The sequence below is a fragment of the Rhinopithecus roxellana genome, chromosome 13 (assembly GCF_007565055.1).
Source record: "Rhinopithecus roxellana isolate Shanxi Qingling chromosome 13, ASM756505v1, whole genome shotgun sequence".
Taxonomy (NCBI): domain Eukaryota; kingdom Metazoa; phylum Chordata; class Mammalia; order Primates; family Cercopithecidae; genus Rhinopithecus; species Rhinopithecus roxellana.
Window position 1 is genome coordinate 111,208,002 of NC_044561.1, and position 287,605 is coordinate 111,495,606.

Genomic DNA, 287,605 nt, shown 5'->3' on the forward strand with positions numbered 1-287,605 from the left:
AGATAAAAAGTAACAACACTCTTGCCTAGCCTTGTTTTGTTTATCATATAGCAATAGCAATACCCTTGTTTTGTTTATCATATAGCAATATTTCTTGGATATCACTCAGTGCATAGCAGTGCATAGTGAGCTGCTGCTTTAAAAAAAAAAAAACAGTGAAGGATTTCACTATTGTTGCACAGGCTGGTCTCAAACTCTTGGGCTCAAGCGATCCTCTCACCTCAGCCTCCTGAGTAGCTGGGATTACAAGTAGGGATGCTTCTTTCTTGTTTCTTTATAATGTATGTCTGTATAAATTATATATATCTGTATAAATTATATCACAAACATGATAAACACCACCATGGACATGCAATCAGCATATCCATGACATATACTTATAAATTTTACCCAAATGGTAGCATACTATGGTTTAACAATATATCTTGAAGATCACTCCATGCCAATAAAAACCAAGCTTCTGCTTTATTCCCTTATCTTAATATTATTTTTCCTGGATAATGCATTCATGAGATTCTGAAAATCTACCCCCCAACCTTTGGCTCTTTTGTTTTGGAGACCCAGGCTGGAGTGCAGTGAGTGCAGTGGCACAATCTTGGCTCACTGCAACCTTCACCTCCCAGGTTCAAGCGATTCTCCTGTCTCAGCCTTCTGAGTAGCTGGGATTACAGGTGCCCACTACCATGCCCAGCTAATTTTTGTATTTTTTTAAGTAGAGATGGAGCTTCACCATGTTGGCCAGGCTGGTCTCTAACTCTTGAGCTCAAGTGATCCACCTTCCTCAGCCTCCCAAAGAGCTGGGATTTCAGATGTGAGCCAGTGAGCCCGGCCTCCTTGGCTCTTTTCTCTTAAGAGACTGATAAGAATTGCAAACATTTTCCCATGATGGCATTTGTCTTTTAACTTTGTTGGGGTGTTTTTCCACTCAGATTCTTTTCGTGGACTCAAATGAAGCAATCTTTTAAAATTGCTTTTGGCTTTTATGTCGTAGTTTAAAAGGCCTCACTCACTTAGAGATAATGAAAAAACATCCTATGTTTTCTTTTCATATATGTGGTTTTTTAAAAATCCTTTTTGGGCTGGGCATGGTGGCTCACGCCTGTAATCCCAGCACTTTGGGAGGCCAAAGCAAGCGGATCCCTTGAGGTGAGGCGTTCGAGACCAGCCTGCTCAATACGGTGAAACCTCGTCTCTATTAAAAATACAAAAATTAGCCAGGCATGCTAGCACGGGCCTGTAGTCCCAGTTATTTGGGAGGCTGAGGCAGAAGAATTGCTTGAACCTGGGAGGTGGAGTTTGCAGTGAGCCAAGATTGTGCCACTGCACTCCAGCCTAGGCGACAGAGCGAGAGTCCATCTCAAAAAAAAAAAAAAAAAAAAAAAAAAAAATCCTTTTTGGTAATACATACACACATATAATGATATAAAACACAAATGTCATAAATGTACACCCAAACAACTGTGGCTAAATGAATACCTGTATGACCACCACTCGCTGTGGTCAAGAAATAGAATACTGCTGCCATCCTAGAAGCCTCCAGTGTGATCCCTCTTTCCTCATCAAAATCCGCTCCTTCCTCCTTAGAAGTGACCATTGTACTGATGTCAATGGTATTCTATTTCATGTTCCTTATCATGTTACTACCTCATCATGCATCCCTAAACATTATTCTGTTGTTTTGTTTTGAGACAGAGTCTAACTCTGTCACCCAGGCTGGAGTGCAGTGGCACAATCATGGCTCACTGCAGCCTCAAACTCCTGGACTCAAGTGATCCTCCTACCTTAGCCTCCTGAGTAGCCAGGGCTGCAGGCATGTGCCATCATGCCCAGCTAATTATTTCATTTTTTGTAGAGACAGGGGCCTCCTTTTGTTAGCCAGGTTGTTATCGAACTCTTGGACTCAAGAAACCCTCCTGTCTTGGCCTCCAAAAGCTCTGGGATTACAGGCATGAGCCACTGAATCTAGCCCCTAAACATTGTGTTTTTGTTTGTTTGTTTGTTTGTTTTGTTTTGTTTTGAGACAGAGTCTCACCCTGTTGCCCAGACTGGAGTGCAGTGATGCGATCTCTGCAAGCTCCGCCTGTCAGGTTCAAGCGATTCTCCTGTCTCAGTCTCCCGAGTAGCTGGGACTACATGTGCATGCCACCACCACATGCGGCTAATTTTTGTGGTTTTTTGTGCAGATAGGGTTTCTCCATGTTGGCCAGGCTGGTCTCGAACTCCTGACCTCGGGTGATCCACCTGCCTCGGCCTCCCAAAGTGCTGGGATTAGAGGTGTAAGTTACTGTGCCCGGCCAACATTGTTTTTAAGATCCATTCATGTTGTGTGTAGCTGCGGTTCATTTTCATTGCTGTGTAGTATTTTATTGCATGCATGTACCATAATTTATTTATCCAGATGGAATTTATCCTGGCATAGGTTTGCAGTAAGTCTCCAGCTGAATTTCTTTTCAGATGACTAGCCAGTTGCACCAACAATATTTAGTGAGTAATCCATCTTTTCTCCACTAATGTAAATGCCACTTTTATTATTTATTAAATGACCTTAAATATTGTGGTCTACTTCCAGACTTGCTCATCTGCTCCATTCATCTTTCTATTTCTGAATTTGCAATGAACTGTTTATTATTGTCACTTTATAATACATTTTAAGATCTGGCAGAGTTTGTCTCCCATGTTTCTCTTTTTTTTTCAGAACTTTTCTTGATTTCCCTGCATGATCTTTGGAATCAGTATGTCAAGTTCCAAAATAATCCTGTTGGTATGTTTGTTTGCATTCAATTAAAATTATAGATGAAAAGATAGAAAGATGATATCTTTTCTTTATTGACTCTTCTAGCCAAAAGTGGATATGACTTTTTCCTTTATTCAAGTCTCGTGGCGCACAATAGCCTTTGCAAGTTTTAGTCATATAGTTCCTGCGCATTCCTTGTGAAGTAACTCATTCATCTAAACATTTGAATAGTATTCTATTATGTTTCATTCCATGGTTTATTTAATCATTCTATCTTTGAAAGGCATTTGAATAAATCTGTTTCCAAATGTATTCTATTACAAATAGCACTGCAAGGAGTATCCCTGCAAAAATATGTATTTGGAAATGATGTTACTATAAATGAAGTTGATGGACCAAAGGATTTTTAAAATATAAAATAATAAGATAATAAAGGTCATGCTAATATAAAAATAAACAAGAAATTAAAGAACAGTGTGCTGTTGGTCGAGTGTGGTGCCTCACACCTGTAATCCCAGCACTTTGGGAGGCTGAGGTGGGTGGATCACCTGAGGCCAGGAGTTTGAGACCAGCCTGGCCAACATGGCAAAACCCCGTCTGTACTAAAAACACAAAAAATTAGCCAGGCATGGTCGCATATGCCTGTAATCTCAGCTACTCGGGAGGTTGAGGCACGATAATCACTTGAATCCAAGAGGTGGAGATTGCAGTCAGGTAAGATCGCGCCACTGCAGTTCAGCCTGGGTGACAGAGCAAGACTCTAAAAAAGAGTCGCCCAGGCTGGACTGCAGTGGTGCGATCTTACCTCACATATTTGTGTGTGTGTGTGTGTGTGTGTGTATATATTATATATATATATATGATGTGCTATCATGTAAAAAATAAAAGGAATATGAGGATAAACAAAATATACCAAATAAAGGTAAAATGTGTAATATCCTTGTATTAAGTAGAGGATCATAGCAGGAAAGTAAAATGATTATTACAGTACTATTACTATTACACTGGTCTTGACTGCAAAATCATTTCCTGCCTGTCCCCAGGCTAGAGGTCAGAAATGGCAAAGCTGCCACCATGAACGCTGGTGAGGTTCTGCTTCAGGGCTTTTTTTCACTGAGGCGGACACCTGGAAAGCCTCCACTACAGGCCCAAAGCCAAGCAAGGGAATGGAAGCTGCCCGAGGGCTCCAGCTGCTAACTGGGTTAACACCTGGGAGCGGACCACAGCAACTGTGTGGGGAAACCCTGTCTGCACAGTGAATCCCAGCAGAATCAAGCAGAGACAAGAGCTGAGTAGCACAGAGCCCCAAGGAAACCATATGCGACCCTGGATCCAGCCTCACCTGAGGATGTTTCAGAGCAGAGTTCTCTAAGGCACAAGCTACAAGTGAGCATGGCTGTAGCAGGCCCAAGAGGACACCAGAACCGGTGAAAGGGGCTTGGTGCCTCAAATACTGACCACTTTGGGAACTGCAGGAGTGCTTGAGCAGTGGATGCCAGCAGCAGCAGAGGGGCCCTTCTAGAAGCCTAAGAAGGGTGCTGGGGCAGAAGGGGACACACAGCAGGGGATCGGTTATATATTGCTGCATAACACCCACCCCAAAACTTAGCTGCTTAAAGCAACAACCATTGCATTTGCTCAGGATTCTGTAGCTCAGCAATTCGTGCTGAGCTCACCTGGGCAGTTCTCCTGCTGGTCATGCAAGAGTCACTCACATGTCTATAGTCATACGGAACTTGACTGGGGTAGGTGGTCCAAGGTGGCCTCACTCATATGTCTGGGGCATCAGTTGGGATTCCTGGAACAGGATGAGTGACTGAGTCATTCTGTGCACAAAGCCTCTCATCCTTAAGGAGTCTACTCCGACTTTATTCACAAGGTGACAGTGTTCCTAGAGAACCAGGCTCTGTGTATACCTGCGTTCCAAGCTCCTGTCTGTATCATGTTTGCTGATGTCCCATTGGCCAGTGCAAGTCACATGGACAAGCCCCAAGTCAGTGTGAGAGGGGGCTATGCATAGGCGTGGATGCCAGGAGGTGTGGTCCACTGGACTCATTACTGTCATGACGTTGCCATGTAATATACAATGCATGCTGGGCCCTCAGCCTATTTCTAAGCTCAGGTGAGACCTTCCCTGGGACAGCCCAAGCATAAGCAAGTAAGCCTGGCAGGTGGGACTAGAGCTGGTGCCACCTGCGTTAATGAGGGGATTGGTGCTTTGATAGGATTAAACCGGGGGCTAGCATAGCACAGAGTAGGAGGCCTAACCAGTGCCAGGGCTTTCAGAGGCCCAGTGGCTCCAGGTGATAAACACAGGCTCTCAAGCCACGCAGACCTGGGTTCGAGTCTTCACTCTGCCATTTCCTTGTTCTGTGGTCCTGGGCTGGTAACTCTCCTACTCTGACTGTCAGTTTCTTCATCTGTGAAATGGACCCCACAGGGTTGCTGTGAGAATTAAAGGAGCTCAGAAGAACTTAGCCTGACATAAAGCAGCAGTCTATAAATGGCAGTGCTAGTGATCAATGTGACAAGAGTGGTGGTAAACATCATGGTCCATGAGAATGGTGACAGGAGGCAGGGTCATGGCTGTTCTGGATGAACAGAGAACTCTGGATAGGTGACTAGGAGTGACCTGTTAGAGGAGGGCAGAGGAGGGCATCCCAGGCAGAGAGAACGGTGCACCAGGGATGTGCCACGCAGAGGAAGAACCATGTGAGGACAATGAGAAGACAGCCATCTGCAAGCCCGGGAGGGGGTCCTTAGGAGAAACCAACTCTGCCCGCACCTGATCTTGGATTTCTTGCCTCTACAACTCTGAGGAATAAATTTCTGTTGCTTAAGTCACCCTGACTGTGATACTTTGCTATGGCAGCCTTAGCAAATGAATACACTGACTTTGACATCCCTCCCATTAAAGGGTGTCCTATTTCTCCTCTCCTTGAAACTCACACTTGAGCCCAGCCACCATCCTATGAGGAAGCCCAAGCTAGCCCAATAGCCATGCTGTTCCTGAGCTAGCCCAGCTGCCATGTTGTTCCTGAGCTAGCCTAGCAACCATACTAGGAAGCCCAAGCTGGCCCAGCCGCCGTGCTGTGAGGAAGCCCGGGCTAGCCCATGCTGTGAGGAAGCCTGAGCTAGCCTACACAGAGAGACCACACAGAGAGACCCCTCGGTAGGGATTGCAGCTGATAGCCATCCCAGACAGGAGAATGAAGACACCTCCGGATGATTCCAGCTCCCAGCTATTGAGTCACCCTCCCCCCATGCCCCCACCTCCAGCTCACGAGTCACCCCCAGCCAACAAGTATATCCACCTGAGGCCCTGGACATGTGGAACAGACAAGCTATCCCTGCTTCACCTTTTCCAAATTTCAGACCCACAGAATTCGTGAGCGTAATTAAATGGTTGTTTTACCCTTCTAAGTTTTGGAGTAGTTGGATACAAAGCAATAGCAACTCCCAAGGGCTCTTATAGATACAGCAGCTACCCACAGCCTGGTTCTGTCTTTGACATAATAACATCATAGATTGCCTCTCTCCCGGGCACTCCCCAGCTTTGACTGAGAGCTGATACTGCCACCTGGTGGCCAATAGAAGCTATGCAAGACCCACTATTTCTCCCTTTCTTCTTCCTTACGAGTTTATTTACGTTCATTCGTTCATTCCACATTCACAATGCCTGATGGTGGTGGATCAAGTACAGTTTTAAAAGGCATGTTCTAACATTACTGTTTTTTTTTCATCTTTGGTCATGAAATTTCATTTACAGGTCTACAATCCCTTACACTCTTCCAAAATCCAAAATTCTCTGCAAACTGAAAGTGTTTGCATCAGTTTATAAAAGCTTACTCGGTAGCTAAATCTAATCCGAACTGGCTTAAGACTATTTATAGTCTTTCATTAACATTTCACGCTGGAATTTTATTTCTTTTTTTTTTTTTTTTTTTGACAGAGTCTCTCTCTGTCGCTCAGGCTAGAGTGCAGCAGCACAATCTTGGTTCACTGCAACCTCCACCTCCCGGGTTCAAGTGATTCTCCTGCCTCAGCCTCCCCAGTAGCTGGGACTACAGGCGCCCGCCACCAAGCCCAGCTAATTTTTGTATTTTTAGTAGAGACTGGGGTTCACCATTTTGGCCAGGCTGGTCTCGAACTCCTGACCTCAGGTGATCCGCCCGCCTTGGCCTCCCAAAGTGCTGGAATTACAGGTGTGAGCCACCACGCTGAGCCCACAGTAGAAATAATAATGTTTGATTTGGGACTGCTGCTCTAGAGCCCTCTGAGGATGTCGTAAAATAGCAGTAGTTCTCAAAGTGTGGTTCTGAGACCAGCTGCATCAGTATCAGCTGGTAAATGGAAATGGAAATTCTCAGGCCCCACTTCAGACCTACGGAATGAGTGTGGTCCAGCCCTCTGTGCTTTAACAAGCCCTCTTGGAGATTCTGACTCATGCTCACATATGAGAACCACTGATATAGACTCTGTGCACCCACCACATTGCATTTATAAAATTCAAAAAATTCTCAGATTACAAAGCACATGTGGTCCCGTGTTTTATGAAAAAGGATTGCTTTCAGACCTGTATTTTGGAATGTCAAGTAATATTAAGGGAAGCCATGAGATTTTCATGTCTAAAAAGTGAGGAAGGAGCCAGGTGCGGTGGCTCACGCCTGTAATCCCAGCACTTTGGGAGGCCGAGGCGGGTGGATCACCTGAGGTCGGGAGTTCGAGACCAGCCTGACCAACATGGAGAAACCCTGTCTCTACTAAAAATACAAATTTAGCCGGCCATGGTGGTGCATGCCTCTAATCCCAGCTGCTCAGGAAGCTGAGGCAGGAGAATCGCTTGAACCTGGGGGGAGGAGGTTGCAGTGAGCCGAGTTTGTGCCATTGCACTCCAGCCTGGGCAACAAGAGCAAAACTCTGTCTCAAAAAAAAAAGGAAGGGGTGGGGGTGGGGAAGGAGTTTCTTGTTGTTATGGAGAAAGGGTGTGATTAATAACAATAAAAGCTTACTTTTGCTGAGTTATTTATAACCCACCAGGCAGTGCGCCAAGTGCCTACACTTATCTAGTCCACATAATGCACCTAGGAGACAGTTACTTTTATCATACCCATTTTATGAATGGGGAAACTGAGGCAAGTGGTGTAAGCACCTACCAATGCCTGAAGAGGGTCAGCAGTAGAAGCTGTGGCCTTCAGTAGAGGGACACAGCCAACTCACATGGCCTCACTTCTACCCTCATCTCCTACAAGAAGCCAGAAGACAAGGGAATTCCTATGGTGTCATCCACAGTAGTGCAGAGCAAGATGAATGATGCTACTCAGGCCTCCAAATTTCTCTTCAAAACGGTTGCACCAGTGTTTGGTTCCTCCCATCCCATGGGGTTCCACTTACACAGTCTTAGGGCTGTAGAGCTGGTAAAGACAGCCAGCCTATCATTTATTATGCCTCTAGTGCATATCTGGGTATCACAAATGGATGCTATTGTGGTTTTAAAATATAAAAGTATTGGCCGGGCCCAATGGCTCATGCCTGTAATCCCAACACTTTGGGAGGCCAAGACGGGTGGATCACCTGAGGTCAGGAGTTCAAGACCAGCCTGGCCAACATGGTGAAACCCCGTATTTACTAAAAATACAAAAAAAAAAAAAAATAGCTGGGCATGGTGGCGTGTGTCTGTAATCCCAGCTACTCAGGAGGCTGAGGCAGGAGAATCACTTGAACCTGGGAGACGAAGGTTGCAGTGAGCCGATATCATGCCCTTGCACTCCAGCCTGGGCAACAAGAGTGAAACTCCACCTCAAAAGTAAATAAATAAATAAATAAAAGTATCACACTGTAAGTCTTCATTTGCAGCTTGCATTTTTTACCAACTCATTTTGTTTTTCAACTTTATGTTGATACAGGCAGCTTTATTTCTGTTCATTTTCTCTATTGTTTAGAATTCTGTGGTATTAAAGCCTTCCTGCATCCATTTATCCATTCCCCCATTGGTAGGCATTTAGGATGTTGTTAGCCTTTTGCAGATAAAGCCTAATGAATATCTTTAGACAAGTCTTCTACACAGATGGGGGGTTTTCTCCTAGCTGGATATTCCTGAATGTGGAGCTGCTGTATTAATGGACGTGAGTACCCAACTTTCCCAAGTAATGCCAAATTTCCCTCCAAAACGATTGCACTAGGATTTGGTTCCTTCCACCCCATGGGGTTCCACTTACACAGTCTTAGCCCACCGCAGTATTGAGAGACTTTTTAATTTATATTTATCTTGCCTTTCTGATGGATGTGACCTTTATCTCCTGGCTGTTTTAGTTACATTTCCCTGATAATTCAGAAATGGAACATCTCTTCAACCCATCTATTGTGTGGGGATAAACATTTTGCCTTTCTACTTCAGGCTTTGCCTGTATACAATTGTCCCGTAGGCAACACAGCTTTGAGCTGCGCAGGTTCACTTAAACATAGTTTTGGGGTTTTTTTTGTTTTTTTTTTTTTCAATAAAAACAGTAGGCTGCCCATATGAATGGGTTCTGCATCTGCAACCCAATGCGGGTGGAAAATACCATATTCGCCAGAATCCTGCAGGACTCCCGAAATTTTACACACTGGTTTTGGGAACCAGAGTCCTCTGCAGATACAGAAGGATGACGGTATCTTCCATGCCTAGATTTCCAGAATTCCAAAACCTACATTGCTAGAATTTCAAAAGACCTTCCCTCTCTTATTCCAGGCAGTAACACATGAAAAGCGCTTCAGCTTTCAGGCTGCCCCCTGGACTGTGGGTGTTCCAGGCTCAATTTTGCCACTCAGGCCTGAGGAACAATTTTATTTGCTGTTGCTGGCATCTGTCCTTCCCCAGAGGCAAAGAGTGACAATCGCTAGACGGGTGAGAGCTGAGGACAACCGCAGTAGCAGCGCAACAAAACAAACGTGGAAGGGAAAGAAACCTAACCCCCATTTGTGATTTCCAAAATATTCTCTTGCTGCATTATCTGTTTATTAAAGCCCTGATGTATGCCAGGAGTATATTCCTCTACCCTCCAAACACTTCCACCAGCCTCCTAAAGCAGGGTCACTTCATCCCTACAACAAATCCTTGCTGCCAGGCACAGTGGCACGCACCTGTAATCCCAGCCCTTTGGGAGGCCCAAGCAGGAGGGCTTGAGGCTGAGTTAGAAGTCAGCCTGGGCAATATAGTGAGACCCTATCTCTAAAAAAAAAATTTGTTTTAATTAGCCAGGTGGCTGGGCGTGGTGGCTCATGCCTGTAATCCCAGCATTTTGGGAGGCCGAGGCTGGAAGATCACTTGAGGCCAGGAGTTCGAGACCACCTTGGCCAACATGACAAAACCCTATCTCTACTAAAAATACAAAAATTGGCCAGGCATGGTGGTACATGCCTATAGACCCAGCTACTTGGGAGGCTGAGGCATGAGAATTGCTCGAACCTGGGAGGTGGAGATTGCAGTGAGCTGAGATCATGCTGTTGCATGCCAGCCTGGGCGACAGAGCAAGACTCTGCCTACAAAAAAAAAAAAAAAAAAAAAAATTGCCAGGTGTGGTGATGGCACCTGTAGTCCCAGCTACTTGGGAGGCTGAGTCAGGAAGGTCACTGGAGCCCAGGAGTTCAAGGCTACAGTGAACTATGATGCTATCATGGCACCACTGCACTCCAGCCCAGATGACAGAGTGAGACCCTATTTCTAAAAAGTAAAATAAAATAAATAAAAATGTCCTCGGTCTTCCTATGTGCCAGGTTATGTTAGGCACTGAGAATCCGGGTTAAGCAAAAAGGCCTGGTGTCTGATCAGATCGCAGGGTGACACTCACTAGATCAATGTTCTGGGGCTCTCATAACAAAATACTGCAGACTTGGAGGATCAGACAACAATTTCCTCACATTTCTGGGGGTTAGGGGTCTGAGGTCAACGTGTCAGCAGGGCTGGCTTCTTTTTCTCTCTCCTTGGCTTGTAGGTGCTGTCCTCCTTCTGTGTCTTCACAGCATCTTTTATCTGCCTCCAAATCTCCTCTAATAAAGACACTCGTCCTACTGGATTAGGGTCTACCCATATGAACTCATTTGACCTTAGTCACCTTCTTTTATTCTTTTTTTTTTTTTTTTTTTTTTTTTTGAGATGGAATCTCTCTCTGTCTCCCAGGCTGAACTATAGTGGCGTGATCTCAGCTCACTGCAAACTCCGCCTCCCGGGTTCAAGTGATTCTTCTGCCTCAGGCTCCTGAATAGCTGGGATTACTGGAACCTGCCACCATGCCCGGCTAATTTTTGCATTTTTTAGTAGAGATGGGGTTTTGCCGTGTTGGCCAGGTTGGTCTTGAACTCCTGACCTCAAGTGATCCGCCTGCCTCAGCCTCCCAAAGTGCTGGGAATGCAGGTGTGAGCCATCACACCCAGCTCCTTAGTCACCTGTTGAAAGACCGTGCTCTGTATGCAGTCTCATGCTGAGATACTGGGGGTTAGGACTTCAACATAGGAATTTGGGAGTGGTGGGACCCAGTTCAGCACATAACACTGTCTAATGGGAGAAGCAGAATTAATATTCAATGCCACACGATGTGCAAAATGACAACTGTGGTCTCTGGGATTATGAGAGCTACTACCGGGGGGTTGGCTGAGTGGGCTCTAGGAAACTTTCCCTGAGAAAGTGACAGTTGAGCTGAGACCTGAAAGAGGTTGGGGGCTAAGCAGAGGGAGGGAACAGCAGGCCAGGTGGAGGGACAGGATGTGCTGCAGGGCTGGCAATACCCCAGTAGGCACATGAAGACCAAAGGCAGTAAGCGGCACAGGTTGCTGGCGGGGGGACTTCTGGGCACAGTGTTGGAGATAGTGGCACCTTGCTCCAGGTAAAAATCATCTGAGCACTCTTTAAAAAATACAGATCTCAGGCGTCATCCAGGTCTGCTGAATCAGAATCTCCAAGGGGAAGGGCCCAAGAACCTGCATTCCCTCCCAATTTTCCTTATTTTGAAAAATATCAAATCCAGAGAAATGGAAAGAAAAGTACAAGGAACACTTGAGCCCCCTTCACCTAGACTCTCCAGTTGTTAACATTTTGGCTCATTTTTGCTTTCTCTCTCTCCCTCCCTCACCCTCTTCTTACCATGCGTCTCCTAAAAATAGGGACCTAGGTCAGGTGTGGTGGCTCACACCTATCATCCCAGCACTTTGGGAGACCGATGCAGGAGGATTGCTGGAGCCTAGGAGTTCAAGACCAGCCTGGGCAACATAGGGAGACCCTGTCTGTACAAAAATTTTTTTAAATTAGCCAGTTGTGGGCTGGGCATGGTGGCTCACGCTTGTAATCCCAGCACTTTGGGAGGCCAAGGAGGACGGATCACAAGGTCAGGAGATCAAGACCATTCTGGCTATCACAGTGAAACCCCGTCTCTACTAAAAATACAAAAAATGAGCCGGGTATGGTGACACGCACCTGTAGTCCCAGCTACTCGAGAGGCTGAGGCAGGAGAATTGCTTGAATCCAGGAGGCAGAGGTTGCAGTGAGCTGAGATCGCACCACTGCACTCCAGCCTGGGCGACAGGCTGAGACTCTGTCTCCAAAAAAAAAAAAAAAAAAAATTAGCTACCAGGTGCTTGGGGGGCTGAGGTGGGAGGATTGCTTGAGTCCTGGAGGTTGAGGCTGCAGGGAGCTGTGACAGCACCACTGTCCTCCAGTCTGGGTGACAGACAAAAAACAAACAAAAAAGGACCTTTTCCTCCATAACCACAACCACAACACCACTGTCATATTTAAGAAGAGTAATGTCAATCCACTAATGTCCTCTAATGTACAGATAATACTTAAATTCCCTGTGGTTTACAACATTTCTTTTATAGCTATTTACTTGTTCAGTCCAAGAGTCAATCAAGGTGCCCACATTATGCGCTTTTTATTGTGTCCTTTTAATCTCTTTCAATCTGGAATAAGTCCCCGCCACTATAGAAAATGATATTAACTTTTGAAAAGAGAGTCTAGGCTTGTAGAATGCCCCACATTCTAGATTTGTCTAAATTTTCCTCATGATTAAAATCAGGTTAATTATTTTTGGCAAGAATATGACATAGAAGACGTTGAGTACATCTTATTGCATCACAGCGGGGGTGAAAAATGTCAGGTTGTCCCACTAGGGGTGATGCTGTGTGATCTCGCGTTTAAGGCGGAGACCACTGGAGCTCTCTGTTGTAAAGGTACATTTTCCCCTTTTAACTAGTAGATGATCTGTGGCATGATGTTTTGAAGAGTGTGGCTATTCTGTTACCCAATATCTTTTCTCTCAATGGCTGTAGCAGCTGTTCATGGCTGTTGCTCCCTCAATCAATTATTATATTCGTGATTGCAAAATGCAATCTGCTTATTTATTATTTATTTATTTATTTTGAGATAGAGTCTCGCTCTGTTGCCCAGGCTGGAGTGCAATGGTGCGATCTCAGCTCTCTGTAACTTCCACCTCCCAGCTTCAAGCAATTCTCCTGCCTCAGCCTCCCAAGTAGCTGGGATTACAGGCGTGTGGCACTATGCCTGGCTACTTTTTGTATTTTTAGTAGAGATGGGGTTTTGTCATGTTGGCCAGGCTGGTCTCAAACTCCTTACCTAAGGTGATCCACCCGTCTTGACTTCCCAAAGTGTTGGGATTACAGGTGTAAGCCACCGCGCCCAGCTGGAATGTGCGTTTTTAATAAGTGCCTCAGGTGACTTTTCTTTGTCTGGAATTTTGGAAACCCCGTTTAAGGCAACATAAGGAATAAAGCAGAATGAGGAGAATGGGGCATTGCTACCAAGGCAGCTAAAGGCATTAGCTAAGGCATATTGTTCATTAGAATCTGTTAAAATGCATATTCCAAGGCCCCATCCTACACCAAAGAATGAGAAAGGGATGCAAAGGACAGGCCCAGGAAGGAGCATTTTAACACTATCCCTCCTGCCAACCATGGATATGGTTTGTTGCCACCAAAATTCATGTTAAAATTTGACCCCCAGAATGAGGGTTTGGGGAGGTAGCAACTAGTGGGAGGTGTTTGGGTAATGGAGGCAGATCTCTCAGGAATAACTTGGTGCTGTTCTCGCAGTAGTGAGTGAGTTCTGGCTCTGGGGAGACTGGATTGGTTGTTGCAGGAATGGATTATTTCCCACAAGAGTGGGTTGTCATAAAGCCAGCACAGTCCTTGGGTTCCCCCTCTTTGCACATGTCTGCTTCCCTTTTGACCTTCTCCCTTCTCTACCATGTTGCCATAGAGAAAAATCCTTGCCAGAAACCTGGGCCATACCCTTGAACTTCTCAGCCTGCAGAACTGTCAGCTAAATAAACCTCTTTTTTTAATAAATTACCCAGTCTCGGGTGCTCTCTTATAGCGACAGAAAACGGACTAAACCCCCTCTCCCATTCACTACCCACTTTGTGGTCACCAGAACTTGTGAAACACTGACTTTGGTGGTAATTCTTTTTTTTTTTTTTTTTTTTTTTTGTTGAGACGGAGTCTCACTCTGTCGCCCGGGCTGGAGTGCAGTGGCCAGATCTCAGCTCACTGCAAGCTCCGCCTCCCGGGTTTATGCCATTCTCCTGCCTCAGCCTCCGGAGTAGCTGGGACTACAGGCGCCCGCCACCTCGCCCGGCTAGATTTTTGTATTTTTTAGTAGAGACGGGGTTTCACCGTGTTAGCCAGGATGATCTCGATCTCCTGACCTCGTGATCCGCTCGTCTCGGCCTCCCAAAGTGCTGGGATTACAGGCTTGAGCCACCGCGCCTGGCTGGTGGTAATTCTTAATCCTGGCTGAGTGAAGTTGCATTTTCAGCATGCCTCGGGAGTTGTTTTGATCTGTGTGTATGCCTAAAAATAAACCGCCAGAGATTTTGATTCAAAGGGTCTGGGGTAGAACCCAGCCACCAGAAAAATTTAAAACCTCTTAGTGATTCCAAAGTACCACTAAGACTGAGAGTCACTGCACAAGATTCTCCATAAATTGAACATAAAAATGAAAGCCGGAGGAGCATAGTGGCTCACACCTGTAATCCCAGCACTTTGGAAGGCCGAGGCAGGCAGATCACGAGGTCAGGAGATCAAGACCATCCTGGCTAACACTGTGAAATTCCGTGTCTACTAAAAATACAAAAAATCAGCTGGGCGTAGTGGCGGGCGCCTGTAGTCCCAGCTACTCGGGAGACTGAGGCAGGAGAATTGCTTGAACCGGGAGGTGGAGGTTGCAGTGAGCAGAGATCACGTCACTACACTCCAGTCTGGGTGACAGAGCGAGACTCCATCTCAAAAAAAAAAAAAAAAATGAAAGCCAGTCTGTCCCACTCTTAGTTACCCCTATCCTCACAGCATCACAGGTTGAGCTCACCACTAGCCCTAAATGCCTGGGGTCCTTCCACCTACTTACGGGGCTCCTACTGCATGCAAACAGCTCTTGGGGAGCTTACAAAAGAGGTAAAACAAAAGTCACTTCCCACAAAAGCATGAGGACGTGGGAAAAAACCACACATACAAGCACTTGCAAGTATTGTACAATCAGAATTGTACAGACCAGGAAACCGACATTCAGAAGAGGAAATGACCGCCCAGCAAGTTCATGCCAGGGCCAGAACTCTTACCTGGGATGCCTTTCTCTTTCTTGGCTCATTTTTACTCGAACCCAAGTTGAACCCTCTGTACTTCCTGCTCCTCTGTTGGTTGGGCTTGGCCCAGAGCCATCATCTTCATCAGCAGCAGTAACAACAAGGGGACAAGGGCCACTATCAAAGCTTACTCTGGGTCTAGCATTAGACTAAGTATCTGTTGAATGAATGAACGAATGAATGTAGCCAGCCTAGCACCTGCCCACAGGCTGATATTAAGAACCACAGGTTCTCATCATTAACAAACCTGCACGTTGTGCACATGTACCCTAGAACTTAAAGTGTATTAAAAAAACTAACAAAATAAATGAATAAATAAATAAATCTAAAAAAAAAAAAAAAAAGAACCAGGGGTTCAGGCCGGGTGCAGTGGCTCATGCCTATAATTCTAGCAAGATTGTTTGAGCTCAGGAGTTTAATACCAGCCTGGGCAACATAGCAAGAGCATATCTGTACTAAAAGTAAAAAAAAAAAAAAATTTGCTGGGTGTGGTGGCATGTGACTGTAGTCCCAGCTACCCGGAGGCTGAGGTGGGAGGATTGCTTGAGCCCAGAAGGCTGCAATGAGCTATGCTCATGCCATTGCACTCCAGCCTGGATGACAGAGTGAGACTCTGTCTTGGAAAAAAAACAAAACAAAAATATAAACAAAAACCTTCGTTCAGGCCGGGTGCAGTGGCTCACGACTATAATCCCAGCACTTTTGGCGGACCGCTTGAGGCCAGGAGTTGGAGACCAGCCTGGCCAACACTGGGAAACCCATTCTGTATTAAAAATACAAAAACTAGCCAGGCATGATGGTGGGTACCTGTAATACAAGCTACTCAGGAGGCTGAGGCAGGAGAATCACTTGAACCCAGGAGGCAGAGGTTGCAGTGAACCAAGATCGCACCACTGCACTTCAGCCTGGGTAAGAGAGTGAGACTCTGTATCAAAAAACCAACAAACAAACAAAAAATCTTGGTTCAGATAACCTCTAGGATGAATCCCTTTAAAAGCTGGAATTAGTTCATTTTTCACAGACTCAGGAGTCTCTAGACCTTGCCGCATAGCAACCATATAATTCACCCAAATTCTACCTTCTGTATAATTTATATGTAACTATGAATTGACTGAGTTGCAGTTGACCAGTTGACCTGAAGTTATGTTGACATTTAACTCTATATTTTTTAACATCACTGTTTTAGATTTTGTATGTTGGAGCCCATTTATTTATTTGCAGGCCCTCAAACATTTTCCTATAGCCTCATAGAATATTCAGTGGCCTTGGACTGTCCCTTAGTGTCTTACCACAGATGACCTCCAAAATAAAGGAAGAGACTTTCCTGCCTGTGGACAGGAGACAGAGGTGTGGAGGATGAGAGCATAGTTTAACTTTTTTTTTTTGGAAGAATTTTATTGAGATGTAATTCACATGCCATACAATTCACTGGCTTAAAGTATATAATTCAATGGCTTTTAATGTATCCATAGTTGTGTGATCATCACCACAATCAATTTTAAAAGATTTTTATCACCCCCAAAAGAAAAACTGGTACTGTTTTTGAGACAGCCCCCCATTTGCTTCCAACAACCCCTTCCCAGCTCTAGACAATCACCAATCTGATTTCTGTCTCTATAGGTCGGCCTATTCTGGACATTTCATACAAATACAGTCATACAATATGTGTATGGCCTTGGAACTGACTTCTTTCACTCAGCACAAGGTTTTCAAGGGTCATTCACGTTGTGGCATATGTCAATGCTTCATTCATTTTGATTGCCAAGTAACAATGGATTGTCCATGATTTATTTATCCATTATCCTTTGATGGATACTTGGGTTGTTTTTACTTTTTAGCTGTTATTAATAATGCTACTATGAACATTTGTGTGTAAGTTTTTGTGTATGTATGTTTTTATTTCTCCTGAGTATATACCTAGGAGTAGAATTGCTGGGCCATCTGGTAACTCTGTGTTTTAAATTTTGAGGAAATGTCATACTGGTTTTCAAAGCAGCAGCACCATTTTACGTTTCCATCAGCAACGCATGAAGGATCCAGTTTCTCCATATCGTTACCAATGCTGGTTATTGCCTATCTTTTTTATTATAACCATCTTGGTGGTTATGAAGTGGTATCTCATTGTGGCTTTGATTTGCATTTCCTTGATGGCTAATGATATTGAGCATCTTGGCCATGTGTATATTTATCTTCTTTGAAGAAATGTCTATCCAGATCCCTTGCCCATTTATTTTTTTATTTTTATTTTTATTTTTTTGAGACTGGGTCTCTCTGTCGCCCAGGCTGGAGTGCAGTGGCATGATCTCGGCTAACTGCAACCTCCACCTCCCAGGCTCAAACAATCCTCCCACTTCAGCTTCCCCAGTAGCTGGGACTACAGGCCCATGTCATCATGCCCAGCTAACTTTTTGCATTTTTAGTGGAGACAGGGTTTTGCCATGTTGCCCAGGCTCCTTGCCCATTTTTTATTGAGTTATCTGTCTTTTTATTATAGAGTTGTAAGAGTTCCTTATATATTCTAGATATAAGTCCCTTACCAGGAATATTATTTGCAAATATTTCCTTCCATTCTGTGGGATGTTGTATTAATTTGCCAAGGCTGCCATAACATAATACTATAGACTGGGTGGCTTAAACAACAGAAATTGGCTGGGCATGGTGGCTTACATCTGTAATCCCAGCACTTTGGAAGGCCAAGGTGGGTGGATCACTTAAGGTCAGGAGTTCGAGACCAGCCTGGTCAACATGGTGAAACCCCTACTCTACTAAAAATACAACAATTATCCAAGCGTAGGGGCACGCGCCTGTAGTCCCAACTACTTGGGAGGCTGGGGCAGGAGAATAGCTTGAGCCCGGGAGGTGGAGGTTGCAGTAAGCCGAGATCGTGCCACTGCACTCCAGCCTGGGCAGCAGAGTGAAACTCCATCTCAAAAAAGCAAACAAACAAACAAATCCCCAGAAATTTATTTCTCACAATTCTGAAGGCTGTGATTCTGAGATCAAGGTATTGGCAGGTCTGGTCCCCCAGCCCCAAGTCCTCTCTTCTTGGCTTGTAGTTGACCTTCTCCCTGTGCCTTCCACTGGTCTTTCCTCTCTGTGGCGCATCTCTAGTGTCTCTTCCTATGAGGACACCAGTCACTAGATGAGGACCCCATCCTAAGGACCTCAGTTTAAGTTGATCACCTCGTTAAAGACCTTATCTCCATCCACAGTTACATTCTGAGGTTCTGGGATTGTAACCAGTACAGTTCAGCATATGAGTTGGGGGCCACACAATTCAGCTTATAACAGTTATTTTTTCACTTTCTTGTTGTTCTTTTTACGTTTAATTTTTTTTTTTTTTTTTTTAAGAGACAGGGTCTTGCTCTGTCACCCAGGCTGGAGTAGAGTAGCACCATCATAGCTCACTGCAGCCTTGAACTCCTAGGCTTAAGCAATCCTCTTAAATAGCTAGGACTACAGTCATGAACCACTACATCTGCCTAATTTTGAAAGAATTTGTAGAGACAGAGTCTCACTACATTGCCCTGGCTGGTCTTTAGCTCCTGGCCTCAAGTGATCCACCTACCTCAGCCTCCCAAAATGCTGGGATTATAGGTGTGAGCCACCAGGCCCAGTCCTATCTTTTCACTTTCTTGATGATACTCCTAAAAGCACAAAAGTTTTTCATTTATCTATTTTTTCTTTTGTTGCTTGTGCTATAGGTGTCATATCTAAGCAACCACTGCTTAATCCAAAGTCATGAAGATTTAGGCTTATGTTTTCTTCAGAGAGTTTTACAGTTTTAGCTCTTACATTTAGATCTACATGTTGTATATAGTATGAAGCTGGGATCCAAATTCATTCTTTTGCATGTGGATATCCAGTTGTCCCAGCATCATTTTTTGAAAACCCTATTCTTTCCCCATTAAATTGTCTTAGCACTCTTGTTGAAAATCAATTAGCAGTAAACGTAAGGACTTCTGTCTGGACTCTTAGTTTTATTCCATTGGTCTGTATGCCCATCCTTATACCCATACCACCCTGCCTTGATGACTGAAGTTTCCTAGTAAGTTTTGAAATCAGGACATGTAAGTCCTCCAACTTATTCTGAATTTACTTTAACTTCTGATACCAAACACTGTGTGAGAGGTGAATGAACAGCATGTCATTGGAGCTGGGAGCCCCTCCAAGCGCCTCATTTTAGGAACACAGGCCCCAGGTGCCACAAAAGCCTTGGAGAGATGGGTTCCCATCCTCTCAGCCCATGGCTCTTCGTTATCAATCAATGGAAACATTCTGCGGAGAACAATGATCCCCTTGGGTTATTTTAAACATCACTTTAAGCCTTCCCCACCCGCTTTGCTGTCTAACTGCTTTTCCTGAAACAGTGTCATTCACAACTGGATTATTAATGAACTGAGAGGGAGCCAGGGAGCCAATCAAGGGGGCTCGCACAGTTCCTGGGGAGGGCCTGGGGGCCTGGAACAAGTTCAACCCACAGATTTTCTCTCCCCCAAGAACGTTGACTGAGCACACAGAAAATCACTAAACTCAGGTGATGCTAGTGGTCTCAAAAGAACATTGGTAGTGAAAAAAAAAGGATTCGGGAGAGTTCCTCAAACATGACAGCTGAGAATTAAATTAACTGGGTACCATCCCCAAACTCCCCAAACTTAAACTCTGAATTTCCCCAGCTGGCTGGCCCTAGGGTGCCTAGGGCTCTCATCTGTAGGCCGGGAAAGCTCAGGAAACAAGGCCTTTGTGGAGAAGAGAAACCTATTGTTCTAAGGCCAGGGTTCAGCAAATGTGGATTTCAGAGAATGTTTGGGGATGTTTTCTCCGCTTTGTTTATGAACTTTCTCTTCTCTTCCTGGGGTGGTGATGGTGGCGGCGGGGGGAAGGGGGGTTACTCCCAGCAACTTAAATAGTTAAACCTATTGTGATGTAAAGTAAAGAAAGGCTGGTGCACAGAGCGCAGAGGCCTTCAGCCCCAGAAAGAGGCTTGAATAAGGTGACAGAAGTCACCGGGTATGTTTTGCTTTTTATTTTTAGCGTTAAATCTCAGGGAAGCAGCCCCTATCTTCATCCTGCACACCTCAAAGGGTGGCAGACGTCAGCAGAGGTACGACCACTTCCTTCCTCCAGCGCTTCACCTCTCTTCTTTCCAGAAAGAGGAAATGATGCGAGTCCACGCCGCAGGCCACAGCCCCCATGTCTCGCCCCCGCCAGCTGGGCGACCTGGCCCCACAGTTCTGTCCCCAGCGCAAGGCCAGGGCCGGCCCCTGGACCTCCCGGGAAGCCTTCAGACTCAGGCCGCGCAGTACTTCAAGCTAGGAACCCTGAGTTCCTGGAATTCATTCTGTGTGACCTTGAGCAGGTTACTACTCCACTCTGGGATTCAGGATTCCCGTCTGTCAAATGGGAGCAGGGATACCGTCCTTGGCTTCCCTCTTTCCATGGTCGGGGTTGGGGTTAGGAAAACTATTTTGGAGGAGGAGGCAGCATTAGGACTATTCCGAAGCCTGGCCGCGTCCCAACCAGTTTCAACTTCCTGCAGCTCAGAAGAGGGGTCCCCACCCGAGTGCGCCGGGACCCTGTCCGGCGCTGCCTCTCAAGCCGGATGGGGTTGAGCGCGCCCACCCCAGTCCCGGGAGCTCAGGCCCCGCCTTGGGGGAGGAGCCGAGAGGCGGCGCGGAGGCTCGCGGCGGAGCAGAGCCGGCTCTGTCGCCGCTGGAGCAGCTGCGGCTGGGGGACCCACAGACACAGCCGGGGTCGGGAGCCGCCCGGGGCAGGGCTCGGGAGAGCTGGTGAGTTCCCCGGCGCCGCCTCCCTCCTTGCCCTCTGCGGCTTCGCGGGGCGGGGGATGAGGATGGGGCGGGGAGGTGGTCCCAGCCTCCGATCACCTAGCTGGGGGCCAGGGCGCTTTGGCCAAGGGACGGTAGCTTAAGATAAATGGGAGTGTGGGGACTCTGGAAAGGCGGGTACCGAGGGCGCTGGGTCCGGGAGTCGGGCCGGAGTGGGGGCGTTCTCCCCGGCCTCGCAATTCCTTGACGAGGCCAGGGGAGGGGGCTCATTGGCAGGTGTTGGCTGCCGCCGTCGTGGCCCAATCTTAGGGCGGGGAGGTGGGGTCCTTCGTCGGTTCTAGGCTCGTGGGCCGCCGTCTGCCGGGGGTGCAATGCCGGGCGGCGGGAGCCACAGCGGACAACAAACAGCCCCCTCGCGCCCACTCTCCCGGCCGGGCATGGGGGTGCCGCCCCCTCGCGTGGCGGGGTTTGGTCCCCGCGGGCAGCGGCAGGGCACAGAGAGCGCTCCTGCCTGGACAGGAAAGGTCCCCAAAGCAGGCGCCTCTGCCTGCAGACCCACCCCGCTTCAGGATCCAGCTGACAGCACCAGCCAGCCCGGGGAGACCCGGCGCTTGGTAGTTCCCCGGGAGGGGCGCGCCCGGCCTCTCCCAGGGCCCCGTGCGCCGGCTGCTGGGTCCCCCGCGCCGGGAGCGCTCCCCTCCGGGCGACTCCCGCTCATCGATTCCGGCCGGGAGGAGCGCCCCCGAGCGCCGAGGATGGGCTGAGACGTGCAGCGCCCCAGAGAGGTCGCCCAGAGGGGTCTCGCCAAGGTCACCCGGAGTGCCCAGACTGAGCTGCCCAGACCGCCCCGGGTGGAGAGCGGGGAGGGGCAGGCGCTCGCTGCCTGCCTCCTTCCCCCATGCAGACTCCCTTCCTCCGCTCCCCCTCCCCGGCCTGGCCTCCAGCTTCACTGGAGATGCTGATGATGCAGCTCCCAGCCCTTAGTGGATAATTGAGCCTGGGAGAGCTTTGAATCTGGCCCTCCCGAGACCCCAGGGCTGCGCCGCTGCCGCGCGCCAGGCCTGGGTCCCGGTGCTCCCGAGCACCTCAGGAGCGGAAGGAGAGGGATGTGGCTTCATCAGCGCTTCTAGGAACGGAAAACCGAGCTGCCTGCGCGCCCATGTGATTGCATTTCACATAAAGGGCCCCTGTTCTCACTGTCAGAAGCGCCCCCCAGCTCTCCGCGGCTCGGGGCACCAGGTGTCGCCTCTGAATCACCCTCTGTGGAAGACCCGGGGCCCGGAGGTACCAGGCGCCCTTTCCCGCAGGGCTCTCCCTGGAAAGGGCCTGCGGGTGGCGGCCTCAGTCCGCAGGGGTACTTCCCTGTGTACTCTGCCATTTCCTGCGGCTGGTGAAGCACCGGAGAAAAACCCTCCATCTAGATGGCCTCCTCCAAGGCTGGTAATAAAGCTTCTTAGCTCAGCCAGCGACTAGCTGTCTACTCCTGGACAAGGTACTTGGCCTCTGGAGTCTCAACTGCCTCTAAGAAACTGGGGCTAACAGCCGCCAGGCTGTGGGGAGATGAGGGAGAGGCTAGGTGCAGCAGAGCGGGAGGATGGACACTCCTTGGCTAATACTGGCCGCCCTCGGAATTGGCTTTGAGTGGGGCGTGTCTCTCTTAGACAGGTGCAGAAGTGGAGCCCTTGTGGGTGGTTCTGCAGGGGCTGGGGGAGTTTCCACATCTTCCTCCCCCAGCTCTGTCATAAAAAGCCAGCTTGCAGGAGGCCGGTGGGGGCCAGCAAATCTTTCCAGCCGGCTGCCTGCTCACAGGGCCCTTCCCACACAAATCTCCCATGCCCTTCTCTCCCACCTGTCACCCAAATCCAATCTTCCTGGCTGAGTCCCCAGGATGCTGGGGGCAAGGTGTCAACCAGGCCACCCTGGACCATCAACTCTGTACCTACTTGTCTATTGGGGTCTACCTAACAGTGTCCCCCTGTCCTGGAACCTTCCTGGCCCCAGCTGTTCCCAGCCTCTGGAATGTCTTCTTTCCTCTCTTTTGGTCTCCTACCACCGTGGCACTCATTAGTGGCTCTGTGGTTCATGTGTCAAGGGCCCCGTGCCATCTGTGCTCTCCAGATCATTCATGGCCTGGAAAGACGTGGTAGGCAAGGCCCTGTGCCCACTCAGACTTTGCTCTCTCTGGTAATTGACGGTGGAGTGGAAGTTAAATTCTAATCTGGCTGTTAAGTCATTTCAGGAGCTTGAGCCACAGGGCTAAGAGGATGCTGACGTAGGGAGGTGGTTTTTCCTTAAAGCCAGAACCTTTCTCCTTTCTGCAGAGCCCATTTGAGACCATTGGAAACTAGGCCTATGTGTGATGGCCTCACAGAATCCTCACAACCCCATGAAGTAGGCATTACTGATTCCCATTTTGCAGATGGGAAAACTGGGGCTCAGCTCCTCTCAAAACCAGCTCCATGCCCCAAGTGGAGCAACAGAGGCTGCAGCCAACCTGGTTTAGCAGAAGGCAGAAGGCACATACCTGAATTCAGGTGCTGTGTTTGGACTCTCAGGACCCCATCCCCCCAACCTTTCCCTCCCCTCTCACAACCTAACCACCACCCTTCCCGCACCCAGGACACTTGTGACATTTGTTGAACAGTAGGTCCCAACTGGCACTCTTCCAGCAGAGACCAGGAAAACCTTCACTGTCCTGAGTGCATCTTAGCAACTGGGCTTCAAGGAGGGCTTGGACAAGCCTGCCTCTTACAGAAAGCTATGTATGAAGAGTATGAAGAGTGAGGGAGCTAGAGAGGTCTAATTTTAATTAGGGATCTATACCTAAAAGCTCCGTGACCCTGTATACATGGCTTAATCTCTCTGACCCTGGTTTTCTCATTTGTAAAACAGGTATCATAGTAATGCCTACTTTATGGGATTGTAAGGATTCCATGAGACCATTAACACATAGAAAGTGCTCAGTACTAGGGCCGGGCGTAGTGGCTCACACCTGTAATCCCAGCATTTTGGGAGGCCAAGGCGGGAGGATCACTAGATGTCAGGAGTTCGAGACCAGCCAGCCAACATGGTGAAACCCTGTCTCCACTAAAAGTACAAAAATTAGCTCAGCATGGTGGTGCATGCCTGTAGTCCTAGCTACTTGGGAGGCTGAGGCACAAGAATTGCTTGAACCCGGGAGGAGGAGGTTGCAATGAGCCAAGATCACACGACTGCCCTCCAGCCTGGGTGACAGACTGAGACTCCATCTCAAAAAAAAAAAAAAAAAAAAAAAGAAAGAAAGTGCTCAGTACAGCATCTGGTGTGGGTAGGAATGCAGGAAATGATCATTGTCACCATCACTACTATTTCCTCCTTTGTGTTGGGCTCTCAAAGGTCCCACCTCCTCCAGTGCCAGGGTGGAGAGTGAGTTAGACCCTGTCTCTTCTGCCTGTAGCCATTAGGACAGGGAAAACCTCTCAGCCTGTCTCCTGGGGTGCGGGTGGGGGCTCTCTCCTGGGAACTTGAGTCTAGCACCAGCTTTTCCCTGGGGAGTCTGTGAGCAGCCACTTAGCCTTTCTCAGCTGACTGCCATTTTTCAGGATTCATTGATTCATTCAAAAGATGTTTATTCCATCCTGGCCCTTGTGCTTAGCAAGGGATTTCAAGATGAATGAGGCAGCTCTCAGAGTTCTCCCTCTATCGGGAGAGGCAGGCCTGGAGACAGATAATGAGGACACTGTGGGATAAAGGCTGCAGCAGTAAGAAGAGAGAGTGAAGAGCAGATCCACATGGCTCAGGCTGACCCAGCTCTGAATTCTGAAGCTGCCACCTTGTAGCTGGGTGAGGATGGACAGGGGCCTTATCTCTCAAGCAGATAAGCCACCTCCCTAAGGTGATGATGTGAGGAAAGAAGTGAGACACTGTGGGTAAAAAACCTAGCTTGGACCAGGTGCGGTGGCTCATGCCTGTAATCCCAGCACTTTGGGAGGCAGAGGTGGACAGATTGATTGACTCCAGGAGTTCGAGACCAGCCTGGGCAACATGGCAAAACCCCATCTCTACAAAAAATACAAAAATGTAGCCAAGCATGGTGGTGTGCACCTGTAGTCCCAGCTACTTGGGAGGCTGAGATGGGAGAATCACCTGAACCAGGGAAGTGGAGGCTGCTGTGAGCCATGATTGCGTGCGTCTCTGCACTCTAGCCTGGGCAACAGAGTAAGACCTTGTCTCGAAAACAAACAAACACAAAAAACAAAACCAAAAAACTTAAAAACCTACCTTGGGCTTTCTAGATATTAATAAGTGCTCACAGATGTTCATTGCTATTATTAGTCTATTATTGCCAATAACAGGTGGGCAAAAGTTGCTGTGGGAGCATGTTGAGCCCTTCAGTGACAGTTTTCCAGGTGGTAGGGCAGCCCTAGCAGGGAGAACAGTGTGTGCAGAGGCACCGAGGCTTAAAAGTGCTGGATGTTTTTGGAGAGCAGTGGGAGGAGTTGCTGATGGAGCAGAGTCATCAGAAAGTTTGATGGAGGCAGAAGCAAGGCCAGGGAGGTAGCAGAGGCCATCCTGCCGGGAGCCCCGAAGGATTAAACACTCACTGACCCGAAGCAGTCCCTCTGCACCTTCCTTGGAGGGTGGCTCTCTAGTGAGGGTTGTCCAAGAAACTTCAGGATTAACTTTTGCATGGGAGGAACGGCTGGCCTCAGCTCAACTGTCCATACATTCACCGTCCTTCCCTCTTCGTTCCACCCAGGAAGTACGAAGAAGAAGAGGTCCACTCCCTTTTCCTGAGATGCTTTTCCCACCTCTACACTTGTTTCTCTCTTCCTGGGACTCAGTTTCTCACTTGACAGAAGAGGGTAGAAGTGGAGGAAGCATCATGACCTGACTTACTTATTGATCATGATATAGCACCAAGTGCATTTCTGGATGCTGGTCACTGTCAAAGGTGTTTACTTGCATCACCGTTGAATTCTCATACCAATCCGTTGAAAAGAATGCACTTATCCCCCACTGCACAGAGGGAGAAACTGTGGCACAGAGGATGAGGCTATTTGCTAAAAGGCATGCAGCTTGTAAGTGACAGGAACTCATGTCTTGGGGGCATCTCAAAGTTGCCATGTGCTATCCTGCACCACCTTCTTCACACACTTTGTAAATCTAAGGCTGACTGCAGAATATCTGGCCTCTTTTGTTTTGTGTACCTTTGGGTGCTGGGCAGTAGGAATTTTGGAGATGGGTCACAGTGGGGTGTGCTCTGGGTATGTACCCTGACTTTGGGGAAATTCCTGGGTGCAGGCGCTTTTGGGGGAGGTGTTCTTGGATGTCTCAGAATCTAGAATGGCATTCCTTCGCCCACAGATGTGCCTTGATGCAAGCAATGTGCAGTTTGATTGATGTGGCAGATGGTGGCTGAGCCCCACGGTGGCCCCAGGAAGGAATGAATCTTTTAGGATGGCTGGTCAGAGCATCACATGACCACAGACCCTCCCTGTTTCAGAGGACATCCAAACACAGGCTTACGTTTCCTTTTACATGGGGGCAAAGTTTGGGGCCAGGGTTCAAATCCTGGCTTTGCCTTCCACTGGCTTTGGGGCCTAGGGAAATTTTTTCACTTCCTTGAACCTTAATTTCTTCATCTGGAAATAAAGATGAAGAAATAAGTTGCTATTTTTACCATCTTCAATAAGTTGCTAAATAGTGACTAACAAACACAATTCTGAATTGTCATAAGGATTTGTAATCATATGTAAAATGCTTGGCTTCTAAGCTGTAGATAATATTGATATAATATCCAGCAGATTTTTCTCTGCAGTACTTATCATAATTGTGATTATATGGTTAGATGTGAGCCTTACTCTCCTAGTCTTCTGTTTCATCCACTAGACCTGTGGTTATCAACTTGGGGCAGTTTGACTCTCCCTGGGGAGGATATTTGGCAATGTCTAAAGACATTTTTGGTTGTTACAACTTTGTGGGGGATAGTGGGAGAGAGGAGCTACTGACATCCAGTGAGTAGATACCACGGATGCTGCTAAATGTCCTATGGTGCACAGCACAGCCTCCCACAACAAAAAATTATCTGATCCCAAATGTCAATAGTGCTGAGGTTAAGAAAGACTACCCTGGACTATGAGCCCCATAAGGTCGGTGACTGTGTCCAATTCATTCAGCTGTGTGTCTCCAGTTGGCCAGCATGATCAGCATGATGCCCAGCACACGGGAGACAATCAATATGCATTAAAGGAATGAATGAGGACTTGGAAGGCCTTGTGTCCCCTGGAGTCCCAGGGGTTTAGCTTGTGGAACATTTGAATAGGCAGAAGAGATTTAGATGAACTTGAATGATGAACAGCCAATTGGTAATTCAGCCAAAGACATTCAGACCGAGCTGTTTTCCTTCCCAAGCAGGTGCTTGGGGGCCCAGATTATCTGAATTGTTCCTGCCATCACCACTGCATTTTACTTATGTAGATACAGGACCCATCTTTATCTGGAAAGTAGGCTGGGGCAGAGGAGCATAGGTGCTGTCAGCTGGGCCCTTGGGATTTGCCAAGCTGGGGCACAGCTGCTTGTCAGCTTCCTGTTTTGTCCCTTTCTAGTGGAATGAAGGAAACCCACTGAATGGCTATTTTCCACTGACATTTACAGCAATGTGATAGGCCTTGGATTAATGAGGTCAAGCTGCAGTGTGAAATCTGCCTGATAACTTGAAGCTTGGCCAACAGGAAGACATCGCTTGTTTTCTTTGGACTGTTTGATGTCCCTGGATGGCTTTAGGCAGGAAAGCAGGGGTCTCAATCCTGTACAAAAGAGAAGGGTGTTTTACGTCCTGGAATTACAGAGGCCAGAGATGTCTCTTTTTCAATTTATTGGGAAGGTTTATTTTAATGTGGACTTAGAAATAAATAACTTAAAGCGAAGTTTCACCTGGAGCCTTCGGCTGGCTGCTACGTGTGAGTCTGGGCTGCTGAAGGGACTGTGCTGTTTTTCTGGGTCTCTGTAGGGAGTTTGAAAGAGAAGACTAGCCCCAAAGGGTGTTTGGACAGGTTAGATGTGCCCATTGGTTAGAACTTACTTGGATAGGGAGAAGGGGTCTAGGGTGTATCCACAAACTTGCATATGGATGCCCTTTGGGTTCCTGCTAAAATGCGGAAACTGACTCAGTAGGGCTGGGTATGGAGTTTTCTGCATTTCTACCAAGCTCCCAGGGGGTGTCAAGCTGCTAGTCTGTGAACTGCACTTTGAGAAGCAAGGGTATGGGAGACCCCAAGTCTACAGGTGAGGGTTCCCTGGTGCAAACCGCTTAAGCACAAAAGCAAATGCAGCCTGTTGTGCCTGTTCACACAGCCATCTGCTGTGCTGGCTGACTTGCAGAGTCACAGATGTTCCCTGTGCCCCTTCCCTGTGTGCCCAGGCCTGGGACCAGACTTGACAAAGAGGATACTTGAGCTCAAGAAGCAACTCAGACAGCCAGAATGTCGGCCAGAATGATGAACTTTGAGTACTTCCAAAAACACGTATCCAGGAACATGCTGTTTCTGGGTCATCTGGTCACCTGGAATTTGTGAAAAGTACAGATGCCTGGGCCCTAGCCCAGTCTACCTGTGTTAGAATTGGCCAAGGTAGGGCCCTGAAAGTCTGTATTTTTTCAAAGTGTGCCAGGTGATTCTGATTCACAGCTAGACTGATGGAAGGGAAGGTGGGAGGAAGAACTGCCAATACATGCAGGTTAATTGCTCAGCAGGACCTATGCAAGGTTGTAGAGTTGTGTATTGCTGATAGGCACAGTGGCACTCAGCTAAAAGAGAGGCTGAAATCTAGCCTGTGATCCACTTGCCAAACTCTGCACCCTGCAGGGTTGCATCTGCTTAGAGGGAAGGGCACCTTTTTCTTAATATTCGTCGTGATCACTTGGTGCTCGTTATGAGCCAGGTGCTGTCTATTTAACTCCTTCAGTCCTCCTAACAACTCTAAGGGGTGACATTATTGTTATTATTATTATTTTATTTATTTTGAGACAGAGTCTCGCTCTGTCGCCCAGGTTGGAGTGCAGTGGTGTGATCTCAGCTAACTGCGACCTCCACCTCCCGCGTTCAAGTGATTCTCCTGCCTCAGTCTCCCGAGAAGCTGAGATTACAGGCACTCGCCACCACTCCCAGCTGCATTTTGTATTTTCAGTAGAGATGGGGTTTCACCGTGTTGACCAGGCTTGTCTCGAAATCCTGACCCCAGGTGATCCGCCTGCCTCGGCCTCCCAAGGTGTTGGGATTACAGGCATGAGCCACTGCATCTGGCCAGGGATGACTTTCTTGCTACTCTGATTTTGCTGCTTGGGAAAGTGAAGCACAGGTTCAATGACTTACTCAAGGTCACACAGCCAGTAAATGGCAAAGTCAAGATTCGAATTCAGGCTTCAAAGTCATTACACTCTCTGGCCCTTTCTTTGCATAAAAATGCTGTCTTCTCTTTATGGAGCTGTCCCTACTCCCTACTCGGAGGGAGTGCTTTTTCTTGTCCTTCCCTCAGAGGGGGGAAGGCTAGCAATGACCTTGGCTGGCTTTAGAGTCAGGTACAGGTTTGATTCCTACCTCCAGCACTGACTGCAACCTTGAGTACATTACATGCATATATTTGCTGAGTCACAATTTCCCCATGTGTAAAACAGGAATAATAACATAATATAAATTGATATGATTAGGCATTTAGCCTCTGCTTGACAGGTAGGAGGTTCCTGATACATGCCAACTATTCTTATGGCGTTATTATCATTAGAGTTAGTCCCTAGGAGTATTCAGGGGCTAGGGAAATAGGTGAGCAGAGCACTGTGTCATTATGTCCCCAGGAGCTCGGTCATTCGTTTTGTTCACTAGGTTACTTATGGCCATTACTTATCTGGGCATTCCTAGTCTCTGCTTCTTGGCCCTGGAGTCTGTGCCAGCCTAGTGAGTTCTCAGAATGTCTTAGTTCAGACTCTTATTCAGAACTGGCTTTATTTCCTCGCATCCAAGAACAAGTAAAAGGTACACATTTTGACACTTATTCTCTTTAGGGTTCTTAGCCCTTTTTGGTGATTTTCTCTGTCTCTGGTTTTCTTTCTGGAACTGTTGCTGTCATTGGCTATCCCATGGACTGGACAGAGAGGAAATGTTGTCTTATAAATATTGCCTATTACCTTATAAAAATATAGCAAAGATTTTCACCAAAATGTCATTCACATTTTTTCTTTTATATGTAACTTAAGCTTTTGTTTTCCTATTGCTGTATGTCATGCTTTTTAATTACACAAAATATAGAAGTGTATCATAAGTAAATTTTCCCCATCTTCCCAGCCACTTATCCCTTTTCCCCAGAATAAATCTATGAATGTTTTATGTATCTTTCCATAAATTTCATATGCATATGCAAACCCATATTTATTTACATGTTTATGCATTTTTCTTTTTAACACAACTACACAAAACTCTTCTGAGATCTTCTTTTTCTGCTAATTTATCTGAGCACATGCCAACACACAGATATACCTGGATCTTTAAGGCTATCTGATAGTCCAGTGATAATGTACCATCATTTAATTGCTAGTTTCTTGATGATGGCTAAGATAGTTTCCAGTTTTTTCCTCCTACAAACGTATAATGTTGCAACATCCTTGTCTGAGCAGTGTATATATCTTTGTGTACTCTATACATCGATGATTTTATTCATAAGGAAAATTCCTGGCAGTTTCAATTATGATAGACATTGCTAAACTGTTCTCCAAAGAAGCTGAACCAATTTCTGTTTCCTCAACAGTGTGTGTTTCCCCCATCTATTCTCCAGCACTGAGGATTAAGTAACTTTCATTTTTGTCAGCCTGATAGATATAAAACAGAACGTTTCTGCAGCAGGTTCTGCAGTAATTTCTAGATTTTATGACCTTTTGGATTATGCCTACATAATGACGATCAAATATTCAGAAACTACATTGTACCTGGCCTTATGCTTGGAATTGGATACAAAATTAAATGAAACCAGCCTTTGCCCTCAGGCTGATCCCATCTCCTGGAGTTGGCAGACACATGAACAAATAAAATGAGAGCAAAACAGTATGGTTCACCTTGTGCTAGATAAATGCATAAGCTTAACTAACTTTTGTTTGATAAACTCTATATTCATGAATATCACAAATGAATTCATAAAATACCATATGCACTATGTCCCAGGGTGTGAGGAGGTTTGAAATTCTCAAAAGAAAACAACTTGATTAGAAGAAAAAAAAATAATGGAGCTTATCCTTATTAGGGCAGCAGAAGAAGTGGTAAGTTAGGAAGGGGTGAGTAATTTTAAAATAGTCTCTTTGGTAGTTTCCATATTTACAAATAGGGTTTGTTTGAAGGTGCCTGTGGGGAAACCCAGCTGAGTTCGCAGCTGGCACTGATTACCGATCACTCAAACCTGGGCAGATCTGTATGTTGGTCCAGATAGAGTGCGAGCAAGGGAACAGGAGGCTGGCTTTAAAAATCAGCAACCTTGAAGCTCATAGAGGTTGGATGTGGGTGGCATAAATAGGTTGTTTACCACAGGGGTTACAAGCAGGTGTGCTCTGAACAGGCCTGTGGTAGAGTGGATCCACAGAATGGTTTTCAATCAATGAGTGAACATTAAACATCTGTCTATGTCTTGTAAAGGGGCCTCCTTCTGAAAAAGAACAGGCCCATGTAGAAAGGGGTATGACCATCTAGTCGACCCACCTGGGGGGAACCAAGCCTTAGCTAGATACATTTTCTTTGGGCCCACCTGTCCTAGATAGCTCTTCATTCACTTGAGACATCTTAAAAGCAACACAACACAAGGAGCAGTTGAGAAAATCAACTGAATCAGTGCTGTGGAATGAACCTAACCGCTGTTTTATAACAAATCCCCTCAGCAGGGATAGATAGAGCCAACTGCAAAGCATGCAGAGTTGAAAAGAGACTGTGAAGACCAGAACAATCTTAGTCCACCCTCTCACAGGAGGCAAAGCACAGGGGCCAGCCGAGGTATGTCCTGGTTCTGGTCCCAAGGTCCACCCTCCTCGCCCATTAGCCAGGTCTGTTTTGCCCAGTTTGATTTTACAGCTCTTGTTCTAAGTGAAAGGACCACTCTCTCATGGCAGAACAGAAATTCTTCGTGAATTTTCAGTCTCTTGGCCAGCCTGCTGTCCACCCTCTCCCATTTATTGAATACCTACCATGTGCTGGGTGGCAGTATGATAGGATGTAAAGGTGAACAATACATATCTCTTGTCTTCTGAGAGCATCCAGTCCAATGGAAGAGGCAGATCTGAAACCAGCAATTACCAGAGTGCTGAGCGCCACAGAAGAGATACGGTCAAATGCCTTGGGACTAGAGAGGGGAACGAAGCCCATTTGGCACAGAAGAGATAAAGAACAATTCAGAGGCAATATTAAGACATTGAGGCTGGGTGCGGTGGCTCATGGCTATAATCCCAGCACTTTGGGAGGCTGAGGTGGGTGGATCACCTTAGGTCAGGAGTTCAAGACCGGCCTGGCCAACATGGTGAAACTGTCTCTACTAAAAATACAAAAAAATTAGCCAGGCATGGTTGTGTGTGCCTGTAATCCCAGTTACTCAGGAGGCTGAGGCAAGAGAATCACTTGAACCTGGGAGCCGGAAGCTGTAGTGAGCTGAGATCACACCACTGCACTCCAGCCTGGGTGACAAGATCGAAACTCCATCTCAAGAAAAAAAAAAGACATTGAGACAATATTGTCTAAATGAGACAAGGCAAGTGCTGAACACGGTGCCTGGAAAGCCCTTAAGAGATGATAGCTATTGTCATTTTAGCACTTGAGCTACCTCTCAAAGAACAAGAGGAGTGTGCCAGGTGGAGAGAAAGAAGGGTACTGCCACTCATAAAACAGCGTGTGTGTGCCGGGCGTAGTGACTCATGCCTGTAATCCCAGCACTTTGGGAGGCCAAGGTGGGTGGATCACAAGGTCAGGAGATCGAGACCATCCTGGCTAACACAGTGAAACCCCGTCTCTACTAAAAATACAAAAAATTAGCCGGGTGTGGTGGCGGGCGCCTGTAGTCCCAGCTACTTGGGAGGCTGAGGCAGGAGAAAGGCATGAACCTGGGAGGCGGAGCGTGCAGTGAGCTGAGATCATGCCACTGCACTCCAGCCTGGACGACAGAGTGAGACTCCGTTTCAAACAAAGCAAAACAAAACAAAAAACAGTGTGTGTGAAGGCGAGGAGGTGAGTGTGGTGTAGTGAAAATTGCATGGACTTTGTAGCAGATACATCTTGGTTCAAATCCTAGCCCTGCCACTTCCTGGTTGTGACTTCAGGCATGTCAAGAGGAGCCTCCTTTTACTAATAAATCCAGTGGGGGTAATGACACCTGTTTCTAAGACTCATTGCGTGGATTAAAGTCAATTTATGCATAGTACCTGGCACACAGTAGAGTCTCAGCAAATGGTGAGTACCATTGGGGAGGAGTGAATCCATCAGTCCTGTTGGGTGCAGCTGGAAAATTAGGTATTTAGTGAGTTGGGGGTGGGGAGGGAAGTTAGGCTGGCCAGAGAGAAAGCTAAAATGTCAAGCAAGGTCCAGATATTGGATGGTTTAGGCTGAGAGCTTGAAACTGGACAGCATAGGCAGTGGGAGCCATCAAGATGCTTCCCTCCAAAGGAAATACAGGATCAAACTTGGCTTAAGAGTGAAAACTCCACCAATGATGTAGATGGTGGGTTGGAAGGTAAGCGGTGGAGGCAAGGAAACCACTTTGGGAACTGCTGCATTCAATATTCTTGTCTTCACCTCACAGCTCAGATTACCATAGCAAAGGCTTTGTAACTCCTGCAGTCAAGTGCTGTCTGGACAGGGAATTTAGGGCATTAGTCAAGTGTGTAGGCTTCACTGATTGTCCCCCCCCTTTTTTTTTGAGACAAGATCTCACTCTGTTGCCCAGGCTAGAGTGCAGTGATCTGCGGTCGTGCAGTGGTGCAATCACAGTTCACTGCAGCCTCTACCTCCTGGGCTCAGGCAATCCTCCCACCTCAGCCTTCTGAGTTGCTGGGACTACAGGTGGGAGCCAACACACCCAGCTAATTTTTTTAATGTTTTGTAGAGATGAAGTCTCACTGTATTGTCTAGACTACTCTCAAACTCCTGGGCTCAAGCCATCCTTCCGTCTTGGCCTCCCAAAGTGCTGGGATTCAGGCATGAACCACTGTACCTGACCCCTTGTAATTCTTGGAAGAAAAAGGAAAAAATAAAAAAAAAGCATGGGTTTCAGTGTCAAAGCCACTCTGGATTTGAATCCCAGCCCTATTGCTTACTAGACATTGGGCAATTACTTAACCCCACTGAGCTTAGTGTGCCCTTCTATAAAATAGGGATTAATAGTACCTTTCTCATAGGCTTGCTGTGAAGATTACATGAGATAGTATGAGTAGCTAAAACATATAGCTTAGCTCCAGGAATGCAGTGACTGTTCAATAACAGTTGATAATTGTAATGAAATGTATTACTAGCTGGGCGTGGTAGTAGCTATAATCCCAGCTGCTTAGGAGGCTGAGGCGGGAGGATTGATTGAACCCAGGAGTTTGAGATCAGCCTGGGCAGCACACTGAGACCCTATCTCAAAAAAGATAAAATAAAATAAAAATAAATATATTACGTATATGACTATAAAAGGCTTTTTTTCACGTAACTCCTATTAACATCCTCTGGTGCTACTAGTGTTCTACCAAAAACATCCTGCCTTTAGCCTTTCTGGAGAAGCAGCAGCACTTTCTGCTCCAAGAAATAGTAAGGAGAGTTGCCAGGTTCTGATACAGTGGTTCTTGGGTGCACATGAGACCCACCTGGGGAGCTTTTAAAAATGTCAATTTCTGGCTGCATTCCAGACCAATTAAACTAGAATCTGAAGAGGTGGGACCCAGACAGCAGTATTAAAAAAAAAAATTGTGATGATTTCTTAAGGAAAAACAAATACACGAAAGTTCACAAATCTTAAATGAATCAATTTTTCACAAACTGAATCTGTCTAACCCATATCCTGCTTGGGGCGCTAACAGCACTCCAGAAGCCCCCTCCCCCACCCTGTATGTCCCTTTCTAGTCACTCCCCACACCCTGAAACCGCATAGATTAGTTTTGCCTGTTGTTGAATTTTACATAAATGCAATCATATAGCATGCAGTTTTGTGTGTCTGGGTTATTTTGGTTAACATTGTTTGTGAGAGTCATCCATATTGTTGAGTGTAATTGTATATTGTTCATTCTCATTGCTGTACAATGTTCTATTGTGTGAACAAACCATATTTTTTTCTCCAAACTACTGCTGGGGACATTTTGGGTTGTTTATAGTTTGCATCTATTAGAAATAGTGCAATTAACATTCTTGTGAATGCCTTTTAGTGAATGTATATAGAAATTTCTGACCAGGCGTGGTGGCTCATGCCTGTAATTCCAGCACTTTGGGAGGCCTAGGCAGGCAGATTACCTCAGGTCGGGAGTTCAAGACCAGCCTGACCAACATGGAGAAACCCCATCTCTACTAAAAATACAAAATTAGCCAGGCGTGGTGGCATATGGCTGTAATCCCAGCTCCTCAGGAGGCTGAGGCAGGAGAACTGCTTGAACCCGGGAGGCGGAGGATGTGGTGAGCCAAGATTGCGCCATTGCACTCCTCTAGCCTGGGCAACAAGAGTGAAACTTCGTCTCAAAAGAAAAGAAATTTCTGCTGGGTGTATTCCTAGGAATTCAATTGTTGGATTATAGGACATGCCCGTGTTTAATTTTACAAGACACTGCTGAACAGCTTTAAAAAGTGGTTGTACTAATTTATATTCCCACTCAGTGTGTAAGAATTTTTGCCAACAGTTGGCATTTTCTGTCTCAAAAAAAATTTGGCCATTCTGATAGATTTGTAGTGGCCTTTCTCTGTGATCTTCATGTATATTCCCAGCATCTCCAAGTGATTCCAATGCCAAGTTTGAGAACCTCTTTCCTAATAGATTTTGCAAAAGCAGAGTAGAACTGGGGAAAGAGATGTTGTAATGGCGAGTGCCTCCCCATGGACTTCCTGTGATGTCCCAGAGTTTTTGGTAGAACTGACCTGGCTCTCAGCCGGTGGAGGGAGAATATTCACATGTATCAAACCTGACAGACTGCCTCTCATTCCTATGTGCTTTCTTTGGAGCAAATGGCTCCACCAGAAGTGATCTGGAAGCTAAGGGGGAAGCACTACGAAGCTCTGGAAAGATGCTGCAGCAGGACTTTAATCTCTTTTTAAAATTTAAGACCTGAATGAGAAAGGAAGATATGAGAAGTGACTAGTGGGCTATATAGACACTGTCAGAGAAGAAAATCTGGTCTTTGTGACATATTTTTGTGCCCCAAAGCCTGCCTGGAACCTGGCACTTGGAAGGTGCTTAAAAATGGTCATTGAAATAAATATATTAGAACTTTGTAACTGTCCCTAGTGAGAGACACCTACCAAAGAGTTGCAGAGGAAGGTATTGGTGAGAATTTAGTGGAATTGATGCTTTGGGTTCTTTTCTTTGTAATTTCGATGTTGCTGCTGAGATTTCCTATCTGTTCGTTTATTATAAGCATAATTTCCTTTACATTCTTGAGCAAAGTAATAACTGCTTTAAAGATCTTTATTATTTCCAACACCTGGGTCACCTTGAGATTGGTCTCCATTGATTGCCTTTTCTCTTGAATTTGAGTCACATTTTCCCATTTGTTTGTTTTTAATTTGCCTAGTAATTTTGGATTACACCCTAAATGTTGTGAATGAGACCTGAAGAGACTCGGAATTCTTTCCTATTCCTCAGAAATATATATAATATATATATATATATATATATATATATATATATATATATATATATATATATATATATATATATATATATCAGGCAATTAACTTGACCAAACTCAAACTCCAAAGTCAGTCTTCCTTGGGTGGGCAACATGTGAAATCTTTGCTCAATTCATTTAGCTTTAGTTGAACTACTTGAAGTCTGCCCTGTATGTATCATTCAGTGAGATTTGGGCACTGTTTATACTCAGAATTTGGGGCTACTCTTCTGTGATTCTTTTCTGGGATATTTCTCCTTATTTTCCAGCTGTGGTTACCTGAACTCTGTCTTTAAACTCCTCAAATAGTAAGACAGTGGTTTTGGCTTTCTTTTCTTTTCTTTTTTTTTTTTTTTGAGACGGAGTCTCGCTCTGTCGCCCAGGCTGGAGTGCAGTGGCCGGATCTCAGCTCACTGCAAGCTCCACCTCCGGGGTTTACACCATTCTCCTGCCTCAGCCTCCCGAGTAGCTGGGACTACAGGCGCCCGCCACCTCGCCCGGCTAGTTTTTTTTGTATTTTTTTTTTAGTAGAGACGGGGTTTCACCGTGTTAGCCAGGATGGTCTCGATCTCCTGACCTCGTGATCCGCCCGTCTCGGCCTCCCAAAGTGCTGGGATTACAGGCTCGAGCCACCGCACCCGGCTGGTTTTGGCTTTCTATCCAAGTTTTAACTAGTAAGTACAGCATTGCCTGGGGGCTTCCCACAAGTAAAAAGCTATAAAAACACGAAAGTCATCTAGTGCCATTTCCTTTTTTTCTTTTCTTTTCTTTTTTTTTTTTTTTTGAGACGGAGTCTCACTCTGTCGCCCAGGCTGGAGTGCAGTGGCGCTATGTTGGCTCACTGCAAGCTCCGCCTCCGGGGTTCACACCATTCTCCTGCCTCAGCCTTCCGAGTAGTTGGGACTATAGGCGCCCGCCACGGCGCTCAGCTAATGTTTTGTATTTTTAGTAGAGACGGGGTTTCACCATGTTAGCCAGGATGGTCTTGATGTTCTGACCTCGTGATCCGCCTGCCTTGGCCTCCCAAAGTGCTGGGGTCACAGGCGTGAGCCACTGGGCCTGGCCGTGCCATTTCTTTCTTTCAGGTGTTGCCTCCTCTCCAGTTTCCACTTGCTTGTAGTTGAACACATTTAGTACCTTCCAATCTTTTTTTTTTTTCTTGTCTAGAGTTCATAATAGTTTTGTGTGGGACGTTTGGTCCAGAAAGAGCTACTTTGCCCTTACTAAAAGCAGGACCTCTCAATAGCTTTGTTCATTAAGGGATACTTAGAGCCACCTCACTTTATTGCCTACCTCATATAGATGGCAATAAATATTTGTTCATTGGCTAAATAAATAGGCTTTAAATTAAAAATGGAAGTGAATTCACAGAGAAAATTGCCAGAAGAAAATCCTGAAACTAGTAGTTACTCATTGTTGGCATCAAGTATGAAACAGGGTGTTCAGGAATTTGCTGAGTAGAAGGATGGGTGTGGTCGTAGAGCTCCAGGCATTTGAGTGTAGACCAAAGCAGTTAACAAAGTGAACCTGAGATTTTAACATGAGGAGATAAATTCAATCGTGTTAGCAACACCACTTTCGTGGGATGAAACTATGGCTTATAGAGAAGTTACCATGTTCAAAGGAAATACAACTGGTGAGAGGGAAGCGGTGGTATACTTGGAGTTCTGTGTACCCAAGAGGAGGGAATCAAAGTGGAGGAACTTTGGCTGGAGATCAAAGAGGGGAGGAACAGAAGCAATGCTCTAAAGGCAGAATACTACAGCCTGCTTCTCTGCATGGTGACCTGGAAGGTCATAGATCCAGTACTGAGACTTCAAAACCTGCTTGTTAGATGGAAACTTCACTTACCAAAATGTAGAGCAACTGGAAACTTTCTGTTTTATTCTATTAGCAGTTTCATCTCTCAGACAGGAGAGGAGAGAGGCCAGTTGCTGTTATGAATCTGGTTTGGGAGTTACCGGGTGAAGTGAAAGTGAGAAAGTGCTCACTGAGGCTGGTCATGGTGGCTCACACCTGTAATCCCAGCACTTTGGGAGGCTGAGGTTGGCGGATCACTTGAGGTCAGGAGTTTGAGACCAGCCTGGCCAATATGGTGAAACCCTGTCTCTGCTAAAAATACAAAAATTAGCCGGGCGGGGTGGCACTTGCCTGTAGTCCCAGCCACTCAAGAGGCTGAGGCAGGAGAATCACTTGAACCTGGGAAGTTGAGGTTGCAGTGAGCCGCCGAGATAGTGCCATTGCACTCCAGCCTGGGTGACAGAGGCTTTGTCTCAAAAAAAAAAAAACAAACAACAAAACAAAACAAAACAAAACAAAAAAACAGACAAAAATGCTCACTGAAAAAAGGAGCACCCATAGGGGGTTGAGTGTATGGGGTTTTGGAAGGCAGATTTTATGAAATTTAGGATGAGATATATTTCCTGCCCAAGCCTCCAAAAGTGATGACAGCTCCAACAGTAAGGGAAGTTATGACTTTAATCAGTTATCCTTACTCTGCATAGATTTCATTTATTTTCCTTCAAGGACTTCTCTTACAGTCATGCCTCTGTGGCTCATCTTTCCTGTCCGACATTTTTTTCTTCTATTTTTAAGCAGGGAGGATATTAAAAATACTTAACTAATGGCATAGAGACTGACCAATCAAAACAGATGCCAGACTAATCAGAAGAGATGCCAACCACACACATCTGGAACATCAGCCCTAGTTACGAGTTCCCTAACCTCTCTGAGTCCCAGTTTTCTCCTCTCTGAAATGGTAACAATATCTACATTGCAGAGTTGGTGCAGTGATTCCCAGAAAGGTTACATGCAAAGAACTTGGCAGGTGGAAGGTATGCTGGGCACAGAAGCTGCCATGATTACCTGGCGTTCTTTGTTTCTAGGTTCATTTCATGTATCTAGTTTATAGGTTCTGCAATGTTAGCCTTTAATTTCATGAAGCGTATGTTTTACTCTATACTGACTTCAGCAAGTATTTGTTCTATTACCAATTGGTCTGTCTGGTTTGTTGGCCAAAATGTCCCCATCTCCCTGGTCATAAATACTGTGGGTTTTCTGAAATCTTCTTGCAATTCATGAGAAAGATCTATTAAAGCACTTATGGTTCCTTTAGAGAGTTTCCCAGTTCCTTCTTCTCCTGCTTTTTATGGGTGTAGGCTTTGGAGTTAGGCAGACGTCAGTTCGAATGTCAGTTCCATCCTCCACTTAATTGGAATCTGCTCTCTGTGTTGCCCTCTGTCTTCCTCTTCTCATTCTTTTGTCCTCCAGGGTAGAACTTTTTCCTTCAGGTTCAATTCTATGCTTTTAATCGTCCCTGTTTCCTTGGAATTATTCTCTGAACTTCAGTGAACAAATTATATGAAAAGTTTTTAAAATTTCCCATCCCAGGCTGGGTACGGTGGCTCACGCCTATAATCCCAGCACTTTGGGAAGCAAAGATGGAGAGAATCAGTGGAAGTCAGGAGTTCAAGATCAGCCTGGCCAACATGGTGAAACCCTGTCTTTGCTACAAATACAAAAATTAGCTGGGCATGGTGGTGCATGCCTGTAATCTCAACTACTCAGGAGGCTGAAGCAGGAGAATTACTTAAACCCAGGAGGCGGAGATTGCAGTGAGTTGAGATCATACCAACACTCTCCAGCCTGGGCAACAGAGTTAGACTCTATATCCAAAAAAAAAAAAAAAACAAAAAACAAAAAAAACTATCCCAACTACTTCCTAATTGGCTAAGAACATCCCTAGCTAAAGGGGAAGAGATAGCTTGTTAGGGATATTTGAGGTTTCTGAAATGGGGAGAGTGGTCTTATTAGGCAGCAAACTATGTTCCCCTTCCTCTCTCATGCTGGTAATGATGTGGAGCCCAAGATGCTTGGAGTGGACAAGACAGTGATCCCCAGATCTGGATGAGGAAGGGTGTCAGCTGGCGACAGTGCCTTGGTCCTTCTCCATTCCTGAATGGACTCTATCCAATTACCAACAGCATGCTATCTCCCCACATTGCAGGGCCAGGCTTGGGAGGGGGAAGTAGGAACTAGAAACAACTGTAAAAGAGCTGCAAGTTATTTAGAAGATCTTCCTGGTAAAATGCAACAGGATGTCAGAAAATCCATGGTATTAGTGATCAGGGAGATAAGGGGACATTTTGGTTAACAAAGCAGACAGACCAATTTGCAATAGAACAAATACTTGCTAACATCCATATGGAGTAAAACAGGGGCTGCCGTCGTCTGCTTGAGTTCCTAGAGTCTGGATCTAGTCACCTTAACAGGGTACAGTTCTTCCTTTGCCCCCTAGGGTGGGTTATTGGGAAAATTCCGATGTGAACCTGAGATTTTCTTGATGCTTATGTACTGATGCCACAGTGAGTTTTTGCTGTTGTTTGGATGATATCCTCAGATTTAAGGGGCCTTTCCACTCGTATCTGATAACTTTCTAGATCCTCGGCTTCCCAAAGTGCTAGGATTACAGGCATAAACCACCATGCCCAGCCAAGGATTTTAATCAGTGGATACAGAGGCAACTATTGGATGCCAAGTTCTGAGGCAGCATGACGTAGAACAGAATTGCGTACTCAGTATGCAGGCAGCTACTTCCCATCTCTTCAGCCGTGGCTAATTAATCACAACACACATTCTTCCCGTTATCACACATGGCTTCGTAATCCCTCTCCTCACAGTGCACCAAGTAGCCACCACCAACCTAAGTGGTGGCACAACAGAGGAAAGTTTTGTCATGAGTGTCATGCTGGGAGAGAAAGGCAGGGATTAGAGGCCACCCCCAGCCTACCTGATGTGAAGGGCCATCCCCTGTTTAATACCTGTGTAACCCAGGAGTGTGTTCCGTAGCCACAGGTGGTCTCCTTTGGAAAATGATCCCTCCAGCTGCAAAAGGAGTTTTTATCTCCCTGTGAAGGGAGGGGGTGGACCACACTCCCTCAAGCCTGGAGAAACTGTTTGTAATTTGACTCCCATTTCCCCAAGCTTAGCTATTACATAAGCTTCTTTAGAAGACAGGCTGTTTGGTTTAGCACCGTGCCTGTGACTGACTAATGTGTTTGTAGACATCATATCAGCTTTGTGAGTGCCCCTGTCCTTGGCACCCTTGTTCCTGTCCCCTACGGCCTTCTCCACACTGCTGTACTTACCCGCAAGTGTGTGGGCTTCCCTGGGTTCAAGATCTTGCGGGGAAGCTCAGCATGGAAGACCGGTGTGTTCATGGGTTTTCCTTTACCTGTTTGAGCTGTGGCCTCCTTTGAAGTTTTCTTGGGGCTGAGCCTGAGAGAGTGGCTTCACCCTGACAGGCAGAACCAATCCAAATCATCAATCAGTGTTTGCTTAAAATGGGCCTTGCAAGTTGTGTAGCCTGGTGGTTACCAAATGCTGGGTGCAGATACGCATGATAGAGTGCTTAGTCCCAATACGATGCCGTCCCCTGCAGGCCAGGATTGGGGCTCATGGGCCTTCACGGGGCCAGTTCCATCTACCACCCAACATAGACCTCTAAAGGCCGTGGAGTTCCTGGCAGTGGGGACTCCAGCATCATGCCATGGCTGGACTTTGTTGAATTATCACTGTTAGACAGTTTATTCTCATGCCAGGCTGATCCTAGTTGTTCTTTCAAAAGATTATTCATGTATTTATTTTTTAAATGATTTATTTTTATTTTTTATTTTTAGAGACAGGGTCTTGTTCTGTCACCCAGGCTGCAGTGGACTGGTGTCATCATAGCTCAGTGCAGCCTCAAATCCCTAAGCTCAAGCAATCCTCCCACCTCAGCCTCCCAAGTAGCTGGGACTAGAGGCACATGCCACCACACCTAGCTACTTTTAATTGTTTTTTTATAGAGATAGGGTCTTGCTATGTTGCCCAGGCTGCGGATTCCACTTCTTCATATTACCATGCCTGAGCCTCACTCTGCCCTCCAGAGGCCTGGAACAAAGCTGATCCTTTCTGGTTGCCTTTTGTTAACACCTGGTCCTCTGCTCCCAGTATGGCCCAGCCAGTTCAGACAGAGGTCAGCAGGTCTGTTATTGTTCCACTGCTGGACATGATGACCTGATTCTTTTCCTGGGACAGCTCAAGATACATGAATTGTTTCATCTTTGTTCTTGTTGAATGTGTGGTTTTTGAATCCTGCCTCCTATACCTTCAGCCTCCCCAATACACACAAAGTCCTGCCAAATGGGGTTACAGCCAATGGGCTTCAGAGAACAGTGACAAGTCAGAGATCTGAATGAAGGAGCACAGCTGGGAGAATTGGAGTTACAGAGCAGGCCTGTGGGGATCTGAGTTTCACAACCGATTTAAAACCAGGAGATCTGTCTATGATGACAAGGCCCAAAGTCTAGAAGGTTCATTCTAGCAGGAGTAGGACAATCAGTCCACAAAAATCCCATGGGAATGAGATTAGGGGAGACGACAGTGATTTCTAATTCAGGTATTTGGAGCACCAAGGGCCCCAGAAGTCTCTATGCTCATGAGTTAAAGCATCTTTATGCTTGAAAAAAAAAAAATGCTATTATTCAAAGAAGTGAGTTGTGGGAGGGCGGGGGCGTACATCCTTTAGGAGAAAAAGTAGGTCCCTAGTGAGATCCCAGGAGTAGGAAAGCCAGCACTGTTTGTTTTGTTTTCTTCTTTCCCTCGTGCTCAATGGTACAGGAAACACAAGGAGAAAAGGACCCATCGCCTTCCTCCAGGCTGCTGCCAATATTGTGTAGAGAAGAATAGCTGAAGAACATGAAAACAAATCTTCACATTTCCTTTTAACAGTGTGAACTTTGAAACACTTTCTGACTCATATTTTAAAATCTCTTAAATTTGAATTCACCTTCCTTCATGTTGTTTTTCTCGAGGCACTAGGCTCGAGTCCAAAGATGTGTCAACCGACTGCTCCCCCAGAATTAAGTAACAAAGCCTGGGCCCCCTTCTCCTAGCTGAGTGGGCAGGGCTTCTCTGAGAACCTGCCTTTGACCTTCCTACCCTTCCTCAAAGCTGGGCCTCACCTCGGGCCTGAAGGGCCAAGAAATAACCATTGTGGGGTAAGAGAAGGTATTTGGTAATATGCCTCAGCAAGAGGCCATTCATTTTGCTACAAGCAACAGTTGCCTCTGGGGACCCTATTTCTGCACCCCTAAAAACATCATTGCTGTCTCTTAAGGTGCTTTTGGCTACAGGTAGCAGCATCCAATTCAACTGGCTCAAATAATAAAGGGGCTTTTGTTGACTTGGATAACTGAAGTCCTGAGACCCCTTAGTTAAAGGACCCTGTTCCCCTCTGGTGACTGCCAAGCACTGGCTTCATCCAAAAGCCAGCTTCCTGCAGGGATGGTGGCAAGATGGCTTCCAGGAGCAACCGGGTGTTATGCTTCCAGTTCACAGCTTGTGAGAAGAGAGAGCTTCTGATTGGGCCAACTCGGGACACGTGCCCCAACCAATCACTGCGGCGGGGCTCAGGCGGCTGCTGACAGGCTCTGGCTCATCAGGACCCAGCACTGACTAATAATGTGGGAATACACAGATCACCACCAAACCAGTGCCTCTGTAGTTTTCCCAGAGGTATATTTAGTCTCCCAAACAACTCTTGTAATAGTCGTCTTTCTTTTTTGAGGGTGGGGAGTGTGAGGAGTTCTTTAGTACATCCTGCCCACTTCCTTGTCATACCTTGGGTGATGATATTATTCAAAGAAGTGTATTGTGGGAGGGCTGAGGTGTACCCTGCCATACTTTCTTGCCCTTCCCGTAAAGGGTCAGCTCTCTGGAGCTGAGTCTCTGCTTCCCCAGATATGCACTGACTCTGTCTCTCCCTTTGGGGTCCACAAGAGGAATGAAGTTCAGACTTTGTCAGACAACAGGGGCTGGGTTAAGGCTCTGGGGGAAGAAGTGAACACACCTCAGCGGCCTGTTTCTGCTTCCCCAAGGGTCAAGTGCCTTGGCCTCAGACTTCCTGCTGGTCACAATCAAACTATTTTTGTTCATCCACCCAGATGTTAGAAAAATTAAGTACCCTGCCCTATTTCCCCTTGCTTCTGATTTCTCTTCTCATATCACACCTACTTCCTGGATGACCTCACCCGACCTGGCCTCCACAGATCCCTCCCACAGATGTCTTGCCAGTCCTGGACACTCTGTTGACTTGTGGGCCCATGTGTCCCATTCTCTGTAGGATGGTCCGTCTGGATTTTCCAGTGCTGGACTTGCTATATCTCCATGGAGCTGGTTTTCCTCCAAATGAGGTCTTCCTTGGGGATCCCCTTTAAGTGTTGATGGTAACCATTGCTCTCCCAGATCCTGGCAGTTTGGGTTGTGTTCCCGTCACCCTCTGGGGCTTTCTCTGGAAGCGTGGATTGGTGAGCCCAGGTCTCACAAGGAGGCCAGTCTGCAGCCCATTGGAGCCATGGCTGCCGTGGGCTGCCACAGCACCCAGGCCAGTGCCCTGTCTTGGGGCTGCCCCACTGCTGTGTTTGCAGCTCCATGGCAGTTCTTTAATTAGACCAAGCAGGGTTTTCTCAGACGGGGGTGGGAGGAGGTGTGTGGGTCTATTGGGGGAAACTAGGTCACCTGAAAACCAGTAATCAAGAGGGAGCTGTCCTCGAGCCCCAGCTCCAAGGAACCCAGAGGGGCGAGGTGGGAGGGGCTGGCGGGGAGGGCCAAGTCAGAGAAAATGTGCCTCTGGCCCCTTTTACTGGCCCTTGGGAGACATTGTTCTCACCTTTCTCCAGGGGGCTGGGCAACTGCCCTTAATTCTTTTTGCTGGGAGTAGGGAGGACACTGCAGTGGTGCCTGCTGTCTGCCTGGTGCCTGCCACCCTGGGGCCCGTGGAGGGAGCACTGTGCTGTGAGTCAGGCCCCAAGTTTAGTTACTGCTCAGCCTCTGTATCCTTGGAGCATGTCACCCACTCCCGTGTGTCTGTGCCATCCATCCACTGCACAGGGACTGTGTCTGCCTTCACCCTGCTGCCTGTTTAGCCCTGAGCACAGGCCTGGCATGTGGTAGGTGCCCCCTAAATATATGTCAAACAAAATAATGAGTTTATATGAGTGTTTCTCTTGTAAGATTATTGCCATGAGGATAAGTGGCAAGACGGGTTTCCCAAATGTCAGTCACTTATAAGTTTTGCCAACACTAAATGCCATTGTCATTAAATTTTTCTTTACTATCAACTTGATATTTCCAACTGAAATCGACTTGTTTAAAAAGGAAATTTTATATCACGACCATAAATAAACAGTAATTGTGAAAACAAATCCACAGGAAACAAAACAATGTTATTACATTCTATCCTAGATACAGTGGCTTGCCCAGGCCAGGAGCCTGAGGCCTGCTTTCTCTTTGTTTACAAGGAGGATTGGCATGGTTATAAAGATGTTAAGGATCTATTAGCATCAGACTGACACTTTTCTCTGGAGAAAGTCTGAAAGATTAAAAGAGAAGTGAAAAGTGTATATACCCTGCTGTCTGTGGGTCCATGTTATGTCAAGACTTCTTCCTGTACTTTTGAAAGTTTCCTTGGAGTGGATTCTCCTTCCACACTTAGGGAAGAACTTGACTGAGATGATGGCTGGGGAAGTTCTTTGAAAGGGATAAAGTGCTTTAACAGCATAAGCAATTGGTGCCATTACTCTTATCGTTACTTTTAGCATGTTTTTGGTACCTCCCACTCAGAGGTGATCAGTCATAATAATGAAGAAGTGAGTAACTATGTACAGGATCTTAAGGCTGAAAGACATCTCACAAAATACTTAGGCCAGTCTGACACGGGTGGAAATTTTATCCTCCAGTGAGTGATGAGGAACTTGCCACCTCCTGAGACAGCCATTGACCACAAGTACCTTTGTCGAATTGCTTGTTGGACAGCTCTGGAGGCTGGTGTCTGTTCTTGGGGTGCACACAACTGCTTCCTTGTACTTCCTTGTTCCTCCAAATGAGGTCTTCCTTGGGGATCCCCTTTAAGTGTTGATGATAACCATTGCTCTCCCAGGTCCTGGCAGTTGGGTTGTGTTCCTACTACCCTCTGGGGCTTTCTCTGGAAGTGTGGACAGGTGAGCCCAGGTCTCACGAGGAGGCCAGGCTGCAACCCATTGGAACCTGGCTGCCGTGGGCTGCCGCAGCACCCAGGCCAGTGCCCTGTCTTGGGGCTGCCCAGCTGCTGTGTTCATCCTGCTCTGTGTTGGGGAAACTCACAGGCTCTCCTTCCTTTCTTGTGCAGATTGGAGCTCTGGTTATTTGGAAACTGCTGTCTCACTCTGCCTAAGACAGAGCTTGCAAACTCAAATGACATTGGAGCTGGCAAATGATGTCAGTTAGTGAGAGCAGTCAGGCGGGAGTAATGGGGAGCATTGGGGACTATGGTAGTGGAGAGGGTATGTGCCCTATCTAAAGAGGACAGCCTGACTCTACACCAGTTGATGATGATGCCATGTGAGCCCACTGTGGCCACATACCAAGATGTTCTAAGAAAAGCTGAACCTCCGATGTTGGATATAAAATCTCCAAGTTGTAAATGTTAGCAATGAATTAAAATATTGTAAAACATGGTGCGGACTTCGACCAAACAAACCAACAAACATGATGTGGATCGCAGGGGGACTTTCTGTTAGGCCTGGCCCACAGCCACAAGTGGCTCATCACTGCTAACAAGACTTCTCTGCTCCTTTTGGGCTGGGCAGCCACGTCCTCTTTGGGCCATGTTTGTGCATATTGGTTTCCAGAGTTCCCTCCATTGTGGTCAGTCACTCAGTAAACCTTTGAACACCATCTAACTCCCTCTCAGCTCGTGTCTGCTCCTTTCAACTGGTGAAATCCTGCTTCTGCACTGAGATTCAAATCCATTGTCCTGTATTCTGGAGAGCCTTCCTTGAGAACCCCGGGAGGACTGGCTCTTCCATTATCTAGCTGTGGTATGTTGGGTAAATGACTTAATCCCTCTGTGCCTCAGTTTCCTCATCTGGAAAATGGGCATGATAGTACCTAGTACTACCATTTTATTAGGTTACTGGGATAATTAAATGGATTTATAAGATAAATTGATAGACAGAAGGCAGAGCTAGTCCACATCCATCTCTGAATCAGGGCTCGTCACAGAACAGGACTTCATTAAATGTTTGCTCACTTGAGGAAGTGGAGTGAAACAAACTTGTGGTCTGCTAGCTCCCAGAGAGGTCTGACTATAATAATTATATTGGGTGGTTGTGAATTGAACTATTTTGAACTCCTTACTTCTAACAAAGCAACCAAAACATCTATCTAAGTGGCTAAAATAGAAAGCAGTGACAATCCCAAATGCTGGCGGGGAGCTGGATCACTCACACATTATTGGAGGGCATGAAACCAGCACAGCCATTCTGGAGAACAGTTGGGCAGTTTTCTTTTAAAAGTAAACATGCGGCCAGGCGTGGTGGCTCACGCCTGTAATCCCAGCACTTTGGGAGGCTGAGGCGGGTGGATCACGAGGTCAGGAGATCGAGACCATCCTGGCTAACACAGTGAAACCCCGTCTCTACTAAAAATACAAAAAATTAGCCGGGCGCGGTGGCGGGCGCCTGTAGTCCCAGCTACTTGGGAGGCTGAGGCAGGAGAATGGCATGAACCTGGGAGGCGGAGCTTGCAGTTAGCCGAGATCGCACCACTACACTCCAGCCTGGGCGACAGAGCAAAACTCTGTCTCAAAAAAAAAAAAAAAACAAACATGCGCCAGGTGCAGTGGCTCGTGCCTGTAATCCCTATAATCCCAGCACTTTGGGAGGTCGAGATGGGCAGATCACCTGAGGTCGGGAGTTTGAGACCAACCTGGCCAACATGGTGAAACCCTGTCTCTACAAAAATAAAAAAATTCGCTGGGCATGATGGTGGGTGCCTGTAATCTCAGCTACTTGGGAGACTGAGGCAGGAGAATCGCTTGAACCTCGGAGGCAGAGGCTGCAGTGAACCGAGATCGCAACATTGTACTCCAGCCTGGGTGACAGAGTGAGATTAAAAAAAAAAATGTAAACATGCAATTACCATATGCCTTATCACTTGTACTCTTGGGTATTTGCTCCTGAGAAACAAAAACTTATGTTTACACAATCTATAGATAAATGGAACAGCCTTAAACTGGAAACAATGCAGATGTTCCTCAATAGGCAAATGGTTAAACAAATTGGGACCATCCATAAAATGGAATACTATCCAGCAACTAGAAGAAATGCACTATTGATGCATGCAACAATGTGGATGAATCTCAAAGGAATGATGCTGGGTGAAAAAAGCCAATCCTCAAAGGTTACCTGCTATCTGATTCTATTTATATAACATCTTTTGAAATGACAGAATTCTACAGATGGGGAACAGATTAGTAATTGCCAAGGCAGGGACAGGAGTGGGTTGGAGGGGGAGCTTAGAGAAGGAGATAGGTGTGGTTATGAACTGAGGTGGTAGATACATTGATACAGTTGCATAAAACAAAACACATCCAAATAAGTACATGTAAAACTAGGGAAATTGGCATAAGATTGGTGGGTTGTATCACTGTCAGGTTTCTGGCTGTGATATTGTGTAGTAGTTTTCAAGACACTACCACTGGGATAAACTGGGTGAAGTGTACACAGGATCTCTCTGTACTATTTGTTACAGCTCCCTGTGAATCTACAATGATCTAAAATAAAACTTTAATTAGTTGAAAGTGCATTGCGAGTATATTCAAAACAGAAATCAAAACGAAACAAAAGGCAACCAAAGCCAGCTAGCTTGTCTCCCATTGAGACTTGCCACTGGCTTATTTATGCTGGAGGTCACACCCACTCAGACCCTGGGACTTTTGCCCTTTGGGTATTGCCAAGCCAACCCCTTCCACATTTTGCCTGTTTACTCTCTGGTCTCCGGTCTCCGAGCTGGGAGAGGCATGAAGAACGATCTGGATCTGACCCAACCTAGCACCTGAGGATTTAGGCTGAACCCTGCTCTTCAGCTTCCGTAGAAAGGGCTTTTGGAGGGGCAGGTGATGCGGGCGACCCAGGAGATTAACAACGCTTCCTGAAACCAACCAGGGGCTAACCCAATACTCTATGCGACAGTGGGCCACATCACACAGATGTAGACTCCTACCATTCTTTCCTGTTTCCCAACAACCCAAAACCAGCCTTGCCTGCTGGTTCACAGACGTGCTGCATTAACATCTCCCTACCATTCCTCCTCCAAGCTTGTGTCTCATTGCTTAGGTGTCTTAACGTTTTGAGCCAGCTCTTTTAAAAAAATTATTTTTATTTTTTTGCAGAGATAAGGGTCTCGCTATGTTCCCTAGGCTGGTCTGGAACTCCTGGTCTCAAGCTATCCTCCCACCCTGGACTGCCAAAATGTTGAGATTGCAGGCATTGAGCCACCGCATCCAGCCCCAGCTCTTTTTATTCCTTGCACCTGTAACTTCTGGGAGGTGGATAGGACACTTTGCAGGTGGAGGAACAGGCTTAAAGAGGATCAAGTGATTGTCCTAAGACCCTTTCCCTCTGTGTCTGAAAGTTCATAGAGTCCGTGCCGAAGACCAGCTGGCTTTAGACTCTGAAATTTTGTTGACCTCATGTTGTCTGAGACTCATGAGAGCAAGAGATAATAATTTTTTTTTAAAAGGTCATTCAAAGAGAGAAACTTCAAGATTTCCTATGTCTCAGTAGTTCCACATTTTTCAAACTTTTTGGTCTTAGGATTTCTTTAGTTCCTTAAATTGATCACCCCAAAGAGCTTTTGTTTATGTGGATTATATCTGTCAATATTTATCATAATATAAATGAATATTGAGAAATTTTTAAAAATAGTAATAATTCCTTTAAAATAAAACCATAAATCCAAGATATATTATAACAATATAATAATCTATAATATATTTTTATTAGACTGTTATGAAAGCATAATATATAACATTTTGATGAAAAATAGCTATTTTTCAAAACAAAAAAAATTTAGTGAGAAAAGTGATGTTTAAAAATTTTGCAAAATTCTTTATGTTGAGCTTAGCAGCTGGATTCTTGTATCTACTTCTGCATTTAGTCTGTTGCAATGTCACTTTTCATATAGCTTTGGGAACCACTGTACACTCATGAGATAATGAGTGGAAAAGGTTAGTAATATCTTAGTATAGTTATGAAAATAGTTTTGACCTATGGACTTCTTGAAATGGTTTCAGGGATTCCCTATGGGGTTCCCAGACCACACTTTGAGAAGCACTGCAATAGCATATTATTTCTTCTGGTCTCTTTCTAGTCCTGTCCATCCCATCTCCAGAACAACTTGCATCTCATAGTGATCAGAACAAAAGAGGCTTGAGCAGAAGTGTCAGATATTCATAATTCTGAGGCCTTGGACGTTTGTATAGTCTCCAGATTTTGGGGGGTCTACAGCCCCCATCATGTCCTGACCCTCCCTGCACCCCTTCTGGTTCCAGCACCCAGATACCCAGATCCTTAAGTAGGGTGACTCTTGGCCGGGCACAGTGGCTCACGCCTGTAATCCCAGCACTTTGGGAGGCCAAGGCGGGAGGATTACAAGGTCAGATCGAGACCATCCTGGTTAACATGGTGAAACCCTGTCTCTACTAAAAATATAAAAAAATTAGCTGGGCGTGGTGGTGGGCACCTGTAGTCCCAGCTACTCGGGAGGCTGAGGCAGAAGAATGGCCTGAACCCTGGAGATGGAGCTTGCAGTGAGCCAATATAGCATCACTGCACTCCAGCCTGGGCGACAGAGAGAGACTGCATCTCAAAAAGTAAAAATAAAAAAGGTAGAGTGACTCTATACAAGAAAACTAAAAGGGCATGGTTCCTGTTAAATGGCTGTGGCTAGAGAGGCAGACAACCAAGCTATCCAATAGAGCTTTCTGCAGTGATGGAAATATTCTCTATCTGCATTGTCCAATATGAAGCATGTGGCGATTGTGCACTTGAAATGTGGATAGTGCAACCAAAGAATTAAATTATTTTACTTTATTCGAATTAATTTAAATGTAAATAGTCACAGGTGGCTACTGGCTGCTGCATTAGACAGCACAGCCAGACCTTGCTGATGCTTACAGAGCCGTTGTAAGGATTTGCACTTTTCTCAAGGAGCAATGGAAGGAAAACCTCAAAAGCGTTTTGAACACGGGACGTTGGGGTGACAATCAGATCTGAGTTGTGGAGTCTGACACGTGTTCATCTGTGTCTCCCTCCCTGCCACAGGCCCCACCATGAGGCCCCAGCCCCACCAGAGGCCCCGCGCTGCCCTGGCCCCTGGTGCACTGTGCTAGCCCCCAGCCAGGGCGTGGGGAGGGCGGTGGCCATGGCCAGCCACGTGGACCTGCTGACGGAACTGCAGCTGCTGGAGAAGGTGCCCACGCTGGAGCGGCTGCGGGCCGCCCAGAAGCGCCGGGCCCAGCAGCTGAAGAAGTGGGCACAGTACGAGCAGGACTTGCAGCACCGCAAGCGAAAGCATGAGCGGAAGCGCAGCACGGGCAGCCGTCGCAAGAAAGTGTCATTCGAGGCCAGTGTGGCCCTGCTGGAGGCCTCGCTGAGGAACGACGCCGAGGAAGGTAGGCCCCTCTGTGCCTTGGCGGCCATGCAGCTGCCTTGGCCTCTGATCAGGGTTTGGAATCCAGGTTCTGTGCAGTAGACGTGTGGGCAAGGCAGGTCTGCAGACCCTTTTCCAAGTTCCAGCAGCCCCATTCCTCTTAGGAAGTGGACGTTCCTAGGAAAAGCTTCGAATTTATCATAGACTTTTTTTTTTTCTCTCTCTCTAAGACAGGGTCTCGCTCTGTCTCCCAGGCTGGAGGAGTACAGTGGCACGATCTCAGCTCACTACAACCTCTGCCACCCAGGCTCAAGTGATCCTTCCACCTCAGCTTCCCTAGTAACTGGGATCACAGGTGTACTGCCACCATACCCAGCTAATTAAAAAAAAAAAAAGTTTTTTGTAGAGATAGGGGTCTCATTTTGTTGCCCCTGCTGGTCTCGAATTCCTAAGCTCAAGTGATCTGCCCACATTGGTCTCCCAAAGTGCCGGGATTACAGGCATGAGCCACAGCGCCAGGCCTAGACTTTTTGTTTAAACATCTTCATTCATTTTTATTTATTTATTTATTTATTTATTTATTTATTTATTTATTTATTTATACATAGGGTCTTACTATGTTGCCCAGGCTGGTCTCAAACTCCCAGCTTAAAGGGATCCTCGTGCCTCAGCCTCCCAAGCAGCTAGGATTATAGGCAAGCCACCTTGCCCAGCTTTATTTTTTTGGGAACAAGGATTCCAGCCTTTGGCTAAGGAGTACCATAATAACTTTCTTTCTCTCCCACAAATATTTGCAGATAACCACAAATATTTGCAGATAACTTCTTTTGCATTACTTTCCTAGATATAGTGGGATATAGTGGTGAACAAGCTGGATCTGGTTTCTCCCCACCAAGAGCTCAATACTCGTAGGATCTTGCATTTCATAAAGCTCTCCTCTGTGCCAGACCCCGTGCCTGGCACCCTCTGAATGCTGTTCCGTGTATTCAGTGTATGTAGACTTTGCTGCAGTCATAAATGGTGTAGAGGGATGGACTCTGAAGTGAGACTACCTGAATCTAAAACTGCCTTTGTCAGTTCCCTGCATGAGCTTAACAAGTAGACAAGTCTCTTCTGCTCTCTGTATTTCGTTTACACCTCTGCAAAATGGGGCTAGTAAGAAAATCTACTTTAAGGGCTTGCTGTGAACATTAAGTCAGAAAATCCCTATGAAGTTCCTAAACATGGTCCCTTATGCTAAGGAAGTGATTATTAATGTTTTATTTTATTATATTAGTATATTTATTTACATTAACAGAGGATGTCCATAAAGTCTGAAAACAGATATAGACAATGCTGTCTAGGACATTTTCACTCTGTAAAGTGAATGAGTAAATAAATATAAACAAACATGTATACACATTTGTATAATTTATGTTTCCAGGTTTTTTTCTTTTTCTTTTTCTTTTTTTTGAGATGGAGTCTCGCTTGTTGCCCAGGCTGGGCGGAGTGCAGCGGTATGATCTCGGCTCACTGCAACCTCTGCCTCCCAGGTTCCAACAATTCTTCTGCCTTAGCCTCCTGAGTAGCTGGGATTGCAGGTGTACACCTCCATGCCCTGGCTATTTTTTAAAATTTTTAGTAGAGACGGGATTTCACCATGTTGGCCAACCTGGTCTCGAACTCTTGACCTCAGGTGATCCACCCGCCTTGGCCTTCCAAAGTGCTAGGATTACAGGCATGAGTCACTGGGCCCAGCCTATGTTTCCAGATTTTATGGATACCTTGTACTTGTCATATTTAACTCAATTATATTATTTTTGTGTCTTATGAGCTAGATATCATGATCTGTACCATGTACAGTGCTTTAAGAGCCATGTATGATAACACCCATTTTACAGATGGGGAAACTGAAACTCATAGAGGTTCAGAACCTTGACCAAGGTGGCAGAGCGGGATCAGAACCACCGGCATCCAACTCTTGTCACTGCCCTCATAGCCTTATAGGTTTGCTTCCTGTTGTAGGAATAAATGGAGGATCCACGATTTAACCATAGCCCCCTTCCCTGGGCTTGTTTGGAGGCGGTCTCGCCTGCTCATTGTGAGCCAAGGTCTGTGCACCTCCCTGTTCCCCTGGGCACCTCTGACCCATCCCTGTATAATAAACCTTCCTGGCTGTCCCTGGAGAGGCCTGGCCATGCTTCCTGGGTCCCTGCACGCACCTTCCAGTCAATGAAAGAACAGAGAGGTGGTGGCATTTCTGGCCCAAGAGGTGCTGGATTTTAGTCACCTTGCTCTTCACGTTCTAGAACCCTCTGAGAAGTGTAATTCCACTTCCACCTGGCTGCAGAGGGCTCTAGGAAACGAGCCAAGAGGCATCCCTGGAACTACTCTGCTGCAAGCAGCTCCACTGAGAGCCTGGGGTGAGCAGTCCTGGTGAGAAGAGAGGTGGAATCTCGGGCTTGGGGACATGGCCCCGAGGCTCCTTCCCACGTGCAGTTTGCCGAGTGACGCGGCAGCCCCATCCCCACGCAGTGGGTGGCTTGTCATGATGTCTAATTTTTGTTGGGGGCGGAAGTTCATCAGCTCTTCTCACCCCTCGTTATTGACTGCCTTCTTGCCTGACAAAGCCCCATTGCCCCTCCCCGAGGGGCTCTGTGCACGGGCTGCGGGCTTCAGACCATTCTCCCAGCCCCCTGCCGAGCTCCCACCCCCTTGCTGATGTCTTGTTTCCTGGTTAGTAGGAGCACTGGGTTGGGAGTGAAGGGGTCAGTGCCCCGCAGCCCGGCCTGTGACTTTGAGTAGCTTGTTTCATCTCTGTGGGTCCAGTTTTTTTGGTTTTGTTTTGTTTTGTTTTGTTTTGTTTTGTTTTGTTTTGTTTTTGAGAGCAAGTCTCGCTCTGTCGCTCAGGCTGGAGTGCAGTGGTGCAATCTTGGCTCACGGCAACCTCTGCCTCCCGAGTTCAAGCGATTCTCCTGCCTCAGCCTCTCGAGTAGCTGAGACTACAGGCATGTGCCACCACACCCAGCTAATTTTTGTATTTTTAGTAGAGTTGGGGTTTTGCCATGTTGGCAAGGCTGGTCTCAAACTCCTGACCTCAAAGTGATCCGCCCACCTCAGCCTCCCAAAGTGCTGGGATTACAGGCATGAGCCACTGTGTTCAGTTTTTGAATCTGTGAAATCAGGTTTTGAAGCTTGCCCTCAAGAGGGTATGGCAAGACTTAGACAAGGTCCTGGATGTGACAGTTCTTTGAAAATTTACCCTGAGACCTGTACCAGCACGGTGATAATGCACTTTATTTTGTTTTGTTTTTTACAGACTTCAATGTCTTTCAGAATCTAAATATGCACAAATACACTCTTCTTGTAAAAAACAATCAACATAGAAGTGTACAAAGTAAAAAGTCCTTTCTGTCTCTCCCTTCCTCCCTCTCTCCTTCCTCCCTTCCTTTGCTTCTTTTTGTCCATCCATCACTACTGCTGTGAGTGTGATGTTTCTTTTCCAGGTATTTTTTTTCATTTGCCTATGCATCTGTGGACTTCAGAGAAATATAGAGCCAGGTTTCTTTTTTAAAAAGCTTTTACATAAGTGATGGTATCCTGGACACATTATTCTGCAATTTTCTTTTTTTCCCATCCAACAGTATATCTTGGAGACATTTTCATGCCAGAACATATACAGTACAGATCTGTGCCATTATTTTTATCTGCTGTGTCGTATTCCATAGTATGGATTCACCAGAATTTTCGAACTAGCTCCTTATTGATGCAGATCTTTCCAGTAGCTTTGCTTTTGCCACAGTGAATGTTTTATGTGCATGTGCAAATGTTTATTGAGGACAGATGTGGTGAAACAAAAGAGATGGATCTGAAGGTATTAAATTTGAATGAGAAAAGTGCTAGACCCCATGGGCTGGTCCCCCTGTCTCTAGGGGCAGCCAAGTGAGGGGAAGGGGCCAGAACACTGTGCTCTGTGCCAGGCCCTGGGATTGGTTTGGGGGTCCACAGGTGCCTGGGTTTGGATGAGGGGTGTGAGGCTGCCATCAGTCAGCCCTTGACCTCACTGGGCTATGCTCAGCTTCCTGGCAGCACTACAGAGCCTGCTGCTTCCAGCAGGCTAGAAACGGCTGCTTCTTGCTGGTGGAGCTGGTGTTTGGGAGGCTGCCGGGGTGTTAGCTCACAGTGGCGTGGGAACGTGGGGTGGCAGCTCCCCCGCTCCCCTGAGCTCACAGCAGCCTCTGAGTCAACCTCCCCCACCTGCCTGGGGAATGTGAGTTGTTTCCAGAGAAAGGCAGGCTGGGAACTCTGAGTTTCGTCCTCTGGTCCCATATTGCCTTTAGGCTAGTGTCCTTGCCCTTGGACTTGCCTGAGCCCCATGCTCACTGCTCTCATTGCCATCACCCTCTGCCCCAGACAATGCCAGCTCCACCGAGATCCTCCCATATTCCCTGTGTTATCTTACCTCCACACCTTTATATATGCAATTCCCTCTGTCTGGGACACTCTTCCTGTGACTAACTTCTGTAACCCTCAGCTTTGAGTCCGGCATGACCTCTAGGGAGCCATCCGTGAGCCTTTTCTGCACTTCCACCCCATCACTGGTTAAAGTAGCAACTCAATACGTAGCTGATGTTTACTGAGAGAGTGTAGTGTCATGGCTAGGAGCACAGACCCTGCAGTTTGTCCTCCAGGATTCAAATCCCCGCTCTACCGTTTACTAGATGTGCATCCTTGGGAAAGTTACTTTACTTCTCGGTGCCTCAGTTTCTCCATCTGTAAAAATGAGGATGATAATATACCTGCTCCAAAAGTTGTTGGGGGGGTTAAATTAAGTTGATAAATGTTGAAGTGGTATGGTGAGAGCTATGTAAGTGATATAAATTGTTGTTATTCTACACTATTATTCTACATTTACATAATCTATTATTACGGCATATTCTGATTGTCATCATTGTTATTATTTATCAGGTACTTTGTACCAGACAGCTTGCCTTACATATGTTATCTCGGTTAATCTTCACAGTAACTCTCTGAGGTTAGAGAGTCAAACCCCATTTTTTAAAAATAGCTTGGGGTTCAGTTTACATATTTTACAATTTGCCCACTTTAAGTGTACAATTCAATGATTTTCAGTAAATTTACAGAGTTGTGCATCCATCAGTCACAATCTAATTGTAAAACATTTCCATCGCTGGGTGGGGTGGCTCACACCTGTAATCCCAGCACTTTGGGAGGCCAAGGTAGAGGATCACTTAAGCCCAGGAGTTCTAGACCAGCCTGGAAAGCCCGTCTGTACCGAAGGAAAAAAAAAAAAAAAAAAAAAGCCAGGCGTGGCGGCACATGCCTGTGGTCCCAGCCACTTGGAAGGCTTAGGCAGGAGGATCACTTGAGTCTGGGAGGTTAAAGCTGCAGTGAGCCGTGATTGAACCACTAGCTTGGGTGACAGAGCAAGACCCCATCTCAAAAACAAACAGAAAGCATTTTCATCGTCCCAAAAAGAAGCCTTATGCCCATTTGCAGTAACTCCTGGTTCCCAGCCCCAGGCAACCATAATCTACTTTCTGTCTGTATAGCTTTGCCTTTTCTGGACATATTATTTACATGGAATCATATAATATATGATCTTTGTGATTGACTTCTTTCATTCAGAATACTGCTTTCAAAGTTCATCCTTGGCGTGACATCATATATCAGGGTTTCATTCCTTTTCATTGCCCCGTAGTATTCCATTGTATAGATATACCACATTTTGTTTATCCATTCACCAGTAGGTGAGCATTTGGATTATTTCTGTTTTGGGGTAGGATGAAGAATGCTGGTAAGCAAATTTGGGTACAAGTCTTCGTGTGGATATATGTTTTCATTTCTCCTGGGTCATCACCTTGGAATAGAATTGTTGGGTCATATGGTAAATTATGTTTAACTTTTTAAGAAACTGCGGTACTGTCTTAGAAAATGGCTTCACTGTGTTAATTCTCATCCCCCCGTTTTACGGATGAGGAATTTGAAGCTCAGAGAGACTAAGTCACCTGCCAAGGTCTCACAGTTTTAAGTATCAGACTCAATCCCAGGACTCAAACCCAGATCAGTTGTCTCTGAAGCCCATGTATTTAACCACCAGGCAGTTCTGTACTTCCTGGTTTTGTTTTCACTAGAAAAGCAGAGAACCCTCAGTTGTGGTTCTGATCTGTGTTTGTTTTGGCCTTAGGCATCCTGGTGGTTCTGCTGGCCTCTTAGGCCCTTTGATTTGGGGGCCCCCAGATAAGCTCTTTAGCCCCAGATATAACTCTTTCTAGGGCCACAATAGCCCAGCCTCCCTTGAAATCATCAAATTTATGTTAAGTTGTTAGAGACTTCTGTTTTTCTCTCAGAATGTGTAGGGTTTTCTTTATGGAAATTCTCATTCAAAAAATGTTTGAGTGATTCTTCTGTACTCTAAATTTAACTCTTATTAAATTTAATGATTTTTCTCACTGTAAAGGTTTTTGAACTCTTTTTTAAGCAGTGGAAACTTTTCTTTAAATGAGATATTATGCAGACGCCCAATATGTAAAACAAAGGAAGGAGTTGTTCTGACTGGGGTCAGATGGGTGGGGTGCTCAGTCATCCCTGCCACCTGCAGCCCCCTCCCCTGCCCCCAGGCACAGCACCGGACACCTGGGCCCTGCCGCTCCCCTCTTAAACCATTGGCTCATCTGCAGGAACTAACTCTGACTTTCACTTTTGGTGATTTTGAAAAGGGAAGTTTCTTTTCTTCTAATTATTTAAAAAAAAAAACCCATTATTGTTATAGAAACTTTTAGAAGTACAGAAAAAAGAAGCATTAAGAAGAAGATAAAATCACCCATATTCCCACTGAACAGCAACAACCATTGATAATATTTTAGTATTGTGTCAGGCAGCGTCCTGGGAGGAAACAAATGGTGATTTTATATGGGGCGATTTGTGGAAAGTTTGATGAAGGGGCAGTTTGTAAAGGGTTTAGGGAAGTGGTCCTCAAACTTTTTGGTCTCAGAGCCCCTTTATATTCTTAAAACCTGAGAACTTCTAAGAGCTTTGGTTTAACTGGGTTCTATCTACCCATATTTACTGTATTCGAAATTTAAACAGAGGCATTAAATATTTATTCATTCATTAAGTCAGAGTGATAAACATATTATCTATTGATTATCTGCTTCTGTGTAGCAGATGAGCTCAAAATTTAGCAGCTTAAAACAATAAATATTTACTGCCTCACACAATTTCTGTGGCTCAGGGATCCAGAGCAGCTCAGCTGGGCGGTTCAAGTTCAGGATATCTCATAAGGTTGCAGTCACCTTAGGATTTACCTGGGGCTGGAGAATCCAACTTCAAAGATGGCTCACAGGCATGGCTGTTGGCAAGAGGCCTCAGTTCCCTGCCATGTGACCCTCTCTATAGGACAGCTCGACTGTTCTCTCAGCATGGCAGGTGGCTTTTTTCAGAGTGAGTGATCCAAGAGAGAGAGGAATCCACAATGCCTTTATGACCTCATGTTGGAAATCATGTACCATCACTTCTACCATCTTTTATTCATGAGAAATGACTCACTAGGTCCAGCCCACACTCAAGGGGTGGGGAATTAAGCTTCATCTTTTGAAGAGAGAATTTGTGGACATGTTTTAAAACCACCACATGTTAACATAAATATTTTTATGAAAAATGATATTTTTCAAAACAAAAAAAAAGCAATGAGGAGAGTAGCCTTGTTTTATATTTTTGCAAATCTTTTTAAGATCTGGCTTAACGGAAGACAGTTGGAGTATCTTATCTGCTTCTGCCTTCAATCTGCTGTGATATGTTATTTTGGTTGAAGTAAATAAAGAAAGTCTTATGTAGTTGGAAAAGGGAGGAAATATTTTAATTTGCTTTTTCAGATATTGTGGATATTCTTTGATACTACATCTAAACTCAACAAGTAGTACTTTCTTAAAGGTTAGTTGCAGTGCAGAATCTGAAGCCGTATCAATTTACATCAAAATCCATTGGTCTGTCTTGCATTTTGAATGGTTCTTTTACCCATGTGTACTTTTTTTTTTAATGTAATGTATTGGATCTGTTAGAAAATATTGGTTCACTTTACCCATGTGTACTTTTTTAAAAAATGTAATGTATTGGATCTGTTAGAAAATATTGGTTCACTGAGTTATACAGATCTTCCAAATGTTGACACGTTGCTTTATAATATAAGAAAATGCATAGTTTCAATACCAGTCTTGCCATCCAATTATTCAAGTACTGGGAAACTGTTAAGTTCATGGTAGCTATACAAGTTTTCTAAGGCTGGGCGCGGTGGCTCAAGCCTGTAATCCCAGCACTTTGGGAGGCCGAGACGGGTGGATCATGAGGTCAGGAGATCGAGACCATCCTGGCTAACACGGTGAAACCCCGTCTCTACTAAAAAATACAAAAAACTAGCCGGGCGAGGTGGCGGGCGCTTGTAGTCCCAGCTACTCGGGAGGCTGAGGCAGGAGAATGGCGTAAACCCGGGAAGCGGAGCTTGCAGTGAGCTGAGATCCGGCCACTGCACTCCCGCCCGGGCCACAGAGCAAGACTCCATCTCAAAAAAAAAAAAAAAAAAGTTTTCTAAAATTTGGATTTTTGCTTAAAAGTTCAAATTCTATCATTGGTAACAAATGCTGTTAGTTGTGAGAAGATTCATTTGCCCTTTTTAGGAAAAAAAAAAAAAAAAACACTGCCTGTTAAATACTCAAGTCTGAATAACCATTGTTTGCTAGACATCCTTTAAGTAAAACTAGTGCTCCATGAGAGAAGAGGCTAGCTTAGCACACAGCTTAAAAAATAGCTCAAGTGGGCCGGGTGCGGTGGCTCACACCTGTAATCCCAGCACTTTGGGAGGCCGAGGCGGGCGGATCACAAGGTCAGGAGATCGAGACCACGGTGAAACCCCGTCTCTACTAAAAATACAAAAAATTAGCCGGGCGCAGTGGCGGAAGCTTGTAGTCCCAGCTACTCAGGAGGCTGGCGTGAACCCGGGAGGCGGAGCTTGCAGTGAGCGGAGATCGGGCCACTGCACTCCAGCCTGGGGGACAGAGCGAGACTCCGTCTCAAAAAAAAAAAAAAAAGAATGGTTCAAGTATTGCAGTTGGAGACAATGATCATTCTTTTTTTGAACTTCCCATTTTGTCACATGGTATATTAAAAGGACATATACTGAAGGATTAAGGTTTCATAAAATTGATACATTTTACTGCTTTATCAAGGACATTTTTAAGGGAAACTGGTATTGATTTTTTTTTCTTTTGATTGCACATACAAAACAATGAAGTTGGTGATTGCTAGTACAGCTTGGTGCCACTGAGTTAATTCTGTTAAAACAATAGTAGTTTTACCTACCATTGCTTTTATACCATCAGTGCAAATGTCAACACAGTGGAAAATGCAAGTAATTTCTAAGTGTTACTGTGAAAATCGTTTTGATCTTTTAATACCCTGAAAGAGTCTAGGGACCACTTTGAGAACCACTGGTTTATGGGAGTCAACAAGGAATGGGGCAATACCCTGGGATAGCAAAAGTTGGGAGATCTTACCCACCCCACCCCACCGCCCCCCTGGGCCTGAAGGAGACAAGGAAATGGAACCTACTGGAACCTAAGGCAGGTACCGTATGGAGAGGGCTGCCTAACAAGAGCGGTGGCTGCCACTCCATGCCTCTGCCATTCTGGTGCTTTCAATGACAAATCTAACCAGAAAGCAGAATGCAAGGAAGCCTTTGATGTAGTGCAAGTCGGCTGACTTCCTCAGGCATGGAGAAGGGAAGATCTAGAAGGACAGATGGGGCAGAGAGTGAGCCCAGCTGTCTTCAACCCTTCGGATCTACACACAAACAAGGAGTGAGTTTGTGTACATTTAAAAAACAACTTTTAGGGCCAAATATGGTGGCCCATGCCTGTCATCCCAGAGCTTTGGGAGTCTGAGGTGGGAGGATGGCTTGAGCCCAGGAGTTCAAGACTACAATGAGCTGTGATGGTGCCACTACACTCCAGCCTAAGTGACAGAGGAAGACTCTGTCCCTAAAAAATAAATAAACAAATACATAAAAATGTAAAAGTAAAAACAACTTTTACCCTAACATTCACTTGTGAATTCAGCAAAATGAGTCATCTGCTAGAGCTGTGGTATCGTGGAGAGCCTGTCTGAGGAGGTGATTTGGGCTCGGACCTGAATGTGGAGGAGTCTGGGAGAAATGTACAAAGGATATCTGATGGGAATAGGCTTGGTGTGTTTGAAGACAGGAGAAAGATGGGAGGGGAAAGGGTAGGGGGAGCAGGTGGTTGGGGAGAGCATACTGACCTTAGAAGACTAGAGTAGGAACTGTACATTTGATTTCAATGAAAAGCCACTGGTGGTTTTGAAAGAGGAATCATATGATGAGACATAGATTTTGAATTAGGGATGGATTTTCCTAGTTCCTGAGTGCAGAATGGACTGTAGGAATCTATTCTCACGAGGCCATGAGGGGAGCAGGGAGGCTCATGAGAAGCTGTCACAGTGGTGAGAACCTATGGTGGTCACTGGATGATGCAGAAATCAGGAGGTGGAGCCCACGGGGCTTCTGTGTCAAGTGACGGAGGAGGGACTCAGTGATGACTCTTGGGTTTTTGGTTTGAACACCTAGGTGGATAACAGTGCCACATTCTGAGACTGGGAAGATTGGAGTAGGAGGGAGGAGGGGATTTGGAGAGAATCAAGTTCTGTATGACTGTCCAAGTTGACATGTCCTTTTAACATCCACATGGAGTTCTTGAAAAGGCAGATGAATATGTGAGTCTGGAGCTCAGGGGAGATATGAGGGATGGTTATAATATTTGGGAAGTCATCAGCATGATACGAGTGCAGTCTTTTCAAAAATGCAGGACTGTATGAGGTCATCTAGGAATAAAGGGTAGTTGGAGCAGAGAAGGGATCGCAGAGAAGGGATCACTAGAGAAAGCTCTGGGACACCTCAATAGCTGCCTATTGACTCAAGAAGAAGAGAACAAAGGAGACCAGAATCATCTACTCAGATGGTAGAAAGAAAACTAGGAAGAGTGTGGCATCTCAGAAGCCTGGAAGAAAGGACTGTCGGCTCAGTCAAATGCTGTTGAGGGGTTGAATATTTTGTCTTATCTTTATACAGTCTTTGGAAAAAGAGATTTCTAATGATGACCTCATATATCCTGTCTGGATGTTCCATAATTTATGCAACTACTCCCTTATTGTTGTATTTTGAGGCCATTCCCAATTTTTGCTAGTATAAATATGCCGTGGTGAATATCAATGTATAAAAGTATTTGGTTGGCTGGGTGCAGTGGCTCATGCCTATAAATCCCAGCACTTTGAGAGGCCAAGGCAGGAGGATCACTTGAGCCCAGGAGTTCAAGACCAGTCTAGGCAACATAGTGAGATCCCGTATCTACACAAAATTTTAAAAATTACCCAGGTGTAGTGACGTGTACCTGTGGTCTTAGCAACTTGGTGGGGTGGAGGTGGGAGGAACTCCTGAGCCCAGGAGGTTGAGGCTGCAGTAAGCCGTGATTGTGCCACTACACTCCAGCCCAGGTGACAGAGTGAGACCCTGTCTCCAAAAAACTAAATAGATAAAACAAAAATAAAAATATTTGGCCATAGCTTTATTTACTAGGTAGATTCCTAGATGTTCATTGGCTTTGAGGTCTCGATATAAACCACTCATTTGACTACCAGAGAGGTTGCATCAGCTGTGTGTATCCATCCCGGCTGTCTCCCCACCTCATCACTACCTGCCACATCAATGCTGGATGATGACATTGAAAACACACCTTTGCTGATATATTTGATATATGGAAAATAGTCCTGTTGTCTTAATTTGCATAAAATTGAGACAGTTAAGGTTGAATACCTATTCATAAGTTTACTGGTCATCTCTCTCCTTTGAGTTGTCTAGTTTGTTTGTCTTTTTGTTGTTGTTGTTTTGAGATGGAGTCTCCCTCTGTCCCCAGGCTGCAGTGCAGTGGTGCAATCTTGGCTCACTGCAACCTCTGCCTCCTGGATTCAAGCAATTCTCCTGTCTCAGCCTCCCGAGTAGCTAAGATTACAGGCACCCACCTCCGCACCTGGGTACTTTTTGTATTTTTAGTAGAGATGGGGTTTCACCATGCTGGCCAGGCTGGTCTCAAACGCCTGACCTCAGGTGATCTGCCTGCCTCAGCCTCCCAAAATGCTGGGATTACAGGCATGAGCCACTACACCCAGACTATTTGTCGATTTTTTCTACTAGTGTGCTTCTTATTGGTTTCAATGATTGTGTATGTTTATGTTTGTGTGTGAGAGAGGAGACAGGGAGAAGGCAAGAAAGGGGGAGAATGACGTTGGAGGGAGAGATGCCAACCCTTTGTTGTCATGTATGGTTCATATATTTTCTGCAGTGTGTGTATGTCTTTGCTTTAACGTTTTGTGTATCGTAATTTTTTTATGCCTTGGAGTTCTTATTTTTTATATTGTCAAACCTAATGATACTTGATTTCTTTTTTAAAAATCATTTTATTTTTTGTTTTTATCCCTTTAAAGCAGGGACCAGAAAAGTGTGGCCTGAAGTCCAAATCTTCCCACTGTCTGTTTTTGTAAATAAAGTTTTATTGGAACACAGCCATGCCCATTCATTTACCTATTATCTATGGCTGCTTTCACATTACAATGGCAGAGTTGAGTTGTAACCACGACCATATAGCCTGCAAAGATTAAAATATTTACTCTCTGGCCCTTTACAGAAATAGTTTATGGGCTCTTGCACTAAAATGTTTCCTCATTTAGTGATGTATATTAAACCTATGTTTTCTTCTAGGGTTTTTTGGCCTTATTTAAATAAATAGTATTTCTGGATTCCATTTTAGTATAGAGTACTAAATGAAAATCTGTCTATATTTTGTTTCCAAAGCATCATCAATTGTCCCAACATCCCTTCCTTCCCCATGAGTTTGTGAGGCCACCCTCGTACTCTAGAGCCTCATCTGTAATGAAGGTTAACTCTTCAACCTGTCTATTCTGTTCCAGCAACCTATTTTGGTGCTAGTTACATACCGCTTTCATCCTTGTAGATTTATATTGTGGCTTAATATGTGATGAAACAAGTTTTTCCTCAGATTATTCTTCTTTTTCAAAATGTTCCTGGTTATTTTCAGCTGTTCACATAACATTTAGGACTGTTTGGTCAAGTTTTCCCTCCAAACCTCAAAAATAGATTTCTCCAAAGCTTTGCAGGGACATGGATGGAGCTGGAGGCTATTGTCCTTAGCAAACTAACACAGGGACAGAAAACCAAATACAGCATGTTCTCACTTATAAGTGGGAGCTAAATGATGAAAACACATGGATGCATAGAGGGGAACAACACACACTGAGTCCCTGTTGGATGGTGGATTGTGGGAGGAGGGAGGAGATCAGGAAAAATAACTAATGGGTACTAGGCTTAATACCTGGGGGATGAAATAATCTGTACAACACATTCCCAAGACACAAGTTTACCTATGTAACACACCTGCACTTGTACCCCGAACTTAAAAGTTTAAAAATTAAAATAATTAATTAATTTGGACCAAACTGATACGTTTACCATGCTGAGTTTTTCTAAGCATGGAAATGGCACATTTCTCTGTTAAACATGTATTCTTTCTTGTCCTTTAGGAAAGCTGTAGGGTTTTGTTTGTTTGTTTGTTTTGTTTTGTTTTCATGTAAGTCCTGTTTAATGTCTTAAAAGGAGGGCTTTGGGTTTTGTACATTAATGTTATACCAAGTCAATTTACTGCTTTCACCTTAGCCTCGGTTTTTCAGTAAGTTATCTTGGGGGTTTCCATATAGAAAGAACATTATTTGCAGATGATAAAGTTGTCTAATCATTCCAGTGTTTCAGTGAGCCTGGAGATCTGAGTCCTATCCAGATTCTATCCTCTCTCCCCTTCTCTCCAGGCTAACTACTTCTGTTTCTTTTAGTATTCTTTTATGATATGTGACCTTGAGATTTGTGAACATGCTCTACCTTGTCTACATTCTTCCCAAAGTCTGATCTGGCTCACTCTAGAGTGAATGGAACTGTCACTTTCCTCGTTCTGGTTGGTTTTGCCTGTTAGTATGACTCAAGTTTCCATTAGCTTTTTGGGTAGCTGCTGTTGACTCATATTGAATTTATAAGAAAACAAAACCCCCAAGTCAGTTTCCCTTTAATGAAGCTACATTTTCCCCATACAGATTAAAAAAAAAGAAAACTAGTTGTTGAAGCATAATCATCAGGCAGAAAAGGGTAAAACTGGTTGGATTTTTATATGCTAAGCATACCTGTGTAACTAATCAGCACTCAGATCAAGAAACAGAACATTACCAGGACCCCCAGAAGCCTTCCTGGACTCACAGTTGATTTTTAACATTGAGGTCAATCTCTACATTTATCTTGTTGAGTTTTGAGCCCAATTATCTACCTGTTCAGATAGTTTTGGATTCTTGAATGATACATTAGGACTTTGGTGTCCCCAGTGACAAAAACTCACACTAACAAGGTTAACAAAACAGTGTTCATGTAGTGGAGAAGTTCAAAGATAGCATAGCTTCAGGCACATGTGGATGCATGAGACTACCAAGAAATGTCTCTGAGAAGACGACTATCAGCAGCTTGAAATATATATCCTAAATCCTTTTGGCAACCTCAATAAGAATAATTTCTTTTCCCAGAAGTGTCCCAGGCTCAACAAGTCCCAGAATGGAACCTCATTGGCTACGAGGTCAATTCCTGAGTCAATTGCAATGGCTAGATCAGGGAAGCAATGCTATGATTGGTCTGATTGGAGCCACATGCCCACTCCTGGAGTCTGCTTCTCCCAAACGCATGGACTGACACTTGGGATTATGTTGTACCTACCCACTCCCCCCAAAATATTGGGATGCTATTTCCAGAAGGAGGGAGAATGGATGCTGGTCAGGCCATGATTAAATATATTCACCTCAAATGAAATATTCACCAGCAGTTGCTACTCCATATCATTCATAATTGCAATAAGGATTTGCCTTCTAGACCAGGATTGTCCAATAGAATTTTTTTCTGATGATGGAAATGTGCTGTCCAATACGATAGCTGCTAAAGTTTTGATTGTATTTAGTTAGAAATAATGTAATTAGTCAACTGTGGCTAGGCTAGAAGCTGCTGACTCAGAAACATAGTCATAGACCATTATCCAAATCCCTGATAAAAATATTGAATAGGGCCTGGCACGGTGGCTCCGCTTGTTAATACCAGCATTTTGGGAGGCTGAGGTGAGTGGATCACCTGAGATCAGCAGTTTGAGACCAGCCTGGCCAACATGCGGAAACCCTGTCTCTACTAAAAAATACAAAAAATAGCCAAGTGTGGTGATAGGCACCTGTAGTCCCAGGTACTTGGGAGGCTGAGGCAGGAGAATTGCTTGAACATGGGAGGTGGAGGTTGCAGTGACCCGAGATCATGCCACTGCACTCCAGCCTGGGCAATAGAGCAAGACTCCATCTCAAAAAAAAAAAAAAAATTGTTGAATAGGTCATGGGTAGAGATGCTGCCTGGGGCCACACCCCTGGAGACCTTTTTCAGATTAATGTATCAAAGTCAACTATTAAACATTGGGAATAGTTGTGAAACTGAAATGAACTTAACTACATTGTTATTTGCAGTTGGTATGTGGGAACAGTAGCAGGAGTCTCTACAATTAAAAAAAAAAAAAAAAAAGAGCTGGCTGGGCGTGGTGGCTCACGCCTGTAATCCCAACACTTTGGGAGGCCAAGGTGGGCAGATCACCAGAGGTCAGGAGTTCAAGACCAGCCTGGCCAACATGGCGAAACCCATTCTCTACTAAAAATATAAAAATTAGCTGAGCATGGTGGCACATGCCTGTAATCCCAGCTACTCAGGAGGCTGAGGCAGGAGAATTGCTTGAATATAGGAGGCAGATGTTGCAGTGAATTGAGATTGCACCACTGCACTCCAGCCTGGGTGACAGCATGAGACTCTGTCTCTAGAAAAAAGCCATCTTTGCCTACAAAACTTGGAAGACGATTTCTCTCTGAGGGTTAAATTACAACAAAATGTGATGGATCAGAGTAGCGATTCATGCACAGACATTTATGGAACATAGTCTGGACATCATCAGGCTGGCATTGGTGGTTCAGTAGTGAACAAAACAAAATGGGCCAGGCCACCTTGGAGCTCAGAGTCTAACAAAGTCATTGTGAAAAGAGTATAGTATTAACATGCTTAACAATGGATGGTGTTATTATAAAGAAGGCCTTGCGGGGCATGGTGGCTCACACCTGTAATTCCAGCACTTTGGGAGGCCAAGACAGGAGGATCACTTGAGGCCAAGAGTTCGAGATCATCCTGGGCAGCATAGTGAGACTGTATCTCTACCAAAAATAAAAATAAAAAAACAAAAAATAAATAAAAAGCCACGCATGGTGGTGTGGGCCTGTACTCCTAGCTGCTTGGGAGGCTGAGGCAGGAGAATTGCTTAAGCCCATGTGGGCAAGGCTGCAGTCAGTCACAATTGTGCCACTGTACTCCAGCCTGGGTGACAGAGCAAGGCCCTGTATCTGGGGAAAAAACAAAAAAGAAAGCCTTGTCAAGAACAGATGCCAGAAAAAGGGGGCTAGGAGATCATTTATGAACAATTCTATTTAAATATAATTCAGGGGAGAGGACACTGTGAGCAATACTTTGAGGATTATCATCCCATTGCTAAAGACAATCTGATTATGGAAAAAGGGGACTTCAACCGATCGTGGTGATCTTGGCGTAATCATTAAACATGATGATTATGTACTTCCTTACAACCTTCTGATTATAATTTGGCATCCCAGCCAGGTCTGCCTATAAGCACAGAATGAGTTGACCATGCTTAACTGAATTTCATACATGCAAAGCAATTATTCTCCTGTGATCCTGGCATTGTGTTTTTATGCAGCAACCTCATAAACTTGGATAGTATGAGACTGCTCTTGGGAGAAGAAACTGCCGTTGGTAGGCTGGTCAACCATGGTTGATCACCAAGGTGATACCATCCTAGGGATCTTGGGGATATTTAACCAATTGGAACTCCCTTGGAACCTCCCTCAAATCAAACCACAATGACACTCAACCAGTATTTCTGCAGGGTGTTAATAAGGAGATATATGAGAGGCTTGTCAGGTGCTCAATGGAGTCTAGACATTTTCTATCTTTGAAATTTCTCAGTGTAGTGAACCCATTGAGAAGATAGATGAGCCATTGCTGGCATGATTGATTCTTGCTTGGCTTCTAGGGACCACTGTTTCCTTTTTTTGTTGTTGTCGGGGTAGGGGTGTAGGGGGACAGAGTCTTGCTCTGTTGCCGAGGCTGGAGTGCAGTGGCGTGATCTTGGCTCACTGCAACCTCTGCCTCTCAGGTTCAAGTGATTTTCCTGTCTCAGTCTCCTGAGTAGCTGGGATTACAGGTGCCAACCACCACGCCCAGATAATTTTTGTAGTTTTAGTAGAGACAGGGTTTCACCATGTTGACCAGGCTGGTCTCAAACTCCTGACCTCAGGTGATCCATTCCCCTCAGCCTCCCGAAGTGCTGGAATTACAGCACCAAAGTGGAATTACACCCAAAGTGCTGGAATTACATGAACCACTGCGTCCTGCCCCACTGTTTCCTTTCTAATGGAGTGAGAAAACGGTCAGTATTTCTGTCAAAGAAACTCATGAGGCTGTTTGTATGCATGGACTTCAGGCCCTTCTGTCAACAATCGCCAAAGCTGAAGCATCACGTGGAGGAACACTGGGGTTTGAAAAACAGGAATGTTCCAGAATCTTCTCAGAGTATTACATTTTCCAACATGTCCATCCCATGTTTGTACCAACAAACAGAGCTGGTCCCACTGCCCTCATCCTTTGTCTACCATGTTAGGCTGAGGAAGTTGCATGCAGAGCAGAGGTGAAGACTAAGAAAGGAGATACAAGAAACCTGCTAAGTAGGGGAGAGGGAAATGGTCCCTCTGCCAGTTACGATGGAAAAGCTAAATGAAACTCAAATCTCAATGGAGGTGTTATAGAGTTTTCAATCTTTCAAGAGAAGCTCAGGACACAGGCTTTTTGACTTCAGGACCCCACATTTCCTGGGCACCACAAAAGTAGTAATGGCAGTCCAACAGGTGAATCAGTGTCAAGAGCTAGACTGTAAACACTTGCCTTTTGTTGCATTACAAACCACTCTTGAAACACTTAGTGGACTGAAACAACAACTTCTTATTTCTCAATGATTCTTTGGCTTGACTGGGCACTCTTTCTGCTGGTCTTGCCTGGGCAGTTCTTCTGCTGGTTCTTCCTGGGCTCACTCATGAGGCTACAGATAGCTGCTCGGTCAACCAGTGTCTGGGGCTCAGCTGGGATGACCTGGCCTCTCTCTGCATGTGGTCCTTTATCCAGCACGATGGTCTCAGAGTTCCAAGCAGGTAAGCTCCAATGCACAAGTATTTATCCAGCCTTTGCCTGCATCGTGTTTGCTCATGTCTCATTGGCTAAAATGGATCACATGACCAAACTCAGACTCAGTGTGGGAAAAGTCTATACAAGTTCTTGGGTACTGAAATGCATAGCTCATTGGGGGCCATTGTTATAATCTACCACACATTCTAGACTTTGCTTTGCTTTAGATCTGAATTCTAGCAACTCGACGTGATAACCCTAAGTATGTCATGTTGCTCAGACACTGTAATTGCCTATTGATGTCCCTGGAATGTCTGAGATGTATGGGGTGGACCAAACACTGCCTCTCTCTGGGAACCCTGGACTTTGGGTTGAGAATGCTTAGTGTTTAGTTGGCATTGACTCTAAAACCATGTGGCATTCAGAATTCAGCACTGGGCAGTGGCGCGTATGCTGATTTGATTTTATTAGCCTATTAGCTGCAGAGACACAACAGTGATTTATGTGATTTTATAATATTATATTGAACCTTCAATAATTGGGGTTAAAGTCTGGATTGATGTTGTAACAGAAACAGGAATAGAAAAATAATCATCAGCCAGATGGAAGAAATTATTAGTTCACAAATGCAGTGTGCTCAGTAATAAAATCTTTCAAAATGTGGATGACATGGGTGCAATCAAATATAAAGAGGCCTGCAGTGGAAAGCTTGGGAAGCTCTGCAGAGATGTAGTGGACCTTGAAGGTTAAGAGCATGGAGTCAGACAAAACTAATTTTTAATCTCTATTTTGTGACCCTGGGCAAGTTACTTAACCTCTTTTGGACTCAGATTCCTCATCTGTAAAGTGGAGAGAATGATGCAGGGAAGGGAGGGGAGTGGCTCACCATGAAGATTCATAGAAATAAAGGATGGATAGTGGACATGGTCAGTGTAGCTGTTACTGTCATCTGCCAGTAGTCTCAGTTACAGCAAGCCAGAGGCAAGGTTAACATCTCTTCCTTTTCTTTCTAATTCTCCTGCTCCCCACATTGCCAAAACTATTCCCATTTTCTCTGTCTCTGTTTACTCAATGGCAGCCTTCTATCAGTCAGTTACATAAGAGTATTCTTATTGTAGTCATTTACACTTTAGTATGAATGAATCAGCACATTTTGTATCTATTTTCATTGGAAGCCAGTGGGAAGTGAAAGGCTTTGGCCACCCCACATAATATGTGACTTAAAGCCTGCTTGCAATAGAAAGCCCTTGCAGAGTCTCTAAAAGAAAAGGACCTGCCCCCTGAAGAACTTCTGAGATCATAGACCTAATGGTGCCCGGCTTTTCCTGGTTCCCATGTGTCATCTCTGAACATGGCCATGAATATCTGTTTTGGTTGACTTGAGCCATTTGAATGTCTAAAACTCATCTTAATAACAAAAGTTCTTTGGAGGGATGCTAATTAACTTCTTTAAATTACTTTCTCTAACCTTTTGGAATTAATGCAATCTGTTCCCTTGTTATTAAAAACAAAAAACAAAAGACAAAAAACCCTAGGATACTCCACAAAACTTCTCCCAAGTTACTTGGCACCTAACATTTTGTCAAGGAGACATGGTGGCCAACCTTCCCCTGAATGGGCTCGGTTTCTATATAGTCATTCCTTCCGGCTCATGACTTTCTTCTCCATTTGCTGCCCACGGACGCTGAAAATAACTTGTTTTCTGGCAAGCTTAGGATGAGATTCCTTATGATTTAATCAGATCCATAATGAAGCTCTCCCAGCTTTCAGGAGAAAACATCCTGAACCACAGGGCTGGTTAAGGGCAGGGCCCTGGTGAAGGGGAGGAGCCCCCTGCCTGAGCAGCACACTTGGAGCCAGGAGAGCTGCAACAGGGCCCTGCTACCCACCCAGTGGGGTGCCCCCCTTGTGGCTGAGACTCCTGGCAGTGCTCCAAGTTGTGTACCATGTGAGCTCTGCCGTCCCACTCCCTGCAGCCCAGACTAAAGGCCTCAAAGATAATAGGCAGGAGATCCCATCTGTAAATACCAGCTGCTTGGTCCAGGAAGAGACAGTTTCCTACATATATATATATATGTAGAGAGAGAGAGAAGAAGAAGAAGAAGAAGGAGGAGGAGGAGGAGGAGGAGGAGGAGGAGGAGGAGGAGGAGGGGAGACCAGGAGAGACTTGCCCTGGCTGAAACTAGGATTCCCTTGATTGTTCCAAACTGATGTTAAATTAGAGGATAATAATTCCAGATACGATAACAAGCTGGGGGTGGCAAAGTAGCTGGGTAATGAGGGAGCATCTGAGTAGGTGACAGAGAATTGGATAATGAAGAGGCAGGTAAGGTGATGGGAAGCAGCTGGGGCGAGAGGGAGTAACCAGGCAATAAGGCAAAGTAGCTGGAGAATGGAAGAGTAACTTGATGATGAAGGCCAGGTACAAAGTGGGAGTTACTGCAGTGGGGCAACAGAAGACAACCCCAGACCTGGGGTAGAGGCTACTCTGCTCTGTTCCAGTTACCTTCATTTTGCCACTTCCTTAGGTCTTGCTGGTGAGAAGTAAACTCAGCCTAAGTCTGTGCCAGTTAGCTGGAATCTGGGCTGTTGTAAACTGTTGGGGTGAAGCTCTCTGGGAGTGAGGCTCAGGTTGTAGCAGTAGCAGGTAGATGTGGTGAGTTTATTTCCTTGAAGGAGGGGCTCTCTCTTCTCTCAGCCCCTCAAAGGATGGGTGAGGTTGCCTGCCAGAGGTCCTGGCACAACTCACACCTGAGCCCCCAATTTCCCCATCATCACCTTCATCCTTCTCTCAACCAGTTTTTTATTGAACAACTTAAGTACCAGGCATTGTGCTAAAAATCTTTCTATGCATCAACTCATTGCATCCTCTCAACAACTCTACAAAATAAGAACCATTAGTAACCCCATCTTACAGGTGGATAAACTGAGGCTTAAAAAGTCTAACAACTTGCTCACGTAAGAGGCATAGCCAGGACTCTCTGACCTCTAAGCTTTATGCCACAATCATGGTTACTTCTACATGGAGCATTTCTCCTTCAAAAGCTCACCCCTACCCATTCACTATTGAACAGCACTTAGCAAGGTTTGGGCTGGGAGTCAAAGCTCAGGTAGGCTGTCCTGGTTGGGTAAGGAGCCTGAGAAACAATTCAAATGCTCATGGTCCCTACGTACGGTGGGCATGGCCACCTGGCTGCCCTTTTCCAAACCCATTGCCCATAAGATCTATTGGATAAAGTCACAGTTTAGAATCAGTCTTCCCCAGGGTGCACCCACCACTGGCAATCAGACCTCGTTTGCACTGAGACATTTATAGTCGACGGTGAATTTCCATTATCTATATAGAATGAGACAAAGAAACGGAAGGCTCCTGGGTTTAGGAAGTTTCTTCTTCTCTCCTCTGTCTGACAGCCATCCTTTCCGGCATGTCTTGGGACAGATGCCATGTCAAGGGTCATCTAGGTACTTGGAACATATTGTATAATTCCAGGCTTTGTAATTTTTTAATTAAAAAAATTCATGTTTGGAGAGCCTAACTGTATTCCTTATTTAATGGAAGAGCCTAACTGTATTCCTTATTTAATGGAAGCAGTGCGGTCGCATTGTCATCGGTGACGTGGTCCCTCATTTCATAAGCTGCTGGCTCCAAGATAGGCCATTCACTCCAGGAGGTTCGTGATTGGTAAAATTGTTTTGCACTAAAAGGAGCTTAAGGTTAAGCACTAATTAATGGAAGAGGGTTGGATTTTATATAGATAGATTGGTAGGTAGGTTTGGGGACATGTCAAATACACCATCTTTGTCTCTGCAGCTGAAAATATATATTTAAAGCCCACACAACTCTGTTGATTTCTTAAAGCTCCATTTTTGGCAAGTATATTCCAGTCTTGGTGTGCTCTGGTTAATAAACAGCTTCTGACTCGTGGCACTCAGTGACTGATGGTTGCATTGACCCAAGTATCTCTCAGGACACAGCTGATGTGGTCAAAAATCCCTCAGATGGTTTGAGCCCACCAGTCTTTCTTGGCAGACATGGCTTGAGAACCTCAGTTGGGCACTAGGACACTATCTTATCTCAGGCGACCAGAAAAAAATATTATAGATTGGGTGACGTAAATGATAGAAACGTATTTCCTTACAGTTCTGGAAGCCAGAAATCCAAGATCAAGGTGCCAGAATGGCTGGTTTCTCATGAGGGCTCTCTTCCTGGCTTTCCACCTTCTCACTGTTTCCTCACCTGGTGGTGGTTTAGGGTAAGAGAGACTCTCTGGCGTCTCTTTTAAGGACACTAATCCCATCATGGGGGCCCCACCATCATGACCTTATCTAAAAGTATCTCCCAAAAGTCCCATCTCCAAATTCCATCGCACTGGGGATAGGACTTCAATGTATGAATTTGCAGGGAACACAGTGTAGTCTATAGCAGGCACTTTCTGAGGCTGGGCAAGAGAGCTGGCTTCTTTGATGTCCCTGGGCTTCTCTGTGATGCTGGAGAAACTGATGAGGGATTCTCTGGAAAGCTTGGGGTGAACACAAAGGCCTCAAAAAGCTAGAAGCCCATTCCTAAGGCCTGGCTGCATTGAAGCAAAGTTTACTGCTGATTGGAAGAGCTATGGGGTCTTCAGATCCTGCCAGAACACAGGACATATCATTTTGTGGGGGAGAACCCTGGTGTTTGAAAACTTCCTGGTGGAAAGGAAAAGAAAAGAGACAGAGGAAAGGGCTAAACCTGATGTATTGGGTAAATATTAATGAATGTACCTAGTGGCTGCCATGCTCTTCTGGCAATGAGATTGGAGGAAGGGGATATGATTCAGACCCATAAAACTCTGGAGGAGGCAGTGGGCTTGTTTACCAAATCCCTGATGCTACCCAGAGAGGTGCCCAGGAACTTGAAGCAAGTAGGGATGTAGAAGGAACCTGTATTATTAGGGAGGTGTCTGGTTCTCTATTGTTACATAAAAAAAAAAAAAAAAACATTCTAAAATTTAGCTGCTTAAATGATCTCACGTGGGTCAGGGGTTCAGATGGAGCACACAGGGGAAAATTTGTCTCTGCTCCACAACGTCCAGAGCCTCAGCTACAATGACTGAAACAGTCATCCTGTTGTCCCAGGGCCTCTCTACCATGGTGGCCTTGGCAGAGTCAGACTTCTTAGATGATGGCTCAGAGCTCCAAGAGCAAATGTTGCAGGATCCAGGAAGCCGCCATTTTCTTAAGACCTTGGAACAGCTATCAAGCTGACCCTGACTTAAGTGGAAGGGATGAAGACCTCACCTTCTGCTGGCAGGATTTTGATGGTCACAATTGGGGCTGTCTTTAAACTGCCACGGGAGGCTACCTGCTACAGCATTTTGAAGTTTATCTCTTGTTCATGTGACAGCCCAGCATGGGTATTCATGCTTACTTCAGCCTGTGGGTGGGGAATGGGGAGTGACTGCTAGTGTGGGTTCCTTTTTTTCTGGGGAGGGGGTGTGTATGAAATGTTCTGAAATTGATTGTGGTGGCGGTTTTACAACTCTGTGAACCGTTGTGGTGCACCGTTGTGGTGATGGTTGCAACTCTGTGCAAAAATCCCTCTTAGGCAGCTCTCTTCAACACAGTGACCCCATACCCAAGCTCCTTCCATCCTATGGCTCTGCCCTCTAGATCAGAGCTGTCCAATAGAAAAAAAATTCAAGCCACATATGTAACTTTATTTATTTATTTAGAGTCAGGTTCTTGCTCTGTTGCCCAGCCTGGGATGAAGTGGCAAAATCATGGCTCATTGCAGCCTCAGACCCCTGGCCTCAAGCTGTCTTCCCACCTCAACCTCCCAAGTAGCTAGGACTACAGGCACATGCCACCACATCTGGCTGATTTTTAAATTTTTTGTAGAGACAGGGTCTTGATATGTTGCCCAGGCTGGTTTGAACTCCTGGCCTGGTTTGAACTCCCAAGGTGTTGAGGTTATAGGCATGAGCCACTGTGCCTGGCTAGTAATTCTTAAATGCACTAGTAGCTACATTTTTAAAAGGTAAAAAAAAAAAAAACAGGTGAAATTAATTTTAATATATTTTAATCCAATATATCCAAAATATCATTTCAACATGCAATAAACATAAAACTTATTAATGAGAGATTTTACATTCTGGTTTTCTCATATTTTTTACATTTATTTATTTATTTAGAGACGGAGTTTCACTCTTGTCACCATTGCACCCATTGGAGTGCAATGATGCGATCTCAGCTCACTGCAACCTCCACCCTCCGGGTTCAAGTGACTCTCCTGACTCAGTCTCCCAAGTAGCTGTGAGTTCAGGCATGTGCCACCGTGGCAGGCTTATTTTGTATTTTTAGTAGAGATGGGGTTTCACCATGTTGGTCAGGCTGGTCTCAAACTTCTGACCTCAGGTGATCCTCCCACCTCGGCCTCCCATAGTGCTGGGACTATAGGTGTGAGCCACTGTGCCTGGCCTTTTTGTATGTTTTTGAAATCTGAAATTGATGCATCTTGTGTTGATTCAGATTAGCCACATTTCAACTGTTGTGGCCACACATGGCTCATAGTCACCACATGGGGCAGTATAGCCCTGGATCCTGAGTCCCCTCATTCAGGTTGGAGGTGGGGATTGCAGGGGAGGGATCTGCAGGCCAGATCTGGAAGTGGCAAGTTCTGCCCACATTCCACTGACCGGAACCCAGGCTGTGGTCACACCTTTGCAAGGGAGACTGGAACATGCAGCATCTAGCTTTGTGCCCAGGAGGATAAGGAAGCAAAGTCTAGCGAACACTCAGCAGAGTCTCTCCCAGCAGCCAGCAATTTTCTGTGCATCTACTATGAGCTAGTCAGCCTGGTTGGCAGGCTGTACCTAGGTTTTGAGTAAGGTGGAAGAACTTTTGCTTTATATACTGGTTTCCTTTAGCTCATATTTCATATTCCTTAAAGTGGCTTCCAGGGTCTTCCATGCTAACTTGTTTCCCAGTGCTCCCAGGGGTCCCCTGCAGGTCCCATTTGCACAGTTACTCATGCCCTTCCTCCCGCTGGGAGTATTGGTGTTTTCCTCCGGTCCTGTGCCCATCTTCTCTGATCCTCCCCCTTCCCTGGGTCCTCTTCAGTCTCTTACAGTTCCCTTTTACGCCCTGCACCATGTACAGACATACAGGCAGCATGAGTGGAGAAACATGCAGTTCAGAAGCAGCCTGGATTCAGAAGCCTGGATTCCAGCCCCAGTTCTATGACACATCTGCTGTGTGACCCTGAGGAAAGTCACTCAACCTCTCTGAGTCTCGAATCTGTCCCCTCTGTAAAACGGCAATAACCAGAGCTACCTGGTGGGATGTTGACCCCTGCCTGTCCCAGTGCTGCACAGCTGCAGGCCAAAGCTCAACTTGGAATTTGAGCTGGTTCTGACCTGGGCAGGCCCTAGAAGAGGGCGAGACCCCTTCCCACTGAGGGAGATAGATTTGATCTTGCGATGAGATGTCCTTGTCTATGAGATGCCTGGGAGAGCCAAGACTCTTGTGTCCCTCCAGAGTGATGGCTTCACCTGCAGGGCTAGGCTCTGCCTCAGGGTCACCATCCAGCTTTTAAAACATTTGGCTTGAAGAATCTCAGCATGGTTATGATAGGGCCCTGACCTGTCAGTTTTCACCCTGGGATGGGATATCTTCTCACCCCTACCCTTTAGCCAGCCTGCATCAATCTCCTGTTGCCACTTGAGAATCCGGATAGTGGCCCCTGGCCTGCTGCAGTTCCTCCTCCTCCTCCTCCTCCTCCTCCTCTTCTTCCTCTTCCTCTTCTTCCTCTTCTTCCTCTTCTTCCTCTTCTTCCTCTTCTTCCTCTTCTTCCTCTTCTTCCTCTTCTTCCTCTTCTTCCTCTTCTTCCTCTTCTTCCTCTTCTTCCTCTTCTTCCTCTTCTTCCTCTTCTTCCTCTTCTTCCTCTTCTTCCTCTTCTTCTTCTTCTTCTTCTTCTTCTTCTTCTTCTTCTTCTTCTTCTTCTTCTTCTTTTTGGATGGAGTCTTGCTCTGTCACCCAGACTACAGTGCAGTGGCGCAATCTTGGCTCACTGCAACCTCTGCCTCCCAGGTTCAAGTGATTCTCCTGCCTCAGCCTCCCAAGTAGCTGGGATTACAGGAGCCTTCCACCGCGCCCGGCTAATTTTTGTATTTTTAGTAGAGACAGGGTTTCACCATCTCGGCCAGGGTGGTCTCGAACTCCTCACCTTGTGATCCACCCACCTCAGCCTCCCAAAGTGCTGGGATTACAGGCGTGAGCCACCATGCCTGGCCTGCAGTTCTTCTTTTGCTTTTGATCTCTTACTGAACTCTTAGGAGGCTGACACCAGCCCTGACCAAGCCCAATCTCCTTGGAGAACAGGCCCAAGTCCAGCCCACAGCTGTGTAGGGCCCCCCAGCCTTGTTGCCTCCCATGCCTGTTTTCTTTCCCTCTCTCTAGGGGCAGGGCATGCTGGGCTGGCTTCCTGAAGCACCAAGAAAAGTTATGAGGAGGGGACAGTTAATGCCAGGTGACCAGTGACCCTGAGCCCGTCCTCATTGCTATGTTCAGAAGAGACAAGGGCAATGTTAGCATAGTGAATGTTGAACTGGGCTGGGTGCCGTGAAAATGATGTAAGGCAGAAACTATAAGGCAGAGGATACTCTTATACACCCATTTGTGGAAGAGGAAACTGAGATGCAGAGAGGTTCAGAGAGTTGCTCAGGTCTCACAGCTCCAAGTGCTCAAGTTGAATTTTGACTCGATGTTAAATGAATGCCCCCGACACAACCCTACCACCTAAAAACTAAAAGGAAGATATGAAAGCAAATGTAGACAGAATATAGCTAGTAGCTAGAGGTAAAGTGAAGAGTCCCAAAGACTCAGAAATAAAATCACTGTCTGACGCTTTGTCCAGAAAATTCCTGACATAATAGATGGGCCTCATCATCCCGAGGAATCCAGAGTCAGAGTCAGGAATAAGCAGGTCCTTGAGGAAATGAGGAATGGGATGAAGAAGAGTGTTCAGGAGGGAGAGCATGGCCACGTGGCCTGCCCTAGGGTGGGGAGTACAAAAGCAAGATCTTGGAGCTCTTGGGCGTTCCTTCCCTGCTCTCCCGCCCACCCCTGATTCCATGAGTTACGGCCTTTGGAGGCTGTCTGATCTCTGCCCTGCTTCCTGGCTCACCCAGCCACTGCTTGTCACCAACTCAGCTTCCTGGGTGTTCTGATGTTCGAAAGAGGGTGTGTGGATGGTGGACGAGAACATTCTGGTCTATAGGAAGGAGTGGGCTTCAAGATGAGTAGATATAGTGGTCCCCCTACTTAGTTCCCTGATGCTAGGAGACCATCATGGTGCTGGGTCATGAAGCAGAGAGAGCATTTGTGGGCTCTCCCAGCCCAGAACTGAAGCTTCTGAACCATGGTGACTCTAGGAAGCCCACCACCCAGGAGTCAGCCTGCCTCCCTGGATGCAAGTTGCCTCTGGTGCTTACAAACCACAGCACAAAACACAAAAAAATGTAGAAATGGGGACGTTCCCAGAAGGCAACTTCCTGGGGCTCAGATAATCCTGCTCTGACCGCAGAGACCTGATGCACCTCGTACTTCCCCTCGCATCTGTGAAGCATGAACTTGGCTGGTTTCATGCTGCTGTGGCTCAAAGATCCTTGCTGACAGATTTAACTCCCTGCATGACTGAGCTCCTGCAGAGCCCAGGACCGCTCCACTAGGCCGAAGTGAGGGGTCATGGAAATGAAAACTTTCCACGTTTCCGTGTCTGTCTCCCCATAGCCTGAGCCCACACCATCTGCCTCCTTTTACTCTGGCCTGGATGATGGGAAGGACCAGGCCCTTTCCAGGTTCCTGTTCTGGCTCCTCTAGACAGCAGCAGTGTGATCCTGGGCCAGTCGCTTTGCCTATCTGCACCCCAGGCTTTTCATCTGGACAGTGATGGTCACAGTAACAGCCACCTCAAGGGAATTGTGAGAATTAAATGAACCTGTGGATGTCATCCTAGAACAGTGACTAGTATATAGTAGGTCCTCAATAGAGGTTAATTCTCATCTTTTCTGCTGGGGGACCCAGATGAGATGAAAGTTTTCTGTTTAATGAAAATGTGCACAAAAGCCCAGCAGCGCTATTCCTAGATATATTCCCCCCAAGAGAAATGACATATGTCTACATAAACACTTGTCTACAAATGCTCATAGCCACATTTCTCACAATCACCCCAAAGTGGAAACAACCCAAATGTCCATCAACTGATGAGGGGATACATGGAATGCGGTCTAGCCATACAAAGGAATCTCATTCTGCCATAAAAACAAATGAAGGACAGACATATGCTATACCACGGATGAACCTTGAAAACACTATGTTAAGTGAAAGAAGCCAGACACAAAAGGCCACGTGTTCTAGAACTCCACTGGTGTGAAATGTCCAGAATAGATGAATCTATAGAGACGGAAAGTAGATTAGGAGTTACCTAGTGTTAGGGGTGTGGTGGGGAATGAGGAATGACTGCTAATGGGTATGGGATTTCTTTTTTTTTTTTTTGAGACGAGTCTCGCTCTGTCGCCCAGGCTGGAGTGCAGTGGTGCAATCTTGCCTCCCTGCAAGCTCCACCTCCTGGGTTCACCCCATTCTCCTGCCTCAGCCTCCCAAGTAGCTGGGACAACAGGTGCCCACCACCACGTCCAGCTAATTTTTTTGTATTTTTAGTAGAGACAGGGTTTCACTGTGTTAGCCAGGATGGTCTCGATCTCCTGATCTCATGATCCGCCTGTCTCGGCCTCCCAAAGTGCTGGGATTACAGGCATGAGCCACCGCGCCCGGCCAAGGGTGTGCGGTTTCTTTTTGGGGTGTTCAGATGTTCTAAAACTGATTGTGGTGATGATCGTGCACCTTTAAATATAATTTAAAAACTGAAATGTACATTTTTAATAGGCGAGTTGTATGGCATATGAACTATGTCTCCATAAAGCTATTTAAAAATGAGAAGTTAGGGAGAGGAAGAGACACTTACTAGCACTTGCTAGTGCCACTGACTTAAATTGCTTCCTAAATATTCACCCATTTGATTCTCACAGCAACCTTTTGGGAGGTCCTTTCATTACCCCATTTTTGCAGTTGTGGAAACAGAAGCACAAAAAAGGTGAAGTAACATGGCCAGAGTCACAGAGCTAGTTAGCAGACCTGGAATCCGAACTCAAGCAGTGGTGGTCTAGGATTGAACCACCACCGTAAGCTGCCCCTACTGCAACCAGAGGTCGGACTGCGTGTATAACAGAGGGAGTCACAGGACTTCATTCACCCAGAAAGACCACCGGAGTCCCCCACCTGTCACAGAGGGATCTGCCAGGACTTGGTTGCGGAGGGTGTGGGGCCTACATACCAGCAGAGAGCCAGGCTCTGAGAGGCAGTGGGTGTTTCTGGGTGACACTATGGGACTAACATGTCTCTGACCCATTTTGAGAGTGCCTGGCCCCTCCTGGAGCTGGAGCTGCAGAAATCGATTTGCAGACTGCCAGTTTCCACTTAATTAGCGTGGCCTCCTTCTGGCTGGGAAAACACCATTAAATGGGCTGGGTTGGCCTGGAATCATGCCGGTGGCCTCAGCCCTGGTTCTCTGGGGCTATCTGTCTCTTGGACTCTGTCCCCTTAGCCAGGCTGGAATTCAGAATGGCCCGAGTTTCTGGTTTGGAGTATAAGGCAAACTCTACCCATGTCCAAGCCCAAGTGTGAGATGATCCTGGGGCCCAGATTGAGCGAACTGGAAGGAGAAGTAGAGGTTTCATTCTTCATGCTCTGCTTCCTTGGGCCCCTCTGTCTGTGTCCTGGCACACAGAACTCTGACTCGCACAGGGCAACTACCCTGTGCCATGTACACTGCTGCATTCTTTAGAGGTGTTGCCTGGTCCACCTTTCACTCACATCCTGCACAGGTGGGCTCCACTTCACAGATAAGGAGACTGAGGTGCAGAGGAGTTGCCACTTACTGAATGTTACCACGGCAATAGGTGACAGGGCCGGATTTCTACCTTCGGGTCTCCTGCTTCTGTTGTAATCTCAGCTGCCCCTGCAGAGCCTGCCTCTGTTTTGAGGGCACGACTCATCATCTGGGCTTTAAAAACTCGAAAAGTGGCCAGGGGCGATGTCTCACGCCTATAATCCCAGCACTTTGGGAGGCCGAGTTGGGCAGATCACGAGGTCAGGAGATCGAGACCAACCTGGCCAACATGGTGAAACCCCGTCTGTACTAAAAATACAAAAATTAGCCAGGCATGGTGGCGTGCGCCAGTAATCTCAGCTACTTGGGAGGCTGGAGGAGGAGAATTGCTTGAACCCAAGATGGAGAGGTTGCAGTAAGGTGAGATCACGCCACTGCACTCCAGCCTGAACGACAGAGCGAGACTCTATCTCGGAGAAAAAAAAAATTAAAAAATAAATAAAAATTTGAGAGGTTTGATTTCTGCTTCTGGTTTCGGAGGGAGGATAATCACTTAGGCAATGAGCCCCCAGGGAATAGAACAGCTCCTAAATCCCTGGTTTGCTGTCCTCTGTGGGCTGAGTGTGTGCAGCGGGAAGAAGGGGCACCTCTGGGTTCTACCCTGACTTGCTGCATGACCTTCAGCAACTGACTTGATTTCTCTGAGTCTCTTTCCCTCATCTGTAGAACGGGGCACAGCAACAGCTTCCTTTGCAATGTGGATGACATAGAATGCCCTGGAAGGTGTGTTGACATGCGGTTAGTGTCCCATAGCAGCTGCCTGTTACCTCGCCAGCACTCTTGTGGTTAGCCCATCGGAAACGAACCCAAAGAAGGCCTGCTTGCTTTTTCTTGCACCATGGATGTCTGGGGTGTGAGGCAAGGCACGTCTTTTTCCCACAGAGGGGATACAGCCCGCCATGCAGGAGACAGCCTGGGATGGAGGGTGGGCCTCCTGGGCCTGGAGCTCAGCCTCTGTCTGGTGATGCCAGGAATCAGGCACACGCTGTGGAGCAGAGGCGCCCTGCAGTGCACACAGTACTGGTGTTTTCTTTTAAATTGAGGTAAAATTCACAAAACACAAAATTAACCATTTAAAAGTGTACAGTTTAGTGGCATTTAAGTACCTTCACAAAGCTGTGCAGTCATCACCTCTGCTTAGTTCCAGAACATTTTCATTGTCCCAAAAGGAAACCCTGGACTCATTAGCAGTCACTCTCCAGTTTCCTCTTCCCCCTAGCCCCTGGCAACCGCTAATCTACTTTCTGTCTCTATGGATTTATCTGTTCTGGATATTTCATATAATATGTGACTTTTCGTGTCTGCTTCTTTTACTTGGCATAATGTTTTTTGGGTTCATCTACGTTGTAGCACGTGTCAGTACTTTATTCCTTTTATAATCGGATTGTATTACATTGTGTGGATAAACCCCACTGCCAACCATACACAGCCAGGCTGGAGTCACCCTAAGGTCCACCTCTGCAATGGTGGTTAAAGCGATGTCCCCAAAGGGCACTGTGGTCTTGGCTCCTTGACCTCACCAGCCATTCATGCCCAAACATCAGTCTGATACTGATGGGGAAGAGGTAGGAGGTGACTCTGGGGGATGGGGATGGTTAAAGATCCACCAGGGACAGAATATGAGCTTCCTGTGTGGTCCAACTCAGGAGTCACCAGGGTCCATGGTTCAGATGCTGGGCTCTGGAGCGAGACCATCTAGGCTCAAATCCTGGCTCTGTTGCCTACTGGGTAAACTTGGGCAAACCATTCAATTTCTCTGTGCCTCAGTTTCTCTTTTGGTTAAATAGAATAATAATATACTACCTACTTAAAAGGGTTGTACCAGAGTTAAATGAAGCCTTGCTTTTTTAGCACAGTGCCTGGCACAGAGGAATGTTTCCAAAATGTGTTAGCATTTCCAAAATGTGTTAGCATTTCCAAAATGTGTTAGCATTTCCAAAATGTGTTAGCTGTCAGCTCTTGTGATTATTTGATTTTTGTTGTTGTTGTTGTTGTTGTTGTTTCACCTGAGACGGAGTCTTGCTTTGTTGCCCTGGCTGGAGTGCAATGGCGTGAACTCGGCTCACTGCAACCTCCACCTTCTGAGTTCAAGCGATTCTTCTACCTCAGCCTCCCGAGTAGCTGGGACTACAGGCACGCACCACCACACCCGGCTAATTTTTGTATTTTTAGTAGAGACGGTTTCACCGTGTTGGCCAGGCTGGCCTCAAACTCCCGACCTCAGATGATCCACCCATCTCGGCCTCCCAAAGTGCTGGGATTACAGGTGTGAGCCACCACACCTGGCTATGATTCTTTGATTCTATCAATTGGTGTTTCCCCCCAAAATTGCAGTCCTGTGACTGTGCTGAGGCCCTGCCTGGGCACTATGTACCCTCTTAGCATGGATTACCTCTTTTTACTGCTCCTCTTCTGGGCTGTTTTCCATCTATTTCAGGGCTTTCTTGTTACTGTGCATCACTGTGAGCTCCACAGGGCAAAGGCTGGCTCTGGTTCGCTCAGCACAGTATACACGCTGGGCACAGTCCATCTGAACAACTGCATGCCCGCACCACTCCTGCGTTTCATCTAAGGACCCCATGGTACACCCCAGTGAGCTAAGCTCATGCCTTTTTATTTTGAAATAATTATAGATTTACATGCAGTTTAAAAAATACAGAGGGATTCCTTCTACTCTACACCCAGTTTACCCAAATGGTAACTTTCTTTTTTTTTTTTTTGGAGAGAGGGTCTCACTCTGTCACCCAGACTGGAGTGCAGTGGTGCCATCTCAGCTTACTGCAACCTCTGTCTTCCGGGTTCACGTGATTCTTCTGCCTCAGCCTCCCAAGTAGCTGGGATTACAGGCGCACGCCACCACGCCTGGCTAGTTTTTGTTTTTAGTAGAGATGGGGTTTCACCATGTTGGCCAGGCTGGTTGGTCTTAAACTCCTGGCCTCAAGTGATCCTCCCACCTTGGCCTCCCAAATGGTAACATTTTGCAAAACCAATATATGTTATCACAACCAGTAAATTGACATTGATACGGTTCACCAATTCGATACAGATTTTGCCAGTTTTGTATGCATTAATTTATGTGTGTGTGTGTGTGTGTGTGTGTGTGTGTGTGTTTGGCTTTGTGAAATCTTTAATCACAGAAGCAGATTTGTGTGACCAGCACTGCAGTCAAGAGGCAGAATTATGAAATACTGGTTACATGATAAAACTATAATATTTTGGACATATTGGATTAGATAAAATATATCATTAAAATATCACCTGTTTTTATTTTTTAAATGTTGCTAACAAAACACTTCAAATCACATATGTGGCCTATGTTATATTTCCCTAGGACAGTGCCATCGGTCCAAAAAGTTCCCTTGTATCTCTTCCCAGTCAGTCCTCTACCCTCTCCCAGGCAGCTATTGTTCTGATGGGTTTTTTCCCCACTACAGGCTATTTTTTTTCTTTCTTTTTTTTTTTTTTTTTTGAGGTGATACGCACATAAAAAATTAGCCGTTTTATTTTTATTTATTTATTCATTTATTTTTGAGAGATTCTTGACGTGTCACTCAGGCTGAATGCAGTGGCATGATCTTGGCTCACTGTAACCTCCACCTCCTAGGTTCAAGTGATTCTCGTGCCTCAGCCTCCTGAGTAGCTGGAATTACAGGCATGCACCACCACGCCCAGCTAATTTTTGTATTTTTAGTAGTGATGGAATTTCACCATGTTGGCCAAACTGGTCTCGAACTCCTGACCTCAGGTGATCCACCCGCCTCAGCCTCCCAAAGTGTTGGGATTCCAGGCGTGAGCCACTGCACCCGGCCTGCAAAGCAAAAATGTATTGAGCACTGTGGTGTGCCAGGACTCATTTATAAGTAAACAGAAAAGGTCCCTGTCCTTGTAGAGTTTATAATCTATAGGGGGAAACTGCAAGCCCACAAATACCTAACTTATCATTTAAAAGTCTGACTAAATGCTACGAAGGTACAGGCAAAGTGCTTTGATAGGGAACAAAGGGACAGTGTTTGTATAGGAAGGCCAGTCAGGTGGGTCCCTCTGAGGAGGTGACATTTAGGAGGCCTGAAGGATGGGAACTGAGCCAGCTGTGCAGAAGGATAGGGGAGGCTGGGCTAGAGGAGAGTGTTCTAGGCAGAACAAAATAGGATGAGCAAGGGCCCTGGGGCAGGGAAATCTTCTGGTGGTTCAGTGCAAAGTTAGGAAGGTGTGAAACAGTGGGAAGGGAAGGGACAGGGATGTTCCTGCTGGCTGATGGCCCGTACTGTAGGGGCCATGTCTTTGTGTTAGCTGCAGGCAGGACTGGAGACATGAAGGGCCAGGCTCTGGGCCAATTTCCTTGCTGCGTTCTCAGCTCCAAGAGGCAGCTCAGCTGGGATATTGTGGCTCATTGCAGTGTCTTGCAGCCTCTCAAACTGGAGGTCTGGAGGGTTGGGGCATGGTTAGTGGCAGCTGTGACAGAGACCACCAGAAAACAGGCATGTAATTCCTGCAGTGATTCACACCCAGGCCCCAGTTTACTGCAGCTGCACCCTCAAACAGGGCTTGGATGCTTGCATCTCCCTGACCTGTATGTACCCTCATTTTCCCAGGGCCTGGGGGGGGGAGGGGGTTGGGTGGGGCAGCACATGGCTCAGCCTCGTGCCCTCCTCTCACTGGAGAACTTGACTATAAAGCTGCATGCTCAGGCCCACGCCCTGGCCAGCCTCCTGGAGCTTTGAGAACAAGGTGTCCTGTACACGGAGTCCTGGACCCGGTATCTGAGCGCACATGAACCCTGTATGCAAAAAGAAAACTGACCCCAGCCCCATGTTACCTAAGAACATCTTTGGAATTTGGCTCCTTTTGAAATGAAATGGGAAACCTGCACTCAAACAAGCAGGTATGGGGAATTCAATAGGAGGCAAATGCCCTCAGGGTCACCACTGGGCCAGGGTGCATTCTGAGCATTGGTTTATTCATTCAGCAAACATTGTGGACACGTGCTTTGTGCCAAGCTTCATGGGGGGATACAAGAACAGATGTTCAGTCAATGTTTGTGGGAAGAAGGAGAGAGGGGTGGGATGAAAGGGAAGGATTGAGAAGGAGGAGAGTAGGGAAGTAGAGAGGAAGGAAGGAAGGAAGGAAGGAAGGAAGGAAGGAAGGAAGGAAGGAAGGAAGGGAGGGAGGGAGGAAGGGAAAGGAGGGAGGAAAGGGAGGGAGGGAGGGAGGAAAGGGAGGGAGGGAGGGAGGGAGGGAAGGAGGGAGGGAGGGAAGACAAATGGGCAGAAATACCCTCACAGAGTTCATCGTCATGTGACTGTGGGTGCAGCTGTGCCCATGGTAATGTAACTAAGTATTTACAATGTAGCTCAGCTCTGATCAATGGAAAAATAATGTGAGCCTCATATGTAATTTTAAATGTTCTAATAGTTCCAGTAAAGCAGGCAAGAGACAGGTGAAATTAATTTGAATAATTATTTAACTCAACATCATTTCAAAATGTATTTAGTATAAAAATATTAATGGGTATGTTACGTATCTTTTTCACACTAAATCTTCAAAGTCCGGTGTGCATTTTATACCCCCAGCACATCTCAATCTGGATTATGCACATTTCAAGTACTCCCCAGCCCTGGACGCCGTGGAGGGTGGCAGGCACTCTGACTGAGGTGCGCAGAGCCCTGATGAGGGCACTTAACTCAGGGTCAAGGAAGACTTCACCGGGTGGTGGCTTCAGTCATTTATTCATTTGCTCATTTACTGTCCAACTAACGTTTATTGAATGCTTCCTGTGCTGGGTGTGATAGCTGGGCAGAGACTCTGCTTGGAGGAAGGAGGGAAGGGTATTCCAGACTAGGGGAGCAGATTGCAAGCTCTGAGAGGGCAGACTGGTGTCTGTCTGGTTCACTGCTGTAGCCCTGCACCTGGTGCAGAGTTGGTGCCTGGCGAATATTTGCGGAGTGGGGAAGGAGGGAGAGAGGAGTTGGGCATTTCTAAAGCGCAGTAGGCAGAGAAGACTGCCCAGAGAGGAAGCTGGAGACACCATTCTCAAACTTGATGGTGCACTGGAATCACTGGGAGGGTTTGTTAAAGCACAGATTGTTAGACACCCCCTCCCACAGGGTTCCTGATCCAGTAGGGCTGGGGTAGGGCCACAGGATTTGCATTGCCAGCAGATTCCCAGGTGCTGCTGCTGCTGCTGGTCCAGGGATCACTGAGAACCACTGGGCTAAACCATGAACACTGTGAAGGCAGAGAGGAGCCAGGAGAGGTTTCTGAGCAGGAGAGAGGGGTGCACTTAGGTTTGTGATTTAGAAAACTGTGAGTGCGAGGCACTGTGGCGCGTGCCTGTAGTCCCAGCTACTCAGTAGGCTGAAGCAGGAGGATCACTTGGGTCTGGGAGATCTGGGCTGTAGTGTGCTATGCCGATCGGGTGTCTGCACTAAGTTTGGCATGAATATGGTGACCTCCCGGGAGCGGAGGACCACCAGGATGCCTAAGGAGGGGTTAATCGGCCCAGGTCGGAAACAGAGCAGGTCAAAATTCCCCTGCTGATCAGAAAACTGTGTGTGGCTGCTGAGGATAGGGGTTTCCACCTCCTTCCCACCTCTCCTGCCAGGTCAGTGGCACCCTTAGCTCAGGAGGGTGCGTCAGGACCCAGTTCCATCCTCACATGGTGGGGAAGCCTGGGCTGTGCTCCCAGAACAAGAAACAGACCCGGGTGATGAGTGTCAAATGTGGATGGTTCTCTGCACTGTGGGCGGAAATAGAAACGCTTAGTCAGCTGTGGGGTTCAGCGATGAATTTCCCTGGTTAACGGAAACTTGACTGGCTGCAGGTGAGGGGGAGGTTGGGTTCTGAGACGTCTAGGAGGCCTGGGCTCTTCAGTCCTCATGGTGCCCAGCTCAGCATGATGCCTTCAGGCTCGAGACCGTTTCCTCCCGTTGAGCCTCTTCCCTGGGGGCACTCATTATGTATGCTACATAACAAATCACCCCAAAATGTGGCGACTGAAAGTAACAACAGATGTCTGTTTTCTCACAGTTTCTGTGAGTCAGGAACCCGGGGTCACTGGGTGGTTTGGTCTCAGGGTCTCTCAGGAGACTGTAGTCAATATGTGGGCCAAGGCCTGACTGGGTTAGGAGATCTGATTCTACGATGGCACCCACAGGCGGTTGACGGGAGGCCTCACTCCCTCACTGGTGGTCTTTTCACAGGACTGCTAAGTCTTCACACTATGATAGCTGGCCTCTCCCAGAACAGGTGATCCAAGGGGCAAGAGAGTAGCTGAAACATCTTTTTTTTTTTTTTTTTTTTTTTTTTTGAGACGGAGTCTCGCTCTGTTGCCTAGGCTGGAATGCAATGGCGTGATCTCAGCTCACTGCAACCTCCGCCTCCTGGGTTCAAGCGATTCTCCTGCCTCAGTCTCCGGGGTAGCTGGGATTACAGGCATGCGCTACCACACCCGGCTAATTTTTGTATTTTTAGTGGAGACGGGGTTTCACCATGTTGACCAGGATGGTCTTGAACTCCTGACCTCAGGTGATCTGCCCGCCTCAGCCTCCCAAAGTGCTGGGATTACAGGCCCAGGTGTGAGCCACCACGCCTGGCCAGCTGAAACATCTTTTATGACTCAGACTCACAAGGCACACTCCATCCTATTGGTGACATGTTAGCCCTGTTCACTGGGGAAGGGAACTGGACAAGAGCATGAATCCTAGGAGGCTGGGGTACTTGGGTGGCATCTTGGAGACGGACCACAATGCCCAAACTGTCCTTTGGCCTTATCTCGTAGTCAGTCCACAGATCTCCAAAGATAACTCTGTTTGGTGCTTCTATTTGGTCTTGGAGCTTGAAGACTGGGCCCTACATTCCTAAGGGGTGCCTGCTGGGGCTAGGAAGTGGAGTAGGGGAGAGCCAGCTAGTAGCTAAACACCTTACTCATTCCAGACACTGTGGTCAACACTTTATAATCTAATTCTCAGACAATCTTGTGAGATTATAGTCCCCATTCTACAGATGAGGAAACTGAGGCTCAGATAGAGGAGATGACACATCTGAGATCAAACCACTGGGATATGGTGGGGTCTGAATTCTGAACCACTACACCTGTGTTTTCATATCATACCAGGTGCAATGCTTAGGTAGACTGCATGTCCCCCAACATTATGCTGTCATGGCTTCTCTCCAGGGTGGAAGTGGTTGGAGCAAAGGTCAGACTGGCCCTTTCATCCCTTGGGCTCAGAGCCTGGCACTAGGCACGCTGGCAGAAGAGGAAACAGGAAGACTTTGGGCTGCATGCAGATCCCCAACTCTTAAAACCTGGGGTCAATTTTGGCTCTCTCATACATTCTCATGGTGGAGCAAGCATGGGTCAAGTGTGGGTGTATTGGAGCCTTTTACCAGCTGAGTAGATTGGGGCAAGTTAATTAAACCCACTGTGCCTCAGTATCCCCAATTGTAAAACAGGAGCTCATGGTAGAGCCTGCCTCACATTTGCCTTGGGCTGTTGTAAGGATTAAATGAGATCATTTCCTACACGTGCAAGACTCAGGGCTGGGCACAGAGCAAGTGGTCAGTAAACGTGAGCTCTTCTTATCACCGGCTTGTTAGATGCTGCTATGCATCTGCTCTCTGTTCCCACATCTGGCTGAGCTGTGAGGATATGAGTGTTGAAGACCATGGCATTTTTGTCCATTGCTGGGAGCATCAGCAAATGATCCATCCCCCAGGTCCTAGAGCTCAGGGCATTCTCAGCAAATGGCTCTCAAGTCCCATACATCACTCTACCTCCATCCTGTCCTGGTCCTCTCTGAGCCAGGAACAGAGGGTTCCAGAAGCCTTGGAAAACTTGCAGCTTGCTCCCCTCTGGGCCCAGCCAGCTCCTCTCTAGCTGTTCTTGTCTGATAAGAGAGTGGATTTTTCCATTTCCTGCAGCAGAAATGCTCCTGTTTCCTCTCTGCCCACCCAGCTGCCCTGGTTTCTGCTACTGCATGGGCAGAAGATGGGTATCTGGAAGTCACAGGAGATTGTGCAGCATTAAGGGAGGGTAGCAGGACAGGGCCCCCCGGGCACGTGGGGCTGCCAGGCAGTCAGCATACCTTGCAGGAGCCAGACTTCTCTGTTCTGTTATGACATGGGAACCGAGTCTGTATCAGAAATGACAAAACCAAACACCCGCAAACAAAACCCCCTAGCCAAGCAAACAGGAAGCAGGGTCTGGATAAAAATACCATCCTCTTTGCAGCTGCAGCCTCCACCATGCAGGTTTCAGAAGGTCACGCTCTTGACAGGAAATGCGGCTGCTTTCAGAGGGGAGAGATGGCTGAGTTGGGGCTTGGGGTAGAGACAGTGGGGACAGCCAGAAGCAACAGCAGGCTCTCTGGGGAGGTTCGTGCACCCTTCACTTCTTAACAGGTGAAGGAACTGGGCCCAATCTGTCTGTGCCCTTCCTGGCCACGATCCCAGGGTTCACCTTGGGCTTATATTTGTTTCTTCCTCTCCTACCAGGGACCAGGAGACTTTTATTGTGAGGGTGAAATGAGACTGTGGTTTCGAACTTGTTTTTTTTTTTTTTTTTAAGATGGAGTTTCGCTCTTCTTGCCTAGGCTGGAGTGCAAAGGTGCGATCTCAACTCACTGCAACCTTCACCTCCCAGGTTCGGGCGATTATCTTACTTCAGCCTCCTGCGTAGCTGGGATTACAGGTGCCCACCACCACACCTGGCTAATTTTTTTGTATTTTTAGTAGAGACATGTTTCACCATGTTGGCCAGGCTGGTCTCAAACTCCTGACCTCAGGTGATCTGCTCACCTTGGCCTCCCAAAGTGCTGGGATTACAGACATGAGCCACCGCACCCAGCCATTGAACATATTTTGTTAGCTGAAAAGCATTACCCTGAGGATCAGCAAAGTTTTTCTGCAAAGGGCTAGATAAGAAATATTTTCGGCTGTGTGGCCATATGGTCTCTGTCTAACTCCTCAGCTGTGCTGCTGGAGCCTCAAAACAGCCATAGGCAATGCACAACAAGGGAGCGTGTGTTCCAATTAGTTTTTGGACACTGGTATGCCACTTTCATATAATGTTCATGTATTGCCAAATATTACTCTTCTTTGATTTTTTTCAACCATTAAAAAAATAGAAGCCATTCTTAGCTTGCAAGCAGTATAACATTAAGTCAGATTTGGTTTGTAGACCACAGTGTGCCAACCCCTGCACTCTCCAAACATAATGGTTTGTATTATTGTTGCTATTTAACTTCCTACTCAATATAGGAATCCCAGCTTTAGCACTTCCTTCATGGGGTCAGCCAGGTTGAGACTTTGTTTCTGCGCTAGCTACTTTGAGCAGAAATAGAGTTCTTACCACTTGGCTATCATTTTGTGGAAGGTTTTTGTTTTGTGGTGAAACTGAGAAGTTCTGATTATAAAGGTAGTACATATGGATTTTAAAATGCTTGGGAAATACTGGCAAACAGAAAATAAAAATCCCTGATATAGCATAACTACTGTATATATTTTTTTCCAATGAAAAGTGTGGATGTGTGGAATGCATTTTTTTCCTTTCCAGTTGAGATTGCATTGAATGTAAAGTTTTGACTCCTTGTTTTTCCATTCTATATTACATATCAAGCATTTTCCCATGTCATTAGAAATTCCTCAAAGCTACCAGCTGCAGAATATTCCATTATATGGATGTTCCATCATTTACCAAATCAACCTTCAATTGTTTAGGCATTTGGGTTGCTTCCAGGATTTCTCACTTATAAACGATATGCATATAAACAATGCTGCTGTGAACATCCTCGTTCGTAAATCTTTGCCCTCTGATCTTTTCTTTAGGGAGTATGTGTGCTGAAGATTCCTAGGAAAACTGTGCCTCTGACTTATAACTTATATACTAACTTTTTTTTTTTTTTGCTTTGGAATCTCGCTCTTGTTGCCCATGCTGGAGTGCAATAGTGCGACCTCAGCCCACTGCAACCTCCCAGGTTCAAGCAATTCTCCTGCCTCAGCCTCCTGAATAGCTGGGATTACAGGCACCCACCACCACACCCAGCTAATTTTTTTGTATTTTTAGTAGAGATGGGGTTTCATCATGTTGGCCAGGCTGGTCTCGAACTCCTGACCTCAGGTCATCCATGCGCCTCAGGCTCCCAAAGTGCTGGGATTACAGGCGTGAGCCACGGCACCCAGCCTTTGCTAATCATTTTTGCTTTACTGAATTTGACTTTGCTGATTATGCAATTCATAAGGTTTCCTCACTGATAATGACTTCATTCTCCCCTCCTGCACCACTAGCCCCAGGCAGCCACTGATCTGCTTTCTGTTTATAATTTCATTTTGAAGTACCTCATATTTGATCAGCCTAAAGTTGATTACCTCCTTATTTGCTCAGAATTCCATTCTTCATAATAGTAACACTGCCACCTCCACTTTCTTTGTGTTTGTGTTTGCCTGTTTTATATTTGAACATTCCTTTATTTTTAGTCTCCCTGTTATTTTGTTTGGAATATATCTCTTGTAAGCAGCACACAGTTGATTTTTTTTTTTTTTTTTTGGCAACCAAATCATTGTTGCTTTATGGGGAGGATAAATGATTCAATTTATTCATCTGGTACATATTTGGATGTCGGTCATCTTGCTTCGTGATTTGTGGCGTTTGTTTCTTTATTATTTCTTTCATTTTGCGGCTTTAACGAATACTATGTTGATTTGCATTTATCTTTTCCATCGATAATGTGGAAGATACAAGTAGTGACTTCAATTTCTTGTGTGGTTACCTTTAAAATTTTCAGAAATCTTGTTTTATTTTCCCAGGCAGACACTTGGAAGCCCAAAGGAGGATTTGTTCATGTCCTATGTAATACAGGGCTGAGGCAGAGTAGCATCTTTAGGAAAGACCAAAATTGAAAGGCAGGCAGAGACTGGAGAGGTAGTTTTGGGACAGCAAAACAGGACCAGGGAAATCAGAGGGAAGCTTCAAAAGGGACAGGTGTGAACTGAAGGAACTTCCCCCTTCATACACAGCTTGTTACCTCTCACTAAAGATTGATAGGAATGGATTTTATTCTTGGCTATAATTGAATGAGGGTCCCTTGTAATTAGTCATGCCTGAAATACCAGTTATGTATGGAATCACCCAGACTAGAATTGAATCTCAGCACTTACTAGCTAAATAAGCTTGGGCAAATCATATAAATTCTCTGTCAAATGGTCTAATAATAGCACCTAAGTCATGGTGTTGTTGTGGGGATTGAGGGATCCCAGGGATCTGGGATAATACATGTAACACCCTGGGACAGTGCCTCATACTTGGAAAAATAGTCAATGAATGTTAGATGCTATTATGATGGCTGTGAAGCTATTACAGTGTTTATACGCATGTATCTCCTACTTGCAGGGCTGGAAATATTTTTATCTATTACTTGCCTGGAGAGATAAAGTAATTGGACTATTAAAAAAAATCAGGAGAGATAGCTGGAAGGAGAAGTGAGGTGAAAGGGATGGGTCTTGGAGAGCAAGAGCAAGTCAGAAAGAGGCATGCAGGGCATTTGGGGAGAGGGAAATTGGGATAAGAGCAGATACCTTGGAGAGCTCCCAGGCGGCCAGTGCCTATTTAGGCACGCCAGGCTCTGCAGAGCGGAAGGGAGATCAGGTCGCTAGGTCTGCAGTGAAGCTGTAAGGAGAGGTGCTGGGAGAATTCTGGAGGTAGAATCAGTAAAGAACAGGGGCCTGATACAGCGGGGGTCTGATGTTGTATGAATAGAATGCGTAAGTTCCAAGATCATGTTTCTGGATAAGGGGGACCCTTGCCGTCATTCTCTGAGATTAAGCACTGTAAGGGGTAAGAGAAGGGGAAGGAAGGGAGAAGAAGAGAGAGGGAAGGGTCCAAGGCACACAGTCTTTGCAGCTTTGGTGGAGAAACCTTACAGGCCCATATCATCTTCACGGTAGCTGAGTTAAATGCAGTTCTCCCTCCCTTTGAGGAAATCTAATACACAAATGTCCCCTTACACATTAGGAAGTGATGCCCCACCTCACCCCAACCTCCATGTCTCAGAAAGGCTATACATTTTGAAAAGGATTAACTGCAGGCCTACTTTGTCCATCAGTTTTCTGGGTATCTTTAGTTTTTTATTCTTAGAATTAAAAACGTCTTTTTAATTTGTTCATTCAGTCAACAAATATTTGTTGAGTGCTTTCTCTAGGAGCTGCATGCCCCAGATAAGAATTCAGACATGAATTGCCCACATAGAGCTTATATCCTAAAGGGTGTGCTGTCACTTTTCCTGCATACCCCCAATGCCAAATGTAAGTTACATGTGCAGAGGCATCTGGGTAGCTGATGTGAATCTCTGTTAACCCCTTTTGTCTAGCAGAGACATATGTCCTGGGCACGGAGGTTCTAGAAGGGAGAAGGTTTATAGCTATGTGTCTGGGGTCCCCTTGGCTCTCTTGTCCTGGTGATGCTAAGGGTATCAGAGATGGTAGGAGAGGAACTGGCCTCTTTGTTCAAGCCAAAGGGTGAAGATTCTCTCTGAGAAGGAAAAGTCTGTGGCCCAGCCAGGGAATGCTCTTGTCCAAAGGAAGAAGCATACAGTAGCCCAAGAATAGATGTTCTGGCCATTTCTGAGGCTTGGGTAGAGGCCAGGTAAGCTCCATTCACTTCTGCGGTCATCTGAAATTGACTGGGGGCCTGAACTGCATCACATAGAGAAACATGATAGCCAAAAGGTGGTCCTACTCGCCCTACCCCTCTAGAACTTTAGTGTTGTAAAGACACAGACAAATTCATATATGACTATAAAATAGTATTAAGTCTTTTTGGAGTTTGGGGGGCACAGCAATCACATGAGAAGGGTGCCTGGCCCAGCCTGGGAGACCTGCAGGAGGCTTTGTAGAGGAAATGACATTGAAGCTGGGACTTGGAATCTAAGTAAGAATTGACCAGGTGAAGTGAAGACAGAGAAAGACAGGCAGGGCTGGGTGTGGTGGCTCATGACTGTAATCCCATCCCTTTGGGAGGCTGAGGCAGGAGGATCACTTGAGCTCAGGAGTTCAAGACCAGCCTGGACAACATGGCAAAATGTCATCTCTACAAAAATCCAAAAAAAAATTTAAAAATTAGCTGGGCATGGTGGTGCGCACCTATACTCCCAGCTACTTAGGAGGCTGAGGTAGGAGGATTGCTTGAGCCCTGGAGGTCGAGGCTGCAGGGAGCTTGATCACGCCACTGCAGTCCAGCCTGGGTGACAGAGGGACCTTGTCTCAAAAAAAAAAAAAAAAAAGACAGGAAGAAGGAACAGCACATGAGAAGATGCACAAGAGAGAGTGGTATGGAGTGTGCCTGGTAGGGTGTGTGGCAGTTAGGAGGGATGATGCTGGGAAAGACAGGCAGAACACATAGGGCCCAGAAGGGCCCAAGTGGCCAGTGGCCTTCCCCCTTCCTTCCCCTACACAATGATTGAGCACCTACTGTGTACCAGACACTGTCCTCAGCACTGTGGGTACAGTGATGAGTGGGACAGATGCTGTCTTGACCTCACAGACCTCCCAGGCTGGCAGGGGAGTGAGATCCCAGCAGACCTAGTTTGGAACCCCTTCCTCTTCTTTTTTTAAAGTTGAGATATAATTCACATACTATAAATTTTACCCTTTTGTTTGTTTGTTTGTTTGTTTGGCAGAGTTTCACTCTTGTGGCCCAGGCTGGAGTGCAATGGTGCGATCTCAGTTCACTGCAACCTCCACCTCCCAGGTTCAAGTGATTCTCCTGCCTCAGCCTCCTGAGTAGCTGGGATTACATGTGCTCACCACTACGTCAGGTTAATTTTTGTATTTTTAGTAGAGGTGGGGTTTCACTATGTTGGCCAGGATGGTCTCAACCTCTTGACCTTGTGATCCACCCGCCTTGGCCTCCCAAAGTGCTGGGATTGCAGACGTGAGCCATTGCACCTGGCCAAAATTTACCCTTTTGTTTTTTTTTTGAGATGAAATTTCGCTCTTGTTGCCCAGGTTGGAGTGCAATGGCACTGTCTTGGCTCACCACAACCTCTGTCTCCTGGGTTCAAGCAATTCTCCTGCCTCAGCCTCCTGAGTAGCTGGGATTACAGGCATGCGCCACCATGCCCGGCTAATTTTGTATTTTTAGTAGAGACAGGGTTTCTCCGTGTTGGTCAGGCTGGTCTCAAACTCCTAACCTCAGGTGATCCACCTGCCTTGGCCTCCCAAAGTGCTGGGATTATAGGTGTGAACCACTGCGCCCAGCCCCAAATTTACCCTTTTTAAAGTGTGCAATTCTGTGGTCTTTGCTACAAGACCTTTCACAAGATTGTACAACTATCACCAGTGTTTAATTTCAGAACAATTTCAGCATCCTCAGAGGAAACCCTGTACTCATTAGTAGTCACTCCCCATTCTCCTTCCAGTCCCCTGACCCCTGGCAACCACTAATCTGCTTTCTCTTTCTATGGATTTGCCTATTCTGGACATTTCATGTAAATGAAGTCACACAACATGTGGCCTCTGTGTCTGGCTTCCTTTACTTAGCATGATATTTTCAAGGTTCATCCATGTTGTCACACATAGCCATACTTTATTTCTTTGTATGGCAAAATGCTGTTCCATTGTATGGAATTTTGTTTATCCATTCATTAGTTGATAGAAATTTGGGTCTTACTTTAGAGATACGGCAAACATTCATATGCAAAGTTTTGTATGGACATATATTTTCATTCCTCTTAAATATATACCTAGGAGTAGAATTGCTGGGTCAGGTGGTAATGCTATGTTTAACTTTTTAAGGACCTGTCAGTCTGTTTTCCACAATGCTGTGCCATCTTACATTCCCACCAGCAGGGCCCGAGGGCTCTGACTTCCGTGTGTCTTCACACGGTTGTCCAACCCCTCCTCTTCTTGAATGGGCCAAGAGTGATACTATCTATCTGGGGAAGAGCAGGGAGTTGGCGCCCGGGGCCTGAGGCTTGGTCCTGGGAATGTGACTTTGAGGGAAGCCCGTGTCTTTCTGGTCCAACAGGGTGAGTCATCACCCAGGATCTCGGGGGAGCTGCCTGGCAGAGGGGCGGGCTGCACCAGCCACTGCAGAAGCCACCATGCGACTTGACTGAGTCTCCACCCTCAGCTCCAGGCTGCCGGGCTTCCCTGAGAGCAGCTATTTCTGACTATTTCTGCTCCAGGGAGGAGCAATGGTGGGTGGAAAGGTTGCAGTTACTCGGTGGGGTGATTTTGGAAGCGCACTGCCTTGGGGACACAGGGCAGCTTTGACTTGGGAGGAGAGCAGAGGGGCTGCTCTGAGAATGCTGACCCTTTGGCATTATCTGAGCAGAGGGCTGGGCTCACAGCAGTCCTGACAGCACCTTGAAGAGGGGGAAATAAGTCTTTGCGGACTGAGCTTTTCATGCAGGAGGTGCAACCCAGTGGGCGGGATGTGGCAACATGAGGCAGGCCACCATGGTGCTTGGAAGCAGGGCCAGGCTGTGGTCTACCCACAGTGGAGATGCAGCAGGAAGACCGACAGAGGTGGTGCTGGACCTCAGGCTCAGTGTTCACTTCTGTGCCTCAGTGACTTCATTTGCAAATAGAGTAAACACAAAGGCTGCAGCAGCGCCTGTTGGCAACTGTCTTCTTTATCACATGATGTTCTGGAACACTGACCTTTATTGACAGTGGTCTTGACCTTTCTCTTGGCTTTTTGCCATCCCTGTGGGCTCTCTTCATGATAACATCTGTGTCCATCCTGTATGTCTCTCTGCTGTATATGTTTCCTTCCCTGGGTCCTTGTTTGCTACCATTTTAGCAAAGTGGTTAAGGGTTCACTCTTCAGAGCTGGCTGGGCCTGGATGAAAATCCCAGCTCTACCATTCCCAGCCAGGTGTCTTTGGGCAAATCATTTCATGTATTCAAACCTGAGCCTTAGTTTTCCCATCTGTAAATTGGAGCAATAATCCCAGGGAGTTATTTAATAACAGCAGGTTACTTATCCTCGTAGCTGGATTATGAGGACTAACTGACGTGATGGATATGAAGGGCTTAACACAATGCCTGGCACACAGTTAGTGCGGGGCTGTAGAAAGAGCAAGGGCACAGGGCAGAGAGAATGAGGAGTGGGGTCCTGGACAAAGGGACATACTGAGTCCCCTGCATCCAGCCTGCAGAGGGGACAGTGTTGGGGGGAGCTGAAGGACTCCTGTGGTCAGCCTCCAGGTCTGGCGGTGTTGATGAGGGAGGCTCAAGGAAGGGCGTCTCCTGACTGATTTTTTAAAGTTTGTTTTGTTGTTGTTGTTGTTTTTAAGAGACAGTATCCTGCTCTGTCATCCAAGCTGGAGTGCAGTGGTACAATCACAGCTCACTGTGGCCTCGAACTCCTGGCCTTAAGTGATCCTACCGCCTCGGCCTTCCAAAGCATTGGGATTACAGGTGTGAGCCACCACTTCTGGCCTCACTCAGTTTTGTACAAAAGTCACAATCATTGCTTTTCATTCCTGAGTCATGCTCCTGCAATGCCCCGTGTCTGTGGGACTACACTGAGAAATAGTTTCATGGCCTCAGGAACAGGTAGCTCCATGGGCAACAAAGTAAGTGCTGCTGTGAAGGACAAAAGCAGAAATGCAGGGTAGTGTGGAGAGAATAGATGGGGAAGCTCAATGGAGATTGGGGCAATCAAGGAAGGCCTCCCAGAGGAGGTGACATTTTAGCTAAAATCTGAAGGATGAAGAAGAGTTTGCTGGCCCAACAACGGGAAGAAAGAGGGTTCCAGGCATAGGAAACTGTGTGTAAAGGCCTGAAGAATCGGAGCTCAGTTTTTTTTTTTTTTGTTTTGTTTTAGGAAATGAGAGGCCAGTGTGGCTAAACCAGTGAGGGATTCAGGGAGTGATTTCCAGGTGAGGCGGATATGGAGCAGGCAGGGACCAGATCATGCAGTGCCTTGGAGGCAGTGGGAGGATGAGGCCTCATTGCTGGGCACTGGGCAGGAAAGGAAGGAAGAGAGATAGGAGGGTAGGCCTTGTGAGTGAACATGACACTGCAAGTCACATGGCCAGGTGGCAGCAGCTCAGTCCCAGGGCACCCCCCAGGGAGATGCAGATTGCCCAAGGTCCACCTTCACTGGGCAGACACCTCTGTCTGGCTGTCCCCGTTTCCCCAGAGGAGGAACAGGAGCCACGCCTATGGTCGCATGTCACTGACCATCTCGAGGTCAGGAAGATGCTCTGTGAGATGGAGTGGGTCAGATGCCAAAGAAAACACAAGCTTGTCAGCAGTAATGTCTCCCTGCAAAGGCAGCCGCCACCAGCTTCCTGCTGAGACGGGCCGGCTCAGCCTCACTTGCTACAGCTGGAGATGGAGAGGACCAGATGGCCCTGTTTGGCCCAGATTCCAGCCAGATTGCCAGGGAGGTGTGGGCGGAGCGGCGGGGTCGGCGCCAGGAGCAGGGATACGTGAGTGAGGAGGGTGGGAGCCACTTCTTTGCCATCTCAATAGGGTCCTGCCTGCGTAGGGGGTGGTGGGGCACCGACTGTGGCCTTACGGTGGTCCGTGAACCAGCATATGCTCAGAGCTCCCTGGAGGGAGACTGCCTCTGTCATTTTACCACCAGCTCTAAAGCTCTTGAGAGATGCAACGTGTTGATGGTTGTATTCCCAGCACCCAGCACAGGCTGGGACACAAGCAAAAGCTCACTGGTTGATTTTTGTTTTTATTTTTAAAATAAATGCTAACAGTAGCCAGGGCCTTGTCTTCCTTAACCCCACAGCAATGCCATGGGGGAGCACTGTTGTGATCCCCATTTTGCAGATGAGGACATGGAGGCAGAGAGGGGGAATAACTTGCCTAGAGCTGCAGCTAAGCAAATGCATGAGAATAAATGGGTCACTCCGACGAACTGATGGCTGAGCCTGGGACTTAGGGCTTTGTGGGCAGGGAGCTGCCCTGAGTGTGGGCAACTGAGAGAAGGTGTGGACACTCCTGGCCGAAGGAAAGAAGTGTGCCTTTCTCGTCTTTGTGTTCCCTGAGCTCCAGGCAACACCTTAGACCCAAGCCAGCTTCCTCCATTGTTCCAGGTGCTCTAGAAAGCAAGAGATGAGCCTGGAGAGGTAGAGAGACAGGACCGCTGGGCATGGCTGAGCAGGCTGCACACTGCATAATTCCAGGGCACTCTATTCACACAGACTATGATGAGAACAGTGCAAGGTACTGTTATGCAAGCGTATTTGCATATTGCCTTGGAATTATGCAAGGCAGTAGCTCTGTAGGAGGGACCACACCATACAGGACTTTGAAGACCAGGGGTCTGCAAACCTTTTCTGCAAAGGGCCAGATAGTAAATATCGTAGGTCATGTGAGCCATACAGTCTCTGTTGTACCTACTCAAATCTGCTGTTGTAGGGTGAAAGCAGTCATAGGTGATATGTAAATGAATGAGTGTGGATGTGTTCCAATAAAACTTTATTTACAGAAACAGGCTGCCTGCCAGATTTGGCCCACAGGCCATAGTTTGCCAGTCCCAGTGAAGGTCATGGAAGGATTCTGAACTTCATCCCAAGAGCACTGTGGAGGCTGGACTTGGTTGTGTGTGTGCTTGGAGTCTCAACTACTCAGAAGGCCGAGGTGGGAGGATTGCTTGAGAGCAAGAGTTTGAGGCCAGCCTGGGCAACATAGTGAGGCCCTGTCTCAAAAAAAGAAGGTGGCGGCCAGATGCAGTGGCTCACGCCTGTAATCCTAGCACTTTGGGAGGCTGAGGCAGGCAGATCACGAGGTCAGGAGATTTAGACCATCCTGGCTAACACGGTGAAACCCCGTCTACTAAAAATACAAAAAATTAGCTGAGCATGGTGGCATGTGCCTGTAGTCCCAGCTACTCAGGAGACTGAGGCAGGAGAGCTGAGATCACACCACTGCACTCCAGCCTGGGCAACAGAGCGAGGCTCCGTCTCAAAAAAAAAAAAAAAAAGAAAAAGAAGAAGAAGGCTGGGCATGGTGGCTCGTGACTTAAATCCCAGCACTTTGGGAGGCTGAGATGGGAAGATTGCTTGAGGCCAGGAGTTTGAGACCAGCCTGGTCAACATAATGAGATCCTATCTCTATATTTAAAAATAATAATAATAATAGAAGAAGAAGAAAAGAGCAAAATGGAGCCATGAGAAGATTTAAAGCAGGGAGTCGGGGAGGCAGGTTTACATTTTAAATGCCCCTGAAAGAGCTAATCCCTCAGCAGGGTAACACCATTTCTTCTGTCCCATTTGCAGATCCTTGAACTCTTCTGTCTTCAAAAAGAGGCTTGGCCTGGGACTGCAGGGCCTCTGATACATAGACAGTTCCAGAAGCAGAGGTCACTGCTGTCCATTTCCCATTACCCTCGTCCCCAAATCAGCTCTCAGCACAGGTCTCGACATGGCAGAAATCCAGAAATGTTGGTTCCATTCCTGGCCTTAGGGCAGAGTAGAATGGTCCACTGGCCACCTGCCTGGGCTTTGAAATCAGAGAGGCCTGGTGCCAAACCCCTGCTCCTTAATTTGGCCACGTGTGACTGAGCTACACCTTCCTGGCCCTCTGTCTTTTCTTCTGCATAAGAGGAATAATTATAGATGTGAACCTATAAAATAAAGTGATTCTGAATTGACCAAGATGCAAATGAAAGGCTTGGTAAGAAAACATTATTTTTATTTATTTATATATATATTTTTGAGACAGAGTCTTGCTCCGTAACCCAGGCTGGAATGCAATGGTGCAGTGTCGGCTCACTGCAACCTCTGCCTCCTAAATTCAAGCTATTCTCCTGCCTCAGCCTCTTGAGTAGCTAGGATTACAGGCACGAGCTACCACGCCCGGCTAATTTTTGTATTTTTAGTAGTGACAAGGTTTCGCCATGTTGGCCAGACTGGTCTTGAACTCCTGACCTCAAGTGATCCACATGCCTTGGCCTCCCAAAGTGCTGGAATTACAGGCATGAGCCACTGTGCCTGGCCAGAAAATATTATTAATATAATAATCATTTTCTTACTGAACTCTAGAGGCAGGGAGCCTGATTGTGCACTGGACGGTGAGGACTTTGCTCCTGTGACTAGGTGCAGAGCCGGGCCTTGGGCTCCTAGCTACATTAGAAGTCGCACTGCTGAGGCAGCCTTGGCTCATGAGTACTAAGGGCTTCCTAGAGAGGGGAATGATTTGTCCCACCTCTTGGGCTGAAAATAACTGCCCAACATCAGGGTAATTACATGGCTTGGATTCCGGCACAGCACGGAGGACACCCCAATAATTACTGTGCATAAACACTGCTTTTGGCAGCTGATGCTTATTTTCTGCCTCAAAGAGTATCTCCTGGACAGGAAGCTTATTCTGCTACCCATCCCATGGGAATTGAACCCCTAGCTAATGTGAGCAGAACCATCCAGAAACCCATCCTAGTCAGGGACATAGTGGCCACTGCTCCTCTCCCAAAGGCCATCTGTCAGGCTCAGGGCACCCTCACTCACCCATGGGCAGGTTGGGCTGTGGTGATCAGTGGCTTTGCCATAATCTCCTACATGGTCTTGAGGCTAACACCAGGCACCGGGTCTGTAGGAGGCGCCTGCGAGCAGAGACCTGCCTGCTACAAACATGAGTCTTCCGGAGTCAGCCCTCGAGGGTGATCTGCTTTGCTCAGAGATGGAGAGGCTTTGTCCTTGTACTGAACTAGAGGGCTGCCAATTGGGTCAAGGTCCTAGAGGAGTTCTTGAGAACTTATTGTGTACCAGGCTTTAGGGATAGAGTCATAAGTACCAGGTCATGGTTCTGCCCTCGTGGGGCTTAGTGTCCAATGGTCAGATACACTCAAAGCCCATAATTAGTTATACAATTGTAGTTGTGACAAGGCTGTAAATGAGATGTATAGGAGCTATGGGTATATATAACAGGAGCCTGGGGAGTTTGAGCTGAGACCTAAAGGATGAGGAGTGGGGCTGAGGTGTGTGTGTGTGTGTATGTGTGTGTGTGTGTGTGTATGTTAGTGTTAGAGGCAGATGCATGGATGATAGTGGTTGGATGGATGAAGGGATGCTGGTGGATGGATGGATGAATGATTGAGTTTTCCAGGCAATGGGAACAGACTATGCAAAATCTCAGAGACCGCAAGAAGTGGTGTGACTCTGTAACTGACAAAAGACTCTTGTGGAAAGTGTTTGGAGTTTAAGAAATGAGAATGGAGAGGTTAGCAGGTAGGATGATTGTGCACAGCTGAGCAAGTTGTGTACTGGACAGCTCCAGAGGATGCCAGTCTTAGAAACCATGATGTGGATGGTGCCCCCTAGAACTGTACAAGCTGGAGGTCTGCAGGCAGGGCTCACATCATGCAAGAACTTGTATGCCATAGGAAGAGTTTTGGACTTTATTCCCAGAGCAATGGGGAGCCATGGAAGGATTTTAACAATTTGTGATAGAGCTAATTTTCATTTATAATGCCCCAAAGCAGCACTGTCCAATATAACTTTCCAGGAAGATGAAAATGTTCTATTTCTACACTTTCCAATATGGTAGCCACCAACCACTTGAAACAGCACAGCATGCCTGAGAAACTAAATTTGAAATGTTAATTCATTTAAGCAGCCATAATAGCCAGATGTAGCTAGTGGCACCATGTTGGTCAGGACAGTGCCAAAGGATCTGACCTTACTGGACAAGGTCCTGTCATGCTTGAGCCATACTGGCTATGCATACTGGGCAGGTCTACTGGAGATGCCACCTCTTGCTGGGTGGTGACCTCAACCTCCCCTTCATGCAGGGCCTTGGCTCACACTGAGGCCTAGGGTGCAACTGGGACTGTGGTTTGGGAACTGGGCCTCATGAGGATGGAGCTGAGGGGCTGTACCCCCACCCCATCCACTGTTCCTGAGCCCTTAAGGACTCCTCCCTTGCCTACCAGCGTCTTTTTCCCCTGTACCCCCTGGAGTTGCTGACTGGGTTTTTTGTCCTGCAGAAGGGATAGCCTTCTCTCCACCCTGACCAGCTCACTTCTAATTTGTTTCCCCACAGCAGAAATCAACGAGGAAGCCACCTCAGCCCTGCCCTGTGGCATGAAGCGTAGTGTGGAGATAGTGTCTGCGGTGGGGATTAGGGGGTGTGGACTTTGGCTTCTGTTTCACAGGGAGCCAGACTTGGCTGGGGGTGGGAGGAGGCTCAGAGGGCTCAGGGCCAGCCTATATATCCTATCTGCAGTGCCTGGGCCTCCACGCCTGGCTTCATCAGCACGATGGCACGAGGGCCACACACACAAGCCAGCTTGCTTGTTCAAGTTCGTCCACTTGCCCCACAAACAGCCACCCTCTGTTCACCCCTCTGGCCTAGAGGTCCGCTTGCCCAGTAACTGCACAGTCTACTTTTGGGAAGTTGGATCCAGGGAAGATCCTACTGAGGCCCTGCAAGCAGGCTCAGAGCCATTTGGACAGGAACAGTAGAGGTGTGGCCTGGAAGGGGAGCCAGGGGCTCGAGTGGACTCATCCCACTGGCCCCCTAGACTCCTCATCCACAGGGAGAGGCAAAGCTGGAGGGCCTCAGATCACCCTGCTAAAGCCAGAGCTGGGGTCCCAGTTGCCAAGCTGGGGAAGGGGGCTGCAGGGCTGCTGGGTGAGCTCCTCTCTTCTCTCCCTTTGCACTTGGGTTCAGGGGAGAATTAGGGCCTGAATGGTGGCGGGCAAAGGAGAAGGGAGGAGGACCACAGTGATAAGGGGAGGGGGCTTATCCTAAGCAAGAGGGATTCCAGGCTGTCAGTGCTATTCACTGTGACCTCCCTGTCCACCCAGAATCCCTGAAAACACACACACACACACACACACACACACACACACACACACACACACACCCCTAGACAAAATTCTAGGGATTGGAGATGGTTGAAACCTCTGCTACCCTCCTTCCCCAGGGCTCAGTAGGGCCAAAGAAGGGGCATTTGACACCCATAGGTGAGCCATTACCTGCTGCGGGGACCCACAGTTTTAATAAAAATCACCACAGCTACCAGAGCAGGAGTTCACCCCCAAACCACATGCAGGCCACTGTGCTGAGCCCCTGGCATGGCTTGCCTCGATGACCACTCACACTGTCACCGTGAGGAGGATGAACATCATCCCCATTTTGCAGATGAGAAAACTGAGGCACAGAGAAGGTAGTGTCTTGACCGAGGTTGCACAGCCAATGAGAATGGTGCCCAAATTTGAACCTCCAGAGTGTATGCTTTCAATGATTAGAATGTGCACCCTCTGGACAACAAATGGAAATTGCTTAGCTCAGTGCCTGGCATACAGGAAGTGCTGAATAATTGTTAGTTCTTGTTATTGTTATCCATAATAAGATAGGCAGCGGCATCCACCTCTTGGAAATTCTGGGCCTCAGTTGTCTCATCTGTAAAATGGGGAGGTGTTACTACATTCCTCATGGGCCTGGGGGAGAGTGGGTCTTACCCAGGCCCCTGCATGCCTGCACACCCAGTGTGCAACGGGAAGCTCACTCCTGTACCCTCCTATTGCAGTACGCTACTTCCTGAAGAATAAGGTCAGCCCTGATTTGTGCAATGAGGACGGACTCACAGCCCTACACCAGGTAAGGCTGGGCTCGTTGGGGCTCCCGGGCTCCCTGCTCCTCACCTGGACAGGTACCCTGTTTCTTGGCACTTTCCTGCTGAGAACTCTCAGGGAGGAGGGAATGAGGGAGGGAGGAGGAGCTGCAGCTGGCCCATCTGAAAGGCTCTTGTCTACTTTGGAGACACGCGTGTCTGTTACTGCCATCCTACAGAGCCCTGTGTGCGCGCGCAGACGCGCCTGCACATGCAGGCTCTGTTGACAGGGAGCCTTTGTTCACTGCATCCCTCCTGCCCGTGAAAGCAAGTGTGTTTGGAGCTTGACAGCGTACGAAGCACATTCACACTTAATCAGGACATCCCATCCACCCTCGTGACAGAGGCAGTTGGCGGGACTTATGTGACCTGCCCAAGGTCACATGATCTTGATTTATGGCCTTGAGCCATGTGCTATCATGACATGTCTTTTCCAAGGCAGAGGGATGGGTCCAGTCCTCCTTGCTGGGGATGGCTGCCCTGGCTGTCACCTTTCACATGGATGCTGCTATAGCCTCGTAACTGGTCCCCAGCATTCGGTCTGGCTCTGCCATAATTCTCTCTCCACACAGCAGCCATGGGGATGCTGAAGCTAAAACTCCCTTCGTGTTACTCAAAGTTCTCTGGTGTCTTTCTATAATGGGGGGGATAAAAACAAACTCTGCACAAGGCCCCACGAGGCAGGGCTCGCACCCGATCTTCCAAGCCTCCTGGCTCTCGGGGCCCCAGCCACCCAACTTCTCAGGTCCTTGGACCCACTGCGCTCCTCCCCACCACACTTCCCACAGCACTTGGTGCTTTCACCCATTAGCTGCCCTCCACAGCAAGAGCTTCAGAGCTGTGCTGTGATGGACATACCCTTTGTCTTCTGAAGGCCCTCTTCCTTTGTAATTAGTCATTTTAGCCATTGATGTCATCATTTGGTGCTGACTTCTCCCCTACTCAGACGCTGAGCTGCCCGAGGGCACAGCCCATGCCTCTTGCTTATGGGTGTGTCCTAGCATCTTTCCCCATGCTGGCATACAGCAGGTACTCAATATGTGCATGCTGAATTAATGCATGAACACACCAAAGCCTCCCTGTGCCCGAGTTTCTAAGTAGATGGACTTGAGTGAGAACCCTGGGCTGGCGAGGGCCTCCCCACCTCCATGCAAGGGCCAGGGTGGGATGGACAGAGACTGGCCACGCCCTGCCCACAGGCCCCAGGGGCAGGTCCCTGTGTGTCCTCTTGACTTCTCTCTCACAGGGCCTCAGGCATCCACTCTCAGGCAGCTGCCTCAGTACCCTCTCTCCGTCTGCCCTTGGAAACTCCCAGACTCCCAGCTCCATGAACTCTAGAGGGCCTGGGACTCCACCAGGGAGCGGACAGCAGGTGGCTGCTGTAGCTTGCCCTGAAGTGGATACCCAAATGCCAATTTCCAAGGCTGGGTAGCACCCACCAGCCATGGGCATGAGGACCAAATGTGTAGGCTACTTCCTACTGCGTGCCAGAAAGGTGAGGACGTCAGGACTGAGAGTCAGACTTGTGGCCCAGAACTGTCACCCACTAGCTGTGTGACTGTGGGGAAGTTACTTAAGCTCTCTGTGCCTCAGTTTCCTCATCTCTAAAAGAGGAATAACAAGTACCCATCTCATTGGGTGGTTGTGAGGATTAAATGAACACACGTAAAACTCCTTTAAGCAGTGCTCAGTACTGGATAAATATTATCTATTATTATTTATTAAAAGTTATTATTATTAAAATGTATCACGTGACCACTTCTCTGCAAATTACTTCAGTTATATATTTCATTTTGATCCTTACAACAAACCTCAGAAATATTATCATCCCCAGGCCGGGCATGGTGGCTCATGCCTGTAATCCCGGCACTTTGGGAGGCCAAGGCAGGCAGATCACCTGAGGTCAGGAGTTCAAGACCAGCCTGGCCAACATGGCAAAACCCTGTCTTTACTAAAAATACAAAAATTAGCCGGGTGTGGTGGCGGGTGTCTGTAATCCCAGCTACTCGGGAGGCTGAGGTACGGAGATTTGCTTGAACCCGGGAAGCAGAGGTTGTAGTGAGCCAAGATCATGCCACTGCCTTCCAGCCTGGGTGACAGAGTGAGACACTGTCTCAAAAAAAAAAAAGAAATATTATCATCCCCATTTTATGACTGAGGAAACTGAGGCAGCCTGTTCAATAGAACTTTCTACAATGATGAAAATGTTCTGTGTTTCTGCAGTGCACAGTACAATAGCCACCAGCCACATGTAGATCTCCAGCACTCGAAATGTGGCTGATGTGACTGAGGAAATGGATTTTGAATTTTATTTAATTTTACTGGATTTAAAGAAACAGTGGCTGTCGTATTATACCGTGCAGCTTGGGGAGGTGAAATCTTGTCTAAGGTCAAACAGTGATTGAGTGTTGAAGCCAGGATTTGAAACAAGGTAGTCTTAACTGCTCTGTGGACACCACAGCTGCAATTCTCTGAGCCCCAGGTATCCCCTTGAGTTGCCATCCCTGATGCAATGAACTCTCGAGTGGCACCCTTTTTTTTAGCTTGGGGTTCCCGCCACCTCATATAGTGCTTCTTCCTTGTTGGTCACATTGCTTTCTCAGGACCAGTTTCTCCTGTGGGTTCCTAGGCCCCTGGGGATGCATGGTCAGGGAGGCGGGAACTCACCAGGCTCCGAGTTTAGCTCCATGAAGCTCATGGCTGACCAGCTGAAACCCACACCCCACCCCAACCACCACCTTTGCCTTGGGCCGCATGTTGAGATCCCTTTCAGGGAGACATCCACCCTCATCAGCCTGTGGGCTTCCATTTATTTTTTCAACAAGTACCTATTGTGTATCCACTCCATGCCGGGTATCTTCTGGGGACAGGGCCCCAGAAGTAAGTTAGGCAGAGTCCTTGCTCTCAGAATTCAAAGTGTGCTGTGGCCACAGGCACATAAATCATAATAGAGGTAATGCAGTGTGGTCAGCCCTTGCACAGAGGCAGCTTAAAGCTGGGAACCGAAGACTTGACCCAAAGGGGAACTGAGTAAGGCTTCTAAGAGGAAGGGATATCTGAGTTGGGTCTTGAAGGATGAGTAGGAGCTTGCTAGCTAGAAAAGGGGAAGGCAGAACATTCAAAGCAAGGGAATAGCATGTGCAAAGCCTTGAGAAAGGGGCTCAGCATTTCAAGTTTGGAGTCTGGAGGGTTCCGTGTGGCACAATTAGAGCGCAGGGAGCCTCAGGGAGAGGTGCAGGTGGTGAGACTAGAAGGTTAAGAACAAGGCCTTTGGAGTTAGACTGCTTGGATTTCAATTCATTTCTTACTCCGTGTGATATTGTGCCACCAGGTCTCCTTGAGCCAGTTTCCCCATCTATAAAAGGGGCCATTTCCCCATCTGTAAAAAGAGCAATCCTCCTTTTTTTGAAGATTAAATGAGGCAATGCATGGCCAAAACTTAGCAAGCTGCTTGACTCTTGTAAGTCCTCAAAAAGTATTTGACATTGTTATTGACAATGTGATGTGACATGTTATTACTGTTGTTGCCGGGCTGTTGTTATTGTTATCACTGCTATTGTCACTGTTGCTCCAGTGCAACAAAGGAGATGGGGGCAAATTAAGAAGAACTGCCCCTGCCTGGCAAAGGAGTGTGGATTTTCTTCTCTTGGCAACAGGGAGCCCTCAGAGGTTTGTAAACAGAGAGCAACATGATTAGATTAATGAAGAAGCTCTCTCTGGTCGAGGGTGTTAGGAAGGGGAGTGACAGGAAGGTAGAGAGAGATGATGAAACTTCATCCAGGGCAGAGGGTGGGGACAGCGATTTAGGAGATGTGCAATTCATACCTAGTGATAGATTGAAGGTGGGAAGGGAGGAGGTGGGAGGAGGTGGGAGGAGGTGGGAGGAGGTGACTGACTGCCAGGTGCCATTTCCCACCTCGGCCACCGCAGAGGAGGAGGCCCGCCCACTCCACCAGCTACCACCTACTCCATGTGCGCCCCTGCACCCAGCCCCCAACGCAGCCCTTACTCAGGCTGGGTCTCCCAGGTATAGACTGGTCCAGCCCCTGGACATGTGTCTCACAAGACTGCCATTCTGGGCACACAGTCCCCTCCCGCTTCAACCTGAGGCTTCCACTCCACCCCCTATGTTTCCTGCAGTCTCCAGGGGTTGGATTTCTGGCCCTCTTGCCCCTGACCCCAGGGGCTTCTCAGTGGCATCTCCCAGTGAAGGCCTGGAGATGTTCACCTTCCACCACAGCCTCGCTTCGTTGCCTTTGGCGCCCTCTGCCGGCTGCGCCGTGCTGCTGCGTGGTTTTCCCGCCCACCTGAGGCAGCACCCAGCCGCTACAGGGTCACGTCTTTCCCTGCCTGTCCGGAGATATGTCCTGAGACCTAGCCACCTTCCCCCCGCACCCCCGCCCTGCAAAGACTGGCTGGCGCAGAAAGAACCTGGGTCTCTGGCGCCATCTGTGCAAATGGCTGCTCCTTTCCCACATGTCCTGGCGCTGAGCCCTGGCTTCCCTGGGGATAGGGGTGGGGCTGTGGTGCCGCCCCAACCCACGCCCACACCCACCTGGTGCCGTGGGCTTCCACAGCTGCTCCTGCTCCTTCTGCTGGCATCTGGACTCTTCTCTCTATCCCCGTGGTCGTTTCTGGAGGCCAGGCCACCATCATCTCTTAACTGGGTGACTTCAACACAACTCCTTGCTGTCCCCTCCCAACGTGCACACATGTGTGTGGGCGTGCACGCGCACACACACACAATCTGTTCTCCACGTGCAATCAGAGGAGCTGTTGTTTTTAAAAGCAAGTCTGATCCTGCTCCCCTTCTTAGCGTAACTCAGTGTCTCCCATTGCACTGAGGACCAAGACCCAAGCCCTTATCTGGGTGGGCAAGGCTGAGCCTTTGAGCCCTGCTATGTCCCCTGCTGGCTTCCGCAGAAGTCACCTCTAGGGAAGAGTTTCCTCCTGCAGTCTGTGAAGTGGCTCCCTGTCTTTCTCCTCTCTCCCGGCCTCTCCCACCCTGGCGCCTAGCTTGACACCACTCTGTCTCCTTGGGATCTTTTCCTCCCTATCCCTGGAGTCTGGGGGCCACCTGTGTTGGAGCCTGTGTTCTCTCTAGGAGGCTGCAGGCTGCTGGCCCTTCCCTCTTACCAGGACTGCCCCGTGTGCAATCCTGCAGCATACAGGCAGGAGCACAAACATGGCTGTCTCCTGGCAGGTGCTATGAGGACCCCGTGGAACGCTCACGTGGAGCTAGATTCTTTGGAGGGGAGTCTTGGTTACTTGGAGGCTTCCCCAAGATTTGAGCTACTGGGTCAGAGGTTCCTAAGTCAGAGGTTTCAAGCTATGATCTTGAAACCACTTTGGAGGCCACTGCCGGGAAAGGGGACACCCCCCGCCCCCCGCCCCGCAACACACACACCCCTGCCTCAACCCAAGCAATCCTGCTTGGATTTACTGGTCATCTAAGTGAGTGTTCTCCATACAATTTTGTTTGGAGAGAGCCTTCTGGGATTAAAAAAACGTTTTAAAACCTCATTCAAAATTTTGTTCCATTTCACTGATACTTGCAAAGCACGTTATAGCTGATAGAGTGTTTTTTACCTGTATATTTTTATCTTATATATTATTTACTTCATTTTTACTCACAAGGAGACTGAGGCCCAGAGAGGTTAAGTTGCTTGCTCAAGGTCAAGGGCAATGCTTACAGTGTAAACATCATGGAGCTGGATTCAAACTTAGGCCTTCCACAGTCTTCCTCATGGCCTCCAGGGGGGACCTGGCATGTCCTGACCAGGGCCCAGGGTCCTGCCTGGAGATGACTCTGCCTCTGTGTCCCTCCCAGTGCTGCATCGACAACTTTGAGGAAATTGTCAAGCTGCTCCTCTCCCATGGTGCCAACGTGAACGCCAAGGACAACGAGCTGTGGACACCCCTCCATGCTGCAGCCACGTGCGGCCACATCAACCTGGTGAAGATCCTCGTTCAGTAGTACGTGCCCCTCTCTGCCCCAGAGCAGCCTCCTTCCACCTCTTGTCTTTTTCCAACTTCCTTCTTTCTCCCCTCACTTCCTCCCTTCCTTCTTTCTTCCCTCCCTCCCTCCGTTCTTCCTTCTTCCCTCCCTTCCTCCCTTCCTTCTTTCTTCCCTCCCTCCATTTCTTCTTTCTTCCCTCTCTTCCTTCCTCCCTTCTTTTTTCCTTCCCTCCCTCCCTTTCCTTTTTCTTCCCTCACTTCCTCCCTTCCTTCTTTCTTCCCTCTCTTCCTTTTTTCTTCTCTCCCTTCCTCCCTTCCTTCTTCCCTCCCTTCCTCCCTTTCTTCTTTCTTCCCTCCCTTCCTCCCTTTCTTCTTTCTTCCCCCCTTCCTCCTTTCCTTCTTTTGTCCCTCCATCTCTCCCTTCCTTTCTTTTCCCTACCTGCCTCCCTCCCTTTCTCCCTCCCTTCCTTTCTTCTTTCTTCCCTTCCTCCTTCCCTCCTTTTTTGCTTTTCTTTCTTCCTCTCCTCTTTTTTTCTCTCTCTCTGTCACTCTTTCTAGTCACTTTAGTGCTTGTCACTTTCTTTCTCCTCACATCCTCTCTTCATCTCTCTCTCTCTCTCTCTCTCTCTCTCTCTCTATCTGCTTCTACCTCTTGCCCTCTCCTCCCCTCAGTTCCCCCTTACTCTCCCCATCTTTGTGTGCCTGTTATTTTCTTCTTCTATCTCTGTCTGCTCTGTCTGTCCTTCACTCTTTTTTTCCAGTCTCTTTTTATTTTCTCTCTTCTCCTTTCATGCTCTCTTTCTCCCCAATTTTTTTTAGTGATAAAACACATATAACATAAAATACCGTCTTACCCATTTTAAGTGTGCAGGTTAGTGGTGTTAAGTACATTCATACTGTTGTGCAGCCATCACCCCCTCCATCTTCAGAACGACTTTCATCTTGCAAAACTGAAACTCTGTACCTATTAAACAGTAATTCCCATTCCCTGTCCACCCCTGGTTCCTGGCAACCACCATTCTACTTTCTGTCTCTATGAATTTGACTACCGTAAGCACTTTATAGAAGTGGATTTGGAAAGGCCGGATGCGGTAGTTCACGCCTGTCATCTCAGCAATTTGGGAGGCTGAGGCGGGCGGATCACCTGAGGTCGGGAGTTCGAGACCAGCCTGACCAACATGGTGAAGTCCCATCTCTACTAAAAATACAAAATTAGCTGAGTATGGTGGCACATGCCTGTAATCCCAGCTACTTGGCAGGCCGAGGCAGGAGAATCACTTGAACCCAGGAGGTGGAGGTTGCAATGAGCTGAGATCACACCATTGCACTCCAGCTTGGGCAACAAGAGCAAGACTCCACCTCAAAAAATAAATAAATAAATAAATAGTGGATTCAGCTGGGCATAGTGGCTCACGTCTGTAATCCCAGCTACTCGGGAGGCTGAGGCAGGAGAATCGCTTGAATCCAGGAGACTGAGGTTGCAGTGAGCCGAGATTGTACCACTGCAATCTAGCCTGGGTGATGGAGTGAATGAGACTCCATCTCAAAAAAACAAGAAGTAAATTCGTACAGTATTTGTCTATTTTGACTGGCATATTTCACTTAGCATAATGTCCTCAAGGTTCATCTATGTTGTAGTATGTGTCAGAATTTCCTTCCTTTTTAAGGCTGAATGTACTCCATTGTATGTCTATACCATGTTTCACTTATGCATCCATTCGTTGATGGACACCTGGGTTGCCTCCATGTTTTAGTTATTGTGAATCATGCTGTGATGAATATGGGTGTACAAATATCTCTTGAAACCCTGATTCCAGTTCCTTTGGTTATACACCCAGAAGTGGAATTGCTGGATCGTATGGTAATGCTATTTTAAATTTTTTAAGGAGCTGCTATACTGTTTTCCACAACATTTTACATTCCCACCAACAATACACAAGGGTTCTAGTTTATCCACATCCTCGCCAACACATATTATTTTCTGCTTTTTCTTTTTTGTTATTAGCCATACTAGTAGGTGTGAGGTGGTCTCTCACTGTGGTTTTGATTTGTATTTGTCTATTGATGAGTGATGTTGAGCATCTTTTCATGTGCCCATTGTCCATCTGTATATCTTCTTTGGAGAAATGTCTGTTCAAGTCCTTTGTCCATGTTTGAATTGGGTTGGGTTTTTGTCATTGAATTTTAGGATTTCTCTATGTATTCTGAAGATGAATCCCTTATCATATAGATGTAATGTTTTCTTCCATTCTATGGGTTGTCTTTTTAACTCTGTTGGTTGTGGCTTTTGCTGCACAAAATTTTTAAATTTTCACAAAGTCCAATTTATCTACTTTTCCTTTTGTTGCCTGTGCCTTTGATGTCATATCTAAGAAATCACCGCCAAATCCACTGTCGTGGAGCTTTTGTTCTCTGTTTTCTCCTAAGAGTTTTATAGTTTTAAGTCTTTCATTTAGGTCATGGATCCAGTTTGAATTAAATCTTATATGTGATATTGGGTAAGGACCTACTTCGTTCTTTTGCATATGGATATCCAATTTTCCTACACTATCTGTTGGAAAGATGGTTGGTCTTTTCTCCATTGAATGGCCTTGGTACCCTATCTAAAATCATGTAACTGTATATGTGAGGGTTTGTTTCTGCACTCTATTCTATTTTATTGGTCTGTATATTTGTCTTTATGCCAGTCCCACACTGTTTTGATGCTAGAGTTTTGGAGTTTGTTTTGAAATCAGGAAATGTGAATCCATCAGCTTCGTTCTTCTTTTTCAGGGTTGTATTGGCTATTCAGGTTCCTTGAGATTCCCTATGAATTTTAGAATAAGCTATTCTAGTCTGCAAAAAACATCACTGGAGAGCTGGGCACTGTGGCTGACACCTGTAATCCCAGCACTTTGGGAGGCCGAGGTGGGCAGACCACTTGAGGCCAGGAGTTCGAGACCAGCCTGGCCAACATAATGAAACCCTGTGTCTCCTAAAAATTAAAAAATTAGCTGGGCGTGGTGGTGCATGCCTGTAATCCCAGCTACTCAGGAGGCTGAGGCAGGAGAATTGCTTGAACCCGGGAGGCAGAGGTTGCAGTGAGCTGAGTTCAAGCCACTACATACCAGCCTGGGTGATGGAGCAAGACTTTGTCTCAAAACAACAACAACAACAAAAATCATTGTGATTCTTAAAAGTAATAGCAAGAACCACAATTACTTTTGCACCAACCTAAATAATAATTGGTATTACCCAGAGTTGGGCACTGGGCACATAGGGATGCAGAAGTCCTGGGGAGCCAGGAAGAAAGCCAGGGGGTTTAAGTACCAGAATTGAGACAGAGCCAGACCAGGGGACTGATCATCTGAGGGCAGGGAGTCAGAGAGAGTGGCCAAGGGCAGGTAGCCTTTTGCACTGGTCTTGGCAGAGCAGCAGGAGCCCATCATTGGCTCCCGCGGGGATGGAGATGACAGTACTGCTGCCCCAGCTCAGAGAGCTGGATGAACTTGCTCTGAGGCGTACAAGAGCTCAGGGAAGTCAGAGTGGAGTGCTGTGAGGCCACAGGACTGGATGGTGGCCCATGCCTACATCTCTGATGGGAACCTGAGTATGGTTAATTCTACTAGGAGCTTCAGGCAGTCACAGCCTGATCAGTGATGGTGCCAAGAGGACAAGGAAAGTGGTGCCAGCCTGGGTCAGTGGGTCCCAAAGCTGATCGGTATTACAATCACCTGGGGCATGGGTTTAAAACACAGATTCCCATGCCCTAACCCAAGGACTTTTTCAGGAGGGCTGGAGTGAAGCCCACCCAAGATGCTTCATTTTATTCCCATGGTCCGCAGACAGGGCGTCCAAGGCCATTCTTAGGAACCACTGGCCCAAAGGGCAAATTCTTCCGGGGAGTCCCAAGTCTCTGTTCTTCTACCTCTGTCCTATCAGCCTTTTAAGTAGGGACTTGGAGGAGGTGGAATGTAACTGAGGATGTTTCTGCATATGGGCAAAAAATGAAATAGAACATGGAGAAGTAAAAAGAACTAATATGAGAGGTTTAAGTCTGGACTCCACTGTATCCAAGCTGTGTGACCTTAGACAAGTGACCTAACCTGTCTGAGTCTTTTTTTTTTTTTTAGACCGAGTCTTGCTCTGTCGCCTAGGCTGGAGTACAGTGGCGTGATCTTGGCTCACTGCAACCTCTGTCTCCCGGGTTCAAGCAATTCTTATGCCTCAGCCTCCTGAATAGCTGGGATTACAGGCTCCCACCACCACACTCCGTTAATTTTTGTATTTTTAGTAGAGACAGGGTTTCACTATGTTGGCTAGGCTGGTCTCGAACTCCTGACCTCAGATGATCTGTCCTCCTCAGCCTCCCAAAGTGCTGGGATTACAGGCGTGAGCCACTGTGCCCAGTCATGTCTGAGTCTTTGTTTCCCCTTGCGTGAGATGGGGCCAACAATATTAACCTGAGCTATTATGAGGGTTAAATAAAAGGATGCCTGCAAAAGGGGCTTAGATCAGGCTTGGCTCTAAGCAAGTGCCTGGTAAGTGGTGTTGCTGCCATTCATGCAATTTTTATTATTGTCACCAGGAGGACTTTTATATCTGTCCCTAAGTCCCTGTCTGCTGGTTCAACAGAGTGAAAGGCTTAGGGAGGTCTCCTGGGATAGCTGTCCTGGGACTTTGGTCTCTTCCCACCTAGGGCCCTGGGATCCTGCAGCCGTCGTGCTCTTGGACTGTGTGTCAGGCAGATCCAAACATCATCTTGCTGGGGTACACCTTGGTAGGGTTTTGAGTGCCGGGTTGTACAGTAGGATTGCAGGTGAGAGGCCAGAGGGCAGAGGCAGCTAGACCAACCCTAGCCACACCTACTTGGCCCTCACCCTGCCTCTTTCTCTGCAGTGGGGCCGACTTGCTTGCTGTCAACTCGGATGGGAACATGCCATATGACCTCTGCGAGGATGAACCCACCCTGGATGTCATCGAGACCTGCATGGCATACCAGGGTAAGGGAGGGCAGCCTGCTCTGAAGTGAGCATAGCACAGAGTTTCAGAGAGCGTCTCTTAAATCAGTGCAGGCAAACAGATTAGCTACTCATCGGCCTGCCTTGTGCGCCACGCTCGGTGAATAGGATGGGTCCTCATTCGTATCCTTATCTGTGTGATTATCAAGAGCAGGACGTGAGAGGACCCTGGAAAATGTGCTGCGCAGAAGGGAGGTATTGATCTCATTTGTGTCACCCACACACGCAGATGGCCGCAGCTGGCCTTGTCTTCATCAGCTGTGACAATTTGATTTAATAAACATTCACCGTAAAGATATATTTCTATGCGGGACAATAATAAAGTCAAGAACACTGGAGGGTGCCTGCTCTGTGCCAGGCACCACACTGGCTGCCAGGGGCCCAGATAAACAAGATGTGGGCTGTTCTTAACTCACAAATGAGGTTCAGAGAGGAAACAAATGCAGCAATGAGAGACCTGTGTGCCCCCAGCACCCCACAGACAGGCCTCTGAAATGCCACCTCCTTGGAAATATGTCACACACCCCAGATCCTCAGCTGCAGCTGCAGTCCTGCTCTGGCCCTGCCCTTGTGTCCCCCACAGAGCCACAGTAACCATGATTGAATCTCCTGTTCCCTGCCCCCAGCTCTTCCTGTTCATCTCCCATAGAGGTTCTTAACCATTTTTTGTGCCAATCTGGTGACTCTATGGACCCCTTCTCAGAATAATGTTTTTATTTTTTTGAGATGGAGTCTTGCTGTGTCCCCCAGGCTGGTGTGCAATGGCACAATCTCGGCTCACTGCAACCTCTGCCTCCCAGGTTCAAGTGATTCACTTGCCTCAGCCTCCCAAGTAGCTGGGATTACAGACGTGCACCATCATGCCCAGCTAATTTTTGTATTTTTAGTAGAGCAGGGTTTCACCATGTTGGCCAGGCTGGTCTCAAACTCCTGACCTCAGGTGATCTGCCTGCCTCAGCCTCCCAAAGTGTTGAGATTACAGGCATGAGCCCCCACGCCTGGCCGGAATACTGTTTTTAAATGCAGTTATAAAATTATAGGATTATAAAGGAAGCCAATTATATTAAAACATAACTACCAAAATATTTTTCAATGTGTTAGATAGAAACTTCATTAATTCATTAAACAATAAGATAACAGGATATGAAAATAGCTATAGTATCTGTTGGTAACAAAGTCACAAGCACTGCTAGCACTACTGTGGGTTTTGCTTACATTCTAATGGTAGGGAATGCTAAATTTCATTTAAAGCTTAGTCAAAATAAACGTGTGATTTTATTTCCTCCTTTTGTAGACCTCTCCTGAATTCGATCGAAGAGTGCTTGGTCTAATGCATCTTTTTACGGAGCATGTCATCCTCTCCTTAAATACTATTCGTAGCTGTCAGTAACACGCTTTTAAGACAGGAATGGGATTCGGGCTATACAATGTCTCTCTGCGCCCCCTACCTTAACTGACTCAGCTCTCCACTTGAAAGTAATACATTCATTTATTCAGTCGTTCTGCAACTAAAATTGATTGAGCATTGTGCCAGGTGCTACAGCCACAACTGTGGTTGAGACGAAGGAAACTAACAGAGACCCTGGTCAGATAGGGCGGTCAGTAGAGGCCAGCTTGGGAGATGATCCAGTCCAGGACCTAAAGAACAAGACAGAGGCAGCCATCTGAGCAGTTGGAGGTGTGTAGCTGGATGGTAGGGACTTTCAAGTAGAAGAACAGCATATGCAAAGCAGCTGACATGAATCCAGTGCCTAGTGGGTGCCAGGCAGGAATGCCCTTGCTTTGTGGGCCAGTGCATGGTGTCTATGCTCATCAGGCCTGAAGACAATGATCTATGGGCATGTCTGCATGCCCCCTTGACTGGCGTACCCTAGGGTACAATAACCATGCCTCCTCGTCTGCCTTCCCCTCCCCTCTGGGGTCCTAGGCCTGAGGGTGCTAAATAAATCCCCTCTTTCCCACTGCAGGCATCACCCAAGAGAAAATCAATGAGATGCGGGCAGCTCCTGAGCAGCAGATGATTGCGGACATCCACTGCATGATTGCAGCAGGCCAGGACCTGGACTGGATAGATGCCCAGGGTGCCACACTGGTGAGGAGATGGGCCAGTGCCAAAACCAAGACCAGCTAGGTCCAAAGTGGGCCAGCATCTGGTGGGAACCAACCCTGTACCCTTGGGGCCTGTCTGTGACCTTGGACCTCCTCAAGAATCCTTTTGGGCCAGGATTGCCCCTGGATAGGGAAGGTCAGCAGAGCAGGGCTCAGCCTCTTTGAGAACCTGGCCTGTCTCTGGGCTGAGCTTGGTGGCTCACACCTGTAGTCCCAGCTACTTGGGAGGCTGAGGGAGGATCACATGCGCCCGGGAATTTGAGTTTGAGCTGTGATTGCACCAGTGCACTCTAGCCTGGGTGACAGAGCAAGACTTTGTCTTTAATAAACGAACAAACAAAAAAGAATCTGGCCACTCTCAAGTGGGGCTTGGAGTTAGGAGCATGGGTGGGAGGCCTGGCTCCCACCTGTTCACCACCTGCTCTGTCTCCAAGATACTCCTTCACCCAAGGCTTCAGGTGTCCATCTTAAGCTCCTTATTTCCCTCTCCTCTAATGACCTCCTCCATTAAGGACGGGTGTCACCATTCACCCACTCACCCATGCTTTCTTGGTTTGCACTGTCCATTCCTCTGCCTTAGTGTCTCCTCTGCCACCCTAGCACCCTACTGCCTTGCCTCATCAGCTCCCCTGTTATTACTGCAATAGTCTGTCCTTTGGGTTTCCTGACTTCCATCCATCCATCCATCCAACCATCCATCCATCCATCCATCCATCCATCCATCCATCCATCCATCCAGTCAACACACAGTTATGAGCATCTCCTCTGTGCCACATACTTTACTAGACCCTGGAGACAGAACAATGGGACCTTCTTCTCTCTCAAGTTTGCCTGGTTAACTCCACTCATCCTTGCAGCTCAAGTGTCAATGACTTAGGAAAACCTCCCTGGCCACTCCTCATAGGCTCTCAAAGCACACTGCAGCCTAATATTGGGAGGTCTACTTCTGCAGCCTGTAAATCAAAATTCAGAGCATGGCTGTGGCAGCCTACCCCCCGATTGGGGGGCGGGTGCCCTGTCCCAGGCTTAGGTTCCTGCTGGTCATAAGCACTTAGCAGTCTCGGGATCTCAAGCTCACTAGGTAGTGCTCAGCAGTACCAGGTATCCTCACTACCCCTCAGGCCTGTCCTGGCAGCCTAGGTGTGATAAGTGGGCTTCTTCCACCTGCTTCCTGAGCTCTCACATCTGTTTTGTGCCCATTCCTATTACTTGGGTCCCTGCTTGGATTACCTGCTCAGCCTAGCACTCAAGAATGGGGTCGGGTAGGAGGACTGACTGTTTCTGTCTGAAGTCAAGGTCAGGCTGCACTAGGGCATTACCCACTCTCATTGCAGCTCTACTGGGGCTGTGACTGGATCTTCAAGATACAGGGATCTTCTCTTCCTGGGCTGGGGCTGGCCTCAGGGTGGCCCCACCCCCATGGACCAGGCATATACTAGGTCTCGGGTCTTCCCAATAAAGTGGAGATCATAGTGCCTTCCTCATCTTCCTCACAGTGTTGTTGGGAGCATTAAATGAGATTCTGTGTGAAAGTGCCTAGCACAGTCTGTAAATTCTCAATATATGTTAGCAATGACTATTATTTTTACTAACAATGACACTATTCCACTCATACCTTTTAATTTCCAGCCAAGTAGTGAGGTTTGTAATGTCGTACTGGCCAGCAGGTATCATTCTCTACAACTGGCAAGAATCAAACATTTATAAATCAGATAATTATACTAATTTTCATGTCATACCCTTGCTTTTTCAAGTTGGAAAACAAAACAAAGCAAAAAACAAAGAAACAAAAACCCTCCACTGACCAGAGCTTTAAGCAACCTTCTCCCAGGATGAGGTAGCATCTGACCATCAGGGGTGTGTTCGGAAGGATCACTTCCTGAGGCCATGCCTTCTTTGTCCCACTGACTCTCTGGCCCCAGACCTCAGGTCTGCTGAGGCTCTCTGACTTCCTCCCAGCCAGTCTTCTGCTGGCCGCCTTGGACTCTCACTTCTGTCTCTCATCTTGGCTGGACAGTTGATGTCTTTCTGCCTTATTTCCTTCTCCCTCATTCATTCTCATGGTCATCACTTAGGGCTCTCTAAGAATTTGAATCCCTTACTGAGTGTTCATTATGGGCTAAGCACTTCATGTATTTTGGGGGCAGATTGAACAAGCATGACAACTGAGGTCTGCCAGGCAGTGGCCATGACTGAAGGCCTTGAATGGGATCACAGTCCCTTATTGGATGTATTATCTATTGCTGCATGACAAACTACCCCACAATGTAGCATCTTAAAACAATAATAAATATTTATTGTCTCATATGGTTTCTTTGGGTCAGAGAGTTAGGAACAGCTTAACTGGGTGGCTCTGGCTTGGTGGCTGTCATGATACTGCAATCAAGATGTTGCAATATTGTTGAGACTACTGGGGCTGCAGTCTCATCTGAAGGCTTGACTGGTGCTGCAGGATCCACTTCCAAGGTGGCTTACTCACATGGCTGGCAAGTTAGTGCTGGCTGTTGGCAGAAGGCCTCAGTTTCTCACCTCTCCTTGAGGCTTAGGACCTCTCCTTGAGGCTTCTAGAGCATCCTCACAACATAGTGGCTGCCTCCTTCTAGAGTAATTGATCCAAGACAATGTAAAGTAGAAGCAGCAATGCCTTTTATGCCCTAGCCTCAGAAATCACACATCGTCACTCTCTTCACAATATCCTATTTGTTAGAAGTGAGTCACTCAATCTGGCCCACATTCAAGGTGAGAACAGTCAGGCTCCATCTTCTAAAGGAAGATGTGTCAAATAGTTTGTAGACATATTTAAAAATCACCATATTGAACCTCAGAGACCCCTTCTTCAGGGCTCAGTGCACAGTAGGGGCTCAGTAAATGCTGTTGCTTTAACCACATGGATGCTAAGACCAACCACATGGGAGAAGAATTCAGCTCTCTACCTTTCCTTCTAGGTCCATATTTCAGACTTAATAATCCTCTGCAATGTGACTGGTATTTCCATCTCATTCTATTCCATTCTATTGGCCCCAAGGATGCTGTGGGACTTGGGTGGGGGTGAGGGCTAGCCTACCTTCAATGTGGGGCTGATCCCCTAGGGAATGCTTACTTCTTTCCTCTTCTCCAGCTGCACATAGCTGGAGCCAATGGATACCTGAGGGCAGCTGAGCTCCTCCTGGATCATGGAGTGCGTGTGGATGTGAAGGACTGGGATGGCTGGGAGCCCCTGCACGCAGCTGCCTTCTGGGGACAGGTAGTTCTCACCCATAGGGCTGTGGGGGAAGCCGGCACAGGGCTAACCTGCTAACATCAAGTTTTTTGGGCTGGCAATTGGTTTCAAAGAACATAAGACTTTAAGGCTTAAGGTGTTGACTATAGCTCATATGTGGGATATGAAAAGGCCTAGGGAGTTTGCAAAAACATTGGACAAGACAAGTTGTGTTCTTTTTTTTAATTATTATTATTCTTTTTTTAAATTTTTTGAGCCGGAGTCTTGCTCTGTTGCTCAGGCTGGTAGAGTACAGTGACGCAATCTCAGCTCACTGCAACCTCCGTTTCCTGGGTTCAAGCAATTCTCCTGCCTCAGCCTCCTGAGTAGCTGGGATTACAGGCATGTGCTACCATGCCCAGCTAAATTTTTTGTATTTGTAGTAGAGACGGAGTTTCACCATGTTGGTCAGGCTGGTCTCAAACTCCTGACCTCAGGTGATCTGCCCGCCTCAACCTCCCAAAGTGCTGGAATTACAGGCGTGAGCCACCATGCCCGGCTGACAAGTTGTGTTCTAATAGGATGGTAATCAAATTTGCCAGATAAGAAAATTTCCAGCATTTTTGCTTCCAGTAGTTTCTCCAAACTCCCAGAGTTTTCTCCAGACACAAAACTCTGATTGTCCCTTACACCTAGTCCCTCCTTAGATACCTGCCAGCTCTAGAGTTACAGCCAACTCTTTCTTCTCCCTCTTCTTGGTGTGGCCCAGGCATGTGGAGGAGGAGCTAAGATCATTGCATCTGTCTGGATTCCCCCCATGGCTCTAGCATGCAGGCCTTCCCTGGAAATCAACTTTGTCCCACCATTCTTTGGGTCACATCCTAAGAGGCCTTGGGCACTCTCTCCACCTCCTAGGCTTTCTGAGCTCTGGGCAGGGGGACACGTGAGCTTCTTCCTGTGTTTCAGATGCAGATGGCAGAGCTTTTGGTGTCCCATGGAGCTAGTCTCAGTGCAAGGACATCCATGGATGAGATGCCAATAGGTAAGTCCAGCACAACAGCTGGTGTGCACAAATAGACAGTTATCAATTTTTTGATGGGTAGAGGGAGAATAGATAAATATATGGTTGTATAGACTGATGGATTGGTGTACAGATAGATAGATGGATTAATTAATGGATGGTAGATGAATGGACAGACGGACAGATGAAGGGATAGATGGATAAATGGATAAATGGATGGATGAGAGGGGTACATGGGTAGATATTATGAGGTATGGTTGACTGGATGGGTGGGTGGGTGGATGGATGGATGAACAGATAGAAGAATAAGTGGATGAGTGGGTAAAGGATGAATCTGAATAGATGGCTCAGTCAGCAGTGGGTAGATAGATAGATAAAGGGGTTAAGTAGAATACATGGGAGTATATAGCTTTCTTAGCATCTTTGCATAATTTATTGCTTGGGCTATGTGGGGTACCTGCTTGTTTCCCTCACTACTTCTCCTGTCAGTGAAGACTTGAGGACTCTTCTTGGAAACTATCAAAGAGGAATATTAATCCCTCGGTCATAGCTGGGAACCTTAGGAATTGTGACTGTGCCCAGAACCTGGGTTTCCCATTCTTATAGTCCTCTAAGGTTTGGGTTGCAGCCCAGGAACTTAGGCTGGCATTGTTTTCTTCCCTCCCTGCATGCCCCAAAAGATGCTTGGAGTTTTCATTGGGTTGGGGTGTGGAGCACCCTCTTGGGCCACAGGTCCTGGCCCTGTCCCCCACAACAGACTCCTCTGCCCCTTCAGACCTGTGCGAGGAGGAAGAGTTCAAGGTCCTGCTGCTGGAGCTAAAACACAAGCATGACGTGATCATGAAGTCACAGCTGAGGCACAAGTCATCCTTGAGCCGGAGGACATCTAGCGCAGGCAGCCGTGGGTGAGTCCAGGGCAGGGCAGCCAAGGGTCCCTGTGCGTGCTTCTGCCTGTGGCGCCTGGGTGCAGCCTCCAGCACCCACTTTGTCCTCTCAGGAAGGTGGTGCGTCGAGCCAGCCTGTCGGACAGGACCAACCTGTACAGAAAGGAGTATGAGGGAGAGGCCATCCTGTGGCAGCAGCGGAGTGCAGCCGAGGATCAGCGGACCTCCACCTACAACGGGGACATCAGGGAGACCAGGACAGACCAAGAGAATAAGGACCCTGTGAGTGGCCTCGCACCCTGCCCCAGTATCAGCCACTGCAACGGGAGAACAGGGCCCAGCCTGGCCTTGCCTCTTCAACTGAGAGCCTTCAGAGGGAAGTAGCCAGGCACTGCTCTTAAACTAGCATATCCAGTCTGATGGTGGTGGCTACTGTAGTTAAACCAGCAGTTTCAGTCCGATGCTCGTGGCTGCTGTAGTTAAAGAGGTGATCAGGGAGCGTGTTAGAGGCTAAGCTGGGTGCTTTGGCACACAGGTGGGTCTCCTGACAGGGGTGAGTGTCTGCTATGTGCCTCGCTGTGCTCCAGCACACCTAGCAGTAGGCTTCCCAGAAGAGAGCTTCAATAGGATAGTCACCCAGGAGCTCAGGGCGCTACAACTTCTTTTTCAGGAAATATAACAAAATATTGAGAATTATGTTTATCAAAACATGTTTTTTGAAAAATGGAGTAGGATCCTAGCAGGACCTCTGAGAAGCCTGCTCCTGTAGCAGCCAATGGTCCTTTAAGCTTTAAGCTGCTTTCCTAAGGGAACACACATTCGTTTCTGGTGGTTGCTTTGAGAAATTATCACAAACTGGATGGCTTAACATGGTGGAAATTTATTCTGTCTCCGTTCTGAAGGCCAGAAGTCTAAAATCGAGGTGACACCAGCGTTGGTTCCCTCTGGGGGCTCTCAAGGGGATTCTGTTTCATAGCTCTGTGAGCTTCTGGTGGCTCGGGCATTCTTTGGCTTTTGCTAGCACGATTCTAGTCTCTGCTTCTATCTCCACATGACATTCTTCTTTGTGTGTGTGTGTATTTTCTCTTTTTATTTTTATTTTATTGAATTTTTTTTTTTTTTTTTTTTTGAGACAGGGTCTTGCTCTGTCACTCAGGCAGTGGCATGATTATAGATCACTGAAGACTCCAACTCATGGGCTTAAGCAATCCTCCCACCTCAGCCTCCCAAGTAGCTGGGACTATAGGCGGGGGCTATCACACCTGGCTAATTTTTAAATTTCTTGTAGAGATGAGGTCTTGCTATGTTGCCCAGGCTGGTCTCCAACTTAGCCTCAAGCAATCCTCCCACCTTGGCTTCCCAAAGTACCGAGATTACAGGTTCGAGCCACTGTACCTAGCCTGTTTTCTCCTCTTATAAGGACACCAGTCCTTGGATTGGAGCCCATGCCAATCCAGTATGACCTAATCTTAATTTAATTTATTACACCTACAAATACCTATTTCCAGATAAAGTCACATTTGGAGGTTCCAGGTAGACATGAATTTTTGAGGGACACTACTTAACCCAGAACCAACACACTCAGCATGGCTGCTTTCTTGCTGAGTGGAGTGAACAAGTTTGGGGCTGGAGTGGAATTGCTGAGGACGAGGGAGAAGCTAACTGTACCAGACGTGGTCTGCCATTTTCGTTCTTCCACCACACCATGAACAGATGAAAACATGCCTAGAGAGTTTAGCTTTGGTGGGATGCAGTTGATTAGCTACCCAGCATGCCCACGTGTCTCAGAGGGACCCTGCTTCCCAGCGTGAACAGTGAGGTCACCTACTGCCTGTCTCACCAGGAGGTGTGAAGGTGCCTACCCAAGGGGAGGCCACATCAAAGCCACCAGCTGGTGATGGAGAGGGCACATAGGGAAGCTTTGTTCTACTTGGCCCCTTAGTCTGAGGATTGGTGAGAAAAGAGATGTAGGTGAAGATCAAATCACATTTCAGATGTCTCCCAGCTGTGCTTTATTTATTTTTCCTTTGTGATTGTGGTGTAACTTAAGTATGGTAAAGCAGACAAATCTTTTTTTTTTTTTTTTTTTAAATGATATGAAGCCTTGCTCTGTTACCCAGGCTGGAGTGCAGTGGTGTGATTTCAGCTCACTGCAACCTCTGCCTCACGGGTTCAAGTGATCCTCCTGCCTCAGCCTCCCCAGTAGTTGGGATTACTAGTGCCCACCATGACACTTGGTGGATTTTTGTGTTTTTAGTAGAGATGGGGTTTCACCATGTTGGCTAGGCTTGTCTTGAAGTTCTGACCTCAAGCAATCCGCCCACCTGAACCTCCCAAAGTGCTGGGCTTACAGGTGTGAGCCACCATGCCTGGCCAAGTAGACAAATCTTAAATGAGATTTTCAACAAACTTTTACAAATGTACATACTCAGATGAATTCATAGAGCATTTTCATCATCCATATTCTCTCTCTGTCCTTTCCCCCACTCCAAATGTAGCCACTATCTAACTTTGAGTTCTAAAGATTAGTTTTGTATATGCATATGAATAGACACTGTAGTTTGTTTTCTTTTATGTCTGGCTTTCTTAACATCTGTGAGAGTCACCCACGTTGTGGCATATAGCAGTAGTTCTGTTTGTTTTTTTGTTTTGTTTTGTTTTGTTTTGTTTTGTTTTGTTTGTTGAGACAGGAGTTCACTCTGTTGTCTGGGCTGGAGTGCAGTGGTGTGATCCTAGCTCACTGCAGCCTTGACCTCTTGGGATCAAGTGATCCTCCCACCTCAGCCTCTTGGGTACTGGGACTATAGGTATGCACTAACATGCCTGGCTAATTAAAAATATTTTTTTTTGGCTGGGTGCCGTGGCTCATGCCTGTAATCCCAGACTTTGGAAGGCCAAGGCGGGTAGATCACAAGGTCAAGAGATCAAGACCATCCTAGCCAACATGGTGAAACCCCGTCTCTACTAAAAATACAAAAATTAACCGGGTGTAGTGGTGGGCACGTGTAATCCCAGCTACTCAGGAGGCTGAGGCAGGAGAATTCCTTGAACCCGGGAGGTGGAGGTTGCAGTGAGCCAAGATTGAGCCACCGCACTTCAGCCTGGGGACAGAGTGTGACTTTGTCTCAAAACAAAACACAAAATTTTTTTTAGAGATAGAATCTTGCTATGTTACCCAGGCTGGTCTCAAACACCTGGGCTCAAGTGATCCACGTGCCCCAGTCTCCCTGGCCTCTTTCTGTTTTTGTTTTTTTTTTTTTTGAGATGGAGTCTCGCTCTGTCACCCAGGCTGGAGCACAGTGGCGCGATCTCGGCTCACTGCAAGCTCCACCTTCTGGGTTCACGCCATTCTCCTGCCTCAGCCTCTGGAGTAGCTGGGGCTACAGGCGCCCGCCACCTTGCCCGGCTAATTTTTAATATATATATATTTTTTAGTAGAGACGGGGTTTCACCGTGTTAGCCAGGATGGTCTCGGTCTCCTGACCTCGTGATCCACCTGCCTCGGCCTCCCAAAGTGCTGGGATTACAGGCGTGAGCCGACGCGCCTGGCTGCCTCATTCTTTTTTATTGCTTTCTAGAATTCGGTTGTTTGAATATTAAAATTTACATATCCATTCACCCAAGCTAGAGTGCAGTGGCGTGCTCTCGGCTCACTACAACCTCCACCTTCCAGGTTCAAGCGATTCTCCTGCCTCAGCCTCCTGAGTAGCTGGGAATACAGGTGCGTGCCACCACGCCCGGCTAATTTTTATATTTTTAATGGAGATGAGGTTTCGCCATATTGGCCAGGCTGGTCTTGAATTCCTGACCTCAAATGATCCACCCTCCTCGGCCTCCCAAAGTGTTGGTATTATAGTGAGCCACTGCTCCTGGCCTCCATTCTCCTTTTGGTGGACATTTGGGTTTCTTGTTTCTGGCTACTGTGAATAAAGCTGCTATAAACATTTTTGTGTGTGTCTTTTGGTGGACATAAGCACTATTTTGTGTTGGGAATATACCCAGGAACACAGTGGGAGTCACAGGTAGGCATATGTTTAGCTTTAGTGGATACTACCAAGCAGTTTTCCAAGGTGCTTTGTACCTGTCTGCTTTCCCATGGCAGAGTGTTTCTTGCCAACCCTTGGTATAGTCAGTCTTTTTTTTTTTTTTTTTTTTTTTGATACAGAGTTTCACTCTTGTTGCCCAGGCTGGAGTGCAATGGCGCCATCTCGGCTCACTGCAATCTCTGCCTCCCGGGTTCAAGTGATTCTCCTACCTCAGCCTCCCAAGTAGCTGAGATTACAGGCACCTGCCACCATGCCCAGCTAATTTTTGTGTTTTAGTAGAGATAGGGTTTCACCATGTTAAGGTGGGAATTCTGAAAGCGTGGTGCCCGGAGCAGCAACATCAGCACACCTGGGAACTTGTTAGAAATGCAGATTTTGGCTGGGCACAGTGGCTCCCACCTGTAACCCCAAAACTGAGGGAGGCTGAGGTGGGAGGATCTCCTGAGCCTAGGAGTTACTGGACAACATAGCAAGACCCTATCTCTACCACCCCCACCTAAAAAAAAAAAAACAATTAGGTGAGTGTGGTGGTGTGTAGTCTTTGGTCTCATGAGGCTGAGGCAGGAGGATTGCTTGAGTCGAGGAATTCGAGGCTGCAGTGAGCTATGATAGCACCACTGCACTCCAGCCTGGGTGATGGAGTGAGGCCTGGTCTCTAAAAAAAAACAAAAAGTAAAAATAAATAAATGTAGATTCTCAGGACCCACCCCAGATGTGGCGATACTGCTGCACATAAGAATTTCAGAACCACTTATTTGAGGAATAATTTGTTCAGCCTGACCCCCAAATCACATTTCTTCCAAGGCTGTGGCTGACTTTGGTTCACTGTTTTTTCTTCTTTTTTTTTTTCCCTCTGAGACAGGGTCTCACTCTGTCGCCCAGGCTGGACTGGAGTGCAGTGGCGTGATCTTGGTTCACTGCAGCCTCTGCCTCCCAGATTCAAGCAATTCTCCCACCTCAGCCTCCTGAGTAGCTAGGACTATAGGCACCCACTATCATGCCCAGCTAACTTTTGTGTTTTTTGATAGAAGACGGAATTTCCCCATTTTGGCCAAGCTGGTCTCGAACTCCTGACCTTAAGTGATCTGCCTGCTTTGGCCTCCCAGAGTGCTGGGATGATAGGCGTGAGCCACTGTGCCCCTTGTTTTCTAATCTAATGTTTAAGAAGTAGTATAGACAGACTAAATCAGAATCTCAGGAGTTGGGACCTTGGCATTGTATATGTTTGTTGGTGGTTTTTGTTTGTTTGTTTTGAGATGGAGTCTTGCTCTGTGGCCAGGCTGGAGTGCAGTGACTTGATCTTGGCTCACTGCAGCCTCTGCCTCCCGGGTTCAAGTGATTCTCCTGCCTCAGCCTCCTGAGTAGCTGGGACTACAGGCGCACGCCACCATACCCAGCTAATTTTTGTATTTTTAGTAGAGACAGGGTTTCACCATGCTGGCCAGAATGGTCTCAATCCCTTGACCTCGTGATCTGTCCGCCTCGACCTCCCAAAGTGCTGGGATTACAGGGGTGAGCCATCGAGCCCGGCCATGTCGTTGTTTTTCAAACCTAAAGAGAGACTGTTTTTCAAGTGATTGCAGCAGTAAGTAGATTGCTTCGACCACAGAATTGACAAGGATCTCGGAGGTCAGGGAGAAACGAGTTCGTTTCCTAGGGAGGAAGACAGAGGCTGCAAGGACTGAGGGTGGGGGTGGGACGAGCAGGTGGTGTAATTGGACAGTTGACCAGGAATGTGTGTCCCATGGTCAGTCCATTTCCAGAGGGTCTTCAGGAGAGTTTTTCTGCATTGCAGTGCTTGTTTACCCTCAGGGTGAGTCAAAGTCCAGGATCCTGTGGGGAGGGGAGCAGCTTAACTAAAATTTGGTTAAATCATTTACCGCTGGGCACGTTGGCTCACGCCTGTAATCCCAGCACTTTGAGAGACCCAGGTGGGCGGATCAGATGAGGTCAGGAGTTCGAGACCAGCCTGGCCAGCATGGTGAAACCCTGTCGCTACTAAAAATAGCCAGGTGTGGTGGCAGGTGCCTGAAATCCCAGCTACTTGGGAGCCTGAGGCAGGAGAATCACTTGAACCTGGGAAGCAGAGGTTGCAGTGAGCCAAGATCGCACCACCGCACTGCAGCCTAGGCAACAGAGTGAGACTCTATCTCAAAAAAAAAAAAAAAAAAAATCATTTAGCAAGCATTTAATTTCAGTTGATAAGTTGACAGTTTAGCTAATCATTGCAGAGAAAAAGAATGAGAATTTGGGGAACTGTGTTTGGGTGGTCCTAGGAAAAGGAGGGGTCGTCTGAGCGCTCTGGAAATCCTATGGGGAAGGCTGATTCTGTGCAGTCAGCCATTCCCCAGAACACGAAAGGTGGGGATTTCGTTTAACCTTCCTGTTTTCCAGTATCTCAGTTCACCATTGCCAAGATGATGTGCCTACCACAAAGGGTGTTCTAGGGTCAGTTGTGTTCTTATTTGCATAGGACTCAGCCCATAATTTGTACATCATTAAGCATTAGGCAGATAAATGTATTTAGAAGTTCCCTGCATCATGAGAAAACCTCTTTCATCTAACCCACATCCTTCAGGCCGGAGTTAATTCCTCTTCTTCAGTGCTCTGATTTCTGACACTGGAGATGGATATAGGTGAGTTTTGTTTTGTTTTGTTCAGACGGGGTCTCATTCTGTCACTCAGGCTAGACTGCAGTGGTGCAGATATGGCTCACTACAGCCTCAACCTCCTGGGCTCAAGTGATCCTCCTGCCCAGCCTCCCATGTAGCTGGGACCACAGGCACGCACCACCATGCCCAGCTAATTTTTAAATTTTTTTGTAGCAATGAGGTCTCACTATGTTGCCCAGGCTGGTCTCCAACTCTCAGGCTGATGCCATCCTCCCACCTCAGCCTCCCAAAGTGCTGGGATTACAGGCATGAGCCACTGCACCCAGCAGGGATTTTTTCTTTTTAAACGAATAGATTTTTTTTTTTCAAGCAGTTTTAGAACTCTAGAAAAATGAGTGGAAAGTACAGATATTTCCCATATACACCCCCCTCCACCCTGGTTTCCCCTGTTTTTAACAACTCGCATTAGTGTGGTACATATGTTATCACCAATGAGCCAATATTGATACTTTATTGTGAACTAAAGCCCATAGTTTACGTCAGGTTTGCTCTTTGTGCTGTACCTCCTGTGGGTTTTGACAAATGCATAATGTCATGTGTCCATCATGATAGGGTCACACAGAATGCTCTCGCCAATTGGTTTAAGCGGTTATATTAGACGGCTGAGATTGCGAACAACTGGTTAAAGAGACCAAGTCTGTCCCACTAAACAGCCCCGGTGTTCTACTTATGCTTCCTCCCCAAACCCTAGCAACCACTGATCTTCTACTGTTTCCATAGCCTTGCTTTTCCAAAATGGTATATACTTGGAATTATATAATATGTGATGTTTTCAGATTGGTGTTGTATATGGTTTTTTTTTTTTTTTTTTTTTTTGAGATGGAGTCTCACTCTGTTGCCCAGGCTGGAGCGCAGTGGTACAATCTTGGCTCACTGCAACCTCTGCCTCCTGCTTCAAACAATTATCCTGCCTCAGCCTCCTGAGTAACTGGGATTAGAGGCATGCATCACTGCACCTGTCTAATTTTTGTATTTTTCTTTTAGTAGAGACGAGGTTTCACCATGTTGGCCAGGCAGGTCTTGAACTCCTGACCTCAAGTGATCCATCCACCTCAGCCTCCCAAAGTGCTGGGATTATAAGCGTGAGCCACCGTGCTCGGCCTGTGCATGTTTTTAACGGTCTAGATGATGCCAATGTGCATCCAAGATGGGATCAGTGTCTCAGATCATTGCCACTCTAAACATCAGCAGGAAATTCTTAGAAGTGCCAAATTTCAGGCCCCAACCCTGACCTCTTGAATCAGAATACGGATTTTAACAATATCCCTAGGCAACTCATATGCACATCAAAGTTTGAGAAGCACTAACTAGGACCACCAAGAAACGGTCTCCCCATGACATGGCATCAGTCTGCCTGCATAGTTCAGAAGGAGCCATTAAAAAAAAAAAATAGTGGATTCGGTGGCTCATGCCTGTAATCCCAGTGTTTTGGGAGGCTGAGGTGAGAGGATCATTTGAGACCAGGAGTTCAAGACCAGCCTGTGCAACATAGGGAGGCCCTGACTCTAAAAGAAGAAAGAGAAGAAATACACACTCATAAATGGAAACTGACTATGGAAAGTGTTCTTTGCCTTATCACATATTACCATATATATGTTATTATATATATGTTAGAAAACTAGATTATATGTATATCTTCGACATCTTTCCATGCCAGCTCATGGAGACTTCGTTCATTCTTTTTATAAGCTACAGAGCATTCCAATAGAAGTACTGGCCACAATTTCCTGCTTGCCCAATGATGACTTTCAGGCTTTGCACTAATGAGAGAGAAAATCTGGGAAATAGGCTTGCTGGTGCAAAGTATACAATCTTTTCTAAAAAAAATTATCATTATTATTATTATTTTTTTTTACTGAAGCGCTGGGGAGAGAAGAAAGGAAAAAAAGAAAAAAAAATTTCACTGAAGGATGATGCAAAATTGTCCATCAAAGAGACTAGCAATTTACATTCTCACTCATTTCCCTATACCCCTGCCAACACTGAGTAATAACACACTTTAAACATATTTGTCAATGTGATATCTAAAAGTGATATTTTGTTGTTTTAATTTTTATATTATTAACGATGTGTGAGGATGAATACTTTCTTCCAATGCCTGTATATCTATATATTTTGCTGTGGGCTGCCTATTAGTATCCTCTGCCTACCATTTTTATTGGGTAGGTAGGCTTTTTTTTTTTTTTAGATGGAGTCTCGCTCTGTGGTCCAGGCTGGAGTGCAGTGGTGCGATCTCGGCTCACTGCAAGCTCTGCCTTCCAAGTTCATGCCATTCTCCTGCCTCAGCCTCCCGAGTAGCTGGGACTACAGGCACCTGTCACCACACCCGGCTAATTTTTTGTATTTTCAGTAGAGACGAGTTTTCACCATGTTAGCCAGGATGGTCTCAATCTCCTGATCTCGTGATCCACCCGCCTCGACCTCCCAAAGTGCTGGGATTACAGGCATGAGCCACCACACCCGGCCTGGGTAGGTAGTCTTTTAAAAATTGGCTGGGCGCGGTGGCTCATGCCTGCAATCTCTGCATTTTGGGAAGCTGAGGAGTGTGGATCACTTGAGGTCAGGAGTTCAAGATCAGCCTGGCCAGCATGGTGAAACCCCGTCTCTACAAAAATATGAAAATTAGCTGGGTGTGGTGGTGTGCACCTGTAATCCCAGCTACTCGGGAGGCTGAGGTGGGAGAATTGCTTGAACGCGGGAGGCAGAGGTTGTGGTGAGCAGAGATTGCGCCACTGGTCCACTCTAGCCTGAGAGACAGAGCAAGACTCCGTTTCAAAAAAAAAAAAAACAAAACTTTTAAGAGCTCTTTATACTTTCGAAAATTACTCTCTTTTCTGTCGTATATGTTGAAAATATTTTTCTAGTTTCTTCGTGTGTCTTTTGACCTTGTTCCTTGTTCATGGTGATTTTTGCTGTGCTTTAAATGTTATTGTCGCTTGTATCTGTTTTTTAGTTTACAGTTTTTAGGAAGCAGTTACTTTTCAAACTCTTGTTATCCAAGGATTATTGGGTATACAGGGTCCCTGAGTAAGAATCTTTGTGAAATATGCTTCAAATACAGAGGAAGGACTACAAGTGACTGAAAAACCCAACTAAAATGGACTTACACACAAGGAATTTATTGGCTTGTGCAACTGAAAAGTCTGGGCCTGGAAGGATCCTGGGCTTCAAATGTGTCATTGGGATGCAGTCTCTCTTAGTTTTCCTTCATGTCAACTTCATTTGCAAGCAGACCCTTCAATATAATATCTCCCCAGCCCTCAGCTTACATCATTCTTACTACCCACAGTTCCTACAGAAACTTCTGTTTCCCAAGTGTTCTTGCAGAAGTCCCAGGGTTGCTTCACTGAAGCAATTTCAGTTAAGAACTCATCCCTGGGCCAATCCCGGTAGTGAAATATGTTGACTGGCTAGGCCTTAGGTCATGATCCAGGCCCTGGAGCAAGACCAGGGGTCAGTCAGCTCTACGAAAATTCATAGATTGGGGGTTCCCCAAAGGACAACCCTGTCCCCAATACCCAAGAGGGAAAACAGATAGGGGAAAGGTCTAAAGAATAATGCCCTCAGCAGAGAGACAGGTGGATAGTAGGTTCAGATCTTCCAGCCAGCTGGTAATGTTGTCCTTCTCACTCGCAGAACCCCAGGCTGGAGAAGCCAGTGCTACTCTCCGAATTTCCTACCAAGATCCCACGAGGTGAACTGGACATGCCTGTTGAGAATGGCCTCCGGGCTCCAGTCAGTGCCTACCAGTATGCACTGGCCAATGGGGATGTCTGGAAGGTGCATGAGGTGCCCGACTACAGCATGGCCTATGGCAACCCTGGTGTGGCCGACGCCACCCCGCCCTGGAGCAGCTACAAGGAGAGCCCTCAGACGCTTCTGGAGCTGAAGCGGCAGCGGGCTGCAGCCAAGCTGCTCAGCCACCCCTTCCTTAGCACCCACCTGGGCAGCAGCATGGCCAGGACGGGCGAGAGTAGCAGTGAAGGCAAGGCCCCCTTGATCGGAGGCAGAACTTCACCGTACAGCAGCAATGGGACCTCGGTATATTACACGGTCACCAGCGGAGATCCCCCACTTTTAAAGTTCAAGGCCCCCATAGAGGAGATGGAGGAGAAGGTGCATGGCTGTTGCCGTATCTCCTAGTCTCCATGTGATGGAGGAGGGAGATGCCTGGAGCGGGGCTCCTGGAATCCAGGCCAGCCCGACAGCCCTGGCTGGGGAGGTGTCAGAGGGCAGTTGGGGAGAGGCGGGCTCTGCTTTTCAGAGGAACTCAGACCCCAGCCCTCACCTGGCTGCCCATAGCATCCCATGTCCCATGTCCCATGGTTCTGCTTCCTGCTGCATCGTCTGCCATCTGACACAAGGCCCGTCATGGCCTCCTGGCTCACTCTGCTGTCTGATCTTGGGAGGGTGGGCTTGAGATCCCAGCTCTATTCTTGGTATAAAGGCTTCTCCGGATCAGTACGTGCATGTCACATCAACACACACACACACACACACACACGCACGCACACACGCACACACAAGCTCAACCAGTGTGTGTAGGAATGACATACCTGGGCTCAGGGGAAGTAAGGGGGCTTAGAATGTATGGGGTATTCCCAAAAGGATGGAAATTAAGACTCAGAGTCTCATTACCACTGCCAATGTGGCTTTAGCAGGGGAGGGGACCTGCTAAGCTGAGACCCATAGTCCTGCTCAGAGTCATCCCAAGGTCTGGGCCACCAGCCACACCTGACAGGAGCGAGAAGTCCTCGCTGTGTTCAGAGGGAGCCAGGAACCTACATGGGTAGACGAGATGGACACAGACCTGCTCCCCGCAGCCTTGTTGAGAGCCACACTTCTACCCATGCCAGGAGCCAGCTGTATGACCATCCAGGGGTAAAGGGGGAAACCAGGCGATTCCATTTCTGGAATCAACCAAATCATGTTTTCCTCTTGGATGGAAGTGTCAAAGGGTGTGGGAGGGGGACAAGGTCAGTATTTACAAAAGCATATCTGATTTTAAAAATTCCTGTAGTCTGTAAAACTCCTAGAGGGAGGGAGGTAACTAAATTCACTTCTTCTTGCAGATTGTATCACGGTCACTGGGTTTTACTGGCTGGTGCTGGAAAAATGAAGCTAAGCAAGGAGCTTCCATTGGAATGCTTTTCCAGCCAGAGAGGCCAGTTAATTTAAAAAAACAGTCGCTAGTTAACAGTGACACAGCCCAGCACCCTTGGGTCTTTGTGAATATCCAGACTGTTTCAGCCCAGCCCATCTCAGCCAGCCCTTCTCAGAATGAGCTGTCAGAGCAAGCAATTAGGGGCCAGCCTACCTCCACCTCCCACCCCCATCCACCCCCATCCATCATGTGTGTGGAGTCAGTGCTCAGGATCCCGGGCCCAGCTTTTGCTTTTCTGGGGATGCTTGGTGAGGCAGATTTGCCAGTCAGCCCCTTTAAGTTCCTGCCTGGCCCAGGGGCTCCCAGCCTGCACTTGCAGGAGTGGTGATGTCCCAGATCTGCGAATCCAGGGTGCACGTGGTCAATATCCCGTCCTGCATTCAGGAGAGCCGTGGTAGGGCTGGAGTTGGGTCTTGCCCAGCTCTGCAGTTTCATAGTCCCAGCCTTCCTGATACTGGGGAGGGAGGACTGTGAATGGCTGTTCTCCCCTCACTGCTGATTCTCCCAGGACCCCCTTTGGAGTTGCCCATGGCATGGGCACTGCCCACAGGCTCAGCCAGAATCTTTTGGTGCAACCAACAAGCTGCAGGTTGGCCCCTGCTCTGTGCGCCTTTTATTTGTCCTTAAACTACCTCCTTAGAGCTCTGAAGGGGTCCCCTAGGTCCAGATTTTAATCTGGGGAACAGATCTGGGTTCTTTTTAACCCACTTCTTTCTCAGTCTATGAGAAACTTTCCCTGAGGGGCACCTGGGCTAGGGGCTTGGGGCTGGAAGACCATCCCCGCCTTGTGCCACAACTTTTGTCATGGGATCTGCTTTTTGTCATTCTTCATTCTTAGCCCGCTACTGTGGCCCCCATGGCCCCATAACCCAGAGAGGAAGCTGGACTTCAGGGAGCCTGGGTGATGCTTTCCCAGGAGCAGAGCGACTGGACCAGAGAGTAGAGGGCCCATGGGAGTGACTGCGCCCTTGGTGGCTGCTGGAAGGGGAGAGGTTCTCAGCATCAGGCCACCTCCACCCCAGTGCCAGGATAGATGTATTCTAGAGCAGAGGTGGAGGCGGCCCAGGAGGCTGAAGACAGGTGCACAGATGCTTCCCACATCCCTGCCATCTGGGGTGGGCTCTTCAACATCTCAGGCTGTGGCTGGAACAGGACAGGATGATGTAAAACACATGTACCATTGGCTGTAAAACAGTATGAGTCCAGACTGACGCTGAAATCCCTCATGAGCTGACCTTAGCTACAAGGTAGGGAGTTCTGAGGGAAGCCATGTGCTCCTCAGGAAAGAGCTGGGCAGGTTTTCCCATCTTTTTGCTCAGGGGCCAAACACTGAAGGCATGTGCTGCCCAACCCACTGAGCGCCTGAGGCCATTCCCTCCTTTTCCGCAGGCCTCCTGCCTCCTGGGCCATTCCTCTCCACCCAGAAGGCTGGGAATCCCAGCTGATTCCCTGACAGGAGCTGACTTCACACACAGGTGCCTCTCAGGCATTGGCTCATGTTTTCAGCCAGGGACAAACCATCCCCTCTTGGGGCTTTAAGTCCCTGGGGAGCTTTCCCTGTAGGTCTTCTGAGTGTTGAGAGACAAGTTGGAGACCAACCTCCAATGAATGAGCCGCCGTCATTCATTAATTCACTCACTAATTTACTGAGTAGCTGCAACATGCCAGCCACTATTAGGTTCTGCGGATAAAGGAGGAATAAGACAGAGTCAAGAGAACTGTTCTTTGTGGTTTCTGCCCCTTGGGGATCACAGGCATCAGCAGTCCCATTCAAGTCACCTGAGGCAAAGTGTCTGCATCTTGGTCCAGTGACCCTTTGCTTTTCAGCTCCCAGAATCCTTAGAGTCTGAATTCCTTTAGCTGGGAACAGCTGTCATGACCACCCCTGGATAACATTTGCCACCAGTTATAGATGCTGGGTCTCGGGTTCCAGGCAGACATCATCCAGCTCCATCTGGAACTTTCAGTGATAGCTGCCTTCAGCCAGCATCTTTGGGGGACTCTATAATATCAGCTTGAGATCAGTGTCTAGAAGACTGTTCTGCAATTTGCTGCCAAATGCATCTCAGGTTTTTAAAGTCATTGTTTCTTGCTCATGGTGGCTCATTTATTGCATAGTCCCCTCACCCCACTAATGGATAATGGGAGGAAAAGTTGCTGCTTCCTTCAGCATCAAAGCCTTTCCCCGGGAATCTGCCTCCCTCCATGGCAGGGGTGGATTCGGGAGCCGGGAGAAACCAGGCAAAGTCAACCAGATGCCTAGCTCCTGCTGAGACCCAGGTCCTGTGGCAGCTCCTCATTAGATTAAAGGAGACCACTTCCAAAGCAGGTGCTGCATGGCTCACCATCATATGCCCCAAACAATTGAAAGTTGGCGGCTATTACCAGACTGTGGGTTTCTGGCGAGTAGCTTAGGGAAGCCGAATAAACTCTAGGCCCAGAGCTACTGAAGACTTCAGGATAGAATTCTCCATCAAATATGCAGCATAAATAAAACTGCTCTGCACTGTTTGATCCATTTCCAAGGGGCTTAGAAAAGTTAACAAGGGTGTGTCCCCTGTCCTGCCCCACTGGTTTGCTGGCTTTGTAATAACATGAGACCATTGTGGTGGTTGGTGTCAGATACCTTTTCATCCTGAGCTCTCTCACCTACCTGCTCTCTCTTCCAGAGCAGGATACTGGGGTACTTTCAAGAAGGGTGCTCCTTTCAAGATGCCCAGAAAGACTGTATTTAACTCTGGCTATTTGTAACTTGGGGATGGTCTCCCCTGCCCCAGGGCACATAAGAGCAAAGGGTCCAATGGTCAGTGGATGACTCTGCAAAAGTGACCCCCTGTGCCAGAAGCTATAGCCCTCTCCCCGACAGGACTCTCTTGTTGGCCAGAGGGCCTGCTTCCCATGGGCATTGCAAGTGCCACCGTGCGGGGCCTGGCTCTGCACACCCAGGAAAAGTCTGCAGACCCCCAGCCCTCCGCAATAATTCACCAGACCAGAAGCCACTGATGTACAGAGAACACTTTAAAAAATGTATTTTATGTGAAAAAAAGTTAAAACTCTGTATACTGTATCAGCAGCTTTGTGTAAAAATGGCAATCAAGAGAGTCTAATATATTTAAAACTTTTTTAAAAAAAATCTTCGCGGATCTTTGATATCGTATTGAAGTAACTTCCAGGTAGCCCCTCGCCACGCGGCACCAGTGGGCCTCGGGTCCAAAACCGTGGTTCAGCCACATCCCAAAGGGGGCACATGTCCCTGGAGTTGCTTCCAGATGCCAAGGCCTGTGACGGAATTCGCTGTTAAGAGTTTTTAATTAAAATTATTAAAATTCCTTTTAATAACACCTGCTAGTGTGAGTGGTTATTGCTGTGAGCTCACTTGAACAGTGCTGACTTGAATTCACAAAGAGGAGGTTTCTGGAATAGAGGGTGGGTGAGGGCTTCTAGTCTCTTCCCCCTTACCCCACCCCTTCCCCACAGAGGGCTTTCCCATGAGGCCCCTGAAGTAGAGGGAGCTCTGGGGGCTCCGACCTGGAGCAGATGTCTCTCCAGACTGGGAGATGGTGAAAACTGATGAATTCAAGAAAAGATTGGTGGTTGGGAATGACCTTCATTCTGTCAAATATTCTCTTTGAAATTAACATGAGGCCCTAGAGTTGCATATATTTATTCCATACATTTTCAAAGCTTTTCCTGATATTTATTTATTTATTTTTATTTTTTTAAGACAGAGTCCCACTCTTTCACCCAGGTTGGAGTGCAGTGGTGTGATCTTGGCTCACTGCAACCTCTGCCTCCCGGGTTCCAGCGATTCTCCTGCCTCAGCCTCCCAAGTAGCTGAGATTACAGGCGCTTGTCATGATGTCCAGCTAATTTTTTGTATTTTTAATCGAGACAGAGTTTCACCATGCTGGCCAGGCTGGTCTCCAACTCCTGACCTCAAGTGATCTGCCCGCCTTGACCTCCCAAAGTGCTGGGATTATAGGCGTGAGCCACTGCGCCCGGCCTCTCATGACATTTGTATGTAACAAGGGTGCCTCTCTCCTCTGTCCCATTCTTGGAGTGCACTGATGTGTCCTGTCCTCTTCCCCCTGCCCTATTCCACTCTTTCCCCTCGTGTGCTTATTGTGGGGAAGTACAATACTATAAAGTACTTCACCTTATGACAGCAATACAGCAGCTAAGGCCCTGGCCATTCTCATTTTTTACCTCAAGCATTAGAGCCATACAGAAGCTATGTGGTTGCACAGCCTCAGACCACAGTCCTTGGTCCTTGTCCCACACAGAACTTTGTTGGTGTTTTTCTTGAAAGAGGATGAAAAGGGTGTCGGATCACAAATTCAAGACCAGCCTGGCTAATGTGGTGAAACCCCATCTCTACTAAAGATGCAGAAAATTAGCCAGGCGTGGTGGCACAAGCCAGTAATCCCAGCTACTCTGGAGGCTGAGGCAGGAGAATCGTTTGAACCTGGGAGGCAGAGGTTGCAGTGAGCCAAGATCACACCATTGCACTCCAGCCTGGGTGACAGGGCAAGACTCCATCTAAAAAAAAAGAAAAAAAAAAAAAGAAAAAAAGGTGCCTTCTTGTAGCCTCCCAGACCCTGGATACCAGAGCAGGGACACATGGAAGGCCCCACACTTATTCTTGAGAAACTTCACAAAGGGATGAGGAGAGCAGGGGAAGAGAGGGAGAGGCGTCCAAATAGCCGCAGGCATTCATCCATTTAAAAAGGTTATTGGTTACTAAATAATAATAGCAACCTCTCACATTTATGACGCACTTTTCATTTACATAAGAAAGATGAGGACTGAAAATTGTTTGTTGGATTTAGCTCTGTGGAACTCATGATGAACCTGACAAGAGGTTTTGGTAAAGAAGTGGGGATTTTAGCCTGATTGAAGAGGGCTGGAAGGGAACTGGAGACAGCGGGTATAGACAACTGATTTGAGGGTTTCTTTTTCTTTTCTTTTTTCTTTTTTCTTTTTTTTTGAGACAGGGTCTTACTCTGTCACCCAGGCTGGAGTGCAGTGTTGTGATCATAGTTCACTACAGCCTCAAACTCCTGGGCTTAAGTGATCTCTTGCCTCAGCCTTCCCAGTGGCTGCGACCACCAGGAGCACTGCCATGCACTAAGAGTTAGGCGCACCACCATGCCCAGCTAACTTTTGTATTTTTTTGTAGAGACAGGGTCTCACTATGTTGCCCAGGCTGGTCTCAAACTCCTGGGCTCAAGTGATCCTCTTCCCTTGGCCTCCCACAGTGCTGGCATTACAGGTGCAAGTCACCATGGCCAGCCACATCTGAGATTTTATGCTGCAAAAGTAAGAAGAGAGATGGGGAGGTTTAGAGGAATGTAGGGTCAAAAGAGGGTTGTTTTAAGATGAAAAATATTTCAGCATGCGTGTAGGTTGATAGAAATGAATCAGTAAAGAGGGAAGCTGATGTTCCAGGAGAAACAAGGAGGTTGCTGGAGTGATGCTGGTGAGTAGTAGAGGGGCTGGAAGTGCCCAGGCAGAGGGGTTGGGGTTGGATGGGCACAGGAGCAGTTCATCAATGCCCAGTATATGGGCAGAGATGCAGACAGGAAGGTAGACTAGATGGGCGCACGTGGACCTTCCCTTCTCACTGCTTCTGTGTTCTTGGTGACATAGGAGGCAAGCTGTAAGAGAGGAAAAGGTAGAAAGAATGAGGGAAATGTGGCCTACCAGGCAGTTTTTTTTGTTTTGTTTTGTTTTGTTTTTGATGGAGTTTCGCTCTTGTCGTCCAGGCTGGAGTGCAGTGGTGTGATCTGGACTCACTGCAACCTCCTCTTTCCACATTCAAGGGATTCTCCTGCCTCAGCCTCCCGAGCATCTGGGATTACAGGCATACATCAAGATGCTCAGCTAATTTTCGTATTTTTAGTAGAGACGGGGTTTCACCGTGTTGGTCAGGCTGGTCTCAAACTCCTGACTTCAGGTGATCCGCCCTCCTAGGCCGCCTAAAGTGCTGGGATTACAGGTGTGAGCCACTGTGCGCCCGGCCTCCTAGCAGGTAGTCTTACAGATTATGAATTTAAAACATGACCAGTCAGTAAGCATGGTTATGCTCTTTTTGTTTTTTTCTCCAGCCCTGTAGGGCTGCCGGGGTGCAGGTGCAAAGTAGGATATAACCAGGGTTGGCTGGAGTTTTACAAGGCAAAAACCGATGAAATGGGAGAAGACTACCCGAGGGTGTAATCAAAGGAGCGGTCCTAATATGATAAGCCGGTATTTTTTTAATGAATGAATACATGGTTAAAGGCAAGGGATAAAGGCGATATGGTTGGCCATGCCAAAGCTCTGAGAGCCTAGGAGCAGCGTGGCCAACGTGTCTGGAAGCCGGCATCTGCCTCTCCTCACTGCCTAGGCCTGACTGTCCCGGGCCTTGTATGGCCGCGCTGTGAGGTGGCCGGCAGGGGGCGCCCTGGGATGGCCAGGAGCCCGGCTCTCCCCGCTCTGTCCCTGCTCTGCGGCCCGTCTTGCCCCTGCAAGTTTAAATTCCGCTTAGCAACCCCAGCATCGCAGCCAATAACGCATGAGGGGGCGGAACTGTAGAGGTTTGCGCCCCGCCTCGCTCCGCTATTGGAAGGAATACAGCCAATGGGAGAATCGAGGCGGGGAGGTGCGGCCAATGGCGCGGGTCTGTTTGATTCAAAGGTTGCCTATAAAGTGGGCCTGCAGGCTGGTTCTTGTCCGAGGGCTGTGGCGTCCGAGTGCCGCTATGGCTCTGTTGTCCGAGGGCCTGGACGAACTGCCGGCTGCCTGCCTGTCTCCGTGCGGGCCGCCCAACCCGGCCGAGCTGTTCAGCGAGTCACGGCGCCTGGCTCTGGAGGAGCTGGTGGCCGGCGGCCCCGAAGCCTTCGCGGCCTTCCTGCGACGCGAGCGCCTGGCTCGCTTCCTGAACCCCGATGAGGTGCAAGCCATCCTGCGCGCGGCGGAGAGGCCGGGAGAGGAGGGCGCGGCGGCGGCGGCGGCGGCGGCCGAGGACTCATTCGGCTCCTCACATGACTGCTCGTCGGGCACCTACTTCCCCGAGCAGTCGGACCTGGAGCCGCCGCTGCTGGAGCTCGGCTGGCCCGCCTTCTACCAGGGCGCCTACCGCGGCGCCACGCGCGTCGAGGCGCACTTCCAGCCCCGCGGCGCGGGCGAGGGCGGCCCCTACGGCTGCAAGGATGCTCTGCGCCAGCAGCTCCGCTCTGCGCGAGAGGTGAGCGGCCCTCCCGGGCCCTGGGTCGCACGGGAGACCCCCTTCAAGAATGGGAAATTGAGGCCTGCTGAGAGCACAGGCCAGGGCGACTACCTCCTCAGCTCCCTACCGGAAGGGCGGGCCACGGGGTCCCAGGGTCCCCGACTCACACCCCACTCTGCGTGTCTTCCCCGGATCCCCCGGGCCGCTCCTGGTGGCAGGGGATAGTGGGGAAGCCTCGGTTCCCAAGGATAAGAGTTGTGTCCGGGTTCCATCTCCTAACGTTCATATCCTTGAAGGAGGGACCAGAAGTACTCACAGCTCCAAATTTCAGTTGAAATCAAACTTGGAAAATTGCCGATTTCCCCGGCTGTCAGCCAACGCTAGATCCCACTTTCAGGAGCTTCTTAGGAGACTCATTACCAAAGAACTTACCTAGGGAAAGTTCCAGGAAGGTGGTCTCCAGAGACAACTACGGGGCATTAGGAATCAATTATTATTGCTAATTACTTTCACGCATCTTATGTTGTAAAAAGCAGATAAACACAAGTGGCAAAGTGAGACCCCTGCCACTTTTTCTTTCTTGTCTTTTTTTTTTTTCTTCTTTGAGACAGAGTCTCGCTCTTTTGCCCAGGCTGGAGTGAAGTGGCGGGAACTCAGTTCACCGCAACCTCCGTCCCCCGGGTTTAAGTGATTCTCCTGCCTCAGCCTCCCAAGTAGCTCGGATTACAGGTGCCCGCCACCACGCCGGGCTAGTTTTTGTATTTTTAGTAGAGATGGGGTTTCACCATGTTGGCCAAGCTGGTCTCGAACTCCTGACCTCAGGTGATCCACCCGCCTCGGCCTCCCAAAGTGCTAGGATTAAGGCGTGAGCCACTGCACCCGGCCGCCTGCCGTTTTTTCTACTGCCAGAGACTGGAGGGGAAATTTGCCTCTGTGAATGAAAGGGGCAAGGAGTTTTCCATAGGCTGGGTCTGTGCCAGATTGCAGTGGTCTCCTAAAATGCAGATACATTTGCATTAGATCGGCCTCTGTATTCATAGTGGGTTTTGGTCCTACTGTCTGACTCAGTATGGCATGGTCATGGGCACGGTGGAGGTCTTGTCTGCTTGCCAGCCTCGATGAAGCTGCAGCAGGGTGCTGGGGATCAAGGAGGAAGAAGGCAGGCTGCATGTGGGTGTGGCAGATACAGTATGGTGGCAGACACCTTGGTCTGGAACCATGGTCAGGTTGCTTGCTGACTGGCAGTGCCCGGCTTCCTGGCTGTCTGCCTGTGCCAGGGACATGGCAGATAAAGCCCCAGCCGTGGTAAGACTTGTGAGGGCTGGTACATGAGTGTGTCTGACTGTGGGTGAAGATACCAGTGCATTGTCAGGTTGACATGTCCAAGTCCAAGCCCCAACTCTCACCAATATTCTTAATGTTCTTTCCCTGACTGGTGGGGTTGCAGTGGTAGTGGATACAGTGATCTAGTGCCTTGCTTTTGAGGGAGTGGTTGTGGGCTGCAGCTAGGCTTTTACCAGCCCTGAGGTGCTTTGGGTGAGCTGAGGGTTTTTTGATGCACCAGACATTTTCCTTGCGGGTTCAGTGAGAAGATTAAAAAGATGGAAAAGGCAGACTTGTGTAGGTATGCATTCGCAAAGCTCACCTCCAGTAGAACTTGAGCACTTGGAACCTGAAAAATGTAAAGAACTGGTCTATATAGTGAGAGCTGTGGATTGTTCTAGTCTTTTGCCCATCCCCAAATTTTAGTGATAGCAAAGGGGCACTGGAACCAGAGGCCAGAGGGAAATTAAACTCACGTGCTGGCCTGAAGAGATGGAGCCGGGAGCTCAGACTCTCCCTCATCCCACGGGCATTTTGTAATACTGACATTTCCAGATAGAACCTGCTGCCCTAGTCTAGCTACCCACAGTTCCCTCCGAGATGCTATATTTGGAATCTGGGCAGTTTTAACTAAGAAAGTTACCTTTAAATTAAATCCAATGAGTATTGGCTGGGCATGGTGGCTCAAGCCTGTAATCCCAGCACTTTGGGAGGCTGAGGTGGACGGATCACGAGGTCAGGGGTTCGAGACCAGTCTGGCCAACATGGTGAAACCCCGTCTCTACTAAAAATACACAAATTAGCAGGGCATGGTGGCACGCACCTGTAATCCCAGTTACTCGGGAGGCTGAGGCAGGAGAATTGCTCGAACCTGGGAGGTGGAGGTTGCAGTGAGCCGAGATTGTGCCATTGGACTCCAGCTCTGGGCAACAGAGCAAGACTCTGTCTTGGGGAAAAAAAAAAAAAAATCCAATGAGTATTTTCATTGGGTCAAATAGATGCCAAATTATTTGCTTACTCATTGCCTGCTGTGTATCAGACACTACCAGGCCTGGGGCCACAGAAGGCGTCAACCTTGCCAACACTTGAGGGTGGACAGTGTGCTGATGGGAAGCAGTGAGGAGTCTGCTACAGGTACTGTGGAAAGGGCTGAAGAAAGAAAGTCTGTGGAGTGGCAGCGACCTCAGAGCTGGGTTGGGCTTGCCAGACCTAGGGTATGTGGGCTGGCCCACAGGTGTTTAAGGAACTGGAATGTTTGGGGGCAGCCAAATTCCCCATAGCGGGTTAGTTGTAGGAGAGGAAGCTGGAGTAAGGGATGCTGAAATGAGTTGGGTTTGAGACAGTGCTGAATTTGAGGTCCCAGAGGCTCTTTTGTTTTTTTTAAAAAAAAAAAAAAAAAAAAAAGCCAGGCATGATATCATGTGCCTGTAGTCCCAGCTACTCAGGAGGCTGAGGCAGGAGGATCGGTTGAGTCTAGGAATTCGAGGCTGTAGTACACTATGACCATGCTGTGAATGGCTACTGTGCTCCAGCCTGGGCAACATGGGGAGACCCTGTCTCTTTAAAAAAAAAAAAAAAAAGTAATGCTTTCTATTTGCCAGGCACTGTTCTAAGTAATCCCAAGGAAGGTGCAATTATCGTCTTCATTTTACAGCTGATAGAACTGAGGCATAGAGAAGTTAAGTAGCCCCAAAGTCATGCAGCTAGAGAATGAAGGACCCTGTACTCAAATTGAGGCACAGAATGTCTGAACCACTGTTAACAACCACACTCGCTGTGGAGGATTCAGGAGCCTGTGCTCGGGTGGGGAGAGGTGACAGAGAGCAGATCTGGTGGTTGGCTAAGTGCCACCACTGTTTAAGGGCATGCATTGTGTGTCACCTTGACCACATCCTTTGAAGTCTAGTACCTGTGACAGTGAGGACCATAAAGGTGTAGGTCTCAGGCTGCTTTCAGGATGAAATGAAAAGCTGTTCTGCATTGGTGTTGTGATGGCAAAGGTACCTAATGGTGATATGATTGAGCACTGAGAATGGGTCAGTTTCTGTGCTAAACCCTTGACCTGAATTACCTCATTTAACTCTCCAAACCCTGTGAGGAGGCCACAATTAAGAAAAGACCGGGCACAGAGAAGTTAAGTAACTTGCCCAAGATCACACAGTTAGCATGGGACAGAGCTGGGCTCAAGCCCAAGTCTGTCTAGTTCTGGCTCTGAAGCTCACGTTTTTTTTTGTTGTTGTTGTTATTTATTTTTTTTAAGACAGAGTCTTGCTCTGTCACCCACGCTGGAGTGCAGTGGCATGATTTCAGCTCACTGCAACCTCCATCTCCTGGGTTCAAGTGATTCTCCTGACTCAGGCTCCCGAGCAGCTGGGATTACAGAAGCACACCACCAAGCCCAGCTAAATTTTGTAGGGTTTTTTTTTTTTTTTGAGACAGAGTTGCTCTTGTTGCCCAGGCTGGAGTGCAGTGGCACAGTCTCGGCTCACTGTAACCTCTGCCTCCCGGGTTCAAGCGATTCTCCTACCTCAGCCTCCCAAGTAGCTGGAATTACAGGCGCCTGCCACTAATTTTTGTATTTTTAGTAGAGACGGGGTTTCACCATGTTGGCCAGGCTGGTCTTGACCTTGTGATCCACCCGCCTCAGCCTCCCAAAGTGCTGGGATTACAGGCGTAAGCCACTGTGCCCGACCACTGAAGCCCACACTCCTAATCCCTACACAGCCTCCCTGCCATGAGGAAGGATTGGAGCTTTGTTGGTTTTCAACAGGCTGAAGGTTTGTAACAGTTGAAGATTGGGACTTTTTAATTTCCATGTTGTGTATTCTATAAACAGGAAAATGACAGTGACTAGACCTGTCCTTTTCAGGAAGAAAACGAGGTGGTCAGTTTTTAGAGGAGGAGGCATTAAGGCTGGCAGAGAACCTCCTCAACCCATCAAGTGGGGAAGGTGGTTCATGATGCCAGAAGAATATAGGTCTCTGGGTTTAGGTTTTGTAAACTAGAGTACGTTTTCCTTTCCTTGGGAAAGATAGAGCCAGATAGATGCTTCTGGTACCTGGAGCAGAGGGATCTATGGGAATCTTTTGGTGGGTGAATGAAGGAACTTTGAATGCCACGTGAAGGGTCCCACTTAACCCCAGAGGTTGGGGCCAGGCTGCAGTAGAGCAGGGTCAGAGCTCAGTGTTTGCCCCGTGCAGCTTTATTTGCCCTCACTAAGGTGGTCTGAGGACCACCTTGCATCTTCAGGAGTGTCTCTGGAAGGAGCCAGAATATGAAGCTCCTTGACCAGAGTATAGGCACAGGAAGCCAGGGTTACTTGGTAAATGGCAGGGCCTAATCCTGGCTTTGCAGCCTAAATGGCTGGTTCTAGCCTAGGTTTTATCCAGCAGCTCTCTGACCACACAGAATTACTCAGTGTGTCTGATACATAAAAGGTGCTCAGTAAATACTGTAGGGGCCTATTATGTGCAGCTTTGCTCCATTCAGCTACATGCTTTGAGGAGGAATAAAGGGCGGGGGGAGGGAGTGGGAGGTAGGAAGAAAAGTAGTTCAGGTGATTCTGTCTGCCTTTCTACTCAGCAAGTATTTGTCCCTGGGTGGCTGTGCCTGGGGGTTGTGAATCTGCCAGCCCCTTCCTTGACACTGTTCCTATATACCTTTCAAAGTGTGGGCATTCTGCCACACTAAATGAGGTACAGTGTTTAAAAACAAATAGTTTGGCCATGCGTGGTGGCTCATGCCTCTAAACCTAGTGTTTTGGGAGGTCAAGGCTGGAGGATTTCTTGAGGTCAGGAGTTTGAGACCAGTCTGGGCAACATAGTGAGATCCCGTCTCTACAAAAAGTTAAAAAATTAGCTGGGTGTGGTGGCATGTGCCTGTAGTTCCAGCTACTCAGGAGGCTGAGGCAGGAGGATTACTTGAGCCCAGGAGTTGGAGGCTATAGTAAGCTATGATCATGCCACTGCACTCCAGCTTAGGTGACAGAGCAAGACCCTGTTTCTAAAAAATAAATAAAAACACAATTATGTGTAGCATGGCTTGAATACAAGCTGGCTGCTTACCAGGTGCTTAGGCGAGCTTCCCCAAAACTGGAGGAAATACTGCTTTGAACCTTTTGAGAACCCGTATGTTTGCTTCCTAAGGAAGTTTTCGGATAGTCTTGAATTATGCAGGATATTTTCCCCACGTACTTGCTCTAGGTCCACCCCTCCACTACTGTATCTATTGATGACTCATTCAGCTTTTTGCCTCTGTTGCTATGTGAACTGGGATTTGGCTGGGCTGTGGCCCCTTGCCTGGAAGGGCTATGTAGTGTCATTTTGGCAATGTGCTCATGAATTGGCTGTCCAGCTATTCCTGGTTTGTTGAATGGGAGTGCAGAGGCAAAGCTGGTACCACCAGGAGGTTCCGATTCCTCAGAGTCACCTTTCTTACCAGTGCCTATTCCCTATGCTCTTTTGTTCCAAAGAGGCCCCTTTTGCTATGACCTCACCCTCGGGCATCCTCTTGATAACCCAAGCGTTAGTAGTGAGGATCATTGCATTTCCAGAGAGCCCTGCCAGGAGGAGTAGCAGCTAAGGAATCTGTTGGGGGCCCCTGGCATGTACTTGGATGTATCTGAATTAAGGCTTTCCTGTTCTTGCATAACTTTCCTCTGCATTAGAGTAGAGCCTGTGTGGTGTGATCAGTTTCTGTTCCAAATGCTCGTGTCAGCCCCAAGCAGGGCTTCTCACCCTCAGCACTATTGACCTTTTGGGTTGGATAATTCTTTGTCCTGAGGGTCTGTCCTGTGCATTGTAGGATGTTGAGTAGCATCCATGGCCCCCATTCACTTGATGCCAATAGTATCCCTCACCCCAGGTAGTCATGATATTCAGTGTCTCCAGAGGGGGAAATAGGGAGTTACTGATGAATGGGCACAGAGTTTCTGTTTGGGGCTATGAAAAAGTTTTAGAAACAGATAGCCTGGGCATGGTGGCTCACGCTTGTAATCCCAGCACTTTGGGAGGCTGAAGTGGGTGGATCATGAGGTCAGGAGTTCGAGATCAGCACAGCCAAGATGGTGAAACCCATCTCTACTAAAAATACAAAAATTAGCCGGGCATGGTGGCAGGTAACTGTAATCCCAGCTGCTCGGGAGGCTGAGGCAGAGAATTGCTTGAACTTGGGTGGCGGAGGTTGTAATGAGTCGAGATTGCTCCACTGCACTCCAGCCTGGGCAAAAGAGTGAGACTCTGTCTCAAAAAAAAAAAAAAAAAAAGAAAAAGAAAAACAGATAGTAGTGATGGTTTTGAAAGTAATTATTGCCACTACGTTGTACACTTAAAAATTATTAAGATGGCAAACTTATCTATTTTACCACGATAAAAAATGTCTCCAGACATTGCTAAATGCCCTCTGGGGGCAAAATCGCCCCCAGTTGTGAACTAACTGACATATCTTTGAATGTGTGCAGATCTTTGGTGGAATTCCAAGCATGTTGTACACCTGACCTCACTTTATGACTCTGGGAGGGGAGGGAGGGAAACTGAGGTGCAGTGAGAAGGGGTAATCGGTACGAACTTCCTGCTTCACACAAAGGAAGAAGAGCTGGAATGAGAACTGGAATGACTGGCCCTGAGGGGCCTCTTGGGGCTGCACATGTGCCTGGTCAGAGCCCAGACCTGCCCATTGAGTGTGTATGAATCACTGACTTTGAAGAGCTGGAAGGGGCCTTGTTTCAAGGACACTGAGACTCAGATGGAATGGCTTGTCCAGGGATAGTGACAGAATTGGGACTAAGAATATGAGTAGCTGCCATTTGAGGGCTTTCCATATGCTAGGAACTGCCAGTAAACACTATGAGGTAGGTAGTCTCAATCATCCGTGGTGAGCTTGAGCCCATGCACTTCATGGGCTAAGCTACTGAGCCTTTAGTGTTCGTTCTAAGCTCCCAATCATGTGAAGAATTGCCCATTAAACTTGTTTGGAATGATATAAAATACTGAGTGTAGTACTTTTCTTAGATGACTGCAGAGTCACACAGACCTGGGTTGAAATTCTAGCCCTTGTACTTGCTTAAGTTTGTCACCTTGAATAAGTTACTTAACCTCTTCAAGCTTTGGCTTTCTCATCTATAGATTGTGGATGATAGGTAATGGGGTTTTGAAATCTCTAGATAGCACTTTTGAGCTTTTGTGCAAGAAGGCAAGCAGAAAAGAGTTCAGTTCTACTTGGCAAGTAACATAAACAGGGTCTGTGACCTTCCCAGAGACCAAGAAGGCCATCATGATGTCTGCTGTTCAACTACATAGGTTCCCAAGTCCCTTGCTACAAATCAGGAGGGGATAGGAAGAAGGACTGAGAGAGATAGGCTTGTGATTTGTCACCTGAGATGATGTGCACAGGTGCAGTTGCTCCAGATATGGCTGGAGAAGTGCAGGAACAGTGAGGTGCTGCATTAGGCTGGCCATTAGGCCCCTGACCAGCTGGATGCGTCCTCCTCACATCTCCTGTTGTAACTGACTTGCACTGAGTTGCAAATTGCAAATGGGTGTTGATCCTGGAAGGGACTCTTGAAAGTCACCACTCTCATGACTTTCTAGCCCTTAGAGAGTGGGTGGGCTCCACGTAGCACAGACTGGGAGAGTGCCATGACTGTGGGCACTTGATGTGCAAGGGCTGCCTGCCTTCCAGACATGCCTTTGTCCTTCGCACATTATGCCTCAGGAGTGGGAGCAGTGGCCAATTTCCACATCAGTATTCAAGTCCAGGTGTATTTCTGGGCCCACAGGATTCAGCATGAGCACCAGACACCTAGGAGATGCATCCTGGCTTGGAAAGCAGGACTCGGCCGGTTAGTGGATGAGTCCAGGTCATTGCTCAGCTCAGTGAACAGAGTGTCCCTTCAGTCTAGCCCCAGGTCTAATTCAGCTACGCAGGAATTGGTTGCATGAGGGCTGGGACACAGGAATAGGGGGATGGGGATGGGGATTTGAAGGAAGACCTCCCTACTGATTGCTTCTATAGTAGGACTGTGGACTTTTCCTCTGTAAAAGACAAGTACTTTTGACTGGGCATGGTGGCTCATGCCTGGAATCTCTGCACTTTGGAAGGCCAAGGTGGGTGGATCACTTAAGCTCAGAAGTTGGAGACCATCCTGGGTAACATGGTGAGATTCTATGGCTACAAAAATTAGCCAGGTGGGGTGGCATGAGCCTGTAGTCACAGCTACTTGGAAGGCTGATGTGGGAGGATTGCTTGTGCTTCGGAGGGGGAGGTTGCAGTGAGCCGAGATCACACCACTGCACTCCATCCTGGGCGATGGGGTGGAACTTCGTTTCCAAAAACAAAAAATAGATGAATACTTTTAAGAGTCCTGCTTTAGTAACAAAGGAGGGGATGCTGGGTATAGGGGGAGTCAGGGAAAGAAAAACCTCCATCAACTCTACACACCCTGAGGGTGTTAAGGACTAGTGTTCAAATCCAACACACAGGAAAGGGTGAGGCTTTAAAACCAAACGGTGGAACAAATAGCAAATTAGGTATTTACTCACCATATAACAAAGGTGTTGCACAATTGTTTTGTTAAGTGGTGAATCAAAATTCAGCTTGGTGGTGCCTTGTGCTGTGGGCTCCTGGGCCCATGCCTCTGGCTCCAGCAGGTCTCTAATCCAGCAGCTGGGCTGGGTTTTTCTGGTCTTTGTTTCCAGAAGCACTGAGGGTACGTGTCCATTGGCCACTCTGTTACCCCTGGCTTGTCTCCTGTCTCATTAGACTGCGTTCTCGAGGGCGGGGATTGACACTAGATCCTCAGTGCTCAATACCTGCTTGCCTCGATTGGGTCCCCCCTGAAGATTTGAAAGAAGAGTGGGAAATCGGAGAGGCAAGCAGGTGTGTGCGTTTTCCTCTTTAGCTTTCTCCTGTGAGTGCTACTCTCATTCTTACACCTGCATATTCCAGACCTCTTTCTGAAGGTTTTACTGCCACCTCAAAATTCGTTTCGAAGCCCACCCCTCACTCTTGCTTCTTGTCTTGTGTTTCCTGTTTCCTTGTATCAGAATATCCCTCTCCCTGTCATCCTCAGCCCATTGCCCACTGCTGGGCTCTCCCATGGCTTCCTTCCCTCTTCTGCAACCTCATTGCTTCTTGCCTGCCACTGATTTTCCTTCTTCCCTCTTCTGCAACCCTCATTGCTTCTGCCATGTCACTGATTTTTCTTCATTTGGTCTCTAGTCCTCCTAAACATTTATTGAAGTTGCTTAACCTAAAGAATATCCACGTGACTGACGTGTTGTAGGTCCTGTGTTGGAGGAGGTGGGGCCAGACTCTGACCTATACCAGTCTCTTCTGGCATCAGTTTCTCCCATCCTGTTGGGATGATAATGAGTTCACTTTGAACTCATTACTCTTATATAGGCAATGTGGGGAAGTTTGAAACTGATTCCTCGGTTGGCATTCAGGGCCTTCTGTGATCTTGCTCATTCATCCATCTTTTCCAGTCATGTCCCGTGACTCCCTTTCATACATGCTGTACGTTCCAGCTAGACTGGTGCATACCCCGTCATTCCCTCCCTCTTCCTTTGTCATCATATGGCTTCCTGTGGGAATGCCTTCTCCTCCCTTCACTTCTCCCATGCCCTTGTCCAAATGTCCTTGTGATTCAGCTCAAATGCCATCTCCTCCAGGAAGCCTTCCCTGCTCTTATCTGGTAAGCATTTGAGTACCTATAGTGCCTATGGTCCACCACTGGAGGAGACACCTTGTTTTTGTTTTGTTTTGTTTTGTTTTTTGAGATGGAGTCCTGCTCTGTTGCCCAGGCTGGAGTGCAATGGTGTGATCTCGGCTCACTGCAACCTTCACCTCCTGGGTTCAAGTGATTCTTATACCTCAGCCTTCCTAGTAGCTGGGATGACAGGTGCATGACACCATGCTCAGCTAATTTTTTGTATTTTTAGTAGAGACAGGGTTTTACCATGTTGGCCAGGATGGTCTCAAACTCCTGACCTCAGGTAGTCCACCCACCTTGGCCTCCCGAAGCACTGGGATTATAGGCATGAGCCACCATGCCCAGCCCCCTTAGTTTAATTGCTTAGGCTATATATATCATTTTGCCTCTCTGCAGCCTGTGTCCTCTCCTTGAGGTAAGTTGGGTCTGTGTCAAATTCCTCATAGCCATCTTTCTGCCTAGTGCAGTGTGCAGCCCACGGTGGGCTCTGAGGAGGTCTTGGCTGCATAATAGCACCCGTTTCCTGCCTTGCCCTCCTGTGCTAAGCTCTTTCCATGCTTTGTTTCACTTAATCCTCACAGCAGCCCTTTGACCCAGATGCTATTAATTGTATCCTCCCGAGGAGGAAACTGAGGCTCAGAGAGATTAAGCCACTTGCCCAAGGTCACACAGCTGGTAGGTGGTAGAGCTGGGTTCTATGCCCAGATCTTTTGTCTTTAATCCCTGCTGTATGACCCGAATGAGTAGGATGAATAGGACTGTCAAAATAGAATGTGTAAAGCCAGTGGAGGATATAAACTTCAGAGGATGCCATGAGTTCAGAAAGAATGTTTCTTGTTTTTTAAATCACTGTGTTCAGTGGGTTTCAGCCTTGTTCTTTACCAAGAATAGCCCACAGCTTACAGCATCATTAAAAGGGGTGGGGAGGGAAAGGCAGCAGAAGAGTAACTGGTCTTCTTGACCCCCTCACAGCAGTGACTTCCAGGAACTGTCATTTCAAGGTCTCACATCCTAGCAGACCAGGCCCTGGAGTGTTGGAGAAAGACAGCCAAATTGCCTTTTTGTCTCTTCCTTCCTTCTTTAGTTCCCCAAATTCTTAAGGAGTAATGACTGTCATGTACTGTCCTGAGTCCTCTGGGACCACAGAAATGAATCAATCCCATTCAAGAGCCTTTGCTGCAGTAGAAGGAGTGAAACCCATAAATGAATAATCCTAACTTTCAGAAAAAGAGTTAATGTGATTCTGAGAGACAGGCTTTTACTGTTGAAATGGGGAGGAAGGAGAAACCCATATAGCTCCAGACTACAGAAGAGCTCCCAAGCCTTGGTTTCCTTAGTTAACACCCCCGGCTTCTGACTCAGTTTGTCAGGACCTGTTTCTAAGCCTGGATGTTTGGACACCCCCACTGCCTTGCCAGGAGTTTGCTGAGGACCTTGGTTTTAAGCTTGCAAAGGGTGTGATTAGAGGCATTGTGGCCGGAGCAGCCTGTCTTTAAAAGAGCGAGGAAAGCTGAGCAGTGTCTCCCTGTGTTGAACTGTCTGGACAGCTCCAGCTCAGGACTGGTAAAGTGAATAAATGAGCGGATACTAAGGGATCCTTTGTACCTTGTACTTTATGTAACATAGTCATTTAATTCTCGATACAACCCTATTTTGCAGCTCAGGAAACAGACATTTGAAATAGCTGTAATTTGCCCAAGAATGCATGGCTAAAAGGTGGCTCTTAATTGTAGTCTGATGCTAGGTGTGGAAAATCACTTGGGAGGCATGAATGGAGCCACGTTGTTGGGGAGAAGAAAGGCCTACTCTGAGCTTAAGGGCAGAATCCTTAGGAAGTATTTCCCTGTTCTTTGCTGTGGGCTTGCACTGTGGACAATACCAAAGAACTGCAGAGAGAGCCTTTTACTGAGGAGAGGCCAGTGCGGTGGAAGCCATTTGGTTAGAACCTGCCCAACAGACAGCTGATCAGGCCTGGCTGGTGGAAAGAACAGAATGTTAACAAATGTGGTATGCAGTAGGAGGGAAGCAGAAGATGGGAGAATCCATGGGCCTGCTTTGGTTGCTTTCAAGTCATGAGTTGGTGGTGAATGGGGCAGGCCTTAAAAAAGTCAGAGATTAAGATTCAAAACCAGACAATAATTTAAAAAATAGATTTCAAGAATGCTACCCCCCAGAAGGGCCCTCAGAGAGAATGTAAGGTTTTATTTACTTGTTTAATGGACAGCAAACTGAATCCTGCTGGGGAAATCTACAAGCCAAAGATAACAGTGTGTTATCCACAGAACCAGACAGCTTGCTGATCTGAATTAAGCCTGTAAGACAGGGGTTTAGTGGAGGAATAGAAGGTGAATGGAGCAGGTTCATAAGAGAGCAAGGCAGTGGATTGATCTGTATTTTTGAGAAACCTGCCAGCATGGACAGTTTAGCTGGGAGTATTAGCTCCTAGTGACAGCATGGAGTGTTAGCTAGGCCAAGTCAAGATTTGTAGGATACGGGGCCCAGGTGTCTTTGGAGGTGCAAAAGAGTCTATGGTGAGGGGAGCACCAATATTGCAGAAGCAGGAGGGAAGGATAACTGTTGGATAGGGATCATTTCCCAGTTCTGAGTGGAGTCCAGAGTCCAGACAGCATGCTGTAAGGTGGTGTCCTATAAGCTGACCATGTGCTCTTCCCCGTTTCACCTGTAGGTGATTGCAGTCGTAATGGATGCGTTCACAGACATCGACATCTTCAGAGACCTTCAAGAAATATGCAGAAAACAGGGAGTCGCTGTGTATATCCTTCTGGACCAGGCTCTCCTCTCTCAGTTTTTGGATATGTGCATGGATCTGAAAGTTCATCCTGAACAGGAAAAGGTTTGTGGTACACTATATCCAGTTTCACCACAGTCAACGAATGTGACTAAGCATCCATGATCTACAAGGTGGTTGGTGGCAGTGTCCCTGTTTACAAGGAAGGGACTGAGGATGTGAGCAAAGTCATTTGCCTGGTCTTACAGAAAATGGACAGTACCTGTGACCTGGCAATTCTCCTAGGTGTCTGTCTACCCAAGAGAAATGAAAATATAGGCCTCCACAAAAATTTGTGTATGAATTTTATAGAAGCATTATTCATAAAATCAAAGAGTGGAAACAATCCAATGCCCATCAACTGATAAGTGGATAAATGATATGTTGTCTATTTATACAATAGTGTACTATTCAACCATAAAAAGGAATGAAGTGCTGATACATGCTACAGCATGGATGAACTTGCAAACATGCTAAGTGAAGGAAGCCAGTCACAAAAGACCACATATGATATTATTCCATTAAGTCAGAATAGGGAAATCTATAGAGACATCGATTAGTGGTTGCCTAGGGTTGGGGAGTTGGAGGGAAGAACGGGGTTATTGCTAACTGATGAGAATGTCCTAAAATTGACTAACGATGATGGTGGTTGCATATATCTGTGGATATACTAAAAACTACAGAATTTGTGTTAATTGTATGATCTGTGAATTAGATCTCAATTAAGCTGTTGAAAGAAATGTTAGGATTCAAGACCTTGGCCTCTCCCCTGTACTGTCCTGCCTCTTCAATAGAGCCTGGACCAGCTCCCTTGTTGAAGACCCGAAGGCCACCCTGGAAGCTGCTGCTTTTGACAGTAGTTCCAGGAGGCTGCCCTTTTAATCACGGCAACCAGTATTTGTTGAGCTCCCACTCTGTATTTGGCACTGCTCCATGCTTTTTTTTTCTGAGACAGAGTCTTACTCTGTCGCCAAGGTGGCAGTGCAGTAGCACAATCTAGCCTCACTGCACCATCCCTCTCCCAGGTTCAAGCGATTATCCTGCCTCAGTCTCCCAAGTGGCTGGGATTACAGGTGTGCACCACCACACCTGGCTAATTTTTGTATTTTTAGTAGAGATAGGGTTTTGCCATGTTGTCCAAGCTGGTCTTGAACTCCTACCTCAGGTGATCTGCCTGCCTCGGCCTCCCAAAGTGCTGGGATTACAGGTATTAGGCCCCACCCCCAGTCTGCTCTGTGCTTTTAACAGATGTTATGTAACTGAATCCTGGCAGCAGCCCTATCAGGTAAGTGGCATCTGTGTTTCAGATCAGGAAATAGTGACATAGAGAACCCAAGTGTCCACAACTGGTGTCTGCCTCCTCCTATCTCTGCCTCCAACCCCAGTGTCTGTAATCACTATCACATGCTGCTGCTGTTCATTTCTCATTATTGTAAAATTAGATTTTATGTCTATTTCTCTGATTCTAAAAATAATCTAAGTGTTTCAATGGAAGCCTATACAACATAGCTAGCTTGGTCACTTTCATGCAAAGAAGCAAGAAAAATTGTCATATTTATTACAGAATTTTTTTTTGTTCTGTTTTGTTTTTTTGAGATGGAATTTCACACTTGTTGCCCAGGCTGGAGTGCAATGGCACGATCTCAGCTCACTGCAATCTCTGCCTCCCAGGTTCAAGCAATTCTTCTGCCTCAGCCTCCTGAGTAGCTAGGATTACAGGTGCTCGCCACCACACCCAGCTAATTTTTTGTATTTTTAATAGAGACGGGGTTTTACCATGTTGGTCAGGCTGGTCTCAAACTCCTGACCTCAAGTGATCCACCCGCCTTGGCCTCCCAAATTGCTGGGATTACAGGCGTGACCCACCCACGCCTGGCCCAGAATTTGTTTTTTGAAAATTAAGCAACCCATCGCTTCTCAGCCTTTTGGCTAAGATCAAGTGTAAAAATTAGGCAACTTAACCTGTGAGCTTCAGAACTTTATTTGTTCATCACCTATCTGAGCATCTATTATGCACCGGGTACTAGATATAAAGCAGTCAGCAAAACGAATTTAGTCTTTGGTACTGTAAGTTATTGCCTAAGAGACTAACTTACCACCTTGTTATTACCAAGCCATTTGATTTACAGAATTCAGATTCTCCCACAGAGTTCTTGTTGATTGCCTCATGATAAAGACAGGATTGGGGTTTATTTTTTTTTTTTGAGACGGAGTCTCACTCTGTCGCCCAGGCTGGAGTGCAGTGGCGCAATCTGGGCTCACTGCAAGCTCCGCCTCCCAGGTTCACGCCATTCTCCTGCCTCAGCCTCCCCAGTAGCTGGGACTACAGGCGCCCACCACCTCGCCCGGCTGGTTTTTTATATTTTTTTTTTAGTAGAGACGGGGTTTCACCGTGTTAGCCAGGATGGTCTCGATCTCCTGACCTCGTGATCCGCCCGTCTCGGCCTCCCAAAGTGCTGGGATTACAGGCTTGAGCCACCATGCCTGGCCTAGGGTTGGGGTTTAGAGACCAATTGAGATGAGACAGCCATGTAACCCAACAGGTGGTTAGAAAATGAGGCCAGGTGGACCCAAGGAAGATACACTTTGGCATGGAAAAGAACATTATCATCTAGCCAGGTGAAGAAATTGAAGGTGTCAGTGTTTAATTTCAAGGCGCTCTTTCTATAATTAAAGCTGTGCATTAGCAGAGAAATCACAGAATTGTTCTGGCCACAACTTTGATCAAGTGATTTTCTCTGATTTATCTACTAGACAGAAATCTATGAGCAGGTACCGGTTCAGGTGCCTACTGTTGGTTGCTGCCTTCATAGGTGTCCAGATCCTCTGTAGGGGTATTTAAGAAGGCCTATTTCTCTGGCTTCCCCGGTTTTTGTGGTCTTACTCCTTCCTGGGGAAGCACTGTCTTCCCTGGTTGCTTGTGTCTCCTGTGCCTGTCTGTGCTAGTGAATTTGTGCCCTTGCCGTATGGGGGCTGATTTCCCCATGCTTTGCCTCTGTAGCTGGTTCAGAATGTTGGGTTGTGCTGTCTGTAGGAACTTGGTCACACATTGATGTGCAGGTACTCACAAGTGCTTTGGCCATGATCACAGAGGTGTGTACAACATGCAGATGTGTGTCAAAGGGAAAGATACACAAAACCACACCTAATCTGCCCATAATGGTATGTTTTATGCTTATTATATGCTGATCCTTTAAGACTTGGCTCAGGGATCATCACCTCCTCCAGGAAGCTCTCCTCCCACCAAGTCCAGGTGTATCTCTATGACATTTCCTAGTTGTCTTTTTTTTTTTTAATTTTTATTTTGAAATAATTTAAGATTTATAAAGAAGTTACAAAAATAATGTAAGAAATTCCTGAATACTCTTAGTCCAAGTTCTCTACATGTTAACATCTTACAAACCTTAGTACAAATAACAAAATCAGGAAATAAACTTGATATCAATACTATCTAATTTACAAAGTTATACATTTCCCGGTCATTCCACTAATGCCCTTTTTCTGGTCCAGGATCCAATCCAGTCTAGGATCACACCTTACATTTAGTTGTCAAGTCTCCTGCATATCATTTAATCTGGAACTGTTTCTCCATCTTTCTTTGTCTTTTAGGGTCTTGACCCGCCCGCCTCCCCAACTGCCCCCACTTCATTTTTTTTTTTTTTTTTTTTTAAAGAAATGAGGTCTCACTATATTGCCTAGGCTGGTCTTGAACTCCTGGACTCAACTGATCCCCTTGAATCAATTAGCCTCCCAAGTAGCTGGAACGACAGACATTTGCCACTGTGCCCGGCTGGGGCTTGACACCTTTAAAGAATACTAGCTAGCAGGGCATGGTGGCTCACGCCTGTAATCCAAGCACTTTGGGAGGCCGAGGTGGGCGGATCACCTGAGGTCAGGAGTTTGAGACCAGCTTGGCCAACATGGCGAAACCCCGTCTCTACTAAAAATACACAAAAATTAACTGGGCTTGGTGGCAGATGCCTGTAGTCCCAGCTACTTGGGATGCTGAGGCAGGAGAATCACTTGAACCTGGGAGATGGAGGTTGCAGTGAGCCGAGATCATGCCACTGCACTCCAGCCTGGGCAACAGAGTCAGACTCCACCTCAGGAAAAAAAAAAAAAAAACTAGCCAATTTTTTGTAGAATTTGGGTTTGTCTGATGTTTTCTCAAAGTTAAATTCAGATTACGCATTTGATAAGAAGACCACAGAAGTGGTATTATGTCTTGCCATAGTTTTGTTTTGTGTTTTATTTTTAGCTTATTTTGAATATTGATAGATTAACGGAAGTTGCAAAGATTGCACAGAAAAGTTTCATGTACCCTTCACCCAGTTTCCCCAAATGTTACATCTTATGTAACTTATGGTACAATGTCAAAACCTGGAAATTGACATTGGTACAATGTGTGTATACAGCTTTGTGCCATGTTATCATCATGCATGCACATCCAGACAGCAGTTTCCATCACCACAAAGATCTCCCTCCTCCTTCTCCTTTATATAGTCACATCACTCCCCTCTCTTTAACCCCTAGCAACCACTAATTTGTTCTCTATTTCTATAATTTTGTCATTTACAGTCTATTATATAAATGGAATTATACAGTATGTAACTTTCAAGATTGGCTTTTTTCCCCTCATCACAGTGCTTTTGAAATCCATCCAAGTTGTGCATGTATCAACAGTTTGTTCCTTTTCATTGCTGAGTATTTATGGTATCTTATACCATTCAGCCACTGAAGGACATTTGGATAGTTTCCAGTTTTTGTCTATTATGAATAAAGTTGCTGTGAACATGTGTAGAGGTTTTGTGTGGATATAGGTTTTCATTTCTCTGGATGCTGTTACGTGTTATTGTAGTTTCTAAATCATTCAATTAGTTTCTCTCTCTTATTCTAGTCCTTGAAGGTAAGGAGCATGCCTTACATCTCTGTTGTCTCAGGGCTTGGCACATAGTAGGGGCTCTCTATGTTTATGGAATCAATGAGTCAAACAAAAATGTTACACATTTAATTTAAATGTGTAAGATTTCTAATGATATAGAGCCCCTGGTCTGCTCCAGAGAATGCAAATTGTTGTAGTATTTTGTATGCCATTGTTTATACATTTATGTGTGTCATTTTACAGGAATAATTATGCATACATGTGCAATATATCGCCCCAGCATACCACCACCAGTGTACCTTTTTGGTAATTATGTATTTGTAGGAGATGTGACATTGCTCATTAAGCCATATGTGATATGAGTGTTTCTGCCTCAGCATGCCTGTACTAGAGAACGCCTATCCTATGTTCCTCTTCTCCATACCCATTATGGTGTTGAGGGTGAGTGAGGATGGACTGGTACTCTGACGTGATACCATTAAACAAACAAGTTGGAGGAAAATCAGCTTAGCTTCTTTCAGATTTTGTTAAAATATTCTTTATTACTGGCGTGTTTTCTTTGATGATTTTATCCCACACGTTTTGCTTCAGAATCATTTCTCGAATTCTGTTGTTTAGTATCCCAAAAAGGTTCGAAAAGAAGGCATACACACATGAACTAAGGGTCTCAAAAGTAAATATAAGAAAAGAACAGATGAGAAGAAGGACCAAATGTAGACGTAACATCACTTGAGGCTTGAGAACTGTCTGGCTAGTGTACCGTGTGTACTGTCACTAAATGGTAACCCGAAGCCACGCATCTGCCAATAATTGTATCTGGGAATTGTAAACTCAGCCTTTTTGTCCTAATCATTTGCTCAACGGATGAGTATTGCTGAATTGTTCGTTTACATTTCTCCCACTCCCCACCAACAGTTGATGACAGTTCGGACTATCACAGGAAATATCTACTATGCAAGGTCAGGAACTAAAATTATTGGGAAGGTTCACGAAAAGTTCACCTTGATTGATGGCATCCGCGTGGCAACAGGCTCCTACAGGTACGTTTCTAACCCATCCAAGGCTTATTAATCTAAACTCTTAAGAAGAAGCATGTCATGTAAAGGTAAAAGCCTTTTCCTCTCAATGGGAGCCTGTATGGCCATGCATTCTGATATGCACGCATCTGTGTATACGAGCTGGTTATCAAAGCCTCCTGTTAGAGGCAGTTTGGGTGGGGGTCACTTCCCCTGTCTTGTAGTCCATAGATTAAAATGCAGAAGTTGAACTTGTATTGAGACAACACAGTCAGCAAGTCCTAGATTTCAAGCCTTGACCCAGGTCTGCAGGGGATGAATTGGGGGTTAACAGCAACACACAATCTGGAATCCTGGTTCCTTAGGGCTCTGGACCTAGCTTACCCTGGTCACTCGAAGGTAGGGGCAGTTGCAGGCATCTCCATTAATGTTGAAGGCAGAGCCAGAGCTGTCAGCTTTAGACTCAAATCCTGTATGTTGCTTCAAGCCTTGTAATTTAGCAGTTTAGTCTAGAAAATACTGATTATGTTTCTGACCCACCTTTGAAGTCTCACATTGGCAATGGCATCTTAAGGTAGAGAGCAGGGAGGTTGAAGAGAGGGTGGGGATAATGAGTGGTTTACATCAGTCTCTAGAATTTGTGCCATTTTTACGTATGTGGCTCCAATGGTTGTATGTTTTGCTGCCTCTGCAGTAGATTGTCTTTAATGGTTTGCATGAGGTGTGTCTGTAGAATTTTAAAAAGAGACCGGGCGCGGTGGCTCAAGCCTGTAATCCCAGCACTTTGGGAGGCCGAGACAGGCAGATCACGAGGTCAGGAGATCGAGACCATCCTGGCGAACACGGTGAAACCCCGTCTCTACTAAAAAATACAAAAAAAACTAGCCGGGCCAGGTGGTGGGCGCCTTTAGTCCCAGCTACTCAGGAGGCTGAGGCAGGAGAATGGCATGAACCCGGGAGGCGGAGCTTGCAGTGAGCTGAGATCCAGCCACTGCACTCCAGCCTGGGTGACAGAGCGAGACTCCATCTCAAAAAAAAAAAAAAGAATTTTAAAAAGAAAACCCCATTTTTGAAGAAACATACAACCCTGAGTGATAATTACGTGTCAGCCCTGGGTAAAGGTAGAAATGTGAAGACTTGTGGAAGATGAAGCAGTAAGATCAAGAAAATTTTGACACCTTTTTAAACAATACTCTCATTGCTCAGAATAAAATTTGAACTTTCTTCACCAAAGAGGCTGTTGGAAAAAACAAATACAAACTCTTTTTCTTGGAATTTCCTTTTGTGAGAAGTTTATTAAAAAAAAAATTTTTTTTAACCCAAGTAGGATTTATCTATATTAACCAAACTTAACTACAAATGGTTTTTGGCTGTTCTAAAATATAAAAACTACCCTCTTCAAATGAAATTGATGACAATGATAGCTTCCATTTGTTGAGGATGTTTTATAATCTTGGTGTTGGATAGGTGTTTTATTTACATTACCTCATCGAAGGCTTTCTTTTCTTTTCTTTTTTTTTTTTTTGAGATGGAGTCTTGCTCTGTTGCTCAGGCTAGAGTGCAGTGGCACCATCTTAGCTCACTGCAACCTCTGCCTCTCAGGTTCAAGTGATTCCTGTGCCTCAGCCTCCCGAGTAGCTGGGACTACAGCCATGCCACCATGACTGGCTACTTTTTGTATTTTTAGTAGAGATAGTGTTTCACCGTGTTGGCCAGGATGGTCTCAGACTCCCGACCTCAAGTGATCCGCTGGCCTTGGCCTCCCACAGTGCTGGGGTTACAGGTGTGAGCCACTGCTCCTGGCCTCATTGAAGGCTTTCAAAAGAATCTTCCTTCTCAGGCTTTGAAGGCAGTTTTCAGGGGGACTTTGGATTAGCCAGATTTTTGGTTACAGGAGACAGAGTTGACTGTGTTTTATGATCTCTATTTGAAACCTATTTCCGGTACAAATACCACCATTAGTGGGGTGATGGCGAGTGTCAGCTAACTCTCAAACGTACTGACTTGAAGAACTTGGAAGGAAGCATAGGAAGTTACAGTTGGTTTTCAGTTCACCTTGACCTAGGACCCACACACTGATCAGAACACTGTCTCCTGGTTCTGATGTTTTCGAGTTGATTTTTGTTCTTAGGCAGGCTCTCCCTTTGAAGTCAACAATCTTGGCTTTCTTTTTTTTTTTTTTTGAGACAGTCTTGCTTTGTTGTCTAGGCTGGAGTGTAGTTGCACGATCTTGGTTCACTGCCAGCTCCGCCTCCCGGGTTCACGCCATTCTCCTGCCTCAGCCTCCTGAGTAGCTGGGACTACAGGTGCCCGCCACCACGCCCGGCTAGTTTTTTTTTTTTGTATTTTTAGTAGAGACTGGGTTTCACCGTGTTAGCCAGGATGGTCTCGATCTCCTGACCTCGTGATCCGCCTGCCTCGGCCTCCCAAAGTGCTAGGATTACAGGCGTGAGCCGCTGCACCCGGCCAGATCCTGGCTTTCTTACATGGTCTTTAGTAGCTGTCTCCCAAAGGGTGAAACTCTTTCACTCAGAATTGCTATCAATCCCTTCTGTCAGAATCCATTTGACAAAGAAAAAAGAAATCTCTAAAAAATTACTTGGCTCGGGTGGGATTACATGCCCAACCTGAATGAATCCCTGCATCCAAGGGAATAAGATACTCTGGCCAGTCTGGACCATATGCCTGCCCCTATTGTGGTTGGAGAGAGTATGATAATGAAAGCTTTCTGGGGTACAGATGGGTGTGAGTTCTGCTAGCAGACAAGGGAGGCGGGGAAGGGACACTGGACAGGCAAGGGCATATGGCCACTAATCAGCTCTAACATGTTTTGAGCCATGGTGTTTTGTGAAAATGGCAGCATAGCCCCATGACTGTGGGTCCTCCACTGTTAGTGAGGAAGACTGCTTCAACAGCCACAAGGACAAGCTTGAGGGCAGGAAGGCATGTTACCACTCAAACAGTAGCAAGGAGCAGGGCATTAGCAATTCATAGGGCCTGGGGCCTGATCTGGGGTCCATTAGTAGCTCCCCACTGTGATTATCCCTTTATCTGGTTTCCTTACCTTTAAAATGGGGGTGCTGGCCTAGTTTTCTTACCTTTAAAATGGGGATGCTGGCCTAAATACTTACAAGCCCTAGTTTTATTTTTAATTAATTAATTAGGCCGGGCGCGGTGGCTCAAGCCTGTAATCCCAGCACTTTGGGAGGCCGAGACTGGTGGATCACGAGGTCAGGAGATCGAGACCATCCTGGCTAACACGGTGAAACCCCGTCTCTACTAAAAAATACAAAAATCTAGCCGGGCGAGGTGGTGGGCGCCTGTAGTCCCAGCTACTCCCTCCGGAGGCTGTGGCAGGAGAATGGCGTAAACCCGGGAGGCGGAGCTTGCAGTGAGCTGAGATCCGGCCACTGCACTCCAGCCTGGGCAACAGAGAGAGACTCCGTCTCAAAAAAAAAAAAAAAAAAAAAAAAAAAAAATTAATTTATTTTTTGACATGGAGCCTCACTCTGTCATAGAGTGTGCAGTGGCACGACCTCGGCTCACCACAACCTCTGCCTCCTGGGTTCAAGCAATTCTCCCACCTCAGCCTCCTGAGTAGCTAGAATTACAGGCATGCACCACCACGCCTGGCTAATTTTTTGTGTTTTTACTGGAGACAGGGTTTCCCCATGTTGAGCAGGTTGGTCTCGAATTCCTGACTTCAAGGGATCTGCCCGCTTTGGCCTCTCAAAGTGCTGGGATTACAATCGTGAGCCACCTCACCTGGCCCCCTTTCTAGTTTTTAAAAACTCTGAGGCAAGGACCAGGTAAGGTGGCTCATGCCTGTAATCCTAGCACTTTGGAAGGCTGAGGTTGGAGGACTGCTTGAGCCCACGAGTTCAAGACCAGTCTGAGCAATATAGCAAGACCCCATCTCAAAAAAAAAAAAAATCCCTCTGAGGCTGAGCATTTAGTGTGTTTGTTAAACAGATGGCCTTTTTACTTTTATGGTAATACATATATGTGTTATATATATGTTAAGGCTAGTTAAATGCATGCAAATGTTAGGTATTGTATCACCAAAGTTGTGACCCTTATGTGGCAAGATACCTGTGCTATATTATTCAGATGGACAGTGAGTAAACCAAAATTGCTCATCCTTACCAGCTGCTGTTTGTTTCTTTTTAATCCTTAAGTTTTACATGGACAGATGGCAAATTAAACAGCAGTAACTTGGTTATTCTGTCTGGCCAAGTGGTTGAACACTTTGATCTGGAGTTCCGAATCCTGTATGCCCAGTCCAAGCCCATCAGCCCCAAACTCCTGTCTCACTTCCAGAGCAGCAACAAGTTTGATCACCTCACCGACCGAAAACCACAGTCTAAGGAGCTCACCCTGGGCAACCTGCTGCGGATGCGGCTGGCTAGGCTCTCAAGTACTCCCAGGAAGGCGGACCTGGACCCAGAGATGCCCGCAGAGGGCAAGGCAGAGCGTAAGCCCCATGGCTGTGAGTCCTCCACTGTTAGTGAGGAAGACTACTTCAACAGCCACAGGGATGAGCTCCAGAGCAGAAAGGCCATTGACGCTGCCACTCAAACAGAGCCAGGAGAGGAGATGCCAAGGCTGAGTGTGAGTGAGGTGGGAACACAAACCAGCATCACCACAGCATGTGCTGGGACGCAGACTGCAGTCACCACCAGGATAGCAAGCTCTCAAACCATGGTTTGGTCCAGGTCGACCACCACTCAGACTGACATGGATGAGAACATTCTCTTTCCTCAAGGAACTCAATCTACGGAAGGGTCACCAGTCTCAAAAATGTCTGTATCGAGATCTTCCAGTTTGAAGTCTTCCTCCTCTGTGTCTTCCCAAGGCTCTGTGGCAAGCTCCACTGGCTCTCCCGCTTCCATCAGAGCCACTGACTTCCACAATCCTGGCTATACCAAGTACCTGGGCACCCCCCACATGGAACTGTACTTGAGTGACTCACTTAGAAACTTGAACAAAGAGCGGCAATTCCACTTCGCTGGTATCAGGTCCCGGCTCAACCACATGCTGGCTATGCTGTCAAGGAGAACACTCTTTACTGAAAACCACCTTGGCCTTCATTCTGGCAATTTCAGCAGAGTTAATTTGCTTGCTATTAGAGATGTAGCACTTTATCCTTCCTATCAGTAACTGCTCTGTGTTCAGACTCCTGGTTTCTTCCAGGCTTACAGTGGACATCATCAGCTTCCTGCTTTAAAAACTATCTATGATCCCTAATTGCCTTTCTTTTACCTTTTCTTTTACCTGACTTTGTCACCTTTGTTGTCTTTGAATTCTATAGGCTGCCTATTATTTTACATGCTTTGTTTTGTTTTTGTCATGTATGTACCAGGTATTGGTTTTATGGTTTAAACACTATGGATACAGGTTTTTTGGGGGTTTTTTTTGCACAATTTTAATAGTCATGCACTACATAATGATGTTTCGGTCAACGACAGACCACGTATATGATGGCAGTCCCGTAAGATTATAATGCCGTATTTTTACTATACCTTTTCTATGTTTAGATACAAATACTATGATGTTACAGTTGCCTACAGTATTCAGAGCAGTAACATGATGTACACGTTTGTAGCCCAGGAGAAGCTGGCTATACCATACAATCTAGGTGTGTAGTAAGTTATACCATCTAGGGTTCCGTAAGTACACTCTGTGCTGTTTGCACAAGGACGAAGTCACCTAAGAACACATTTCACAGAATGTATCCCTATCATTGGGCAACATGTGACTGTATTAATCTCTTAAGAAGAATGCTTAGGTGTTCTAACTCAGGTGAGAGATGAAATATGTTTTGCATTTTTCTTAGGTTGTATGCTCTTCTGCTTTAAAGGTTTGAATTACCAGCATTTTTGTGATCAAAATCCTATTTAGAAAAAATAAAACTACTTTTTGTTTATCTCTTTAGAGTATCTGTGTTCTTAGCATTAAATAAATATAAACTTGTGTTTCTGTACTTTTTTCCCCCTTCTCTGACACTTTTCTCTTTAAATCTGGGAATATGTCACAAATAAATGCATCTAATAGATAATAGGTATATAGGTATCTATATCTGAAGGTTTTTAAAATAGTGTCAGGGTGAGGAAGAAGTAGATGATCCAAACTATAGAAGGGAAAACAGATCCACTTAACCTTCGTTAGCATCATGAATATTGATGTTACTTTATAGTTTGAGTGAGGAAACTGGCCAGAAATAGCAGGCCTTTGCACATGCTCTGCCTTTTCTCTTTCCAAAGAAGAAGCCTGAGCTATTTCGGTAGGTCCTTGGTACTTTGGTACTCTGTTTGTCTACCAAAGGAGGCCTTAGTGTGTGTTCCTATATTCATTCCCAGTATTAACTCTGGTGGCCCCATGGGCCTCATTTCATCAGCTGGGTGTATTGACAGTGATTTACAATCTAATATCCTAGAGTAGGGGCAAAAGAGGACACTGACAATTATCCAGGTTTCCTGGTCCAGTGGCAGGCAATGTAACTGGTTTCTACACCCTGCTAATCAGGATTGGTATGGCTGTGGAATCCTGTTTTTGTTTCATTCTCATGGACAGACAAAAGGGAAGAGAGTTAAATAATGGCTTCATCCCTCTCCTGACTTAGCTACAGCAAACAAGATCTACAGCAGGGAAAGGCATCTGCCACATAAACTGCTGATGCACTTGGATCACGAGTGCCCCTACACTCACGCCTGTGCCAGGACTCCCTTAGGATGGTCAGGTTATTTACTGGGTTAGTGCTGTAATCTGTGGCTGTAAAGCAAATGTAAGGAAATTGATCCATGTCTCCTTAGAAGCAACTCTGAGCTAAGCCTGGAGTAAACATATTGTTACTTGAAATCATCTTGCAGACTTAGGTCACTTCATATGTGTCATCTTTGATCTTTGCAGCAATATAGCAGAGAGCTATGCAGGTTAGATAGCTGTTATTACCAATTTTCAGATGAAACTGAGGCTCTGATTAAGTAGCATATTCAAGATGGCATGGCTTGTAAATGGTGACACAAGAATTTAAACACAGGTTTCTAGATTCTAAGTGCAGTACTCTATTATACAACTATTTCTTTCTTTTTTTTTTCACCAAACTACCATTTATTTAGCTTTGTTCCCTCCCATCCAAGACTGCTGATCTCTAAACAAGCATCAAAACCCGAAGCTCATTAACATCAGAGTGAGCTTCAATAAGATGAACACTACAATGATGTACAATTACATCCAATAATTCAATGCCCAAGAGCCCTGTAAAACTATTGCAAGGCCCAGGATTGTCACAGTATGCAAATACACTAGGAAAATCATTACCTGTTTAGTCCCCTTCATTTTGGTGGGTTTAACATGAGAATAATAATCCATGCTACAAGACGAGATTTCATTTTACAGCTGTGGTAACCAAGTACATAAAAGCTTGAATCTGTCCCAATAGCTTCTAAAAATTTTTTCCCATAGTGTCAGAGGCAAAAATAATGAAATCTTGCAAATGTACAGTTAATAGGACCCTAGTGGACACTAACTTCAAAAATGCATGGTCTATAAGACATTACAAGGCTTGATTCTAGTTTCTGCACTGCTCCTGTTAATAACAATGTCTAATTAAAACATCTGTAAAATACTGATAAGTTTTAATTTTACATAAAATTTCCAAAACAACTGTTACACAGTATAATAGGTATCTGCAATGAATAGGTTATTAATGGAAGTATTATTTTAAATTAAAATCTGGTTCTAAATTTAATTAGTCATCTCTGGCTAATGAAGAGAAAAAAAAGTCACCCATGCTGGGAATACAGTAGAAAACTTAGTTTTCAACGTCTATTAAAGCAAATTCACTGTATCACTTGGGCTAAAGGACAATTCTCTTTGTTACTTTCTGTCTTCTCCATTTGGCACATCTGATGGATTTCACAGTTGAACTCAATATTAGAACTACAGCCTAATGCACCTTTTAATACATTACTTTGTAATTTAAAAACCACCATTCAACTTTCTTCACAGTCTGAAATCCCCCCTCCCTATTTTCCAGTGAGGAGACAGCAAACAACACTCTTCCCTGTGGTAGCTTCTCCCTCCCAGCCCTGCCTAACCTGATGAATATTTTAAAAGGAATGGCACAAAATCTCAGCTTTCCCTTTCTTTGGGTCTCATCTTCAGTTACAAAATAAAAGAGATTAGCAAGGCTTACTGGCTGGCCGCAATTCAATACCTTTCTAATTAACGCACAACAAAAGAGGGTTAAAAAGCGATCAGCACTGACTGGTGTGTGTCTACCGATGCTGGCACTGAGTTGGTCAGGGATTCATTCCAGACAATAAGAAGCTGCGTTTCAAGTTGCTTCAGACGCACACATTGCTTCACAACAGGTGCTGCAGAATGTGGTCCACAGCATGAGGGAAACTCTCACAAGTAAAATAAGGAGGTGGTTTAATTTTTTCTTCATCTGATGCTCGGTATTTCCCAGTCTTTACTAAGATGCCCAGCATGCCAACATCCTGAGCCCCACCAACATCATCCCTGCAATCATCTCCTATCATGACAGCCTCCTCAGGTTCACAGCCAGTGCCTCGCAGTGCTTCCAAAAAGAACGTCTTCTCTGGTTTCCCCATGACTGTGGCTTTGGTATCTGTGGCATACTCTAAAGCAGTCACAAATGGTCCAGGCCCCAGGGCTAAGCCATCTTTCCTCTTGTAATACCTGGCTTTGTGGATTGCTATCAGAGGTGCTCCATCCAGGAGTAACCGGAATGCTTGATTCAGAATTTGATAATGAAAATGTTCTGGTGCCAATCCTATGACCACAGCATTAGGATCACTTGTTTGTATTCCTTTGAAATCAGGTAATGCCCGATCATCAACTAGCAGCATGGGTCTGACTTGTTTCTGCTCTAGTAAACTTCTGGCTGCAGTCAGAGATGTGAATATTTCATTTTCAGAGATAACAAATTCCAATTTTCTCAACCTTTCCAACAGGTGTTGCTTGCTCTCTTTGGTCGTATTGGTCACAAACCTAATGATTACAGAAGCACCACATAACCTTTTAAGAGCTTCCTGTGCGCCTGGCACAGCTGCATCTTCAATGTGAAGTGTGCCACTGAGATCTACCAAAACAGCTTCTAATGCACGGCGTGCTGCCATCCTTCATTCCCCACACTCCGTACGCCGTCCTCAGGAAAGGCCCCCGCTAATGGCAAAACCAGCCAGCCACACTGGCCGCAGGTTCCTCTCAGCCGGGATAAAAAGCCCCGCAGCCAACTATTTCTTTACATGGAGTATGGAGGCAGGAGAGAGTGTACCTTGAGAAATGGCAGTTACTGCAATGGTGAATGGAAAATTAAAACAGCCTCATTAACAAATGTAAGTACAAAGTCCTAATCTGTAATAATTCTTTTTGTTTGTTTTTGAAACAGTCTTGTTTTGGTGCTCAGGCTGGAGCTCAGTGGCACAATCACAGCTCACTTTTTTGTTTTTTTTTTTTTGCAAAGGCGGAGTCTCACTATGGTGCCTAGGCTGCTCTTAAACTCCTGGGCTCAAGTGATCCTCTTGCCTCAGTCCCTCAAAGTGCTGGGATTACAGGCATGAGCTACTGCACCCAGCTTGTGATAATGTATTTTAATGCAGTTTGAAATTTTAACTCAATGTTCTAGGGAACTATTAATAGGATTACATAACAAAGGTTCTGTGTTTAGTGTGAGAAACTGGGCCAAATAAATTTAAACAAGGTTCTTTAATGCAGGACTATTCAGAGTTCTGAAGTAATGATCACAGTGAATTTCTCAGAACAGGGCAGGTATATGGCCTACCACAAACTTACCTGACCACAGAGTGCTCTTTTTGTGGAGCAGGACTCAAAATCTTTATTCTCTGAGAGTGTGGCCAACAATTAGAAATAAGAGCAAGAGATACATGGAGTCCCAAGAAAATGACTCAGTCTCTCAGAGTAAGCAAAGTTTTTCTGGAGTCGAGTCCAGAAAGTATCATTTATAGGGCAGAGTTTTTCAAAGTGAGATCTGAGGACCACCTGCATCAGTCTTGGGGTGTTTGGGTGCTTGCATTTAAAATGCTGATTACTGGTTCCACTCTCAGGGGAGCCGGGGGTGAGTATGGCAGCCTATGTAGTTCAAAAATATTTGTTATCCCTCCCTGGGAGAAAATTATATTCCTCTGTCTACTGTCAGATTTGGCCATCGCAGACTTAGCTGTAAATATTTCAGCATATATATCTAAAAGATAACTGTTTTAGAAAACATAACCAGGGCCAGGCGTGGCAGCTCATGCCTGTAATCCCAGCACTTTGAGAGGCCGAGGCGGGCAGATCACGAGGTCAGGAGTTCAAGACCAGCCTGGCCAACATAGTGAACCCCGTCTTTACTAAAAATACAAAAATTAGCCGGGCATGGTGGTGTGTGCCTGTAGTCCCAGCTACTCGGGAGGCTGAGGCAGGAGAACGGTGTGAACCTGGGAGATGGAGGTGGTGGTGAGCACTCCAGCCTGGGTGACAGACCGAGACTCCATTTCAAAAAACAACAAAAAAGAAAACATAACCACTCTACCACTGTCACACCTAAACAACTTTGATAAAAACTTATCAAATAAACATTCAGTGTTTAAATTCAGTTGTCTAATTTTTTTCCCCCGATGGTTTGTTTGAATTAGAGGTTGATCCATGCAGGGTTGACATTCTCCTATTAAACTTAAAGGAATCAACTGAAGAGGTGGCCGGCCACCCCACCTTTGTAGGCAGTTGGGCTGGGGAGTATCTGTCGTTTACTTACGGGACTTAAAGTGACTGACAAGAAAAGCTAGGGTACAAGGTTGTGTAAATGAAAAGTTACATAAAGGAAACCCAAGAGTGAGGGATGCAAAGTGGAGTCTGGAATGAGGCTTGAAGAGCACACCATGACATACACACCTATTTCATGAGGCCACACGTTTAAGCTTTTCAATAGTGAAGACAGAGAAACCTGGTCAGATACACCATTCGCAGTGTCCTGAAGATTAAAGTAAATCCAGATACAGAAAGGACAATTATTCCCCATGGTGGCATGTGCCTGTAGTCCTAGGTATTTGGAGGGCTGAGGCGGGAGAATGGCTTGAGCCAGGAAGGACGAGGCAGTAGTAAGCTGTGATGGCACCACTGCCCTCCAGCCTGGGTGACAGAGTGAGACCCTATCTCTAAAACAACAAAATTGTTCCGGGCGCTAAGATGAGAATTTCTTTCAAGGATCGTTTTCTAAAAATGATACTTATAAAAATGACATTCTGGTAATCACATTCCAATAATAAACAATGACAGATACTCTGAGGCATGCCCATACCCTGAACTCTGCAGGGGCAGTTGTCTGAAGCAATAAATGAGGTGAATATATTCAGGTGTATTCTGTGACCATGGACTACATACCTTATGTTGAATATGTTTAGATCAACATTGTTAGGCTAAGTTTACACACACACCTAGATGTATGCCCCAGTTTGCCTGGCAGAGTTCCAGTTGGTGCCTCTTATCCCCAAGTCCCATCTGGTTAACACCTCCTTTTATTCTCAAAAGTGTCCCAGTTTGAACATTAAAGTATATAGTCGTCCTATACAGAAAGCACCTCGCAGACCTAAGGAGGCCATCCCCAATTCACCCAACTTCACAGAATTGTGTGTCCCTCAGGCCAAAGAGACAGAGGCTCCTCTGGCTGCCGAATCCTTTCCAGTGGATCTTTCCACAACTCCGTACCCGAATCTTTGAAGCTGCATCAGCACTTGTGCTTATGGTAATAACTGTGTGAACGTGATCATTTGTGTGCAAACCAACAAACCAGACAGGTTTACATATGTTACAACAAGTTGTGGAAGACCGCACTTTAGACTCTCGGGAAAATCCTGATATAATGCAATTTAGTAAAGCAATTCTGCAAAGGACCACCACTTTTCAGTCTGGGGGATGGCTGCCTCTCATCTAGCTTGATGGTGGCAACCAAAGCGCAGTTAGTGTTTTTCTTAGGAAGCTAAAAGTTGTAGCAAGTGGATACATGGGTGGTTGCAATGGACATCTATTATTTTTGCTTCATTCATTCAATCATTCATCCTCTGGTAATCTCACCCTCAGATTTCCCTCTGAGGAAAGTTCTGTTTCCAACTCTCAGTCCACGTGGTTCTGCTGAAGCTGACCTAACCTGACCCTGGATGTGGAATGTGGGACCAAGGCCTAAGTCAATTAGTACATTAGATTCCCTGGCTTAGTGATTGATTTAGGGATGGATACATGGCCTGTCAGGAATACTTTGCCAAGGAATTTTGGAAAGAGGTTTAATGCTTAAGAGGATGTGGTGGCTAAAACTGGCATGGCCACTTTGTTACCATGTTACACCTGAATCAGCAGAAGGTGGATCAATATGATCAGAAAGAATCCTGACGCAGCTGCGTCTCAAGTCAGAACTACTCTTGGATTTTATTTTATTTTATTTTATTTTATATTCTATTCTATTCTATTCTATTCTATTCTATTCTATTCTATTCTATTCTATTCTATTCTATTCTATTCTATTATTTTATTTTTGAGACAGAGTCTCGCTCTGTGCCCAGGCTAGAGTGCAGCAGCACGATCTCAGCTCACTGCAAGCTCCGCCTCCCGGGTTCACGCCATTCTCCTGCCTCAGCCTCCTGAGTAGCTGGGACTACAGGTGCCGCTACCACGCCCGGCTAATTTTTTTTTTTTTTTTTTTTTTTTTTGTATTTTTAGTAGAGACGGGGTTTCACCGTGTTAGCCAGGATGGTCTGGATCTCCTGACCTCGTGATCCGCCCGCCCTGGCCTCCCAAAGTGCTGGGATTACAGGCGTGAGCCATCATGCCCGGCCTTATTTTTATTTTTTATTTTTTTTGGAGACAGAGTTTCACTCTGTCTGGAGAGCAATGGTGTGATCTCAGCTTACTGCAACTTCTGACTCCCGGGTTCAAGCAATTCTCCTGCCTCAGCCTCCCGAGTAGCTAGGATTACAGGCGTGCACCACCATGCCTGGCTAATTTTTTTGGTATTATTAGTAGAGACTGGCTTTCACCATGTTGGCCAAGATGGTCTCGAACTCCTGACCTCAGGTGATCCACCTGCCTCAGCCTCCCAAAGTGCTGGGATTATAGGTGTGAGCCACTGTGCCAAGCCAGACTTTTTAGTTTACATGAGCCATTTCTGCTTAAGAGAGGTTGAGTTGGATTTTCTATCACTTATATCCATAAACGTCTTAACTGATATAAAAATGAAAACCCTAAATTCTATGCCTTCCTGAACATGATCAATGGGTTTAGTCTGGAAATATTTCCAAGCAAAAAATACCCTTTATCATAGGCACAGAAAAACTTCCATATTGTAATATGATTTTGAGGAACATTATCTTTCTTGGAAAGCTTATCATTTGGAAGTTGCAAAATACACCTTTATGTAACAAAATGATTACACTTTTATGGAATTGTTGGCAATGAACTAGATAAATTCTGGATGCCATCTCAAGAAATATCAGTTTTAATTTTAGGGCTGTTATTTTAGCCCATTCTTTCTGAAAATAATTAGGAAGACTAAGAATCTGTTGAGACCATTCCTAATTTGTGGAAATAAAACCACAACATCAACATGTAAGTTACTACTTAAGTGTTTTCTCTAACAGAAGTCTGTGTAGGCAAAATAACCCCTTGGGGAGAGTTGGACTTTGAGAACTTTCTAAGGCAGATGAACTAATTTTCTTCTAGGAGAGTGTAGCTCTAATGATTTTAAAAGGCACATGTGGTTGAGCAAACACTGGCCTGGGAATTAGAAAGCCCGAGTTCTAGTTTTAATTCTGATACTAAATTAACTCATTGATTCTGACCAAGTCCTTTTAACTTCCATGTACCTCACTTTCCTGTAAGACAAGAAATTCAGGTGAGGTGTTAAGTATGGTCTCCTCCAGCTTTAAAATTATGATCCACGAGACCAGCCTGGCCAACACGGGGAAACTCCATCTCTACTAAAAATACAAAAATTAGCCGGGCGTGGTGGTGCGTGCCTGTAGTCCCAGCTACTCGGGAGGCTGAGGCAAGAGAATCACTTGAACCCGGGGGCGGGGAGGTTGCAGTGAGATGAGATCTCACCACTGCACGCCAGCCTAGGCAACAGAGCAAGACTCCATCTGAAAAAGAAAAAAGATGATGATCCAATAATACAGGCATGGCCAATTTACCATATCTTCATAAACAGGAAGGTTTCATTATATGAGTAATAGATAAGTTATTTTATTTTTTTTTAAATATTTTTTGAGAAGGAGTCTCACTCTGTCACCCAGGCTGGAGCGCAGTGGTGGATCTCTGCTCATTGCAACCTCTGCCTTCCGTGTTCAACCGATTCTCCTGCCTCATCCTCCCAAGTGGCTGGGATTACAGGTACGTATCACCACACCCGGCTAATTTTTTTGTATTTCTAGTAGGGACAGAATTTCGCCATGTTGGCCAGGCTGGTCTCGAACTCTTACCTCAGTTGATCTGCCTACCTCGGACTCCCAAAGTGCTGGGATTACAGGTGTGAGCCACCGTGCCCGGCCATGAAATAATCTTAAAAGTGGCATTTATTTCATTTTGCCTTATATTCATGTATAAACCTTGGTTTCCATATTTGGGCTGTTAGTAAAAATAAGACAAAAATTAAACAAGGAAAAATCAATGTCATGAAGAACTAAAACTAAACCTAAAGCATGATGTTTATCTATACATTACTCAATAGGCACTTGTTATTGGGCTACGAATGTGAATGTGACATGGTCCTCGTCCTCAGTATTCCCTGTGTAATAATGGCGGCAGGTAAACTACAGGTCAACTAAAACTAAGCCTAAAGCATGATGTTTATCTATACGTTACTCAACAGGCACTTGTTATTGGGCTACGAAAGTGACATGGTCCTCGTCGTCAGTAAGTTCCCTGTGTAATAGTGGCGGCAGGTAAACTACAGGTCACTTTTCTCACAAAAGCGAGAATACAGGTTCCTAGACTACAAGAGGAATGTTTAAGTTGGATAGATAATTTAGAGCTGGCCCTTTAAGGTATAATTTAAAGGATGGATGGAGAATTCTAGGCAGAGGGATTAACAGGTATTGAGTCCCTATATTAATTACTATAAAGATAAATCAAAGGAGATTATTTGTTAAATGAACCTATGCAAGTAAATTCAGATTTTTTCCCCCTGGTGGATTCGCTGTTTGAGTTGAGGTAATGAGAGCTAACATTGATTCAGTGCCTGCTATGTTTTGCACTGTTAGGTACTCTACATGTTATCTCATTTAATACCTCTTTAAACCTCATTTACAACTAAAATTAAATGACAGCTAGGAGCTAGGAAATGGCAAAGTTAGGATTCCAAGTCTGGACTGGCTGTCCACAAAAGCCCTTGCTCTTGCCGTAATGATGCCACTTATTTCAAAGAATTCAGGCCGGGCGCGGTGGCTCAAGCCTGTAATCCCAGCACTTTGGGAGGCCGAGACGGGCGGATCACGAGGTCAGGAGTTTGAGACCATCCTGGCTAACACGGTGAAAACCCGTCTCTACTAAAAAATACAAAAAGCTAGCCGGGCGAAGTGGCGGGCGCCTGTAGTCCCAGCCACTCGGGAGGCTGAGGCAGGAGAATGGCGTGAACCCGGGAGGCGGAGCTTGCAGTGAGCTGAGATCCGGCCACTGCACTCCAGCCCGGGCGACAGAGCAAGACTCCGTCTCAAAAAAAAAAAAAAAAAGAATTCAAAATTTTCTTCACAGCTTTAAAAATGCATAGATTCTGAAGCCTCTCACTTCCAATTAGTTGCCTACCTAGAAAGTCATTTCCTCCACTTGAGCTCATCACCCTTAGCGCTCCTTTGGATTACTGTAATTTTTTTTCTTTGACCTCACCTTTCCTCGGATGGATTAGTCTTTCCCAAATTTGTTAATCCTAAGAATTCAGGAGCTTCTTAAAATGCAGGTTCCCAGGCTATGCTCCAAGACATCGATTAAGAATTGGATCGAGGCCTAGAATCTGTGTTTTCAACAAGCATTTGACTCAAGGGCATCACATTGGAGGAAGCACTGAGGTAGTGGACTACCTTAATGTATCTACCCACTTTTAGTCTCTTCTTCCAACCCATTCGCTCCACCCCACCCCCAGTCCGTTTTTCCGTTTTTTCCTCACGGTCCCTGAAGACTTCCATATCATTTCACATTGTTTTATTTGTGGCACTGTGCTGCAGTACCTGGGCCCACAGCAGGCGCCCAATATTTACTGACAAATCCAACCCATGAGGTAGTTCCTATTACTACCCTTCAATTTGAAATTGAGAATAAAACAGAAGTCGCCAAGTTGGGGTAGCTGGTAACATCAGTATTTCCTATTCCAGAAAGCACTGCTTCAACGCCCACTGCGTGCAAGGTTCCACTCTCGGGCCAACAGTCCTCTCCCAAAGCCTGTTCTTTCCAAGTGTGCAGCCGCCATCCAGGCCACGCCACGCTCCTAGGTGACCTGCAGCACCGACCCTCCACGTTAAAGAGGGAAGCAGAAGAGCGCGCCTTTTTCTCCAAAATGGCTGAGCAGGGTCACGTGGGCTCGGGGGCGGGGCTGGTGCGCTCGCCAGAACGGGGCGGTGGGTCACGTGGTTCAGACGGGGGGCGGTAGCCATCGGGGCGTGGCCGTCACACGGCCCGATGCGCCTGGGCAGCGGCTCTTCCGGGGCCACGCCCCCCGGGCCCTGGGGGCCTAGCGCACGGCGGTGGGGTGGAGCCAGCCTCGTGACCTTTTACCCCAGCATGGCTGCGCCCGCGGGACCAGTGAAGTTCTGGCGACCCGGTAAGGCCTTTGGTGGAACGCTGGGCAGATGCGGCGGCCTGACTTCGGTTTTGGCGCCGCAGCCGGCGCCCTGGGGCCAGCAGACCTGCTCGCAGGCCTGACCTCGGCGAGCTGGGCGCTGCCGCTTCTGCGCGGGGGGGACTCTGGCTCAGGCTCCCCAGTGGTCCCAAGGGATTCGGGGGTGTCCCCTAGCGTGAGCAGAAACTCTCTGTGACCTTGTTTAAGTGGTCCAGCCTCCTCGGGCCTCGTCTTCCTCGTTACTGATGCTTGTCCTGCCCACCCCGCGAGATGGGGAGTACTAAAGCTCCTCCTCGTGTCTCGTTACCGCCATGGGGTTGCGTTGGGGCCCGACAGACAATGCTGCTCGCTGCTCAGGGCTTGCAAGCCCAAGTTATGGAGTCAGACTGTCCGGGTTCGAATTTTCGTCTCTGCCTTGTAGTAGTAGGGTGACCTTGGGCGAGTAACTTAACGCCTCTGAGCCATGACCTCTTTTTACCTGGAAAGTGGGCAGAATAACAACTTCTATCCTGTGGGCTTAGAAGACAAGCACAACGCGTTGTCAGACTTAGAATAAATGCTCAAAAAAAGGGAGAGTGTGTTATTTTCTTTTAGGATAATTGTTGCCCACTCCGAATGTCTACTAGAAAAGGGAACACTCCTTCATATTGGCTGCCAGCCACTTCCTCTCTTACAAACTAACACGAATCACAATCACAAAATGCTTTGCTTGTTTTGTCTTGATATTTACTCATTAATCAGGTTTTTATTGAATGTGTATATGCCAGACCATACTAGATGCATTACTTCCTCTCTGCAATCAGTTTCTTGTAAAAAACAAAAGTTTTTCAGTTACAGCTACCAGCTTGATTTTTTTCCACCACCTGCACCCCTGCAGGTCTGGATGTGCAAAGTATATTGCAGCAAAAATGAAATGACACCAAGAATGTAATATAAGGAAAGCTTTTAATTTTTCAGTGGTTCCCTGAAATTCTGACCATGCATATGTTGATGTGAGAGATAAACCCAAGCAAGAGGTATGTTTAATGCTTTTTAAAAATTTGTAGTTGGTCACTTGACAGTTTTGTGATTCAGCATTTCAAGTCATCAGCCAATTATCCATCCTGAGTTTTACTTGCATCCGAAAACTAGGAACTTACTAAGTAATGAATACTTTTAATTTGTTCACACTTTTAGTAACAGGTGAAAGTGGTAGGTATAATAAAGAACTTAATGAACTGTTTGAAATCAGACCGGAGTACTATTTTGGTTAAAGCACGTGGAATTACTCTAAGAGTTCTATTTCATTATTTTAGTTCATCCATTGAGGGTACACTTATTGAAAACCTAATCCTGTGTTCAGGAGACAAATATAGATGCTCAGGGCTCTGCTCTCAAGTTATGCTCTCTCTCTTAATTGAATATAAAGTAAGATGTCCTCTAGAAGAGATTTTACAATGAGGCAGAGTAAAGTGGTGGTAAAGATGAGCTCCAGAGTCAGACTGCAGTGCCCATTGTGTCTGCCACTTACTAAGTTGATGACTTGATAGTCTCTTAAATTCTCAAAGTCTCAGTTACTCCATCTGTAAATTGGGTGTAATACCTACCCACAGTGTTGTTGTGAGGATTAAATGAAAATAACACACAAAAGGATCTTGGCACTAGATAGGTTACTATTATAATTATATGGAAGTATGGAAGAGAGAGGGAAACTTGAATGTATGGATAAGAAATACTTCATTAAGGTGGTATTTTTGGGGTGAACATTAAAGGATGAAAGGTTTTGTTTCATAGAGAAATGGAACTCAAAGCAAAGGGTGCAGCATGAACAAAGGCAGAATGGAATTTGTGCCTTTAGAATGTCCAGAAAGCCAAAATAACAGAGCAGTGTGGTGGTGTTAAGTGCTAGGGTATATTTTGGGGTGTGACAGGAGATGAAGCTAGAAAAGTAGGTAGGGGCCTCATTGTGAAAGGTCTTCATGACAAGTTAAAACATTTAGACTTCACTTTTTTTTGTTTTCTTTCTTTTGTTTTCTTTCTTTTCTTTTCTTTCCTTTCTTTTTTTTGAGACAGAGTCTGGCTCAGCCATCCAGGCTGGAGTGCAGTGGCATAATCTCGGCTCACTGCAACCTCCACCACCCGGGTTCAAGCGATTCTCCTGCCTCAGCCTCCTGAGTAGCTGGGACTACAGGTGTGTGCCACCACACCCAGCTAATTTTTGTATTTTTAATAGAGACAGAGTTTCACCATGTTGGCCAGGATGGTCTTGATCTCTTGACCCCATGATCCACCCACCTTGGCCTCCCAAAGTGTTGGGATTATAGGCATGAGCCACCAGGCCCAGCCCGACTTCACTGTTTTTAAGCAGGAACAAATCAGGTTTACTTTAGAAAGATAACAGAGAAGGTACTACTGAAATCCAGGAGAGATGTTAAAAACCTTAATCCGGCCAGGCGCGGTGGCTCAGGCATGTAATCCCAGCACTTTGGGAGGCCGAGGCGGGCGGATCATGAGGTCAGGAGATCGAGACCATCCTGGCTAACATGGTGAAACCCTGTCTCTACTAAAAATACAAAAAAATGAGCCGGGTGTGGTGGGGGCGCCTGTAGTCCCAGCTACTTGGGAGACTGAGGCAGGAGAATGCCGTGAACCTGGGAGGCACAGCTTGCAGTGAGCCGAGATCATGCCACTGCACTCCAGCCTGGGCGACAGAGCAAGACTGTCTCAAAAAAAAAATAAATAAAAATAAAAAAAAACTTTAATTCTGACCTGGGAGCTTAGAGTAGGGGCCTGTTGGAGAGACATTTTAAAGGAAGATGTGAGAGAAGATGAAGTCAATAATGACTCAGATTTCTGGGTTAGGTGACTGTCTAGGTTAGTGATTCTCTAATTTTGCTTTATAGTTGAATCACTTGGGAAACTCTGAAAAGTCCTGATGTCCAGTTGTACCCCACACCAATAAATTAGAACTTTGGAGGGCTAGGAGCCAGGCATCAGTGTTTTTTAAAGTCTCTAAGGAATTCCAGCATGCATCAAAATTTGGGAACCCCTGGTCTATGTAAATTGTGTTGTGATTAGTTGACATGGAAATAGCTTTAGTACACAGTTATTGGGCCCTTGCTTTGTGTTAGTCACTTTCATTTACCCATCTTATTAAACAGTCACAGTATCTCTGTGATGACAATAATACTCTTATTTTAGTGAGGAAATTCAAGATATGAAGTAGGTTGTGGGAAATGCAAGGTGAGAGTCAGGGAGGTGGTTGAAGCTGGATATAAAGCTGGACATTGGAATCATGAACATATCCTGTAGTCCTGAGCCCGTGACTCCTAGTCACAGAGTGTGCAGAGGGTGCATGCACTGGATAGATATGTACAGTGGAGATCTACAGTAGAGCTTACGTATGCTTTCTAAAATAGGGAGCTGTACTCGGGTTCACCTAATTGTTATCATATGGGTTCGGAGTTGCCCAATCTTTTTTTTTTTTCTAAGAAGCCTGATATCCAGATCTGAATGGGAAAATTTTATGTGTTGTTTTAAATGAACGATTTAAAACATTGTAACAATAGCATGTCCGGGGACCTTAAGTGTGGTCTCTACCTTAGGAGTGTGACTTAAAGGCCTTGTATGACTGGCCTGAGAGTTTTCTACAAAAATCTTTTACTTAATTTGCAAGTACATGTGGATCAGAAGGGCCTGCCCATTTTCGTTTGCCCATTTGATAAATATTTCATGATTGTTGACCATGTGCTTGACAAAAACTTTACAACAATAGCTTTTAAGCTTTTTTTGACTTGACCCATGGTAAGGAATATATTGTGTTGTGATCTGGCACACATATATAACCAAAAAAGTTGTTCATAAACAGTGTTCCTTTCTGGAATGTGCTCTGATGCTTTCTATTCTATTTCATTATTTAAAAAGTGCTGGTATGACATACTACATTGATTTCATAACCCGCCATTCAAATTTTTAAAAACCGAGTTAAAGGGAATGTGGGATTGGGGATATCAGCCTTGTTGAGATAGAGAAATGAAGATGTTCATAGTTTGCAAAAGTTATGAAGGTGTTGCTCCCTTAAGCATAGAGCGTACTCTCAAGGAAAGATCAATCATAGGTAGCCACAGAGGGGTGTTTATAGAGGGAAAGCAGCCCTGATGTTCTGGTTTGGTTGAAGGAAGTCTTTTATGAGGAGAAGATACATTGTTTATCAGCTGACATAGCTGTTCTTATAAAAGAGCTTGGCTGGGCGCAGTGGCTCACGCCTGTAATACACTAGCACTTTGGGAGGCCGAGGCGGGTGGATCACCTGAGGTTGGGAATTTGAGAGCAGCCTGGCTAATATGGTGAGGCCCTGTCTCTACTAAAATTACAAAATTAGCTGGGCGTCGTGGTGCGTGCCTGTAATCCCAGCTACTCGGGATACCCAGGCAGGAGAATCGCTTGAACCCGGAAGGCGGAAATTGCAGTGAGCCGGCATCTTGCCATTACACTCCAGCCTGAGCGACAAAGACTCCATCTCCAAAAAAAAAGAGCTTCTAACAGAAGAGATGGATTGGGCTGTAGGTTAGAGACAAGGGAGGAATGTAGTAGTACAAAAGACACGTTGAAATATTAAATATTCCAGAGAGGACATGAAGGTTTAAAACATAGTATGAAAAGGCAGGAATTCAGTACAAAAACAGCAGAAGAGCATAAGGTATTCTTTGTAATTGTTTTCTTGGGTAACAATTACAAGGAATTATGAAGATGTAGTGACAAGAAGGGAAGAAAAGAAAGGAAAGGAAGCCCGCCTTTTTGAGGACAGGCGTTGTTCCAGATCCTGTTCCATCTTTTATCTTGTTGAAAGGAAGGTCAACATTTTGGCAAAAGCAACATAACTGTCCCACTTACCTGATTTTTGGCAGTCTTGAACCTCTGAAACACAACTGTGTTCCTGGAAGTAAATGGAAAAGGGTCAGAGATCTAAAGGGTCAGTGATTCTAAACTTAGCTCTAGGGGTTCTATGGACCCCCAGAATTTTATATTCTGGTAAATTCTGGTGTGTTTTTTAGGAGAGGGAGTTCATAGCCTTTATTAGATTGTTGAAGCAATCTGAGAATCCTAAAAAGTGTAAAAGTAAGTCACTGAGCTGAGTATTCTTGTTCCAAAGCTTCTGTGTTTTCACATAGCATGACAGATTCTGAGTTCAGAAGACCTAGGAAATGATAGTTATTGGTTACTGTCACTGTAGTGCCCCAGCAGGAGGCTGTATAGCATGTGTTTGATCTAGGGAGGATTTTTATTCATTTACAAGGCAGCATACTCCAGTGCTGAACAGTGTGACCTTTTAGAAATTTCTTCCTTACATTGAGTTGAATTCTGAACCCTGTGTCATTTACTTATTACTCCTAGTTCTGTCCTAGGGTTACAGCAGCAAATCAGCATGAAAAGTTATGGAAGCTGATCACGCAATTTAAACTTAGGTTTCTCCTGAGTTTTTTTTTGTTTGAGCTAAAACTGTATGGAACCTTCAACAGGTTTTCAGGATGGGATATGGCTTCTCTGTTCTTCACCGTCATGAGCACCGGTTTGTCATTGTTCTTAGCAAGAAGCTGGGGTGAAGATCTCTTGTTTAATCTGCCCAGCATGGCAGTTTCTGGGAATAGCATTCTTCCATCTATCCACTCCCAATTCCATGGTTGCAATGGGGACTGTCATTTACCACATCACATTCCACTGGCCATGGTTGATTGTATTGGGGTGGGGATTGGACCTAAGCTGGGAGAAGTCAGTCCCTGCCTGTCCAGTGTAAAAGAGCCTCCCCCACCCCCCATTACAACACATACCTGGGACTCCCAGGCCCCTTTATGGTGTCTTTATTTCTCTCCATAGCACTCATGACCACTTAATACACTAAGTTACCTTCCACCGAGAGGAAGAATTAAAAAAGCAAATGAGCTCCGTGAGGGTACGACTGGCATCTGTGTTGTTCACTGTAGTGTTTCCAGTGCTCAGAGCAGTGCCTGGCGTGGAGTGGGCCCTCGGTCCAGCCTTGCTGGTCTTTGCTGGATGAATGATGGATGCTTGGTAGAGGAGTTGTAAGCGTGAACCCTGGCACTGCCGGCAGCCGTGTTTCCAGCTCCTGTAGAGTAGCCAACCTAAGGGGCTGGAAGGAACCTGCAAGAGTTGTCAAGATGAGAGAAGGAGAAAGCCATGGCTGCTTTGAGTGCCCAGTTTCTGTCATCTCTGAGCCTTATTGCCATCCTACAGTAACAGGATTCATCCTTTTACCTCAGCTAATTCCCACTGGGTTTCTTTCACTTCTGTTAAGAATTCAGTAATAACATGGACATGGAGGCCAGAACTAAAGACACTGTACTCTGTAATATACAGTTCTGAGTGGCCAATTTGGAGCCCAGTGGGACTGCCATGTCATTTCTTTTTTCTTTTTTTTTTGGAGACAGAATCTTGCTCTGTCACCCAGGCTGGAGTGCAGTGGTGCGATCTTGGCTCACTGCAACCTCTGACTCCTGGATTCAAGCAATTCTCCTGCCTGAGCCTCCCAAGTAGCTGGGACTACAGGCGCACACCGCCATGCCTGGCTAATTTTTTGTATTTTAGTACCGGTGGGGTTTCACCTTGTTGCCTAGACTGGTCTCGAACCCCTGAGCTCGGGCAATCCGCCTGCCTCAGCTTCCCAAAGTGCTAGGATTACAGGCGTGAGCCACTGCGCCTGAACCTATCTTGTTTGTTTTTGACACTGTGGTGAAGCTTTTAGGGAAGATTTTTGGTTCCTCGTAGGCACTTTTCTGGATGCTTTCATAAAGTTAAAGTTGAATACCTTCGGGTAGTTGGAGATAAAAAGTATTGCTTCTCTTGTATATCTTCGTCTTCAAAAGTTTGTAACCTTAACACCTTTTTCTGTTCATTGCATCAGAGAATCTGAAAAAAACATTTCTGCTGCAGGTACAGAGGGGCCAGGTGTAAGCATCTCTGAAGAGAGACAAAGTCTGACCGAAAACTCTGGGACAACAGTTGTTTTCAACCCTTATGCTGCCCTTTCCATAGAGCAGCAGAGGCAGAAGCTGCCAGTATTCAAGGTACGTCAAATAATCGTGTTCTATCTGTGGGCTTGAATCGTATGTCTGCATTAGCTTTATGCTCACCACTGAAGGGAATGATGTCCTCTTTCTAGAACACAGTGAGCTCGGAGAAACCCTTATCGTAAGGGATGATTTCATACTATGTAATTTTTAGTTAACCGTATAAATCTTGAGAGTTCTTAAGATTTTTTCAGTTGCATCGTACATACTGGGAAACTGGAAGAATTAGAATGACTTTTTTTCCCCCTTTATTTCTTTCAATTACAGACAATTTCAGACATACAGAAAAGTAGAGAAAATAGCAGTTACTTTCTATATAACAGATTACCAACGTATAGCCAACTTTTGCTTTATTTTTAAAGACACTCCTTTAAACAAGTTTACTTGGGAATATGAGGTTGTTTCTGCTGAAGACATCAGTTAGTACTCTGACTTCCTCAGACAGTGACAGGATTTTGGTATGGTTAGTGCTTACCAACTGCACATCTAGACACTCACTTTTATTAGTGCTCATGAAATAGATGCGTACTCAGCTACAAGAGACCAAAGTGCAAACTAGAATTCATTCAGAACGTGTTCATTTATGGCTAGCGATAGTTCTCCACTACAGATGGACACAGTTGATATATACACTTTCTTCCTGTTGGCACATCCACATGGGAAGTCAAATTGTAATCTGGAAGTACAGAGCCAAGACAGGTTACGGAAATGTCATACAGCCCCTGATGAGGGGTGAATTCTCCTTGCTCCACAGGATGCCTCTGGAATGACCTGAGTAGGTGTGGCCACCAGCACCTGTGTCTCTTTCTTTCTCCTGGATGTTGCTGGGTGAAAGTTGCCATGTTCTCTGTCTCTCTGTCTCTCTCTATCTCTGTCTCTCTCTCTGTCAGTAAATCAGACAGGGTCTTCCTATATTGCTCAGACTGGTCATGAACCCCTGGGCTCAAGCAGTTCTCCTGCCTCGGCCTCCCAAAGTGCTGGGATTACAGGTGTGAGCAGCCAACAGATGCCAAGTTCTTATACTCAGGGGGTTCTTTGGCTAGACTGTCCTGATAATTCCTCTTCTATTAATGTGTTCTTTCTCCAAATAGATAGGCAACAGCAGCCTTCTTAATTTAGCCAGATTGCCTTACTTGGAATTTTATGTGGCTCCCAATGTTTTAGTCACATGTGAACTGACTGTCTCTGGGTTTCTTCCTCAAGTGACTAATTCATTCACTATGTATGAATGTTAGCAGGTCTGACTCTCAGGAGATGAGGTGGTAGGTTCAATATTGCTTTCTCACCACTGAGGGACACAGTTTGAGCTGTGATGAAGGGTCTGGACTCTGGAGCTAGACTTCAGGGTTCACACCCAAGCTTCACCATTTATGTGCTTGGTGAAGCACTTCTCCATTCTGAGCTACTTTTCCTTATCTGTGATGTGGGACTAACAGGAGCACCTACCTCATAGGACTGTTATGAGGACCGGATGAGGTCATTCATGCAGAGTATTTAGCAAGATACCTGACATGTAATAAATGCTCAAATACAAGGGAAATTACTGTTTATTAATTCTGGCCTTTTCTTGACTATTCTTTGTCTCCCAACTGTACTTAAAAGATAACATAAATGAAACAGCAAATGAAAAAAAAAAGAAAAGCAACAAGGAGTTGAGAAATGTTGATAAAATTAAAATGGTGAGAAGAAGGGTATACATTATCGATATAAAGCAAAGTAGAGTTTAAGTACAGTTGAGATCTTATAAGATGTTAAAGATAAATCTAGTACTAAACAAGTAGATACGTGTTTGCCCTTAAAAAAATGCAGTTACTGGTGTATTAGTCACACTGTTCTACATCTTACTTCCTTTTCTTAACATGTCTTGTAGATCATCCCATATCAGTACAAATAGATATTTCCCCTTCTTAATAACTACAAATTATTCCATTATTGGAGTATTTTATAACTGATTTAACCAAACTTTTGTTGATCAACATTTAGGCTGTTTGCATTTTTGGCTATTATAAACAACTCTGCAGTGAGTATGCTTGTATTTATGTCTTTGTACACATGTAGTATGTAGTAGTATGTCTATAATTTCTTTTCTTATTTTTTTTTTTTTTTTTTGAGACGGAGTCTCGCTCTGTCACCCAGGCTGGGGCTCAGTGGCCAGATCTCAGCTCACTGCAAGCTCCGCCTCCCGGGTTTACACCATTCTCCTGTCTCAGCCTCCCGAGTAACTGGGACTACAGGCGCCTGCCACCTCGCCTGGCTAGTTTTTTGTATTTTTTAGTAGAGACGGGATTTCACCGTGCACTGTGTTAGCCAGGATGGTCTCGATCTCCTGACCTTGTGATCCGCCCGTCTCGGCCTCCCAAAGTGCTGGGATTACAGGCTTGAGCCACCGCGCCCGGCCTCTTTTCTTATTTTTTTGAGACAGAGTCTCATTCTGTTGCTCAGGCTGGAGTGCAGTGGCATGATGTCTGCTCACTGCAGCCTTCCCCCACTGGGTTCAAGCGATTCTTCTGCCTCAGCATCCTGAGTAGCTGGGATTACAGGCACTTGCCACTGTGCCCAGCTAATTTTTGTATTTTTAGTAGAGACGGGGTTTCACCATGTTGGCCAGGCTGGTCTTGAACTCCTGACCTTGTGATCTACCCCGCTTGGCCTCCCAAAGTGCTGGGATTACAGGCATGAGCCACCCCGCCTGGCCTATAATTTCTTATAAGTGAAAATGTTAAAGGGCATCTGCATGTATTTTGGTGTTACACTTGATTGCAGGTGTATTCGCTCATGCTGAGAGGAACAACAGTACCTGAGAGTTAGAAAAACATTTTGATAGTTCTGTTTAAAATTTACTTTCCTTTGAAAACAGCTCATTTCATAATGTTTCAATATCGTTGTTGTTTAGGTCTTTTGAGACAATGTATGGCTTTTTACAAGGTGTGTTATTCTTTTTCAGCTTAGGAATCATATTTTATACTTGATAGAAAATTATCAGACAGTGGTGATTGTTGGTGAAACGGGATGTGGGAAGAGCACACAGATTCCTCAGGTGAGTACATATTTAATATGTGTCTTTACACTTCGATTTGGCTGGAAGGATTTTGTAACTTGAGAACTCTTTTTACTATCATTTACATTTTTAAGATCTCCTCTCAGGAAATGTTCACTTCAACTAGATATTTTTTTTTTTTTTTTTTTGAGACGGAGTCTCGCTCTGTCACCCAGGCTGGAGTGCAGTGGCCAGATCTCAGCTCACTGCAAGATCCGCCTCCCGGGTTCACGCCATTCTCCTGCCTCAGCCTCCCGAGCAGCTGGGACTACAGGCGCCGCCACCTCGCCCAGCTAGTTTTTTGTATTTTTAGTAGAGACGGGGTTTCACCGTGTTAGCCAGGATGGTTTCGATCTCCTGACCTCGTGATCCGCCCATCTCGGCCTCCCAAAGTGCTGGGATTACAGGCTTGAGCCACCGTGCCCGGCAACTAGATATTTTTAATATTAAACTTTTAGGGCTTATAATTTCTTTGGTGAGTACTAAAGTAATAGTTTGTCTTCAATTTATTATAATTCCAAAATAGTAATGGAATAGCCATCCTCTGAAAGTTACAATGGAGACTTATTCAAAGATGTGTAATACAGAGTTTTTATCCTTAAATAGTTATAGTTGAAGTGGTTGGGTAAAATGAATATTGCTATAGTTGTAAATAAAAGTTGGTCATTATAGAATTATGCAGTGCTATGGAAGAACCCTTACTTACTAGGAAAAATCCTAAGTGGTGTGGATAGGAGTAGAAAGAAGGATCAAGAAAGGCCTTGTAAAGGAATTGGCATTTGAATTTGACCTCGAATTATCAGTGGGAGCTGACTGAGAAGATATTCCAAGCCAGTGAATATTGTGGTTAGAGATACTGGGGTGGAGAAGTATAGGGTGAGTTCAGAGTATGCCTTAAGAACCTTAACTTGAAGAGTGAAGGCTGACCGAGTTTGAGAGACTTTGCAGGTTCTTCTTTCATTTTTTAATATTAATTTTCTTGAAGTATGAAATATATGTAGAAATATATGTAGAAAAATACCTATATCATAATTGTACACCTTGATATGTTTCTGCAAGTGGAATACATCTGTGTTACTAGCACCCAGATCAAGAGACAGAACATTACCAAAACCCCAAGAACTCTTCTTCTGTGTCCTGTTCTGGTCTCTAACTGCCCTCTCTGCTTACCCCTGTAATCATGAACACAAAGATAGCTCTTATTCTGGCTACTAACCTCATAAATTAGTTTTGCCTATTTTTTAAATTTTGTAAAGGAGTAATATAGCTTCTTTTGTCCAACATTATGTGTGAGTCTTCCTTGTTGTTGAATTAGTTGCAGTTTGTTCATTCTCATTGCTGCATAGCAGGGTTCAGCAAGTCACAGCCAGTGGGCCAGATGCAGCCCACTGCCTGTTTTGTAGAGAAATCTTTACTGGCACACAGCCACACCTACTTGTTGATACATTGCCGGTGACTGCTTTCAGGCTACCACACAGGGTGAACAGTTTTGACAGAGACCCTACGATCCTCAAACCTAAAAATGTACCATCTGGCCCTTTACAGAAATGTGAAATGTACTGTTAACCCCTGCTAGTTAGTATTCCACTATATGAGTATTCCATGGTTTGTTTATTTTTCCTATTGTTACTGACATTTGAGTCATTCCCAGTTTTTAGTTATGGATCGTGCTGCTGTGAACATTCATGTGCTTGTCTTTGGTGAACATACGTGCACATTCTCCTGCTGGGCTCTACTTAAGAGTAGCATTGCTGGATCCTGTGTTCAACTTTAGTAAATACTGTCTAAGATATTCACAGTGGTTGTGTCCTTGTAGGGTTTGCAAGCAAGTGAGCAACATGATAAGCTGAGTTTTAGATAAATGATTGTATTGAGATATAAGGTGACTTAGGAACTGGAGGAGGCAGGCCATAGAAAGCTATTGCAGTGGTCTGGAGAAGGGTGGTGTAACGGGGTCCTCAACCAAGAGCTGATAGTGGGATAATCTGATAAGGATAGGGAGGAGAACAATTTTAGCGTTAGGGTCTGTAGATACTAGAAACTTAGGTTGGTGCTTTTGCACCGATCTAATACATGGATATTTGTGATGACAAAGGGGAGGGGACAAAGGTGCACACTGACTGACCATGACTTGCTGCCTTGGCGAACAGTGCTAATATTAAATGTGATAGTACAGTAAAGATTTTTTTTGGCCGGGCACAGTAGCTCAAGCCTATAATCCCAGCACTTTGGGAGGCCGAGACGGGCGGATCACGAGGTCAGGAGATCGAGACCATCCTGGCTAACACGGTGAAACCCCGTCTCTACTAAAAAATACAAAAAAAACTAGCCGGGCGTGGTGGCGGGTGCCTGTAGTCCCAGCTACTCGGGAGGCTGAGGCAGGAGAATGGTGTAAACCCAGGAGGCGGAGCTTGCAGTGAGCTGAGATCCGGCCACTGCACTCCAGCTGGGGTGACAGAGCGAGACTCCATCTCAAAAAAAAAAAAAAAAAAAAAAAAAAAAAAAAAAAAAAAATTTTGAGGGGAAATTAACTTGTTTGCTTTTAAACAGATTTATTTTTTCCTATATTATTGATGGCCTTTGATGACATTATTAGCAGGAAGATTGGAATGGGAATCTGAAGCTTGGTGGAGGTCAGATGTAGAAAGTGTGGACATAGGGATTGAACATTCTGATACATGCAGGAAGGAGATGGAACAGAAATAACTGAGAAGAGGATTAAGGACAAAGTCCTAGGAGCATCAACATTTAGGAGTCAGGAGCAGAAAGGAGATAGAATGGCAGCCAGGGAAATGGCAGAGGAACGAGGAGACTGTTCATGGTTAGAGAAAGCAAAGAAAGAGTGAGGTTTCTGGAGAGGTGGGTAGGTGGCAGGTGCAGCCAACAGAGCGGCCAGGGAGCAGGAGAACTGGTTCGGTCCTGAGTTGTTCATCTTGGAGACAGCACGTCCAGTGGTAGGGTTTTAGGGTTAAGGGTGTCTAAGGGGAAGATGATAAAAATCCCTTTGCATTTTTGAGTATGTTAGTGATGTATTGTTGACTGCCTGGTCCAGACTTGCGGTCATGCCAACATCTGTGTAGGTCTTCTTTTTTGTCTGCTCCCCAACTCCATTCTCAATAATGGGTTTATTAATAGGTTGGGACCCAGATATAGTTATTTTTTAAAAGTTTCTCAATAGACAGCTAGGAAAAGGTAGACAGAGGAGAATGACCTAGTGAAGGACAATTTGAAATGCATACAGGAGAAGAAATGGTGGCCTAGAGGAAAAAGATAAACATATATGCAGATGGAATTGAGAGCCTAGTAAGTTACTCATTTCTTACAGGAAGAAACGGGACAAAGGTTAAATTACTGTGTGATTGTCATTTAGAGAGTAATATAACAATAATATAACAGCTAATAACAGTAGTAAGTGCTGCATAAAGTGATTTTACACATGTTGATCTGTTTAACCCTCAATGACCCTATGAAGCAAACACCATTGTTGTCTTCATTTTATAGGTGAGGACACTGTAGAGAGTAGTGAGGTTATGGAATATAGAACAGAGGTAAAAGGCCACATGATGTTCCAGAATTGTTTGGGAATTAGTCTGTGATGTTATGTAGTCACCTTAGGATAAACTATATTCTGGTAACAAAGAACCTGAAAATCTCAGTGGCTTAAAAGCACAAAGGTTTATTTCTTGCTCATACTATGTGGTTATCTTGGGTTGGCTTCGAGATTCTATCACATCATCATTGGGCCTTAGGCTGATGGTACTGCTCTTGTGAGGGACTTGTTGGTCTTGTGGTAGATGGCAGAATCATCAGATAGCTCTTAAAACTTCTGACCGAAAGTGGCCCTTCTGCTCACATTTCATTGGTCAAAGCAAGTTATATGGCCAGGCCTGATGGCAACGGGGTGGCAGCATATATAATCCTCCCATAGGAATGGGTGGCAGGTATTTAGAACAATGATAAATATATCACAGTGATTTGACCATTTACCCCTGTAAGGTTTAGCTGCCAGGGAACAGAGAGGGCCTGCTGTGTTACTAAGTCCAGGGAAAACTGGTGGGAAGGAGAAAGAGGAGGGATGAGGATCTAGGCTGGGTAATGTGGGCAAACAAAGGTAGTTTTTTTTCTTTTAATTTTAAGATTTGAATTTTTTATTTTTTATTTTTTTATTTTTTTATTTTTATTTTTTTTTTTGAGACGGAGTCTTGCTCTGCCACCAAGGCTGGAGTGCAGTGGCCGGCTCTCAGCTCACTGCAAGCTCCGCCTCCCGGGTTCACGCCATTCTCCTGTCTCAGCCTCCCGAGTAGTTGGGACTACAGGCGCCCGCCTCGTCGCCCGGCTAGTTTTTTGTATTTTTTAGTAGAGACGGGGTTTCACCGTGTTAGCCAGGATGGTCTCGATCTCCTGACCTCGTGATCCGCCCGTCTCGGCCTCCCAAAGTGCTGGGATTACAGGCTTGAGCCACCGCGCCCGGCCGAATTTTTTATTATTTTTGAACATTAATAGGTTCACATGGTTTTAAATTCAAAAGGCACAAAGGGCCATAAAAAGATTTCCTTCTGCCCTGTCTTCCTGGTACTCATTTCCTTTGTGCAGTTATAATCAATATTATCAGTTGTTTGGTAGAAATTTTTTCATGCATTTACAGAGAAGTGAGTGTGTGTGTGTGTGTATGCACATATATGCCCTATTTTAAACATGAAACATCTATACATGTTTTAGTATGCCTTGTCTTTTTTTTTTTTTTACTTATTCTTTCATTTTTTAAAAAAGCTGTTTTGAATTGACATAATAACGATGCATATTTATGGGATTTAGTGTAATGTTTTGATATGTGTATATGTTATATAATGATCAAATCAGGGTCATTAGCATATCCATCACCTCAAATATTTGTCATTTCTTTGTGATGAGAACTTTCAGACTCCTCTTAGCTATTTTGAAGTCGATGGCACATTATTGTTAACTATAGTCACTCTGCTGTGCAGTAGAACACCAGAACTTATTCCTCCTACCTAACTGTAACTCTGTGCTTGTTGACCAACCTCTTATTCTCCCTACTTCCTGTCACCCTCTCCCCTCTGCACTGTTCTATTCTCTACTTTTGTAAGATCAACTTTTTTAGATTCCACACGTGAGTGAGCTCATGCAGTATTTGTCCTTCTGTGCTTGGCTTATTTTACTTAACATCATGTCCTCTAGGTTCATCTGTGTTGTTGCAAATGACAGGATTTCATTCTTTTTTATGGCTGAATAGTATTCTCTTGCGTATATATATCATGTTTTAAAAATCCATTCATCTGTTGATGGACACCTAGGCTGATTCTGTATCTTGGCTGTTGTGAGTAGTGATGGGAACGTGGATGTCTTTTTGATGTTCTGGTTTCCTTTGCTGGGAATAAATACCCAGTAGTGGGGTTCCTGGATCATATGGTAGTTCTGTTTTTAATTTTTTGAGAAATCTCCATATTGTTGTCCATAGTGGCTGTACTAGTTCACATTTTCACCAACAGTGTACAGGAGTTCCCTTTTCTCCACATTCTTGCCAACATTTACTTTCTTTCATCTTTTTGATAGTAGCCATTCTAACTGGGGTGAGGTGGTATCTCATTGTGGTTTTGATTTGCATTTTCCTGATGATTAGTGATGTTGAGCATCATTATATATATATGAAATAATACACCTGTTGTGCATCTTCTTTTGAGAAATGTATGTTCAGGTCTTTTGCCCATTTTTTTTAACTTTATTAAAATACTGAGTTTTATTTCACATTTATTTCACATATTTTTGTCTCCCCACCATTTCCATGTCTGACCACCAGTACTATTATGTCCTGTCGTAACATTCCATACATACCTAAAGCCAAGCAAAGGGTGAAGTTCCATCTTTAAAAACGAAACAGGCATTTTGGACAACACAGCCTTGGCGATGGAACCTGGACAACATTTATCAAATACGGTAGGGAAAGTTCTCACTCTGTGTTATAAAAAGGACAACTAGATATCAACTGTTGCAGAAATGAAATAAGATGGAAAATTTTAAACATATTGTTGAAACTATTTGCTTGAAGAGACTTCCTCCACTACCAGAGATCTTGAATAGCCTCCTGGTCAGTCATCCGGAAGCAATTCTTCACATAATTGATGAATTTGGCTTCCACTTTGGGAAGAGAACCACCTTTTTCTATGCTTGCTTGCATTTTTGCTTTAGTGTTTTCTACAGAACTTTTGATATTTTAGGACTTTTTTTCCTGTTTTTTGAAGGATTCTTGTCCTTTTGATCTTGGTGTTGATGGCATTGAGTCTTTTCCATTCTGATTTGACTTTTGTGCATTTTTTTTGGCTGGAGTATCTTGTATAGATTTCTTTACTGGCGCTTTTCCTTCAGTTTCCTCATCATCAAAATCATCATCATCATCTTCATCAGCCGCAGGTTTTACTTTTTTCTCTGGGACTTTGCTACCACCTCCAGGGGCAGATCGCCTTCCAGATATACTTAAGAATTTCACATCCTCCTCTTCATCTTCTGGCTCTGCATCTTCCTCCACAGCTACTAAGTGCTGTCCACTAATATGTACTGGCTTTGAGCCACACTTCAACTGTAAGACCACCGGTGATATTATTTCAAAGCCGCTAAGGGAAATCATTGGCTGTACAGACATTTTAAAGTTGACAGTGTTACTTTAATTGGACTGCCTTCAACATTGTGCCTCTGCTTCAACAGTGTGCAGTTAGTTCATCCTTTGCACCAGCCCCTGAGCTGACTGTTCTTAAAGATAACTGGTGCTCATTTTCATGAATATCCACCTTAAAGTGATGATCTTTGTTGGCCTTTAGTTCACAACCTAAGAGATTGTTCTGGGGCCTCAGAGGGCTCATGTCCATGTCCATCGAATCTTCCATGGGGTGGTGGCGTGTACTTAGGTGGGAGAGAAGGCAGATAGAGATAAATGACCCCTGCTCCAGAGAATAGCCACGCAGAGTGGAATCACACCCTTTTGCTCATTTTAAATTGGATTTTTAGTTTTTTGCTATTGAATTGTTTGAGCACCTTATATATTCTAGATATTAACCCTTTATCAGATCATAGTTTGCATTTATTTTCTCCCATTCTGTAGGTTTTCTCTTCACTTTTTGATTGTGTTCTTTGCTATACAGAAGCTGTTTAGTTTGATGCAATCCCATTTGTCTATTTTTGCTTTTTGTTGCCTGTGTTTTTGAGGTCATATACAAAAAAATCCTTGCCCAGACCAGTGTCATGAAGTGTTTCCCTTCTCTTTTTTTCTGGTAGTTTCATACTTATGGGACTTTCATTTAAGTCTTTTATCCATTTTGATTTGATTTTTGTATGTGGTGAGAGTTGGGGAACTGGTTTCATTTTTCTGCATGTGATTATCCAGTTTTCCTAGCACCATTTATTAAAGAGATTGTCCTTTCTCTAAGATGTGTTCGTGGTGCTTTTGTTGAAAATCACTTGACTTTAAATGTGTGGATTTATTTCTGGATTTTCTGTTCTGTTCCGTTGGTCTGTGTGTCTGTTTTTATGTGAGGACCATGCTGTTCTGTTTATAGCTTTGTAGTGTATTTTGAAGTCAGGTAATGCCTTCACACTTTATCTTTTTTTTTTCCACGTAATGTATTACTGGTTTTTTTCCAGTTCCATAGATGCTAGTATGTGAACATAATTTACCAATCCCCAGTTGATAGACATTTAGGTTGTTTACAGTTTTGTATTATCACAATGATGCAGTGGAGTTGGTTTGCACATAAATCATTTTGCACACATATAGATATTTTTATAGAATAAATAAAATACTTATGGGGGTTGCTGGCTCAAAACACACGTGCATTTGAATTGAATTATTTTAAGGAATTGCATTTTATTATAAACACTTTTTAAAAATAGGAAATACATTTACATGGTACAAAATTCACAAAGAACAGAGGAATAAATGGTGAAAAGTGAATCTCCTAAGCTTTGCCGTTGAAAATGACTAGATCATTATGATAGATTGTATTATTGGTCCAAATATCTGCTACATCTCCTATGGAGTATTCCCTTTTCTCCTAGCCACTCAGTTCCCCGTCCCTGAGACAGTCACTGTTTTCAACTTATTGTGAAGCTAAGTTTGGGCTATGGCCTAGGAAAATTGGAATGACTGAGGAACTAAAGGTTACAGCAAGGATACGGAGCAGGTTTTTCTGTTTTGTTAGATTTATATAGTACCTTTTCTTGGGAAAAAACAACATGCAAAAGCACCAAATACTTAATAATTTTGAAATTCTACAAACTATAGGTAGAACCTAGATGATATATATATATTTTTTACTAGAGTTCTGTAAAAAAAAAAAAAAAAAAAAAAGAGCTATGAATACAAGCTCTTCTTAAGTACAGTTTTTATTAGTACTGTTATTGGTGGAGTTCTTCCTACTTTTGTCCTTTAGCCAGAAGCCCAGATTGGGTGATCCTTAAAAAGTGGAGAACTCAGATGGATTTCAGCTATGTTTTAGTGATCTCCCTCAGTGACAGGCCGCTGCCTCTTGACGTCAGCGCTACACCTGCTTTTTCAGTAGCTTTACATTTCCACCTCTCAGCAATCATAAGCATGCCGTAGAAGTCTGAATCACAGATTCAGTCTTCTAGTATTGAGGTGACTAGCTTTATGGACAGGTTTGTTTTTATGGACATTATTTTTCACTACTGCTAAGAGATTGGCTATGTCTGTTTGAAGTTGGATAATATGTTTTGTTCTGTTTATGTGTCATGACTGGTTTGCTGAGCTTGAAGTTCAGGACACAGATTTTTATTTGTTTCCTTGAACAAATTATGTGGCCTCTTTGTTTCCTCATCTGTGTATTCTTGATGATGATGTTACCTTCCTTATAGGTTTCGTTTTGAGGATTAAATGGGATAATGCATATAAGGCACTCAGCACAGTTCCTGGCACTTAGTAAGGTGCTCATTGACTCTTAGGTATTATTCTTATAGTTCTGTTTTTGTATTTGTGTTGATTGGGGTGGTTGGTAGTATTTTGTGTGGGTATTTAATACAAGATAAACTTTTTAGTTTTTAATAGCAAAAACCCTACATTATCTACAATGCTTTGTTTCTTACAGTCATTTTCTAAACTTTATTTTTAACTGCTTTTAAACTAATAGAAAAGTTGCAAAAAACAATACAGAATTCCCTTATACTCTTTACTCCGCTGCTAGTACAAAGATGGAAAGCAGGACATTAACACTTGGACAGTAGTAGTAACTGGACTATAGATCTTATTTAAATCTCATCAGTTTTCCTACTAAGGTTCTTTTTTAGTTCTAGGATCCTACATTGCTTTTAGTTGTTATATCTCCCTAGATCTTTTCCAGGTGGTGTGAATTCCTCAGTATGTCTTCATCTTTCATGAACTTGACACTTTAAAATAATGGGATTTACTTTGTAGAATGTTCCTCAGTTTGGGTTTATGTCATGTTTTCTCATGATTAGGAGGAGCTTATGTGTTTTTGGCAAGAATACTACAGAAATGATATTGTATCCTCAGCGCATCATTTCAAGGGTTCGTAACGTTGGTATGTTTTGTCGCAGGTAATAGCAACTTTGGTCACTTGGTTAAGGTTCCAACTTTTGCCTATGAAGCTACCGCCTTTCCCTTTTTAGTTGATATGTATCTTGGGGGACATATTTTCATACTGCAAATATTCTGCTTTTCTTCCAACTCTCACCTACTAAGTTTAGCATCCACCTCGGTGGATCTTGTCTGCAGCAATGATGATTTTCTTTTCTCCTCTTTCCCTCTATCTTTATTAAATGTAATATTCTGTAAGGAAGAACTGTGCTTTCTTCCTCATTTATTTGTTAGATTATTTGCGTGTATCAATATGGATTCATAGATACTTATTTTTTTCTATGTGTTAAAGCCCAATACTGTCATTATTTATCGTGTTGCTCGAATTGTTTCATCTTTGAACATTAGGAGCTCCTTCATTTTGGCTCCTGTTTTCTTTCTAAAGGCTTTCATTTTTTTGACCACTTCCTTACTTTCTAGTACTACAAGATGTTTCAGGCTTGTCTTATATTTTTCCTACACAAGCCCTGGTTCCTTTTATTGGAGAATGATGTTTAGAAATCATGATCTGGGACTGGGCGTGGTGAATCATGCCTGTAATCCCAGCACTTTGGGAGGCCAAGGTGGGTAGATCACCTGAGGTCAGGAGTTCGAGACCAGCCTGGCTAACATGGCAAAACCCCATCTCTACTAAAAATACAAAAAATTAGCCAGACGTAGTGGTGCATACCTGTAATCCCAGCTACTAGGGAGGCTGAGGCAGGAGAATCGCTTAAATCCAGGAGGCGGAGGTTGCAGTGAGCTGAGATCATGCCATTGTACTCCAGCTTGGGCAACACAGCGAGACTCCATCTCAAAAACAAACAAACAAACAAAAAAACCAAAAAAATGCCGGGCGCAGTGGCTCACTCCTGTAATCCCAGCACTTTGGGAGGCCGAATCGGGCAGATCACGAGGTCAGGAGATCGAGACCATCCTGGCTAACATGGTGAAACCCCGTCTCTACTAAAAATACAAAAAATTAGCTGGGCGTGGTGGCGGGCGCCTGTAGTCCCAGCTACTTGGGAGGCTGAGGCAGGAGAAATGACATGAACCCAGGAGGTGGAGCTTGCAGTGAGCCAAGATCGCGCCACTGCACTCCAGCCTGGGCGACAGAGTGAGACTCCGTCTCAAAAAAAAAAAAAAAAAAAGAAAGAAAAAAAGAAATCATGATCTGGATGCTAGAGTGCTCATTGCTACTGAGATGTCATTGCTGAGTCTCAGCAGACTTAGGAAATATATGTATGAATATTAAGCAATACATTGTAAAAAATCTAGCTATCTGTATCTGTCTATCCATCTATATCTTAAACACCATGAGTTTATGCAGATGCTTCTGATTCCAGTCTAATACCATAGGGCTCCTTTGAGCCTTTCTTTATTTATAACTTCTCTGCAACGAGAAGCTTAGTCCTTATTATCTACAGTATATTTATGGATTCATTAAAATAGTTTCAGAATTGCTAACTCATAACCTTGTTTGGATATTTACTAACTATATTACAGCATTTATGTCCAGTTCTGTCTTTAGCCTTACAACATCCAGTCAAGATATATTTTTCCATCATTACTTAGGTTAGTTCTTCTCCACCCCCTGCAGTGTGGTTATGTTATTCATTTGTAGTATAGAAAGGGTCATCTGTTAGTGTTTGTCTTTCCTTTAGGTTTCCCTCCACATCCTGGTTGGTTTTATTTGTCTTTTGGGTATTTAAAAAGTATGGGAAACATGCATGGCTATGGTTCTGAGAGTCAGAGCTACACAAAAAGATCTATTGAGAGCATTGACACGCCCTCTTTATCCCTGTTACCTTGCCTCCATTTCCCCTTCTTTCTACGACTTTCCCACCCATTCCCTGTAGACAACCATTTTCTTAGTATCTATATTATCCTTCCTTTATTTCTTTTGAACACATGAGCAGATACATGCAATAACTTTTAGAATCTTTTTTCTAGTGTTGAAGTAATATATGTTCATTGTAAAACAATTAGATGTTAGAAAAACATGTAACTGATAACCACTGTTATCCATGTTGGATTTTAAGTGCATATAATCAAATAAATACATAGATATTAAATAAGTACATAACTCAGATAAATACACTTAAGCAATTTTTTTTTTAATTTTAATTTTTATTTATTTATTTTTTTTGAGACAGAATCTTTTTCTGTCACCCAGGCTGGAGTGGAGTGGCACAGTCTTGGCTCACTGCAGCCTCCACCTCCCAGGTTCAAGTGATTCTCCTGCTTCAGCCTTCTGAGTAGTTGGGATTACAGGCACGTGCCACCACACCCACCTATATTTTTATATTTTTGGTAGAGACTGGGTTTCACTATGTTGGCCAGGCTGGTCTTGAACTCCTGACTTCAAGTGATCTGCCTGCCTCGGCCTCCCAAAGTGCTGGGATTACAGGTATGAGTTACCGTTCCTGATCAATCAAATTTTATATATGTGTACTAATATAATGTAATGGTATATAGTCATATATATAAAATCCAGTTGTTGTATTTAATATGACTGAAATGTGTTGTATGGTTGATATTTATATTGAACCATCTCTATATGTGCTTAAAGATTCTTTTTTCTACAGATTTAGCACTGTTTTGAGTGACCTATGGATAATTTTTTGTTCCTTGAGGCATCTGTAGAACATGGTGATTTTCCAGGACTGGGGTGTCAGAATGCTGGAATTGTGCCTTAGTTCTTCTGTTGATCAGCGTTGATGTGAACTTAATTACCTAACATTACCAAGCCTCAGATTCTCCATCTGTAAAATAATTCCCAAAGTTCTGCTGGGACAATAACCGTGCTTTTTCCTTTCTTAGTGACTTTAACACAATATGGGAGCATCTTGGGGGAGACTGTTCTGGAAAAGTGGTGTCGTATGTATACTTATATGTGATTTTGTTTGTAGTACCTTGCAGAAGCCGGCTGGACAGCCGAAGGAAGAGTGGTAGGAGTGACCCAGCCTCGGAGGGTGGCTGCTGTTACAGTGAGTTTCTTTTTGTATTGGAAAGATTCTATCTGTGTTGTCTACATTTGTGATTTGTTTACATTTCCTAAAGGCTTTAAATGAATAGAAGTTGCTCCTTAAGAATGTAGGTCTTCAGTTTTTGTGGTTTATTTTTATTTTTATTTTTATTTTTTTCCCGAGACAGAGTCTCACTCTGTCACCCAGGCTGGAGTGCAATGGAGGGATCTCAACTCACTGCAACCTTTGCCTTCCGGGTTCAAGCAATTCTCCTGCCTCAGCCTCCCGAGTAGCTGGGATTACAGGCATGTGCCACCACGCCCGGCTAATTTTTTTTGTAATTTTAGTAGAGACGGGGTTTCACCATGTTGGCCAGGCTGGTCTCAAACTCCTGACCTTGTGATCTGCCCGCCTTGGCCTCCCAAAGTGCTGGGATTACAGACATGAGCCACCGTGCCTGGCCAGGTCTTCAGTTTTAAAACAATTATGATTTGAATATTTTTGTTAAATTGATCCTGCACATTATGAACATTTTAAGTAATAAAGTGCTGAGGAAATAAAAAAACAAAATATTTTTTAAGCCCCAAATTTCACCATCCAACATAAACAATGTGAACATTTGTGAACATCATTCCAAGTTTCTCTTAAAGGTGAAGATGAATGGTTAACTGGCTGGATAGAAATAATTTTATTAAAATGAGATCATATTTAATATTTATTTTTTATTGAATTTAACAAAATAGGGAACTTTAGTGAAATAGGAGTAGCGACTGTACTTTGGATAAATGTTCACCCCAAAATAATTTATTAAAGCTTGAAAAGTAAGAAGAGTACAAAAAACCTCAGGATGTTACCTATATTTCAAATTATACCTTGTAGTTTCCTGTTATGAAAGAAGAGAAAATTAGCATGTATTCTTCTTTCCACCTTTGCTTTCTCCATTTGTCGTAGATACAGTCCTGTTATTTTCATTTCAATATTTATAATGTACATGTTCTTAATCATAATTCTCACAGGTGTTTAACCTTAATTCTAGCTTAAATGGATTCAGTACTCATCATTAGTTATTTTCCATGATTTTGCCAACCTTTAATTGCTTATTTTGCTTTTATTTCTTGTATTGGCTGAATTTTATCATTCAGCTTTTTTTTTTTTTTTTTTTTTTAAATATGCTTGAGAATGTTCAGTTGTGGTTTTTGTTGATACAAAATTCTTGATTCACGCTGTCCCTGCGAACTGTGCAGACTTTGCTCACTGCCTTTTGGCAATTGAGGATCACTGTGTAGAAGTCGGAGCCACCATAAGTTTTTCGTTGATAGTATGTTTAAATTCTTTTGTCGTTTTTGAATTAGCTCTGAGAGATTGGATGTGGTGGCTAATGCCTGTATTCCCAGCACATTGGGAGGCTGAGGCAAGAGGATTGCTTGAGCCTAGGAGTTTGAGAACAGCCTGGGCAACATAGCAAGACCCTGTCTCTACAAAACAATTTTTAAAAAAATTAGCTGGGCATGCTGGCACCTGCCTGTGGTCCCAGCTACTTGGGAGGCTGAGGCAGGAGGATCGCTTGAGCCCAGGAGTTTTAAGGCTGCAGTGAGTTGTACTCCAACCTTTACCCTATCTCCAAAAGCTTATAGAAAAGGAAGGAAGTAGGGCCTTTAGTTTGCAGTCTTTACCTGGACAAGAAATTAATTCTGTTTCCTCAAGTTATTTTTGTTCTGTACTGAGTTTTAATTATTGTGTCGTCATTTTGCCTAAAGTTCATTTTCACCAATGGTGTTCAATTAAGAAGTTATGGGCCGGGTGCGGTGGCTCAAGCCTGTAATCCCAGCACTTTGGGAGGCCGAGACGGGCGGATTACGAGGTCAGGAGATCGAGACCATCCTGGCTAACACTGTGAAACCCCGTCTCCACTAAAAAATACAAGAAACTAGCCGGGCGAGGTGGCGGGCGCCTGTAGTCCCAGCTACTCGGGAGACTGAGGCAGGAGAATGGCGTGAACCCGGGAGGCGGAGCTTGCAGTGAGCTGAGATCCGGCCACTGCACTCCAGCCCCGGCGACAGAGCAAGACTCCGTCTCAGAAAAAAAAAAAAAAAGAAGTTATACAGTTTTACAAGTTGTGTGTGTGTGTTGTGTTTTTGTATGAAAATGGTGGTAACAGTTTGGAAACTAAGTTGCAAATGCTGGAGTTAATCTTTTTTGTCACTAAAAGATGACTCAGTTACCTAAAAATTGGAGCAATCTTTCCTGTTTGTGGTTTGGAATCCCAGCTCTTAATCAGTTTGCATTTTAGTTCCAAATTTGTAGCCATGGATAACGTCCATGAAACCACAGCTTTCTCTTGAAAGAGCAAAGAGCATGTAATATTAATAGAGCTGTCAAGTTTGAAATGCTACATCTCAGAAAGTACTTTATGTGCAGACTAAAATCTGCAAACAATCTCAGAGCCTAAAAACAGATTGTATAAGCTGTTGCTTGATCTCTGTGAGAGGCAATTAGTAATGAGGATGCTTGTTGAACTCATGTGGCCTGGGTTTGACTTCAAGACCAGGTCTTCCCTGACCAATGATTTCAGAATAAGCTCTAACACCTGTCTTATTTCAATTTCTTCAGTTGTAAATACAACAGTGTCTTGTCTGCCTCATGGGCTGTGTGTATATTTAATGAGATACAAATTTGTGAAAGCTTAGAGCACAGTACTTGCCAGTAGTAGGTGCTCAGTGATTTTTTTTTTTTTTTTTTTTTTTTTTGGTCTTTTTACCTCCCTTTCCTTTTGGTCTGTCAAAAAGATAGTATTTGTCCAGTCTAGTTGATGAGGTTATTGGGGGCAGAACTAAAGTGATAGGGATAAAAATCTGTTAAAAAACCAATAGAATATAACCTTGTGTGATTATAAATAACAAAGATTTAAAAATAGAGTTTGAAAATAAAAATACATACTTTTTTTTTTTTTTTTTTTTTTGAGGCGGAGTCTTGCTCTGTCGCCCAGGCTGGAGTGCAGTGGCCAGATCTCAGCTCACTGCAAGCTCCGCCTCCCGGGTTCCCGCCATTCTCCTGCCTCAGCCTCCCAAGTAGCTGGGACTACAGGCGCCCGCCTCGTCACCCGGCTAGTTTTTTGTATTTTTAGTAGAGACGGGGTTTCACTGTGTTCGCCAGGATGGTCTCGATCTCCTGACCTTGTGATCCGCCCGTCTCGGCCTCCCAAAGTGCTGGGATTACAGGCTTGAGCCACCGCGCCCGGCGAAAATACATACTTTTTATAGCAGATGTATTCAAACAGTGAAGGAGTAAGAATAAACAGGTTTGGCTTTTACCTTGTAGACTCATAAAATGATTATATTTTTACAGAGATTCGTTAATTTATGCTCATTTTTTAAAATTTAACATTTTTGTGGGTACATTGTAGGTGTATATATTTATGTATGCTCATTCTTATAAGCCTATTTTCTCCATCAGTTCCTAGTATCTCTATGCACACATTCTCTACCTGTACCATATTCTGAGATTTATAATATAATGATGTGTAGGGCTGAAATTGGAACAATAACAATAACAAGTCTGTCCTGGTGAAATGCTGGTCATTGGGAAATACAACCAACCAGAGGTAGAGCAGTGTAGGATAACTTTCTGGTTTCATCAGATGTTTTGAAAGCCTACATGGTATAGACCAGCTGCCGGATGATTGATTTGGTTTTGGCTTCCCCAGTCTGTAATTTCAAGTCACCAGGCAGAGCTGCTTCTGATCCTCATCTGCTCTTCAGTGTCTTAAACACTGATGGGCAGGAAACGCCTGGGTGTGCCTGGCTCAGAAGCTGAGTGCAGAGAGCCTCTGCCTTCCTGAACCTGGGGCTGCTAGGGTGGAAAGGCTGGAGCAGTAAGCTCTGCCTCAGGACACCTCCTGTGCCAGCCACGTTCTAAAGTCAGCACCTGGGAACTGCGTGGGTGCTGGGGAGGTTGTCTCACCTGTGAAAGAGGGAGACTGAACTCCTTCCTTCTGTGGGGATTGGTGTGCTGGGTCCCTGGGAAACCTATTAATATTGCTTCCCTTTGGTTCTTTTCATTTAGGTAGTTTATGTGGTGGGAATACTAAACTTTCTTTTCCTTCTTTTTTTTTTGTCAACACAGCCTCTCTTTGTCACCCAGGCTGGAGTGCAGTGGGGTGATCTCAGCTCGTTGCAACCTCCACCTCCTGGGTTCAGGCGTCTCCTGCCTCAGCCTCCTGCGAGTAGCTGGGATTACAGGCGCGTGCCACCATGCCCAACTAACTTTTTGTATTTTTGGTAGAGATGGGGTTTCACCATGTTGGCTAAGTCTGGTCTTGAACTCCTGACCTCAGGTGATTTGCCTGCCTCGACCTCTCAAATTGCTGAGATTATAGGTGTGAACCACTGTATCCGGTCCTATTTTCTTTTAAATTAAACTAAATGATATTCATTATTGCTTTTCTACTTTTATGCTTATTCATTCTTTTAAATATTTTCTATTAATAAGTTAACTTTTGAATAGCCTTCTTGAGGGGAATGCAGAGATCTTGCTGTTGGATTCATTTTTCTCTTTCCTGCATTCACTTTTTATTTGTTATGTTTTGATGGGTGAAATTTTGTCTATAGTTTATGGTCTTCATAATGTATTACATATTTTGTCTTTCACTTTATTATGCTACCTTGGATTTTTTATTAATCTTCTCATCCACTCATCTGCCCTCTTTATTTTAAACCCGAGTTCTAGTCTGTATTTCCCCTCTCAGTGGCTTTGGCAGCTGGAACACAGTTGTGAACTGTTTCACGTATCTCACTCTTGAAACTTACCTTTTTGCCTTCAATGAGAAAATGAAACTGACCTGGCATTGAATATGGTAATTCCTGTTCTGCCCTCATGGTCCAGGGGGATGGGTTTTCTTTTCGAGTGTGGAGATGAAACACTGTCTCTGGTTGGTGTACCCTTTCTTTAGGAACAGGGTGAATCTTGTCATTTCTTTTACTTTCCTTTTTGCTTTGGCCACCAAATTTAGAGCTGAATTTGTGGCTCAACTTGAATAACTTTGGCATATCTATGTTTAACATTTTCTCATTGGCTTTGATCTTTTGAAATTTTTTCTGCAATTTTTTGGATCTTGATCTCTAACGTTTTAATGTGATTTTGTTTTTCATTGTATATGTTCTTGTAAGTTGCCCCAAGACCTTTATAGAATGGAGTGAGATATATAAGTTAATAATTGGCTGGGCATGGTGGCTCACACTTGTAATCCCAGCACTTTGAGAGACTGAGGTGGGCAAATTCTTTGAGGTCAGGAGTTCGAGACCAGCCTGGCCAACATGGCGAAACCCTGTCTTCACTAAAAATACAAAAATTAGCTGGGCCTGTTGGTGCTTGCCTGTAATCCCAGCTACTTAGGAGGTTGAGGCAGGTGGATTGCTTGAACCTGGGAGGTGGAGGTTGCAGTGAGCCGAGATTGTGCCACTGCACTCCAGCATGGGTGACAGAGTGAGACTCCGTCTCAATAATAATAATAATAATTGCAAAAGTTATTATGCTTGTTCTCTAATAACTTGTCTTTCATTTTTCATTGTGTTCACATACTATTTAAAATATAAATGACCTTTAGATTTTCCATAGTATGTGCTCTGTGCAGTAATTTCTATGTCTCTATTTTCAGCATGATCTTTCTTCCCAAAGGTTGCAGGGAGAGTAGCTGAAGAAAGGGGTGCAGTGCTGGGCCACGAGGTGGGCTACTGCATCCGCTTTGATGACTGCACCGACCAACTGGCCACGAGAATTAAGGTAAAGTGCTCAAGCTGCTTTTCCTAGTGGAAATAAGGAAGAAGATTATTTTGGGAGAATTAAAAACATGTAGCCCTTGCTGCTGTACAGGACATTGATACCATGGCAGAAAGTGAAGAAAATTATCCTGACATTCAGAGACTTTAGTCAGCTGGGAGACACAGAGCTGTTTCTTTCTTTTTTTTTTGAGACGGAGTCTTGCTCTGTCACTTAGGCTGGAGTGCAGTGGCGCGATCTCAGCTCACTGCAAGCTCCGCCTCCTGGGTTCATGCCATTCTCCTGCCTCAGCCTCCCAAGTAGCTGGGACTACAGGCAACTGCCACCACGCCCGGCTAATTTTTTTTTTTCTATTTTTAGTAGAGACGGGGTTTCACCGTGTTAGCCAGGATGGTCTCGATCTCCTGACCTCGCGATCCGCCCACCTTGGCCTCCCAAAGTGCTGGGATTACAGGCGTGAGCCACCGCACCCGGCGGCACAGGACTCTTTCAAAGGGTCCTGCAATCTTAGCCCAGAAAGGAGATTGGAAGTAAGGTTTAGTCCTTGGTTCCACAGATGAAGAGGTTAAGGGCTTGGAAGGTTGAATGACTTGCCTGATATTATATGCTAATCAGTGATAGGACCAAGACTCAAAGCTGTCTTTTCTTATGTGTATTTTATTGTATTTTCACTGACTCAAATAGCTATCGAAATATAGAAACAAGCCTGTAAAAGACTTGAAAATAGAGACCAAGTAGTATAAGTTGATGAAGTGTAGAATTCATGAATGTTGTTTCACTAATTAGTAATTTTCCATTTACATATGAAAATGGATTTTATATGTGTGTTCTTTGGCCTCCTTGCTAATATTAAAATAATTAATATCAATAGTAATCAGTGTATAATCAACTCAACAGGGTGTCTGCCTACTACCTACCACTGTGCTAGAATCAAAGTCTAATTAGACAGTGCTGTAAAACAGTGAATGAAAATAATCTGATGAAATGAAAATTGGTTATTAGAATCTCAGTTACCTCTTAATTTGCAACAGAGGAAAAATTGAAAATCAGATGAACTGAATGACCAATGTAGTGATTTATAAAAATATAGACCTTACTTTCCGGATTACTATATTTTGTTAACATTCATTTTGCTAGGTGAAGGGAATATTTTTCTGTACCATCAAATATATTTGAACTAGCTAAATTTTCAGTGGTTTGCATAACCATAAAAACCTTTGAGCCATCCATAAAAACCTTTTGTATTCCATTTGGTCACAATTTCAAGGTGCTCAGTTCTTGACTGGTGATTTGTCATTGGTGGCAAGTTCTCACTTTCGCTCTTACATATGTATGTGGCAGCTAGTACCAGGTCCAAGAAAAATGTGATGGTAATGCATCCTGCTCTTAAAACAAAAAAAGCAAAAAACACTAAGATACAGCACGCAAGGGAGATGGTTTAACCTGAAAACAAATGCAGTACGTTAAGAAGGCTGTTACTATATGTTTCTGAAGCATTATAGATTCATTAATCTTAAATAATATTTGCTGACTTTTCTTGAGCACTACTCTGTCCTAGGTCCTATGCTAAATGCTTTACATGTACAGTCAGTCCTCTGCATCCTGTGGGTTCTACATCTGTGGATTCAACCAACCTTGATTTACTAATATTAAGAAATAAAAATAAGAAATAATGTAAATTTTAAAAAATACAGTATAACAACTATTTACATAACATTTACATTGTTTTAGGCATTCTAAATAATCTAGAGATGATTTAAAGTATATGGGAGGGTATGCATAGGTTACATACAAATAGTATGCCATTGTATATAGTGGACTTGAGCATCTGCAGATTTTGGTGTGGGCTGAGGGGGTCGGTCTCTAGAACCAACCCCCAAGGATACCAAGGAACTACTATACTATCTTATTTATTTTTCACATTAACTTGGTGAGGTACATACTTTGATTACCTCATTTTACAAATGAGCAATCAGGGACAGAGAAGATAAGTAACTTGCCCAAGGTTCACACAACTTAGTAAGAGATAGAGCCAGCATCTGAACTCCCAGCAGTCTGACACCATAGCCCATGTGCTTAACCATGATCTTGTCTAGATTCTGTGAAATAATATTAGTTGAAGTTTAAGTTAATAACATCAAGAACTGCAATCTGTAGTCTTTGGGACATTTGAAGAGCAATTTATCTTAGACTTAAGGTGTTTCTTTGGGCAGATACCAGTTGGTCTTCACTGCCTCTTTATCGATAGTACTAGTGGTGCAAGTGCAGAGGAAATGGGGCTTAGCTGATGTTTCCATAATAAATGCAAGTGAAATTCTGCTCAAAGATTTGCAACTCCAGCCGAGGACCCTATGTTTAAAGCCTTTTGTGAACAATTACATTGCTTGATAATGAAAATATGGAGGCATTTTCTCACAGTCCTTTGTGGGAATTTACTTGTACACATCCTGGCAAAGAGATTGCACTTGAACTTAAACAATACCATTAATATATAGTGTAAGTGAATTCTTTCTAAAGCTTTGTGTTTTTATTTTTTAGTTTCTTACTGATGGAATGCTGGTCAGGGAAATGATGGTTGATCCGTTGTTAACAAAATATAGGTAAATGTGTTTTTCTTACGATAACTTTCCTAGTTTCCAAAGTCCCCAGGGAGATGGAGAAGCAGGTGTGTTAGTAGCTGGGATTCATGTCTGTTTTAAGCTTCCCCAAAGCTTTTCTCTTGACCTTCGCTGTTGGGACCCTTGGTGTTTTTCTCAGAATTTAAATAGTATGGCCCTTTACAGTCAAAAATGGGCACATTAAAATTCCTGTCATGACTTAGTCTGGTGACTTGTCCTTTTTATTTTGCCTTGTCACACTCCAGTATTGATGGTGACTGCAGAGAACTAACTGGCCCATGTTAAATGTAATTTACAGAGTCTAAATAATTTTTTTATCACTTTCCCCCTCCTTGTATATCTGTCACTCACAGCATTAAAGCTGTCCCACCCAGGCTCTGGTATTCTCGAGGAGGGTGTCACATTTGACCCCCTGTTCCACGTATGTCACAACTGTAGTCAGCTACCTCTTTGACTGTTGTTATAGCTTAACAGTCTTCAGGTGGTTGGGCTTTGTTCTGATTTTTATGTGTTCTGTAGGGTTATAGGTAATGTTTTCATTTAAAATCAGATACTAAATTCAGTTGGAATTCAGTGTGAATGGTAAAACGCTTAAAGATAACAATAGTACACTTTTTAAAATTCAGATATGTTATTGTCACCGTTTTTATTAACCTAAGAATTACCTCTTTGTCAAAGAAGAGTAGCTTAGGTTTACTTTTGATGCAGAGTGATTGTATGAGGACTAAATACCCAGAGTCTCTTTGATGGTCTAGATGAGATGATGTGTGATTTTTTTTAGAGGCTCACTGAGAGCTTCTCTTTGATTCTTAGTGTCATCATGCTGGATGAAGCCCACGAGAGGACCTTGTACACTGACATTGCCATTGGCTTGCTAAAAAAGGTATGACTTTACTGCCAGCTTTTTATTGTGTGTGTTTATTTTATTGCCCGATTACAAAAGCAATTGTAGCGACTTGGAAAATACAACAAAATACCAAGGAAGAAAATTAAAATCATCCATAATCCTACCCATTCAGAGAATATCAGCAGTAAAATGTTGGTATGTTTTCTTCTGTTTTCTGTGTGTGTGTGTGTGTGTGTGTGTGTACTTGGATCTGTTTTGGCATACTAGGGATTGATTGAATTATATATACTAATTTGTATCTTTCATATTTCCCTTAACATTACATTAGGATCATTTTTCTGTGTCATTTAAATATTCTCTGGAGATACTATTTTTAATGGTTATTTAATCACATCTCTATCATAAAGTATTTAACTTCCCTTACTGTTAGCAATTTATATAGCTTGCAGATTTTAACTATTATAAATACTGTTGCAGCGAGCACCCTTGTAATTAAATCTGCTGCATTTGTGTTTCTTTCTTTATTATTAAGTTTCAAACATATCCCAAAGAAGTGTATAATGACCCCCATGTACCCATCATCTGGCTTCAACAATTACAACTCACAGCCAATCTTGTTTCAATCTTACCTCCACTCTCTCCTCCCTTCCCACATTTTCTGATTGTTTTCTTTGGACAGATTCCCAATTAGAGTCTAGAAAGAAGTGGTAGAACAGGGTGATTAAGAGCATAGGCATTGAGTCAGACTACCTGGGTTCAAATTCTGACTTTGCTGAGTTTACTCATCTCTAAAATGGGATAATAGGAGTATCTGTGCTGGTGTACGTTCCTCTATGGTAGCCACTACCTACCTGTGGCTATTGAGATAAAAGTTAATTAAAATACAAGAAAGTAAAAAAATTCAGGTTCTCAGTCACACTGGCTATTTTTCTTTTCTTTTTTTGTTTTTTTGAGACGGAGATTTTCTCTTGTTGCCCAGGCTGGAGTACAGTGGCGTGATCTTGGCTCACTGCAACCTCCGCCTCTCAGGTTCAAGCGATTCTCCTCCCTCAGGAGAATCTCCAGCCTTCCCGAATAACTGGGATTACAGGCATGTGCCACCGTGCCCTGCTAATTTTGTATTTTTAGTAGAGGTGGTGTTTGGTTCTTCCACGTTGGTCAGGCTGGTCTTGAACTCCCAACCTCAGGTGATCCGCCTGCCCTGGCCTCCCAAAGTCTTGGGTTTACAGGCGTGAGCCACTGTGCCCAGCTACATTGGCTATTTTTCAAGGGCTCTATAGCCACAGATGGCTAGTGGCTTATGCATCAGACAGTACAAATAAAGAAAGTTTTTGTCATTGCAGAGAGTTCTGTTAGACATAGGTGCTGTATATTGTGCTTTGTTTTGAAGCTTAAGTAAGATAGCAAAAAACTTCTAGGTTAGTGCCTGGCATAGGGTCACAGCTAGACTGTGAGGTTCTTTTGTGCAAATTAGAAAAAGATGTCCCCTCTGGGAGGATGTCTAGAGCTAGGTAGGAGGCAAGTGGGCTGGATTGCTGATGCCCTTGGCCCCTTCAGCCAGGCATCTTTGCACAGTGGGTATACTCTGTACCTGTATACAGGGCCTCTGGGCTAGCACATAAGTTAGTCTGTATTAGTTGTTATTATTACTATTTTCATTATGATTTTATTCCATTGCCAAAGATTTAGATTTTTTGATACTTTGAGGGAATTATTACCTTTTTCAGGAACAGTATAATAAGAGGGCTGATTTCACTGAATTTTTGCCAACACTGAGTATTAGCCTTAAAAAAATAAATCCTTGCCAATGGGATAGATGGGGAAAAAAATCTCATTGTTATTATATATCTTAGCTGTAGCTCATTTGATCACTTCTCTAATGCCTGTTGATTATGTGTTTCTTTGAGTAACTTAATATCTTTTATCTCTCTTTTTTTTTTTTTGCCATATTTCTGTCTTGGTGTTATCATTTATTGTTTGTTTGCTTTTAATATACTTTTTCTTTTGTTTTTTTTTTTTGTTTTTTTTTTTTTTTTTGAGATGGAGTCTCGCTCAGTCGCCCAGGTTGGAGTGCAGTGGCCAGATCTCAGCTCACTGCAAGCTCCGCCTCCCGGGTTCACGCCATTCTCCTGCCTCAGCCTCTGGAGTAGCTGGGGCTACAGGCGCCCGCCACCTTGCCCGGCTAATTTTTAATATATATATATTTTTAGTAGAGACGGGGTTTCACCATGTTAGCCAGGATGGTCTCGACCTCCTGACCTCGTGATCCATCCGTCTCTGCCTCCCAAAGTGCTGGGATTACAGGTTTGAGCCACCGCGCCCGGCCTAATATACTTTTTCATACACAGATTCAAACTATCTTGAGACCCGGGTTTCAGGAAAAAACGGTTTTATTCTCAGTAAATTCAGATTTGGGTCTTAAAGCTTCTTGATAGTTTTTATAATTAAAAAAATTTACTTTGGAAAATTCCATACATTTACAAAACTGGAAATAATAGTTTAATGACCCCCCCCTTACTTTTGACAATTATTAGTTTGTAGTCAGTCCTTTCATCTATAAGCTCCCCTACCTCCTCCTCAGGCAAAAAAAAAACAAAAAACAAAAAAAACACTGAATTTTTGAATTACATTTCAGATAGCAAATGATCTCATCCATAAGTATTGCACTATTATTATTTTTTAATGTCTTCTTTTTTTAGATTCAGAAAAAGCGAGGGGATCTTCGATTGATTGTGACTTCAGCCACTCTGGATGCGGACGTAAGAGCCTTTCCTCTCCTTTCCTCCTCTCCTCACAAACACTTTCGTCCTATATATCCTTGGGAAGTTGCCTCTAGCAAGAGCTTATCTTTGGCAGAATGGCCTACCTTCTTTATGGGACCATCTGATGTCCTAGATTTCATATAATCAGAGGATACTCCTTTTCAGCTTGTGGGTGGAAATTAGCCTGGAATTAATTAAGTTCATAATTACCTACCTGTCTTGTTTATCTACATTCTGTCTTTCTCCTCACTTAGGCAGCTTCTTTTTATTATTTTTTCAGTATGAGTCTGTATTTCTTGAATTTGTTTATTTATGACTATACTGTATATATTTAGATTTTTCTGTGCAATTGAAGTTTCTCCTGGGCTGGGCACAGTGGCTCACACTTGTAATCCCAGCCCTTTGGGAGGCTGAGGCAGGCGGATCACTTGAGGTCAGGAGTTTGAGGCCAGCCCGGCCAACATGGTGAAACCCCATCTCTACTAAAAATACAAAATTAACTGGGCGTAGTGGCGCATCCCTATAATCCCAGCTACTTGGGAGGCTGAGGCAGGAATATTGCTTGAACCTGGAAGGCAGAGGTTGTAGTGAGCCGAGATCGCTCCATTGAACTCCAGCTTGGGCAACAAGAGCAAAACTTCATCTCAAAAAAAAAAAAAGTTTCTCCTGTATGTATAATAATTTCCATGTTGAAGTTTTTTATGGCTAGGTTTACTTATTTTTCTCTCTTGATGACCGATAGTTTAAACAGCAGTTCAACTCAACAAATACTTTTGACCACTTGCTATATATACATGCAGAAATAGATGTTTGCAGTTCAGTGTGTTCAAAGTACTGAGGCAGCCAAGGAGGGAGCCCTTAACTCCAGCCAGCCGGGGGGTGCCCAGAAACTTTCATAAAGGTGGTGATGTACCAGCTGTGCTTGAAAGATGGACAGCCGTTTTCCAGATGGATGAAGGTGGGGAAGGGCACCCTAAGCATAAATGAAATCACAGGGACATGACCATGAGTTCACGGAGCTTCGAGTCTTATCTGCCAGACCCTTATGGGTGAATTACCCCTGAACTTCCTCTCTGACTTTATTTTCTTCCACTTTCTCCAGTGCTCGCTACATTCCAGCCTCACTGGTCCCCTTGCTGTTCCTCAAAACAACCCAGGCATGCTTATGCTATGGAGGAACCCTCTTTTTAGATCATTCTTCCCCAGTCTAAGGTTCTCTACTAATTTCATTCCAGTTTTGAGTATTTATTATTTCCTCAGAGAGGCGCTATCTAAAACAGCACCCCAGTTGCTCTTTATTCCCTTATTCTGGTTTTTTTTTATGTTTATCACTTTTCTATCACTACTTAACATTATATGCATTGTTTATTGTGTGTCTCCTGTCACTAAAACGTGAGCTCCATGAAGATCAGGACTTTGTCTCATTTTGTCCCTTCCACCTAAAACAATGTCTGGCACAGAGTAGGCACTTGGGTTGAATGAATTTTGATTGAATGGAAAGCAATGGAAGATTAAAATGGGGAGGTTAGGGTCGGATGACGGAAGGCCTTACAGGCTCAGCCAGAGAGGATGAGCTCCATCCTATATCTGGTTGGGAGCCATGGGAACATGTGAGAGAGGGCAGTGACTTCATCATGTTTGGGCTCTAGAAAGATCATTCTGAGTGCTGTGTATGGGAGACAAGAGTAGATATGGAGTCTCCAGTAGATACGGAGGCCAGTTCTGAAATCCAAGTGAGATGTGGTCCCTGGCTCCTGGCTCCTAGTCTCCCTGTGGCTTCTGGGAAACAGAACAACTTGGAGAGAGAGAAAGCGCAGCATGGCGAAGGTGATATGTCCAATGTGTCTGGAGACTGGTTTCTCAGACTTTTCTACAGGCTGTAGGAGTCTGTTGTCTTGGGTCTGCCCATGGCAACTTTTGGGTTAAAGCTCCTCTCTTGGCCGGGCACGGTGGCTCAAGCCTGTAATCCCAGCACTTTGGGAGGCCGAGATGGGCGGATCACGAGGTCAGGAGATCAAGACCATCCTGGCTAACATGGTGAAACCCCGTCTCTATTAAAAAATACAAAAAATTAGCCGGGCGTGGTGGCGGGCGCATGTAGTCCCAGCCACTCGGGAGGCTGAGGCAGGAGAATGGCGTGAACCCGGGAGGCGGAGCTTGCAGTGAGCTGAGATCCGGCCACTGCACTCCAGCCTGGGCGACAGAGTGAGACTCCGTCTCAAAAAAATAAAAAAAAAAAAGCTCCTCTCTTGCCCTGTTTAATTGTCATCTCTCTCACCCATGGTATCTGCTGGCATGCTATTTTGTGGACTATGGCTGACTTCACCTCTAGTTAGCTCCTCTGTGGCCACGTTACACAGAACATCTCTCTCTTTTTCACCCTCCCTTAAAAATTATTAAATTAAGTTAAAAATTATTCTAGTTTTTGTTATGTTCAAAACTGTAATGTCCAAGTCTTTTCTTAGATGCATTTTATTGATTGATTGATTGATTGATCGAGACCGAGTCTCTCTTGCCCAGGCTGGAGTGCAGTGGTGTGATCTCAGCTCACTGCAAACTCTGCCTCCCAGGTTCAAGTGATTCTTGTGCTTCCGTGCCCCGAGTAGCTGGGACTACAGGCGTGAGCGACTATGCTTGGCTAATTTTTGTATTTTTAGGAGAGAAGGGGTTTCATCATGTTGGCCAGGCTGGTCTCGAATTCCGGACCTCAGGTGATCGTCCTGCCTTGGGCTACCAAAGTGCTGGATTTACAGGCGTGAACCACCACGCCCGGCCAGATTCATTGTTAATTAATACTAATTGTTCACAATTGCCTTTTATTGTCTTGGTGTGACACAGAGATGAAAAAATAGCTTCTTTCAGTTCTGTCTATGGTAGTTGATATAGATGACTTTCTGGAAGCAGTTTTGTAAGCAGGAAGGCAGCATGTAGGAACTTTGTCCTGCCTTGCTCTGCTGTGGTACAGGACATGCTGGACCCTGGTGAGCTGGGCCATTCCTTCTTATTCCATCCTCACTGCTCAGCCAGTACCTCCTGTGTGAGGAGGACAGTGGTTTCTATGTGTCTCTGAATGGGGGATCTGTGTGTGTGAGTCATCTCTGTGTGGGTTGTGGGTCCGTGTGTGAGCGGCCTATGTGAGGTATGGGATGTGAGTTTGTATGTGAGTGAAAGAAAGAAAGAGGATATGAGTGGGCAAAAGAGGGCAAGAACGAGGAGGACCATGTGGGAGTGGCAGTGGGGTTGGGTATGGCTTAGGAAACATTTTGATCTAGAGACCCAGGGAAGTCCAGAACTCATCCCCTGCCCCCCAGCGGCTCGGTCTGTGGGTGATAGACTAACTTCAAACCTCCTAGAGCTAGGGCTGCTGATAGGCCACCTGCTGTGGTTTCTCTCAGCGACTGGGGTGGCCCAGCCTGCAGATGAAGACAGCGGCAGCTGCAGCTGGGAGGCAGAGACCAGCAGAGCATGATGGGGCTGATCAAATAGCTGCTTTGGTTGCTTTAGCTGCTTTCTTAATGTAAGCCCATTTAAATGAACAATTATGTAACATGACTGGATATAATTATGAAGTATTTATTGATCCTGTATCACATGATATTATGATATTGCTTTTCTTTTATTTGCATCCAACTACATGGCAGAGTATGTGGTTACTACTCCCATAGTTTTTTTGTTGTAAGTCCAGCTACTTGAAGAGAGACTAATTTCTCTTTCCAGGTTCTTAGAGAAGGAACTTAGGATCACCTGGGGTCAGATCCACACCCTGGACCTGTCTACATGGGCCAAGGGCTATTGGCCAAGGGATGGGTGTCTTGGGTAGACATGGCTGCTTGGCGGCCACTCCGGTGGATCAGGAAGGAGCAGCTACCAGGGAAGGAGCCTATGGTGAGCTAGAAGACAACCCTGCAGATGGCCACATCATTTACAGTCCATTTCATAGACTGTCCCCTGCCTTTATATGATGTACGCTTCTTACCGTGTCTGTATGTCAACGTGACCCCACCTCTTTCAAACCTGACTCAAACTCCTCTTTTCTGGGTGTGTTGAACTCATTTTACTCTTCTTGTTCCTTGATCCTGCCTCAAGATTCTTGCATTGTTGGTACTATATTTATTTACTTTTTTATGTATTTTGTATTTCCAAATAAAGATACAAGATAAAGATCTAAAGGTCTTGTGCCTTCTCAGTAAATGCTGAGTCTTAATTCTTTTTTTTTTTTTTTGAGACAGTTTCGCTCTTGTTGCCCAGGCTGGTGCGCAATGTCGCGATCTTGGCTCACTGCAACCTCCGCCTCCCAGATTCAAACGATTCTCTGCCTCAGCCTTCCTAGTAGCTGGGATTACAGGCGCCCTCCACCACGCCTAGCCATTTTTTTTTTTTTTGCATTTTTAGTAGAGATGGAATTTCACTGTGTTGGCCAGGCTGGTTTTGAACTGACCTCAATCGATCCACCCGCCTTGGCCTCCCAAAGTGCTGGGATTACAGGCATGAGCCACCGCATCTGGCCTAGACTTAATTCTTGAAAGAGTAACTCCCTATCTTTAACTTCCTTAACGGTAAGGTTTAGACATCCACTCTAATAAAATTGTCAAGGCATCATCTTCCTTGTTCTGCTTGCCTTTTTGGTAACATTCACCCCTGTCCAAGCGCTTTGGTAAAATCTTCCTCCTCCTCCTTCCAAAGCTCCTGGAGCCCTGCCACCTCCCCTCTCCCACCTCCTTGTTGGCTTCCTCTTGGGCTCCTTCTCTGTCTGCTCTTCCCCCTCAAGGCTACACACCCCTGTGGCCCCTAGTTCAGCTGAGCCTTCATGCTTGTGGCAGTCTTGACTGTGTGCCTGCACACTAGCCTTAGCTGTCTGGCAGCTGGCTAGCCGTGGACATCCTAAACTCATAAACTTGTGACTCTCGGATTCTCCATCTTAGTCTCTTTCTCGTGATCATTCAGACCAAGACCTCCATTGCTTTAAGAAGTTTTTATCCCCGGTTGAGTAAGAAGTCACTCCAGCCTTCTTTCCAATGTGCATGTATGTGCACACTCACTCACTGATTGCTAGTTCCTACCAGTTGTATCTGTGGAATGATTTGCACAGGTTCACACTTTGTCTCCCCTGCACTATTATGATAGCTTCATTAATTAGTTTGTTTGCCTCAAATCTTTTAGTTCCTCTGCCCTTCTCCAAAATGGCCACTGGAGTCCAGGATCCAGCTTGCGGGTCTGATAATATCATGCCCATCCTCACTGCCCTTGTCTTGCCCATTGGATAAAGTGTCAGTGCAGCTCAGCACTTGGGTCCCTTCAGAGTTATGGCTAACATCACTTACTGAGTGCTATTCTAGGCTAGACGTGTGCCACAGCTGTCCCACACACTTTATTTGAACCTCACAGCAACCTTGCAGGGTGGAGAGCAGGTTGTCCATTTTGCAGATGAGAGGGCTGACTCAGAGACGAGGGAGGCCTGCCCTAGACCTTGCCTGTGTTCTCCCTTAGGGACCCCTTTACATTTTAGTCCACACTGTGCTGTTGTCCTGGTAAGGGATGTCTCCCCTTCCCAGCCAGTAATAATCCTCCTTAGCCTTTACGGTGCAGGCAAGGGATATTGCCGCCTCCATAAAGCTCTCCCTGAAAGCCAGTAGTTCTTAACTTTTCATTCTACCAGATTTTAATCTGCAGCTCTTTCCTGGTCACAGGGTCAGTCTGCCTTAGGGTTTATTTTATCAGCTCTTTGCACATCTGCCTTCTGTGAACTCTTTACACATCTGCCTTCTGTGAACTCTTTACTCTTTTGGGGCCTGGGGTGTCTGTTCCCACTTGTTTGTGTGTTTCTTCTAGTGTACCTGTGCTGTGCATGTCATAGGGCTGCAGGAAGGCTGAAGCGACTTGTAGGGAATTTACCCAAAAGAAAGTGAACAGGGGTACTGTGTGGAATTCTGCATAGCAAAGCATAGTTTTGTTGGCATGAGGCACTTTTATGTCTGTGCTTATTCTTCTCAATTTTGAGGTTAATGTATAACATCCGTGTACTTTGTAGTTAAATCAGTTTACTCTTTTAAAAATACCCCTCAGAGCCCCTTCACTTAGTGTTTGATGCCGTTCATTAGCACAGCTCCTGGGCTTCTGGGTTTCCTGGAGCAGGATGGACATATTTTATAAGGGTACATAGGGAAATAAAGACAAGCTTTGCAGTTACGTGGCCAGGCCTTGGGGAAATGAGTAGAGGTGGGGAATGGAAAGGGGACCCAGATTCAAATAGTGGAGCACTCCACCCGACGGGACATCCATGCCCCCTCTGCAGTGGATACCAGCTGCTTCCCATCTGGTGCTCACTTGCCTGCCTGCATAGTAGTCACTTAACTTTTCTCAGTCTCAGCTTCTCTTTGTACCTTAGGGTCACATTCCCCAAGAGAGGATCTTTGGTGGTGTTTCCTTCCTCCATCATTGGCCAGAGCCCTTAAGACAGGTCTCCTTGTGGGCTGCAAGTGGTAGTCAAGTACCATTAAATAGGATGTGGCCACCTGTTTGGGAGAAACTGCCAAGAGACACTTCTCCCAACGGTACTACAGGAGTGTCGGGGAAGTACATGATTGATGGCCTACCCCATGCAAAGCCTCGCACTCACTACTGTAGGGTGTGTAAAGATGGAGAAGACACTATCCCTGCCATCAAGTGACCTAAAACCAGTAACAATGGGGCCAGAAACACACCTACTGTTCACAGAAGGAAAAGTTTCCTTATAAATTGATAACTCGAATGATCATATCTATGTTTTCCAGATAGAGTTACGCACCAACCTGGTCTAACCTGTACTGAACTTGAATCACACCTTTGACCAAATTTTTGCTTAAATGAAATAGAGAGGATAGGAATAAGATAACTAATACTACAGCTACATGTTAACTCAGATGCTATACTGAATGCACTTTTGAAATCTAACCTTTATTATTTTTATGAAAACTTTAGTAAAGACTGTCGTTGAAATGTGATTCCCCGCAATTGCAGTTAGAAAAATGTGAATTTAAAAAATGTATGTTGCAACCCATAATCTGTATTGCGTATATGTAATCCTTGCTACTCACCTGTCTTTGGTCAGTTTTAATATTATTTTTTTCCTTCCATGAATCGCTATGAACCTTTTTCTCTAAGAGAAATGAAGAATTAATTTTTTTCTTTTTAGAAATTCCAGGATTTCTTTAATCAAAATGAAACCAGTGATCCAGCAAGGGATACAAGTGTGATCCTTACAGTGGAAGGGCGAACATTTCCGGTGGATATCTTTTATCTACAAAGGTTTGATGATGCTTGATTTCTTGATGATGGTAATTAGAAAACTCGGTCTCTGATGTAGAATGTCAGAACTGCATTTGCTCACAACTCTAAAGGATGGGGAGGAGCATGTTTTGTGTCCCTTGTCATTGGTCTAGAATGTTTTTACCCTGCTCTGCATCACTGCTGAATTTAGTTTAAACTCTTCACACTGACACGCAAGTTTCTGTGAATCTGTGGCTAGTAGCTCAGCCAGAGAAAGCAAAAGTGGTGAAAGGTTTTGGGGAGGGAAGCTTGATAGTTTTCAGAACTGGGGTTTACAAGGCTGCATGTCAGCAGGGGCAGTATTGGTGATTTGAATCATTTGGCTCTCAGTTCTCTACATCCCTAGCTAGAAGGCCCAGTTGGCACTTTTGGGAGTAGTCTACTTGGACAAGCAAGGGGCCATCCTAATTCCTGTACTAGTCACTGCACAAACAAAGACCAGGAGCCTGTTCCAGTGGCTGATAAATCCAGAGTTGTGGACTTGATTTCTGAATCGTTTTGTTGCAGAGCACATCCATCAGGGCCATCCAGCTGACCCATAAATGCTGCTATTGATTAGGAGGGAAAACGGGCTGGGAAGAGCGAGGGCTTTAGCACTGGGACCACAGCTCCCGATTTTCACTGGTCCGATGTCTTTGCATACTAAAGATAGCACATCTGTTTGTATGGGTATATCATTTTATTTCTTTGCAAATGAAGCTAAAAATCATAGTTGACATATAATTATGGATTATTCTTGAATATTAGATTAAAAAATGAATATTTATTTTATTTATCAATGTACTAATTACCTACTGGGCAGGCCCAAACTCACTTTTATGAGCTTTGCTGCCAGATTATTAGGGTAATTGATCTGTAATTAACGAGCATATTCTAGTGATGAATTCATCCCATTTGTCTTTTCAGTCCTGTTCCAGATTATATCAAATCAACTGTGGAAACTGTGGTGAAAATTCACCAGACAGAGGGAGACGGAGACATTTTAGCATTTCTTACTGGCCAGGTAATGCCATTGTACTTCTCTGACGAACAGACATGTTAAGACAGCACCAAAATTAATACAGAGCCTTGTTACTTTACTCAGCCGTTTATTTCATGTTTTGTTATATTTCGTGGTTCCATAATTATGTAAAAAATTGATTTGATGTCATTCATCTACCATCTAGATTGTCAGGGAGTCGTTAACCCCTGCCTGTTCTGTCTGCAGTGGGTTAAATGTTTTTTAAATGTATTAACTGATTCCAAAATAAACTAAGTAGTTGAGTGAGGGCTGTTTTGTTTGCCAGAATTGGATACTACATTAGGTCCATGGTCCTACACACATGTTGCTGCTGTGTACCTCTTTTTCCAGTGACACCTTTACAGCTCATCCTGAAGGTGATAAGTGGCCATATTACTGCTAAAACAACTGAGCAGACCCAAGTGCTCACTGAAGGTGGCAACACTATTCAGACTTGCCCTCCAACTGTAATCTTTTCCACTGCCAAACACTTTCCATGGTTCAGTAATCTTTTTTGGAGAAAGCTTCTAGTGATTTTATATGCTACAACTTGTCCATATGCTTGCGATGCTTGTTTGACACTGTATATGTATGCTGGGTAAAATAGTCATTGTTTTTATTTATTAGGAACTCGTCCATTCATTGCAGATCACATTGATTTTTTAGTAACTAATAGTGTAGTTGCAAAATTTCACCCATTGTTATCATTGTTTATTAGCATTTAATTAAATATCATCCCAGAGTGGAACATGATGGCACTGAAATTATTACATCTGACCAAAATTAAAATCCAAATTCTGACTTTGATTTTCTTTCAGTATGATAAAATAGCATGCTTTAAAGTGATCTCAGTTTCTTTGGTTCCTGGTTCAATGTCTTTAGGAAGAGGTAGAAACTGTTGTGTCGATGCTCATCGAGCAGGCTCGGGCGTTAGCTCGCACTGGGATGAAGAGACACCTCCGAGTTCTCCCCATGTATGCAGGACTGCCTTCCTTTGAGCAAATGAAAGTATTTGAAAGGGTGTCACGCAGTGTCAGAAAGGTGAGACTATCCTGATGACCACGGGTGTTGGCAGCCGTCTATGATCATAATGATGCTTATTTACTTGTTTTGAAACTTACTAAATACAAGGCAGACTTCTAGGTCTGTATTTCTGTGTAGTAGATCTAAAAGCACACAATAGATAATACATTGTGAAGATTTCTTTCTTTTTTTTTTGTTTTTTGAGACAGAGTCTCGCTCTGTCTCCCCAGACTGGAGTGTAGTGGCGCAATCTCAGCTCACTGCAAGCTACGCCTCCTGGGTTCATGCCATTTTCCTGCCTCAGCCTCCTGAGTAGCTGGGACTACAGGCGCCCGCCACCATGCCCGGCTAATTTTTTTTGTATTTTTAGTAGAGACTGGTTACTAGTTAGCCAGGATGGTCTCGATCTCCTGACCTTGTGATCCGCTTGCCTTGGCCTCCCAAAGTGCCAGGATTACAGGCGTGAGCCACCGCGCCTGGCCCGTTGTGAAGATTCTAAACCCGTCCCACTGAAGGGTCACTCTGACAGTAGTTATCAGATCAGGTGACTTCCCTTTTCTTCTCTTCTGCCTTCCTAATATTTCCCACGACTCATGCTTACTTTGGCTGAAGGGATTGTTTGTGGGGATTTAGGTCATCTGTCAGGAGGAATAGAAAGGTTGGTACACATGGTTTCTAAATAATTTAAGTATCAGCTTGCCTATTTTAAAGGGCCAAATTTAAATCAGTTAATTCAAGGTGTGGCTTAAAAATGTTTAGCCTTGAAGTGAGAGTGGGGAAGGGTGTGGTGGAAAGCACTGGTTTGAAGGAGCTGGCAGGCAGCCAGTCCGCCCGCTGTTCATGGTCCCCCTGGGCCTGACTCTGCCTTTTCCTTTCATTAGATGAGGACCGCGCAGAACCAGCCCGAGGACAGCTTTTACTGTAGTAGCTATTTATGAACAGATGGCAGAGAATAGAGCAGGTGAGGGATGGTCTGAGGATCCACTCCCAATTTCAGATCACCTGGATGAGGGTGCTCAGCTTCTTGACCATTGGGATGGAGCAACTTGAGTCTGCCGCATCAAACATTAATTGCAGCCAGTCAATCAGGAGACCTGGATTCTGCCCCTGAGCTACTGTGTGCCTTGGGATGACTGACTTGACCTTGAATCTGAGTTTTTGCAGCTGTAAAACATAAATAATAACAACTTTCAGATAAGGTGGTTTAATAGCATAATATCTTAATCCCAACTACATAAAAATATTAGGAAGATTATGTTATAAAATGATCATTTATAAAATAATTTTTATAAAATGATTTATAAAATGTAAAATGCCTGAAAATAGTTCTAACTGCTATATGTATGTGTCCCCTGCTACTTAAACACTCCAGGGGCAGCTCTTGATGTACTGGGAATAAAATGCAAATACCTCGTGGTGGCCCAGAGACTACATATAATCGTATCTCTGCCTCCCTCTGCAACCTCATCTTGTACTTACTCTATATTTTGGCTGCACTGGCTGTTTCTCCTTCCTTTGAACTGTTTCTTCTTCTTAGATCTCTGTAGGATTGGCTGCTTCTTGTAGAGCAGGGGCCTTGTCTGTCTTGTTTATCCTACATCCCATCACCTTGAACAGTGCTTGACAAAGTGCATACCCTCAGGAAGTAACCACGATATGAATGAATAAATGACTATACCTGCGCAAGGTGGTGGTGATTTACTTTGGTTATGCCAAAGGGAAAAACTAACAAATACTAGGCTCTGATCACTTTATATATTAATTGTATATAGTCCCTTCAGTAGCCCTAAGGGAGGTGGTAAATCTTATGATGTAGATGAGGAAACAGGTTCAGGAGGTTGGGTAACTTATCCAGGGTCACATGAGTAGGGAGAATTCAAATCCAGGGCACCCCCTGACATCGAAACTCACACTCTTTCTAGTATATTAAACTGCCTCTCACAGATTCTGCAATGTTGGAAATGTTAAATCTTTTAGGATTTTTAGGAGTTTATTAAAAGCAAAAAGAGTAAAATGACTTTTATTCTTCTTTCTGTGCGGAACTTAGGTGATAGTGGCCACCAATGTGGCAGAAGCCTCTATCACAATCAGTGGCATTGTGTATGTGATCGACTGTGGCTTTGTCAAACTCCGAGCCTACAATCCCAGGACAGCTATTGAATGCTTGGTGGTGGTGCCAGTCTCCCAGGCATCAGCTAACCAGCGAGCAGGACGTGGTGGTCGTAGTCGCTCGGGAAAATGTTATCGCCTTTATACAGGTTAGTGTGGCTTTCCCTAAGGGTTTTTGACTTTCTCATAGTCAACCTGGGCGTCAGAGTATAGCAAATGATTACTCCAAATGGTAGAACTTAACATAAAATACAGGCCTTCCTCACAAGGCCCTGTGTAATCTGCCCCTCACCACCTTCCTCACTTTAAATACGGTATTTCTTTGTTACTAGTCCCCATTGGCCAAAGCCGGCCTGTGAGTGACCGCCTATTTGCTATCCTGTTCTGCCCTAACATCTGGGCACAGACCTGTGTAGCCATGCGCCCCTAGGGCATGGACTGTGTGTCCTGGATCCTTTCTTGCCTTTCTTTCTTGACTTAATGTGCTGTTTTCGTATTCTGAGGTCCCTGAGTCTTGTGGAGCCTCACATTGGGTTCCACTTTTACTTCTGGTTCAGAGCATCTTTGCCAAGTGAAAATGGAAGGTCTGTCCCGAGACTCATTCATAGAAAACAAATAGTTAATGAACTCCTGCTCTGTGCTGTGCATCATGCTAGGTAGGCTCTGAGGGAACAGAAGGCAATTTTAATACTGTCTCAGCCCTTCTGGAGCTTTCTATCCAGCTTGAAGACAGCCTTACCTACAGACAGTGATGGACCCAGAGCTGCTCTTTCTCTCTCTGCACTTCTCTTTTGTGGGGAATGCTGCTGAGATTTTCCCCGGTTGTCCAAACTCAATTTCCAAGTCATTATTAATTCACTTCTCTATCCAGTATCCATCTGCATTCATTTAACCAGGCCCAGGGTTTTCTGTTTTATTTTGTTTTGTTTCTTCTGGCGTGGCTACCCCTGAAGAAGGTCCAGGGGTTTTAGCTCTGCCATTTGTCTCTTCTTTTCCTTTCTGGTTATCATTGTCCTTTTTCAGTCTTTGATGTTGATCTTTTTTTTTTTTTTTTTTTTTTTTTTTTTTTTTTTTTTTTTTTTTGAGGTGGAGTCTCGCTCTGTCGCCCAGGCTAGATTGCAGTGGCTGGATCTCAGCTCACTGCAAGCTCCGCCTCCCGGGTTCACGCCATTCTCCTGCCTCAGCCTCCCGAGTAGCTGGGACTACAGGCGCCTGCCACCTCGCCCGGCTAGTTTTTTTTTTTTGTATTTTTTTTTTTTTTAGTAGAGACAGGGTTTCACCATGTTAGCCAGGATGGGCTGATGTTGATCTTTCTTTTTAGCAGTGTTTGTAGAGCACCTGCTGTATGCTGGCCATGGTGCTAGAGCTTGGAGATCTGGGGCTAGTAATCACGGTCTGTGGCCACAGTGGCTGACAGTCTGGTGGTGGAGGTAGACCTCAAACAGATCAGCATACTATGGTATGATAGGGAGCAATAAAGAATCGGGAGCCTTGGAAGCAGAGAGCAGAGGCTTTTCCTTGGGCTGTTTTCTCTGCCCAGCAGATCCTCCTTATCTTTCAAATCCTCTCTCAGATGGCAATTCCCTCATGAAGCTACTTTAGATGCCTTCTCCTAGAAGCTGGTGTTATCCTTCTGGGGATTTGGGGAGCGCTTCACAACCAGGGTGGTGCTTGAGCCTGATCTTTTTGACAGTAGAGTCCTTATCTAGGTGAAGAGGTGATTGGGGAGATTCAATTTCAGCACACCAGGCAGAGGGAATGGAATGTACAAGTACTTGCAGGGAAGGAAGTGGGTTTGGAACATTCGTGGAAGGGAGAGAATAGGCAGAACCCAGGACCAGAGGACCAAGGGCAACCACTGAAGATGCTAAGAAGAAATGACTAGAGTAGAAAAGGGAGAGCCAGGACTGAAAGGGATTCTGATATGCAGAGAAGATTTCAAGACATTTTTCTCTTCAAAAATTATTTATTGAGGTGAAATTTACGTAACACAACATTAACCAAATCAAAGTGAACAATTTATTATATTCACAATGTTGTGTGACCACCACCTCCATCTAGTTTCAGAACGTTTCAGCCATTCCAGAGTAAAATCCCTTATGCATTAAGCGGTTTCTTCCCATTCTTTCTGGCTGCGAGTTCCTGGAAATCACCAACCTGTGTTCTTCTCAATGGATTTCTCTCTTTTGGATATTTCATGTGAAGAGTCATACAATATGTGACCTTTTGTCTCTGGCTTCTTTTAGCATAATGTTTTTGAGGTTTATCTACATTGTAGCATGTACTTAATTCCTTTTTATTACTGACTAATATTCTGTTGTATAGGTAAACCACACTTTGTTCATTTATTAGTTGTGGACATTTGGGCTGTTTTTGCCTTTTGGCTATTGTGAACAGTGCTGGTATGAACCTGCATGTACATGTACTTGAGTAGGTGTTTTTAATTTGTTTGGCTATTACAAGGTTATATGTAATTTTGTTTAACTTTTAAGGAGCTCAAGTTACTTTTATAGAGGCCAGCATTATCTCATGCGCCAAGAAATCACAGACTAAAGATAGGCAGGTGGGTTTGGGTGAAAAGTCGCTGAATCCCTTTGCATGAGCAGTTTTAGTGGAAGTTGGGTTGGGGATGGCCCCTGACTATAGTGAATGCATTGGTGTCCAGCCTCTAGGCTTCCACAGGAGCCTCCAGAAAGTGTTGCTTTGAACAGGGTGCCACCTGCTCAGACCCTCCACAGTTTCTCAAACCATGCAGGAATTTTCCTCAGCTTACTTCTACTAACCACTACACATTGCTTCCCAGCTGAACTACACGACATGCCCTCTGCATGAGAAACACTTTGATACCTTTTCCTTGGGCTGTTTCCTCTTTGCCCAACAGATCCTCCTTGTCCTTCAAATCCTCCCTCAAATGGCAACATGCAGCTTCCCTGGAGGCCTTCTTCCAGCCACCCTGCTTCCTCCTTCCCTAAGCCTCCATTTCTCTTTGGGAAGACCACTCCTTGGGACTTTTCCTGTTTCTCCTTGAGGGTCAACTATTTCTGGTCCAGGTCCCAGACCCCTGCATATCACTGAAGCTTTTCAAGGGGATTGCCTGCGACTCCTACAGCTTCTGGCCCTATGCCTCACACACTTGGGTCCTCAGGAGAACTTGCATGTCATTGAACTTTCAGGAAACACCCACTTCCTGTGAGCTTTTTCGGCAGAATGGTCCTCTTATGTGGTAACTTTGTTTCTCCTTTGGTCAGTAGAGTGCTTGGAAAATGGGGTTATATTATCAAGAAGCTGTACCCCAAATGCTGTTGAAGTGTCTCGTTTGGAACTTCTTGCTGTTGGCTGTCATCCAGAACCTTCCGGTTAGACCCAATTTGTATCAGTTAGTCCACAGAATATTGGTTGTCTATTTTCTCAAAGAAAACCTTTTTGAAGTTCTTCAGGGACACTGGTATTTCTTCAAGGCACTTTTTTTTTTCTAGTTAACTAAAGCTTTAAGATCTAAATGGAAGTTGGGTCACCCTTGTATTGTTTACGAAGGGTGTACATCAGTTAAAATGTTGACTGATGTGGGAGATTTTGGTAGGTGGAGCATTCTCTATATAATCCTTAAGCGTTCAGAATATATATGAAAATGATTTAAACTCTTCCTCTTTTTTCCGCACCCTTCCTGCCTAGCTTTTATAAAAAGGCCTTCTTCCAAAGTCTATTCTCCTTCCCCCTCCTTTTCTGCCCTTCCTGTCTTGGGATCTCTGTGTCTGAGGATGATTTTTCCTGTGTAAGGTCACCTTTTTTTCCTGGCAGGGCATGTAAACATTCATTTCTTGGTTTGGGGCAGCACTGGATTCTGGGAACGATATTGTGTACCTGGCTCGTTGATTTCAAAACTTTGATTTGGACAATTTTTGCTCTTTATAAGATTTGGTCATTTGTTATATTTTGGTGATTTATCTTGAGGTTGTTCTTTGCTTGTATGTGAAGCTCTTGCTTCCTTGACTTATTCCAAACAGAGATGGTGGCAACTGGGAACTGATAGAGTGGTTCAGCAAATACTTACTGGTTTGATTTAATGTTTTGCTGACAAAAAACATTAAAAAAACAGCATTTTAAAGCAAAAAGAAAAAGTTTTATAAAGATGTATTCAAATATATTTATCTAAGGCATTTTAAAATAGAATGGTCTTTCCTAAGTATAAAAATAACTTTATATCATGGTATCATGTGCATCTGCTCCTAGAATCCTAGAGCTTCTTGTTCAAGATAGAGAATAAAATTTGTCCCTTGGTATAGTGATTGCATTTGATTGTGACATTTGGTCCCAAACAGTTCTGATTTCCTATCCTCAGAGGAAGCCTTTGACAAGTTGCCTCAGTCTACGGTTCCTGAGATGCAGCGTAGTAATTTGGCACCTGTCATCCTGCAGCTGAAAGCGCTAGGAATTGACAATGTCCTCAGGTTCCACTTCATGTCGGTAAGTCCTGCCTGCTGTCTGGGGCAATAGGGAGGCTAGGGAGCTCACAGGGGGATGTCAGGACACTGTCGTAGGGCATGCTGTCTTTCTTTTTTTTCCCTACTCAGGTCATGTGTTGTGTGTCTGCTTTGCAACCAGGCCCTGTGCAGGACGTAGGGGAAAACAGCCAGACAAGGTAGCCTCAATTCCTGTTCTTATATAGTTCCTATTCTTGTCTGCTGGGGAATAGAGACAAGTAAGTGGGTAATTACAGAGCAGTGTGCCCAGGGCTCTGAGAGGCAGAGGAAGTGCCCCCCCCTTAGTCAGTCATGTCCCAGGTGAAACCTGAAACCCAAATAGGATCTCACCAGGTTGGGAGGAGTGGAGAGTTACAGGACGGCTAGTCTTTGTACAGGCCTAGATGCAGGAGTACCATGACTAGGGGATCCTGGAGGGTTTAGATAGAGCTGCAGGAAGACCTTTGTGTCTGATTGCTTCTTGAGATGATTTCTAGGAGTGGAATGACTAGGTCAAAGGGCCATAGTCCTGTTGAGGGTCCTGTTACATGGCCAGTTTGCTTTACCAATGTCAACTCTAGCAGTGCGTGAATGCCCACCTTGTGGTACTTCCATTGTGCCATGTTATCTTCTTTTAGTTTCGCTGACTTGATTGGCCAGAGAGAGAGGGGGAAATTACCTTTATTATAATTATTTTTAAATTTCTCATAAGGTAGCTTTTTATAAAAACATTTACTAGTCAGTTTGTATTTCTTCTGAATTGTTAAGCTATTTATCTGTTAGAATTTGTGTCTATTAGTGATTTTCAAGAGTCCTTTGAATATTAAAGACATTAATCTTTATCTATAATATTTCTTACAAATATTTTCTATTTGTATTTTATTTTATTTTTTTAATGTATGGACATTCTAAATATATTCACAGTAATCTATTTTTGCCTTTATGATTTCTTTGGCTATTCTTTTTTCTTTTTTTTTTTTTTTTCTGAGACAGTCTCATTCTGTAGCCCAGGCTGGAGTGCAATGGTGCCATCTTGGCTCACTGCAACCTCTGCCTCCTATGCTCAAGTGATTCTTGTGCTTCAGCCTCCTGAGTAGCTGGGATTACAGGTGTGTGCCACCACGCCCGGCTAATTTTTTATATTTTTGGTAGAGAGAGGGTTTTGCCTTGTTGCCCAGGCTGGTCTTGAACTCCTGAGGTCAGGTGATCCACCCATCTGGGCCTCCCAAAGTGCTGGGATTACAGGCGTGAGCCACCACCCCCGGCCTCTTTGGTTATTCTTGTGCTTATGAAGTACTTCTTATGTTTGGGTCAGTTAATACATATTCACTCATATTTTCTTCTAGAATTGTTGTGATTTGGGAACTTTGTTTTTTCCCAACTGTATATGGTATGACAAGTCTGGATTCTTGGATCGTAAAGTCCCTAATGTCATATGTGATGGTAAAATAGGTGAATGAAAGACTAGAACTTACAAATATCAACTCTCCCAAAGAGAATTGTGTACTTACCATAAGTATAGGGAAAATGGACCCTTTGTTTATTGGTGTAGAGTAGAAGATATTATAAAGAAAAGATAAACAGGCTGAGCATGGTGGCTTATGCCTGTAATCCCAGCACTTTGGGAGGCCAAGGCAAGTGGATCACTTGAGGTCCGGAGTTCAAGACCAGCCTGGCCAACATGGTGATACCCTGTCTTTACTGAAAATACAAAAATTAGCCAGGCATGGTGGCATGCGCCAGTAGTCCCAGGTACTTGGGAGGCTTGAGGCAGGAGAAACGCTTGAACCTGGGAGGCGGAGGTTGCAGTGAGCCTAGATTGTGCCACTGCGCTCCAGCCTGGGCAATAGGGCAAGACTCCTTCTTAAAAAAAAAAAAAAAAAAGAAAGAAAGAAAAGATGAACAGTATGTGCCAATTTAAAAGCTTATGAGAAGCCCCACATGTAAAATTAAAGAAAAACATACAGTGACAGAAATGACAGATCAGTATCTCAAAAAATACAAAGAATTTTTATACGTACATCATTCACAGTAAATATTCAATAAATAAAGCTAAAGGGAAAAAACAGCACAAATTCAAATTGTAACTATCATTAGGACATGTTGAGCTTCTCTAGAAGAGAGGTGACTGCATGTTGATATAGCTATAAAGGATGACTTTACACTGTTTTTTTTTTTTTTTTTTGAAACAGAGTCTCACTGTGTCACCCAGGCTGGAGTGCAGTTGTGTGATCTCAGTTCACTGCAACCTCCGCCTCATGGGTTCAAGCGATTCTCGTGTCTCGGCCTCCCAAGTAGCTGGGACTACAGGAAAGAGCCACCAGGCTCGGCTAATTTTTTGTATTTTTGGTAGAGACGGGATTTTGCCACGTTGGCCAGGATGGTCTTGAATGCCTGACCTCAGGTGATCCGCCCATCTTGGCCTCCCAAAGTGCTGGGATTACAGGTGTGAGCCACCGTGGGCAGTTGACTTTACACTAATTAAATGATCAAGTATAAAGAAAAATAAAGAAATCCAAAACTGCCACAATTTGGGAAAGTAAATTCCTCCCATGTTATGCTGTTTCTGTCCCCATGGAGGACTTTCTGACAACATTTAATGAGCTGTAGAAATGCCTGCTATTTCTTCTCATAAAAATTTCTGCTGAAAAAATAATTCAGAAGAAAAAAAAAGCTTACATATATGATAATACTTATAGCATTTATATTAAATTTAAAAATATAAATAATGAAAAGCATCGCAAAACTTTAGAACAGCTGAAAAATGAAAAAGAATACATACAAGTTTATCTTCACATACTTCCTTCTGGTTATTATCCCCTGAAATTGTGGTTTTTATGGTTGAAATTACAGAGTACATATAATTTTGTATATTTAGCAATGTTATTTACAATGGTGAAAAACTGGAAACAACTTAATTGCCCAGCAATAAGAAAATTGACTTTTTTATGGAGTATGATCGTCATTGAGTATTACGCAGCCATCCCACGTAGTTACTGTGAAGTTTGTATGGGTGCAAGAAACAATGAAAACAGAAAAACATGTAGTGAGAAGACCACACTAAAACTATACATACACAGTAATTCCAGATATGTTAAAAGTGTTTCTGTATTATCCCAAATCAGTTGAGGTCATAGAGAAATACTAGTGAATGTGATTAGATGAAAATGCTATGGATAAGATTTTTGTGGGGAGGGGGATAATTTTTTTTTGTTAATTGACTAGAAATCAGGCCAGGAATTGAGTCAGAGATGACCTTGTTAGTTTTTTCTGTTATTGTTAAAAGCTTAGTTCAGAGATTGCTATTCCTGTTATCTCATCCACTCTCAGTATAAAAGATCCCAGAGGGTTTAAGCTCCTTCATTTAGGTGTTACCCGTTTTGCCTCTTTGTAGAGAAGGATGTTGTAGGCACCAAGGAAGGGCTAGTGGATCATTTACATGATTTGCTCAGTGTTGATTTGTTGAATCCTCTCTGTGTAATGAATCCAATAGGTTTAGTTCCTGCCCTTGTAAGTGTGTTCACCTGTGTGTTCGTTCAGTCACTACAATGTTTAAAATAGTTTAACTTTGGTCTTTGGCAAACAAAGTAGGGGAGGTAGACTGGGAAAAATGAGGCCTGAGTTCAGCTTTGCCACCAACTGCCTATATGACCTTGTTCAGATGTCTTTTCCTTATTACAGTTCACTTTCCTCATCTGTAAAACTGAGCTAAAACAATGTGATGATGAAAATACATTTGCTATGTGAATGCAATTAGAAAAAAATGCTATGTGAATTTAGAAAAAAATGCATCTAGAAAACATGCTATGCAGTTTAAAACCGTACTATAATTTTATTACCTGGGTTATTAGAAACCACATAATTTAAAAAGAAAACAATATGATGCCTGGCACTTAGGTGCTCAGTCGAGATTTGTAGAAGAAAAGGAGGTAAAGATCTGGAAAATCAGACTGAGGCTCACTACATCAGCTTTGCTTATGAACTTTAGGTTCTCTAGAACTATTATTTTTTGAAATTCAAATTCAACATATGTTGCAGTTTCCAGACAGGGATTAAGAAAAAACAAATTTAGCACATGTTATTTACCCGCCATGGGGCCTGGAGTGGGTCTCTGGGGGATGCAAAGAGAAATCATCCCCGGGTGCTGCAGTGTCCTGGGGCCCCAGTGTGGTAGAAGGTTGAGTCTGCGAAGTAAAAATTAGAAATGGCTCAGGAGGGTTTAAGGAAAATGAAGAGGTAGTTTAAGATAGGGACCTATCACATCTGATGGAGGGGAGGATGAGGGAGCGCTTCGAAGGGAAATGTTTCATCAAGCTGAGCCTTAAAGACCAAGCGGTACAGGGGTGCCTGGAAGAACAGGAAGGACATTTCAAGAAGTGCCAGCAGCATGAACAGAAACATGGAGGCTGGGAAGAATGGGGCATGGTAGAGGGGAGAGTGGATTTGAAAAGGAAACAGCCACATTTTAATGTTTGTTGCTCAAATAAATTGATTTAGGAAGATTTTTAAATGTTTTTTCCAGCCCCCTCCAGCACAGTCGATGGTTCAAGCCTTGGAGTTACTGTATGCTCTGGGAGGTATGCCAGTTTTTCTCATCATTCTCTCTTATTATGTGTTCTCTTTTGTGATATTAAAAGTGAGGTCGTATTCACTTTAGGGCTCTTAGTATCTTCAGAAATGGGGTTGGTTCTCCCTATATATATAATCCCCTTAATGGTACTTTATTGAAATAGAAAGTTGGGCCCATAATTAGACAGATGAAAGCTGATTATGACAGCCAGTATATAAAACATGCCAGTTCGTCAGAAGCTATTAATAAGAATCACCAGGGCCACACTCCTAAGAGATGTCTAGAGATCAGCAGTTCCCAACCAGGATGTCAGATCTTACCTCCCCAGACCTTTTTTCTCCACCTAACAACCACATCCTTCATCACGGCTCAATATTCCCTCCCTAAATCCTCTTCATTTCATTCCTGGAGTTACTTGTGGAGAATTGGGGACATTATCAGCTTCTAGTATTGTTTGCGCAAGGAAATACGATGTTACGGGGGAACTTCTATTCACTTGTTGATTAAAGATGTTATTATAATTGCTTTTGTACCAACCTTAATAGCATTTATCTTGACATAGAGAAAATCATAGTCCGAATTCACCTCTTCGGGGAGTACTGTCTCTTCTGTGACTGGTACCACAAATGAATATAATTTCCAATTTGGAATTAAGTTTTAGTGGAGATTTTGCTTTTTGAGATTTATTTTGAGTATTACTTTTTTTTAAATAGCTGTATTGAAGTATAGTTTATGTACTATACAGTTCACTCATTTACAGTGTTCAAATTCAGAGGCTTTTAGCGTATTTTCAGGGTTGTGCAACCATCACCACAGTCTAATTGTAGAACATATTCATCACCCAAAAAAGAAATCTTTACCCATTAGTGCCAAACTTCTCATTCTCTTTCCCCCTAGTCCCCTAGCCCAGGGCAACCACTTTCTGGTTCCATCTCTATAGAGACTTTTTATCTCTACAGGTGTGCCTTTTCTGGACATTTCATATAAATGGAATTGTATAATATGTGGACTTTTGTGATTGGCTTCTGTCTCAGTCTGTCTTCTGTTGCTATAACAGAATGCCGGAGGCTGGGTAATTTCTAAAGAGGTTTATTTGGCTCACGATTCAGGTGGCTGAAAGCTCTTAAGATTAGGTAGCTGTATTTGAGGAGCGCCTCAGCCTGCTTACACTCAAGGCGGAAAGCAAAAGGAGAGTGGGCGGGTGCAGAGATCACATGGCAAGAGAGGAAGCCAGAAAGAGAAACAGAGGAAGCCAGGCTCTTTTAAGAACCTGCTGTCATGGGAACTAATCCATTACTCACCGTGGGTAAGGGCATTAACCTGTTCATGAGGGATCACCCTCATGACCCATACACCTCCCACTAGGCCCCATTTCCCAACACTGTCACGTTGGGCATCAAATTGCAACATGAGCTTTGGTGGGGACAAACTACATCCAAACCACAGCAGCTTCTTTCATTTAGTAAGATGTTTCCCAGGTTCCTTCATGTTGTAGCATATATTCATACCTTATCCCTTTTTCTCGCTGAATAATATTCTGTTGTATGGATATATCACATATTTTTTATCCATTCATTGGTTGATGGATATTTGGGTTGTTTCCAATTTTTGGCTAATATAAATAATGCTGCTATGAATATTAGCATGTAAATATGCTTTTGTGAACATTCCCACCAGCAATGTATGAGAGTTCCAGTTTTTCCACATTGTTGGCAATGCTTGTAATTGTCTTTTGTGTTGTAGCCAGCCTAGTGGGTATGAAGTGGTATCTCTTGGTTTTGATTTGCGTTTCCCTGATGAGTCATGATGTTGAGCACCTTTTCATGTGCTTGCTGCCCATTTGCAAATCTTCTTTGGAGAAAAGTCTGTTCAAATCCTTTGCCCATTTTTATTTGTGCTATTGTGTTTTTAAATTGAGTTGAAGTTCTTTATATATTCTGGGCACATATTCTTATCAGATATGTGGTTTGTAAATATGTCTCCCATTTCTGTGGTTTGGCTTTTTACTTACATGTACTTACTTATTAGTATTGTTTGCAGTACAAAAATTTTAAGTTTTTGTGTGGTTCAGTTTATCTGTATTTTTCTTTTGTTACGTGTGCCCTTGGTGTCATGTCTAAGAAACTTGCCTAACCTGTAGTCATTAAGATCTTCTCCTGGGTTTTATAGTTTCGGCCCTTACGTTAGGTCTGATCCATTTTGAGTTACTTTTTTGGTGTGGAGTGAGGTAGGGGTCCATCTTCATTCATTATGTTGATTTTACTTCTCTGTGAATAGCCAATTACTGATTTAAAAGAGCGCCAGTGATTTAAAAGACCTTCAGCTGGATTTACATAAGATCAACCTGGAGTGAATGTGTGTTGGAGAAGGTTTCCACCCCCTCTTCTCAAGCATGTACTAGGAACCGAAAGCATGTTTCCTGGGCTGATCTGTAGTGAGGATGAGAGAATATTGACAGCATAGGAATTTTTATTTGGGATGATTTTTCTCCAGTCAAACAATGAAATTTAAAATATTTCCTATTTCTTCAATAGCCTGAATAAGCTGGAAAAGGTAGAGGGAGCCCCCCCAGCTTCATTTAATTTCAAGCTGAGTCATCACCTTTAAAGAGATGTCTTACTGAACTCTGCCTTACTCTGAGGTCTTGCAGCATTTAAGTAGTAAAACAGTAGTCTATATCTTGGGGGTCTTGGGAATCCAATACCTGGATGTTGGCAAGTGTTAGAGCGCAAGGAGGGCAGTTGGGGAGCTGAAGGAGTCAGCCCAGTTCAGCAAAGTGCTCAGGAGGCAGTCACATGAACAGGGCTGGTATTGGCACCAGAGGGATCTGGGTTAGTGTTTAAGTTCTAGGTTGCTGGCCTTGTAGTTGCTCATTGTTGTTCTCATGCTGCTAATAAAGAGACACCCAAGACTGGGTAATTTATAAAGGAAAGAGGTTTAATGGACTGAGTTCCACATGGCTGGGGAGGCCTCATAATTTTGGAAGAGCAAAGGCATGTCTTACATGGCAACAGGCAAGAGAACTTATGCAGGGGAACTCCAATTTATAAAACCATCAGATCTTGGGAGACTTATTCATTATTATGAGAACAGTACGGGGAGACTGCCCCTGTGTTTCAGTTATCTCCACCTGGCCCCGCCCTTGACATGTTTACAATTCAAGGTGAGATTTGGGTGGGGACACAGCCAAACCATATCACTCGTGTAGTATGAGAAGGGCACAGGACATGGGATTCCATCAATGCCATCCTGGCACATCTGTGGCCTGTCCTGTCCTGGAGGTGGAACAAAGTCCAGACAGTGAGGGGACAAGGGGGATGGCAGAGAACCAGGAGAGTGGGGGGCCAGAAGCTGGCGAAGGGTAGTTCTAAGAAGCAGCAGCCAGCAGAGCTGAGTGCTGCCGAGGCTGTCAGGAAGATGCCTTGCGTTTGACACTACCCAGTTGTTAGATTGTTGGGAAGAGTGGTCTCTTTGGAGTAGTGGGAACAGATGAGGCTGTTGTGGCTTTGGGAGAGGGTACAAGCAGAAGGCTGCAGGGCATTTCCTTATAATTAAGTCCTTGAATAGAAGTCTTTAGAAGTATCAGTTTTTAAAAACTAGGTATTCAAGAGTTCAGTGGAGATCTTTTCTTCTTTTAATGTAATAGCACTCTAGTGTCATGGAGTTTGGTAGTGCATGAATCATCTTTTGGATACTTTCTTCTTTTTAGCATATATTTTCTTTTATTCTCTCAACAACTGTGTGCCTTCCAACACAATGGTACCTACCTTCTGATTTCTTTTGTTCTTACGGCAGGTCTGGACAAAGACTGTCGCCTGACTGAACCACTTGGCATGAGAATTGCAGAGTTTCCTTTGAATCCCATGTTTGCCAAAATGCTGCTTGAATCAGGTGGGTAGAGCCTGATAGCTTGAATTGATGTTATTTGGACTGTCAGAGGTGTTGTTTGCCTGAATTCTGAGCACGCTGGGGAAGAGGGTACAATATGGTAAAAAAGTATATATGTATCTGTAACATAACATTTATTGTTTTAACCATTTTAAATGTGTAGTTCTGTGATACAAAGTATGTTCACATTGTTGTGCAACCATCAGCATCATCCATTTATAGAACTTCTTCCATCTTCTCCGTTGAAACTCCATACTTGGTAAACACAAATTCCCTATTCTCTCCTCTGCCCAGCCCCTGGCAACCACCACTACTTTCTGTCTCTATGAATTTGACTACTCTAAGAACCCTCAGAAGTGCAATCACACAGTATTTGTCCTTTGTGGCTCTGTGGTGTCTGTTAGCATAATGTCTTCCAGGTTCTTCCATGTCGTAGTATGTGTTAAAATTTTCTTCATTTTTAAGGCAGAATAGTATTTTATTGCATATCTATACCATGTTTTGTTTATCTGTTGACAGATACTTTGCTTCTAACTTTTGGCTGTTGTGAATAATGCTGCTATGAACATGGATACACAAATATCTTTTTGAGTCCCTGTTTTTACGTTTTTTGGGTATATAGCCAGAAGTGGAATTACTAAATCATGATAATTCTTTAATTTTTAAAAATTTATTTTTAATTAACTAATAATAATTGTATATATTTATGAGATACAGTGTGATGTTTTAATCTAGGTACACATTGTATATTCAACCAAGCAAATTAACATATTCACCAACTCACCAACTTATCATTTTTTTGTGCTAAGAATTTGTGCTAAGAATGTTAAAATTCTATTCTTTTAGCAATTTTGAAATATACAATACATTATTATTAACTGTGGTCACCATGCAGTGCAATAGATCACTAAAACCTATTCCACCAGTCTAACTGAAACTTAGTTAGTTTCAGTTAAGGGATCTCCCAGCCTCTGGTGATCACCTTTCTACTCTCTGTTTCTATGAGATTGACTTTTTTAGATTCCATATATAAGTGAGATCATATGGTGTTTGTCTTTCTGCGCCTGCCTTACTTCACTTGGCATAATATCCTCCAGTTCCATTTATGCTGTCGTGAATGACATTGTTTTCTTCTTTTTTTAAGGCTGCATGTTATTTCATTGTGTGTGTACATATTTATATATACCACATTTTCTTTATTCATTCATCCAATGAATGGACACTTGGATTGCTTCCAAATTTTGGCTTTTGTAAATAATACTGAAATGAATATGGGAATACAGTTATCTCCTTGAAATATCAGTTTCAGTTCCTTTGGATATATACCTAGAAGTGCGATTGTTAGAGCATATAAGTCCATTTTTAGTTTTTTGAGGTAGTGCCATATGATTTTCCGTTAAGGGGTGTACCATTTTGCATTTCTGCCAGCAGTACACGAAGGTTCCAATTTCTTTGACTTCTTCAGATTTTTGTGAGGACATGAGTTCTAGGATAAAAGATCTGGAAGTCTTCTCATAATTAGAAATCAAAATCATCTAGAAAGTATAATTTGTTTTTTTACCCCTGGGAAAGAGTTTAATTTTTTCTTGCTTTTGTCTAACGTTTATATCAACTGGCAGTTTATGAAGATTCAGACCCAGTATGGGGAAAGCTAACTAATTATGTTTTGAAACAACTACTTGTCCTCAGGCTTCGTTTAGAAACAGGATTTTTTTTTTTTTTTTTTTTTTTTTTGAGATAGTATCTCACTCTGTTGTCCAGGCTAGAGGGCAGTGGCACAATCTCAGCTCATTGCAACCTCTGCCTCCCAGGTTCAGTTCAAGCGATTCTTGTGCCTCAGCCTCCTGAGTAGCTGGGATTACAGGCGTGTGCCACAATGCCCAGCTAATTTTGTATTTTTAGTAGAGATGGAGTTTCACCGTGTTGGCCAGGCTGGTCTTAAACTCCTGACCTCAAGTGACCTGCCTGCCTTGGCCTCCCAAAGTGCTGGGATTACATGTGTGAGCTACCGCACCCGGCCGAGAAACAGGATTCTAAGTGTGGACTGGGGAAGTGCATCATTCATGAGGTGGGAGGCAGTGGGGAGATGGGACACGGGCAGTGCAGTGTGCTTTGTCTTGTGCCCTGGAGTGGTGATTGCTGCCGACTCTGTTTCCAGGTGCTCCCAGGTGCTCCAGCAGCCCCGCAGCATGCTTTGCTGGTCTAGTTGTGCCTTGGGCTTCCCAGCTGAGATGAACCCTTTTGAGAAGGAAGCCACTTCATAGAAGTGGTCAGGAGCAGAGAAACAGCAGAAGGGGTACAAGCCTCTCATTCCCTGTCCCCTTCCCCTCTCGGACTTCCTGCCAGGATTCCAGATGTTCCCACAGGAGAGTAGGGAGCAGGTGTGGAGCTGACCTGCCCTTAGTGATGGGGCCAGTCTTGACCTTGGCTTACAGTCAGAGTCCCTCATATTTCAGCTGCAGAGGGCAGTAACACCTTCTTTTTTGGAGTCCTTCAAGGCTACTGTTCATCTGGGCTACATATGGGACTTCACATTTGGCTGAGTGAAATATTTATATACTATAAACTTTATTTTTTTATTTTTATTTTTCTGAGAGAGGGTCTCGCTCTGTCACTCTGGCTGGAGTGCAGTGGCGTGAACTTGACTCACTGCAGCCTTGACCTCCCGGCTTTAAGCAATCCTCCTGAGTAGCTGCGCCATAGGCACATACCACCATGCCTGGCTAATTATTTAATTTTTTGTGGAGATGGGGTTTTGCCATGTTGCACAGGCTTATATACTATAAACTTTAAAAAATTAAGCTATAGAAAAAAATATGTTCTTAGTCTTCAGTGTGGTGCAAGGAAAGTATCATAAAATGTCTTTCACTTCTTGTTGACATATTATATGGTTGAAACCAAACATGCTTTTTGTTTTACAGGAAACTTCGGCTGTTCTCAGGAGATTCTAAGCATTGCTGCCATGATGCAGATCCAGAATATCTTTGTGGTCCCCCCAAACCAGAAGTCTCAGGCAGTAAGTCAGCTCTGTCCCCAGGCTGTCTGTACCAGTCTCTTTCGCTTTGAGCTTTCCTTGTCAAAACTGTACCCAGGAACTGCTGAAGACAGAGGTGTACAAATGTGATCCGCTCATGTTTTGAGTGTTTATTGTGTGCTTGATGTTGTGTCAGGCGTTTTGCAGGCGTCATTCCACTTTATCTTCATTGTAAACCTGGGAAGTAGGTATTATTATCATATTTTATTTATTTATTTATTGAGAGGGAGTCTCACTCTGTCGTTCAGGCTGGAGTGTAGTGGCATGATCTCAGCTCACTGCAACTGCACTCTGCCTCCCGGGTTCAAGCAATTCTCCTGCCTCCCATGTAGCTGGGATTACAGGTGTGCTCCACCACGCCTGGCTAATTTTTGTATTTTTAGTAGAGACGGGGTTTCACCATATTGGCCAGGCTGGTCTCAAACTCCTGACCACAGGTGATCTGCCCGCCTTGACCTCTCAAAGTGTTGGTATTACAGGCATGAGCCACTGTGCCTGGCCTATTATCATGTTTTAAAGATGGAGGCACAGAGAGGTTAGATAACTCATTTACAGTTGCACAGCCAGAATTGTTGGCTCTGGATTCACAGTCTAGAGCCCCACACCTTAACCATGGAAATACCAACTTCTAGTTTCTGTCAGGGAAATTGTCATTCAGACTGCTCTGCTAGAAACCTTGGTGGGCACATTAGTGACATAAGAAGTCAGGTGCCAGGGTATAGCAGGCTGATTCTGGGCACCATACGGCATCATGGTGATATTGCAGGTGGACCATTATAAGCTAGAGAGATCCAATCCCCACCTAAGGCGCAGGCATCAGCAATGACTAATTGAGTGAACACTGGAAAGATGGAAGGAGAAGTTTTGATACTGAAGAGTTAGATACTCAGACATAAGGTGTACTGATAGAGTTAGGTCAAAGATGAGTTCAAAGTCAGCTCCTGTTTGAAAGTCAGAGAATCAGGAGCCTTATGCATGGAGGGACTGAATTTGTATGTGTAATGAGGAGGAGAGAGACTTTCTTAGGGATTGTTGGGATCCTCCTTGTCAGTTGTGTAACTATAGATTACAAGGTTTTTCTGCCTCTGTGCCCAGATGCTTATGTCTGTTTTTGTTTAGTTTTGTTTTAATTAACCTGGAGGAGGAGAGGGACAAGAACACTAACATTTTATCAAATTTCTTTGCCAGATACTTTATAGTAAATTATCTTAATCCACAGCAATCTTGATAGGTTTAGTTTCCTGATTTTACAGATAAGGAAGTCAAGGCTGAGAAAGGTTAAGTAACCAAGCTGAGTTCTTTCAGGATATGGCAGAGCTAGAATGCTGCAAACCAGTTCTTTCTGAATCCATAACCCACACGCTCTTCACCATGCAATATTATTTCCCAGTGCAAAAGGCTCACAGGAGTCAATTTCTTTCTTTCTCTTTTGAGACAGGGTCTTGCTCTGTTTCCTTTGGGTGGAGTGCACTGGTGCAAACATGGCTCCTGGGCTCAAGCGATCCTCCCACCTTAGCCTAGTAGCTGGGACTTGGAGGCACACACCACCATGCCCTGCTAATTTTGTTTTTTTTTTTTAGTTTCTGTAGTCATGGGGTTTACCTATGTTGCCCAGGCTGGTCTCAAACTCCTGGGCTCAAGCAATCTTCCCACCTTAGCCTCCCCAAATGCTGGGATTACAGGCATGAGCCACCACACCCAGCCAAGAGTCAAATTCTGAATGTTGTTTTATTCTTTCCAGATTCGAGTGCACCGTAAATTTGCTGTGGAGGAGGGCGACCACCTTACTATGCTCAATGTATATGAAGCATTTATCAAAGTAAGCACAACTGCTCAAAGTGCCACCTCAACACACCACCCTCTGGAGGTGATCTAGGAAGGAGGATCCCAGAAGTTCAGTTCGTAAAGGAATGGCCAAGAGAGCCCTTGATTTTCCTTTTAGATTTATTGCCAGTACTAACTGGTGGGTTGGGCTTTCTGCCTGAGTGTGTGGTGCTGTATTGCTGAGAAGAACATGGGAATCATTCACTGCTTTCCTTGCTTGGAGATACGGTACACTAGTGGCAGGCCAGTGGCCCAGCCTCACGTCATCTCATATCCACCGTGTAGTAGACAGAAAGGCAACATTTGAATAGGAAGTTCTGTTACATTTTCTGAGAGCAACTTGTAGTCCTGGGTTGACTCTTCAAAGCTATGCCAGATGCCATGAGAAGACATTTAGTTGAGATCTGTGCATATTCACATATCCCACCCGTATTTAGCTATAAGTGATGTTAATTTTTTATTGTTACTATTCTTTAAAACTAAGCAAATAATACAGCTTAAAGTTCTCATAAAAAATTATTAATAAAGGTGATGAAAATGATAAAAAAAGAAACCTTACATAAAAGAAAGGGTATAGTATTTCAGATTTTTAATATTCATTTCTTAAATAATCTTTTAGAATGAAGAAATACTAAATTTTTGTTTACCAGTGATTTTAGAAGATGATTCAGTTGGTGAAACATTTTCAGAAAAAAGAAATTCACTTCTTATTGAGACTTATGGCTTAAATCAGTTAAAATTCATTTGTGCAGGCACAATGTATCATCTGCAATCTGAAGCTTTCTCTACCAGTAGAAAGTGGGTATAGGTCTACATTGTATTATTCTATGGTTGCCTTCTTGGAATATCTTTAATTACATTTTCTTTTTAAAAGCACTTTAACTTACAATATAATTTCAGAGGTACATTTCCACAGCAATAATTTACTCTAAGACATAATGATCATACTTATGAATACAGAAAAAATTGAATACTATTGATAGAAAAATCATGCTTTGGGGACAAATAATAGTAATTTGTAAATTATTTCTACATTGGCAAGTGTCATATTGTTGGCTTCTAGTGTAATAAAGTGATAAATTCAAGCATGCCAAAGAAGAAAAATTGATTTACAAAGAACCACATGGAGAAGTGGTTCTTTCTGATAGTTTACATCTAATGAAGGTATTTAAGATCGAAACCATCTCTACGTGTCATTAAGTTCTCATTTGCCCTTTACTGCAAAGAGTGAGGTTGCAGAGCAGTCAGATGTGTGCAAGGTTGTTAACATCTGTTTTGAGAGATGGGGCAAAAAAGGGCCAGTTCCAATCTTTAGATCTCATGCCATTGAACAGCACATGGGGGAAGAGAGAAGAATGATCTTTACAACATAGACTTAGTCGAGAACACGTCTGTTTTCTAACTCCCTCTTTCTGGGTTGTTCTGTAGCACAATAAGAACTCTCAATGGTGTCAGGAACATTTCCTGAATTACAAGGGTCTTGTCAGAGCTGCGACTGTAAGAGAACAATTGAAAAAGCTTCTTGTCAAGTTTCAAGTGCCCAAGAAGTCTAGTGAAGGTGAGAAGAAACTGCCCCAGCTGGTGACTTCCCTTGCTTCATTCTGTTGAGTTGTCTTCCTAAAGTTTTCATGCTGGGCTGGTGCGAGGCAGCGTGGCGTACTCTGTAACAACACTGGGTTTTATATTTTGAGTTGCCTGCATCTATGAAAATCTAAAGGTCAAGTTACATATTTTTTCCAAGGAGGTCCATTTTTCTTTCTGATGGGCATTCTTACTAAGGGAATTTCATAGCCCATGACAATACTTAAGAATCATTAACAGTCACATCAGCACATCCTGTCATTGATTTTCCCATGTAGCCTTTGCAAGAAAAATTACTTTTTGGTTGATGATATTAGTAGCTATTACATAAAAATTAAATTTTATTTTCAATGACAAGTGTTATTAGAGCAAGTGCTAGGTGTTTAGCCTATGCAGTCACTAAGGGTAAGACAGAAAAGTACTATGTAAGATATAGTCTGTGGCCTCTAGCAGTGACAGTGACTACTGTTAATCAGGGACATGGTAGGTTACACTGTGGCAGGGAAATTATCCAAATATTCTCTTGCTCAATCTCCCACTCTGTGAGGTGTTGGCAATATTATCCTCATTTTACAATTAGTCATAAGATCCTAGGGAGAAGTTAGATTAAATTCGGGACAATGCAGCTGGTAAGGAGGAGAGCCAGACCTGTATGTGGTTCAGAAGTCTATGCTTTTAAGGAAGTGACACACCTGCCTCAGCAGTCAGCTTGAAAGCCTACTGTGTGCCAGGTACTCAGCCACATCCTCAGCACCATTAGTACTTGGTAACATTTCCTGAGTGCTTATAAGTGGCCAGGCAGCGCTCTGAGTGTTCCATGTGTTTATTAATTTAACGCTCACAACAGCGCTGTGAAATGTGTGCTCTTTTCCCCATCTTATAGGTGAGAAAAGCATGGCTAAGAGGTAAAATATAACTTGCTGAAGTAACACAGTGAGGGTATGGTGGAGTCAGAACTTGAGCCCAGGTGGTTCCATTTTAGTCTTATTTTGTCTTTATACTAAGAGTAAGTGATTAAACAATGACTGAGTCTTGGCCTTTACTCTAAGGGAACAGTGCAATGAAAGGAGAGATTCATACGAATAGACAAAGTACTAAGATTATCAGTCCTCTTAGAAGTTAAAGTAGTAGATACTTTAGTAATCATAGAAGATGTGCTGGAAAATGTGGAAGGAATGCCAGGAAGAAGGAATCCAGAGAGGGCTGGCTTGGGAAGTCCTGCAGCTTCCTTGAGGTGTGGTGGGAGTCCAGTCACGCTGTGGGGTCTGGTTGAATTAGAAAATGGTGGCAAAGAGCACTCTAGGGACGGAGGACTGGAGACAAGTGCTTGGAGTGAGGAGTGTATTAGACGCGCAGAGAATATTTGATGGGTGAATACGCTCACAAGAGAGGGAAGAGTTGAAACCTGGGCCACTGAGCCATGTTGGAGTTATTGATAGAAACAGGAAGCTTACAAGGAGCACCCAATTGGAGAGCAGCTGGTCAAATGCCTGTCACCCAGCAGGTAGATGACAGCCTTACTTTAGCAATTGGTGGTCTTCACCTGTGTTTCATTATCAGACCCCTGCCCAGGAGAAAAGTTAAATTTAAATTCTACCCAGCCTGAGAAATTAAATACTTAAATACTAAGGAATAAGATTTTGTAGGGTTAAGATTGAGCTTTGGAGGGCCACAGGCCATTGTAGTATCTAAGATACTTCCCTTCCCCTGCCTCCAAGAACCAGTTTTCACCCCTTTGGAAGTGGTATCACCCCTGATTAGAGTGCATATTTTACATGGAAATTTCTTATGGACAATAGGAAATTTCTTATGGGCATCGGATTAGATCATGGTTATACATGTAGATTTGAGATTTATTATCAACTTAGTGCTTAGGAACAATACAGAAAATCATGAAGACTAAATAAATTACATGCAAATTTAAAACATCTAAGTGTTAAAAAATAGAAAGCAATTAGTGAAAGATACTTTCAGCAGTCATGAGATAAAAATTAAAAACTTTATTATAGAATTATTTAATATATTTAGGAAAAAACAATTTTCGGGTTGATAAATGGGCTAAGGATTAGAACAAAAAATTCACAAAAGAAGAAATATACCAATAGTAATCAAATAAATGTAACATAAAAGAAGGTAACCCTTTTTGCCAAAACATTGCTAGTAAGAATGCAGTGAAACTGCCATTTTTATATATTGTTGATGGCTTTGGAAATAGTACCACCGTTAGGGAACTTACTTACCAACATGCTATATTCCATTGGATCTAAGATACCATCATGTGTAAGAAACATCATTTTATGTATCACCAAGGGAAAAAAAATGCTGCCAGTTATAATTGTAAAATGCTATCCTAATTTCAGTGAATTAAAGTTAGAAAAAGAGGGAGTCTTAAAATTGATGAGATATGGTATGTCATTAACCATAAAAATAACATTAGCCTTTTGCACAACAATTTGGAATGTATCCCATGGACATCATCTAATAGTGGGGAAGCTTTATTCATGGAAGATGTTAGCTGTAGCAATAGAAACAACAGTTAAAATAGAACATTTGAAAAAATTGAAGAATTACTTCAATTTTCAAACACTAGCTCACAACCACAGAAGTCACGTTGTGTAGTATTTCCAGTTTGTGTTTTATAGAAAGAGCATCATTGCCATATCACACTCTCTTACAAAGGAGTTCTGAGGTCACTGACCAGCCTGCAGAGCAGCACTCTTAGATTCTAGTGCCCAGCCATGGTCCAGCCATGTGTGGCTTCAGGGAGGTTGGAGGGGTCCCAGGTTCAAGGAGCAGACCAGCATAGTTCTTAGCAGTGGTTGTGGGGAGTGGGACCTCCTTAGTGCCAGAAGGGCAGGGCTGGAGCCAGTTCGGGAGAGGGTTTTGAGGTGGCTTGAAGCAGCCTGGGGTGGTGCTGGGAGTGAATCCTGTGCCTTAGAGCACACGGAGCATAGGGCAGGCAAGGGTCTCACCCGCCTGTCTGTTGGTTGCCTGTGTAGGTGATCCGGATCCGGTTCTGAGGTGCATTGTCTCCGGCTTCTTCGCCAATGCAGCGAGGTTTCATTCTACTGGAGCTTATAGGTAACACGATACTTTGTGAAGTCATTTGTTAAAGGAACAGTCTTACAAATGACCCAGACCCCACAGAAAGCTGTGCAGAGATAGTAGTTACATAATTATTTTTAATTTCTACCATATCTCCTTCCAAAACTGAGTTGAGGTTAGCAACATAGCTTTAAGCAAAATATCTTGACTTTCTAAAAATGATTCTCACACGTTCAGCTCATCTATATGTTGTATGTTTTAGAAGGATGACAATTTTACATCTTGAGGCTGGTAATAATTCAATTCTAATGATAGAATAACATGACCTGAAGAAACCATTAAAAGTAATCTTTCCCAGATAAGTTACTTTTACAGTTGGCTAGTTTATTATGTCTTCAGAGATCTGCAGGACTGAAGTCCCCACCCACCCTGGTACAGTGTGGCCACGTCTGGTGTCTTTGGAGGTAGCCAGGTGTTTCTCATGTGCTTGGTGTGCCTCCTGCTACATAACCTGATTGTTCCAGTTCCGTTTTCTAGGCACAGAAAACCACTGATCATTGATGCCTTCCTAATGGTCTTTAGTATGTTCAAATGCAGTGAAAACTCAGCATAGCTTCGCTTTCCTTTCTCCAGACTAATCATTCCAGTGCTTTGAATTGTTACTTTTAGTCTGTCTTTTGGCTCATTTTAGTTTCATAACCTCACTGTAGCCTGTTTAAAGTATAGCTATTATCATTTTCTGTTCTTTAATAAGAGCACACTCCAAAGAATTTCTCCCCAGCTCTTCTTCCTATGTGTTATTTTGTCATTAATTTTTTTTCCCTCAGAAAATATTACTGCCCTGTTATCTTGAGGTCAGCCAAGAGATTCCTTGTCCTGGAATCTCTTGTCCTGTTAATGAGTCCAGAATTGCACTGAGCCTTTTTTAATTTTGGCAGCCGGATCTGCTCTGTTTAGTATCCCAGTAGCTGACTGTTTGAACTGCAGGATAGCACTTTACATTGATCTCTAGTCTGTTCTCTTTGTTACTCCAGGCATGTTGTAGCCTGTCAGTATCATGATTCAGTTGCCCATTGTATGAGCTCACCTCCCCACCCTGAGTTGTCTGTATTTGAGGCAGCTCGTCCGTGTGGAGGTGACCCCCGCAGTGGCCCAAGATCTTCCCAAGGAGTGCTGCCAGCTTGTCATCTTGATTGCTCCCACTCTCCTGGAGAGTTAGCAATTTCGACTAGTGTTTAGAAAATCCTTTTATCAGTGTCCTCAGCAACAATGTGGGCTACCTAAGAGGTTCCAGGCTAGTCATTCCTTTGAGACAACATTTAGTGTTGATCAGCTCACCACCACCTGGTAGGACAGCCCAGGACCCCAGGACACTGGCTTTATTACAGCGCCGACGAGGTGCTCTCACAGCACTTGAAGCGCTTCCCCCAAGAAACAGATCATTCTACTGAGTTGGAATTGGAAGTACTATTTCAGAGAAATTAATAGTCCAGTATTGAGCTTTCTTTTTTTTTTTTGAGATGGAGTTTTGCTCTTATTGCCCAGGCTAGAGTGCAATGGGGTGATCTCAGCTCATTGCAGCCTTTGCCTCCCAGCTTCAAGTGATTCTCCTGCCTCAGCCTCCCGAGTAGCTGGTATTACAGGCATATGCCACCACACCCAGCTAATTTTGTATTTTTAGTAGAGACAGGGTTTCTCCATGTTGGCCAGGCTGGTCTTGAACTCCCGACCTCAGGTGATCTGCCCACCTTGGCCTCCCAAAGTGCTGGGATTACAGTAATGAGCCACCGCGCCCGGCTGTGAGCTTTCTTTTTTCATTATCATTACGTCCCCCTATAGTCATTATCTTTAGTATTTAACTTTGCTTTTTAGATTATAGAAGAAATCACATGTATTATTTCCATTCCAAAGGAAATTGTTTTGAAAGAGCACCTGCAGAAGATACACATAAACATAGGCAGAGCATTTTATTCCTAAATGTTTTCTCTAAGTGTCCAGATGTTGCTTTTCTCCTCTTCTCTTTTCCACATGGTTTATTGTTGACTTCTGGGGTTGCAGCCGGGGAGGGATCGAGAAAGGTTATAAGAGAAGATGGAGATAATTGTTTTGCTTGTGACAAGTTCAGTCTGCATGCTTTTTTTGGTAATATTAAAAATATCTGTGGGAAAGTCTTGCTATAAGTATTTAAAATGTGCTTCAGACAAAATTCTTCTGTGTTCCAAGGACCATCCGTGATGACCATGAGCTGCACATACACCCTGCGTCAGTCCTCTATGCAGAGAAACCGCCTCGCTGGTAAGCATGTCCTGCTGCTTAGCCTGTGCCTGCTTTGAGCAGGGCCATGTTCTTGGTTTTCTCCTGTACATGTTTCTTGACATTGCCTCTAGAATTTCCCTCTGGGCCAGTCGTGGTGGCTCATGCCTGTAATCCCAGCACTTTGGGAGGCCAATGCGGGCAGATCACCTGAGGTCAGGAGTTTAAGACCAGCCTGGCCAACATAGTGAAACGTCATCTCTACTACAAATACAAAAATTAGCCGGTCGTGATGGGCACGCCTGTAATCCCAGCTGCTCGGGAGGCTGAGGCAGGAGAATCGCTTGAACCTGGGAGGCAGAGGTTGCAGTAAGCCAAGATCACACCACTGCACTCTAGCCTGGGTGACAGAGCAAGACTCCATGTCAAAAAAAAAAAAAAAAAAAAAAAAAAAAGGATTTCTGCTCTAGCAAAGATCTCCTTAAGCAAACAGTGATATTTGTCTACTCACTCATCCACTAAGCAAACGTTCATTTTCACCCACTGACTAGATGCTTAGCCCTGCACGAGGCACAGCTATGCAGAGATGAATTGGGATCCCAGTTCACGGTTTTTTTTTTGTTTGTTTTTGTTTTTTGAGACAGAGTTTCATTCTGTTGCTCAGACTGGAGTGCAGTGGTGCTGTCTTGGCTCACTGCAACCTCTGCCTCCCAGGTTCAAGTGATTCTCCTGCCTCAGCCACCTGAGTAACTGAGACTATAGATATGTGCAATCACACCTGGCTAATTTTTGTATTTTTAGTAGAGATGGGGTTTCACTGTGTTGGCCAGGCTGGTCTCCAACTCCTGACCTCAGGTGATCCACCCACCTCGGCCTCCCCAAGTGCTGGGATTACAGGTGTGAGCGACCGCACCCGGCCCCAGCCCACAGTTTTGACGTAGAGACAGACACAGAGTCAGCTACCTTGGGGGAAGGGCTTTACTAGTGGCGTGGATGAAGTGCTGGGCTTGGCACATCATGTGCCAGTGAGAATCAGGAAAGGCTTCATGGAGGAGATAACATTCATCTGAACCTGGAAACAAGAGTGTTCAGGCAGAAAGGACCCAGAGGGCATTCCATGTAGAGAAGTAGCAGGGGCAGAGCCATGGAACATAAAGGAGCCTCTTGCGTTTGGAAAATGGGGAATCATTAGTATGGGTGGCCTGTGAAATGGTGCTGCTCTGTAACACTGCCTGGGAAGAAAGAGGTAAGCACAGAAGTCTAGAGTCATCTTTATAGCATTTCAATGGTTAAGTTTAGGTTTGTCTTTAGACATCTTTATGGCATTCTAATAGTTTAGGTTTGTCCAATTTAACAATAAAAATTGGGGACTTAACATTTTTCTTGTTTACAATTTCATTTTTCTAGAATTCATTTATATTGTATTTTACCAATAAAAAATATTGATTAAAAGTACTGATCAACCATGGATTAGATTTTGCTTTTTTGAGACAGTCGCACTCTGTTGCCCAGGCTGGAGTACAGTGGTGTAATCTTGGCTCACTTCAACCTCCACTTCCGGGGCTCAAGTGATTCTCCTGCCTCAGCCTCCTGAGCAGCTGGGATTACAGGTGTGTGCCACCACGCCCAACTAATTTTTGTATTTTTAGTAGAGACAGGGTTTTGCCATGTTGACCAGGCTGGTCTCAAACTCCTGACCTCAGGTGATCCGCCTGCCTTGGCCTCCCAGAGTGCTGGGATCACAGGCATGAGCCACTGTACCCTGCCCAGGTTGGAAATTTTAAAGACAACAACAATTTGTCCTTCTCCAGTTGGAAGATGGAGAGGCCCTGGGAAAAAGGGTGGGGCGTGTGTGAAGAGAGGGAGAGAGAAGATAGCGGTAGATTTGAAGGCAAGAACGTCTGTGGTCAAACACTTTGTACCCTAGAACTGCAGCTTTCAAAGTATGGTCTCCAGCCCAGCATCAGTATCACCTGGAAACTTGTATGAAATGCAGCTTCTCAGGCCATGCCAAGTTCCATTCAGTCAGAAACTGGACTAGGGCCCAGGACTCCATTTTAACAAGCCCTCCAGATGTTTCTGTTGGGCAGTAAAGTTTGAGTTCTGTTTCCCTAGACCAAGGAATCAGATTTATCCTGTAGCCAGTGCAGACCTAGAAGTTTCTTAGGTTGAGAGCACCTTGGTCAGTTCTGGGTTTAGAAATGTTACCCAGTGACTACACTAATGTGGCCAGGATATGCACACTCACGTGTGCAGGAGAATTTGAAGAGTGCCCACACCTGTAATTTCAGCACTTTGGGAGGCTGAGGCCAGAGGATTACTTGAGGTCGGGAGTTCAGTACCAGCCTGGGCACCATAGCCAGACCTCAACTCTCAAAAAAAAAAAAAAAAATTAGCCAGGCATGGTGGCACATGGCTGCAGTACTAGCTGCTCAGGAGACTGAGACAGGAGGATCACTTGAGCCCAGGAGGTTGAGGCTTCAGTGAGCCATGATTGTACCACTACACTCCAGCCTGGGTGACAGAGTGAGACCCAGCCTTTAAAAAAAAATTACTTTTTTAAATCAAGAGAGATGCAAAACCTCAGTTTTAGATCCTTTTTTTGCTGACTTTTGGGTGGTTAAATCTGGGAGTTGCTTAAAAGAGAAAGGCTTTTCTTTTTCTTGCTTCATTCCTAAGGAGCTCTGAAGGGCAAAGAAAGGTTGGGGAAATAGAGCCAGCCTGAAGCAGCGCCATTCCGTTCAGGTGGCAAAGAAAGGGCTCCCCCATCACGGCCTCTTTGTAGGGGGTCCTCCTTTTTCCTTTCGTCAGCTGAGATTCATTTACTGGTTTTTGAGGAGTAGGGAACCGCAGTGTGGCTGGTGTGTTTATAGTTACGCAGGAAGCCCTGAATCAGCACTTGGGATGTTTCGGAAACTAGTATCTACTCATATGCACACCTAAAATCTGGGGACTGGATATTATGCTCTTGGCTCTTTGGTTGTCTATTACCTGAGCCTCAGAAACATTTTTTTCCTTAAATAAAGGTATAATTTATTTACAATGCAAGATGAGTTTTGACAAATGTGTATACATGTAACCTGGACCCACATAAGTTATACGATGTTTTTATCATTTTAGAAATTCTTTGTGTCTCTTTACAGTCAGTTCCCAGCCTCTTTCAGAATCAGGCAAGCCTTTGCCTCTATTTCTGCATTTTCTAATAAAGTCATTAGGCTCAGTTCAGAGTTCTGTAAATGCAGATGCAGGATCCAGAAAGGTCCTTCGCGGATAACTGAGATGTCCTAGAAGTCATTTAGGATTTAGAGTCTCATCTGAAAAATGGACACACCATTACCCAGCACTTAGGTCTTGAGGCTTTGGTGAGTGACATAAATGCATGTGTTTAGCACAGTGTCTGGCACATGGAGTAGAACCTGTTAAAGGAAACAGCATGTCTAACTGTGGATCCTGACTGTCATCACAAGAGGGTGAAATTAGCTCATGTGTCTTTCTCATTTCAGGGTTATCTATAACGAAGTTATACAGACGTCCAAGTATTACATGAGAGATGTGACTGCCATTGAATCGGCCTGGCTGTTGGAACTGGCTCCACACTTTTATCAACAAGGAACGGTAGGAATGAACGGAGCCTGTGCCCCAGCCACCTGTTAGCAGCCTCTCCATGTTTTTCAATGTACTCTTTTTCTCCAATTTAATGCCCTATGTGTGTTCCTCCCAGTGGTGCATAGGGTAGAAAGGCTATTACCATATCCCCAAAACATTCTGAGAAAGCACTCTAGCGTTTAATTCATAGTGAAGTGCAATTAAAAATAAATCCCCCTAACCTCATAAGAAAAAAAAAAAAAAGGTATCGCTTTTTCTCCTTTTGTTCTTCCAAACTATTTCTCTCTTTTTTTTTTTTTTTTTTCTTTTGAGACAGAGTCTCACTCTGTCGCCCAGGCTGGAGTGCAATGGCGCGATCATGGCTCACTGCAACCTCCGTTTCCTGGATTCAAGCGATTCTCCTGCCTTAGCCCCCGTGTAGCTGGGATTACAGGTGTGTGCCACCACACCTGGCTCATTTTTTTCTTTTTCTTTGTTTTTCTTTTTTGTATTTTTAGTAGAGACATGGTTTTACCATGTTGGCCAGTCTGGTTTCAAACTCCTGGCCTCAAGTGATCCACCCACCTGAGCCTCCTAAAGTGCTGGGATTACAGGTATGAGCCAGCAGGCCTGGCCTGAGCTAACTAAAAAAATTTTTTTTAGGGATGGGGTTTCACTGTGTTGCCCAGGCTAGTCTCGAATACCTGGGCTCAAGTGGTCCTCCTGCGTTGGTCTCCCAAATTGCTGGGATTACAGGTGTGAGCCACCATGCCCACTTTATTTTTATTCATTTATTTTTGAGACAGAGTCTTGCTCTGTCATCCTGGCTGGAATGCAGTGACACAATCTCAGCTCACTGCAACCTCTGCTTCCTGGGTTCAAGTGATTCTCCCGCCTCAACCTCCCTAATAGCTGGGATTACAAGTGCGCGCCACCATACCTGGCTAATTTTTGTATTTTTAATATAGGCAGGGTTTCGCCATATTGGCCAGGCTGGTCTTGAACTCCTGACCTCAGGTGATCTGGCCGCCTGGGTCTCCCAAGGTGCTGGGATTACAGGTGTGAGCCACCACGCCCAGCTCCTTTTTAAAAAGGGTTACAGCCCCATGCTGTTTGTTGCCTAAAAATACTTGGTTTACATATTTTGCCCAAGTTTACTGTTGTTTACAGCAGAAGGGAAAGTCTGAAACCTTTTTCTCCATGAGGGCCAGAATTGGACTACACAGTGTTTTCAAAGCATTATTTGAACTGATTGCCACATTTAAAAATTGGGAGATTTCATATTAAACATGAATTTCTGTTTTATCTTGAAAGACATGTTTAGTCTGGTAACACTAGGCCTGAGTTCCCACGTGGTGGCATCACAGGCTTAGGGGTGGCTGCCTGCCGTCAGTGACATCGCCAGGTGCCACAGCCCCACTTGCTTACTTGCCTGCTCCACTCTTGGAGACATTTGAATTTGTGACCCTATAAATGGAAGAATCTCCATCTCTCCCACTCCAGCAAAGTCAAGGGAAATTGTCCTCTCAAAATTTTATAATATTTAATTTTTATCTAATCAAACAAAAACCATGTCACACCTTTATAGTTCTTCACACATCCCAATTCAGATACTTCAGCTAGAAAGCACATCAGCCTGCAGGGACTGATAAAAATGCAGAGTGTGTTGTCTTTGCTGAATTAGGTTGATAAGAATAAACCTGGTGAAAGAAAGTCTTTTCCTTCAAAACCTCTCAGGTGGAAAGCAGCAGACTTCAGGAGTCCAAGAGAAGGGATTAGAAAGGTAAACTAGTGGTTGAAAGAGGAATGGTGCAGTGGTCAAAGTGCCTGTTCGAGTAAGGAGATGCAGACAGCCAGAGAAGGATAAGCCTGAAATTGTCTTGGATTCATTTAGACTCTTGGAAACAGAATTAGCCCAGAAGCTGAGTCATTTTCCCTTCTCAGCTCAAAATTCCAGTTTCTTTAGGTCAAACCCACAAAATTAAAGAGCAAATAGCTTCAGAAGTTTGAAGAAAATGACAAGCCCAGATTTCTGCATTTGTCTCTTCTCTCCAAATGGCTTTTTTTTTTTAAGCCCATCACCTCCACTGTCATCAGAGTATTTTTAGAGAGGCTGTGACAGACCTTTCGAAATCACCTAGTGCGGCTGAGCACGGTGGCTCATGCCTGTAATCCCAGCACTTTGAGAGGCTGAGGTGGGCGGATCACATGAGGCCAGGAGTTCGAAACCAGCCTGGCCAACATGGTGAAACCCCGTCTCTACTGAAAATACAAAAATTAGCCGGGCATGGTGGCATATGCCTGTAATCCCAGCTACTTGGGAGGCTGAGGCAGGAGAATCACTTGAACCCAGGAGGTGGAGGCTGCAGTGAGCTGAGATCACACCACTGCACTCCAGCCTGGGCGACAGAGCGAGACTCTGTCTAAAAAAATAGAAATCACCTAGTACAACAACCTCATTGTATGGCAATGGTCCCCAAACCACAGAGAAACTTGTGTTATTTCTTAACTGTATAGTCCAAGGGCACTTCTACTATTAATTTGTCCAAAGCAGATTGATTTCTCAGAGAGCCTCCAGATCTGCAGGGGTTGCCCATGTACGGTAGATGTTCCTTTGTTGAACACAGTGCAGCGCCTCGCAACCGTCCACAGCCCACAGATCATTTGCAGCTCTGTTCCTGGCACCTTTGGAGACTTTCCATCACTGCTGTTTTTCGGAATGTTGCTCTCACCCTGTGTGGAGGCCTGAAATGGTTCAGAGTCAGCTTTGTTTATATTCAACATTCTTCCCAGAAACAAGCACCAAAAATGGCCCCACAGGCACAATGGCGTCATCTCCCATCCCCAAGCTAAGGCCGTGGATGTCTAACATTAGCTGTAGGGGTTATATCAGGTGATGTGTAGAGAGGAGAGAATTCAGAGAAATTCAGCAAGACCTACAGCTAGACAGGGGAAGAATGGGGTGGCCTATTCAGAGATTTGCCTTCTGGCTTTTAAATTATTTTTCCTTATTCTCAGAGATATCTTCATTATTAGGGAAAACTCCTTTAACGTGGCCTTTGCAAGAGTCTGTAGTGGTCCTCCCTCAGCTGTAAGCAGATAGAAAGTCTGAGTTCTCATAGCTCATTTAGACCTGGGTCCCGTTCGCTCTGTTGTCTCTCACGTCACACCTGCTGGTATGCTGTGTCTCCATTCACGCCCTCCATTTTGTCAGGGCCTGCAGTTCTCTCTGGGGGCGATGCAGCTTGATGTTGTGAGGCCGTATGGATGTGCTAAGGAGTGGGCACACCGGCCCCGGAGCAGGCGGGATGGGCACTCTCGTGTGAGGCTCTCACTGTGTGTTGGGTGGCACAGCTCAGGGATCTCTTGGTTATTGATGATTAGTAATGGGCTGTTGGGTGTATCCCGGTTGATGAGTGGAGGGACGTCTTTCATTAAAAGCTTGTGTTCACACACTGTGCCTCAAAGGCATATTTAAGGATTTCTGCCACTTTCAGCTTTGCTTTAGAATGTAAAAAATACTTCATCTTCCAATCCTGTTATCTGATGCCTATGATTATAATGTTGTGCTTCATGTTATTCATAATGGTAGAAAGTGACATTTCTGGGAGAAAAAAAAAGTGTCACTAGGAGGTGTCCTTTCTGTCTTCCCAGCGAGCTTGTACCCTCCATGTGGGCAGAGGCCGTGTCTTTATCTCCATCCTTGAGCCAGGTACTCCATGGGTACCTGACATGTTGAGACGCTTGGTAAATTGACTTCCTTGTTCCAAAAGAGAAGATACTTTTTCTTGATTGTTGTCAGGAACTTCCTGGAGATTTGAGGTCACTTCCAGCCTGAGCCCAGTCTCCTGAGCACAGGTGTCTGGCTGCGGTGCTGTCCTCTAGACTGGGGCAGAAGGAGAGCTGTGTTTCAAAAAGAAAACCTTGCCTTCACAGCTTCTGCAGAGCCCTATATAACCAGCTTCAGCCACTGTGGCTTGGGCCTCGGGTTGCTGGCGGCTGACTTAAGGTCTGCTTCTTCATTGGCCACTTGGGCTTTTTCCTTCCACGCTATTTTGTGAACAGCATTTACTGGGAAGGTGTGGACCAGATGGAAGATTTGATGTGGTCATTCATATGGGGAGTACGTTGCAGTCTGGTTTCTTTGTCTAATCAACCCCAACTGGAGTGTCTTCTCTTCTCTTGCAGCACCTGTCCCTGAAAGCCAAAAGGGCCAAGGTCCAGGACCAGTGAGAGGAGCCCACGGCCGCAGCTGCAGGGACTGCTGGTGTCCTCTCCTCCATGCTGCTGCCCCTGGCTCCAGGTGGGGTGAGCTGGCACCAGCTCCTGTAGAATGTTTGGTTGCTCTGAAGGGGGCTGCGGCCTGTTCATTAGCCCTTTCTTCCTACTGCCCACAGCATTTGCATCCTTGCTGGGATCCTGGAGGACTCTGTGCATGGGCAGACATCCTTCTGTGCTGCAGCGGGCAGAGTGGGAGTTGACTCACTCAGCACGCTCACTAACCCAGCATGCCACTTCCAGCAGGCACGCAGTCCTGGCCCAGCTCTATGGGAAACAAGGAGGAAAGTGAAGGCTGAAATACCATGTGAGGTGGACAGAGGAATGGTTTGCTGGGCTGGTTTTGCTTTCCCTGCTGGGGCCACGGCTGTGTTAACCAATGAGGTCCGCTGCCAAGTTTGTGAACAAGTGTGTATCTACGAAGGAACGAAACATCGGGGATCTCTGCCGAAACCACCAAGAGGCATGTCTGATGGGCACAGGGGCTCCCAAACCCAGTGACTTCTGTCTGTCCTCAGCCCTTGTCCCTGTTTGTCTGCAGCTAGGAGATTTGCAAGGGATTGGTGATTGACAGAGAGGACTTGTGTGCTGTTTTGTGTTAGCTGAGGATTTCTGTTTCACAAGTGGGCTTAGCGTCTTCTCAGTGCAGTGCCAGGTCCTGGTGCCACACTAGCTGAGCACTCAGGAGAGTTCATCAGCTCAGATCCCACAGGCTCTCCTCTTTAGCAGGAATTCACAACAGTTTAGACGCCCTAAACTTCTGTAGCTCAGGAACATAACTGGCGTATTTGTTATTTTGTTTGTTTGCTTGGCATCTTGCAAGAGCACGCGGGGGTGGGTCTTCCAAGAGCACGCGGGGGTGGGTCTTCCAGCAGGCGCTGGTTTTGTTGCCCCAGGGCTGCTTTGCTGTGATGATGATTGCGTTTCAACACATGCCAGATGCAGATATTTTCCCCCTTACTGTTTCAATGACCTTTATTTTAAAAACACATAGCTTGAAAATTTATTTTTGTACTGATATTAGTTTGGATGTGCCACTTTTGGCACCAAATGTGTATGTCATTTTTATTTCCATTTTATAAACATGTAAATAATAGTGATAACTTGTTAATAATAGTAAACCTTTATACCTAAAGTAAATGTATTCCCTCCCACAGCTGGTTCTCATGGTCTATATGTTAAGATGTTCTAATGAATTGTTCGGAGTGAGGGCCTGACGTTAGCTAAGAAACTTAATGCTGTGGCATACAGCAGCTTTGGGATCTCAGGGACACAGGAAGCCCCCTAAAGCAAGATGATGTGACTGAATGACCTTAAGACCTGATTAGAGTAAACTGTGGGACATTAAAAGAAGTCCCAAAGAGGTGCTAATTCTTGCCATTTCCAATTGGGATCTCCCTGTAGAGGGGTCAGAAACATTATTTTTCAAGTTTGGCTTGAGGACTGAGGCTGATCCTACAAAGCTTATGTGGTGGTGGAAGGGGAGGTACAGGGTTCACACCCTCAGGTTGGAGACCAGAGCCCACCGGGAGCCCAGACTGTCTGGAGGGAGCACCCAGAGGCAAGCCCGTCCCTGCATGCTGCCTCTACCCCGGGCCCCTGATCCTGAGCACATGCCTCCCCTCTGTCCCTCCACCTCTCAGAGGGCAGCGCTCCCCCGGGGACAGCTCCCAGTGTTGTGTCCTGTGTTATATCACAGTCTGCGATGGGTGGGACAGGTCCTTGCTGTCTGAAGCAACTGCAAAATCCTGGGCCCATGGGGAGTCCCCTTTACAGTGGTGGTGAACAGCAGGCTGGGACCACACAGCTCGCCAGGGAGTGGGGCCCGGCCTTGGGGAGAGACATGAGAGCTTTTGACTTTGTTGCAGGTCTGTATCCCCATTCCCATTGTCAGCCCACAGATGTGACAGCAGGGCCTAGTACCTCACAGTACTAGTAGTTCCACAGAATTAGTCCCCTTGGGCTCCACACCGGTCTTCAGATACTGCTAGTGAAATTACCCACAGCATTGCTGTGTCTTCCCTTTGGAGCATGTGAGAGGGCAGAGAGAAGCTGGCACTGGAAAGCATGGAGGCGGTGGTGCCCTGTAGGCCCAGAGATGGCAGCTTTCTGTGTTGGTGGCTTGCAGAGACCATGCCAGTTCTCTGCCACAGCTGGTTTCCCCACGGGTTGGACGTTGTTGTCATGGGGAGCCCCTGGTTCAGCCAGCGCGCCACTTGGTCCAGCCAGCAAATGTTGAGCACTCAGGCCATGTGCATGGCACAGGAATGAGGTGGAGACTCTTGACAACAAATAACCAGATGAGTGGACCAGGATGGAGCTGGGCGCGCAAGAAGGACAGGGTGGCAGGAGATGGCAGAGGTCCAGTAGGGGTTGTTAAGGCCAGGGCTGTATCCACAGAGACTTCCCCACGATAAGATGCCTTCCTGGTGAAAGGACAGACCGCTCTCATGTTCTTCCCTGGCTGTACCCCACTGCTGAGCATTTCACGTGGGCCATGAACTTGGAGAGCTGCTTAGTGCCTCAGCTCCATGCTCCCATCTCCACTGTTTTGTCCTGGTGTCAGCACAGCCTGCTACCAGTGCTGCTCCAGTTTCATGGGCCAGGCCCTGCCATTCAGTCCTGGATTGTCCCCAGCACCCCAGCCCTGCCCTCAGCTCTGTTTTCCAGGGGCTTGCTGGAACAGGGTGTCTCCTTGCCTGCCCTCAGCTCTGTTTTTCAGGGCCCGGCGCTGACAGCGTGTGGCTGACACATCTCCTAGTCTGAGCAAGGATGTCTGCTGCTGACCAGACAGAGGGTTGAGTGGCTGGGGGAGGGAAGCTCAGGCCAAGGGGCCTAAATCTGGAAAACCATGAGACTCCATCCTGGAGCCACAAGACTGGATGTCTGGCAGTGAGGCCTGGGAAGCTGTAAGTTGTAAAAGCCCCATCTCGGGTGGTTCTGATGAAGTGGTGGACTTGGGAATCCTGGGGACAGGAGTTGAAGATGTGACGACATGCAGCCCAGTGGACAGATAGCCCCCGCCGGGGAGATCAGAGCATCAGGTCTGAGTGAAAGCTGATAAATTGTTTCTTCACAAGTGTGCTTAGACCCCAGCCCAATCCCCCTTACGTGTTTCCCCAGAACACAGACCTGCGGGGCTGGGATTCAACCCCAGGCAGGTTGTGGCAGCAGGCATCAATGTCAGCCCACTATGAATTTTCCTGAGTCCTGCAAAAATGAGTAATGTGTAGTAATGAGCATTTTATAAAGCTTAAGTTCATTCTCTATAAAAGACCATCCTTTAGTGTTATTTATTTATTTATTTTGAGTCAGAGTCTTGCTCTGTCACCCAGGCTAGAGTGCAATGGCATGATCTCAGCTCACTGCAGCCCCCACTTCCAGGGTTCAAGTGATTCTCCTGCCTCAGTCTCCAGAGTAGCTGGGATTACAGGCACCTGCCACCACACCCAGCTAATTTTTGTATTTTTAGTGGAGACGGGGCTTCAGTGTGTTGGCCAGGCTGGTCTCAAACTCCTGACCTCAAGTGATCCGCCCGCCTTGGCCTCCCAAAGTGCTGGGATTACAGGCATGAGCCACCGTGCCCTGCCATCCTTTAGTCTTCTTGGTGCTAAGATGCTTTTAGGAAATGATGGTGATAGTAGATGGTTTTCTTTTTTAATGTTTTCTTTGGAAAACAGTCAACAGTCATTCATCTGTCACCCAATTAAAAACCAATTCAAAATGATGAAACAAAAACTGATGTAATTCTCAAGTCTGGGAACTACTGGGTTGTGGCTGAGTGGGCCATGCAGGGCATCTGGCAGCATCAGCACCAAGATCATCGTTCTGGGAAGTGGATCTGAACTGCCAAGCACCCACCTGGGTTTCAAGTGAACTTTGGCATTGCTGGGGGACATTTCTATCCCCTGGAAGAATTCGAGTTGGCAGGTCTCAGCCCCATATCCCTTCTTCACCTCAAGATAAGATCAGATATTTTCCGCTCTGCAATGATTCATCTGGATTTTCTCCTTAGCCTTCTAATTTGTGATGAAATAGGATGATGGAACTCTGGATTTCTTGTCAGTTAAATCTGTTTTTTTTTTTCTTCTTTTTTTCTGAGTCATTGGAACTGGAAATAGCCAATCAAATAATTGCACCAACAGCTGGCTACTGTGGATGACCAGGTGGAGTTTGCGTGGCAGGCGGTCTGGAGAGGGCTTGTCCCTGAGTCCTCACAGTCATTGCTCCCTCCAGCAAGCAAGGATGACAGGCTGACGTCCCTGGTGAATCCTGGCGATGTTGCCTTTTGTACTCTTGGGTGGCATTGGACTTGCTGGAACAGGGTGTCTCCTTGCCTGCTTAAGTGTGGCCAAAGAGATTCCCAGCGCAGTGTTCCCCCAGGCCCTCTGGCACACGTGGCCACCACTCCCACTTGTGGGTTCTCCTGAAGGCAATGAGCAGGCTAGGGAGGCTGGGAGGTTCACAAGGGAGGAGTGGTGCATGTACAGGATTTAATACCCCAGCATCTCTGTAGCCAGCTGAACGACCAGCACAGGGTACGGGTTCAGGATTTAATACCCCAGGATCTCCGTAGTCAGGTGAACACCCAGCCCATGGCTTCTTGACCATGGCCTCATCAGTGGCTCCAAGTACGAATGTCCTAGCTGGGCTCTTTGCTGGTCTCAACCTGATGGGCGGACCCATATAGGACCCAAAGGTCACCTGAGATCCTTCCTGCGTCCCCACCACTGCCATGAGCCTCTGCATCGCCCCAGACCCCAGGAGAGCAGGAGCTGGCTGATAAGGCCTTACCAGCTCACCCTAGGCTATTTATTTTAGCCTTTTTCTCTTGGTTACTTTTCTTCCCCGCATTTTAGGCTTGTTCTGTTTTCAGGTGCGGTCTTCAGTTTGCCTGGTGTCTGCTGTCCCTGTGTTTTTTCTTTGCTGTTCTTTGTTTTTCCTCATGGGTGTGCCTCGCCCCTTTAATCTCCACCTCTCTGACCTCTGCATTATTTTCCTTTTTACCGTGAAGTTTTAAGAATGCAGTTGTGTTGATTTTTAATGCTCTTCAAAAGTATTTTTTCCTCGACATTTATGTTAACGTTTTGGTCTTTTTTATGCTCTGCTTGTTTGTTTAACTTATATTTTGGACATTTAGGTACAAAAAGTCTTATTTAGTTTCGTTGTTGTGGTTCTATGAATATTTTCTTCTGTGATCTTCTTTTGTTTCTTTTTGTTTTGTTTTGATACAGAGTCTAGCTCTGTCACCCAGGCTGGAGTGCAGTGGTGCAATATGGGCTCACTGCCGCCTCGGCCTCCTGGGCTCAAGTGATCCTCCTACCTCAGCTTCCCTGGTAGCTGGGACCACAGGCGTGCGCCACCACGCCTGGCTAATTTTTGTATTTTTGTAAAGATGGGGTTTCTTGGTGTTGCACAGGCTGGTCTCGAACTCCTGAGCTCTAGTGATCCACCCACCTCGGCCACCCAAAGAGCTGGGATTACCGGTGTGAGCCACTATGGCCTTTTCTGTGATTTTCATCTTCCGCTTTAGTGTATTAGTTTAAAACTCAACAGTTGACTTCCCATTTTATTTTACTTCCTTTGCCCCCCTTTTCTTCATTTCTTTTTTTTTTTTTTTTGAGACAGAGTCTTGCTCTGTCACCCACGCTGGAGTGCAGTGGCGTGATCTCGGCTCACTGCAAGCTCTGCCTCCCAGGTTCACGCCATTCTCCTGCCTCAGCCTCCTGAGTAGCTGGGACTACAGGCGCCCGCCACCGTGCCCAGCTAATTTTTTGTATTTTTTAGTAGAGACGGGGTTTCATCGTGGTCTCAATCTCCTGACCTCATGATCCGCCTGCCTCGGCCTCCCAAAGTGCTGGGATTACAGGCGTGAGCCACTGTGTCCGGCCTCTTCATTTCTTGTTATGCTTAATTCGCTTTAGTGGTTGGCAAAAGGCCTACCTGTAGGTGTGGGAGCTGGGGGAAGGTATTTCAAACAAAGGATTAAATGTCAAGAATGCACAAGGAGCTCCTATAAATCACCAGTGAAAAGACAACCCCAGCAGGAAAAAATGGGCAAAGGGAATGGAAGGCAGTGTGTACAGGCAGACCCAGAACTCCACCAAGCCACCGAAGAGGTACTCAGAGTGAGTCATCAGAAAAACACAAGCTAAAGCAATAATTACACATCACTCTGCACTCAGGAGATTACCAATAAACTGGAAAGGTGGTGGATGGAGATGTGGTGGCCTCTGTGCGCAGCTGGTGCGGCAGTCCTGGAGAGCCACCTGGGACTACTTATCCAGTAAAGTGTGTTCCTGCCCCACAGCCCAGAAACTCTGCTTCTGGGGGTGTGTTCCCAACAGAATTCTTACCTGGGTCCTTAGGAGACACGTGTAAGGATGCTTACTGGTGTGATGGATGGGGTGGGGATTAATGTCCATCCCTGGGAGGTGTGCAGCGACAACGTATTGGATGACACTGTGGATAAGTACAGAGCAGGTTCATAGAACACAGACCTGAGAAATAGCTGAGTGGAAGAATTAAGAAACTGCTGTAATCCCAGCACTTTGGGAGGCCGAAGCTGGCAGATCACAAGGTCAAGAGGATGAGACCATTCTGGCCAACATGGTGAAACCCCGTCCCTACTAAAAATACAAAAATTAGCTGGGCTTGGTGGTGTGCACCTGTAGTCCCAGTTACTCGGGAAGCTGAGTCAGGAGAATCATTTGAACCTGGGAGGCTGAGGTTGCAGTCAGCCAAGATTGTGCCACTGCACTCCAGCCTGGTAACAGAGCTAGAGTCCGTCTCACAAAAAAAAAAAAAAAAAAAAAAAAAGAAAAGAAAGAAACTGATGTGGTAGTCCTGTTCACGGAGACTAAGACTACCTACATGCACACAAAATCAATACGACTGCAAATGTGTGTACAAATACGATGTGCATTGGAAGCGTTGCCTGTGGTGGTAGGGGTAGGAAACAAGGATTGGCAATAAAAGAAAATGTAAAATGAAATAAAACAAGATGGGGAGAACAAGTGTTCATCTGGAAGAGACGTGGATTTTAGGACACATAGCCCTTCTTGTCTAAGGTTTTAGACCTGCTCACCAGTGGCCCCGGGAGGCAGGAGGTTGTGGAGTTGGCTTCAGGAGCCTGCCTCCCACCTCCAAGCTCATATCCTGGCAGGAACCACTTCTACCCTGGATGGAGTGAGTCGGCCAGCAACATGAGACATTTTGATGCTTTCTTTCCGTATCACAGCGCATTTTTACTCATACATGATCTCCTTGGGACACCTTTTAACTCATGTTTATTCTACATGCCCCACGGTACAGTTAATTTTCACCGGCAGTCTGAAAGCCAGCAACAGCCACAGAGCTTGTCTAATCACCAAAGAGTCAAAGGCATGCAGCCCTGCGGCCCCTTTCAGTAGAGGCGAAGGAACTCACTGGAGAAGCCCTCCCCAGTTTATGATTAAATAGGCTACTAAAATGGATGGTAGCTTATGGGATTTATCTGGGCAGAGCGCCTTCACACTTCCAAGGCAGGAACCAGTAGGACAGACGGCATCATTTAAGTCCTTCCTGCTGATCAGTATCCTTAGGATGGAATTTATGCTCTCAGTCCATAGGGACTCTTGTTCCCTCCACTTCGGCACTTGGCCCTGTGCTTCTGAGCCTTTGGCCTTCAGGAGGCAAAAGAGAACTGGATACGCCAAGGCTTTAAAGATCCTTTGATGAGCTTTTGCCATCTGAGGAACATGTAGATTTAGCTGTGTTTGCTACACCCAGATGTGGCTCCCTCCTCTCTTGGGCTTGCTGATCATTTAGAACCAGTTTAATTAGCACTGGTATATGGTTTTCCAAAGATTGCCTGGTAGGAGGCAGAAATCTGGGCCAGGTTAGTGAGGCAGTATGCAAACTGGAAGAGGCCACCAGAGAACTTGTTCAATGTTAAGTCTTACTCCAAGCTTTCCATTGCTTGGAGAAGGATGTTCTAAATCACCCTCGGTCTTCCCGACTTCAGTTGCAGACTCAGAAGGAGGGCAGATTCTGGGGCGATTTCCTGATCCAGTGGTGATGGGGTCGTGGGAACTCAGCTTCTAGGAGACAGGGTAGGTTTCCTGTCCCCAGATTAATAAACCAAGGTCACTTCTCCTGAACTGTGATGATGCCTGACCCTGTTCTTAGTGGGCATAGATGGAGTTAAATTTTTTTTTTAGAGGCGGGGTCACACTATGTTACCCAGGCTGGTCTCAAACTCCTGGACTCAAGCGATCTTCCCGCCTCAGCCTCCCAAAGTGCTGGGATTACAGGCATGAGAGTTAAATTTTCACATGGGATTTTTGCCAATTGATGAGTCTGTTGCCCCAGCCAGGATCAGGATAAAAGGGCTTTGCATCCTCACAGCCTCTCTTGATTGATCTTGTTCATGCACAGATGGAATTTGGACACCCTTTGGGTATGCGGATAACCCTTACAGGCCACAGGACCCAGATTAGTGACACCACAACTGGGCATCACCTGAATAGGGAGGACGGGAGCACTGAGCTCTGAGTCAGAAGACCCGAATTCAAAAACGACCATCTTTAATGAGGTATAATTTACCTATAATAAATGCACTCATTTAATTGGGTAGTCAGTACGTTTTGACAAATCAGTGAACCACAGTGACCACCAAAATCAAATATAGAACATATTCATCCAAAAAGTTTCTCATGATCTTTTGTAGTCAACGACCACCACGACTGCCCCCAGCCTCAGGCGTCACTATTCTGCTTTCTGTCACTGTGGGCTAGCTTTGCCTTTTCTAGAATTTCATACACATGGGATCATTTAGGATATACTCTTTTGGGTCTGGAGGAGACCTGGTTTAAGCCCCACACTCAAAATTAGATAACTTTGTGACCCTTGGCAAGACACAATTTTTTCTTCAACTCAGTTTCCTTACCAGTGCAATGGGGTAATAATAAAACCAACCTTCCTTCCTTCCCTCCCTCCCTCCCTCCCTCCCTCCCTCCCTCCCTCCCTCCCTCCCTCCCTCCCTCCCTCCCTTCCTTCCTTCCTTCCTTCCTTCCTTCCTTCCTTCCTTCCTTCCTTCCTTCCTTCCCTCCTTCTCTCTGCCTCCCTCCCTCCTGTCCTTCCATGTGCACAGGTGCTACAGGGAGCTGCATTGTAAAATTCCAGAAAGGAGCTGGGTCAGGGTTTGCTCAGGAAACAGGAGCCTCTGCTCCCTCCATGTGTGTCACAGAGGGGACCTGCTGCCCCTCCCTCCATGCCCATCCCAGCCTCCCTGGTGCCGTGGTGTGCAGGTCCCCGAATCTCCTTCAAGGAGGACTCGTTTTATTTAAGGGAGATAGGAAGTCACCCCTGGAAAGAACCAGATGTGGTGATGAGGGCCCCCAACCTCAAGACGTGCAGAGGCCAGAGGTGACCAGGATCTGAGCAGAGGGGAGGACCATGTCAGGAGGTGGGGATGCACAGAGGCCTGGAGTGGGGCCCGCTTGGCCCTGGGGCTCAGGACACTGGAGTTTTCAGGGGGAGCAGTGAGTGGAAGGCCCGTGGAGCTGCTGGACACCAGGTGAGTGTTGGCATCAGGACACACTGCTCAGAACCACCCAGGAACAATCTGATGGACACCTTCGTGCCCTTCACAACACAATTCACTGACACTGGACACACCCAGAAGCACTTGCAAATCAGAGACCACTCATACACAGCACAGTCCCTGCTTCCCTGGAGCTCACGTGCTAAAACATGACCCACATCCAGGCTGCAGCCCATCCTTAGCCAGGGATGTGGAGGGTCCTGAGTCTGGTCCTGTTGAGTCCTGAGTCTCCGGACTAGCCCTGCCAAGCTGCCGGGCATCTGACGCAGCAGAGCAGTGCTGTGCTGCCCTCTGCTGGCCACATGGAGGCAGTGAGTCCCCACACTGCTGTCCACAACTGGCAATGAGCTCAGGGGAGGTGGACCGTGTTTCTGGTCCCTTGCTTCTGACAACCTGGCAGAGCAGATATGGAAGGGCAGAGCACTATAAGAACTCTTCTCCCAGTGCCTTGATCTCCCCATTATTCCCTATGCATCCTTCACTTCCCCTCCCTTCCCTGTAAGTGTCTGGATTTAAGAAATGACAGTTGAGGCAAATAATGTGGCTTTTTCGGCCATCTCCTGCAGTGTCCCCTTTCCATGGCCTCATCCTCTCATGGCCCCCAGCTGTTGCAGCTGGTTCAGGGAGGTCTGTCTTGGCCACCTTTCATCCAGTGGGGATGGAGGGACCAGTGCCATTTCCGGAGGAAGCACTTGAGTTTGGAAGTGAAACATAGGCAATACCTTAACCAGGTGACACGTTCCCTAGGCCACACAACCATAGTTTCTAGATGGAGCTGGGCATGGTGACTCATGCATATAATCCTAGCACTTTGGAAGGTTGAGGCCAGGAGTTTGAGATCAGCCTGGGCAACATAGGCCCTGTCTATACAAAAAATAATAATAATTTAAAAAATTAGCCAGGTGTGGTATGTGTGTCTCTAGTCCTAGCCACTCATGAGGTTGAGGCAGGAAGGTCACTTGAGCCCAGGAGTTTGAGGCTGCAGTGAGCTGTGATCGGTTGTACCACTGCATGTCAGCCTGGTCAACACAGCGAGACCCTGTCTTTTAAAAAAATAGATGGACTGGTGCCGTGCCTCCCCCCTCTCCCCATAGATTCTTTGACATGCCTCCCATGCAGTGGTGGGGTCTATGTCCCTCTCATGAATCTGGCCAGGCTGCTGGTTGTTTTGACCCAGGGTTGTGTGAAGTGATGTGCTGTGACTTCTGAGGCTGGGTCATGAAAGGCCATGCAGCTCCTGCCTGGCTTGCTGGGACACTGTCACTGGAGCAAGCCAGCTACCTGATACCAGGATGCTGGAGAGGCCACTCATGGGCTCTGGTCCATGATGCCATCTCAGAAGTGGGTCCTCTGGCCCAGCTCTTCCAGGGCCCAGCCTTCTGGATCACTGTCAGCTGAGGCCCAGACATGCAGGAGCATAGACAAGCCATCCCTCCTGTGCCCTGTCCCAATTCCTGACCTGGCTTCTGGAGCTTGATTTGGAGACAGAGCCCACCTTGACAATGCTGTTTCCCTGGGAGAATGGGCCTCCTCTTGGCTGGCTTGCCAGGAACTCTGGGGGCCTCCTTCCCCTGTGATTCCTAGGGGCTTGGTGGCTCTGAGCTGGGCAGCTCCGCATTCTCTCAATTTCATTCTGTCTGATCCATGTTAGTTTTATTTACTTTTAATTTTTTTTTTCCCCTTACATAGACTCTCGCTCTGTTGCCCAGGCTGGAGTGCAGTGGGGATCATGACTCACTGTAACCTTCAAATCCTGGGCCCAGGGGATCGTCCAGCCTCGGCCTCCCAGAGTCCATGTTCGTTTTAATATGAAAGCAATGTTTTATGCAACAACCAGAAACTCTGAAGGGTTTTCACGTGGATGAGCCACACGCCGGGATTTGGAATTGCGGGAAGTGTCCAGCGAGTAGGGTAGGAGGAAGGTTGGGGGTGGGACTGGACCAGAAGGGAGGCTGGGACGTCGTCGAGAACGAGGTTGCAGGGACGCTGCAGTGGGAGAAGACGAATTCCCAGCCTGTTCGTCCTCCGCAAGGAGTGACTGAGGCTCAAAAAGCCACAGTCTTGCCCAAAACGGATGCAGCGGGCGCAGGCAGGGTCCACATCCCGAAGCTTGCCTATGCCCTCGGCGGCGGCCCGTCCTGCAGAGCCGCGTTGCCTGCGGCCAACAAGGCCGGACCCCACCGGGATTCCTGGAACCGGGTGCCCTGCGCGTCCCCAGCGCAGGCCGAGACGGCGGGAACCTCCGGGTCGGCGCTGCACACGGCGGCCGGCAGGCGGCGCTGGAGCCCGGCGTTTGAGCAGCCAGGACGCCCTTGAACTGCTCCGGGTCCTGTTGGCGCCCAGGGAGGGAGTGAGTGCAGGGAGGAGGGGTCAGACCCGTGTCTTGCCCGGTGCGAGCTAACTGCCTGCACACCGGGCGCGCCCCCAGCAGCTCGGTCCCGGCCTGAACGCCTCGGAGTGAAAAGAGCCCCTGCACCTCCCGTGACGGTGTCTCCTTCTCTGTCCACGTTGCAAAAAGCTGTACTGTACCCACCACGTCTTTAAATCTTGGCCACTTCACCAAGGAAGGCATGAACCTCTCCATTTTACAGGCCCAGTTCATGATAACAAAAAGCAACGACAAAAATTAAATAACACCAGCAAACCTTTATGGAGTTCTAATAATAGACCTGGCTTGCCAGGGTCCTTCAGAGCGGAGTTGGGGTGGGTGCAGGGGAGGGGTCAAAAACCAGCCCTCAGGAGGGGGCCACCCGCGCAGCCCCCTCTCCACCATCAGGGCTCTTGCAGACCCAAGGGCCTGCCAGGAGGAGCAGATGGGCCATGGTAAATCTGAGGGGCCATTGGGATGCTCAGACTATCCCAGGTCACTCCATTTCTGCATTTTTGTTCATTGCAGACATTCCTCCTGCAGGCTTAAGTGGCCAGAGTACCTGGGGAGTGGCCCTGGGAACAGGAGGCCAGGCACCTACCAAGGAGCCTTGCCCCAGGGCATGGTGCTTGCAGCTACAGCTTGATCCCAGAGCTGTGCCCGTCTGTGCTAAGACCATGAGGCCACAGTCTCAAGTCCTGGCCCCATCTCATTCCAGGTGCTGGTCCATTGGAGACCATCCAGTGAGCAGCCCCTGGTCTGGAAGCAGGCCTGGCACAAGGCAATGTGGCATGGTGGTGAAGGGCTTGGCCTGTGGAATGGCAGTGCCTGGGTTCAAGTCCTGCTGCTACCACTCACCAACTGTGTGACCTTGGCATGACCCTTAGCCTCCTACCTCAATTTCCTCATCTGTACAATAAAGATAGTAATAGTTTATTTTTGTGTGTTTTATGATGCTTTGACATCTTGGAGTCTGATGAACCCAGGGAGGGACTGCCCCTAGGGAAGCTAACTAATTCTTAGAGTGAACAACTTGCCGGCAAGTTTGCCTTTTTTTTTTTTTTTTTTTTTTTTTTTTTTTTTTTTTTGATGGAGTCTTGGTCTGTTGCCCAGGCTGGAATGCAATGGCACAATCTTGGCTCACTGTAACTTCCGCCTCCCAGGTTCAAGTGATTCTCCTGCCTCAGCCTCCCGAGTAGCTAGGATTATAGGCACCCGCCATCATGCCCGGCTAATTTTTGTATTTTTAGTGGAGACAGGGTTTCACCATGTTGGCCAAGCTGGTCTTGAACTCCTGACCTCAGGTGGTCCGCCTGTCTTGGCCTCCCAAAGTGCTGAGATTACAGACATGAGCCACCGTGCCTGGCCTACATACTTGCCTTTCATATGCATACCAACCTGTCCAAAGCCCATATCCGCTAACATCCCCTTTATAAAACTCTCAAACACCAGGCCAATATTCCCCCTGCCCTAAATCACTCCAGGGCCACGTACCAGATCATTAGGAATGACCACTATAGCCTGGACTGTAAACTAAGATTAAAACTAGCCAATCTTAATTTAAACCTCGAACCTTGCCTCGCCTGTTCCTTTCCCATGAAAGCCACAATAAAGGCTTTTGTCCGTGCTTTTCCCTTGTTCATTCTGCCTCCTGACCCAACCTGGCGCTTCCCCAGGTGGCCCTGAATGGTGTCCCCTCCTCTTGGAAACTGTAAGTAATACAATCTTCCTTTCAGGCAGATGACTCTGTGTCTGTCGTCCTCCCATACCTGATTATAACAGAATCATCGCAGGTACATTCTTAAACAACCATCTAAGATTGTTGCAGGGATCAAATGACTTAACTTTTCTAAAGTGCTTACAATGATGCCTGATACATGGTAAGGCTAATCGAGGAGTAGCTATTGTTACATCTCCTCCTCTAGCCTCTTCCTTCTTTGCACCAACTGCCTCCCTCTGAGCAATTTTGAGGGAGGTGTATCTCGAGGTGCAGCCAATCCCAGCTGCTAGAGCCAAGGTCAGTCAGGTGCTCCTTTCCCTTGGCCATAGCTTTGAACACTCCAAGCTGACAGTGAGTGCCAGGGGAGGGGGCTGCTTGGAGCTGGCAGAGGGGATCTCACCTTTGTGCCATTTGGGTAAAGGGACTATGTCCCTAATCAGGGGCAGCCTCCCCAAATCTGCGCCCCCAAATCCTCTCCCCAGCTTGACTGGAGAAATCACTGTCACTCCCAATGATAGTATCTCCAAATCATCGCAATTTACTGAGTGCTTACATGAACCAGGCATGGTGCTAGCATCTTCTACCAGCAGTTTTCGGACTTTTTGGCTTCAGGAACCCTTTACACTCTAAGAATGATCCAGGATCTCAAAGCTCTTGTTCATATGAGTTGTATCTATCACTAATTATCATTTTAGGAGCCAAAACAGAAATTTTAATTATATTTCTTTATAATTTATTTAAAATAGCAATAATACACTACATGTGAGCATACATAATATATTCCTGTGAGAAATAACTATATTTCACAACACACAACATTTAAGGAGAAGGAAGTGTGGCTTTGTTTTATATTTTTGCAGATCTCTATAATGTCAGTCTTAATAGAAAGTTCGATTTTTATATCTGCTTCTGCAAGTTTTTGAGATATCACATGTCACGTATCGTCTGTAATATTCCACTGGGAGTTTTAAAAAGCTTTCATTGAGAGCAAAAAACCCCCACAAATAACATCTTAGTATTACTGTCAATATTATTCTGACTCTTATGAACCACCTGAAAAGGTCTCAGAGACCCCAGGGGTACCCGCAATACACTGTGGAAACTGCTGCCTTATAAACGTGATGGGTAGGTTCCAATATTGCCCCAGTTTTACATATGAGGAAACTGAGGCACAAGGAGATAAAGTGACTTGTCCAAGGTCATGCAGCCGGGCATCAAAGTCAGCTGGGGAGTCACTGGGAAAAGACCTTGATCTTGGTGTCCTGGGTGCCAGCACTGAGCCCTGATAGAGAGGGTAGGAACTGGGCACAGACAAAGCGGGAAGGGCAGGTTGGGCCATGAGTCGGGGAGCCGGGTGTGCAGTGAGGGGCGGGGGTGGGAGGGGCTCGGGGGATCAGTTAGTCACCAAGTGGTCCCGGTGACAGGGCTGGAGATGGCAGCTGGCGGCGGATGTAGCCTCGGGCTGGAAAATCAATAGGTGATCAGCGGTCCAGGGGCGAGCTGTTCATCAGGTGCGGCAGAGGGGCAGGGGCAGGGGCGGGAGGGCCGGGAGGAAATATCACTGACCCCCGGCAGGATTGATCAAACAGCCAGACACCCAAGGCCAAACTCACTAATAAAGTGAGACGTTCAGCTCAGCCCAGCGGCTGCTGCTGAAGGTCTTAAAAAAACCGCTTACTGGGGAGTTCTTGATAAACTGTCTTTGTTTCTTGAGGCAAGTGGGAGGGAGGACAGACTGTGGGGAGGCCTGGCTTGGCTGCTGTTTGGCCTGGGACTCATGGTTTGCCCCAGGTCTGGACCACAGAACCCTGGTGCTTGTATGGCATGTGTGCCTGCACTACAGCACATGCCATTTACACAGGGCGTGTGCACACACATATGTGCACACTATATCACACACATTCAAATGTGCCTGCACATGTCTTTGCATGCCCGTGCACGTGCTGCAACCTACATTTGCTTATGGCATGTGTGCACACATATGCATGTGCTACAGCACACATGTATACAAATATGCCTTGCATGTGTGCATATACATGTGTGCACCGCATCACATGGCATTTACACATGCATATGCTATGGCACACATGCAGGGCACAGATGTGCCCTGCATGTGTGCATATACGTGCATGTGCCATAGCACACAGAATTGGCCTTTGAGGGGTGGGCTTGTGTGCTTGGGGGTTAAACTCTTTCTTCATTGTTTCACTGATATCACCACTTTTTATCGCCTATAGCCCTAAAGGTGCCACATTTGTAATGACAGTCATGATTATTATGGAGTGGGGAGGCAGAAAAGTGGGGACTGGAAAACTGTATCTGAAAGGTTAAGCTGCGCAACAGAGAGAGGCAGGCGTGAATAGGAAGGAGGGAGAGGAAAAGTGAAGGGCTGGCATGGTAAGAGCTAAAGAGCATTTGGACTGGAGGCTGAGGGAGAGAAAATGGCAGGATTCGGGGGTGACTGGGTAGCTGTTGGGGGAGAAAATTAGAGAATAAAGGATATGCAAATACAATTTTTAGTTTTGTTTATTTGGTTTTTTTGAGACGGGGTCTCGTTCTGTTCCCCAGGCTGGAGTGTAGTGGCATGATCTCAGCTCACTGCAACCTTCGCCTCCTGAGTTCAAGCCATTTTCCTGTCTCAGCCTCCAGAGTAGCTGGGACTACAGTTTCATGCCGTCACATCCCGCTAATTTTTATATTTTTAGTAGAGATAGGGTTTCACCATATTGGTCAGGCTAGTCTCGAACTCCTGACCTCAGATGATCCCCCGCCTCGGTCTCCCGAAGTGCTGGCATTACAGGCATGAGCCACCACGCCCGGCTGCAAATAGAATTTTAAGAACTGTGTTGGGTAATGACATCCTTTGACATTCTTTCAGGAATCCAAGTAAAGACTAGAATCGCTCCCGGCCACTTCCTGATTGTTGGACTGTGTTTTGTGAAATGTGCTACCATATTAGGCTGGGCTTGTGCATACACTGAATTTATTTTGATTTACTAGTTATGCCATTCACATTGAGAATGAAATTTTATTGGAATGCTTTTGCAGATGAGAGGTTTTATTAAGAGCTTTTCTATGTGTCATATACTAACTCAAAGGTATGGATACTACTTTATTTCTATTTTTTGGATAAATTCATTGGAGCTCAGAGGCTTAATCACTTGCTTATGTCACGTGGCTTAGAGGAGGTGGAACTGGGATTTGAACCCAGCCCTCTGACTCCAGAGCCCAGACTGCCTCGGCCATTATTCCAGAGCACAGTGGGGAAGCTAGGGGGTCAGACCGGTAGACCAATGGAGGAACATTTGCCATCCCTGTATCTTGCCCCAAAATAGGTAAGTAGAGCCCTGAGGAGAGGGGCAGAGCATTTGGCTTACACACCATTCAGACCCTTCACCCACCAGCAGTTACAGCCCATCTAGCCCCAAGATCCCTCCCCCCAGATCCCCCGGCTGGGCGTCATCTTCTCTCTTGATTGCTGAAGGGCGCGTGGATGTATCGGAAGGGGCTGGGAGGATCTACTAGGCTCTGACTTCAGGGTGTGTAGACCTTAAATCCCCAAAGCTTTTCGGTTTTGTAAAATCACAGAACAGAGTCATTGAGAATGATCAAGGATCAAAGCCACGGGAGAAATATAAAACTGTATTTTCTTAAAATGTTGTCATTGGACCACCTGCATCGGAATCACTGGAGAGATATAAAAATGGAGATTCCCATTCCTGGGTCCCTCCCAGATCTACTGAACCAGAATCTCTGAGTCTAGGGGCCAAGGGATCTGCATTAAAAAAAACTGTCTTGAGTAATTCTTCTGCACATTCTAATCTGATCCTTTGTATTTGCTGTTCCCTCCACCTGGCATGCTCTCCCTGCAGATCTCTCTTTGGCTCCCACTTTCACTCCTTTAGATCTCTGTTCAAATATCCATTCCTCAGAGGGGTCTTTCCTGCTATCTTACCTAAAATTATATCCCTTGCATTCTCAATACTCTTGCTCTGCTTTATTATGTTATTATTTTTAGCTGCATGGATGCTAACTATATATATAAATAAATAATAGATAGTGTACAGTATAGATAACCATACATGATACAGTCATTTAATCCATATCAGCCTTATCAGTGTGCTTATTTGCTCCTTTTGGTCTGCTCCCTGAGAGGCGAAACTCTCGGAGGGCAGGGCTGGCCTCCCTTGCTCAGGGTTGCACCCTCAGTGACCTGTATACGGTCTAGGAGAGGTTGATATGGGGGAGGGGATAATGCATGCAAAGTGCCCAAGGCTTAGTGGGTGCTCAACATAATGACTGTATCCTAAGCATGGTGTATACTATGAAAACAAGAAGCTGTAAACTTCCTTGTTCTGGTAGTAATTCCCTACTCCTCCACCCTAAGGACCAATGAAACTGTTATGAGAGTGACCAAGAAGAAACGTCTTCTTTTGTCCTCTTCAATGTCTGAATTCTGCATCCAGCACGTTGTCTTCGATGTCTCTGCCATTTACTTCCCTTGCCTTCTTCCTTAAGGAAGAGCAGCAGTGATAATCCTAGCAACTGGCCAGGTACGGTGGCTCATGCCTGTCATCACCGCACTTTGGGAACCTGAGGCGGGAGGATCACTTGAGCTCAGAAGTTTGAGGCTGCAGTGAGCTGTGATCACGTTGCTGCACTCCAGCCTGGATGACAGAGCGAGACCCTGTCTCAACAAAAAACAAAAAGCTCAGAAACTGCAGGCACTGCTAGACATGCTAATTTTACATCTTAAGTCGACTCCTTAACTCTTTCTGTTGCGCTGGCTCTCAATCAATTTTGGGGAAATCTCTCCGGGAGGGGGCACTCAGGTCCAAGGCTGGCAAAGGACCAATCCAGTTCCTCCTCTGGAGGACTGGGTGACACAGACACTCAGGTCACTGTGTTTGCCCTGAAGGTGGACGGCAGATGGGTTCCAAAGATGCTGGGGTACAGATCCCCTCTGCCCTTGGTGAAAGGCTGGGGAGGTCTGGCGCGGGTGGAGCCCCCAGGCTGGGACCTTTGGACCAGAACAGCTTCATTTGTGTACCCTGTGAACCTTAAGGATTTTATCACATTCTCTGTGTGCCATAACGTGAAGAAGATTGGGAAGCATTGGTGTAGGTGTAGGGGTGAAGGCAGTTACACTGGGCCATGAGGCCGTCTGTGCTTTGTTTGCTGGTCTTGGACCAGCCTCTCTTTGTGAGTATGAGCTTGCCTGGGCCTCTGCTTCTTCAATCAGTAGCACCGTAACCAGGACACTACAGCAGCTATAGCCCAGGAAGGGGCTACGGGTCTTGAAAGGGCAGAGGCAGTGGGGTGGGGACAATACAAGGAGTCTGAACTGGGAAGGGCTTTGCTCAGAGGAATCTGAGGCCTAAGGTGAGACAAGATTATTCGAGAGCTTGGAGCATTGATGTATGAGTTAGGTATGACTGTCCCCATGTTTCAGACAAGGAAACCGAGGCTCAGACTAGCAGAAAACCTCACCACAGTCCAGGGCAGAACTAAGTGGGCCTGAGTGCTGTCTTTTCTTAATGCTGCTCCTTGTAGCTCAAGGAAATTTGATAGTGTTTTGAAACTTCAGCTGGCTCTTGGCAAGTGTTTGTGTGACATTTTGGTGGGAGAGATGGAGGTATGTCTGCTGGTGTTTGGGGCAATTAGGTGCATCACATCAGTACCAATGGGAATAGAGCAGCCTTGACATGTCACCGTCTGAGGAACGGCAGAAGGACCGAGACCATTCTGTCGGAAGCATAAAAAACTTAGGGGGTGCATTGAGTTGAATGATGTTGCCCCAAAAGATATGTCCACTGAGAACTTGTGAATGTAGCTTTTTTTTTTTTTTTTGAAAAAGGAATGGCCAGGAATGGTGGCTCAAACCTGTAATCCTAGCACTTTGGGAGGCCAAGGCAGGTAGATAGCCTGAGGTCAGGAGTTTGAGACCAGCCTGGCCAACATGATGAAACCCCATCTCTACTAAAAATACAAAAATTAGGCCGGGCGCGGTGGCTCAAGCCTGTAATCCCAGCACTTTGGGAGGCCGAGACGGGCGGATCACGAGGTCAGGAGATCGAGACCATCCTGGCTAACACGGTGAAACCCCATCTCTACTAAAAAATACAAAAAACTAGCCGGGCGAGGTGGCGGGCGCCTGTAGTCCCAGCTACTTGGGAGGCTGAGGCAGGAGAATGGCTTAAACCCGGGAGGTGGAGCTTGCAGTGAGCTGAGATCTGGCCACTGCACTCCAGCTTGGGCAACAGAGCGAGACTCCGTCTCAAAAAAAAAAACAAAAAACAAAAATTAGCCAGGCTTGGTGGTACACTCTTGTAATCCCGGCTACTTGGGAGGCTGAGGCAGGAGAATTGCTTGAACCTTGAGGCTGAGGCAGGTGGAGGTTACAGTGAGCTGAGATTGTGCCATTGCACTCCAGCCTGGGCGGCAGGGTGAGACTCTGTCTCAAATAAAAAAAAAAAAAAAAAAAAGAAAAGAAAAGAAAGAAAAAGATAAAAGGAGTTCTTGCAGATGCAATTAAGCTAAGGATCTTAAGATGAGATCATTTGGGATTATCTGGGTGAGTCCCAAACGCAGAAGAGGAAAAGACATAGACACAGGAGAAGCTACTGTGGAAGCAGAGGCAGAGACTGGAGAGGTGCAGCTGCAAGGCGGGAGTGCCAGAGACTGCAGGTGGCTACAGGAGCTCAGAGACGGGCATGGGACAGGTTCTCTCTCAGACCCTCCAGAAGGAACCAACCCTGCCCACACCTCTATTTTGGATGGCTCTCCTTCTCAGAACTGTGTGAGAAGGAGACATGTCTGTTGTTTGATACCACCAAGCTTGTGGCCATTTGGTACAGCAGCCCTGGGGAACTCATACTGGGGGGTAGGATGCTGTCCTCGAAGAAACGAGGGTTGTCATGTGGAAGAGGGACCCTACTCACTCTGTGTCCCTGGGAGAATGTGGGCTTTCCTCTGAGCTTCTAGGTCCTTAGGAAAAGGACTCTGTATGGTCAGGGGGTTCAGGGATGGAGTGGGCTGGGCTGGGGAGGTGTGAGCACCCCATCACTGATATGCCACTAGGGAGTTTCAACTGGCATCTGTTGTGTAGTTGAACTTGACCATTTGTGAGTCTCCCTCCAGCGCTGAGAATCTACGCACTGGTGAAAAGAAAGAGGTAAATGTTTAGAGAGGTGACAGAGGACTTAGAGCTGATGTCCAGGATGCTGTCCAGGGGCCTGAGAGATGGTGACAATGGTTGGTGGGGATATGGGTCTGTTGGAGAAGAGGAGGAAGAGGAAGACAGCCTGACTGCCAGGCAGGCAGAGGTATCTTTGGGGCCCTCGGGGCCCCAGCATCTGGGTTCTGCCCTTAGTGAGCTTTGCTGGCCACCCCACCACACCCCTTCCCCACTTTCTTCTGATAGAGTCGTTTCCATTTGGATATTGCCTTGAACATGATGTTCACAACCGCCAAAGGGAACAACATCCCTCAATAAGCCACACTGTTTTCCCAGCCAAGAACTTGCTGTTCATTAAAATTGCTGTGATATTCTTTTCCCATTTCTGTGCCAAGAGCCGTTGTGGACAGAATTCATAATACCATGGAGTGGTGGATGTAACTGGTTGTGCAGTCAGAAAGAAATAAACTTATTTTATTTTTTTTTAATAAAGGCGTACCTTTCAGGTTGGCACCAAATACGGGTGTGGGTGTGGGGAAGTGGCACACTGATGTGTTTATTAAGGGAGCACAAATTGGTCCAACCCCGATATATATCAACTTGGAAATGACATAAGATGCAAAATGTGCATGGTGGTTTTGAGTTTGTTAGTCTCTAAAATTCAGGTGGGCAGCTGGGTGCAATGGCTCATGCCTGTAATCCCAGCGCTTTGGGAGGCTGAGGTGGGCAGGTTACCTGAGGACAGGAGTTCGAGACCAGCCTGGCCAATATGGTGAAACCCCGTCTCTACTAAAAAAAAGAAGAAAAAATTAGCTGGATATAGTGACACAGGTTGTAATCCCAGCTGCTCAGGAGGCTGAGGCAGGAGAATCACTTGAACCCGGGAGTCAGAGGTTGCAGTGAGCCGAGATGGCACCACTACACTCCAGGCTAGGTGACAGAGCAAGAGTCTGTCTAAAAAAAAAAAAAAAAGTGAAATGCAGGTGGACAAGAAATGTCAGTTTTAGTTACTCTGTGATTGAATTTGGTTTTTGTCTCAATACCTCCCTCTCCCTCCCTAATACACATACCTTTCCACCAGAAGGTAGAAAATTAATTCTAGCTAATTCAAGATAAACTTGCCATTTGAGAGGGTCTTCAGCCAGTTAAGATCTCTTCTCCTATGTTCCTTCCTGGGGGATCTTTGCTGTACCTTAGTAAAGAACCTTTCCTTGCTTCCTGGGGGGCGGGGCACTGTATTTCGGGTTGCTTATGTAGTGAGTCCTTGCTAGGCTGTGACCCCCTCACTGCAACAATGGTGCTGGTGAAGGTGTCTGTGGACCAGCGCTGAGTTCTCTGCACCATTTGCTCCTTACCGTGCAGCCCTGAGAGCCTTTCCGGTGTGGGTCCCAGCTCACTTTTCTGATCTTCTCCTGTACACACACTCATTCAGCTCTTCCTCCGTGCTACTTTGGAGATGTAACAACATACAGGAGAGTGTCCTGCGGCGGTGTATCTCCCCCTGCCATCTCTGCTAGCATGGCTGAGGATTGCAGATAGGAGCTGGGGCCCAGGTCACCTCTACTTTCAGATCCCCAAACTCATTCAAGGCACCATCTCCCCAATCCCATACTCAGCGCCTACCTGAGCAGCATAGCAACCCACCCGGCCTTTCCCTAGAGACCTTCATCAGCTCCTTCTCCCCACTCTGTTCTCGACCTCCTCCCTCTGGCTTAGAATGTTTCCCTTGTTTTGTTTCCCTTTTTGCAGGAAGAAAACTCACTCAACAAGCACTCTTCTGCATCTTACCCCTTGAACCTCAAAGCTGGGAACGTCCCCACTTTCCTCCTCGATGCTGCTCCACATCGCTCCTTCTGCCAGGCAGGTGCCTAAATTGGAGTGAGTTCTGGGAGAAAAAACAATGGGGGCCGGGCACGGTGGCTCACACCTGTAATTCTAGCCCTTTGGGAGACGGAGGCCGATGCATCACCTGAGGTCAGCAGTTCGAGACCAACCTGGCCAACACGGTGAAACCCTATCTCTACTAAAATACAAAAATTAGCTAGGCATGGTGGCGCGTGCCTATAATCCCAGCTACTCAGGAGGTTGAGGCAGGAGAATCACTTGTACCTGGGAGGCGGAGGTTGCAGTGAACCGAGATTACGCCAGTGCACTCCAGCCTGGGTGACAAGAGTGAAACTCCGTCTTAAACAAACAAACCAAAAAAACAATGGGTCTCATGCAACACTTCTCCATTTGTGTTCTCCTTATACGAAATATATAGAGCAGGCAAATTCATGGAGACAGAGAGTGGAATAGAGGTTACCAGGGCTGGAGGGAGGGGGAAATGGAGAGTTATTGCTTAATGGGTCCAGGGTTTTGTTTGGGGTGATTTAAAAAGTCTTGGAGATGGATAGTGGTGATGGTTGCACAGCAGCAAGCATGTATTTAATGTCTCCGAATGAACTGTACATTTCATAGTTAAAACGACCAGTGTTATGTTATATATACATTATCATAATAAAAATAGTAAAAAATAAATAAATGCCAGCAACAGAGCAGAAAATAAATATCCCAGATCACATCAGTCAATACTTGCCCACAGCTTTCCGACTTTGACCCTGTGTTCCATTTAGGGGTCTTGAGTCTGTGGAAACGCTGGCTGAGGTGTGCCTGGCTCGAGTGCAAGGGGGTGCGTAGCAGCAGCCTGGCGTGTCATCATGAGACACGGGAGACAACCTGAGTATCCATCAATGGGGGACCAAGGGCATAAATGATGGCGGAACCGCACAATGCCACGCTGTGCAGTGGGATGAAGAATGCACCCTGCTCCCTGTATGTGCTGACATGGAAGATGCCCACGATGTATTGTGCAGGGAGCAGAATAATGTGTGTGGTAGCATCTTGTTTGTGTATAAAAAGGCATATATATATGGAATGGGTATGAATTTGCTGGACATCTGAGGTAAAGGAAATGACACCTCTCTCCCGGCTCCCTCCCTTTTTTCTCTCTTTACTAGATAAAGATTTATATTTGCTTTCCTTACTTCTTTTTCCTCTTTTCACAACTGTGATTTTCTAATCTACGTGTCTGCTGTGCCTGATAGTCATTTTCATCTTTTTTTTTTTTTTTTTTGGAGGGGGCCTGAGTCTCGCTGTGTTGCCCAGGCTGGAGTGCAATGGCATGGTCTCTGCTCACTGCAACCTCTGCCTCCCAGGTTCAAGCGATTCTCCTGCCTCAGCCTCCCAAGTAGCTGGGATTACAGACAGCTGCCACCATACCCAGCTAATTTTTGTATTTTTAGTAGAGACGAGGTTTCACCTAGTTGGTCAGGCTGGTCTCGAACTCCTGACCTCAGGTGATCCACCCACCACGGCCTCCCAGAGCCCTGGGATTACAGGCATGAGCCACTGCACCCAGCCTTCATCTATTTTTAACATGTTAAGAATTTTGAGAGATAACTAATATACAGAAAAGTGCATAAAACAGAGATGTCTAGTTTAAACTTATAAAACAAACACCCACGTATCCACCACCCAGGCCTAGACATTGAACAGTGCTAAGCCCCTGCATGTGCCCTCCCCAATTAATTCCCTCAAGAAGTAACTGTTCTTCATTTATAGTAACAATCATTGCTTTTAAGAAATCATTTTATTTTGAATAATTTTAGATCGATAGAAGAGTTGCAACAATAAAACAGAGAATTCCTGTATGTCCTTTGTATACTCACATACCCTTCACTCGCCTTCCCCTAATGGAAGCATCTTACGTAACCACAGCATGTTTATAAAAACTCAGAGATTGACACTGGTCCAACACTATTTACTGAACTACGGACTTTATGGATGTTGCCAGTTTCCTATGAGTGTTCTCTTTCTGTTCCGGGATCCACTCCAGGATCCCATATTGGGTTTAGTTATCATTTCTCCATAGTTTCTTCCATCCATGACTGTTTCTTAGTCTCTTCTTGTGTTTTCATGACCTTGACACTTATAAAGGGTACTTGTCAGAAATTTAAGTAGAAAAGTAAGAAAACCCAGGTCGAATCCTTGCTTTTCTTTGTAATTTTCCTCTCCTAAGTATGTATCCCTGAACAACATCGTTAGGTTTGGCCTGTTTTGAATTTTATCTAAGTGAACTAATACACGCATATTCTTTTGTGCCTTACCCTTTTCATTTAACATTATGTTTTTGGGGGAGCCATTCATGTTGTTGTGTGCAGCTGAAGTTCATTTTTCTTGCTGAATATTATTCCATTGTATGGCAATAATAATAATAATGAAATGGCTATAATTCTGGAGTGTTTCTAGGTTTTGGCTGTTGCAAACAATGCTGGCTGAAGCATTCTTTCTTTTTATTTTACTTTAAGTTCTGGGATACATGTGCTGAACGTGCCGGTTTGTTACATAGGTATACATGTGCCATGGTGGTTTGCTGCACCTGTCAAACTGTCATCTAGGTTTTAAGCCCCGCATGCATTAGGTATTTGTCCTAAGCATTCTTTTTATTGAGACAGGGTCTCACTCTGTCACCCAGGCTGGAGTGCAGTGGCCCCATCTTGGCTCACTGTAACCTCTGCCTCCTGGGTTCAAGCAATTCTCCTGACTCAGCCTCCTGAGTAGCTGGGACTACAAGTGGGTGTCAATATGCCTGGTTAATTTTTTGGTTTTGTTTTGTTTTGCTTTTAGTAGAGATGGGGTTTCACCATGTTGGCCAGGCTGGTCTCAAACTCCTGACCTCAAGTGATCCTCCTGCCTTGGCCTCCCAAAGTGCTGAGATTATAGGCGTGCGCCACCATGCCTGGCCGGTGGTTGAAGCATTCTTATTACATATCTTCTGAAATACTTGGGCCCACATTTCTCTAGGAGAGGAAACCAGGAGATAAATATCCAGGAGAGGAAACTTTGGCTGAAGAATTTCCATGTCTTCAGCTGGACTGGACGCTGCCAGACTGTCTTCCAGAGTGGTTGTACCGATTTACAGCTCCACCTGCAGTGTCAGAGTTCTCAGTGTGCCCTATCGTTATTTTTTCCCTAGTCCTCAGTAACAGACGTCATTATTTTTTGAAATCAAAATGAATCAGTCAAGATTCTGGTAGAAAGAGATGTACACAAAATGCTTATAACAATGCTAGGGTTCTATTTAAGAGAATTTAATGAAGAGATTATTTATACAAGGGTGGGCAGGATGAAAGAGACCAATAAGAAATGCTGAGACACACCCAGGCCCTAGGGCAGCAGGAAGCTGTTGTGGCCTCTGGGGCTGAAGGGACAGGAGGAGAAGAGGAGAAAGCGGAGGTCCCTGCCTGGGCTGTCACATCAGTGTTTCTCAACCCATCTTTCTCTCTCTTTCTTTCTTTCTCTTTCTTTTCTTTTCTTTTCTTTTCTTTTCTTTTCTTTTCTTTTCTTTTCTTTTCTTTTCTTTTCTTTTCTTTCTTTCTTTTTCTTTCTCTTTCTGTTTCTTCTTCTTTCTTCTTTTTTTCTTTCTTTTTCTTTCTTTCTTTTTCTTCTTCTTTCTTTTTCTTTTCTTCTTTCTTCTTTCTTTTCTTCTCTTTTTCTTCTTCTTTTTTCTTTCTTTTCTGTTCTTTTTTTTCTTCTCTTTCTTTCTCTCTCCTCTCTCTCCTTTCCCTTCCTCCTTCTTCTCTCTCTCTCCTCCTTCCTTTCTTCCTTTCTCTCTCTCGCTTTCCTCTTTCTTTTCTCTTTCTCCCCTCCTCTTTCCTCTCCTTCTTCCTCTCTCTTTTCTTCTTTTCTTCCTTCTCTCTCCTCCTCTCGCTCTTTCCTCTCTCCTCCTTCCCTCCCTCCTCCCTCCCTCCTCCCTCCCTCCCTCCCTCCTCCCTTCCCTCCCTCCCTCCTCCTCCTCCTTCCCTCCCTCCTCCTCCTCCCTCCCCCTCCTCCTTCCTTCCTTCCTTCCTTCCTTCCTTCCTTCCTTCCTTCCTTCCTTCCTGAGACAGAGTCTCACTCTGCAGTGAAATGGCGCGATCTTGGCTGACTGCAGCCTCCTGCTCCCACGTTCAAGTGATTCTTGTGCCTCAGCTCCAGAGTAGCTGGGATTACAGGCACCTGCCACCATTTCTGGCTAATTTTTGTATTTTTAGTACAGATGGGGCTTCACCATGTTGGCTAGGCTGGTCTTGAACTAACCTCTAGTGATCCACCTACCTCAGCCTCCCAAAGTGCTGGGATTACAGGCATGAGCCACCATGCCTGGCCTCAACCTGTTTTTCATTATGACACCCTTTTGCGGGTTGAATTGTGTCACTATCCAACATATGTCCAAGTCCTAACCTCCAATATCTGTGAATGTGACCTTATTTGGAAATAGAGTCTTTGCAGATGTAATCAAGTTAAGATGAGATCTGTCTTAGCTCAGGCTGCAAGAGCAAAGTATTGTAGACTGGGAGGCTTAGACATCAGGCATTTCTTGCTTACAGTTCTGGAGGCTGGGAAGTCCAAGATCAAGGTGCTGGTGCAGATTTGGTACCTGCTGTGAGCTCACTTCCTGGGTTGTAGACAGCCACCTTCTCACTGTGACCTCACGTGGTTTTTCCTCGATGTGTTGGTGGGGAGGGAGAGAGAGCTCTATCTTCCTCTTCTTATAAGGGCATTAATTTCATAATAAGGGTCCTACCCTCATAACCTAATCTAGACCTAATTATTATCTCCCAATACCTCACTTTGGGGATGAGGGCTTCAATGTATGAATTTTGGTGGGAAACATTCTGTCCATAACAAAGGTCATACTGGATTAGGGTGAGCCTTCTGATGACTGGTGTCCTCGTAAGAAAAGGAAATGTGGACACAGAGACACAGGGAAGGAGTCCACGTGAAGCTGGAGGTAGAGACTGGAGTGATGCTGCTGCAAGCTGAGGAGCCCCGGGATTACCAGTGACCATGCAGAGCTGGATGAGGTGTGGAAGGCTGTGTCCCAAGAGCCTTCTGAAGAAGCATGGCCCAACAGACACCTTGATTCCTGACTTTTGGCTTCCAGAACTGTGAGAGGAAGCCCCCCAAGTGTATAGTACTTTGTTGTGGTTGTCCTAGGAAACTAACACAGCCTCTCCCAGCAAGGAACCTTTTAAGGCATTTTTTTCTCTAATTGTCTCTTCCTTGCCATCATAAAATCACAATACCACAGGCAAACTGCCTCTCTGTTTTTGTGTTGTGGCTTTTTTTTTTTTTTTTTTTTTGAGACAGAGTCTTGCTCTGTCGCCCAGGCTGGAGTGCAGTGGCTCCGTCTTGGCTCACTGCAACCTCCACCTCCTGGGTTCAAGTGATTCTCCTGCCTCAGCCTCCCAAGTAGCTGGGACTACAGGCGTGTGTCATTATGTATGGCTAATTTTTATATTTTAGTAGAGACAGGGTTCCACCATGTTGGCCAGGCTGGTCTCGAACTCCTGACCTCAAGCGATCCTCCCACCTCGGCCTCCCAAAGTGCTAGGATTACAGACATGAGCCACCGTGCCTGGTCCTGTGCTGTGGTTCTTTGGAGGGTGACAAATTATTACAATATGTAAGGTTATGACTCCCCGAGAACCAGTGGTCGCCCTCTTGGGGACGTGATTGCTCTGAGGCTGCAGGAGCCAGAGGGAAGAGCCAAACTGAGGGAAGGCAGAGAAGGGACCAGAGAACACATCCCCTTCCCTGTCTTTCCACCCACCCCTGGGTGGCCTCCCGCTGGCTAGACTCAGCCAGGAGCCAAGGCTGAGGGGGTTCAGGGGTGCTGCCTTCTGAGGTCAGCCCGGGGAGCAGAGCAGGGCTAACAGGGGCAGAGAATGGGTGCAGGTTGGGGCGCCCACGAAGAGCAACTCAGTACACAGCCCCAG

General features: G+C 45.6%; 3 protein-coding genes and 2 pseudogenes across 7 annotated transcripts; 3 read left to right on the top strand and 2 right to left on the bottom strand.

Annotated features, from left to right (window-relative positions):
- The first annotated feature begins 21,035 nt into the window (after positions 1 to 21,035).
- On the top strand, positions 21,036 to 140,896 carry PPP1R16B (protein phosphatase 1 regulatory subunit 16B). 2 transcript variants are annotated; one of them, XM_010355354.2, is made up of 11 exons: positions 21,036 to 21,152; positions 52,176 to 52,525; positions 107,419 to 107,489; positions 113,333 to 113,478; positions 118,339 to 118,442; positions 120,428 to 120,552; positions 123,688 to 123,813; positions 124,735 to 124,810; positions 125,565 to 125,694; positions 125,787 to 125,955; positions 136,028 to 140,896. In XM_010355354.2, the coding sequence occupies exons 2-11, from the start codon at positions 52,276 to 52,278 to the stop codon at positions 136,532 to 136,534; spliced, it is 1,704 nt and encodes a 567-aa protein (XP_010353656.1). In that variant the 5' UTR covers positions 21,036 to 21,152; positions 52,176 to 52,275; the 3' UTR covers positions 136,535 to 140,896. The 2 variants fall into 2 exon arrangements, with proteins under 2 accessions (XP_010353656.1, XP_030770689.1); XM_030914829.1 differs by having other exon boundaries at positions 125,791 to 125,955.
- Positions 140,897 to 144,173: 3,277 nt separating this feature from the next.
- On the top strand, positions 144,174 to 169,391 carry FAM83D (family with sequence similarity 83 member D). Its single transcript, XM_010355355.2, has 4 exons — positions 144,174 to 144,780; positions 157,482 to 157,649; positions 163,381 to 163,505; positions 167,660 to 169,391. The coding sequence occupies exons 1-4, from the start codon at positions 144,205 to 144,207 to the stop codon at positions 168,639 to 168,641; spliced, it is 1,851 nt and encodes a 616-aa protein (XP_010353657.1). The 5' UTR covers positions 144,174 to 144,204; the 3' UTR covers positions 168,642 to 169,391.
- A 2,309-nt stretch (positions 169,392 to 171,700) lies between these two features.
- LOC104655835 lies at positions 171,701 to 172,735 on the bottom strand (annotated as a pseudogene). The gene has a single exon (XR_747035.2). The product of XR_747035.2 is annotated as a haloacid dehalogenase-like hydrolase domain-containing protein 2 pseudogene (transcript).
- A 7,487-nt stretch (positions 172,736 to 180,222) lies between these two features.
- Positions 180,223 to 260,108, top strand: DHX35 (DEAH-box helicase 35). Of its 3 annotated transcripts, none has more exons than XR_747036.2 (23): positions 180,250 to 180,306; positions 187,252 to 187,385; positions 190,333 to 190,425; positions 202,939 to 203,016; positions 208,669 to 208,773; positions 211,309 to 211,370; positions 212,202 to 212,271; positions 214,935 to 214,994; positions 222,169 to 222,281; positions 223,209 to 223,305; positions 224,185 to 224,343; positions 226,373 to 226,583; positions 230,774 to 230,898; positions 235,417 to 235,471; positions 239,260 to 239,355; positions 242,274 to 242,368; positions 244,128 to 244,205; positions 245,639 to 245,768; positions 248,791 to 248,872; positions 251,060 to 251,131; positions 254,593 to 254,704; positions 258,863 to 258,977; positions 259,072 to 260,108. XR_747036.2 is itself a non-coding variant. In XM_010355357.2 (22 exons), exons 1-22 carry the CDS (start codon positions 180,267 to 180,269, stop codon positions 258,905 to 258,907), a joined length of 2,112 nt encoding a protein of 703 aa, XP_010353659.1. In that variant the 5' UTR covers positions 180,223 to 180,266; the 3' UTR covers positions 258,908 to 260,108. The 3 variants fall into 3 exon arrangements, 1 of the variants encoding a protein (XP_010353659.1); XR_004052795.1 differs by having other exon boundaries at positions 259,196 to 260,108; XM_010355357.2 differs by having other exon boundaries at positions 180,223 to 180,306; positions 258,863 to 260,108.
- Positions 196,426 to 197,324, bottom strand: LOC104655838 (annotated as a pseudogene).
- Positions 260,109 to 287,605: the final 27,497 nt, after the last annotated feature.

What these genes read in the sequence shown, in the direction of transcription:
- PPP1R16B (XM_010355354.2), top strand. Translation starts at nt 52,276, where the DNA reads ATGGCCAGCCACGTGGACCTGCTGACGGAACTGCAGCTGCTGGAGAAG. An exon ending in TCTAGCGCAGGCAGCCGTGG is followed by an intron (nt 125,695 to 125,786) that starts GTGAGTCCAGGG and finishes TTGTCCTCTCAG; the next exon opens with GAAGGTGGTGCGTCGAGCCA. An exon ending in ACCAAGAGAATAAGGACCCT is followed by an intron (nt 125,956 to 136,027) that starts GTGAGTGGCCTC and finishes TCTCACTCGCAG; the next exon opens with AACCCCAGGCTGGAGAAGCC.
- DHX35 (XM_010355357.2), top strand. Translation starts at nt 180,267, where the DNA reads ATGGCTGCGCCCGCGGGACCAGTGAAGTTCTGGCGACCCG. An exon ending in GATATCTTTTATCTACAAAG is followed by an intron (nt 222,282 to 223,208) that starts GTTTGATGATGC and finishes TTGTCTTTTCAG; the next exon opens with TCCTGTTCCAGATTATATCA. An exon ending in ATGTTATCGCCTTTATACAG is followed by an intron (nt 226,584 to 230,773) that starts GTTAGTGTGGCT and finishes TCCTATCCTCAG; the next exon opens with AGGAAGCCTTTGACAAGTTG.
- FAM83D (XM_010355355.2), top strand. Translation starts at nt 144,205, where the DNA reads ATGGCGCGGGTCTGTTTGATTCAAAGGTTGCCTATAAAGTGGGCCTGC. An exon ending in AGCTCCGCTCTGCGCGAGAG is followed by an intron (nt 144,781 to 157,481) that starts GTGAGCGGCCCT and finishes TTTCACCTGTAG; the next exon opens with GTGATTGCAGTCGTAATGGA. An exon ending in GTGGCAACAGGCTCCTACAG is followed by an intron (nt 163,506 to 167,659) that starts GTACGTTTCTAA and finishes TTAATCCTTAAG; the next exon opens with TTTTACATGGACAGATGGCA.